General features: G+C 45.2%; 4 protein-coding genes across 4 annotated transcripts; 3 read left to right on the forward strand and 1 right to left on the reverse strand.

Annotated features, from left to right (window-relative positions):
• Window positions 1-41,991: 41,991 nt before the first annotated feature.
• Window positions 41,992-84,346, reverse strand: PXMP2 (peroxisomal membrane protein 2). The gene is made up of 5 exons (XM_040416724.1): window positions 84,087-84,346; window positions 70,386-70,496; window positions 66,829-66,991; window positions 51,925-52,044; window positions 41,992-42,996 (listed from the first exon to the last, which is right to left on the reverse strand). The coding sequence occupies exons 1-5, from the start codon at window positions 84,203-84,205 to the stop codon at window positions 42,928-42,930; spliced, it is 582 nt and encodes a 193-aa protein (XP_040272658.1). The 5' UTR covers window positions 84,206-84,346; the 3' UTR covers window positions 41,992-42,927.
• A 165-nt stretch (window positions 84,347-84,511) lies between these two features.
• On the forward strand, window positions 84,512-210,348 carry POLE (DNA polymerase epsilon, catalytic subunit). Its single transcript, XM_040416726.1, is given in 53 exon segments — window positions 84,512-84,631; window positions 95,805-95,940; window positions 97,681-97,761; window positions 99,999-100,043; window positions 100,140-100,232; window positions 102,991-103,145; window positions 103,964-104,105; window positions 104,698-104,778; window positions 104,897-105,004; window positions 105,994-106,104; window positions 116,294-116,379; window positions 116,463-116,582; window positions 116,709-116,841; window positions 130,003-130,116; window positions 130,216-130,428; window positions 131,076-131,183; window positions 131,654-131,782; window positions 131,874-131,976; window positions 135,687-135,833; window positions 137,167-137,312; window positions 152,823-152,971; window positions 154,073-154,165; window positions 154,887-155,031; window positions 155,894-156,051; window positions 162,204-162,399; window positions 162,765-162,979; window positions 165,180-165,282; window positions 165,374-165,454; window positions 165,848-165,970; window positions 179,064-179,276; window positions 179,381-179,593; window positions 179,667-179,810; window positions 180,881-181,021; window positions 193,711-193,864; window positions 193,943-194,049; window positions 194,148-194,327; window positions 194,412-194,453; window positions 194,455-194,639; window positions 195,628-195,848; window positions 196,871-197,072; window positions 197,721-197,853; window positions 197,855-197,891; window positions 199,158-199,278; window positions 199,357-199,373; window positions 199,376-199,410; window positions 199,412-199,496; window positions 199,570-199,761; window positions 199,848-199,979; window positions 204,657-204,850; window positions 208,865-209,065; window positions 209,152-209,277; window positions 209,965-210,054; window positions 210,137-210,348. Coding segments are annotated over 53 exon segments (6,852 nt in total). The 5' UTR covers window positions 84,512-84,572; the 3' UTR covers window positions 210,251-210,348.
• Window positions 210,349-239,547: 29,199 nt separating this feature from the next.
• Window positions 239,548-253,170, forward strand: LOC120990789. Its single transcript, XM_040419692.1, has 8 exons — window positions 239,548-239,909; window positions 242,919-243,092; window positions 243,213-243,397; window positions 245,272-245,596; window positions 247,228-247,346; window positions 247,525-247,721; window positions 249,607-249,743; window positions 252,949-253,170. Exons 1-8 carry the CDS (start codon window positions 239,847-239,849, stop codon window positions 253,168-253,170), a joined length of 1,422 nt encoding a protein of 473 aa, XP_040275626.1. The 5' UTR covers window positions 239,548-239,846.
• LOC120988932 lies at window positions 247,715-260,177 on the forward strand. Its single transcript, XM_040416723.1, has 10 exons — window positions 247,715-247,765; window positions 247,842-247,950; window positions 249,607-249,743; window positions 252,949-253,152; window positions 254,382-254,597; window positions 255,070-255,270; window positions 255,721-255,942; window positions 256,059-256,154; window positions 259,853-259,941; window positions 260,014-260,177. Exons 6-10 carry the CDS (start codon window positions 255,130-255,132, stop codon window positions 260,105-260,107), a joined length of 642 nt encoding a protein of 213 aa, XP_040272657.1. The 5' UTR covers window positions 247,715-247,765; window positions 247,842-247,950; window positions 249,607-249,743; window positions 252,949-253,152; window positions 254,382-254,597; window positions 255,070-255,129; the 3' UTR covers window positions 260,108-260,177.
• The last annotated feature ends 6,004 nt before the right edge of the window (window positions 260,178-266,181 follow it).

The following is a 266,181-nucleotide window of genomic DNA, read 5'->3' on the forward strand; positions in this document are numbered from 1 at the left end:
CCGTTCTTCCGTTCCGCAAAAAGATAGAACAAGTCCTATCTTTTAGCGGAACGGCCGGATCGCGGACCCATTAAAGTGAATGGGTCCGCGATCCGATGCGGCTGACCTACGGCCGGCGACGTGCATTGCGGCCCGCTATTTGTGGGAACCCGGCCTAAGCATGCTCAGTCCTTTTTTTAAAGGGAGATAAGCTACCATCAGATGTGTCTGGCAGCAGCATATTCCCTTTTATTACCCATGTTCATTTTCTTTCTCCATACGTGCTGAGTGGCAGGGCTCTTCAGATGTGTCGCTCTCGTACAGCATGATGCCCACAGGCTGAGGAAGATAGACTGCAGCCGCCCTCCCTTTCACTGTGGCTATTTCTATGTGTTAGGTCCCCAATGTGCTCCGCTTCTGCTGATGTTCTGACACAGCAAGGACTGCTGCTCAGCCAATCACAGGCTGAGTATTACTGCAGCCAGTGATTGGCTGAGTGGCATTTCCTGCCATGTCAGGACATCAGCAGAAAGTGGAGCACAGCAGAGGCGGGGGATTATGAGATCAGTATTTTACATCATTTCTATTTCACTGCACCCCTTTAACCTCTTAAGGACATAGGGCGTACAGGTACGCCCTTGTGCCCTGGTACTTAAGGACACAGGGCGTACATGTACGCCCTGTGTATTTTCGATCACTGCCGTGCGGCTGGCAGTGATCGGAACCCGGTGCCTGCTCAAATCATTGAGCAGGCACCTAGGCTAAATGCGCGGGGGGGTCCCGTGACCCCCCCATGTCGGCGATCGCGGCAAACCGCAGGTCAATTCAGACCTGCGGTTTGCTGCGATTTCTGAAGTTTCTGGTCCCCGCAGTCCCTGACCGCGGGGATCAGAAACTTTATATGCCAAAAAAAAAGTTTTATTCACCCCCCCCCTGCACCCCCGAATGATTTTTATGGTGGCGGGAGGTGCAGGGGGAGGGTTGTGGGCGGTGCGGGAGGCGGGCGGTGCGGCAGGCGGGATCGCGATCCCCCGCCCGCCTCCCCTTGTATAATCGTTGGCGTCTAGTGGGGATACCAGGGTGCCAGCACATTGCTGGCACCCTGGTATAAACGGCTGACATCTGCGATGCGATGTCAGCCGTTTAACCCTTTCCATACAGCGGTCCGTACGGACCGCTGTATGGAAAAGGTTAACAGCGCAGGGAGCTCCCTCCCTCTCCCATCGGGGGGCTGCTGTGCCTTTGCAGCCCCCCGATGGGGAGGGAGAGAGCCCCCGAGAGATCCCCTCCTTACCCTTCCCCGTCTGCGAAGTTCTGAGCAGTACTGAGCAGACGGGGAAGGTTCCCATGGCAACAGGACGCCTCTCAGGCGTCCTGCTGTCCATGGTGCTGAACAGATCTGTGCTGAAAGGCATAGATCTGTTCAGTGTAAGTAAAATACAGTACAGAACAATATATATTGTACTGTACTGTATTATACAGACATCAGACCCACTGGATCTTCAAGAACCAAGTGGGTCTGGGTCAAAAAAAAGTGAATAAAAGTGAAAAAAAAGTAAAAATCAAAAAACACATTTATCACTGATAAAAAATGAAAAAAATAAAATTCCCTACACATGTTTGGTATCGCCGCGTCCGTAACGACCTGATCTATAAAACGGTCATGTTACTTTACCCGAACGGTGAACACCATAAAAATAAAAAATAAAAAACTATGATGGAATTGAAATTTTGCCCACCTTACTTCCCAAAAAAGGTAATAAAAGTGATCAAAAAAGTCGCATGTACGCCAAAATTGTAACAATCAAACCGTCATCTCATCCCGCAAAAATCATACCCTACCCAAGATAATCGCCCAAAAACTGAAAAAACTATGGCTCTTAGACTATGGAAACACTAAAACATGATTTTTTTTGTTTCAAAAATGAAATCATTGTGTAAAACTTACATAAATAAAAAATAAAGTATACATATTAGGTATCGCCGCGTCCGTATCGCCCGGCTCTATAAAAATATCACATGATCTAACCCCTCAGATGACCACCGTAAAAAAATAAAAATAAAAACGGTGTAAAAAAAGCCATTTTTTGTCATCTTACGTCACAAAAAGTGTAATAGCAAGCAATCAAAAAGTCATATGCACCCCAAAATAGATGCCAATCAAACCGTCATCTCATCCCGCAAAAAATGAGACCCTACTTAAGATAATCGCCCAAAAACTGAAAAAACTATGGCTCTTAGACTATGGAGACACTAAAACATTTTTTTGGTTTTAAAATGAAATCATTGTGTAAAACTTACATAAATAAAAAAAATTGTATACATATTAGGTATCTCCGCGTCCGTGACAACCTGCTCTATAAAATTACCACATGATCTAACCTGTCAGATGAATGTTGTAAATAACAAAAAAAAAAAACGGTGCCAAAAAAGCTATTTCTTGTTACCTTGCCGCACAAAAAGTGTAATATAGAGCAACCAAAAATCATATGTACCCTAAACTAGTACCAACAAAACTGCCACCCTATCCCGTAGTTTCTAAAATGGGGTCACTTTTTTGGAGTTTCTACTCTAGGGGTGCATCAGGGGGGGCTTCAAATGGGACATGGTGTCAAAAAAACCAGTCCAGCAAAATATGCCTTCCAAAAACCATATGGTGTTCCTTTCCTTCTGCGCCCTGCCGTGTGCCCGTACAGCTGTTTACGACCACATATGGGGTGTTTCTGTAAACTACAGAATTAGGGCCATAAATAATGAGTTTTGTTTGGCTGTTAACCCTTGCTTTGTAACTGGAAAAAAAATATTAAAATGGAAAATCTGCCAAAAAAGTGAAATTTTGAAATTGTATCTCTATTTTCCATTAAATCTTGTGCAACACCTAAAGGGTTAACAAAGTTTGTAAATCAGTTTTGAATACCTTGAGGGGTGTAGTTTCTTAGATGGGGTCACTTTTATGGAGTTTATAATCTAGGGGTGCATCAGGGGGGCTTCAAATGGGACATGGTGCCAAAAAAAACAGTCCAGCAAAATCAGCCCTCCAAAAACCAAACGGCGCACCTTTCACTCTACGCCCCGCTGTGTGCCCGTACAGTAGTTTACGGCCACATATAGGGTGTTTCTGTAAACAGCAGAGTCAGGGCAATAAAGATACAGTCTTGTTTGGCTGTAAACCCTTGCTTTGTTAGTGGAAAAAATGGGTTAAAATGAAAAATTAGGCAAAAAAATGAAATTCTCAAATTTCATCGCCATTTGCCAATAACTCTTGTGCAACACCTAAAGGGTTAACGACGTATGTAAAATCAGTTTTGAATACCTTGAGGGGTGTAGTTTCTTAGATGGGGTCACTTTTAGGGAGTTTCTCCTCTAGTGGTGCATCAGGGGCTTCAAATGGGACATGGTGTAAATAAACCAGTCCATAAAAATCAGCCTTCCAAAAACCAAACGGCGCACCTTCACTCTACGCCCCGCTGTTGTGGCCGTACAGTAGTTTACGGCCACATATTGGGTGTTTCTGTAAATGGCAGAGTCAGGGCAATAAAGATACAGTCTTGTTTGGCTGTTAACCCTTGGTTTGTTAGTGGAAAAAATGGGTTAAAATGAAAAATTAGACAAAAAAATGATATTCTCAAATTTCCTCCCTATTTGCCAATAACTCTTGTGCAACACCTAAAGGGTTAACAACGTATGCAAAATCAGTTTTGAATACCTTGAGGGGTGTAGTTTCTTAGATGGGGTCATTTTTGGGTGGTTTCTATTATGTAAGCCTCGCAAAGTGACTTGAGACCTGAACTGGTCCCTAGAAATTGAGTTTTTGTAAATTTCGGAAAAATTTCAAGATTTGCTTCTAAACTTCTAAGCCTTATAACATCCCAAAAAATAAAATATCATTCCCAAAACAATTCAAACATGAAGTAGACATATGGGGAATGTAAAGTCATCACAATTTTTGGGGGTATTACTATGTATTACAGAAGTAGAGAAACTGAAACTTTGAAATTTGCAATTTTTTTTTCAAATTTTTGTTAAATTTGCAATTTTTTTTTTTGACTCCATTTTACCAGTGTCATGAAGTACAATACTGACGAGTCCCATTGTGAATCACAAAAGGGGAAGATAACGCACCATTCACTCTCACCTGGGCTCTTGGCTTATTATAAAGAGCCATTATCCTAAGCAACATGTTAGGGCCAAGACCAAATGCCTTCAAGGTCTCTCTCAGGAAATCCCAGTCGACGCGGTCGAAAGCCTTCTCCGCGTCGACAGAGTAAACATAGAGGTGATTTGGTGGCCGAAGCCCTTGCAATATGTGCCCTGGACCTAATAGTATTGTCTCTCAATTCCTGTCCAGGTACAAACCCCATTTGATCCGCATAAACCAGGGAAGGAATATGGACCTTCAGTCTGTTAGCTATAATTTTAGCGTATATCTTAACATCAATGTTAATTAAATAAATTGGTCGGTAGTTACTGCAAACCAAAGGGTCCTTCCCTGGTTTAGGGAGTACGCAGATGTGTGCGTCAAGGCCTGCGCTGGGAACATAGCTCCCTTTACAATGGAGTTACACATATCCTTCAAAGGCCCTGTCACCTTGTCCAGAAATTTTTTATAAAAACGTGGCGTGAACCCATCCGGGCCTGGACATTTACCCACCTCTAGCTGTGTCACGACCCCCTGAATCTCCTGTTCAGACACCTCCCCCTCTAAGTCTTCCCTTACCTCAACCGACAGTTTTGGCCCCTTCAACCCTGACAAGTACTGTCTGATCTTCTGAGCTTTAAGTTCAGGAGCCAGGTCCGCATACTTCCCCTTCAGATTGTACAGCTTCTCATAATAGGCCTGAAACTTCTTTAGTATGTCCCCCGTAGCATGCACCTTCCCTTCTACTCTGCAGTTGATGGATGGAATGTAACCAGAGGCCATCCGCGGGCGCAATGTCCTCGCCAGAAGCCTGCCACTCTTGTCCCCCAAACCATAAAATAAACGCTTGAGTTTGTCCCTGGCCACTAGATATTTCTGGTCAATGAGCTTCCGCAAGGCGGTCCTAGCATCAAACAGCTCCTGATAGACCCTCGTGTCGAGGCTGTTCTTGTGGAGCCCTTCAACTCGACCAATTTCTGTAACAGCTCAGCAATCTGCAAGGAGCGCATCTTCTTTAATCTGGAAGCGTGTGAAATCAATCGGCCCCTAATCACACATTTAAGAGCCTCCCACTTAATTGTAGAACTAGAGGGGTCCAACTTGTGAACTTCCACAAAATCCGAGATAGCCGCTTCAATGTCAGCCACACAAACACTATCCCTCAACACGTTATCATTCAACTTCCAAGAGCCCTTCGTATGGGTGGAATCCCCTAACCCCAGAGCAACCCACGTCAGCGAATGGTCAGAAAAGAGGACAGGCTCTATCCCCGCTGTTGGGCGCAGGTCCAATAGTTCGTGAGAAATGAAAACATAATCTAGACGGTGGTACGAATTATGAGCTATGGAGAAGAACGTGAAGTCCTTCACCGTAGGATGGAGAACCCGCCAAACATCCACTAAACGGAGCGAGTGTAGGTGTCTCTGGAAGCCCGGGCACCCCAGGGGAGATAGAAGACCCACCTGAAGATGTGTCCAATTTAGCATCCAGAGGGAGATTAATGTCCCCGCCCAGGACAATTGACACGCCGTCCGCAAAGTCCTCCAACGCTGCAAAGGCTGCATCTGCAAAATCCTTCTGACCTGAGTTGGGACAGTAAATGTTAGCAAATGTTAGCAAAAACCAACAATCTAGAGGCAATATTAACTTTCAAGAACAAGTAGCGGAGAAGTATCTATTTCTACAGGTGGGGACATGGCCTGTTTTAAAGTGGGTCTCTTGTAAAAACGAGATTTTTGTATAACTTACCAGTAAAATCTCTTTCTCGCTCTTCCTTGGGGGACACAGGAAACCTTGGGTATAGCTCAGCTCCCTAGGAGGCGTGACACTAAATGAAAGACTGTTAAGCCCCTCCTCCAGCAGCTATACCCTCAGCCTGGGGAGAGAGACTACCAGTTGATTGCCCAAGTAGTTAAAACAAAGGCAAGGACCACCCGAACAAAAACCAAACAAATCAAATACCCGACAGGGCAACCAAACCGTAATGGTAACCGAAAACAATGGGTGGGTGCTGTGTCCCCCAAGGAAGAGCGAGAAAGAGATTTTACTGGTAAGTTATACAAAAATCTTGTTTTATCGCCCAATTCCTTGGGGGACACAGGAAACCTTGGGACGTTCAAAAGCAGTCCAAAAAGGGGGAGGGACTACAACCCAAGGTGAATTAAACCACCGCAGGCATCAAGAAACCGCCGCCTGCAAGACCAAGCGGCCCAAAGCAGCATCCGCTGATGCATGTGTTCACCCTGTAGAACTTGGTAAAGGGGGCAAAGAAGACCAGGTGGCCGCCCTACACAATTGTTCAGCCAAAGCTCGATTCCGCTGAGCCCAGGATGCCCCGACCGCTCTGGTAGAATGAGCGGTAACACCAAAGGGGCGGCTCCCTGCCCCCAGGCACGGTAAGCCTCAGGCATCAGCAATCTTGATGAAGCGGGCAATAACCACCTTGGACGCCGCCAGCCCCCTGCGCGAACCTTCCGGGACCACAAATAGAGAGTCCGTGCGCCGAAAGGGTCCAGTCACATCCAGGTAGATCCTCAGGGCCCTAACAACATCCAGGCGGTGAAGCTCTCGTTCCCGAGGATGAGAATGGGACGGGCAAAGAGAAGGAAGGACAATGTCCTCATTAAGGTGAAAAGCGGACACCACCTTCGGAAGGAAATCCGGAACTGGGCGGAGAACCGCCTTGTCCTGGTGGAAGACCAAGAGGGGTTCCGCGCAAGAAAGTGCCGCCAATTCAGACACGCGCCGAAGAGACGTGATGGCAACAAGGAAAAAAACCTTGCAAGACAACAAGCGAAGGGAAACCTTCCGCAGAGGCTCGAAGGGGGGAAGACTGGAGAGCGCAAGCACAACATTAAGATCCCAAGACGGAACAAGGGAACATAGAGAGCAACCCCCTGAAGAAAGGTCTTAACCGGACCGAGCGGAGCCAGAGGGCGCTGGAAGAGGATCGAAAGCGCTGAGATCTGACCCTTTAGGGTGCTGAGACCCCAAACACCAGGTCCAGACCAGACTGCCAAGAAAGGACAAGACCGTGGGGAGGGAAAACCGAAGAGGATGAACATCAATGGTCTCGCAGAAACCCAGGTAGGCCCGCCAGGTTCGGTAATAAATCCTGGACGATGCCGGTTTCCGCGCACGAATCATGGTACGGACCACATCAGCAGAAAACCCCCGCTGCTTCAAAACTGTGGGTTTTCATTAGCCCGCCGCTAAACGTAGCGACCCTAAATGCTGGTGGAGATTGGCCCTTGAGAGAGGAGGTCTTCCCTTAGGGGCAGAGGCAAAGGCGCGTCTGCCAGGAGCAGCATCAGGTCGGCGTACCAAGGGCGACGAGGCCAATCCGGGGCTATTAGAATCGCAGGCGTGCCCTCCGCCACGATCTTTCGAAGAACTCGTGGCAGAAGAGGGAGGGGCGGTGGAAAAACGTAGAGGAGAGAGAACTCTGTCCAGGGAAGAACGAGCGCGTCTGCGCCGTAAGCCTCCGGGTCCTTGGCCCTGGCCATAAAGGTGGGAAGTTTGTGATTGAATCTGGAGGCCATGAGATCCACGTCCGGACGACCCCAACGGAGGCAAATAGACTCGAACACGTCGGGGTGCAGAGACCACTCGCCCAGGTCGATCGTCGTCCGGCTGAGGAAGTCCGCCGCCCAATTGTCCACCCCCGGAATGTAAATGTCCGAAAGGGCTGGAACATGAACTTCCGCCCAGCGAAGGATTTGAGACACCTCCCTCATCGCCGCCGCGCTGCGAGTAACCCCCTGATGATTTATATACGCCACAGCCGTGGCGTTGTCCGACTGGACACGAACAGGATGACCCCGAAGCAGCGAAGTCCAATGCCGGAGCGAGAGGAGAACCGCCCTCAGTTCCAGAATGTTGATCGGCAGTTTGGACTCCGATGGAGACCAAGTGCCCTGGACGGACCGAGGAGGAAACCCCCCCCCCAACCCAGCAGACTGGCATCGGTGGTAACCACCAACCAGGCCATTGGCAGAAAGGACTTCCCTTGGAGGGGGGTCTGCAACCACCAGAGGAGGGAGGAACGAACCTGGGGGGGGGAAGAGAAAAATGCTGATCCAGACTCTCCTGGGACTTGTCCCAGGCAGACAGAATAGCCGTCTGAAAGGTGCGGGAGTGATACTGTGCGAAGGGGATCGCTTCGAAACAGGACACCATCTGTCCCAAGACCCGCATGCTGAACCGGAAGGAAGGACGGCGGTGGAGAAGGAGGCTCCGAACCGAACGATGAAGGAGCTGGCGCTTTTCCGACGGAAGCTGAACCTCCGCTGCTTCTGTACCCAGAAGCATCCCCAAAAAGACCAGCTGCCTGGACGAAACAAGTGAGGACTTGGGAAGGTTGATTATCCAACCGAACCGGCGCAAGGTTTGCAGCGTGAGGTCCACACTGGCGGATGTCAGCGAAAGAGAGGGCGCCTTGATGAGCAGATCGTCCAAATATGGAAGAAGAAAAACTCCCCTGGAACGAAGCAAGGCTAGGACAGGGGCAAGGACTTTTGTGAATACGCGAGGGGCCGTCGCCAGTCCGAAGGGGAGGGCGACAAACTGGTAATGGTCGGTCCCCACTGCAAAGTGCAGGAAGCACTGATGACACCGAGCGATCGGGATGTGAAGGTAAGCGTCCTGGATGTCGATAGAGGACAGGAACTCTCCTTTTTCCAGGGAGGCCACCACCGATCTGAGGGACTCCATCCGGAACCGCTGAAGACGGAGGAAACGGTTTAACCGTTTGAGATCCAAAATGGGACGCACCGAACCTTCCTTCTTGGGAACCACAAAAAGGTTTGAATAGAACCCCCTGAATCTGTCCTCCATAGGAACCGGAGCGATGACCGCCTTGTCCAGAAGGGTGCGAATGGCAGTGAAGAAATCGGCCGCCCCCTGGGGTTCCCGGGGAACCCAGGAGCGAAAGAACCGAACTGGGGGAGGGACGCAAACTCGAGCTTGTACCTCGAGAGCCCAGGCGTCGGAGACGTGCGCCTGCCAGATGTCCCTGAACAGGAGGAGTCGTCCCCCCACCCGCGTGGGTGGGGGCGCACCTTCAGGCGGGGTTCTGTTTGGCCACGGGAGGGCGAGCAGGCTGTGGGCTGGGTCCGAAAAAAAGGCTTCTTACGCCTGTCCTGGGCAGGGTTAGGAGATGGACCTGAAGTGGAGCGAGGTGCGGGAGCCCTACGGGAAGACCTAAAGGCGGCAGAAGAAGCTGGAACGGCCTCGAGTGGCGCCCCTGGTCCTGGACTGGGGAAGATGAGTACTCTTCCCCCCCGTGGCTTCGGAGATGATTTCATCCAAGCGGGTCTCGAATAATCGAGAACCCGAGAAGGGAAGGCCCCTAAGAGACCGTTTTGACGTGGAGTCCGCCGTCCAAACCTTCAACCAAAGCTCTCTTCTAGCTAAAACGGCTAGGGCAGACAAACGGGCTATGAGAGCCCCCGCATCAAGGGATGCCTCGCAGACGAATTTACCGGCTTGAACGATAAGTTGGGCTAAGGCAAGGAAGTCCTGAATGGAGATATCGGACTCAAGCTCTTGATCCAGCTGAGACGCCCACTCTGAAACCGCTTTTCCAGCCCAGGCGGAAGCAAAGCTCGGCCTGAGGGCGGAACCGGAGGCTGCAAAGATGCCCTTGGTAATGGACTCCATACGGCGATCCTCAGCGGATTGTAAAGAGGAGCCGTCCGCCACAGGAATGGCCGTGCTCTTGGACAAACGGGCCACAGGGGGGTCGACTTTAGGTGGTGACGCCCAATTCGTAATGCAATCCGCCGGAAAGGGATAACAGATATCCAACTTCTTAGGCGGGGTAAAACGAGCATCAGGACGAGACCAGGCCTTAGAAACCACCGACGAGAAGTCGGCATGGAGGGGGAAAACCGCAGACGCCTGCTTTTGGCGGAAAAAAGAAACACTGGTCTTGTCAGAACTAGGAGGATCATCGTGAATCTTGAAGGTATCACGAATATTGGCAATAAGATGGCCCACGGCAGAAGCCAGTTTAGAAGGCAAGGCCGAGTCCATATCCCAATCCGAATCGACCAGTTCCCCTTCTGAGGGCATATCCCGTAAAGAGGAGGGGCCCAACTGAGAACGCACCCTTGGGGGTGACAGGGAAGCATCCGAAGATGATACGCGCTCTGCCCTGGACCGCTTCTGGGGTTGACGGGCTCTGGAGGCGTCGCTGGGAGAGAGGGACTCAGACGGGTCGGCCAGGGTAGCGGACCCGGAGGGCACAGCAGGGGAATCATCCGGCTGCGATAAAGGCAATGCATCCGCAAGGCGGCCCACAACATTAGTGAGACTGACCACAGCCTGGGAAAGGGATCTAGGACACAACAGGTGGCGGACCCTGCAATGGGGCCTGGCATGCCGGACAATGCGGGTCAGGCTGCCCTTGTGGAAAGGGCGCATTACATGCGGTACAGGTATGATACCATGGTCCAGCAGGCACTGAAGGGTCAGACATGTTGGCTGGAAGATTAGGAGAATAACCGTCCAAGCCGGGGGGCTGCTGCACTAGAAGGGGTTAACAGTCCTACCAGGTCACAGAGCTGGAGCAGACGGCAGCAGCAGGCAGCAAACACCGGAGCTGCAGCGAGAACAAGTAGGCACGTATGACGACTAAGGAGGCGGAACAAGCGAGGAGCGGGAAGAAAAAACCTCCGCCCCCCCCGCCACAGAGTTTGCCAGACACATAAGGAGAAGCGGAACGAAGCTTTGCCCCCCGCTGAATTTTTCAAACATGCCGCCGAAGCCCCGCTTCAAAAGAAGCTTGTTCCCACCAGTCCGCCTCCATCATAAGTGGAGGCGAACGCAAAACCGCCGCCGCAAGTCAGAGTGGCAGCAGGTAGCTGGAATGAGAGCGCGCAGCCACTGCCTGCCCGGAGTAGAAAAAAGGCGGCAGATGCGGCAAGCTCCCCCTGTAGCTCCCCCTGTACCCACTCCATTAAACCTCCCCCTGCGACCCCGTCTTGCCAGCACTTCTCCACCCTCCCCACACACAAAGGGGGGGGGGCCGTCAAGGCGCCTGAGAAGAGCACCCTGCAGGTAGGAAACGGAACGAGTAAAGCCAGACAGAAGGAGAGAAGGGGGAGCAGAGAGAGAAAGAGAAGGGTGGTGGGGGCAGGATCAGGCTGGAACAGCCACTCTCACCATCCTGAAGACTTCACCCTCTGTCCATCCAGCAGGGATGCCCCTTCAGCCACTGGCACCGAAGTGGCAGGAAGCTGGAGAGGGGCTTGCATGTGGGCGACCCTTGCACTGGCGGGATGCAGGGGAGCTGGGCTGCCCTGGTCCTCCTTGTCTTCAGTGGGGGAGGCAGCAGTGCGGATAGCCGGCACTGGCGCAGCTTGACCCCGGGAGAACAGAGAGGTCCAGGCGTCTCTGTTGTCCCTGTTGAAAAAGAGAAAAAACATAAAAAATAAAATAAAAAAATCAACTTCAAGCAAAGACAGCTCTGCAGAGCAGAGAGTGTCTTGCCTCCTTGACACTAAGCAAAAAAACTGGTAGTCTCTCTCCCCTAAGGCTGAGGGTATAGCTGCTGGAGGAGGGGCTTAACAGTATTTCACTTAGTGTCACGCCTCCTAGGGAGCTGAGCTATACCCAAGGTTTCCTGTGTCCCCCAAGGAATTGGGCGAGAAAAGGCGATTCCCACTCTCTGTGGAGGTTATACATGACCTGGTTCCTCTTAACCGGTTCATTCAGGCCATTAACATTGTAAGAGCAAACCTTAATGGAAGACATAGCACTGAGGAACAATAATCAAAGAGTAGTCTGGATACCATACTTTACAGGGTAGAAACATCACCCAAGGGTAGAGACACACCAGGGGGAGCACAAAACAAACACATAAAACATATAAACCCTCGTAATACAAGGCATCAATATTACATGTAAGTAACACTAGGCGGTGGACCATAACGTCCATCCACTGCCCACAGAACCTAGGGAGAAGAGGAAACCTCATTTGGCAAAGAAGGCCCCTCCCCACCATCTCCACATGAAATATGAAAAGTGAACATCAAGAAAACGCTATTCAAATAACAAGATTATAAAAATACATAACCTTTTGGGCCCAACGACCCCCCTGCTGAGTACTTAATAAGGAAACAACATACCCCCAAAGAAACATAACTCTTGTTCCCCATGAGACCACTGTCATTGAGCAGCTATTCATGAAATAACAGCACAGGGCAGCCTGCCGGCTGTAAACTCATTCTAAAGGGGTGTTGGGATTCGAACCCGTGACCAGCCACATCCCAGGCGGTAGCCCTGCTTACTAGGCTACCGTCCTCTCTGGACATTCCTCCCTGAAGCCTATTAGTTAACCTCAGTCTTGCCTAGCCTTGCTCATTACCCTTGATTCCCCACACCTGGTACTTCCCTATATAGTCCAGCCCCTTGCACTCCAGTTTGCTGATTATTGAGCTCCTGAGCCTTGATCAAGCTTCTCCTCATCTGTTGCTCTTACTACTGCTGGAAGTCCACTGCTGACCAGGAATTGCCTACCGACTACTCTTCTGCCTTATCCCTACCTACTGAACTGCTACCACCGTTGCCATCCGGATTGTCTGACCACGCTTACTGCCGCCTGCCCTGACCCACCGCCTGCCTACCGACTACTCTTCTGCCTTATCCCTACCTACTGAACTGCTACCACCGTTGCCATCCGGATTGTCTGACCACGCTTACTACCTGCCTGCGGTCCTTGCCACTGGGCTCCACTCCTACCTCCAGCCAGCGGTCCTCTGACTCAGGTGAGCCTGTAGGACTGTTACAGAATAATCAGCCACACTATGGAGTCCGCAATGGCCACTCTGCGTAAGCAGGTCTCCGAACTTCAAGAATTTGGTACTACATATCAGGAGAAATTTGCCCAGCTCCAAGGCGTAGTCCAAAGCCAGCAAAGGGAGATTATTGAACTACAGAGGCAACACCTGGACGTCCGCGGCGCGGCCGCAGACACCCGCATGCCACTCCCATCAAGATTCGGCGGCGACAGACGCCAGTATCGGGGGTTTCTAAACCAATGCCGCATCTATTTTCAGATGTACCCGGCCCCCTTCACCACCGAGAAAAAAAAGGTGCTATTCATGGTCAATCTCCTGACGGAAGAAGCATTAGCATGGGCATCACCTTACGTGGAGACTAACAGTCAGCTCCTGGACGACCTAAACAACTTCATCACCGCCATGAGCCAAGTCTTCGACGACCCCAACCGCTGTGCGACAGCTGAGGCGCGACTACATGGTCTGCGGCAAGGGAGACGCTCCGTCGCCGAATACACCGCCGAGTTTCATCGTTGGGTCACGGACACCACCTGGAACCCAGCGGCACAGAGGAGCCAATTCCGGCGAGGCCTGTCAGAATTAATAAAGGACGAACTCGCCAGAGTTGAGGCCCCGGACGATCTGGATGACTTCATTCAGTTATGCATCCGGATAGATCAAAGACTCTCCGAGAGGAAGAGAGAAAGACTCTGGTCCTCGGACCACAGACCCACTTACTCCTTCTCTTCCAACGCCCAGCGCGACCCCCAATCAGCAACTGAACCTATGCAGGTCGACGCTCTACGTAGGTCTCTATCTACAGCTGAGAAGGAGAGACGGCTGGCCGAAAACCTCTGCCTCTACTGTGGGGAGCCGGGTCATTTTGCCATCAAATGTCCTCATAAGATCCGAAAGACTATTGCCGTCACGTAACTAAAGGAGCAACCACAGACTCCAACCCCGTCAGCAGCCCCGGAAAATAACAATACGGCGGCTCATGGATCCCATTTCATCATTCCCATCCTCATCGACATTGAGGGGCGACAACTCCCCTGTTCAGCGATGTTAGACTCCGGGGCGGGAGGCAACTTCATGGACCTAACCTTCGCCCGCGAAAAGAACATTCCACTGACAATCAAGGCAGCCTCCGTTGACCTGGAAACCGTCGACGGATCCCCACTCTCCTCGGGGCCGGCCACTCACGAGACCATCGAACTACAACTCCTCATAGAACCCGATCACCGCGAAAAGATCCACTTCTCGCTGATCGCTTCCCCGAAGTTCCCGGTGATCTTGGGCATCCCTTGGTTGGCCACCCACAACCCCTCGGTGGACTGGGAAAGCCGCTGCATACGATTCCCGTCCGAGTTCTGCTCGCTAAATTGCTCCCACAGACCTGTCCTTCCACCCGAAGACACCACCATCTCAAAGCTATCTGTCAATCCTGGAACTCAATACAGCGAGTTCCAGGATGTCTGCGACAAGAAAAACGCAGACAAGCTGCCACCACACCGACCCTACGACTGCCCTATAGAACTGTTGCCCGGGGCCGAAATACCCTTTGGCAGTATATACTCCCTCTCAGAGCCTGAACTCAAGGCTCTGAAAGAGTACCTGGACGAGGACCTGAGGAAGGGGTTCATCCGGCCCTCCACCTCCCCCGCGGGAGCCCCCTTTTTCTTCGTAGAGAAAAAAGACTCCTCCCTGCGTCCCTGCATAGACTACAGAAAGCTTAATGACATAACCGTAAAAAACCGGTACCCGCTCCCACTGATTTCCGAACTCCTTGAGAGACTCCGGGAAGCGAAGATCTTCACCAAACTCGACCTTCGAGGGGCCTACAACCTCGTCCGAATCCGCCCTGGGGACGAATGGAAGACCGCCTTCCGGACACGTTAAGGTCATTTCGAGTACCTGGTCATGCCTTTCGGACTCTGCAATGCTCCTGCCACCTTCCAGCACTTCATTAACGACGTCCTCAGGGACATGCTGGATCTGTTTGTAGTCGTTTACCTGGACGACATCTTGATCTTCTCTGAAGACCTTGAGCAGCACCGCGAACACGTCCGCAGGGTACTGCAGAGGCTCAGACAGAACTCTCTCTATATCAAGCTAGAGAAATGCGAGTTTGAGCGAACCACCACTCAGTTCCTCGGATACATCATCTCCCCAGCGGGCCTAAGTATGGACCCGGGGAAGGTCCAAGCTGTGATGAACTGGCCCGTTCCGAAAAACGAGAAGGAGATACAAAGATTCATTGGCTTCGCCAACTTCTATCGGAAGTTTATACGGAACTTCTCCAAGGTCATGGCACCAATCACCCAACTCACCAAAAAGGCAGTCCCCTTCTCCTGGACACCCGAGGCCCAGGAGGCCTTCACCAAGTTGAAACTCCTCTTCACTTCTGCCCCAATCCTAATCCACCCGAACCCCGAGCTCCCATTTACAGTCGAAGTGGATGCATCAGACTCTGCGGTGGGGGCAGTTTTGTCACAACGGACAGGGGAGAGGATGCTATTACACCCGTGCGCATATTTCTCCCGCCAGATGTCCCCCTCCGAGAAGAACTATGACATCGGGAACAAAGAACTACTGGCGATCAAGGATGCCTTCTCCGAGCGGAGACACCTGCTGGAGGGAGCCACCAACCCCATAATCGTACTAACTGACCACAAGAACCTCGAGTTCATCCGCAGCGCTAAGAGACTCTCAGCCAGACAGGCCAGATGGAGCCTATTCTTTTCCCGCTTCAACTATCTCATCACCTATCGCCCTGGATCAAAAAACGGCAAGGCTGACGCCCTCTCCAGAATGTTTTCCGAGCCCTCACAGAGTAACAAGGGCCAAAATAACATCTTATCCGAGAGAAGGGTCGTAGGGGCCACCTACTCTAAAGAACTCCTGGGCACAATCAAAGAAGGATATGAAAATGACCCCTTCCTCTCCCACCCCACAGGCAATGTCAGCCTTACGTTTAAGAACGGTCATTGGTTTCATCAGGACCTACAACTATATGTACCAGAAATACGCACGGCTCGAAGTGCTCAAACTCAACCATGACTCCAAGGTGGGCCGGGCCATTTTTGGCACAAGAAAGACCCAGGAGCTTCTCTCCTGCTCCGTGCTGGTGCCAACATACAAGGAGGACATCAAGAGGTACATCTCCTCGTGCACGGTCTGTGCCCGCAATAAGACTCCTCGTTCCTCTCCCGTGGGTCTGTTACAACCCCTCCCGATTCCCTCCCGCCCCTGGGGCTCGATCTCCATGGACTTTGTGTAGACCTTCCTCCTTCAAAAGGATGAACACCATCCTGGTCGTGGTCGACCGTCTCACCAAGATGGCCCATTTCATCCCCTACAAAGGCCTACCCACAGCCAAACAGACGGCCGATCTTATTCTCAGAGAGGTCTTCAGGCTGCATTGGATCCCGGACGTTCTGGAAGAACTTCTGCCTGGCGCTCGGGGTTAAAGTGAACCTGTCCTCTGTTTTCCACCCTCAGTCAAACGGGCAGACGGAGAGAACTAATCAGACCCTAGAGCAATACCTACGCTGTTTCAGCTCCCACCTGCAGGATGACTGGCTTGATCATCTCCCCCCAGATAGAAAATGTCCACGCCCCCAGACTGTAAAAGAGTTCCACCAACTGCACCTCCCGGTAAGGCCTGCCCCTGCGGTGGCCCAGAGGTCACCTTGGAAGGGGGGAGTACTGTGTGGGGGATTCGAACACCCGTGACCACCACATCCCAGGCGGTAGCCCTGCTTACTAGGCTACCGTCCTCTCTGGACATTCCTCCCTGAAGCCTATTAGTTAACCTCAGTCTTGCCTAGCCTTGCTCATTACCCTTGATTCCCCACACCTGGTACTTCCCTATATAGTCCAGCCCCTTGCACTCCAGTTTGCTGATTATTGAGCTCTGAGCCTTGATCAAGCTTCTCCTCATCTGTGCTCTTACTACTGCTGGAAGTCCACGCTGACCAGGAATTTGCCTACCGACTACTCTTCTGCCTTACCCTACCTACTGAAACAGCTACCACCGTTGCCATCCGGATTGTCTGACCACGCTTACTACCTGCCTGCGGTCCTTGCCACTGGGCTCCACTCCTACCTCCAGGCCAGGTTCTCCTCTGACTCAGGTGACTTAGACTGTTACTAGGGGGGCAACAACTGTACTCTCACCGGCAACCAATTAAACGGTCGTTATATCACCAATGCGACCCCGAAACTAGCGGAACCGCAGTCAAGGCGACTTCCTATGTTTGGAGGCCCTAGGGGATACCTCGGACCACCACTCCCTCTGGGGCAATGGCGCAGGCCCCGGAACTGCCGGCCACTCCGGCAATAAGACTTGGGGGAGCGAGAGGGCCTCTAGGAACTTGGGGAGGTCCTCCGGGTCTCTGAATACCGCCGATCTGCCATCTTTCCTGGTGTGCAGCTGGAACAGATAGCCCCATCTATATAAGATATCTTTCTCCTTCAATAAGGTGAGTAAGGGCCTCACCGCCCTCCGGAGTTGTAGAGTGCTCCTGGAAAGGTCCGGCAATATTTGAGCTACAGACCCCCCTAGTTCTAGAGTGTCCGCCTGTCTGGCCGCTCTCAGAATATTTTCTTTAATCTTGAAGAAGTGCACCCTGCACACTATGTCCCTCGGTCTGGAGGCATCATTAGATTTGGGGCCTAAGGCCCTATGCAGGCGATCTAATTCCACCGGTAGCGACGCAGAGTCCCCTAGCAGAGAACCAAAGAAGGTTTGAATCGTCGCCTCCAGTTCAGACATGGGGACCGACTCTGCCACCCCCCGGATCCGCAGATTATTCCTGCGATGTCGGTTCTCGAGGTCATCCATATGAGATAGTGCAGTGGGTGATCTGGCTGGGAATTGGGCTGAAAGTACCTTATGTCTGGTCGTGAAGGCCTCCTGGCGTCTTCTCCGAGGCCTCCACCCTGGTCCCAGGTGCTTAAACTCCCCTGAGATTCTCCAGTCTCGAACCGTAAGTCCGCTCCAACCTCTGAACCGATTGCGCCAGGTCCTCCTTAGTGGGCAGCGCTTGAAGATAAGAACGGAGATCCCATTCCCCATCCGTGGCACTTGATGCTGGGCTCCTGGTCTCCCTGTCTGAGGAAGACCAGGCATGGCAAATGCATATTACTCGTGGCAGGCTGGCTCGAGTGATCTGCTCCTTTGTACCTTGCAACTATGCGGATTCTGATGAGATCATGCTGGCTCTGCCCACCAAGAATTTTGCCATTATTTCTCTGAAGATGTTGGTCCAATTGGAGAGAATGCCCATAAGCACTGCCTGCCAGTGAAGGAAACATTCTAGGCAGAGCTGAGTATACGGGGAGACAACCCACCAAATACCTAAAATACATACATTATCCTTATGGAATGGGTAGAGGTAGTTAAGAGAGGCTGTATATTTAGGATCTGAAGTCTGTTCCTCCGGGTGGAGGCTTGTTTAGATATGACCCAAACATAAGTTTATGTACAGGTGAAACTCGAAAAATTAGAATATCGTGCAAAGTTCATTTATTTCAGTAATGCAACTTAAAAGGTAAAACTATGAGATAGGTAAACAAATGGAATAGACGGCTCCACCAGTCAGGTAAATGGTAAAGGTGCAAAACTGCTTGATCTGACTCACCCAGTCAGAAGCATGAAATTACAGAAAGGAGAAGGATAAGCAGGCACACTCTAATTTGGGTACAATCTATTAATGTATTTGTATTCTAGTGGTTGTGAGATCTGATAAATGGATATTGTATAATAAAATGATGAAGGGACAGACTCCCGAAACGCGTTTAAAAGCTGAGGATTATTGGAACATTCACCACTCGAAACAGAGCAGGAAGAACACTGTGAACAAGCTTGAAAAAGTTTGCGATCACGTGACCGCTTACGTCACCCTCCAGATGCGCGAACCACGCCCCCCGGCGTCCTAGGCAACACGAGGCACGCCGCCGACTCCTGTGAACTGGACTGGATTGAAACAGCCTCCCAGGAACAGCCGACTACTACCAGAGGATCCAACACAATTAGCGCCGGGAAGGGTAAGTGACCTCTGTAGCCAGAGACAGTGCGGGACGCCGCACTCAGGCACAGAGCATCCCTTTCCTCCACAGATTGGCATATGGAATATAACAACTAACAGTTACATATTGTCATATTGCTCTGAATTGCAACTATATGTACATGCCTGCTGTTTTACCAAAACACATTGAAAAGGCGCACTATCTATCCTCTGCTGAGCGGCGATTGATATCTATAAAATACCCTACAAACGGAGCCACAAGCACACAAAGGGGCACCATTCGATATTAATCCTCTGTTCAGCGATTATTTCCTACACATCTTTTACTTGATTTTATCTTCTGACCAGTGGCCACTATTATATGAAAAACTGTGTATGAAGACTTTATGAACATTTTTATCTAGGTATTTTCCCAGGGTATCCATCACTTCCTACCCAGTGGTGATTCACCTATTATTCTACATTTTTTACATTTTTACTATTTATTAAAAAGGAAATTTTTTGGCTTATAAATATATATATTTTTTTGCTCATAAATTTTTTTATGATCATGTGTATTTTTTTTAACTAATTTTATTATTTTCTCTCATGTATTATACAATATCTGTTTATCAGATCTCACAACCACTAGAATACAAATAAATTAATAGATTTTACCCAAATTAGAGTGTGCCTGCTTATCCTTCTCCTTTCTGTAACAATATGAGATAGACTCCTTACATGGAAAGCGAGATTATTTGAAGCCTTTATTGTTATAATTTTGATGATTCAGGCTTACAGCTTATGAAACCCCAAAGTCACAATTTTGAGGTCCCCTTTGCTCAGGGGGGTATGATTAATTAGCTGACTGGAGTGTGAAACTTTGAGCCTAGAATATTGAACCTTTTCACAAATGCTAAGGTATTACCTCCGTCCAAAATTCTGGATCAGTTGCCGGAATGCCGGATCCGGCATTAATTTACATTGAAATATATTAGTGCCGGATCTGGCATTAAAAATAGACCCGCAATGGCCAGTAATCCGTCCTTTCCGGTCTGCGCATGTGCAGACCGGTAAAAATGTGAAAAAAATATAACATATAATAACAGATCTGTTTCTCCGGATGACATTCGGAGAGACTGATGCGTTCTTGCAATGCATTTGTAGAGGCTACTTTCACACTGGTGTTTTGGTTTCCGTTTGTGAGATCCGTTCAGGGCTCTCACAAGGTGGTCCAAACGGATCAGTTTTGCCCTAATGCATTCTGAATGAAAAAGTATCCGCTCAGAATGCATCAGTTTTGCCTCCGGATCAGTCTCCATTCCAATCTGGAGGCGGACATCCAAAACACTGCTTGCAGCGTTTTTTCTGTCCGCTTGACGAAACTGAGCCAAACGGATCCGTCCTGGCACACAATGTAAGTCAATGGGGACAGATCCGATTTCTCTGGCACAATAGAAAACGCATCAGTCCCCCATAGACTTTCAATTGAGTTCACGACGGATCCGTCTTGGCTATGTTACAGATAATACAAACAGATTCGTTCATGACAGATGCATGTGGTTGTATTATTGTAACGGATGCGATTTTGCAGATCCATGACCGATCCGCCCAAAACACGAGTGTAAAAGTAGCCGTACTCACACATCCATTGCTGTGATGATGTCCGAGAGAAGATGGTTTGTGTACCAACCGTGAAGGGTCCTTGTGTTCACTTTTTGCCCTCCATGTGTCATCTGTATTCCATGTGCACTACTAGGCTGAAAAGAGAATTTGTAGAGCATCCCCTACCAATGGTCAGTGAGAATTACTGATACAATATTGATGTTGTCGGTGTTTTTCACAGACCCATAGACTTCAATGGGATTGTTTGGTCCATAAGATGGATTCAATTTATGCATGCGTCCGTGATTTTCCAACTGACCTACAGTCAGTGGAAAACCACTGACGTGTGAACAAACACATAATCAGTGGATCCGAGTTAGACCTCATGCATACGAGCGTAGTATGTGGATCAGATGCCGACCCATTTTAATGGGGCCGCAAAAAATGTGGACGCAACACTGTGTGCTGTCCTATTCTTGTCCGTTTTGGAGAAGCTGCATAAGCTGATGAAGGCGTTTCACTTTCAGGAATGTGCATGCTATGCAGCCACAGCACCGAATAAAACATCTCGAAATTTCTTTGCAGCCAGGTACTCTTTGCTGGTATTTGAATGCAGTGGTTGAGTACCACCGTCTCAGACTTTTTTACCGTGTCTAAAGGTGATCTGTGGCAATTAATTATGTCATTGATCTCTGGGTCCATTCTCATGGTGGCCCAATATTTAGATGTATATCTGTCTGGCCGCAGTAGCGGTACCATCATATGTAACAATTAGGGATGAGCGAATAAACTTCGGATGAAACATTCGATTCGCATAAAACTTCGCTCTAATACTGTACAGAGCAGGAGCTCCGTACAGTATTAGAATGTATTGGCTCCTATGAGCAGACGTTATTACCTCGTGAAGTCTCGCGAGACTTCGCATAATAACTCCATAAATCAATTTCTACTGTAAAAAAAACATTTCTGAGCGCTGTTGCCTCAGGAGCTTGATGATCGCGCAGGCGGTACTGCGCCTGCGCAAGATTTCTGGCGGCCGACAGGAAGAAGAACGGGGCATTTCTTGAAGGTAGAAGATGACGTGGTGAGGGGGCGGAACCGTTTGCCGGGGCTGTGGGAGGTTATTTCAGGATCAGGAGGCGTTCTTGGGCTTCAAATTAAGGCAGGGACTGCAGGGGGGCGTCACTGGGCTCCAGAGAGGGAAAAAAAACGCCCCTCTGGGCACCTTTGAGCTGCATTAGCAAATCAGATAATGTAAATTACCTCAAAAAGTTGCAAAAGCCCTGTTTTGTGAATTAGTTAAGGCAATTCTGGAGTACAGGGCATGATAAAATCCCCCTAGTGGGTTTATATACATAGCTGTTTTTGTTCTATGTGACAAAAAAGAAGTATGTTCTTATTTACATTTTAACGCAAGATTAGCCCCTTCAAGCCAATGAGTCAGTGGAAGAAACTGGATTTCTATGGAATCCCATCCCAAACTCAGCATGTGTTACTTGTGGTTTTTGCTGCAGATTTCACGCTTTAAATTGACCTGCCTTGTGGATTTGCAATGTAAACTCAGAAAGAAAAAGCAAAGTGTACATGAGGTTTGTCTAATCTCATTCACTTTGTTAGCGCTGTATTACACTGCGTTTTTGCCGCAGGAGAATCCACTTGGAAAAATAAAATAAAAAAGTGTGGAGCGAACCTGCAATGTGTGCATGTAGCCTTAAAATCCCTCTGGTGCATGAGTCCCAATATGTACATTTTGTCAATGTTTTTTTGCCAACACAATAATACATCCTGCCAACTCTGCTGTGACCCAATCCTGTCCAAAGGGTAACGTCCACCTTTTGAAAATATTTGTTTTACGGCTCAAATATCTAAAATGAAAAAATAAAAAATAAAACTGTTTACACTCCAGGTTTCCCATCTGCCGCTTTGTGTCTACAGCTCCTATGCCCAGGTGGATCTCCACAGTTGCAAACTACAAACCGATCATAGATCCTAAAGTCGTACTCTTCTATCTGTCCCCTACTTTTTTCTAACCTACCAAATGTATGTTGGCAAATAGGGATAACAGGTTGTACATTGTTGCAATAATTGATCAAAAATACTGCCTTGAGCCCAACTTAAAATAGTATAACTGCGTCTGGAAATAGTAGACACTAAGGGCTGTTTCACACGAGCAGATCCCGTGGGTGTCATCCGCAGCGTGAATGAGAGCCAAGCCCCGCTCCGGACAGCAGAGACACGATTGATAATGCTCCGTGCCTCTCTGTGATCTTTTTACTACAAAACCACGGTGGCAACTTTATCTCACTGTGATTTTGTAGTAAAAAGATCAGGGAGAGGCACGGAGCATTATCAATCGTGTCTCTGCTGTCCGGAGCGGGGCTTGGCTCTCATTCACGCTGCGGATGATACCCACGGGATCTGCTCGTGTGAAACAGCCCTATAAGGGGAACATTTATCAAGTGATTTTTATTAAAAAGGCCGTTTCATGGGAGTTTTTTTTACTCTTACTACCTTATGAAGTAGTCTGCTTGATGCAGATGCTAAACTTTTTTATTTTTTATCCTCCCAGATAGTCCTAATTAGCAAATGTGGTGCAACGGAGGGGTCTATCGGTACAGGGAGGAGGAGACCTCAGCTTTCGTCAGTGGGTGTCTCCTTCTTCAATGCTGTCCAATCGCAGCAGATTGCTTCACAGCCAGGGAGAAGGGGAGTTGTTCTCATGAGATACTCACTATGTAGGCCAGTATAGTACTTGCTTACATGGCCTGATCTCAGGAGATTTAGCAACTCTCACTTCTCCCTGGCTGTGAAGCATTCTGCTGCTATTGGACATCATCACAACCGGGGAGAAGACGGCCACTGAGAAAATCTGATGTCTCCTCCCTGTACCGATGATCCTAATTAGCCTATCTGGTGCCAGAAAACAAAGGGGGGAATAGCGGCACAACGGAGGGGTATATCTGGAAAATAAGAAAAGGGGTTTAGCATCTGCAGCAAGCAGACTACTTCATAAAGGTTAAAAAAAAAATCCATGAAATATCCTCCTTAACCAATTAAAGGACCACAGGTTATACACCCCTAAAGACCAGGCCCCTTTTTTACAAATCGCACTACCTACTTAACACCGTTTATTGCTCGGTCATGCAACTTACCACCCAAATGAATTTTACCTCTTTTCTTCTCACTAATAGAGCATTCATTTGGTGTATATCATTGCTGCTGACATTTTACTTTTATTTGTTATAATATCGAAATTTAACGATTTTTTTGCAAAAAAAATGACATTTTCACTTCAGTTGTAAAATTTTGCAAAAAACGAGATCCATATAGAAATTTTTGCTCTAAATTTATAGTTCTACATGTCTTTGATAAAAAAAAAAATGTTTGGGTAAAAAAAAATGGTTTGGGTAAAAGTTATAGCGTTTACAAACTATGGTACAAAAATGTGAAATTTCCGCTTTTTGAAGCAGCTCTGACTTTCTGAGCACCTGTCATGTTTCCTGAGGTTCTACAATGGCCAGACAGTACAAACACCCCACAAATGACCCCATTTCGGAAAGTACACACCCTAAGGTATTCGCTGATGGGCATAGTGAGTTCATAGAACTTTTTATTTTTTGTCACAAGTTAGCGGAAAATGATGATTTTTTTTTTTGATTTTTTTTTTCTTACAAAGTCTCATATTCCACTAACTGTGACAAAAATAAAAACTTCTATGAACTCACTATGCCCATCACGAAATACCTTGGGGTCTCTTCTTTCCAAAATGGTGTCACTTGTGGGGTAGTTATTACTGCCCTGGCATTCTAGGGGCCCAAATGTGTGGTAAGGAGTTTGAAATCAAATTCTGTAAAAAATGACCAGTGAAAATCCGAAAGGTGCTCTTTGGAATATGGGCCCCTTTGCCCACCTAGGCTGCAAAAAAGTGTCACACATCTGGTATCTCCGTACTCCGGAGAAGTTGAGGAATGTGTTTTGGGTGTCATTTTACATATACCATGCTGGGTGAGATAAATATCTTGGTCAAATGCCAACTTTGTATAAAAAAATGGGAAAAGTTGTCTATTTGCCAAGATATTTCTCTCACCCAGCATGGGTATATGTAAATGACACCCCAAAACACATTCCCCACCTTCTCCTGAGTACGGCAATACCAGATGTGTGACACTTTTTTGCAGCCTAGGTGTGCAAAGGGGCCCATATTCCAAAGAGCACCTTTCGGATATCACAGGTCCTTTTTTACAGAATTTGATTTCAAACTCCTTACCACACATTCGGGCCCTAGAATGCCAGGCAGGTATAACTACCCCACAAGTGACCCCATTTTGGAAAGAAGACACCCCAAGGTATTCCGTGAGGGGCATGGCAAGTTCCTAGAATTTTTATTTTTTGTCACAAGTTAGTGGAAAATGATGATTTTTATTTTTTATTTTTTTTTCATACAAAGTCTCATATTCCACTAACTTGTGACAAAAATAAAAACTTCCATGAACTCACTATTGCCCATCAGCGAATACCTTGGGGTCCTCTTCTTTCCAAAATGGGTCACTTGTGGGGTAGTTATACTGCCCTGGCATTCTAGGGGGCCCGAATGTGTGGTAAGGAGTTTGAAATCAAATTCTGTAAAAAAATGACCTGTGAAATCCGAAAGGTGCTCTTGGAATATGGGCCCCTTTGCCCACCTAGGCTGCAAAAAAGTGTCACACATCTGGTATCTCTGTATTCAGGAGAAGTTGAGGAATGTGGTTTTGGGTGTCTTTTTACATATACCCATGCTGGGTGAGATAAATATCTTGGTCAAATGCCAACTTTGTATAAAAAAAATGGGAAAAGTTGTCTTTTGCCAAGATATTTCTCTCACCCAGCAGGGGTATATGTAAAATGACACCCCAAAACACATTCCCCACCTTCTCCCTGAGTACGGGGATACCAGATGTGTGACACTTTTTTGCAGCCTAGGTGGGCAAAGGGGCCCATATTCCAAAGAGCACCTTTCGGATTTCACAGGTCATTTTTACAGAATTTGATTTCAAACTCCTTACCACACATTTGGGCCCCTAGAATGCCAGGGCAGTATAACTACCCCACAAGTGACCCCATTTTGGAAAGAAGAGACCCAAGGTATTCGCTGATGGGCATAGTGAGTTCATGGAAGTTTTTATTTTTTGTCACAAGTTAGTGGAATATGAGACTTTGTATGAAAAAAAAAAAAAATCAGCATTTTCCACTAACTTGTGACAAAAAATAAAAAATTCTAGGACTTGCCATGCCCCTCACGGAATACCTTGGGTGTCTTCTTTCCAAAATGGGGTCACTTGTGGGGTAGTTATACTGCCCTGGCATTTTCCAGGGGCCCTAATGTGTGGTAAGTAGGTAAATGACCTGTGAAATCCTAAAGGTGCTCTTTGGAATATGGGCCCCTTTGCCCACCTAGGCTGCAAAAAAGTGTCACACATGTGGTATCGCCGTATTCAGGAGAAGTTGCAGAATGTGTTTTGGGGTGTCATTTTACATATACCCTTGCTGGGTGAGAGAAATATCTTGGCAAAAGACAACTTTTCCCATTTTTTTATACAAAGTTGGCATTTGACCAAGATATTTCACTCACCCAGCATGGGTATATGTAAAATGACACCCCAAAACACATTCCCCAACTTCTCCTGAGTACGGCGATACCAGATGTGTGACACTTTTTTGCAGCCTAGATGCGCAAAGGTGCCCAATTCCTTTTAGGAGGGCATTTTTAGACATTTGGATACCAGACTTCTTCTCACGCTTTGGGGCCCCTAGAATGCCAGGGCAGTATAAATACCCCACATGTGACCCCATTTTGGAAAGAAGACACCCCAAGGTATTCAATGAGGGGCATGGCGAGTTCATAGAATTTTTTTTTTTTGGCACAAGTTAGCGGAAATTGATATTTTAATTTTTTTCTCACAAAGTCTCCCGTTCCGCTAACTTGGGACAAAAATTTCAATCTTTCATGGACTCAATATGCCCCTCACGGAATACCTGGGGGTGTCTTCTTTCCGAAATGGGGTCACATGTGGGGTATTTATACTGCCCTGGCATTCTAGGGGCCCTAAAGCGTGAGAAGAAGTCTGGAATATAAATGTCTAAAAAATTTACGCATTTGGTTTCCGTGAGGGGTATGGTGAGTTCATGTGAGATTTTATTTTTTGACACAAGTTTAGTGAATATGAGACTTTGTAAGAAAAAAATAATAATAATTCCGCTAACTTGGGCCAAAAAAATGTCTGAATGGAGCCTTACAGAGGGTGATCAATGACAGGGGGGTGATCAATGACAGGGGGGGTGATCAATGACAGGGGGGTGATCAATGACAGGGGGGTGATCAGGGAGTCTATATGGGGTGATAACCACAGTCATTGATCATGCCCCTGTAAGGCTTCATTCAGACGTCCGGATGCGTTTTGCGGATCCGATCCATCTATCAGTGGATCCGTAAAAATCATGCGGACATCTGAATGGAGCTTTACAGGGGGGTAATCAATGACAGGGGGGTGATCAGGGAGTCTATATGGGGTGATCACCACAGTCATTGATCATGCCCCTGTAAGGCTTCATTCAGACGTCCGGATGCGTTTTGCGGATCCGATCCATCTATCAGTGCATCCGTAAAAATCATGCGGACATCTGAATGGAGCTTTACAGGGGGGTAATCAATGACAGGGGGGTGATCAGGGAGTCTATATGGGGTGATCACCACAGTCCATTGATCATGCCCCTGTAAGGCTTCATTCAGACGTCCGGATGCGTTTTGCGGATCCGATCCATCTATCAGTGGATCCGTAAAAATCATGCGGATGTCTGATGGAGCTTTACAGGGGGGTAATCAATGACAGGGGGGTAATCAATGACAGGGGGGTGATCAGGGAGTCTATATGGGTGATAACCACAGTCATTGATCATGCCCCTGTAAGGCTTCATTCAGACGTCCGGATGCGTTTTGCGGATCCGATCCATCTATCAGTGCATCCGTAAAAATCATGCGACATCTGAATGGAGCTTTACAGGGGGGTGATCAATGACAGGGGTGTAATCAATGACAGGGGGGTGATCAGGGAGTCTATATGGGGTGATAACCACAGTCATTGATCACGCCCCTGTAAGGCTTCATTCAGACGTCCGGATGCGTTTTGCGGATCCGATCCATCTATCAGTGCATCCGTAAAAAATCATGCGGACATCTGAATGGAGCTTTACAGGGGGGTAATCAATGACAGGGGGGTGATCAGGGAGTCTATATGGGGTGATCACCACAGTCATTGATCATGCCCCTGTAAGGCTTCATTCAGACGTCCGGATGCGTTTTGCGGATCCGATCCATCTATCAGTGGATCCGTAAAAATCATGCGGACATCTGAATGGAGCTTTACAGGGGGGTAATCAATGACAGGGGGGTGATCAGGGAGTCTATATGGGGTGATCACCACAGTCATTGATCACGCCCCTGTAAGGCTTCATTCAGACGTCCGGATGCGTTTTGCGGATCCGATCCATTTATCAGTGGATCCGTAAAAATCATGCGGACATCTGAATGGAGCTTTACAGGGGGGTGATCAATGACAGGGGTGTAATCAATGACAGGGGGGTGATCAGGGAGTCTATATGGGGTGATAACCACAGTCATTGATCACGCCCCTGTAAGGCTTCATTCAGACGTCCGGATGCGTTTTGCGGATCCGATCCATCTATCAGTGCATCCGTAAAAATCATGCGGACATCTGAATGGAGCTTTACAGGGGGTAATCAATGACAGGGGGGTGATCACCACAGTCATTGATCATGCCCCTGTAAGGCTTCATTCAGACGTCCGGATGCGTTTTTGCGGATCCGATCCATCTATCAGTGCATCCGTAAAAATCATGCGGACATCTGAATGGAGCTTTACAGGGGGGTAATCAATGACAGGGGGGTGATCACCACAGTCATTGATCATGCCCCTGTAAGGCTTCATTCAGACGTCCGGATGCATTTTGCGGATCCGATCCATCTATCAGTGCATCCGTAAAAATCATGCGGACATCTGAATGGAGCTTTACAGGGGGGTGATCAGGGAGTCTATATGTGGTGATCACCACAGTCATTGATCATGCCCCTGTAAGGCTTCATTCAGACGTCCGGATGCGTTTTGCGGATCCGATCCATCTATCAGTGGATCCGTAAAAATCATGCGGACGTCTGAATGGAGCTTTACAGGGGGGTAATCAATGACAGGGGGGTAATCAATGACAGGGGGGTGATCAGGGAGTCTATATGGGGTGATCACCACAGTCATTGATCACGCCCCTGTAAGGCTCCATTCAGACGTCCGTATGCGTTTTGCGGATCCGATCCATCTATCAGTGGATCCGTAAAAATCATGCTGAGCTTTACAGGGGGGTAATCAATGACAGGGGGGTAATCAATGACAGGGGGGTGATCAGGGAGTCTATATGGGGTGATCAGGGGCTAATAAGGGGTTAATAAGTGACGGGGGGGGGGGGGTGTAGTGTAGTGTAGTGGTGCTTGGTGCTACTTTACTGAGCTACCTGTGTCCTCTGGTGGTCGATCCAAACAAAGGGGACCACCAGAGGACCAGGTAGCAGGTATATTAGACGCTGTTATCAAAACAGCGTCTAATATACCTGTTAGGGGTTAAAAAAAACACATCTCCAGCCTGCCAGCGAACGATCGCCGCTGGCAGGCTGGAGATCAACTCTCTTACCTTCCGTTCCTGTGAGCGCGCGCGCCTGTGTGCGCGCGTTCACAGGAAATCTCGGCTCACGCGAGATGACGCCTATTGGCGTTAGCGTAGCCTGGGGGAGCCGCCGCAATGACGCCTTTCGGCGTTAGCGTGGCGGCAAGCGGTTAAAGCTGCATATTTTGTCACATGCCATTTTTGCATCAAAATCTGCGCCCTTTTTTAGAAGTGGTTAGAAAAGAGGTCATGGTGAGGGCAGGGAGCAGTTGGCTTAGCAGATTTAAGCCTCATTCACACGTCAGTGCTCCACATACGTGTGCTGTACACGTTCTCCATGGGCAGCACATGTACCCATTCATTTTAGTGTGTGTAGTGATTTCTGTGATTGTGTTCTGTAATTTTAGCACGGAAGCATGCTCTATTTTGTCCGTGTTTACTGATCTATCCCGTCCATTATAGTCTATGGGTCAGTGAAAACCATGGATGCAGCACAGATACCATCCGTGTTTCATGGATCATTAGGAAGAGATGCTTTGAAAATTATTTTTCAGCCTCAGTGTCCACACACGGATCCTTCACAGATATCTTCACGGGGGCATCACTGACCACCTTTTCACGGATTTGAGCACGGACACGGATGTGTGAATGAAACTTGATCTTTATTCATGCCAGTTTTTGTTGAGTAGACAATTGACTGGACCATGCCCTGCTCGTCCTAATGTCTACATGTGTCTATTGTTCAGATGAGCAGTGATGTAAATCATACCTTACGGTAACACAGGACCTGCATGAATTGCCTGGTGATCAGGGCTACTGAGATTCTTGCAGCACTCCATCAGATATGAAATGTAGTGTCCACTCCTTTTATGTTGACGTCCGATCCTCAGAATAGGCTATCAACATCTGATTAGCAGGGGTCTGACACCCCGCTGGGCAGCTGTTTGGGAGTAACTGTGACTCTAGACCAGGGGTACTCAACTAGTTTTATTAAAGGTCCACATACCTGGGTCTGCAGTCAGATGAAGGTCCGAGCTGAACGCCAACAGTAAAGATGCCATGCGATCATGTGATCTCCATGCGCGTGGGGCGCCCCGGGTAAGTCCCAGAATTAGTAATGGCCACATTAGTGCCCCAGTAAGAATAATGTCCCCATTAGTGCCCCCAGTAAGAGTAATGCCCCTATTAGTGCCCCCCTTCTCTGCTTTTGCAAAAAAAAAAAAAAAAAATTAGCATTCACCTGGCTGCGGTGAACATTCGCTGCTGACTGCAAGCTCAGGACCGGTGCTCCAACGTGATGACGTCTTGTAGGTCCTGTCCTGAGCTTCTAGTCAGCAGGGAGTGTTCTCCACAGCGTGAGCAAATGGAGGTGGAGGTACCGTAATTGTATTTATTTTTTTACTAGCACAAGTAGCGGTGGAGGTAAATGCTGTACTAATGGGCGTTCCATGATGGAAGCCCTCATTAGTAAGGGTACTTTCACACTTGCAGCAGGACGGATCCGACAGGCTGCTCACCCTGTCAGATCCATCTTGCCACTACTTCGCCGTGCCGCTGCTCTGTGCCCATCAACTATAATGGGGATGGGGGCAGAGCTACAGCGCAGCACAGTGAGAGGCCGCCAGACTATAAGTACTACATGTCCAACTTTTTCCTCTGGCGGCCTCACGCCGTGCACTGCCATGCTGCGCTGTAGCTCCACTCCCGCTATAGTCAATGGGGAGTGGCAGTCCGGCAAAATAGCGGCAGGACGGATCTGACAGGGTGAACAGCCTGTCGGATCCGTCCTGCCGCAAGTGTGAAAGTACCCTAACAGTCCTTACAGGAAAATTCTGGCACCGGCAAGGGAACTAAAATACCAGCCTTGCTGGTGAACTACTGGCCGGGTGGCAACCCAAGCCACAGAACAGACATATGATAGTTTTGTTCCGCATCCAATTCCCATTATTGGGGGATTGGATGCGGCCCCTTAATTACAATGGGGCCACAAGAGATGCAGACAGCACACTGTGTGCTGTCTGCATCTTTTTCTGCTCCATTGAAACTAAGGGGTCCGCATCCAATGCCCCAATAATGGGAATTGGATGCGGAACAAAACTATCATGGTTTGATGGGGCTTTATCACTTTATTTAATCAGGTTACCTAAAGAAGATGGCCCAGGAGAGATGGGAACACGACACTGACTGGAGTCCTTTCCTGCAGTCAGTGACGTCTTCCCGCCTCTCTGTAGCCCTCTCCACACCCCCCTTCCTTCCCAAATGTGACATTTATATCATTGGTGGCAGTGGTGATGTCCCTCCCCTCTCCAGCAGCACGTAAGTGTCCTTTGGAGCTTGAAGCTCCGTTACGTGCTGCCGCAGGGGAGGAGGGACCTGTGAGCGCACTGAGGGAGGAAGCTCCCTCCACCTGCAGGTGCCGGATGAAAGCGCTGGTGCCTGCATGTGGAGGGAGCCGTCTCTCACTGCGCCCCTGGGGCAGGAAGAAGTGCGCCGGTAAGCTCCTCCTCCTGCACGTACCAGAGTGTGCAGGAGAGGAGGAGCGCTACATGTGGAGGAAGCCCTGTCTCACTGCGCTGTGGGACAGGCGGAAGTGCGCCGGTAAGCTCCTCCTCCTCCTCCTGCACGGTACAGTGTGCAGGAGAGGAGGAGCGCTCTGAAGGATGGCCGGGGTCCGGACAACTGGCGGCCGTGGTCCGTATTTGGACCGCGGTCCGCCAGTTGAGTACCCCTACTCTAGACCAACACAGCTCAGTTTACTGGGGAGGTATTTATCATGACCTCCACTCCAGAATTCTTGTTTTCAAGAAGTCTCAAAATAGGACTTTTGCAACTGGTGTAAAAACCTTGGTACTTTGCATTTTTACACTACCAGTTTTTATAAAAAAACAAAAAAACAAAGTGGGAAAGCTGATGTTAGCCATGTTACTGAATTTCACTCTAGATTCATCTGAAACGTACTCAAGTGGAGAAGCTTTTCTAGACAAAAATACTCTTACTGGTAATCCGTTTTCCATGAGCCTATGACAGCACCTGTGAGAGATCCTCTCCCACCCGGACCGGAAACAGGAAGTTCCCAGATCTTTAAAACGATCCTCCTCTCTCCATTCCTCAGTTTGTGACAAGAATTTGATTTATTTAGGATGGAGGATAATGTAGGTGCTGTTATGGGCTCATGGAAAACGGATTATCGGTAAGAGTAATATATGTATTTCCATTACGCCCCATGACAGCACCTGTTTGAGACTAAAGTAGATGAAACAGCCTGCAGAGCTTTTCTCCTGAAAGCTAAGTCATGAGTTTGACTAGTCAAAAGGTCTAACCTGTAATGCTTATAAAAAGTATTTGGAGAGCTCCAGGTAGCATCTCTACAAATTTGGTCAAAAGAGGCGCAGCCTCTCTCCGCCCAAGATGTCGCTAAGGCTCTTGTGGAGTGTGCTAAAAAATCCCGTAGGAAACTGGAGAACCGCAAAAGAATATACTAAACCTATTTCTCTAACAATCCACCTAGCAATAAAACGACTTGTGACTTTCAGACCTCTATTTGTACCCTGAAATTGAATGAACAACTGAGAAGCCTTCCACCAATCTTTAGTAGATTTCCTTACATCTAGCGTGTGGAACCTTTCTTCACCTTCATTTTTGGGTTTCTGACAGAAGGAAGGTAAAATGATTTCTTGGGATCTATGGAAATCTGAGACTACTTTTGGAAGGAAGGCAGGATCTGGTTTAAACACAATTCTGTCATCTAAGATGGAGGTATAAGGAGGTGAAGCAGATAAAGTAAAAATCTCCCCCACCCTTTAGGCCGAAGTGGTGGCCACCAAGAAGGCTGTTTTGTATGACAACGGCTTAATAGAAATGGAATCTATGGATTCAAATGGACTTTGAATTACAGTAGAAAGAACCACATTGAGATCCCAAGGACACGATTTGGGCATAAGGGTTGGATTCAATCTGGAGGATGCGCTTATAAACTTTTTAATCCAGGGTTGAATCGCCAATCTAACGTCAAACAAGGCACTAAGTGCTGAAACCTGAACTTTTAGGGTACTAGGTCTTAAAGAGGACCCTTCATCAGTTTTGACATAGGCTAATTATGGTATTACCTTGTAGGGCGGCCCCCATTGATGCCATAGATGTATAATTTTTTTTTCAAATCCCCCCCCGCTCCCCTGCTATGGCCCCCCCGATGATTTGGCGCGCTGTATTATAACGAGCATTAAACTCGCAACAGGGAGGAGACGCAGTCTTCTGCTGTGGGTGTCTCCTTCTCCCTGGCTGTGAGCGCGATCCAATCAGAGCGGACCGCTCACAGCCAGGGAGAAAAAAATATAAAAATACACCCATGGCATCAGTGGGGGCCGCCCAACAAGGTAATACCATAATTAGCCTATGCCAAAACTGATGAAAGGTCCTCTTTAATCTCTTATTTAGCCCGCCTGCGACAGTGCAGGAAAGCGGGTCCGGAGCCTGCAGTGGAGAGGAGGACTTGTGTGCAGTTCGACTGAGGTACATAGCAGGATGCGCTGCACGCTGGCGGCTGCCAACTGCCATTGTTACAATTAGGAGGCTTCTGCTCAAAGCCATAGCAGAGGCTACCCCGGAGATGATCATAAGAGAATTCCATGAGGATGGGAGACAAAGTCCACCCAGTTCTGTTGGTTCCCCCCTGCTTATGATGCCACCTGGAGATCATCGACCATAGGGACTGACATCTGACTTTCCCATGCTAAGTCCAGGGTCATGGGAGTCTATACACTAGGCTAGGTTGTCATGGAAGCTGGCGAAGAGCATTTGAAGCATGGGGACAGATGTGCTAGGCTTTCAATAGGGAAAGAATGAGGTCCAAGGGGGGGGGGGGGACTGATAGAGATGTGGACTACATTCTTTGATTCAGCTAGCTCCCACATACTCTAGCTCTCTGACAACACCTCATCTTCTCCAGAGCACAAAGGTTTCATCCTACCGATGAGAACACACCTCCTTGCTACGTCATATATGCTTTTTCTGCTGTTAGAGAACTCCATTACAAGATGGCGCCTATAGCTAGATATTTACATAGTTCACATACCAGTTAGTAAAACAATGCACAATGGGCAGATGCTAAGTGTTATCTCTTGTCTTATTTTGATATGTTAGCCAATGTAACAATGCCACCTGCCTCAGGGGGAATGCCCCTCTGATGACTTTATAAAGTGCTGTACTTTCTGTAATAAATGAGAATTTGCTTTGACTCCAGTGTGTGTGTCATAGTTATTTTCTTCCGTGCACGTAAAACCCTTGGGTTACTACTAATTTGGAGCAGTAAAGCAAATGTGATCGGCCCTGATTAGGGGCATCTTTATCACTAGTCTCCTCTTTTTTTCTCCCTAAACCGAAATGGCTTTCTTTGTCTAGGAAAGAATGGTACAAGAAACCCTTCTTTCTGTCAGAAGCTTTGTCTAAAATATCATCCAGTGCAGGACCAAATAAAAAAATTTCCCTGGCAGGGCAGGGCAAATAATTTGGACTCCTTTCCACCATTTTAACTAAAGGGATTTCCTGGCAGAATTAGACAAAGCGGCTGCTCTAGTAGACAATCTAAGTGTCAGCAGACGCATCCGAAATAAAATCAACTGCTTTCAGCATAGTAGGAATCTCTTCTAGCAATTGTTCCCTCGGGGATTTATTAGCAATATGGGACTCTAATTCCCTCAACCAAACTTTAAGTGATCTACTGTAGCTACTAGCTACTGATGTAGTAGCAATATTAGGTTTAAAAGAGGAAGTGGACGCTTCCCAATTTTTCCTAAGATAGGGGTCAGCTCTTTTTTCCTTTGGGGAACCTACAGTCATGGCCAAAAGTTTTGAGAATGACACAAATATTAGTTTTCACAAAGTTTGCTGCTAAACTGCTTTTAGATCTTTGTTTCAGTTGTTTCTGTGATGTAGTGAAATATAATTACACGCACTTCATACGTTTCAAAGGCTTTTATCGACAATTACATGACATTTATGCAAAGAGTCAGTATTTGCAGTGTTAGCCCTTCTTTTTCAGGACCTCTGCAATTCGACTGGGCATGCTCTCAATCAACTTCTGGGCCAATTCCTGACTGATAGCAACCCATTCTTTCATAATCACTTCTTGGAGTTTGTCAGAATTAGTGGGTTTTTGTTTGTCCACCCACCTCTTGAGGATTGACCACAAGTTCTCAATGGGATTAAGATCTGGGGAGTTTCCAGGCCATGGACCCAAAATGTCAATGTTTTGGTCCCCGAGTCACTTAGTTATCACTTTTGCCTTATGGCACGGTGCTCCATCATGCTGGAAAATGCATTGTTCTTCACCAAACTGTTGTTGGAAGAAGTTGCTGTTGGAGGGTGTTTTGGTACCATTCTTTATTCATGGCTGTGTTTTTGGGCAAAATTGTGAGTGAGCCCACTCCCTTGGACGAGAAGCAACCCCACACATGAATGGTCTCAGGATGCTTTACTGTTGGCATGACACAGGACGGATGGTAGCGCTCACCTTTTCTTCTCCGGACAAGGCTTTTTCCAGATGCCCCAAACAATCGGAAAGAGGCTTCATCGGAGAATATGACTTTGCCCCAGTCCTCAGCAGTCCATTCACCATACTTTCTGCAGAAGATCAATCTGTCCCTGATGTTTTTTTTTTGCGAGAAGTGGCTTCTTTGCTGCCCTTCTTGACACCAGGCCATCTTCCAAAAGTCTTTGCCTCACTGTGTGTGCAGATGCGCTCACACCTGCCTGCTGCCCTACCTGAGCAAGCTCTGCACTGGTGGCACTCCGGTCCCACAGCTGAATCCTCTTTAGGAGACGATCCTGGCACTTGCTGGACTTTCTTGGACGCCCTGAAGCCTTCTTAACAAGAATTGAACCTCTTTCCTTGAAGTTCTTGATGATCCTATAAATTGTTGATTGAGGTGCAATCTTAGTAGCCACAATATCCTTGCTTGTGAAGCCATTTTATGCAACGCAATGATGGCAGCACGCGTTTCTTTGCAGGTCACCATGGTTAACAATGGAAGAACAATGATTTCAAGCATCACCCTCCTTTTAACATGTCAAGTCTGCCATTTTAACCCAATCAGCCTGACATAATGATCTCCAGCCTTGTGCTCATCAACATTCTCACCTGAGTTAACAAGACGATTACTGAAATGATCTCAGCAGGTCCAGTTTTTTTTTGGGATTAAGTTAATTTTTTATGGCAAAGAAGGACTATGCAATTCATCTGATCACTCTTCATAACATTCTGGAGTATATGCAAATTGCTATTATAAAAACTTAAGCAGCAACTTTTCCAATATTTATGTAATTCTCAAAACTTTTGGCCACGACTGTACATTCTCAAACGGGAGGGCTGATTTTTTTTAACCTTTTCTACAGGGGCATCAACCTGAGGTACATCTTGCCAAGGTGACACTTCTTGATCATTAAATGGGCATTTTCTTTTCACTGATCTAGGAATAAAGTATATATCGGTATATATTTTTATTTTTAATCAGGTTTGCTCCATTCTCTTTTTATCAATTCTTTAACACAGTCCTGTTTAGGGAACACTCTCGCCTTCTTCAGTCTCAGGCTTTCAAACGCTTGCCCACTGTGTGCCGGAAACAGGGCCTGCCGGCACACATGGCACCCGACGTGCAAGGGGAGGTAGATTTCCATCTCCCACCAGAAAACGGCCCGGCCGTAGACCTGAAGGAACATGAGGCAGCCACCAGGACTCCCCCCATGGCAAGAAAAAGGAGACTAACCAGACTTCACAGTGGCTTCTAGTGGAGTCTTACGCCGTCAGGGTATCTCTACTAGGTATTATTCAAAAACCCTAGAGACACTGCAGCCTCCTAATTAGATCCGGGAAAGATCCACTCCAGTGTCCTATGGACAGGAAACAGGAAGAAACTGAGAAATGGAGAGAGGAGGATCCTTTTAAAGATCTGAGAAGTTCCTGTTTCCTGTCCGGATGGGGGAGGATCTCTCACAGGGGCGTCATGGACATGTAAATTAAAGGGGTTCTCTGGGAATTAAGAAAATGAAAATACGTAAATATTACTTTAATGAAAGGTATTTGGGAATATATTTATAATAGTTATAATGGCTCGTTTTGTCTAGGGAGCAATGATTCGGAAAAACTAAATGGCCGCTGTCCTATTAGTACACACAAAGCCTGTCCTAATCACACAGCAAGTTACTTTGCAATACTGAGATAAAGAGCTGCCTTATCCTCCTCTCTGCTCTACTTGTCAAGGATTATGATCCTGAATACAGATGAGAAGATCTTCAGCTGCATCTCTGTAGGAATGGAGTTCATGAAGTACAGAGAGGACGGACAGGACAGACTGTGGTAATGGAGACTGCATACAAGTGCTGCTGCTCATTAGCCACATCTGCTCATGAACTCCATTCCTACAGAGATTCAGCTGATGACCATATTAAACTGTGTTCAGGATCATAATCCCTGACCAGCAGAGCAGAGAGGAGAATGAGGCAACTCTTTAGCTCAGTGTTGTGAAGTAACTTGTCCTGCTGTGTGATCAGGACAGGTTTTGTGTGCACTAATAGGACAACGGCTATTTTGTTTCCCCTGATTATTGCTCCCCAGATAAAACGAGCAATTAAAACTAATGTAAGGTATTTGGGAATATATTTATAATGAAGTAATATTTAAAGGGTTTCTACCACTTCGTTTTCACATAATTAGCTTTCAGACACTAGCGATCCGCTAGTGTCTGCTCTACCAAACAATCCTAATATAGCTTTTTGTGCAGCCGTTTCGCTAAAAAACGAACTTATATTGATATGCTAATGAGCCTCTAGGTGCTATGCGGGCGTCATTGGCACCTAGAGGCTCGGTCTACCTTCACAAAATGCCGCCTCCTAGCGCGTCCCTCCAGCCCGCCCATCTCCTCCGGAATGCGATCCTCCCTGTGAGCCAGCAGACGAATTCTCGCGCATGCACCGTGCGCGTCTGTATTCGGCGCATGCGCAGTGAATGTCTGACCGCTCCCTGCTCAGACATCTCCACTGCGCCGATGACGTCATAGTGCTCCGAGGAACAGGCGCAGTGGAGATGTCTGTGCAGAAAGCGGTCAGACATTCACTGCGCATGCGCCGAATACAGACGCGCACGGCGCATGCTCGTGAATTCGTCCGCTGGCTCACAGGGAGGATCGCATTCCGGAGGAGATGGGCGGGCTGGAGGGACGCGCTGGGCGGCGGCATTTTGTGAAGGTAGACCGAGCCTCTAGGTGCTAATGACACCCGCATAGTACCTAGAGGCTCATTAGCATATCAATATAAGTTCATTTTTTAGCGAAACGGCTGCACAAAAAGCTATTATATTAGGATTGTTTGGTAGAGCAGACACTAGCAGATCGCTAGTGTCTGAAAGCTAATTATGTGAAAACGAAGTGGTAGAAACCCTTTAAGTATTTTCATTTTCTTAATTCCCAGAGAACCCTTTTACATTTGGCTCATATTTAAACATAATGTACAAGATTTGATAAATAACATAGTTTAGAAGACTGAAAAAAGACATCTGTCCATCCAGTTCAGCCTGTTATCCTGCAAGTTGATCCAGAGAAAGGAAAAAAAAAAACAACCCTGTGAGGTAGAAGCCAATTTTTCTCATTTCAGGGGGAAAAAATTCCTTCCTGACTCCAATCAGGCAATCAGTATAACTCCCTGGATCAACGACCCCTCTCTAGTAGCTATAGCCTGTAATATTATTACACTCCAGAAATACATCCAGGCCCCTCTTGAATTCCTTTATTGTACTCACCATCACCACCTCCTCAGGCAGAGAGTTCCATAGTCTCACTGCTCTTACCTTAAAGAATCCTCTTCTATGTTTGTGTACAAACCTTCTTTCCTCCAGACGCAGAGGATGTCCCCTCGTCACAGATACCCTGGTGCAGAGTACGCCAATGGAGACTCAAGCAAAACTGACTTCAAGTATTCCCCTCATGATATGTTCCATCCATTTTGCAGTGGACAGGGCTGCTTACTGCAATCCAAGGCCTATTCATTTCAATAGAAGTAGTGCTGCAGTAAGCAGCTCCGCTCACTATGCAATGGATGGGTAGGGTAGGGTGTCAGATCCCTGACTATCAGATATTGATGGCCTATTCTGAGGATAGGCCATGAAAAAAAAAAAAAAAAAAAAAAAAAAAAAAGGTCAGAGTGGACAACTCCTTTAAAGGTTTGAGACTAAACTTTCCAAAGTTCCAAGACAAGATCCATGCAAAAAGCATAAAACAGCAATAATCTGTAAGTAGTCTTATCAAGGTTTATTAAAAGAAAAAGAAAGAAAGGAACAAAAAGGAAAAAAAATAAAAATAACAGCATATGCATTAACCATTACAGGAGAGAGGCCTGACCACATATAGAAGGCTTTCTGTTAGGGGGTTTAACTGCTGGACTTCTTGGCAACCCTTTTGTTTCACTTCAGTGAGAAGTTCTTTCTAAACCAGCAGGCCTACCTCCTGGTCACTGCTGACATGGCTATAGCTTCTGAGTTATGAGCAGCCAGTCTGTCATATTCAGACATTTTAAACATAGTTTTCCCATGGAAAGGCATTACAAAAAAGGGGGATAAGGCACAACCTAAAGATAACGTCTATTTAGCCATGCTCAGCAAGTATGGTTATTCAATGGAGAGAGGGTAATAAGCTGCTGTCAGAACCGCCTGTTCTTTACCACTGGAACAAAAGATCAGGCATACTGAAATACGATATGCCTAGTCCTTCTTTTCACCAAAAGCATCCATTGACGGGAAGTCTGGAAATTCCTATACACAAGGCTATCAGCTGATCATATCTTCTTTATACAGGAGAAACTTGTAAAATTAGAATATCGTACAAAAGTCTATTTATTTCAGTAATGCAACTTAAAAAGAGTTGAATTAATGCAGCTTAAAATTAGAATTTTGTGAAAAGGTTCAATATTCTAGGCTCAAAGTGTCACACTCTAGTCAGCTAATTAATCCATACCCCCTAAGCAAAGGGTACCTGAGATTGTGACTTTGGGGTTTTCATAAGCTGTAAGCCATAATCATCCAAATTATAACAAATAAAGGCTTGAAATATCTCGCTTTGCATGTAATGAGTCTATCACATGTGTAGTTTCATCTTTTAAGTTGCATTACTGAAATAAATGAACTTTGCACGATATTCTAATTTTTTGAGTTTCACCTGTTTATCAGTGAACATCTGGGTTTGATAGTCTACTATTTACTGCATGAATACACCATCAGTAACTAAGCCAGCCATATACAGGCAATGGTCGCAGACTAGAGTTGACGGAGTTGTATTTCAACTTACTTGATCCTTGGTTTTACTGGAGATGTCTGGAAGCAACATCTTGTTCTACTCCATAACTCACCAGCATTATTCTAGCAGTGTCGTTTCTTTCATTCAATGTGTTTGCATTCATACATTTTGAACCGTTTTATTATGGACAACTGTATTACATGATCCTAGTACGACAACTATTCCAGAGTTTCTGTGTAGACAGAAGATCAGGCTGTCTTGTATGGCCGACTTTCTGTAAACTACAGAACTACACCATCGTTCATGAAATCCCTCATGGCAGCCCTCAGACACCTCTCCTTCCTCTATTTGTCTCTCTGCATGTCCCATCATTTCTACCAGAAGTAACATAACTCAAGTAAAGCGATATAGTAGAGGAGTCTACACAACCATTAGCCGACTCACACAAACAATCTATACTAACTGAGTGCTATGTGTAGAATCTCAAGCAGGAGGCAGGGGAGACAGGCTGAAGCTGCACCACACATACACTGAGACACTGGGTTACCGGGCTGAGGTTCTGTGCCGCTGATCTATCACTTGCTGCCCTAAAGCCTTTATTAGACTGGACAATTGTTAGCCAGTTCATCGTTAACTGCAAACTCTCGTTAGCGATGATCTGACAGTCTAATACCCCCGCAAACACTCGTTCATCAAGCAATCTAGATTTTTAAGCGTGTTTAAAAAAAAAATCATTGTTTGCCTGCGGCAGATCGTGCTGTCGAATCATGATCTGCTGCCGGCAAACAACTAGACAGCATGGGGACGAGCAATGGCATAACGATCACTCCTCCACATGCTGCAGAGGAGATCTCTGCATGTAATAGCAGCGGTCTCCTCCACTGACGGGCAGGCGATTGTCGGGAAGGAACGCTTCCCTCCTAACAATCGCCTGCCTGATCTGGATGTCTAATACAGCCTTTAGATAGGCTCCCAGCAGAGCAAGTTCAGTGTGATGAGACTCTGCCTCCTCTGCAAAGTCAGTGGCATAATGGGAAATGTAGGCTGCATTAAGAAAACCACATCAAAAAGGAAGAAGGAACCAAGATGGAAGACAATAATAAACAGCAAATAAAACCGGTACACAAGGCTGGATTAAGACAGGCAAAAACTAGGAGTGGATACAATATATAGGAGAGGCATATGTCCCATCCTTATACCATATCTTCCTTATGGGACCCAGTCCTGACTTTGCCAAAAAGAAACTGCACCAAGAACTGAGTGCGTCCAGCCTAAGGGCTCATGCAAACAAACGTATTTTCTTTCCGTGTCCCTTCCGTTTTTTTTGCGGACCGTATGCGGAACCATTCATTTCAATGTGTCAGCAAAAAGAAAAAAAACATAGAAGTTACTCCGCGTGCATTCAGTTTCCGAATGTCTGTTCCGCAATAAAAAATAAAAAAAAATATCCATGTCCTATAATTGTCCACATTACACACAAGAATAGGACTGTTTTATTTGGGACCGCAAAATAAATACAGTCGTGTGCATGAGCCCTAAGGTTTATGAACAGCTTTTGCATTGGATGCATAGGCTAGGTCTAAAAAAGTGTGCTGCTGGGTTTGCACAGCCTAGATGGCTAAACTGATGTAAACTGTGAAATGACTAGTCCTATTAATCAAAAAGTCAGAGTATATGTTAAGTGGAAGCCCCAGAGGGATTCCATACAATATCATCAGTCCCCCATAGGGTTCCACTGTAAGAAAAACTTGTACACTTTTACTGGATACTGCTGTATGGAGTAGTGTAGACTACTACACTATGCTACACTGGTTTTTATGATGTAGACGGAGGCAAAAAGGACACTTTTGGCCTCTGTCTGGCTACAGTAACCCTATGGACATGGTGAGCGTGTACATTAGGAGCTTTCCTGATGCCCATGCTAAATTGACATTACAAATGTAAGGTCAACACAGCGTTCGTGACCCTATAAAAGTCCTGCAGCGATGACATTATGACCACCGTTCACATGAGCGCTGCAACCTATCACTGACATCAGCAGTCATGTGTGCATGAATGACACGTGACTGCTGTGGTCAGCGATTGGCTGCAGGGCTCATGTGAACGGTGAAAAGCATGTGACTGCTGCAGGCTCAGATATATAAAAGGAAATGTTTCTTCGTTTATCTTATAATGCCCCATGCCAGTTTTTTTTAACTCTTGGAAAACCCCTTTAACTATTAGAATTTTTTTCTAATTTAGGATATTGTATCTTGGCATATCATTTCATAACTGCTCCTTTGAAAAATCTGAATTAATCATATTTCTAAATGTTACAGTAAAATTAAGTCTTTGCATAATTTTTGCTAATAAAAATTAGTCCTCAAGTTAGTGCTGCCGTCATGGAGTCCTCAGCCTGTTTCATCACTGGCACTGAAGCTGGTTGTCTGGGTCATTTCCTTGTGGAAGCCAGATATGTATACCAGAAGAAGGCTACCACGTTGGCAAATAGTACTCGGAACTAAAGAGAGACAAAAACAGAAATAAATAAATAAAATTATTCAACAAATAAAATCTTTGCTACATTGTCTTATATTTGAAATGTAGATACAATATATTGAGCTCTAAGCGCTCATGCACATGGCCGTTTTTGTGGTCTGCAAAAACGAGATTTTTGTATAACTTACCAGTAAAATCTCTTTCTCGCTCTTTCCTTGGGGGACACAGAAGACCTTGGGTATAGCTCATCTCCATAGGAGGCGTGACACTAAGTGAAGACTGTTAAGCCCCTCCTCCACAGCTATACCCTCAGCCTGGAGAGAGAGACTGCCAGTTGCGTGTCCAAGCAGTGAGAAAAGGCAAAGTCCAACAAGGAACCAACAAGCCAACTACCCAACGGGTAACAAAAAACTCGGAAACCGTACAGAGAAAAAAACAATGAATGGGTGGGTGCTGTGTCCCCCAAGGAAAGAGCGAGAAAGAGATTTTACTGGTAAGTTATACAAAAATCTCGTTTTCTCGCCCAGTTTCCTTGGGGGACACAGAAGACCTTGGGACGTTCAAAAGCAGTCCAAAAGGGGGAGGGACCACAGCACCAAGGTGAAGCACCCGAAAGGCATCAATGAACCGCTGCCTGCAAACCCAGGCGGGCCAAGGCAGCATCTGCCAAAGTCAGAGTATGCACCCTGTAGAACTCTGTAAGGAGTGCAAGGAAGACCTGTGGCCGCCTTGCCCAAATGCATGGCCGAAGCCCAATGCCTCCGGCCCAGGAGGCACCGACCGCTCTGGTGAAATGAACGGTGACACCAAAGACAGAATCCTGCCCTTGGTGCGGTAACCTCAGCAATAGCCAATCTGAACAAGCGGAGGAAAAACACCCTGGAGTCCGTCAACCCTATGCACAGACCTCCTGGAAACCCAAGAGGCCGAACGTCGACAAGAGTCGGAGATCTCCAAGTAAAAAACGGCAAGGCCCAAACAACGTCCAAATAGGTGAAGTGTTGAAGCGAAAGGCAAACACCACCTTCAGAAGGAAGAAACGGGATGTAGAACAGCCCTGTGCTGGAAAAGACAGAAGGCTCGTAACAAAAAAAGGGGCCATTCTGGCACCCGTCAGAGACACGACTGATACGGAATACAACCGTACAGGACAGAAGGGGTAGAGAGAACTTCTGTAACGGCTCCAAGGACAAGATTGGAGCACCGAGAGCTCAGTATATAGTCCCCAGGGCGGTACCGAAGGACAGTACAGAGGAACCAAAGAGCCACTCCGAGGAAGAAAGTCTTGACAGGCCCAGAGGGCCGGGGAACGCTGGAAGAGGAAGAACAGCGCCGACATTTGACACCTCAAGTAAAAGGAGTCCCAGTCCCAGGTCCAGGCCGGACTGGAAAAAAGACAGAACCATGGGGAGAGAAATTCAGAGTGGGGAATGCACAGCTTCCCACAGAACCCCAGACAAAAAAACCCTAAGTCTTACGACAGATCCTGGACGAAACACAGCCAGGAGCGGACAGTAGCGAACCCGCTGGAGTCGCCTGGCAAGCGGGCGAAAACCCAATGTGATCAGGCGCAGACCAGTAACACGGGCAGAAAGGTCGACAAAACTAGTCCCGTCGGCCCTCGAACAACGTTGTCCCGTATCCACCCGAGTGGGGGAGCAGAAGGACAGACGGAAAGAAACCAAAGGATCCGCCAGATGCCAGGACAAGACAGGCTAAAGTCCATGCTGATGTAACCACGTTGTACAGTCCCGGTGTGGGAGATCAAAGGACAATCTGGACCGAAAGGTAGTCCCCCCAAGTTAACGAGAAGGTAAGTCTACAGCAGGACCATTGTCTTAGAATGGACCACGCAATCTGCACTCAGCGGGAGGACAGAACGCGGTAGACTCGGTAATAGGCACACAGCTAATACAGCCAGTGTGAACAAGGGAGACAGTACGAGGCCAAAAAGAACACCGGAACCATCCACATGAACAACCATGCTCTCCCCAGAGGGGAGGACAGTGAAAGAACAGCCTCTGAAGTCTGGCGGAAAGCCACATCGGAGTGATCTGTACCGAGCGGGAGCCTGACCGGTCAGGTGGACAGAATGAACTCCTTAGAGACGAGTGCAAGGCTTGCGGCAAGCATCGTATCCCAAGAAAACAAAAGTATGCCGCAGGAAGCAGGTGAGGCATACGTACGAGCAGCCCCGTAAGCAGCGAGAAGGCCAACCCACCTAGAAAAAGGGGGGCTCGCCCCAGAGTGCCACAGCATGTATGGAATTGCAAAGTGCAACCTGAAAGGGAGTTATGCACAAACCTAGTATAGCATGCGATGGAACGCAATCAGTCCGCCCCGAAAGGGGGGAAATTGTACCTGGCCAACTGCAGCGGCAAGAGTGCAAAGGCCCGTCCCAAAAGGAAATAATGCCTAGGGCCGTACCTACTTCAGAGAAGCAGGACATACCCTATAATCCAGCAGGAACGCAGGAGGTCCACCTAGTGAAAGGGGAACATGCACAGGGGTATCCTAGCATTAAGTGAATGTGCAATAATACACCAACACCGAACTTAGCTAGAGTGCAACTACTCTGCCAATGAAGGGGGACATGTACAAGTCCAGCACAGCCATACAAGGACAGCCGTGAATCTCATGAGCGTACCAAATTCTGCCCATGGAATGAGGGGTGGTCACGCACAAGGCCAGCACCGTATCCAATGGAAGTGCAAGCATTCCACCCATGTTAGAGGGCCATTCTCATGGCCAGCAATGTATCCGGTGAGAGTGTAGCATGCCACCCAGAAAAAAGGGGGGTAAAGCACATGGCCAGCATCTCATCCAGGGAGAGTGCGAGCACACCGCCATGCATGGGAGTCATACACATGGCCAGCAACGTACTGGCGAGAGACAAACACAGTCAGTAAGAATGTGTGTATGTCGCCTGAGGAAGGAAGGCATGCCCATGGCTGGCAGCGAATCCAGCAAGAGTGCGTACACCGCCCACGGAAGAGGGGTCATGCATATGGCCGACAGCGGATCCAGCGAGAGTGCAAGCACCCTGCCATGTATGGGGTACATGCACATGGCCAGCAACGTACCTGCGAGGAAACAACCACAGACAGAGGTATGTATGTATGCTGCCTGAGGGAAGGAGGCATACCCAAGGCCGGCAGGGAATCCAATGAGAGTGCAGCATACCACCTATGAAATGGCCGGCAGCAAAACCAGTGAGAGTGCAGCATAGTAACATAGTACATAAGTACATCATAGCACATCAGTGAGAGTGCAGCATTCCGCCTATGGAAGGGGGTCGTGCACATAGCCAGTACCGTATCCGGTGAGAGTGCAGTATTCCGCCTAAAAAGGGGGTCATGCACATGATCGGCAACAGATCCAGTGAGAGTGCTGCGTTCCGCCCAGGAAGGGGGTCATACACATGGCTGGCTCACGCACATGGCCGGCAGCGAATCCAGTGAGTGCTGCGTTCCGCCCATGGAAGGGGGTCACGCACATGGCCGGCAGCAAATCCAGAGAGAGTGCAGCGTTCCGCTTATGGAAGGGAGTCGTGCACATGGCCAGCACCGTATCCGGTGAAGGTGCAGTATTCCGCCTAAGAAGGGGGTCATGCACATGGCCAGCCGGCAGCCAGGGAGAGTGCAGTATCCCGCCTAGGAGGGGGGGGGGGGATGCACATGGCAGGCACCATAACTGGAGAGAAGATGAATGCTGCCTACGGAAGGGCCGCATGCACTTGGCCAGCGCCGTATCCTGGAAGAGGCAAGAAAACCGCCTAAAAGGGAAAATGCCCTAGCAGCGACGCAGGCTGGGAGCGCAACACCATGCCGCCTGTGGAAAGAGGTCATGCAGACATGCAGCACTACTGATGAGGCTGCAGCGTCCTGAGGCTAAAGGGGAGCCACCATATATGGGCACCTGAGAAAAAAAAAAAAAAGGGGGGGCCAACTATACAGACCCATTTGGGAGCCGGCCTGTACCCAAAGGGTTAACAGGGATCCGGCCTGGAGGGCGGCGTGCGATCCCCTGGGGGCAGAGGAACCTCCAGGCGGGAAGAATTCGCGCCTGGAAGGTTCCCGCCCCCTCCACCAGAGACCGGAATATTGCGGCCTAGTAGGCCGCGAAGCCGGGGGCTAAATGGCCCGTTTATACCGCCGGGACCTGAGGCGGAATGGCGCTTTAAACCGGCCGCGGGAGCCCACCCCGCGGGCCGGTCGGAATTGCGGCCCAGCAGGCCGCGAAGCCTAGGACCAAATTTGCGGAGCCCCGCCGACCGGCACCGACGGTCGGACGGGGCCTGCTGGGGCATAGTCAAGCCCAATGCCGGCCGCGGGAGCCCACCCCGCCGGCCGGAAGAGACAGGGGCCGGAATGGCGGCTTGCAGGCCGCGGGAGCCCACCCCGCCGGCCGGAAGAGACAGGGACCCGAAATGGGGGTTTGCCGGCCGCGGGAGCCCACCCCGCCGGCCGGAAGAGACAGGGACCCGAAATGGCGGTTTGCCGGCCGCGGGAGCCCACCCCGCCGGCCGGAAGAGACAGGGACCCGAAATGGCGGTTTGCCGGCCGCGGGAGCCCACCCCGCTGGCCGGAAGAGACAGGGACCCGGAATGGCGGTTTGCCGGCCGCGGGAGCCCACCCCGCCGGCCGGAAGAGTAAGGGGCCCGGAATGGCGGCTTGCCGCGGGAGCCCACCTCGAGCCCACCCCAAGCCGCGGAGCCTAAAATTTTTGCGGCGCCCGGCCGCACCGGAATATTAGTGCTGGCCGGAGGCGACTCCGGTAAGGCCTAATGTGATCAGGCGAGATGGGGGGGGGGGACCCAGAGACGGGGTGCCCGTGAGGAGAAGGCAGGCGACGGCTGACAGCCACTAGCTGCATGTACTATGAGGGCCAGGAAAAAAAGGGGGGGGGGAGGCATGTAGCAGATTGCCGCACTGCGGCACCCCAGGAGCCAGCCTAGGTCCAGCAGGGGAAGGGTCCAGAGGCCCAGTATGGGGGGTCAGGCACGCAGGAGACCAATGGGTGGGGGGTGGGGGACGTAGGGCTGGAGAAGCCACTCTTACCACAGCCGTCTTCACCCTCGGTCCATTCCAGCAGGGTCGCCCCTTCAGCTACTGGCACCGCAGTGGCAGGACGCTGGAAGAGGGACTTGGCGTGCGGGCGACCCTTGCGCTGGCGGGATGTAGGGGAGCGAGGCTGCCCTGATCCACCTTGCCTTCTGTGGGGGAGGCAGCAGTGCGGGTGACCGGCACTGGCGCAGCTCAACCCCGGGAGAACAGAGAGGTCTAGTGCGTCTCTGTTATCCCTGATGATCTGGAACAAAAAGAAATAAAAAAGTAAAAATCTAAAATTTAAACAAGGAGAAAACAGCCCTGCAGAGCAGGGAGTGTCTTGCCTCCTTGGACACTAAGCAAAAAACTGGCAGTCTCTCTCTCCAGGCTGAGGGTATAGCTGTGGAGGAGGGGCTTAACAGTCTTCACTTAGTGTCACGCCTCCTATGGAGATGAGCTATACCCAAGGTCTTCTGTGTCCCCCAAGGAAACTGGGCGAGAAACACGGATACCGGCTGTGTGCATTCCACGGAACGTTATGGCTGGCTCATAATAGAACAGTCCTATCCTTGTCTGTAAAATGGAAAAAGAATAGGACATGTATGGGAAATGAATAGGCCAGGAAAAGTGCTGGACTGTTAGGGAGTGCTCCTAGTGAGTGGGTAGCCTAGTCATGGAAGATAGAGCCTATAAACTGTATAGCTCAAAATTGAAGGCAGACAGAAATGACATCGAGGCCTACGTTGCTGGGATAACTCTGCCCACGCTCTCTGAAGAGCGAAAACACTTTGAGTCAGAGGTGCGCTTACGCCCTTTCTGACTGCAAACTGAGAAAGCGCCAGGCATGGGTGGCTTCCCTAAGGAGTTCAAAAGAGATAAAGAGATATTATTGCCTGAGATGTCCTAAGTATGGGACTACTGCCTGACTTGTTGAGGGAAGCGGTGGGGATGGTGTTGCACAAACCTGGAAAGAATCCAACACTTCCCGATTCTTATAGGCCAATTTCGCTACTAATATCAGACATTAAGATTTTAGCCAAAGTTTTGACAAACAGGTTGAACGCAGTTATCTGAACTATCATTCACAAGGACCAATCTGGGTTTAGGCCCAAAGATTTCACATTTATTAACATTCAGAGGTGATTCAAGATATCTGAATGCAGGGCGATTCCCTCGCTACTATTACTCTCCCCCCCCAAGTGTGAATTTATTATTACAATGGACATCATCATTAGGTTGGAAATGGTGATATATCTAAAAAGGACATTTCATACTAAATTTGAGGCCTCATGGAACAGTTGGATTAATGTCTTGGCAATGCAAACCCCAAAGTTTCCTGGACGATAGATCTAGAGAAGCATAACCACAGGTGTAGAGGCTTTTAGTGTTGGTGGTCAGATCTCACCTCTGGGGAGATAGCATATACCCGAGCTCTGTTACTGTATCAGTGTCAGGACGTTGTGGACTTCTGGTCCTCAGCCTCATCAGTATGAGGCGTGGCTCTGCCATTATATCCGAACTGGTGTCCACCATTTTGTCTGTATATTGATACTGTCCATCTCTATATGACTGCTAGGTTTCTCAGCTTTTTAATCATATAGAACAGGGATCAGCAACCTTCGGCACTCTAGCTGTGGTGAAACTATTACTCCTGGCATGCACACTTGCTCATCTGTTTTTAGAACTCCCATAGAAGTGAATGGAGCATGCTGGGAGTTGTAATTTCACCACATCTGGAGTGCCGAAGGTTGCTGACCGCTAATATAGAATATGACTGACCTTAAAGGGATTGTACAAGTTATTTTTTTAATTTATGACCTATCCTCAGGATAGGTCATCAATATTAAATCGGCAGGGGTCCGACACCCGGCAACCCGCCAATCAGCTGGCTGAAGAGAAGACGCATGCCGTGCCTGCTCTGCCTCCTCTTCATTGTTTACCTGCTTGCCGTTGCAACAGCAGCAGTGAGCTGTGTAATCACTTCAATGGGACGGCTCCTTCCTATACATTTGAATACTACAGAGCTGTCCTATAGAAGGGAATGGGACGGCATCTTGTAATTACACCTGCTCAGCGCTCCGATGTTGATGGTGAGCAGGTAAACTATGAAGGGAAGGCTGCGCTGGCATGGCACACCTTCTCTTCAACCAGCCGATCGGTGGGGAGGCCAGGTGTCAGACCCCCGCTGATCCGATATAGATGGCCTATCCTGAGGTTAGGTCATCAATAATAGAGTAACTTGACCGTCTCTCCAAGGAGAGTTGTTTTGAGGCTATTATATGCCTTGCTGTTGTTGAAAATGCTCACTAAAAAGATATTATAAAAACAATAATAAAAAAAATATTAAAAAAAAACCACATAAGGTTATCATATAACAGTCAGGCAGCAGTAGTAGAGTGGGAATTTTGGGATTCCTGCAGACATAATTTGCACTGGTAGCAGGAGATACTTCAGGCTATGATATCCCGATAGAGAAATGTATAAAGCAGAAAGAGTGACCACTTATTGGCTAGCGGACTGGTATATAATAATGTCATGACAGTAAATTAGAAAGCAGGAGCACAAATAGCTGAGCTTAACAGAGAAAGTCTCCACATAAGCACAGTATTGGGCTGCTCATAAGAGCACTTAGAGGGGTTTTCGTCATGATTAATGTAAAAAGTGAAAATCAGGCATCATATAGTACATGACAATTTCTAAGAAAGCTAAAACCAGATCTGTACCTCACATGGATCAAGAGATCTTCCCATTCATTGCTCTCTCTGTGTCACAGCTCATGAGGGGGTGGGGTGGGGTGGGTCCTATCTACTGCAGCTCTCTCCCTGTAACAGCTGTAGGGGTGTGTCCCATCTATTGCTGCTCTCCCTGTCACAGCTCAACAGGTGTGTCCTATCTACTGCAGCTCTCTCCCTGTAACAGCTGTGGGGGTGTGTCCCATCTATTGCTGCTCTCCCTGTCACAGCTCAACAGGTGTGTCCTATCTACTGCAGCTCTCTCCCTGTAACAGCTGTGGGGGTGTGTCCCATCTATTGCTGCTCTCACTGTCACAGCTCAACAGGTGTGTCCTATCTACTGCAGCTCTCTCTGTAACAGCTGTGGGGGTGTGTCCCATCTATTGCTGCTCTCCCTGTCACAGCTCAATGGGTGTGTCCTATCTACTGCAGCTCTCTCCCTGTAACAGCTGTGGGGGGGTGTCCCATCTATTGCTGCTCTCTCCCTGTCACAGCTCAATGGGTGTGTCCTATCTACTGCAGCTCTCTCCCTGTAACAGCTTCTAGGTCTAGTGGCAGGTGTAGGACGAAAACTAAGCATGAGCCTTCAAATCAGTGAGGTGGACAGAGAAAAAAAGTTAAAGAACAAACAGCAGTTGGCTCTGCACAGATACATTTTATTGAATGCATCACTGGCTATACTAAATTTTAATTACATGCAATTAGAAGAGTATTCAGCTGTAGTTGCTAGTTTAAGAAGGACCTGTCACCAGACAATGCAGTGCAATCTGGAGGCAGAATGTCATAGAGCAGGGGAAGCCAAGCAGATTGATTTATAATTTTGTGGGAAAAGATCCAGTAAAACCTGTAACTGATACATTTATATCTTAGCTTGTTCTAATAACTATCGGTACAGGAGGGAGAGGTTATCAGTGATTGATAGCATATTGGGTATGCAAGAGACAGCTGTCCGTCACTGATAACCCCTCCCTCCTGTACCGATAGTAGAGGTGGAAAAGGTAGAGATATAAATGTATACCGTTTTACTGAATCTTTTCCCTTGGTGCTTTCAGATTGCACTGCATTTTGTGGCGACAGGTCCCCTTTAAAAAGGCTAATATTTTTTTCATTGGACAACCCCTTTATTTCTTTTTTTTCTCCCTGGGGCAAACCTTAACACACTGCTCTTACCTGCACTGGAACATAGTTTACATTGATAAACTGAAATGGCGTCCAAACTTTCCAGTTCATCTTTAGCGCTGACCAGTAGCTATCATTCAGCGTCCGATTTAATGACTTCAGGTTTTTGCCCTGGTGGACAAAATAGTAAAAATAAAATCATACAATCAGGCTGCTCAACAGGATACTAATGCAGGAACGAACAAATGTATCTTCCTGGTAATAGAAATATGAGGGGCACTCCGTATAAGGGAACAGGAGACGGTAGTTAAGGATTAGAATTTAATTGAAAATAACACACATCGCATCAGATAGTCATACATAAAAACATCATATCAAATAACAATAAAATAGGTGAATGTGAGCAGGGCCCTAGAAAAACCTGATGGTAATAAAAGTTCAAGGGTTCATGAGACACTCCCCGCAATGAAAGTCAGTCCCAGCAGGTCTTGATATACCTTGACAAGGCTCCAAAAGCGCATGATTTGAAAGCGTCAAGCGGAGGGTATAGATGTCAAACACTGTCCAACTTCAAACCTCCAAGATAGGAGGACAGACAATTGTGTCAAATCCTGAGAGGAATCTCTCTTCAGATGTTGTAGCAAAATAGTGACAAACGTCTCTTACCCTATGCCCTCAGTAGGCTCACTGTGGTGAATCAGAGAGACAGCCGATCACAGCTCGAACGCGGCGTCCCACGTGGTATAGAGTCTGAACGTGACGTCTCACGTGACTCATCAGCTGGAGCTGTGGTAACATACTCGGCTGAACTTGAAAACACCACCTCAATGCGAGACTGGCTATGCAGATCACCCCGACCGACGTAGTTTCTTCTCGGTCACTTGTAGTTACTTGGGGGAAAAGGCTCACTGTCCCAACTTGCCCAAACGCGTTTCAGGGTATACACCCCTTCCTCAGTGGTAAAGACAGTGAGCTCTAAACAGCATTTTATATCCTCCCAGAAAGCCAGCCATGGGTGGGACTGATTCTGTGGAGATTTGCATGGTCACCTCCAACGAACCTCCTCCTATACCTTCCAACCTGAAACCCAAATCCTCTTTCTACCCTCTAGGAAGTAGAGGCCCCCATCTAGAAACTTTTTTCAATCTAGTCCTCGAAGATTTCAAAACCCTAACCAAAGCCCAATCCATCAAACATCCGCTCAATCTCAAAACCCATGAGAACAGAGCCTTGAAGGCTCTAAAAAACAATGGTGACATAGTCATAAAGAACGCTGATAAAGGGGGAGGAGTCGTCATTATGGATCACAGCTACTATTTAGAAGAATCCAATAGAATCCTGTCAGACAACAACTACTACAGAACCATTCCAAGTGACCCAACACCTATTTTTAAAAAAAATCTCCAGTCACTAATAGACTCTGGCTTCTCTTCGGGAATCATTAATAAAAAAGAAAAAGCATTCCTTTACAATAACCATCCCACAACAGCCCGTTTTTATTTTTTACCCAAGATCCACAAATCCATTGAAAATCCTCCAGGCAGACCGATCATATCCGGCATTGACTCCCTCACATCCAATCTGTCCGCTTACGTGGACAATTTTCTGCAAAAGTATGTTATCAAACTTCCCTCCTATCTTAGAGATTCCGCACATCTAATCAACATTCTAGACACAGTCCAATGGAAAACAAACTACCATTGGGTAACACTAGATGTAAGCTCCCTCTACAGCAACATCCAACATGAATTAGGCCTGCAAGCAATTAAACATTTTTTATCCCAAGATCAAGAAATGCCCTCGGTTCAAAAAGAATTTATCCTCCGATCCATCCACTTTATTCTTCACCATAACTTTTTCACCTTCAATAAAAAATTCTTCCTACAAACCAAGGGGACAGCAATGGGGACAAAATTTGCGCCCTCTTATGCCAATTTATTTGTAGGCCTTTTTGAGGAAAGGCTGGGCCTCCTCTCCCATGACCAGATTATATTCTACAAAAGATATATTGATGACATCATAATGATCTGGGATGGACGAGAGGAGGATCTAGTTAACTTCATCAAGGACCTTAACACCAACAACTGGGGCCTACAATTTAGCTCTGAACACGACCCCCAGGAAGCCATTTTTTTAGACATCCATATCAAAACCCTAACAAATAAAATCACCACCCAAACGCACTTCAAAAAAGTCGATGCGAACAGCTACCTCGAATATTCCAGCTGTCACTACTCCAAATGGAAAAATAACATTCCATTTGGTCAAATGAAAAGAATCAGAAGAAACTGCTCAAGCGACCAAGTAATGAAGGAACAACTAGAGATCATCAAAAACAGATTTAAGGAAAAGGGGTACCCCAAAAAACTAATCAATGCTACTGCAAAGAAGGTTTGCACCCTTAATCAGAAAGCCACTCTTACATCGACCCGACCCAAAACCACAACCGACGTGAAATATCAATACAACCTCATCACCCGTTTTAATGCAAAACACAAAAATATCAGGCAGATACTAAATAAACATTGGGACATCCTCTTAAAGGATCCAATCTTAAGAGACTCCTTACCCAGACAACCATCCCTCACATTCAGAAGAGCCCAAACTCTGAAAAATTTAATCGCCCCATCTTGCCCTAAATTAGAAACAAAAAAATTGATTTTGCCTCTTGGGATCACTCAAGAGACAAGTCTGACAGGAATACGGAAATGCCGACTCAAAAAATGCCTATGTTGCACCATGATCACTCAGGGCACAAAAGAACTATCTATTGATGGACCAAAAGAGGCCCCTAAGGAAATATGGAACATAAAACAAGATCTACATTGCGGCACAAAAAACGTGATTTATCTACTCACCTGTCCCTGCAAACTCAAATACGTTGGGAGAACCACACAGTCAGGGAAAGAATGAACGAGCATCGCTCTAACATCAGACGAGGCGTTCTAACCCACAGCGTGTCCCGACATTACTCAGAAAAACATAACAAGGACCCATCTACACTAAAAGTTTCACCCATAGAACATATAACCACCTCATACCAACAACTCTGCCGGAAGGAAATGCATTGGATCTACCGCTTTAACACCCTAACACCCTTCGGACTCAACGAATCAATGGAATATTCAAATTACTAACCAGTACCTCCAATCACCACTCACCATAACAACACACCATAAAACCTTTTATAAAAAACCTATACACATAAAATATTATCCCTTAAACAACCATCATAGGTCCTTCCGCACATCACCAACACATCTTTTACGGTTAACCCACGGACGAAATTCATAATATAATAAAATAATATTGAAATAACATCCGAAATAATTTTTTCCTATTTATTTATTTATCCATCCCCATTTTCTATATTTTTTTATTTTATCATATATTTTTTTACATTTTTTATACTTTCTATAGCAACCTCTATCCACTCTGTCTTTTAATACATTTTATCATCATTATATAGCGCTCCTCGAGTGATATTTTTATTGAGCTCCACGATAATAATTATTTATGGCACACCACTCCATTCATTTACACACATGTCCTTCCTTGGAACAAAAATATACTCGTCTGTTCCAAGACACCGACACACAGATCGCCTTTTTTAAAATAATTTAGGATAATAAATAAAAAATAATTTTTTATTTTTTTATATATATTTTTTATATATTTTTTTAATCTCTGCACGATTTTTATACAATCCATGTAACCCTCCTTCCCCGATCCCGCAAAATACACACACATTTTATTCATCAGACCTCCATTTTCCATTCTTTTTTATTTCTACAGCACTTTCTAATTTTTATTTCTACAGTATTTTCTAATTTCCTTGTTAACTTCTTCATCTCTTCTAAATGCCCTTACAAACCATTTTTTTCCCCTTTTTCCCATCGTTTCCACCTATAGAACAAATCCCCCCCTCCCTGTGCACATATTTGTGTACATGTGTATATATACAAATATACACTTAGGGAGATGTTACTTGCTGATCCATATAAACCATATATCTCCCGATTCTCCTCATATCCCCATGGGATAAGAGAAACCAGTCATTGCCGGTTAGAATACCCTGGTCAAAATATAATAGAATATATCAAAATATATTACTATACATAATGTGTTTCTCTGCCATTCCCTTCAGACTAACAATTACCAACAGCTATATTGCCCCTCCCTCCCATACACAGACATTCTCCACCATGATCCCTGTGAGAAGCTGTGTTGCGTTTCACCCTGGAACGCACACCGGAACCTATACCACTTCCGGTTTTCTCCACACCCAATTCCCTCTCCCTGGCCAGCATACCATATTATATTATACATAAATAAAACTAGATACCCCTCCCAAACATCGCCACACCCACCCATAATATCTGACAAGAAGTTAAATTACTTTTGTGCCGATCCCCCAGCCGTCTCGGTCCCGATGCGTTCCAGGCTGGAACGCATACCGGAAGTGACGTCGCTTCCCCTCCTGGTCCACATTCAAGCCATTACAGCGGTGCCGATGCGTTCCAAGCTGGAGCGCACACCGGAAGTGACGTCGCTTCCCCTCCTGGTCCACTACAAGGCCGAGATGCTTCTTGATGCGTTCCACGCTGGAACGCAAACCGGAAACCACTCCAAGTTTAGCCTACCACAATGCGTTCCACCCTGGAACGCAAACCGGAAGTGACGCCAATACCTCCCGTTTTTTTGGCGCTTTTTTCTGGCGTTCTTTGGCGCCTTTTTCCCTGTATAAATACCTGCCATTATGCATGATGCATTTATGCTCCTGATGAAGGGGATCCCAGTGACCCCGAAACGCGTTGAGCCTACTCCTACCCCTACCCTGTGCTAACACAATAAAAAGAAAATAACCAGAAGTTCCAAGTGTGACTGCCGTTATTTCCGGACGATCTTACAGGCGATCCAGGCGCAGGAGGAAGCAGAGTGGGTGTTATGTGCTTTATCCCACCCTGCCCCTCCTGGGTGAAGTGAGTTTTTACTACAAAATACCTTTTTTATTCTCATTGTGATTTTAATCAACTAGCATTACTGTTTTAATTAAGGTTTTTTTGCACGTTTTTACAAACGTTGTGTTTTTAAACCACTATATCAAAGTTACCACTCAATTGACCATTTTTATCGCCAGCAGGCTATTACTTTTGAGGTTATTGGCGCCCGATACAGGTCTATTTTTTCTTACGTTTTTTTCCCTAGAATCACAGGTCAGACATTCATTAATGTCGAACCTGAAGGAATTCTGAGTCGAGGTGACACTTGTAGTTTTTCTCGCAAAGTTCGTCACCTTACAATTCCCACACCGCCCACATCTATGGAAGCCACCAGTTGTTAACCAATTGTGGCCTTCAATTGGACCTTTCTTACTATTTTTCAATGTGGGTGCTACCTTTGCTGCCAATGTAGTGGCTCTCGTGTAAGTAATTCTTGGATCTCTAGTAAGGGATGACCCTATAATCTTGTCATCCAAGAGAAGATGCCAGTGTTTCCTGATGATTTTTTCTACCTGTCGATATTGTGAATGATAGGGTAGGATCATCCTTAATATCTCATCTGTTGGGGATGTACATTTCGGGACAAAAAAGTCCTGCCTGTTCATATTCCTGACTTTTTCTAAGGCTTTCTTAACTGTCTGGTCTGGATATTCTCTATCCAGAAACTGCTGACTAAGGGTAGTGGCTTCTTCTTCAAATTGTCTCTGGTCAGGAAAATGTATCTTCCTGCACTGATTATATGACAAGTGTGATTTCTTTGCATACTCTGGTCCTCCTCTCATTTACTTATTACATAACTGATCCTAAAGCAGATGTTTAGTGTTACTGAGATGTGCTGCATGCTACATATATTCCTCCTTAAAGGGGGTTATGCCATGATTGATGTAAAAAATGAAAACCAGACATCATATAGGACATGACAACCTATTTCTAACAAAGCTAGAACCAGCCCTGTACCTCACATGGATCCAGAGATCTCCCCATTCACTGCTCCAAGTGCTCTGCTCCATCTTCAGCCTGGCAGCTCAAGGGGCGTGTCCTCAGTTTTTTCTCTGCTGCAGCTTTTAACAGAACATATGGCTGGTGGCAGTTGAAGATGTATGTACAGCAGGTGGTGCTATACAGATACATTTTATGGAATAGCTGACTGGCTATACTACATCTTTTAATTACATGCAATTACAAAAGTATTCGGACCCAGGTGCTGGTTTTGTGTGACAACCCCTGTATCTGGAATCGGTCACCAGTTTTATGCTGCTAGGTTCCAAGGCATGCTGAGTCCTGATATTCATGAGCTCCTCGCTTTCTCCGCCACTGAGTGACAGTTTTTTCCAACTGAATCAGCAGCAAAAGGCGGAGAAAATCAGGACTTATCAGCATGTGCTGGAGCTGTTCACTACAAGATTTTCGCAAAATGGAGTCAATTGAAGAAAGTGACCCAGAATTTTGTGAAGGGGATCTGTTACTAGTTTATGTTGTCTTTAGTTAGGTTAGGACTAAACTGGTGACAGATTCCCTTTAGGGCAGGACAGAGCAGCCATCTATATGGGCAGAGGGCACTGCATATGAAAAGCTTGTGATCACATTGTTGGGGGGATTAAAACAATGTCCCCCCCCCCCCCCCAATCACCTATCTAGTGCTGTCAGCAGTTTTGAGGGGGTAAAAAATGCTAACAGATTCCAGCTAAAAAAATAAAATAAAAAAAAACTCTTTTTGAACATAAAACAACTTCGGCTACTTTCACACGAGCGTTTTTGCTGGATCCGGCAGGGTTCAGCAAAAACGCTTCCGTTACTGATAATACAACCATCTGCATCCGTTATTAACGGATCTGGTTGTATTATCTCTAACATAGCCAAGACGGATCCGTCATGAACTATATTGAAAGTCAGTGGGGGACTGATGCGTTTTCTATTGTGCCAGAGAAAACAGATCCGTCCCCATTGACTTGCATTGTGGGTCATGACGGATCCGTTTTGCTCCGCATCCCAGGACGGAAAGCAAACCGCAGCATGCTGCGGTTTGTTCTATGGTGTGAGAATGGAACGAAATGCATTTTGGAGCATTCCGTTCAGTTTTGTTTTTTTTTATAATTAAATTTTAGAGTTTAGTGAAACATTTTTCATAATCCAAAGAAGTGTTGTATATCAGTTAGGGCTCATTCAGATGGCCGTATGCTATCCGCAAAAATGCAGATCTGTTTTTTTGCGGATTAGATGCTGACCCATTCACTTCTATGGGGCCTTTTCCTATTCCACGGTTCTGCAAAACAAATGAAACATGTCCTATACTTGTCCGTGAAAATCAGGACATGGCCCTATTGAAGTCTATAGGTCCGCAAAAATACTGAATGCTATCCGTTTTTACACAAAAGAGAAAAAAAAAAAAAAAAGGACATTCCATCAATCTCCGTTGTAAATACACACCAAGCAGTACCGTATTATCGCAATGTGAATCTAAAGTAGGTATGGGGAATATTATTAGCCAAGGGTTTCATGACTTCTGGAAAGAGGCTGAGCCGTTTCTCCTTTGAGCCATCAGTTTCTCATACACGCAATGGGTCGAAACCCTTTCAGTAACACTTGTTACCGTTGGGTGTTGCGACAGTCTGGCTATCATAAGTTTAGCCGTCAATAGAATATGGCATAATAGCCGTCTGTGAGAGTGGTGATCTGGTCTATGCCTAAAGATAGGAGGGCCAATCCTGGGTTAAATCTGAGACTACTAGTAGTAGTAGTAGTAGTAGTAGTAGTAGTAGTAGTAGTAGTAATGTTCTGAAGTAGGTTTTGAACATCTGACCAATAGAGTAGTAGAGCAGGGCAGCTCCAGAACATATGGAGTATATTTCCAGGAGATCTTTGGCAGTGCCAGCATTTATTTTCTACATTTGGAAAGAAATGATTAAGTTTGGCGGGGGTAAAGAACCATCTAGTCAGCAATTTGTGGTAGCCCTCTAAGTCTGCGTTCACACGGGCGAGTATTCCGCGCGGGTGCAATGCGGTAGGTGAACGCATTGCACCCGCACTGAATCCCGACCCATTCATTTCTATGGGGCTGTTCACATGAGCGGTGATTTTCACGCATCACTTGTGCGTTGCGTGAAAATCGCAGCATGCTCTATATTCTGCGTTTTTCACGCAACGCAGGCCCCATAGAAGTGAATGGGGTTGCGTGAAAATCGCAAGCATCCGCAAGCAAGTGCGATGCGGTGCGATTTTCACGCACGGTTGCTAGGAGACCATCGGGATGGAGACCCGATCATTATTATTTTCCCTTATAACATGGTTATAAAGAGAAAAATATAGCATTCTGAATACAGAATGCATAGTAAAATAGCACTGGAGGGGTTAAAAATAAAATAAAAAATAATTTAACTCACCTTAGTCCACTTGATCGCGCAGCCCGGCATCTCGTCTGTCTCCTTTGCTGAACAGGACCTGTGGTGACGTCACTCCGGTCATCACATGATCTTTTACCATGGTGATGGATCATGTGATGACCGGAGTGACGTCATCACAGGTCCTGTTCCTGTAATGAATGCTCACCACAGGTCCTATTCAGCAAAGGAGACAGAAGGAGATGCTGGGCTGCGAGATCAAGTGGACTAAGGCGAGTTAAATTTTTATTTTATTTTTTAACCCCTCCAGCGCTGTTTTACTAAGCATTCCGTATTCAGAATGCTATTATTTTCCCTTCTAACAATGTTATAAGGGAAAATAATACACAATCTACAGAACACGATCCCAAGCCCGAACTTCTGTGAAGAAGTTCGGGTCTGGGTACCAAACATGCGCGATTTTTCTCACGCGAGTGCAAAACGCATTACAATGTTTTGCACTCGCGTGGAAAAATCGCGGGTGTTCCCGCAACGCACCCGCACCTTTTCCCGCAATGCCCGTGTGAACCCAGCCTAAGAGGCCCGAGCAGGCTGTGGATTTTAGAGTACAAGTAATTGCGGCCTGCCAATCTTCTTTTCTATAAGATTTTGAAGATCTTTTTCCTAGTTTATCATATGCGCTCTTTTATTAAAGGATAGGTCTCCTATAATAGTTCTGTATAGTAAACTAGTGGGAGTCTCAATGTCCCCGTTTGGAAGGAAGAGATTATACAGGGAGAGCGGGAGTGAAATTGTCGTGTGAGGGAATTTCCTGAAAAAGAGGGAAATTCTTAAGTAGTCAAATTGTTTTGAATTGGGAATTGCATATATAACCTGCATAGAAGAAAAAGGATCTCAGTGTGCTGCCGTCATATAAGTCTCTTAGCAAATAAATACCTCTATTTTTCCGGGGCTACAAGGATATGTCTCGTAAAAAAAACTCTAACATAGCTAAAGGAAGGGGGATATTCTTTCTTAGGACTATCATTGTGGATGTTTTTAAAGGGAACCTGTCACCTGGATTTTGTGTATAGAGCTGAGGACATGGGTTGCTAGATGGCCGCTAGCACATCCGCAATACCCAGTCCCCATAGCTCTGTGTGCTTTTATTGTGTAAAAAAAACTGATTTGATCCATCTGCAAATTAACCTGAGATGTGTCCTGTACGTGAGATGAGTCCAGCGTGAAGGAGCCCAGCCCCGCCCGCATCCTCAGAATCTCCTCCCTGCTCCCCAACGTCAGAAAGCCAGAGCGCCGTAATCTCGCGATGCATCAGCCTCAGGGAAGGAACTGTGCATGCGCTAGCTCGCGCATCGCGAGATTACGGCGCTCTGGCTTTCTGACGTCAGGGAGCAAGGAGGAGATTCTGAGGATGCGGGCAGTGCTGGGCTCCTTCACGCTGGACTCATCTCAGTGACAGGACTTATCTCAGGTTAATTTGTGAATGGAGGCCTTCAGTTACATAGCTGAGGGGAGAGGGAACTTTGGAACAATAGCATGAACTAAAAGTAGAGTGATCTAGAGTAGAGTGATCTAGCCCCATTAAGTTATTTTTCTATAAACGGCCAGCCTGTTATATGGTCTTGTCTGCACCACAACCTCAGTTGTTTAAATAGGGTTGTTTCATAGTAATGTTGAAGATTTGGGACTCCCAATCCTCCATTCCTTCTATGGGAGTATAGAATGGATGCCGCAACTCTATGGTTATCATTTCCCCAAATTAAGGTGAGCATTTGTCTTTTGAACTTACTTAGTAGCTTGTTTGGTAATGGGATCGCTAAAGTGCGGAAGTAGTAGGGAATTTTTGGAAGTACCATCATTTTGTAGATCACAATGCGTCCTAGCCAAGTGAGTTCTATTTCAGTGTATCTAGCCAGTTCTACCTGTAGGGAGTTGTAGAAGATATCATAATTGCTAGAGAGTAATTGAGAGAGAGGAAAACATAGTTGAATTCCTAAGTAAGTTATGGAAGATATTGCCCATTGGAATGGGAATTCCTTCTCTATAGCCTCTCTTAAGGATAGTGGCACCTTGATAGCAAGTATTTGAGATTTATTTTCATTGATGTTATAATAGGAGACGTCTCTGAATGTTTAAATAATGCTGATAGCTGCCCTTAATGAGGGCAAAGGATCTTATAAAGTCAGTATCACATCATCAGCAAAAAGTCCCAGCTTATGTTGTCTACTCCCAGCCGGGATGCCTCAGATTTCTTGTGAGATCCTAATTTTTCAGCAAAAGGCTCCATCACCATCAGGAAAAGGAAGGGAGAGAGAGGGCCTTCTTGGCGTGTGCCATTGGTGATGTGGAATGGTGCAGAGAATGTGCCATTCACTAAGACGCGAGCAGATGGCTGAGTATATAAGGCTTGTATAGCTTGAAGGATAGGGCCTTGGAAGCCAAATTTAGTCAAGACCACAAATGCAAATTCCCAATGGATACGGTTGAACGACTTCTCTGCGTCCAGAGTGAGGAGCAGAGAAGGCTCTCTGCATAAGCCCCAGAATCCGTCTCGTGCCGTCTGGGGCCTGTCTGCCCTTTGTGAACCCCACCTGATAACTGTGTATTATTTGTGGGAAAATTTGGAGGAGTCTGCAGGATATAATTTTGGCTTATAGCTTAATGTCACAGTTAAGTAGTGAAATAGGGCAAAAGTTACCTGGGGAATCAGTCGGTTTACCTGGTTTTGGGATGGTAACTATTGTGGCTTGGAGCATCTCTGTAGGGAATTTATCTCCATTTAAAACAACATTAAACATGTTGACCAAATGGGGACTTAGAAAGGGAGTGAATGTTTGAAAGTATTCATTAGAATATCCGTCAGGACCAGGGGCTTTATGAGGCTTAAGAGTTTTTATAGTGGTTTTTACTTCTGCTATAGAAATGGGGGAGTTAGGCCTCATGCACACGACCGTTGTTGTGGTCCGCATCCGAGCCGCAGTTTTTGCGGCTCGGGTGCGGACCTTCACTTCAATGGGGCCGCAAAAGATGCGGACAGCACTCCATGTGCTGTCCACATCCGTTGCTCCGTTCCGTGGACCTGCAAAAAAAATATACCATGTCCTATTCTTGTCCGTTTTGCGGACAAGAATAGGCATTTCTACAATGGGCCGCCTGTTCCGTTCCGCAAATTGGGGAAGGCACACGGGCGGCTTCCGTGTTTTGCGGATCCGCAAAAAACGGAACGGTCGTGTGCTTGAGGCCTTAAGTTTAGTTATTTGATCATTATTTAATAAACGGAGGTTAATGCTCTCATATAAATAATTATTTCCTAACCATTTTCCCAAAGTTGGAGGAAGTGTTCTACTGCTACCTGTAGAGTCCAAATTTTTGTCAGGAATGATATTAAAGTCTCCACATAGCAATAGTGACCCTTTTTGTATTTTTATTTTTTTCATCATTTTATTCAAAAATCGGATTTGTTAGGAGCATAGATATTTGCTATCGTCATGGTAGTAGACTCTATAGTACACACTAGAACCAGGAACCTGCCCCCATCATCTATCAGTATATTTTCTATCTGGATTTGTAAGGTATCTCTTACTGCCATGGTCACACCAGCTTTTTTTCTTATCGGAGTTAGCTAAAAAAAAAACATGGGAGAAGCCCCGATGTGGGAAGGTGGGATGTTTGAGTTTAACAAAGTGTGTCTCTTGAACACAGACTAAATCAGCTTGAGCTGAACGGGCATCCTTCCACAGCGAGGCTCTCTTGTAAGGAAAGTTTAAGCCCTTGGCATTTATCGACATCACCTGAACCACCATGTTGGGGCAATGGGGTATGAGTTTTTAGTGACTTATATAAACTAATTGGTGTTTTTGATTGAGATGTCTCAAAAGCTTGGAGAACATAAGTCAACATGAACATAGAAACATTGAGAAAACATATCAGAAACAACATTTGCTGTTACTGGTAATAAATTGTGGACCTGTAAACTCTGGGTCCTAATTAAATTATGGGGTCAAAACAGTTCAACCGTGCAGCTCCTAGCCTCCAAACGGGTTAAGTTCTAGGGATCTGTTGCAGGAGTTGAAAGTCAGTCGCCTACAGTGGACCAGTCCGGTGGTAAGTGTGACAGATTTTTCTTGCTGGGCTGTTTCATCACTGAAGAGTCAAGGATCTTCCAGGAGCTCAGAAGGGCTTCACCGTCTTCCAGGGTTTTTAGAACATGGATCTTCTCCTCTTTGTAAACTAGGAGTTTAAGCGAGAATCCCAATCTATACGGGATTTTCATCTCTCTCAGTACACTTGTGATTGGAGAAAGCTTTTTCCTCGCTTGTAAGGTCGCCTGGGATAAAATCAGAGTAGATTTGGATTTTCTGGTATGGATGTCGCAAACCTTTGTTTTTTTTTGGCTACAGAGACCAAGGCTTCTTTAATATGATAAAAGTGAAACCTGGCAATAGCTTCTTTAGGAAGAGATTCTGATATATGCTTCGGTTTAGGAAGAAGGTGGACGCGATCTATGAGAAAAAACGGAGGGTCTGCGTCATGTAGGGCTACCTTTAATAGATCTTGGAGGTATTGAGTAAGATCATGAGAGGCGACCGAATCAGGAATACCTCTGAATTTTAAGTTATTTCACCTGTTTCTATCCTCCAACTCAGCCATCTAGGCTTTCAAGGCCCGGACTTCATCTTCAAGAGAGTAGTGTACATCAATCAGTTCATTAGGAGATTTTGTAAGCTCTCCCATCTTATTTTCAATATATCATCTATTGAGTCAGTAATGGCTGAGGCAACATGTAATTGGGATGTGAGAGTGCGATCTACGGCAGATATCATGGGTTTTATAATGTCCTCTGAAGCTGCTTGATCCGAGGTAGGGAAGTCTTGGAGGGGATCTGCCGTTATATCTAACCCAGTAAGTATGGCATTGGCAGACTTGGTAGGTGTGCTGGGGTTCTGGTGTGGGGGACTAGAAGGTGGCTTAAATGCTGGATCACTCACTGCGTGGACAAGCGCCATCTTTCCTCCTTCACCAGACCGGACCCCGCTCTGCGCCGTCTCACTGCTCTTCCAGCACTCGGGTTTCTGTGCTTTGTTCCGGCTTCGGTGTGATCCGGATGGAGAGGGGGCTCCTGTATGTAATGAAGGCGGCAGAGCATCAGCGCTCCCACTAAGCGAGTCGGGCTTCTCCTCATAGAATCTGTCGGAGACCGCGGCTTCCGGTAAAGACTGCGCCGAGGGAGAACCTCGCCTCGTCTCTTGCGCGGCAAAAAAGTCCATGAGGCGACGGAGCCCCGGGCGAGCGGACCTCTTTCAGGTCATCATATGTCCAGCAGGTGCTGTTGAGAAGTTTTTGAGTTGGGGTAGATCCTCTAGGGTCGCTTTAGAGGGAACTGTACCGGAGCTCTTTCACAGTGCAGCCATCACGGTCGAGCTGCAGGCCACGCCCCCCCCTGTTCAGTTACATTTTGTCCCGATTGACAATGAATGGGGACAAAACAGAAGCGTTTTTTTTTCCGGTATTGAGACCCTATGACGGATCTGAATACCAGAAAATATTACCGCTAGTGGGAAAGTAGCCTTTCATTGTGTGTCAGGACAGATCAGTTTTGCTCTGCACCACATCGCGGACAGAAAACCGCTGCTTGCAGTGTTATTCTGTCCACGATGATGAAACAGCCAAACTGGAACAGAATGCATTCCGGTGCACTCAGTTTCGTTCAGTTTTGTCCCCATTGACAATGAATGGGGACAAAATGGAAGCGTTTTCCCCCAGCTATTGAGATCCTATGACGGATCTCAATAGCAGAAAGGGAAAGCGCAGGTGTGAAAGTAGCCTTAGCCGCTTGCCTTTTGGAAATACAAGTCTTGGCAGCACCTCTGTGGTGCTGGATGCTCAGATAAGGAGCAGCAGAAAACATTTAAATATGTGCTGACACTACCCTACAACCCCTGCAGGCACTACGCTATGAGTTATGCTTCTTTTTCTCTCATGCGAGTGAATTACACGGGTGCAGCAATGTCTGCTGTAAACAGGTTTGATTCTTGGCCAACTTGCAGCTTGAATGACAGACAAGTCCAAATATGAATACACTGAGGTTGTGAGACGTGTGGTTATTACATTACTTATAAAGAGTAACTGTTTCTACTCCATGCCTGCACTCAGCATTCACTCTCAGTTCACTTTTAAAATCCGTTCGCAGCTCACTGACAGATTGGGTTACAGCTATAGCCCATAGAAGTCTATAGAGGTGGGAGGGGGAAGAAAATGCTGGAGAGCAGCGGAGAGACACTGCTGCTTGCTCTAGCACGTTTCCATCTCATCCTTGTGCTGGATTCACAGTTCTCATACTACTACTACATAATGTCCTCCATGCCGCTCCTTCTCAGGGTGTGCTACAGAGAGATAGGGGAGCAGGATCTCCTCTTCTGTGTGTGCTGGGTATGGAAGACACCATAGGAGCTGGTCTCCTCCTACTAGCTCAGGGACAACTGCTGAGAAATGGCAGACACAAGTCATATAGTGTTATTCCTCATATACGTACACGGGGACGTATTTGGAACAGTCACCAGAAACAGGTATGTAGCAGTATATACAAGACTGGAAAAGAAGAACAAAACACTTACTTCAAGAAAATTCATCACAATAAAGAAAAGAAGCAGAAAACCAGGAGCAATAATTAATCGGTCAAGGAGGAGGCGACGTAGTCCGGCCAGTGGCAGAGAAGAAGGGATCCAGTGCTCCAGAAACATGTAGAAGTAATGAGACAGCGGCCCGGTGAAGAAAAGTCTGTGGGAGAGATCAATTAAAGGGGTTTTCCAAGTGTTTTTTTTTTTTTTTTTACCGATGACCTATCCTCTGGAAAAATGAATGCTGCCAAATTTATAACGCAACAACTCAGTAGCAGTATTGCTGTGCCCCCCCCCCCCCCCATCTCTCTTCCAGAAAGAGTTAATAAAAGTAAAATCAGTAAGTTATGTATACCCCAAAATGGCACCATAAAAACTACAATAGAGGGAAACAAAAAAAAAAGCAATACATCTGTCTACTGAGTCGCTACGTTATAAGTTTTGCAGCGTTCATTTTTCGGCATAAATAACAGAATATCTTTATTCTTTGGATCAGTAAGTTACAGCAATACTAAATACATAGTTTTTTTTTTATGTTTTACTTTTGTGCAATAAACCCCCCCTTCATTTTTCTTTCTATGGAGTTGTGTGAGGGCTTGATTTTTGTGGGACAACTTATAGTTTTCAATGGTATCATTTTGGGTTAAATCTTTTTGATCGCTTGTTATTACGTTTTTTCATTGGCAACTAAGAATAAATTAGCAATTTGGGCATTTTTTTACGACATTCACCGTAGGGGATAATTTACATACTTGTTTAGTGCAGGTCGTTACGGACATGACTATACCAAACATGTGGCAAATTTTTTTTCCATTGAAAAGCGTATTTTCAATTGGAAAAAAAGCCTTTTTTTAATTGGATTTTTAACTGACACTGACCGGAGAGATAAAGCCTGCTGGGGAACACTCAAGGCATGCTTGGGGCCTACACCAGGTCCCAGCCAGCCTATACACATACATTGGCACCCCAGATGGGAGACAGAGGGCGTCTGCTCCCTCTGTCACCGCTTACGTGTGATCGGCGGCATGTAAGGGGTTAAACAGCCCGGATCGGCACTCCTGCTGGTCTGGGCAAATGGAGCAGTAGCCTCCGCTCTACTTTGCACGGGGAACCTGTGCGGCGCTTAGACTGGGCCGCAGTGAAAAGCCGGCGGCCCAGCCTAAAGCCCCTTATTGACTGGCATAAAAAAAGGCTTATGGGTGGTTAATTTTAAAGGAAGGGATAACCGAAACATTTGGCATAATGGATTATCAAGAACAATGTGGATTGAACAGGGACTGTACAGTAGTAATACATCAGGGTGGAACGGTCAAGGCTATATGCAGATTTGCAATCATTTTTATTGCCCCAAATAATCTGAAATTTAAAGGGGTTCTGCACTTTGTTTTAATTGATGATCTATCCTCTGGATAGATCAGCATCTGATCGGCAGGGGCCCGACACCCGGGACCCCTGCCGATCAGCTGTTTGAAAAGGCAGCAGCGTTCCAGGAGCGCCGCTGCCTTCTCACTGTTTATCGCCGGCCGAGTGAAGTCACGACTAGAATCAACTAGCGTGGGCGGGTCTAAGCTCCATTCAAGTGAACAGAGCTTAGCCGCGCCCAAGCAAGTTGATACTAGTCGTGACGTCACTGGGCCGGCAGTAAACAGTGAGAAGGCCGCAGTGCTGCTGGAGCGCCGCTGCCTTCTCAAACAGCTAATCGGCGGGGGTCCTGGGTGTCGGACCCCCGCTGATCAGAAGCTGATGATCTATCCAGAGGATAGATCATCAGTTAAAACAAAGTGCAGAACCCCTTTAAAAAAAAAAAAGTAGCAAATTTGCAGTCTTAATGATACATCTACTACTATTTGCTGTATATGGCACGGTTACAGACAGCTATCTACAAAATACTGAATCAAATCATAAACTGTAGGACAGCATATGAGAGGGGACGCTATTCTCATACAGGGGAGTACAGAGGACCTGACAGAGCCGCTTTAAAATCCGCTGGGAGAGAAAAGGGTCACTAGCAACGAAGGGGTGCATTGTACTTTGGCCTAATGTTAACTAAAGCTGTGAAGCCAGGTGAAACCTACAAGCAAACATCAGCCTGTAGAAGGTCAACTGGGCAGATATGTCCCCTAGTCACTAGTTCACTGCTGGAATAATGAAAAGCATGCTTGGAGAAGAGACAAATAGTTTTTATTAGGCCATGTTCACATTTGCATCCAGGTATTCCACTTTTCTGTCTTGTCAAAGGAGCAGAAAAATATAAAAAATAAAATGCAGGCCGAGCTACTTTTTCCAGCAAAAGTGACAGAATCTGTGGCAAAAGCTCTGAACACAGATGCGATGGGGGTCATTTACTATACAAGGGCTGGTCTTGGTAAAAATCCCACTGGAGGAACGCCTCCAAATAAATGTTGCATCTTCTGCTGGTTCATGCGCCAGAATCTAGAGTACTTTTTTGGTGTGAGGTGCGCCACTTTTCTAGCACACGTGCTGTATAATGAGTCAAGACATGGGTCTCCAGCCCGCGATTCAACTCCTCCCACCAAACCGGCACCAGCAACAAAATATGCGACTTTTCTATGCCAGAAAACTGGTACAGAGCTACAATAAATGACCCAAACCCATACGAGTTTAAGTGTAAGAATCTAATTACTAAGGGCTCTTTCACATGAGCGGATGCCGTGCGGGTAATCCGCTGCGTGAAAGAGTGCCAAGCCCCGCTCCTGACAGCAGAGACACGGTGCATTGACATGATTGATAATGCTCCGTGCCTCTCTGTGACCTTTTTACTACAAAACCACGGTGACCACTTTATCTCACCGTGATTTTGTAGTAAAAAGATCAGGGAGAGGCACGGAGCATTATCAATCATGTTACTGCTCCGTGTCTCTGCTGTCCGGAGCGGGGCTTGGCTGTCTTTCACACAGCAGATTACCCGCACGGCATCTGCTCATGTGAAAGAGACCTAAAGCCCCTTTACACGGACGGGTTATCGGTCAGGGTGTGATGCGTGAAGCAAATGTATAGTATCTGGACTGAATCCTGACCCATTCATTTCAAAGGATCTGTGCACATGAGCATCGCTTTTCATGCATCAAATTGGGCGTTCAGAAACTGAAAAAAAAGAGAGAAGCCTTAGTGGAATAGGATTTGTTCCACTGCTTTCACAGACTGCTTGGATGGTACACCACCATTTCATGCTGCTGCTAATCCACACGACCATATAAATGGGTCTGCATCAGTTCCGCAATTTTGCTGAATAAGTGCAGACCCATTCATTTCAATAGGCCCGCAAAAGATGCGGACAGCATCCATAGTTCCATTCCGCGGCCCTGCAAAAATATAGAGCATGACCTATTCTTGTCCGCAATTTCGGACAAGAATAGGCATTTTCTATATAGCACAAAATGTAGTGAATGTAGCCTAAACCATATACATATCCTATTCCAGTGTAAGGAACTAGTTTTCATGTTTTTACTGCTCGCTTATTTTCCTTCAGATTAGGTGCAATAGATCCAACCTCCTATTATGTTTCCACAGAGGAATGTACTCAAGAAGCTTACCCATATGCAGCAAATCGAAGGGGTGCCACCAGGTCGACATTTTTCGATTTACTCTGGTGCCTCCTTTCTATGCTCTGCGATAAAAGATTCCCCAATGCAGACAGAATGGCGCTGTGGATAAAAACAATTATTGAATGCACGTGCTACAGAGGAGTCCACACTTCATATGACTACAAACTATGTAAGAAACAACTCAAACACTTAAAGGGGTTGTCCCACTAAAAATATTATACAGTTTTCAAACCAGCACCTGGATCTGAATACTTTTGTAATTGTATGTAATTAAGAATTTAGTATAGCCAGTAAGTTATTCAATAAAATGTATCTGTATGGCGCCACCTGCAGTTTTTTTTCCTCATTTCTCATTTCTTTCACCTGCTCACTGAGAAGGCCGCACATGCTCAGTTTCATCCTTCAACTGCCTCCTGAGCAGTGATAGGTAGAGCATGGACACGCCCCCTGAGCTGCAGCAGAAAAGACACTCCCCTTGAGCTCTCAGCTGGATATAAATCTAGCAGAGCAATGGATGGGGAGATGCCATGTGAGGTACAGGGCTTTATTAGAAAGAGATTATCATGTACTATATGATGTGTAATTTCCATTTTTTTACATTAACCCGTTCGCTACGAGCACCGTATATGTACGGCGCAGAAATGCGGGACAGAAACCCCAGCGCAGTACAGGTACGGTGTGCTGATCGGGCAGGTGCAGGTGCTGCGCCCGTCCGATCAGAGGCAGGGGTCTGGCTGTCACTGATAGCCGAACCCCTGCTGTATGCGCCGGCATCGGGGAAAATACAGATGCCGGCGCATTAACCCTTGCATGGCCGTGGTCAGCGCTGACCGCGGCACGTGCGGTATCCTCATGGGGTCCGTGTGCTGCTGTGATGGGGACCCCATGGCAGGGAAGGCAGCCTGATGCCTTCCGGGAGAGCCTGTGAGATCCAGCCCCCTGGATCTCACAGGCAAGCAGGCTGTAAGCGTAATACAGTGGTAATACATTTACAGCCAATGTATTACAATACAGAAGTATAGTAATGCATTGTAAAGGGGATCAGGCCCAGAGTGGAAAAAAAAAAAAAAAATTAAATAAAAAGTAAAAAAAATAAAATTAAAAGTTTAAAAAATAAATAAAAAAAAAGTTAAAGTGTAACTGCTGGTTCATTTTTTATACTGTAATGGTATAGTGTACCCTACAGTATATGTGCATTTATGTTTTAAAATGTAATCATTTTACATGATAAAAACTCCCACAAATATGTGCCACTTTACCATGGTGCAGCCCTCTCCTCAGTGCGTTGCCATGTGCAGTCCGTCTTCTCTATCTTCAAAACAAGAGACGGATCAGCTCTGGTAGAAGGAGCTCAGCCCTGGATGCGCGTTCACAGTGTTGTATGACACTGGCTCCTCCTCCCAGCCTTCACGCCTGCAAGGAGTCTGTGATGCCTACCCCTATATCTTATGGCATATTAATAACATAACCTAAGTGAAAATGCATTATACACGTCGCGCTGCTGGAGGGAATCAGGGCTGCGCTTGTAATCTTTCACAGCAGCGCGGTCTGACAGTATACACCGCGCTGCTGGAGGGGAGAGCTGTGTTGGAGCTTGCTAGGTGACTATTTGGCTGTGTTACTAAAGTATAGGGGGCACCTGGCTGCAAAAATATAGTCTGGGGGCACTGGCTGGCTTGTGTGCTAGTGCATGTGAGGAGAGCAAGGGCTTGTGGGAAGTGAGGGAAATACAGAACAGCCTCAAGAAAGGGCAAACATCACCACAGGAAGTGCAGCAGATGCCATTTTAGGAAGAAGCTGAAATACAGGCACAGAGAAATTTGGTTGCTAAGGGCTGAATACAGACACCAGGAAGGTAAAATTAGCTGTAAAATGCAGCTTCATGAATATTTTCCCCTTTAGCATCACATACTGTATGTTAGGAATTTCATTTTTAATAGTGCAATGGAAGTTACACTTTAAAAATTCAAGTAATAAAAAAAAGAAAAAAGAAAAAAAAAAAGAAGAAGTAGACATATTAGGCATCGGCACGTCTATCGACCGGCTCTATAAAAATATTACATGATCTAGCCCCTCAGGTGAACACTGTAAAAAAAAAAAAAATCAAAAAAGACAATCACCCAAAAAATATATATATGTCTCTCAGACTATGGAGACACCAAAATATGATTTTTTTTTGTTTTAAAAATGCTTGTGTTAAACGTAAAAAAAAAGTAGACATATTACGTATCGTCCGTAACAACCTGTTCTATAAAAGTACCACATGACCTAACCCCTCGGGTGAATACCGTAAAAAAATAAAATAAAAACGGTGTCAAAAAAGCCATTTTTTGTCACCTTATATCACAAAGTGTAATACCAAGCGATCAAAAAGTTATATGCACCCCAAAATAGTGCCAGTCATCTTATCCCACAAACTGAAAAAAATTGTTATTAAAAAATATTGTGAATAAACATAAATAATAAGTATACATATTAGGTATTGCCGCGTCCGTAAGAACCTGCTGTATAAAAATATCACATGAACTAACCCCTCAGATGAACCCCGTAAAAAAATAAATAAAAAAGCCAGTTGTTACCTTACACCACAAAAAGTGCAATAGGAAGCAATCAAAAAGTCATATGCACCCTAAAATAACCAAACAATCATCTCATCCCGCAAAAAATGAGCCCCTACATAAGACAGTCGACAAAAAAATTAAAAAAGAAATCTTTTTTCAAATATGCTTTATTATGAAAAAAAAAGTCATATTTGGTATTGTCGTGTCCGTAACAGCCTGCTCTATAAAAATAGCTCATGATCTAACCTGTCAGATGAACGTTGTAAATAACAAAAAATAAAAACGGTGTGATAGAAAAGCAACTAAAAATCATATGTATGAACAAAACTGCCACCTTATCCCGTAGTTTCCAAAATGGGGTATTTTTTGGGGAGTTTCTACTCTAGGGCTGCATCAGGGGGTCTTCAAATGTGACATGGCATGACAAGGATCCAAACATGAAGTAGACATATGGGGAATATAAAGTAGTAACTATTTTTTGGAGTTATTACTATCCATTGTAAAAGTAGCGAAATTGAAATTTGCTAATAATTTTTCTAAATTTTACCACTGTCATGAAGTACAATATGTGATGAGAAAACAAACTCAGAATGGCCTGGATAAGTAAAAGTGTTTTAAAGTTATTACCACATAAAGTGACGTCAGATTTGCAAAAATTGGCCTGGGATTTAAGTTGAAAAGTGGCTCGGTAGTGAAGGGGTTAAAGAGGGTATTCCCATCACAGACAATGGGGGGATATCACTAGGATATGCCCCCATTGTCTGATAGGTGAGGGTCCCACCTCTGGGACCCACACCTACGCTGAGAACAGAGTGGGGAGAGCAGTGGCTGGAGGACCCCTGGTTTCCCGGAGTTGAGTTGAGTGAAACTTTTTTTAATTTAACTCACAATGTTTAACATTACATTGATCCATAAAGTCAGAACAAAAGAAACAACTCCTGGAAAACCATTTACCAGTAAGACAAAATCTTAGTTTCCAGGAAGTCCCTCCATGACAGCACCACTGGAGAACTATGAAATTAGACAGAACTGCCTGGAGGACTTTCCGTCCAAATGCCAGGTCTTGGTTGGCTAAGAAAACTAGACCAAGTAGCTGCCTTGCAAATTTGGTCAGAGGCCTCAGCTTTCTCTGCCCACGAGGCGGCCATGTCCCTGGTCAAATGGGCTCTCAGTCTGTAGGATTCCATGATTGTCTCTTTAATCCATCTAGCCAAGGTCTATTTGGAGGCCTTGCTGCCTCGGTTCCTTCCTCCTAACTGAACGAAAAGATTAGCCAATTTTCTCCAGGATTCTGTTCTCTGAAGATATGCCAGGATTATTCTTCTGACGTCTAGACAATGGAAATGCTCCTCCTGCACCTTTTTGGGGGAGGTATAAAAAAGGAAGAATTATTTCCTGTTCTCTATGAAAAGGAAAGACCACCTTTGGTAAGAAAGACGGATCCAGCCTTAGTATTATACGGTTGTCTAAGATTTTCAAGTATGGTTCAGCAATCGACAAGGCCTGAATCTCTCCTATTCTACGGGCTGTAGTTATAGCTACCAGGAACGAGGCTTTGAGGGACAAAAGCTTATCAGATATATTTTCTAATGGTTCAAACAAATGGTGTATTACAAAGGGCATTTAGGACTACATTTAAATCCAATGCTGGAACTGTCTGTCTGAATGTAGGTCTCATCCTAGACACTGCCTTTACAAATCTTTTTATCCATCTATGTTCCGCTAACGGAGTGTCCAGAAAACCGGCTAATGCCGCAATTTGGACCTTTAGGGTACTAGGTTTAAGCCCCATATCAAATCCCATCTGAAGAAAATCCAGAATGTTACCTATTGAGGGGAAAGCATTATCTGGATGATTAAGACACAACCATGATTTAAACTTCTTCCATATCTTGTTGTATATGGTCGAAGTTACTGGTTTATGACTGTTCTGTAAAGTAGATATTACCTTGTCTGAGAGGCCCTACCTTGTAAATGCCTGCCTCTCAGGATCCAGGCTGTCAGATTCAGCTTCTCGAGGTCCAGGTATTTTGAAGGACCTTGTAGAAAGAGATCCTGTCTTTTTGGAAGGGAAATTGGATCTGCAATAGACAAAGAGGTCTACTTGTGGACTGCCCGATTTGAGACAAATCAGTTGGAATACTTCCTTGTTGAGCATTCACTATCCTGGGTTGAATTTGTGATGGCTCAGGAAGTCTGTTGTGTTGTATACGCCTTTTAGGTGAATAGCTGAAATGGATAGAACGTTCTTTTCTGACCATGTAAATATCTGGTCTGCTAGACCCTGAAGTAGAGGGCTTCTTGTTCCTCCCTGACGTTTGAGTTAGAAGATTGTGGTCATGTTGCCTGAAAGTATCTCGAGATGTTGGTCCTCAACAAATGCCCTGCCGCCTTCAAAGTTTCCGGAACTGCTTTCAGTTCTCTGAAATTTGATGACCTTTGACTGTCCTGGATGGACAATTTTTCCCTGAAAGAAGCAGTCTTTCCAATAGGCGCCCCAACCTTTCCGACTTGAGTCTGTGTTGATTACCACCGCTGGAGACATATTCCAGGGAACCCCCTTCTGTAGGTTCTCCAGATCCAACCACCAGGCTAGGGAGCTCCTTACTGTCTCTGGAAGGATCATTTTGGAATTGAGGAAGCGGTGGTCTCCTGTAAAGTCCTTGAATGGAATTGTGCCCAAGGGACCACTGGGATGCAAGATGTCATTAGTCCCAGAATTTGCATGGATTCCCTTAAAGGGGTTGTCCGGGTTCGGTGATTATTAGTAAATAGGCTGCTTTTCACAGCCTACATATACAGTGGGATGCGAAAGTTTGGGCAACCTTGTTAATAGTCATGATTTTCCTGTATAAATCGTTGGTTGTTACGAGAAAAAAATGTCAGTTAAATATATCATATAGAAGACACACACAGTCATATTTGAGAAGTGAAATGAAGTTTATTGGATTTGCAGAAAGTGTGCTATAATTGTTTAAACAGAATTAGGCAGGTGCATAAATTTGGGCACTTGTCATTTTTTTATTGATTCCAAAACCTTTAGCACTAATTATTGGAACTCAAATTGGCTTGGTAAGCTCAGTGACCCCTGACCTACATACACAGGTGAATCCAATTATGAGAAAGAGTATTTAAGCGGGTCAATTGTAAGTTTCCCTCCTCTTAATTTTCTCTGAAGAGTAGCAACATGGAGGTCTCAAAACAACTCTCAAATGACCTGAAGACATAGATTGTTCACCATCATGGTTTAGGGGAAGGACACAGAAAGCCGTCTCAGAGATTTCAGCTGTCTGTTTCCAGTTAGGAACATATTGAGGAAATGGAGGACCACAGGCTCAGTTCAAGTTAAGGCTCGAAGTGGCAGACCAAGAAAAATCTCGGATAGACAGAAGCGACGAATGGTGAGAACAGTCAAAGTCTTGTATATACATGTAGTCAAAGACTATTGGTTGCCTGCTCTTGACATGTGCACATGTCAAGAGCAGGCAACCAATAGTCTTTGACTACATGTATATACAATATTTAGTGCCTCTACATGTGCAGGGTATATATGAATGTAATATATAAAAGTCAGAGTCAACCCACAGACCAGCACCAAAGACCTACAACATCATCTTGCTGCAGATGGAGTCACTGTGCATCGTTCAACCATTCGGCGAACTTTACACAAGGAGATGCTGTATGCGAGAGTGATGCAGAGGAAGCCTTTTCTCCGCCCACAGCACAAAAAGTGCCGCTTGAGGTGGGCTAAAGCACATTTGGACAAGCCAGCTTCATTTTGGAATAAGGTGCTGTGGACTGATGAAACTAAAATTGAGTTATTTGGCCATAACAAGGGGCGTTATGCATGGAGGAAAAAGAACACAGCATTCCAAGAAAAACACCTGCTACCTACAGTAAAATATAGTGGTGGTTCCATCATGCTGTGGGGCTGTGTGGCCAGTGCAGGGACTGGGAATCTTGTCAAAGTTGAGGGACGCATGGATTCCCCTCAGTATCAGCAGATTCAGGAGACCAATGTCCAGGAATCAGTGACAAAGCTGAAGCTGCGCCGGGGCTGGATCTTTCAACAAGACAACGACCCTAAACACTGCTCAAAATCCACTAAGGCATTTATGCAGAGGAACAAGTACAACGTTCTGGAATGGCCATCTCAGTCCCCAGACCTGAATATAATTGAAAATCTGTGGTGTGACTTATAGAGAGCTGTCCATGCTCGGAAGCCATCAAACCTGAATGAACTAAAGATGTTTTGTAAAGAGGAATGGTCCAAAATACCTTCAACCAGAATCCAGACTCTCATTGGAACCTACAGGAAGTGTTTAGAGGCTGTAATTTCTGCAAAAGGAGGATCTACTAAATATTGATTTCATTTCTTTTTTGTGGTGCCCAAATTTATGCACCTGCCTAATTTTGTTTAAACAATTATAGCACACTTTCTGTAAATACAATAAACTTCATTTCACTTCTCAAATATCACTGTGTGTGTCTCCTATATGATATATTTAACTGACATTTTTTATCGTAACAACCAACGATTTATACAGGAAAATCATGACGATTAACAAGGTTGCCCAAACTTTCGCATCCCACTGTATGTGGGTTCTACCTTTATTTCTTTATTCTGATGCCCCCATTCCTCAGACTGGATTTGCGGACCGGAAGTGTGATTTTGTTCAGCTGGTGATGTAACAGGCTCTTTACTGGTGTGCTAAGCCTTGTCTTCCGCTTAGCAAAGAGCCCGGTGACATCACCGGCACAGAGAGGCGTTCTGGATCGCTCAAGGAGGCTGTTTTGTGAGAGGGAACTGGCATTTCTAGAGAACGCCCCTCTGTGCTGGTTACATCACTAGGCACAGAGGGGCGTTATTCTGGGCTGAAGGAGGTACATTTAACGGTGAATACTAATGTTAGTTAAAAAGACTGTGATCCCGGACAACCCCTTTAAGGTACAACTTCCCTTTCTTCTGAAGGAGTCAATCCTTTCTCTTATCTTTTCTTGTTTCAAACTGCTCCTCTGAGTCTAGAAGAGTTCCCAGAAATATTTTCCTGGTATCTGGGTGCAGGTCTGATTTCCCGTAATTTACTATCCATCCCAATTCTTTTAAAAGGGATAGGGTCTGTTGAAGATGATTCTTCAGAAGCTGTTCCGATGTTGCTAAGGGCTCTTTCACACTTGCGTTATTGTCTTCCGGCATAGAGTTCCGTCGTCGGGACTCTATGCCGGAAGAATACTGATCAGGATTATCCTAATGCATTCTGAATGGAGAGTAATCCGTTCAGGATGCATCAGGATGTCTTCAGTTCCGGTACGGAACGTTTTTTGGCCGGAGAAAATACCGCAGCATGCTGCGCTTTTTGCTCCGGCCAAAAATCCTGAAGACTTGCCGCAAGGCCGGATCCGGGATCAATGCCCATTGAAAGGCATTGATCCGGATCCGGCCTTAAGCTAAACGTCGTTTCGGCGCATTGCCGCATCCGACATTTAGCTTTTTCTGAATAGTTACCATGGCTGCCGGGACGCTAAAGTCCTGACAGCCATGGTAAGTGTAGCGGGAGCAGGGAGCAGCATACTTACCGTCCGTGCGGCTCCCCGGGCGCTCCAGAGTGACGTCAGGGCGCCCCAAGCGCATGGATCACGTGATCACATGGATCACGTCATCCATGCGCATGGGGCGCTCTGACGTCATTCTGGAGCGCCCGGGGAGCCGCACGGACTGTAAGTATACCGCTCCCCCGCTCCCCACTACTACTATGGCAACCAGGACTTTAATAGCGTCCTGGGTGCCATAGTAACACTGAAAGCATTTGGAAGACGGTTCCGTCTTCAAATGCTTTCAGTACACTTGCGTTGTTACGGATCCGGCAGGCACCTCCGGCAACGGAAGTGCATGCCGGATCCCAACAACGCAAGTGTGAAAGAGGCCTTAGAGTAGAAAATCGTCCAGGTATGGCACTATCATTATATGATTTTGTCTTAAATAGGCCATTATCTCTGCCATCAATTTTGTAAATATACGTGGGGCTGATGATATTCCAAACGGAACACATTGGAACTGGTAGTGGTAGATTCTTCCTTTGATTCTGATTTTAAATCTCAGGTATTGTTGGTGCTGTTGAGAAATGGGGATGGGATAGTAAGCATCCTTTAAGTCTATGTTTCACAAGAATGCTCCCTGAGTAATAAGTGGAGTTGTAGATCTTATTGACTCCATCTTGAATTTGTGGTATATAATCATTTGTTCAGGAACTTTAAATTTATTATCGTCCTGAATAACCTGTCTGGCTTTTTTTTTATGAAGAACAGTTTTGAATAATGTCCCTTGAATTCCTGTAGATAAGGCACTGGGATTATTGCTCCTAAACTGGCAAGTTTCTGTATGTCTGCTAGAAGCTGTTCCTGTAGAGACATAGTCTGTAATTCCAGAATTTGAAACTTGAGGGGAGGAGGACAACGAAATTCTAGTCTGAACCCCTTGCAGATAGAATCTAGAATCCACTGTTTGTGCGTGATTCGCAGCCACCTCCGCCAGAAGGCCTTTCCCCCACCAGCCTGGCGTCATTGTTTTCCTGGATTATTATTGGAATTTGGATTGAGGAGAAATCCTCTTCCTCCTTTAGGATAGCTCCATCTCCCCGTCTTGTCTTTACCTCTAGGTGTTGTATATTGAAACTGTCTAGAGGGTTTCCGAAATGGCTGCAGCTTCCTTGATTTCTCCTCCGGAAAGCCTTTCTAGAATAGTATCCAGGACTAGTCCAAACAGATAAGATCCGGAGAAGGGAGATTGCACATAGCTTCCAAGAATAAATTATGTCCCCTGACCATGACTTAAGCCAAAGAGCCCGATTTGCCGTATTGGTTAATGTCTCATTCCGTGCCGAAAACCCGATAGACTCAGCTGAAGCATCTGCCATGAAAGCTGTAGCAATCTTCAACAGTGGTAGAGACTCCAATATCTCCTCTCTAGAGGTTTTTAATTTGAGATGGTTTTTTAAGCTGATCTAGCCAAAGATTCATTGCTCTGGCTACTGATGTGGCAGCAATATTTGTGTTGCTAGACAAAGCCGAAGATTCCCACACTTTCTTTAATAATCCATCTATCTTACGCTCCATCGGGTCCTTTATCTGGGATGAATCTTCAAAGGGAATTGTAGTTTACTTTGCCACCTTTGCTACTTGAATGTCGACTTTAGGGATTTCTTCCCATAATTTTGTCTTTTCCGGATTGAATAGAAGTCTACATTTAAATTCACGCGGTAAATACAGTTTCTTTTCTGCATCTTCCCACTCCTCTATTAATTCTTTCAAATTTGAGTTTACTGGAAAGAGTTTCCTTTTTTTTTCGCTCTCAGGCCCCCGAACATCTCATCCTGAATAGTTCGGGGCCTGTTCCTCATCTTCTACCGCCAAAGTTTGTCTTACTGCGGTTAGAAGGGGGTCTAGATCTTCGCAAGAAAAGGAGGTACCGCCTTGATTCTTTCAAAAAGGAGGACGGGAAATGCTGATCATCTTCCCCCAATTCTCCCTCTGAATAATATAAGCCATCATCTTCAGAGTCGGACCCCATTTGAACCCTGGGTCTCTTAGACGGTGGCGGAGAGAGGACTGGGGATGGAACCAGGTTGGACACAGACGCCTGAACTTCCTCTTTTATCATAACTCTCGAGTCTGAAAAAAAAAGAAGGCTGCTCCCCTTTAAGAAATTTAGAAAGGCAGTCAGGGCATAATTTTATTTTTTTTGTAAGACTCCAGAAGTCTTTTAGAACAGGTCGCACACTTTCTAGCCTTTTTTGTTTCTACATGGGACTTGTGTCCTATCTCTTTCTCAACCTAAAGGGGGAGGGGGAAGAGAGAGAACAAAAGATTCCAATAGTTCATACATTATGCCGGGCAAACAGGACAGGGAAAGTAACTTACACAACCCTGGGCAGGGAAATCTGTACTAGCCTCCTGCTTTCCAGATACCTGGACCTCCATAATGCACAGACTGACCTCTCAGCTGCCGTCATATAAATGGACTTACCCTATTAGGTCCACCCCCCGCCGCACCGCTCCTCCTCCTCCTCTTCCTGGGGGACTCATTCCAAGGAAGACCCCCATGCGAGGCCTCACAAACACAAGGCCTCCAGCATGTACCAACGGGCACCGCCATCTTCTTCCAGCGTGCGGGCGACCAATCGGCAATCGCACGCACAGACGAGCCACAACCAAGCCCAGAGCTCCTTCAGGAGAAGCGGCCTCCCCGATACCGCGGCTTTCTCACAGAGACGATGCAGGAGTTTTGGATAGCACTTCACCAACTCCCTTCAGGTATCGGGGAAGAGCTAGGGGACCCCTTCCCAGAGAGGTGCTAGCTTAGGCTACCGAAGACTGAGAGGAGAGGCATAAACCCCCTGAACCAGCCTTCTTCCCTAAAGGGTACTACTCCTCATCATCCCCAAGCAGGGACTCTCTGCTTCCCCTATCCCTGTAGGAACAGGAAGAACACTGGAGAGTGGGGGCGGGGAGGGGCCTTTTAATCTCTCTCGCTTCCTGTCCCTACAGAGATCAATAGGACATCTTCCAGTGGTGCTGTCATGGAGGGACGTCCTGGAAAATTACCTACATCATGCAGTTTGTGATTACCACCAAACATACAAGATTGTTGGGGTTCACCGTTACACTGATTCAACCTTGACAACTTCTAATTTTAATAGCAATGGACTCCATCTTTAAAGCTTTGCAGATGACTACTTTAGAGTCTCGTACTCGCAAATGTTATGTGCCAACAATGATCAAATCAGATCCGCAAATCTCTTACGAGGCGTTAGTTGGTTTCTTACTCAGCCATTTTCTTATTAGGGGGTGACGTTGGTTTCTTATTCACATCATTTGTATTTTTCTTATATTTTTTTTTTATGCATTTTTAGGAGAACTTAATAGTAGTAAAATAAGTTGCAGTAAGTTGTCCTGGAGCAAAATCAGTTGAAAGCGGCATGAAAACAGAAAGGAGAGGCATGCAAAAGGACATCAAAGTGAACACAAAAGTGTGATTTAAAGGGTTAAAAGGTCATCTGTCAGCAGATTTGTACCTATGAAACTGGCTGACCTGTTACATGTGCACTTGGCAGATGAAGGCATCTGTGTTGGTCTCATGTTCATATGTGCCCGCATTGCTGAGAACAATGATGTTTAATATATGCAAATGAGCCTCTAGGAGCAATGGGGGCGTTACTGTTACACCTCTACTTTCACTGTAACTGCTGTGTCCTCTGCACTTTGACTGACAGGGCATGATGACATTTACACTGCCTGGTCCTGTCAATAACTGGACAAAAGGCACCATCACACTGTTCCTTCAGTGGAAAAGAAAAACGGAAATGTGAACCCAGCCAAACCTATACATATCAGGAAACGGCACTCACTTTGTTGGCAGTGCGAGATCAGTGGCCCGAATTCATTTAATGCTTCTTTCACACTCGCGTTTTGGGCGGATCCGTCATGGATCTGCAAAAACAGATCTGTTACAATAATACAACCGCATGCATCCGTTATTAACGGATCCGGTTGTATTATCTGTAACACAGCCAAGACGGATCCGTCATGAACTCCATTGAAAGTCAATGGGAGACGGATCCGTTTTCTATTGTGTCAGATTGTCAGAGAAAACAGATCCGTCCCCATTGACTTACATTGTGTGCCAGGACGGATCCGTTTGGCTCCGCTTCGTCAGGCGGACAGCAAAACCCTGCAGGCAGCGTTTTGGTGTCCGCCTCCAGAGCAGAATGGAGAATGATCGGAGGCAAACTGATGCATTCTGAGCGGATCTTTTTCCATTCAGAATGCATTAGGGCAAAACTGATCAGTTTTGGACCGCTTGTGAGCCCTGAACGGATCTCACAAACGGAAACCAAAACGCCAGTGTGAAAGTAGCCTAACCCATTAAAAACAGTTTAAAAAAAGTGTCTGATCCTAGTTCTTGTATTCAGAACTTGTTCGGGCAAGGCTGAATACAGCGGCATATGATGCGGGGTAACGCCCTCTGTAGGTCGGCAGTGCGAGATCAGTGAACCGAATTTATTTAACCCTTTAAAAACACCAGCTGCTTATTTAAATCAGTGAAAAGTGTCCATCTGCCTACTTTGATGCCTTGCAAATGAGCTCTTAGCAAGCTCTGCCTCTAATGCCAGCAGATGTACAGTAGAAAGTATCTGGTGGCATTAGAGGAGGCGCTTGTTAAAAGCTCATTGGCGCCCCTTTCTTCCCGGTATTCCAGAGGAGCATGTACGGCCTATACGTCTCCTCGCGCAGATTAGGTGCTCTCCGCTTTGATGCCAGTTCTTGTGACAAGAACGTGTAAGGCTAGTTTCACACTAGCAGCAGCCGCCTTCTCCGACATGTCGTAGTTTTATTCCGGCCGCCTCTCGGCACGTTTGCCGTGCTGCGTCCGGACCTCCGGCGGCACGTGTGCCCTAGCGGCAGCACGGATCCGGCAGGTGAACAGCCTGCCGGTGAAGGCTGCCGCTGGGGTGAAAGTAGCCTAAGGGCCAGGCTGAGCTCAACTGCATGCGATGTGGGTTAACGCCATTTGTATGTTAGCAAGGGGAGATCAACGGCCCAAATTCACTTAACCCTTTAAAAACACTAAATCAATGAAACGGTCCACCTGCCCACTTTGGTGCCAGCTCTTGTGCCAAGAATGTGTTGGTACCAGGCTGAACTCAGTTGCATATGTTGCAGGGTAACATCCTCTGTATGTTGGCAGTGCAGGATCACTGGCCCAAGTTTATTTAACCCTTTAAATTACACTCATGCTCACTTTGATGCCCATCATTTGTGTTTTCCTGCCGCTTTCCACTGAATTCACTATAGGAGACCTCTCTGCCACTTATCTCATTACTGTCCATAAGTTCTCCTCAAAATTCTGTAAAAACAAGGAAAAATATAAAAGATGTTAAGAAACCACCTTCAGCCTGGTAGATCTGGATTTCTACAGCCCCTTGTATGTCTGGACATTTCTGCTATAGATTTTCCAATACTAGGCACAAACATCCAGATGGGATGAAGCTGATCCCTACTAACAAACCGGGTAGAACTACAAATCCCAGCATGCCCCAGCATATCGGCGCTACAAGCTGCAGCTGGTTACCTGGTCACCGCTTTGGTAAGTATAGGGCGGCTGTGCAGCAGCTGTAAGTAGGTCCGCAGCAGGACTGTGTGTAAGGGGACATTGTCAGGATCCGGGATCGGTTTGGAAGCTAGCGGCATTACTGCTGTCAAGGAGGTGGGAACGAGGAAGCCCTTGACTACTCCTATGTAGACCGCGCAACTAGGACAGCTGACCCCGGACACCTCGGCAGGGGGACATTATATACGTATGGAGAACGTTCCACGAGTTTTCGGGTCCAACCCGTAGTGACAAATTATTTACAGCCCCTAACAAAGTCCTGCGATGATTGGCTGTTACTCGAGTACCTCAGACTTGATTGGTGGACTGGTATGCTACGCTCATTGGTCGGAGGCAGAATGAGCTCTCCTCTGATTGGCCGTACCCGGTGAAGGGGAGAGTTGGGTGGAGCTATAGGCTGCTGCTGGCGGGAGTTGGACGGCGCGGGAAGTACAGTCTGGAGCCGGAATGGTGCTGCAGAACAGCGGGAAGCGAACCGAACCTCGGGGTGACGGGGAAGGCCAGCAGTGAGTAACCGGGGTCAGGGGGTGTTCCGGCTCTTCACCCGTTTTAAGGTCTCCCCTTTGCTGTTAGTGAATAAAGCCAAAGCTGGGTATAATCAGTCCTGAAGTGCAGTTTTGGGAGGTTGGCACCAGTCTGCTCTAGTACTGGGCCATCTGGTAATTAACCCCTGGATGCTGGTGTAGGCTTCCTGCACACCTAGCTGTGTTTGATGCGGCTTTTGTTACGTTTCTATGATGAATGTGTGCCACATGCAGATAAGGGGCTCTTTCACACCTGCGTTATTGTCTTCCGGCATAGAGTTCCGTCATCGGGGCTCTATGCCGGAAGAATCCTGATCAGGATTATCCTAATGCATTCTGAATGGAGAGAAATCCGTTCAGGATGCATCAGGATGTCTTCAGTTCCGGAACGGAACGTTTTTTGGCCGGAGAAAATACCGCAGCATGCTGCGCTTTTTGCTCTGGCCAAAAATCCGGAACACTTGCCGCAAGGCTGGATCCGGAATTAATGCCCATTGAAAGGCATTGATCCGGATCCGGCCTTAAGCTAAACGTCGTTTCGGCGCATTGCCGGAGCCGACATTTAGCTTTTTCTGAATGGTTACCATGGCTGCCGGGACGCTAAAGTCCTGGCAGCCATGGTAAAGTGTAGTGGGGAGCGGGGGAGCAGTATACTTACCGTCCGTGCGGCTCCCCGGGCGCTCCAGAGTGACGTCAGGGCGCCCCAAGCGCATGGATCACGTGATCGCATGGATCACGTCATCCATGCGCATGGGGCGCTCTGACGTCATTCTGGAGCGCCCCGGGAGCCGCACGGACTGTAAGTATACCGCTCCCCCGCTCCCCGCTCCTACTATGGCAACCAGGACTTTAATAGCGTCCTGGGTGCCATAGTAACACTGAACGCATTTGGAAGACGGTTCCGTCTTCAAATGCTTTCAGTACACTTGCGTTTTTCTGGATCCGGCGGGCACCTCCGGCAACGGAAGTGCATGCCGGATCCCAACAACGCAAGTGTGAAAGAGGCCTTAGGCTACTTTCACACTAGCGTTTTTCTTTTCCGGCATAGAGTTCTGTCAAAAGGGCTCTATACTGGAAAAGAACTGATCAGCCATATCCCCATGCATTCTGAATGGATAGAAATCCGTTCAGGGTGCATCAGGATGTCTTCAGTTCAGTCATTTTGACTGATCAGGCAAAAGAGAAAACCGTAGCATGCTACGGTTTTATCTCCGGCCAAAAAAACTGAAGACTCGCCTGAATGCCATAGGAATGTATTAGGGTACTTTCACACTAGCGTTAGTGTGATCCGGCAGGCAGTTCCGTCATCGGAGCTGCCTGCCGGATCCGCCAATCAGTGTGACAACTGACAGCATTTGTAGACTGATCCGGGTGCGGAACTGTCTACAAATGCTTTGCAAGAACGGATCCGTATCTCCGCTTGTCATGTGGATGGACAGATCCATCTTGCAGTCTTTTTCACAGTTTTCCCGGTTTGTGCATCTGCAGACCAGAAGGACGGATCCATCCTTCAGTTGTTTTGCAATGCTGGATCCTGCACTAATGGAAGTCAATAGGAATTAATGCCGGCATTTTGGACAGACATAATACTGCAGCATGTTGCGGTATTATGTCCGGCCAAAACACCCGACAGTGACTGAATAGAAGGCATACTGATGCAAACTGAACGGATTACTCTCCATTCAGAATGCATGGGGACATACCTGATCAGTTCTTTTCCGGCATAGAGCCCTTTTGACGGAACTCTATGCCGGAAAAGAATAATTCTAGTGTGAAAGTACCCTTAGTGCCGGATTTGGCATTCAAAATGCCGGATCTATCCTTCCTGCGCAGACTGTAAAAAATAAATGCTGGAACCGTTTTGCCGGATGACACCGGAAAGATAGATCTGACATTTCAATGCATTTTTCTGACTGATCAGGTATTTTTAAGACTGATCAGGATCCTGATCAGTCTTCAAATGCCATCAGTTGGCATACGTTTTACCGGATCCAGCAGGCAGTTCCGGCGACAGAACTGCTTGCTGGATCACTCTGCCGTAAGTGTGAAAGTAGCCTTAGTTTTAGATTTACAGTAGATTTCACACACAAATGTTGACATGATGTGGATTTTAAGAAAAAATAAAAAAAGCCCCACAGATCAATGTATGTGCGGAAAACTTTTGCGTCATATGGGTTGAGATATTTAAAATCTCATCTGGTTAGCTAAATACAGCGCATGCAATACACCGCCCCCAGGTGCCATACTTATGGAGAGGTGTCGGCCCTGATTTAGGTCTTATGTGCAATGTATTTCCGCATGGATTGTCCTATAGAATCATCAGTGTGGGGTTGAACAGCTTCCCTGACTTAGGGAGGGGTTGTCCGGGGTACCGATCCTCAGGGTACATGATTAATTTCAGATCAGTGGGGTCCTACATCTTGCACCCCCATTAGGCAGCGGTTTGGGGCGGCTTTGATGCCGGACACTGTACAGTATACGGTGTAGTTTCCAGGCCGGTGGGCTCCAGTGCCGCTCCCATTCACTGAGCTATTTTAGTGAATACGGGACTTTCATGTTTTTCTTGAAACTGTACTTTGGGCTTTTCCTCTGTTATTCTACCTGGAAATATATGATTAAAATGAAAATGGGCAGTTGCCTGCACACTGTGTCCAGTCTTCAGGTCCCGGTGGCATAGTAATGAAGGAAGCGCTGTCTGCTTCTATCAATCCTTGTGCTGTTCTTACAGGGGTTGTCTCACTTCAGTAAATTGCATTTATCATGTAGAGAAAGTTAATACAAGCCATTTACTGATGTATTGTCATTACCCATATGGCTTCCTTTGCTGGCTGGATTCATTTTCTCGCCCATATTCATTGGGGGACACAGAGACCGTGGGGTATAGCTATGTCCTCTAGGAGGCGTTGACACTAGTAAAAGCTGTTAGCTCCTCCCCTGGCAGCTATACCCCCTCCAGCCTGGAGAGAGAGCTTCAGTTTTTTCTAGTGTCAATAGGAGGCAAGACCTCCCTCTGCAGGGAAGCTCCTGAAGATTTTTTATTTTAGTTTATTTTTTCCTTCTTTTTCAGATGGGAAAACAGTAGACGCCTCGCCTCCCTGTTCTCCCGGGGTCGAGTTGCGCCAGTGCCGGTCATCCGCACTGCTGTCTCCACCACAGAAGACAAAGTGGACCAGGGCAGCCTCGCTCCCCTGCATCCCGCCAGCCAAGGGGTCACCTAGGTCCGGCAAAGAGAAGACCCTCCCGCCATACCAGACTCCTGCCACTCCGGTGCCAGCTGCTGAGGAAGTGACCCTGCTGGAGAAGGTGACCTTGGGGTCCACTTGGGGAGGGTGAAGTGAAGAGGATGAGAGAGGTGAGTACACTGGACTAGGTAAGTATGTTAACCCTCTCCCTCCTTTAGGGTTCTACGGAAATAGCTCCCAACTTGGCCAGAAACAGGCTTCATTTTTTTTTTACTAAGCCCAGCTCCACAGGCTTCCCTCCCCCTCTGTGCTGTCGGTACTCGGGCACATAGGGGGTTAATGACATTAAATCACAGCGGGCGACCGTGCGCACCGCTTTGGTCGGGTGTAGAGTAGATGCAGAGTGCCTGCTCATAACGCAGGGTTGGACCTCATATCCCCCATTGTCTCCGCTAATCATCCCCTGAAAGCGGGCGCCTAAGAGTGCGCCGCTCCAGGAGGCCAACACCAGGATCGGCTCCGGGCACCGCAGAAATCTGGCCCCGCCTGATCACTCCGGCCAGCGCAACATTCTGCCTGCGCAATCCAGGTCCGGCGCGACCTCACAGTGATACGCCGTGTCTGCTAAACGCCCTGCGCTTCGGCCGGCCGTGGCATGCAGCGCTGTCCCTGGGGTTCTAAGCATTGTTGGTACTTTAGGTCCCGGCTTGCGGCCTACTAGCCCACATTTCACCTGGGGGGGGGCGGGGGGGCGGTCTGGCGCGAATTCTTCCCGCCTTGCCTTCCCCTCCCCGCCCCTAGTAGCTCACAGAGCCCCGCCCTTGGTTCAGGCAGTTAACCCTCCTGTTCGGCCATCTCTTGAGGCTGGCACAGGATTTCATGGGTTTCTATCTGCGGGGCTTTAATGCTGAGGGCTTCACTCCTCTGCCTCTTGGCAATTACCACCGGAGCAATCGTGGCATCTCAGTTTAACAAATTAAATAAATAGTCTATTCGGGTCCTCCCCCCTCAGTCCTGATCACTGCAGGAAGCCCCCCCCCCCCCCCCCCCCCGTCAGTATCACACTGGGCCCGGGGCCTGTCACAGTCAGAGGAGGACCCTTCAGCTTTCCATTCACCCTCCGGGGTCAGTTTGGTTGATTAAAGCGCTTCCTTCGCAATCCACTGGTACATCTGGTATTTCCTTTCACCCTCTGGGGCCGTTTGGTTGTCAAGCACTGTCTGCGCAATCCCAATTGTGTGTTTCGGACCTTCCCAATCGCCCTCCGGGGTCGTTTGGTTGATAAGCACCACCTGCGCAATCCGACTGTGTACATCTGGATCGTCCCAATCACCCTCCTGGGTTGTTTGGTTGATAAAACGCTGACTGCGCAATCCAGGTGGACATCCAGACCTTCCCAGTCTGCTGGGTTGTTTTGGTTGATAGTGATGCTTGCGCAATCCCATGGTGGACATCCGGACCCACCCAAGCACTCTCGGGGTCGTGGTGATTAGCACCACCTGCGCAAATCCAATCCACCCTAGACCTTCCCACTCACCTCTGGGTCGTTTGGTTGATATTCTCCACCTGCGCAATCCAATGGTGGACCTCTGGACCTTCCCAATCACCCTCATGGGTCGTTTGGTTGATAAGCATATCCTGCGCACTCCAATGGTGGATCTCCGGACTTCCCAATCTCCCTCCGGGGTCGTTTGGTTAATAAAGCACCGCTGCGCAATCTGGTGAGTGAACCTCTAGAAGTTCCCATTCCACCCCTGGGTAGTTTGGTTGATACTCCACCGACGAGCCTGCATTTGCCATGGGCAATATTTGGAGGGGAGACTGTACACAGCAACCCAGAGCAGGATATATTCCTCCACACCCCCACCCTTCCTCCCTAGGGTCACGCTCAGACGCACCCTCCCTCCCTGGAGAGGTTCGGTCTGAAGGGGGGGGGTGTTTCAGTCCCTGCCGTGATTCCCGTGCGATCTTCCAAGATGGCGTCCGACGTAGACAGCAGTCGTATGCATTACCCCCTTCCTTAGGCGGAGTATTGCACTACTACTGGATGCAGTACTCCCTTAGTATTACCTCCCTCTATTGGGGTCTAACCGCACTAGAACTGTTTCAGTGCCGGCAGTAGTCGGCGTTCCTCCTTTTAGTAGCTGGCGGAACTGGATTCCCACAGGGGACAGCACTTACTGTAGGTGTTAGCCTTCTTCCATAGGTGGCACTATGGCATTATCCCTGGTTCAGTGGTTACTGTATGTCTTACCCCTTTACGTAGGTGGGATATTGATACGGGACTCTCCTTATGCCTTGCCCTTTCCGTAAGAGGCGTATTCTCTCTACTTGGATTCAGTTCCTGCTAGATGCATTGCTGCATTGTCACCCTTCATGGTGGAGTATTACACTACCACCGAGTGCAGTGCTTGCCGTAAGCATTGCCCCCTTTCATTGGTGGGATAATCGCAACGTTGCCCCATCCACAAGTGGTCCACTACCGTGGGAAATGAGTACACATCTTGGATGCTGCATTTCAACTACGCCATGGCTATAGATGCCTTTGCTTCTTCAAGTGGTGCCCACCGAGTATCGATACACGCTGGTGCCCTGTGTTCTTCTTCTAATGGTATTTCGGTGCCGCCATTGGTTACTGTGGCTGTTTCCACGTTGTGTCTTTTTCCTTCGGTGCCGGTTTGGAGCATGAATATGACAACCTCTCTCCTCAGGGGGTTGCCCGGCGTCACTCATGGGTCCTAGCGTCCCCTATCTTCATGGTCCTCCACTGTTCCAACGTGTCTCAACAATATGTAGTGCGTACACCATGGCACGTAATATTGTGCTTACGTTCCAGCAAGTCGAGTGTTACACTGACTCTATATTCCCTATCCACCATTCCTGATATGGGAAGTGGTTGTGCTGGCACTCTGGTTTAGCTTTGCAGCGTGTTCTCCTCCGCTGGTGCAGATTTTACGCTGGTACTAGCGTTCGCAGTCGCTGCAGTGGGGCAATCCCTCAGGTAGTGGTTCTACCCTGACGCTGGCTTGGCGGTTGTTCATGTTCAACGCCCTTCCCAGGTGGAGTGTTTAAGGTTAGCTCTCCGTCCCATGGCTTCTACCGTATTCCTCTAGTCTGCCCCTCAGTTGGTGCTGGCGGGGCGCGCTGCGGCTCCTATGGTACGGGGGTCCTGGAGCAGCCTTTACGTACTCTGGCTCCCCCTGCACGGCTCCTTCGTCAGGTGACTGATTCTTCTAACGCTAAATTCGGTGGCGTACGCTGCATGGCCTCCTCTTTAGGCGGAGTATGGCACTGCCACTATCATCCGTGGCTTCTTCTGTGTAGTGCCAGTCTCAGATGGGGAATGGGCTTCGCCCTGCCACTTTTTTCCTTCTGTTTTTTCCTTCTCTGGCTCAGGGTTCACGGCCACTCCGCAAACCTTGGTAGCCCCTACGTTACTACTTCCCATCATCTACGTTGATGCAGGGTATTGGTTTTGTTTTTTTTTTTTTTTTTCTTTTTTTTTCCAGTCTTGTTCCGGACCAAATTTTGGGCTGTGACGTTTTCCATATCCCCCCTTCTATTGGTCCTGGGTGTACTACCCGTATCCACAACTACCTCTCTAAAGACTTGACTAGTGACTGCCATGTCAGTCCGATGTAGTCATGCCTTTTCATTGCACATTCCGTGGCTAGACTACGAGACTGTTGATGGAGTTTTTCGTTCCTGGAACGGAACTCCCCTTCTATTCTCCTCTATGCAGGAGTTTTGTTTCTCATCTTGGTCTGGTCGAAATTTCTGTCGTGCAGTGTTACTACACTGTCAATACACGGTCGCTGACGGAACTCCTTATAGTCTCTACTTCTACCTAGCCAATGTATTGATTCCTTGGCTTGTGGTTGGACATGCCTCATTCAGGTGTTTTTTTCTCAGTTGTTTATCAGCCAGCTTCTCAGTCTCCCCACAAGCCTCTTCGGCTCGGGGGACATTGGTGGACCACTTACCGTTTCCGTGGAGCTCTTCCCTTTAGCAGGAGTGGATCCTACGGTTCTGGGTTTTTGGTTTAACCCTCGGTTCCTTGATGGGCCAGGTTCGGCGCTTGTATCCTTTTCCAGCGTCCTCTGACTCACCCGGGGCCCATAATACCTTCCTTCAGGGAATGGCACATACGGTTCCTCTGTACTATACTCCTTTTTTTTTTTTTTTTTTTTCGCCTTGGGATCTGAACTTAGTCCTTTCAGCGCTCCAGAATTCTCCCCTTGAACTCTTGCGGGAGATGTCACTCCGACTCCTGTCCTGGACGGTAGTTTTTTCTTGTGGCTATCTCGCCCATCAGACGGGTGTCCGGGTTGGGGCGCTCTCTTGCAGAGAACCTTCCTGGTTCTCGGCAGGGATAAGCGGTTCTCCGACCCTTTCATTCCTTTCTCCCGACGGGGGTCTCGGATTTCTATTTCAATGTAGATATTGTCCTTCCATCACTGTCTCTCCCCTTCACACCCTAGGGAAAGGGAGTTAGACCATTTGGACGCCGTCAGGGCTCTGACGTTTTATTTGCCGGCCTCCAGTTCCTTCCGGCGTACGGACCCCCCCCCCCCTCGCAAAGCATTGGCGGCCTCCAGGGTGGCAATGGCACGTCTGCAATTGCTGAAGCATACTGCACCTGGGGCAGGGTTCCGCCCTTCAGCGTCGCGGCTGACTCCACCAGAGCGGTGGGCGCTCTTGGGTTCGGAAGATTCAAGGTTCGGCCGTGCAGTGGTACAAGGCGGCTACTGCTCTCCTTACGCACATTCTTGAAATTTTGCCAGGTGCATACTTATGCATCGGCGGGCGCTGCCTTAGGCCGCATAGTCTTGCAGGCAGCAGTTCTTAGTTGCCTGAAGGGGCGCTTGTTTTCCCTCCCTGTGGACTGCTTTCGGACGTCCCACGGTTTGTGTCCCCCCAATGAATATGGATGAGAAAACGAGATATTTGTAAAACTTACCAGTAAAATCTTTCTCGCTCTTCATTGGGGGACACAGCACCCACCCAGTATTGTTGTTCAGCCACAGTTGTGGCTGTTGCTGGTTAGAACCTGGTTTGGTTCTCGGCATTGTTGCTGTTCCACGTTGTTTCGTTGGTTAACTTGCTTCTCCTACTGCTTCTCACAAACTGAAGCTCTCTCTCCAGGCTGGAGGGGGTATAGCTGCCAGGGGAGGAGCTAACAGCTTTTACTAGTGTCAACGCCTCCTAGAGGACAGGGCTATACCCACGGTCTCTGTGTCCCCCAATGAAGAGCGAGAAAGAGATTTTACTGGTAAGTTTTACAAAAATCTAGTTTTTTCGATCACATTATACTTTTCTTGTTTCCATGGTTACGACCACCCTGCAATCAATCAGCGGTGGTTGTGCTGGCACACTATAGGAAAAAGTACCGGCCTCTCTGGTGACAGATTGTGAGAGTGCACATAGGCTGGTTCTTTTTCCTGTAGTGTGCAAGCATGACCACCGGTGCTGGATTGCAGGTTGGTCGTAACCTTGGAAACGAGCAGTGTATAATGTGATAGGGGCGATAAATGAATCCAGCCAGTAAGGGAGGCAATATGGACAATCAAATACATTAGTGTCTTGTATTAACTTTTTCTACATGATAAATGCTGTTTGCTGAAGTGAGACAACAACTTTAAAATGGCGTGCCCGTTACTGAAGACCAAGCAGACAGAACTTCTAAGCCGCACAGATCCATGGCTCCTGGCAGCATTTTGGCCAGTTTCATTCAAATGTATTTAGTGCAGGAAAAGCACTGCGTGTGGTCGCAGTGTTTCCCGGAATGAGCACTGCTCCTCTGTGATGATGCTGTGAATTCCATCTGACCTCAGGTCTACTAAACTGTATTCGCCTAATGCTGTGATTAGTTCAGTAGACCTCGGTGAGCCGGTAATAACTCGCGATGCAGTGAGTTCAGTCCAGGAAATACTTCTCAAACAGTGTGTATCCTGGTGTGAACACGCTGATATTCTTGTCACAGGTCCACATTGGTTCTTCCCCATCGCATAGTTTTATAATGTTCCACACGTTTTGATCCATTTTGTCACTTTTGTGATGTGTTTTTTATTTTTTTATTTTTTTTTATATTGTTCCTTTGACATGTTAAATTACTTGTGAATGCATAATCTGGATGGAGGTTTATTTGGCATGGGAGTTCTAGGAAAAGTTTCCAGACAGGGAAATCGGCTTTGCTTGACAAAGGCCTCATTGAGAAGGCAGAAACGTTGCTGGAATAAAGTTTGGGGTCGTCACCCTATCACCAAACTGGAAGTGCTGCCTCTTCATTCGTTGAATATATATATATATATATATAATACACACACACACTGCAGAATTATTAGGCAAATGAGTATTTTGACCACATCATCCTCTTTATGCATGTTGTCTTACTCCAAGCTGTATAGGCTCGAAAGCCTACTACCAATTAAGCATATTAGGTGATGTGCATCTCTGTAATGAGAAGGGGTGTGGTCTAATGACATCAACACCCTATATCAGGTGTGCATAATTATTAGGCAACTTCCTTTCCTTTGGCAAAATGGGTCAAAAGAAGGACTTGACAGGCTCAGAAAAGTCAAAAATAGTGAGATATCTTGCAGAGGGATGCAGCACTCTTAAAATTGCAAAGCTTCTGAAGCGTGATCATCGAACAATCAAGCGTTTCATTCAAAATAGTCAACAGGGTCGCAAGAAGCGTGTGGAAAAACCAAGGCGCAAAATAACTGCCCATGAACTGAGAAAAGTCAAGCGTGCAGCTGCTAAGATGCCACTTGCCACCAGTTTGGCCATATTTCAGAGCTGCAACATCACTGGAGTGCCCAAAAGCACAAGGTGTGCAATACTCAGACATGGCCAAGGTAAGAAAGGCTGAAAGACGACCACCACTGAACAAGACACACAAGCTGAAACGTCAAGACTGGGCCAAGAAATATCTCAAGACTGATTTTTCTAAGGTTTTATGGACTGATGAAATGAGAGTGAGTCTTGATGGGCCAGATGGATGGGCCCGTGGCTGGATTGGTAAAGGGCAGAGAGCTCCAGTCCGACTCAGACGCCAGCAAGGTGGAGGTGGAGTACTGGTTTGGGCTGGTATCATCAAAGATGAGCTTGTGGGGCCTTTTCGGGTTGAGGATGGAGTCAAGCTCAACTCCCAGTCTTACTGCCAGTTTCTGGAAGACACCTTCTTCAAGCAGTGGTACAGGAAGAAGTCTGCATCCTTCAAGAAAAACATGATTTTCATGCAGGACAATGCTCCATCACTCGCGTCCAAGTACTCCACAGCATGGCTGGCAAGAAAGGGTATAAAAGAAGAAAATCTAATGACATGGCCTCCTTGTTCACCTGATCTGAACCCCATTGAGAACCTGTGGTCCATCATCAAATGTGAGATTTACAAGGAGGGAAAAAAGTACACCTCTCTGAACAGTGTCTGGGAGGCTGTGGTTGCTGCTGCACGCAATGTTGATGGTGAACAGATCAAAACACTGACAGAATCCATGGATGGCAGGCTTTTGAGTGTCCTTGCAAAGAAAGGTGGCTATATTGGTCACTGATTTGTTTTGTTTTTGAATGTCAGAAATGTATATTTGTGAATGTTGAGATGTTATATTGGTTTCACTGGTAAAAATAAATAATTGAAATGGGTATATATTTGTTTTTTGTTAATTTGCCTAATAATTATGCACAGTAATAGTCACCTGCACACACAGATATCCCCTAAAATAGCTAAAACTAAAAACTACTTCCAAAAATATTCAGCTTTGATACTAATGAGTTTTTTTGGGTTCATTGAGAACATTGGTTGTTGTTCAATAATAAAATTAATCCTCAAAAATACAACTTGCCTAATAATTCTGCACTCCATGTGTGTGTATATGTATATGTGTGTATATATATATATATATATATATAATATATATATATATATATATATATATTTTTTTTTTTTTTTCTTTGAATCTTGCTTTTAGAGATGATGTTTCAGCAAATTCAGCTGCTAAGAGACTGGAACGCAGCCAGTGGACGGATAAGATTGATGCTCAGTATGGTTTTGAGCGGATTAAGGAGCCCGGTGAGAAAACGGGATGGCTGCTAAACATGCATCCGGTAAGTGTGGCCTGTTTTTTAATTCTTCAAACCATATTTTCTGATATAGAATAGCCGCGGCATCTCGCACAAATGCAAATCTGCCTCAAGAAGTCTTGTATCATATAGGTAAATGCATGTATTTTGAAAGGGGTGTTCTCTGCAGACGCAGCACCTTTTAAAGGGATCCTGTGATGCTGAACGTGGTGTCTGATAACGTGGTGCTATAGAGCAGGCGGAGCTGAGCAGATTGATAGTTTTATGGGAAACTGTAATATAGTCATTTATATCCCTGCTCTTTCTGGGCTTTGAAGTCCAGGAGGCGGTCTAATCAGTGACTGACAGCTGTCTCTGTACACACAGTCATAGGGAGAAGGCTGTCACTCACTGCTAGGACCGTCTGACTTCACAGCCCAGAATGAGCAGGGATATAAATGTATAAATACTGACTCTTTCCACATAAAACTATATATCAATCTGAATGTATAACTTGGTGGGGGGCACTCTTTATTTGGTGACACGCGAGTTAGTTGGAGAATGGTTTATTCAGATAAAACAATAGACAATAAGTAATATACAATAAAAACAATGGGACATAAAAATAAAAAGAACTGAATCCGCATCAGGCTGAAACCACGGTTGAGTATGAATTGTACCATATAGTCCGAATAGAGGCAAAAGAAAAAAGGCGGTGTTACCCGATTTAGATCTATAAGGCAAGTCAACGACTGGATCCCAGATCTCCGTACCCATTTCCAGTGAGTAAACCTGGACATATGATGAGCCCTGGAGGGGTAAGATATATCCTATAACACTAAAAGTGTCATTCACTGCAAGGCTGGCTTTATTTGGAATGTGGCCGTCGTAGACTGATCACGGAGCTGGTATATCCTATAACAGTTTGAGACCAGCACATTGCATATCACCCTGGGGTCCTTATACCTATATTCCATCTGCCAGAGTGATTCTGACCACCGGGACATAGAGGACCTTACTATAATATAATACTATATAGAGAATACCGCTGCTATATTGCCTCTATTCGGACTATATGGTACAATTTATACTCAACCGTGGTTTCAGCCTGATGCTGATTCAGTTTTTTTTTAGTTTTTTTTATGTCCCATTGTTTTTATTGTATATTACTTATTGTCTATTGGTTTATTCAGATAAACCATTCTCCAACTAACTCGCGTGTCGCCAAATATAGAGTGCCTCCCCCCCCCACCCAGTTATACATTCAATTTTACCTTGCCACAGCACGGGGGGTGCTGAGGGGAGTGCACCTACCCATTAGGTCGACTGGTGAGTGGTTTTTCTTCCATATATATCAATCTGCTCAGCTCCTCTATAACCTGCTGCCTGCAGATTACATTGCATTTTCACGTCACAGGTTCCCTTTTAAAGAGGACCTGTCACCACTCCTGACCTGCCTGTTTTAATAGCTCCATACATCCCCCATGTGATAACCATTCTGGAGCGTCTGTATGTTGTGCCATTCCTCTATTCCTACTAGAAGTTATACATGAATTACATGGGGCATGTATGGCGGTATTAAAGCAGACATGTCAGTAGTGGTGACAGGTCCTCTTTAAGGGGGTTGGAATTGTTTTAAACTAGTAATAAAATAAAAAAGTATACTCTCCAATTCTTCCCCTGTCATTCCAGCCCCTTCACCCCCACATTAGGACTTTCTTGGAAAAACACTTTTTAGCCATTTACAATGGATATTAATGTTCCATCCTGTTTTTGTTTTTTAAGACTGAAATTCTTGATGAGGACAAGCGTCTTGTCAGTGCTGTAGATTATTACTTTATACAAGAAGATGGGAGTCGGTTCAAGGTGAGCAGTGAAGCATTTCAGTTACATAGACAGCAGCAATGGTCTTGGAGCCATCCTGTGTGACAGCCACATCCCCAGGACCCACCGCAGCTCTTCTGACCTGAGATCCATTCATCATCGTCATTTATGTTGCTGTGAGTTTTTCCCTGACTGCAGGTCTACTGTCCTGTACCCATAGCATTATGTGAGTACAGCAGATCCACAGACAGGTAGGGTTAGATGAAGCCATCACACATCACTCTTGTTGGTAAAGGGGGTGATCCATGTGATGTGAGAAGCATATTCCCTCTACCATCACTTTACATTGCTTGTGACATAATTTTGGTGTCTACACCGGAAGCCCTTCCCAACACATAAGTTGTGTTTTGTAGACTGAGCTTTTCATTATAAGGGGATCCTGAAAAAATGGGTAACCATATAGTTACTTGACATTCCTCGTCCCCAATGCAGAATATGTATCGGGCACCTCCACAATTTATTTTTTTTTATTTTATTTTTTTTATTGTAAGGAATGCATCATAAGAAAATTACCTATTCAAATTAGTTTTTTGTGTTTAAACATATTTTAAAAGAATCATTGATATTTTTAATTTTCCCATGTCACCATCTATACTTAAAAAGAGAAAAAAAAAAATATCTTGAAATCCTGCAGTTTTACTACAGGTCTAAAGAGGCTTACTTTGTCCAATATACACTTTGCTTTTACTCTCTTAGGGCTGATGCACACAACCGTGGTCGGCCGGTGAGTCCACAATATATAGGCACTGGCCGTTTGTACACTGCATCACGGATGCAGACCTTTTCCCTTGAATGGGTCCGCAATCAGGAAGGTGCGGAAAGTAAGCACTACGAAGTGCTTCCCTGGTTTTCTGTCCGTGCCTCCGCACTGCAAAAAAAAGTAGTGCCTGCAGTATTTTTTTTTTTTTAAAGATATTATATATATATTTTTTTGTATTGCAGTTGTGGACTCCATTCAAGTTAATGGGTCCTGCATCTACATACGGCGGCCCTACGGTCGGTGCCCGTCCATTGAGGACTGCAATTTTCTATGTTTTTCTACCCTAGAATCTGCTAAAAAAAATACAAAAAACTGTATACAATCTGCAATGTGTGCATGTAGCCTAATAGTCATCACTTCCAGGTCTGTACAGATCACTTTTCAGCAGTCCTGTCATCACATGCAGGATTAGAATGACAGATAACACAGGATTCACTATTCACAACAGCTAATGCCACATTTTATCTACTCCCTCCTGACCTCTGCACAGGTCATAGACAGATCCTGGCTCGAAGGTAATGAGGTCCCCTTCAGACCATTGGTCTATGGCCCCTATAGATGCTATAAAGCACAGACAAGATGGCAGCCCCCATATTCATGCTCAGGAAATAAATCTACAATTTGAAAATAAAAAGGATATATGTCACTATCGTGTTAACTAGCAGAAAAGCATGATGGGTGACACATTTCCTTTAAAATAATGTGATAAAGGGTCTATTGGCCCCTCGAGCATCAGGCCTGGTTGAGTGCTTATCCTTAACCCCCTTTAGCTAGCCCTTTCATGTACACTGGTTGTGTACGGAAATGTTAGTGACCCAGGAGTTTATCCTGAATCCTAAATTTTCAGATGAGGAAAATTGCCTTGCACCTCAGTGTTTTGCCTTCCTCTGGATGCACTTTGCAGGATAAAAGAATTAACATGTGTTTTCTGTGTTCTGAGAAGGTGTAAGGCAGTCATACACATTAGATAGAAGTTGGTTGAACAAACATCTGTACGATCATTTCACAGACATGGCGATACGCACTTGAGTCCATATTGACCATTGCACTTGTTCAGACTGGCTGTACACGTTCAAGGAAACCGAGCGAGGGATGAAAGATCTTTCTGGAAACGTTCTTTCAAAGAAAAATCTGTCTGACCATTGGGTGAAAATTTCAAATACGGCCGACTGATTGGTGGAGGTCTAACCACTGGGACCTTCACTGATCCCAAGAACGGGAGTATAGTCCTCTGATCTGATGGCATGGCAGCTCGAACATGTGCACTACTACGCCATTCATTTTCTATGGGACCACTGGATAGCCGACACCTATTTTAACTAGAGCTTTTAATGTCCTGTAACACAAAAGGGCTTTTTGGGGACATTTTTGGGAAAATGTCTTAAATTGCATAAATGTGTAAACCTTTCCCCCCTATCAATTAATCTTTGACATCCCCAATCATTTTGCTTTCCTGCAGGTTGCTCTACCATATAAGCCGTATTTCTATGTGGCCACCAAAAAGGTAAGTCCAGTTTCTATTCTGTTCTTTCTCCCACATTGTCCATCTGCTTCTGTATTCCCGTCATGTTAGACTGACCTTATTTTGATATTCTTCCAGGGATGTGAGAGGGAAGTCTCCTCTTTTCTTTCCAAAAAGTTCCAAGGAAAGATAGCAAAGTTGGAAACTGTACCCAAGGAAGATCTGGATTTGGTCAGTAAATTAAAAATGTAGTGTGAAAATGCAGTTGATGTTTGGAGTCATGCTGCCTTCATAGACATTAGTTTGTTGGGGGTATTGTGTATGACTAGCTTTACTCACGTTGGCAGCAACACTGGAGAGATCCTGGAACACTCTTCTTTTACATACTTCCTGTGCAACAAATATGGCTAATTATACTGGATATGTCTAAATTATCCCTTGACCGTACTTCTACAGAATCATAGTGACAGCTATATGTCATTACTGAGGCACATAGCATTATAATTCAGTATAATCCCGTGCGCGCCTGCAAGTCCAGAACGGAGGATCATGCTCACACACAGTGATTCCCGCACTGCACACTCTTGTGTAAAACAGCCTTAAGGTTGCTATTACAGGCAATTCTTCAGCAATGAAACTAAACCATATGGGCATAGTGTTTGCAAACTATTTCTTAGGGTATGTTCACATCTGCCTTGGAGGCTTCGTTTGGGGCCTTCATCAGTTAGTCAAAAATAGCAGAGCGAGAAGTCAACTTTTATTCTCCACTAAGAAAACTTTCTCCCGAACGGAAACCATTAGTTAATGGGATCTGTTAGACTCCATTCCTGTCAGTTATGTGCTGAATCTGGCACTTCCATATTTTCATTTTTCTGCTCCTAGAACTGAAATAAATATTTTTGATGTGAAAGCACCTTTACATTGCACAGCATTTACTCAATCATTTAAGTGTAATTGCAGCTACATCTTTTGGTGTTGCTGCAGAAACGATCCTGCTCCTCCAATCTTGAAGGAAAAAGCCATGCCCCTGGCAGACCCTGATGAGAAGTGCACCGCCCGCAGAGCCATGGCTTGCAGCCCCCGCTCTCCTGGACAGAAACACAGCTGATTGTCTGCCTGTGTATTCAGCCGTGTTTCTGACCTCAGCCGGTTGGGTGCCCAGCTGTTAGTGATAATTGGTGTCCCAGTGGAAAAGACAGAAGTGTGGTTTATTAGGGCTCTTTCACACAAGCGGATGTGGTGCCGATAATCCGCTGCGTGAAAGAGAGCCAAGCCCCATTCCAGACAGCAGAGTCACTGAGCATTAAAGCGAACCTATCACCAGTACCTTATAGATCATCCTCATTGTGTTTCCATACAGTCTTGTGCCGCTTTCCTGCGATGTATATTCATGAAAAAAAACTACTTCTAAAGTACTCCTCTCCAGCTCCACAAGTCACGTTAGAAGTCAAGGGGGTAGCCCTTCTCTCACTCCAGGCTGTAACTCCCCTGCCCTAACCCCGCCTCTAAGCAGTGTAATTGACACCCGGCTCAGTCGCTGGGACCGCGCTTGTACAGGCGGCGCATGCGCTGTCGGCCTCAGTAGCAGCGCGATCCCGTCTATCGCGCGGACTCAAGCGCGATCCTGTAACTGAATCGCGCATGCGCTGTCCGTCCCCGATGCCTGCCTGTCTTCTGTTCCTCAGGCGCCACAGGCAGGCATCGGGGACGGACGGCGCATGCGCGATTCAGTTACAGGATCGCGCTTGAATCCGCGCGATAGACTGGATCGCGCTGCTACTGAGGCCGACGGCGCATGCGCCGCCTGTACAAGCGCGGTCCCGGCGACTGAGCCGGGTGTCAATTAGAGGCGGGGTTAGGGCAGGGGAGTTACAGCCTGGAGTGAGGGAAGGGCTACCCCCTTGACTTCTAACGTGACTTGTGGAGCTGGAGAGGAGTACTTTAGAAGTCGTTTTTTTCATGAATATACATCGCAGGAAAGCGGCGCAAGACTGTATGGAAACACAATGAGGATGATCTATAAGGTACTGGTGATAGTTTATTAAGTGAAATCCAGGTGAAAGGTTTGCTTTAACATGATTGATAATGCTCTTTGCCTCTCTGTGACCTTTTTAATACAAAATCACAGTGAGATAAAGTTGTCACTGTGATTTTGTAGTAAAAAGGTCACAGAGAGGCAAAGAGCATTATCAAACATGTTAACTCTCCGTGTCTCTACTGTCCGGAGCGGGGCTTGGCTCTCTTTCACGCAGTGGATTCCACGCACGGGGGTCCGCTCGTGTGAAAGAGCCCTTACTACTTCTACCTTCTCCTCAGATTGGTGCATAGTGCCCACTGAGTGCTATGCAGTGAATAGAGGAGCTGCAATGTCACTTCCTCTATTCCATCTGCTGATCGGGTGTCTCTGGCATAGGAGAGCTTCAAGGGTCTCAGCAGACCCTGATCAGCTGTGCCTTGTACCCACCAATTTATACTGCACAATTAAACAACACACAAGACTGCTGAGGAACACCAATTATTTTTAATATCCTTTTGGGGGCATTTCATTTAACTGTCAAATGTAAAAAAAAATTGGACATAAGTGTAAATGGCACTTATGAACATATGATTATGTTTTTAGCAGGTGTGCTTAAGGCTCTGCTTTGGTCAGATTTTAAGCAAATTTGATATACTGTATATGATATACTATATATGATGTTGATAGACACTGCTTAGGTTGCTGTTCTAACATAAAAAACAATTCCCTCATGGATCCCCTGCCTCTCCTGTACCTTGCTGCTCGTTGAAGCAGAGAGCAAAGGGGCATGGTGGTATTTGTATGGAAGTATTGCTTTTTTCCCGGTAAAACCTCTTCAATTTGATATTTAGGCTCTGTTTTTACATCTAATAATCGGTGTGTTTCTATATTGCCTAGTTATAAAAACAAACAAAAAAAAAAAAACACAAGTGGTTGGATTTAACATTTTTATTTCCAATTTTAATTTTGCAGCCAAACCATCTGGTGGGACTGAAGCGAAACTATATCAAATTATCTTTTCATTCCGTGGATGATCTTATTAAAGTTAGGAAAGAGATCTCCCCAGCTGTGCGGAAGAACAAAGAGCGGGACAATGCCAGCGATACGTACACTGCTATGCTTTCTAGGTATTGGCATCTAGTATTCTAAACTGATATGTGAGCCAGTCCAGGGTTACAGTCTGCAGAGTACACACACATATACTTCATTTATGATACTGTGGGGGTAATTTGGTATAACATTAAAGGGGTTGTTTCACTTCAGTAAATGGCATTTATCATGTAGAGAAGGTCAATACAAGGCACTTTACTAATGTATTGTGATTCTCCATATTGCTTCCTTTACTGGCTTGATTCATTTTTCCATTGCATTATACACTGCTCGTATCCAGTGGTTACGACCATCCTGCAATTGAACAGTGGTCGTGCTTGCACACCATAAGAAAAAGCACCAGTCTCTGGTGGCCTGGACTATGGGAGCACGTATGAGCAGCAGCTCCTGCCCTGGCCTCCTTGTAACTGTGGTGACCATAACCCCTGGAAAGGAGCAGTGTAGAATGTGATGGAAAAATGACTCAAGCCAGCAAAATGGGCAATATGGACAATCGGAATACATTAGTAAGTGCCTAGTATTAACTTTTGTCTACATGATAAATTACATTTGCTGAAATGTGACAGCCCCTATAGGTAGAGGGCTTTTGGCTTGGGAAGATTCAGAACTATTAATCTGGTGAATTAAATACAACTGATATTGTGCAGGAAGATCTGGATGTTTATAGGGAATGGAGATCTGGTGGCATCCGGTTATACCGAAAATGGTGTACTCCGGTAGTCTCTTCCTGTGCCGGAACAGACTACTGGAGTACACAACGGAGATGTTAACCTAGCCTTGGGTAGATTTCGTCTCCTCGCTGTGTGTTTCACCTTATGTATTACATTTTTTGCAGTGCTTTGACGGGAAACAGTTTTGCTCCTGAGGAGGATGGGCCCTCTAAAAAGATATCTGATCAGATGGAGAACATAATTGATATGAGAGAATATGATGTCCCTTACCACGTGCGGCTTTCTATTGATCTTAAAATACATGTGGTAAGTGTAATATTGTCACCAGTCCATTTAATGTCTCATTAAAAGGCCCCATAGCAAAACCTGGACTGTATACCGCCAGCTTTGTCATGGACCACAATTAAGCCAATACAAGTGTTGGCTTATTTATGGCAAGCCTCTAGTGCAGTGTTCCTCAACTCCAGTCCTCAGGGCCCACCTACCAGTCGTGATTTGAGAGTATCCCACAGAATGAATACCTTTGCTGAGTCCTGATGCATTGACACTAATTATCTTCAGGGTCTCCTTAGTATTGGGAAGGTAAGACCAGCAGGTGGTCTCTGAGTACTGGAGTTGAGGAACACTGCTCTAGTGAATGTGAAGCATATAGTTGGTTGCAGGGACCTGTTGTCTCCATACAACCCAGAGTAATTCACTTAAGGACATTTGCTTTTTAAAGCAATTTTGTGATCTTTGGCACATAAAAAATTGCATTTGTAAATGGTTTTGATCATACACTTTGCTATATTAGCTGTCACCTAAGTGACCAGCCTTGCTTTATACCTTTTTAAGAATTTAATCCTAATTTATGTTTTGGACATGACCACTTTATAATAGCTGCTTTTTCTGCCATCAGGCTCACTGGTATAACATTAGATATCGCGGAATCACTTCACCCCCAGAAATCATAAGACGGGATGACCTTGTGGAAAGACCAGTAAGTGTTTGACTCCTAGCATTGTTCTTACACACAGATTCCATGCATCATAGTTCAAATGATGGGGTCTTTTTAATGTCCCTTCCGGAAAGCCTTCATTTCTTTTATATCTGTTTAGGATCCAGTGGTTTTAGCTTTTGACATTGAAACTACAAAGCTGCCACTGAAGTTTCCAGATGCTGAAACTGACCAGATTATGATGATCTCTACATGAATTGATGGACAGGTAAGTCGTTTTTTTTTTTTTTTTTATTGCTAAATCCCAATTCTCTACCCCTCTGGCATTGTTCTTCTGGAAATTCCAGACCTTTAGAAGAGGAGTCGTCCAGTCGGTCGTTGTCCCCCCCCCCCCTCCCCCCCCCCCCCCCCCCCCCCCCCCCCCCCCCCCCCCCCCCCCCCCCCCCCCCCCCCCCCCCCCCCCCCCCCCCCCCCCCCAATAATCATATATTGCAACACTAGTCACACTTGGGTTGAACCTAAAGCATTAGCAGAGTGAAGATAGCTGCTTGTATTCATTAGAAATTCTACATTGGTCACTCAAGCTGGACTTACACTGCCTTGTAAAGGTGCCGCAGATCACCCGATGAACAGTCCTTCTGTGGGACACCTCAGTCATTGTTCAGATCAGGTAGTGCTGTCTAAATGGCACTCTGCTGCCCAGAAACAATGACTCTGTATAGAGACGAGAGAATTGCAGTAGCAATTGCTCATCCCCATACAGTGGAGGTGATTGCTACATGTGAATGCAGCTCTCACCTCCACAAAGTTGCATGCTTCCTTCCCAATAATTGCCTGCTCCATGGGGCTGTCTAAATCCAGCATTTAGAATGTGTTGATATGGTGCTTTTGTCCTTAGCATTCAGCTGAACGCTCAGCTATTGCTGAAGTATATCTAATATGTATGGCAACTGGTTATATTAAGTTGTTCCCAAATCCACAGGATGGTGGATAACTACTTGGTGAGGGTTCCACCACTAATCATGAGAACGGGGGTCCCATACCCTGTGGAGCCTCCGTGAAATGAACAGAGTGGCCGGTCGGGCATTCGTGCAGCCACTCAATTCATTTCTATGGAAGTTCCAGAGATAGCCGGGCGCTGGGCAGCAGGTGAATATAATTATTTTCTTAGGTCCAACAAGCTAGGGGGACCAAGTCCTGGGAAAACCGTTTTTACCTTGTAACTGTACCATAAATCTTTTATTACTTTTATTTTAGGGCTATCTAATTACAAACCGGGAGATTGTCTCTGAAGACATTGAAGATTTTGAGTTCACTCCAAAACCGGACTATGAGGGCCCTTTTTGTATTTTCAATGAGCCAGACGAGGTGAGTGTCTTTGTCTTTGTCTTAATCTGGGTACCTTTTTATAGTTCATCTAGCTTTATCATGTTGATCCGTGACATTTTCTTCATTCAGAGTTTGTTAGCTGAGTTCCAACCTCGTTGCTAGAATAAACTTCTCAGGCTCTCTTTAAAGCCGCCCTTATTTTTGCTTGGTTGTCCACTTATATAAATGTCTCTGGGCTGGGTGGTGTTAATGTGATTGTAACTCCTATTGATGCATTCCACCCACTGAGAAATTCTTATACATTGAGGGTGCACTCAAGAAAATTATTTAAGACTTTGTATTGCCATCTTTTTTGTACTAGAATTGTCTTTGTCCACCAAGATGGGAAATACTATACTTGCATTTTCACATACAGTTTTAAGACTTAAGAAATTGTGCAAAATGCATCAAAAGCTGGCACTTGTAAAGCAGTGTTCTTGAGTTGTTGTTGTTGTGGTGTTTTTTTTTTTTTTTTTTTCCCCCCCCCCCCCCCCCCCCCCCCCCCCCCCCCCCCCCCCCCCCCCCCCCCCCCCCCCCCCCCCCCCCCCCCCCCCCCGTTAATGTCATTGGGGGACACAGCACCATAGGCATGTGCCCAGCTACACTAGGAAGCGACACTAGATTATTATTATTTTTTTCCTTCTGCAGGATGGGGCTCCATCGTGGATTACCACTTTAGTTGCACCCCCTGCGGGCGCGTCACCCAGTTCCCCATTACTGCATCTGCAGTGACATGCCGGCATTCCCACGTAAGTGTTTGCCGAAGGGGTGACCCTGCGGCGCTTGAAGACGCCAGACGGTAAGTATTCTCCCCTGCGTCCCTGCCCCGAGAGGTCACCTGGGTTAAACACCCCCCCCCCCCCCCCCCCCCCCCCCCCCCCCCCCCTTCTGGCCAAGGGATGGGATTCATTTTATTTGTGGGGCCTGGTTTGGCCCCTCCTTTCCCCTTTTTCTTCCCTCCCTTTGGGTATCCTTCTCCCTGGCCACCCATGCCTCTCGCGGTCTTTCCCTCTATTTTAGTCCCCGGGACTAGGCCGCATCTTCCTCGGGCCCCTGGTGCTCCTCTTGCCCCGTTTTTCCCCTCCCTGAGTCTTGCTCCTCCTCCCTGTTTTTTTTTTGTTTTTTTTTTTCATTCCAGAGGGCCCCAGGTCTCCTGTGGTTCTGGTCCACCAACGGTGCACCTTTTCCGGCCACCTCATTAATCAAGGACCCGGCTTCTTTCTCGCCTAGGCAGCGTCTCCTCGTGCACGTTGCGATAAAAAGTTGCCATGCGGTCAGCCTTTCCTGTTTGTGTGCAGTACCTTGCTCCCAGGCCCTTCATGTCTCTCTGACCACCCCTTCTGTGTCAGTCCCTCCCGAATTGGTCTCTTCCCTGTCCCAAGCCATAGGGAACCTTGTCCGACTCTCCCAATCCATGGTGAAGTCGCTGGACCGCTTGCCTGCCCAAATTACGGTCGCCTCTGGCCCTCCCAGGGGCTCCTCCGCGGACGGAGCACGCTCACATTTGGACACCAGGTCCCGCAGACAACCTCTGGTTGTCACAACTAAGTCCCGCTCCTCCTCGGATCCTCTGGTCACAGCCAGGACAGGTCTGAGGCTGGTGACGTATTCTTCCCTGACGCATCTTAGGCCTCCTCAGGGGACTCCTCTGCAGTGACTCTGTTTCTGACTCCGAGCATCAGGCGGTCTTCCACCATACAGAATCTCTCTGGGGGGTCAAAGACAAATGTCCACTGAGGAACCTCTCCTTTCCAGGGTTGGTATCCCCTTTAGTGGATTTTCAGATGGCACTCCCCTGGCTGCACAGGATATTATCTACACAGGTAAGTCAGCTTGCCGCCTCTCCAGTAGGTGGTGCTTTACCCACCACCGTGTTTAGCACGCCAGCACACCTATGTGGTGTCCCAGGTACTGTACGCCATCCTATTCACAGGGGGGTACTCGTACCACTGACAAATGCTGTATCCGGCAGACTTACCTCGTTCCAAGGTATCTCCTTTTCAGCTGGAGTAATTTCTCTATTCCAGGGGCTATATTCAACACTCTCCTAGTTGGAGAGTGTTCCAGGCCACCGTATTACTTCTCCAGACGCTGTAGCCAGTACACCAGCCGGGGGCTAGCGTGCGCCATGCAACCATATTACTAGGGAAGCCCTGGTTTACCATGTTACCCCTTTATTAGGTGAAGTACCTGTATCCTCTCCAGAGGCTGTAGCCATTACACCTGTTTGGTTCTAGTGTGCACCACAGGCGAAGTATACATGCCATGTTCAGTCGCTGTAGCCAGGGCACCTTTCTGGCTCTAGTGTGCACCATGCAGACGCCTTGCTTCCTTCTTCAGTGGAGTACCTGTACCATCTCCAGATGCTGTAGCCATTCCATCTGTCTGTTTTTTAGTCTGCACTACACAATGTATTACTTCATGCAGTCATTCTACTCCTTTATCAAGCGCAGTACCTATGCCATTTCCAGATGCTGTAGCGTTGTCTCCACTCTCATTATCATGTGCACCATGCAATCCGATTTCTCCCATTCAGGCAGAGTATTTATAATATCTCCAAGTGCTGTGCCCTATTGGTACAATCTGTGGCCCATACGGCACCTGCATTACTGGGTGTATTTTTCTGGCTCTAATGTGTGCTAGGCAATCATGGGGCCTCTCTTCATGCTGAGTGATGGTCCCATCCCCAGACGCTGTATTCATCACCCTTTTCTGGTTCTAGTATGCATCTGGCACCTCATTACTGTCGTGCTCGGCGGTGTACTTTTACTATCTCAAGGAGCTGTATCCGACAGGCCATCGTGGTTGGAGTATGTACCTGGCAACCATATGTTCTCCCCCCTTATTGGGCGGAGTAGAGTTGCTTAGATCCAGTACATGGCTTGCCTCTTCGGAACTGACACCTGGTGCAGTACCTCCAAGTCTTCTCATTGCCCCTGTACTAGGCATGATTTTTACTTTATTGCTTGCACCAGACAACCACACTCTCCTCGCGTGCGCAGGTGGTTGGCTGTCGTGCTAGATTTTTCAACTGCGACTGTATTCCACACAGTCGCGTTACCCCATTTCATGATGGAGTACTCGCGTTGTTTTTACTGCTTTTCTGCTTTATTCTCAGTTACGCAGTCAATCCCTGACAGTTCCTGGATCTCCACTGAATGCTCTATCCTGCAGGGATACGAAGCATTGTGAGCACCAGCCGCTACTGCCGTTTTCAGGTCACCGCTGGACGTCCTCGCTGATATGGCTGTGACAGGACTAGTGAGCGCCACACACCTACTTGGTGGGTTGGATTTTCCGCTGCTTGCCCTGGTATCGGATATGGTCCTGTAGTTCTTCCATAGTCCGGGCGTTCTTGTACGCCCTTAGATTCGCGGATTAGTGGTGCTACATGACAGTAGTGCCGTCCCCTTGGGCCTTGCCGTTTTCTGCACCTGTCAGTTTCTCCCCCCTTCCTTGGGGGTTTCATTGTGCTCTGCTGGTAGCTGGTTTCCACATGTCAGTGTAGTCTCTCCCGGCTTCCCCAGCAAATTCTGCATCCTCTTCTGACATAAGGATATCTGGCCTTTCTTTTACAAAATCCAGGCTGCTGTACTTTCCCATTCCGGAGCAGTGTTAGGCTACTTTCACACTACCGTTCAGAGCGGATCCGTCTGATGTCTGCACAGACGGATCCGCTCCTATAATGCAGACGTTTGGATCCGTTCAGAACGGATCCGTCTGCATTATAGTTTAAAAAAAAAAATTCTAAGTGTGAAAGTAGCCTGAACGGATCCGTCCAGACTTTACATTGAAAGTCAATGGGGGACGGATCCGTTTGTAGATTGAGCCATATTGTGTCATCTTCAAACGGATCCGTCCCCATTGACTAACATTGTAAGTCTGGACAGATCCGCTTGCTGAGCGGAGGCTGAACGCTGCCAGACTGATGCATTCTGAGCGGATCCGCGTCCACTCAGAATGCATTAGGGCAGTACGGATGCGTTCGGGGCCGCTTGTGAGCCCCTTCAAACGGAGCTCACAAGCGGAGCCCCGAACGCTAGTGTGAAAGTAGCCTTATACAGTATGCTAGCCACTACACTTGGGATGGCTGGTTAACCATGGCTGCTGTTTTTTTTTCCCCATGGTGGATACATTTCATTTTTCCTATGATAATCTGGCTATTATTGTCCTCATGTGGTCCAGTCTGTGGACCCTACTTGAGCCTCTGTCTGGGTAATCTTGCTTGGAGTCCCTGCCCCAATGATTCTTTGACCATCTAGCTGGCCTGTTCCCTCTGGGGAATCTACTTGTGGCATCTCTGACCGCACATGCTCTGTATGACAGCTGCTTCTTTGGGCCCGGTTTGGTTCTTTTCTCTCCTGGGTCCCCATAGGCTCTTCCTGTCTCCCCAGGTCATGTACTTGGTATCTGGGAGTTTAATGCTAAGGTTTGCAATTTGGATCGTATTGGTCACTTTCGGGATGGAGCTTTCTCTCATTTTGAGAACTGTTCCTCCTTAGGCTGTTTGGCATCCCCCTCCCTTCTACTCCAATATTTCTGACTTGTCTCCGCTTGTATTACCAGGGCCTGCTACTGTTTCCCTTTTCCCTGAGACTTCATGTGGCCAGAGATATCTCTGGTCTTGCATTTCACAGTGATATTTTGTTAGTTTTCGGAGCCTCGATCCTAGCTTCTTTTTTTTATGGGAAGCAGTTCTTTACGTTCCCTTCTCCTGGCCATTACCTAGGACCCCCACCTCGCCCAGAGGTTGGCTGCTTTCTCTAGCAGGATGGGGTTTCCACCTTCTCATAGGGTGTTTCTATTTGCCCACATGCCTTGCTGTGGAAGGAGGCTCGCTCCCTTCCCATGGTTCCTCTCTTCCCCGGCATTTACAGGAGGTTGGCCACAAACAGGCCATGTTTTTGGTCTGCGACAAGTTAGTTTTTTCCTTGCTGGGTCCTCTTTCTGGTCAAGTTCCTTTGCTTCCAGGCCTTTATAGAAGCGCCTTCCTTTTACCGAGGGGTGGTCCACAGGATCTTTTAGCTTGTTTCCAGGAAGTTTTTTTTTTTCTCTCCTTGGTTAAGGACTGCCCGTCCTGTTTCCAGGCATTTTTCCTCCTGCCCGGAACCCTCATAGTCTAATTTTCTTGTTGGGTCGGTCCTCTTATGGATTCTCCTCCTGGAGCATCCTTCCATATGCAGAGCGCTAGGTAGTTACCAACAGACGTTGCTGTGCTACTCTCCCGTTTCTTCAGGCGGAGCCCTGGTTCTTCCAGATCCTTCCTCGGGCTCTTTAGTGCGCACTTGTTCAACTCTTGGTTCTTGCTCAGGACATCTGCCTTGCTCCCTATCCCCCCTCGTTCCTTCTTGGACTCTTTTTCCCAGGCACTTGTCCTTTGGTATCCTAATGGTCTCCTATATTTTTTCCTTTGGAACCATTTCATGCTATGGCCTCTCCTGGTCCGGTTGGATCACAGGGTTCTCCAGCACCTGTGCATCCAACTTTTTGCATAAGATTTCCTTCCTACCCTCGGGGACTGCTTTGGGACGTCCCATGGTGCTGTGTTCCCCAATGACATTAACGAGAAAATTGGATTTTCTCTTGAATGCATTGGGGGACACAGCACCATGGGTATATGCCCAGGTGACACTAGAAGTAAAAAGTGTTGGCTCCTCCTACCTGGCTATACCCACTGCAGATGCAGGAGCAAACCAGTTTTTTTCTAGTGTCTTTAGGAGGCTGACACAACCTTCTTTTCTGCAGGTCTTGCAGCTTTTTTTTTTTTTTTTATTTATTTTTCTCTTTATGCAGGTTTTCTCCTGCTGCAGGGGGTGCTCCACAGTGGGCTTCCACTTTAGTTGCACCCTCTGCGGGCGTGTACTTCAGTACCGCTGGTCACCCGGTCCCAATTACTGCCGCCGCAGTGGATTGCCAGCATTCCCACGGGCTCCGTGTCGAGTCTGCTGATGGGGTGACCCTGCTGCGCCTGAAGACATCAGAGGGTAATTACTGGTTCTCTCCTCTTTTCCCCTCTGGCCCACTGATCTTCTGGTTCCTTGGCCAGGGCGTCTGCTTCTCGTCCTAGGGAGCCATCCTTCTCAGGGGCGCTATAGGCTCTGCGTTCCCCCCGACTCTGCAATTTCTCCCTTATAGGGAGCCTTGTGCTGGGGAAGACTGTTAAACCAGGGGGGCAGAAGGTATTTGCTCTGGAGGACATCCTCTATCCCAGGGCTTATTTCTTCCCTGCTGGGCCCTCTAATCTGGTGGGGGGGGGGGGGGGGGGGGGTGTGCCAGTGATTCCCTACCTGGACGACCTGTTGGTGAAGGCTCCGTCTCTGGAGGACAACCTGGCCAGCCTCCGTATCACCCTGTCTGTCCTGTCTCAGTTCGGGTGGTTGGTTGGTCACCTTACTAAGTCCTCCCTGGTTCCCCGCCAGCGAATGGATTTCTTGGGCATGACCTTAGACACTCGCCTCTGTCGAGTGTTCCTTCCCCAGGACAAGGTAGTGGCTCTCCGAGATGCAGTGGTTCGCCTTCGCAAGCCGTCCCCTCTACCTCTTCGGACGTGCATGCGGGTTTTGGCCCAGATGGTTGCCTCCTTCGAGCCGATTCCATTTCCGCAATTCCATCACAGGCCTCTTTCAGCTGTCGATACTATCCAGCTAGGACAAGTCCCAGCCAAGCCTCGACCGTCTAGTTTGTCTTTCCCGTCTTGTCTGCGAGGAGTTGTGTTGGTGGCTTCTACCTCGCACCCCATCTCTGGGCATGTCCTTTCTTCCCCCTCGTTGGCAGGTGATCTCCACGGACGCCAGCCTGACTGGTTGGGGAGCTGTCTTCGGGTCCCTATCTGCTCAGGGCCTTTGGTCAGCAGTGGAATTCTCCCTGCACATCAATATTCTGGAACTCAGGACGATCTTTCTGGCTCTCATTGGACACACCTTCTCTCCGGTCTTCCAGTCAGTGTCCAGACAGACAACTCCACTGCGGTGGTGTACCTGAATCATCAGGGGGGCACCAGGAGCATGAGGCTCATGGATGAGGCATCTCGCATACTTCGGTGGGTGGAGTCCTTCGTTCCAGTCCTCTCCGCAGTCCACATTCCCAGGGTCGACAATTGGGCGGCGGACTCTGTCGCCAAAGCCCCAACCCGGGCGAGTTGTCTCTTCACCCAGAGGTGTTTTCCTTGTCTGTGTCAGCGTTGGGGCACGCCGGACATAGACCTTTTTGCCTCTCGTTTCAACCACAAGGTCCCACATTACTTCGCAAGGTCTCAGGACCCTCAGGCAATGGCCTCTGATGCTCTGGTCCTTCCTTGGTCCCAGTTCGGTCTCATTTACCTCTTTCCTCCCATTCCGCTCCTTCCCAGGGTTCTCAAGCGCCTGAAGTTGGCCCGGGTTCCAGCGATTCTGGTGGCCCCGGACTGGCCTCGTCGAGCATGGTACGCGGATCTTCTGTTCCTACTCGCAGACGCTCCGCGGCGCATCCCTCTACGTCCCGACCTCCTTTCCCAAGGTCCGCTACTCCACCTGAATTTAAATCAGCTGCGTTTAACGGCGTGGCTGTTGAGGCCACGGTTCTGAGGTTCCGTGATCTCTTGGAGTCTGTTATTCAGACTATGCTCCACGCACGCAAGCCCCAGTCTTCCAGAATTTCATCGTACTTGGAAGACTTTTATTTTTCCTCGTGTGAGGCTGCTCAGTTTCACCCTCTCTACCTGTCCATTCCCATGGTCTTATCCTTCCTCCAGTCGGGCTTTGACAAGGGTCTTCGTTTGGCCTCTCTCAAGGGTCAGATTTCAGCCCTATCTGTTCTTTTCCAGAAACCCCTGGCTTCTCGCTGTCCAGTGAGAACTTTTCTGCAGGGGGTCGCTCATCGCGTTCCGCCTTTTCGTCCTCCTGTGGAACCGTGGGACTTGAACATTTGTCTTGGATGCTCTTCAGGCCTCTCCCTTTGAGCCGTTACAGGATATTTCTCTTTCCTTTGTTTCGTTTAAGGTCGCCTTTCTTGTGGCGATTACTTCTATTCGCAGAGTTTCTGAACTTGCTGCGCTCTCTTGCAGATCTCCTTTCTTGGTGTTTCATCAGGATAAGGTCATTCTGCATCCGGTGCCTGCCTTCCTCCCTAAGGTGGTGGTCTCATTCCACATTAATGAGGAGATTGTCCTTCTGTCCTAACTCCTCTCATCCTATGGAGCGTTCGCTTCACTGTTTGGATGTTGTTAGGGCTCTTCGCCTTCGGTTGACTGTGCCTTTTCGCCGTTCGGACTCCCTCTTTCTGATCCCTGAGGGTTCTTGCAAGGGCCTGCAAGCTTCCAAGGCTACCATATCCCGTTGGAATAGGTTGGCAGTTAAAGGGCTTCTGTCACCCCCGAAAGAGAAGACGTCATCGGCGCAGACGCACTGAGGGAGTGCCGAGGAGGCGAGCCTCCTTCTCTCAGAGCGCCTGCGCCGAATGAAGACAGGCGCAGGATTTGAAATGATGACAGGGCCAGCTGGAGGAGGAGAGCGCTTGCTGGCCCTGTCAATCAACAGGAGGAGGGGGCGGTTTTTTGCAGCGGCTACCAGCAAGTAGATGCCCTACTTGCTGGTAGTGAAGTGATTTGCATATTTTAAAAGATCATTTTTTTAAGGAACAGAAGCCACAGACAAAGGTAAGATCCCTATATAGGGAATAGTAGTTAAATAAGGATTTTAACAAGCCCAAAAAAAGTGTTTTGGGGTGACAGAAGCCCTTTAAGGAGGCCTATGTTGCCAAGGGTCGTGTTATTCCCTTTTGTTTGACCGCTCATTCCACTAGGGCGATCGGGGCTTCTTGGGCGGTTAGACATCAGGCCTCAGCTTCCCAGGTCTGCAAGGCCGCCACCTGGGCCTCTGTTCATACGTTTTCAAAATTTTATCACATCCACTCCTTGGCTTCTGCTGATGCCAGTTTGGGTCGCAGGGTTCTGCAAGCAGCCGTGACCTAGTTGCGTTGCTTGGCTGTTTTATTGCTGCCTTCCCTTGTGGACTGCTTTAGGACGTCCCATGGTGCGGTGTCCCCCAATGCATTCAAGAGAAAACTGGATTTTTGTACTTGCCGTAAAATCCTTTTCTCGTAGGATGCATTGGGGGACACAAATCCCACTCTTTTTGGCTAAGTTTTCTGTTGGTCCTGTCTGGTTTAGGACTTGTTGGCTTACAGTTTTTTTTTTTTCTTGTGCTCCTACTGCTTTTCTACCTACTGGTTTGCTCCTGCATCTGCAGTGGGTATAGCCCAGGTAGGAGGAGCCAACACTTTTTACTTCTAGTGGCAGCTGGGCATATACCCATGGTGCTGTATCCCCCAAAGCATCCTACAAGAAAAGGATTTTATGGTGAGTACAAAAATCCAGTTTTTGTACTTACCGTAAAATCGCTTTCTCGTTCAATTAATTGGAGGACACAGATCCCACCCTTTGTTTTCACTTCTTTTCCTGTCACCGGGCTGCTGTTCTCGTTTCCTTTTACAGTCCAGGTCATGTTGGTTCTTCGCTTTTGTTTCTCTCTCCTACTGCTTTTGGTACAAACTGATTAGCCTAGTGGCTGTTGAGCAGGTATAGCCCACCTGAGCAGAGCCAACCTTTTTGATATCTAGTGTCTCCTCCTAGCGGTAGCTGGGCATCTACCCACGGTGCTGTGTCCTCCAATGAATTGAAAGAGAGGGATTTTACAGTAAGTACAAAAATCTTTTTCTTTTTTTTTTCTTTTTTTTAAGCAAACAAAAAAAAACCACAATAACTGGGGAACTAACAGAATACGTACAGTTCATAACCTCCTTCATCTTTTTTAGCTGTAGGTCCATGAATTCATGGACTCCCCTCTTCTGTAATCTCAGACCACCTGATCCATACTGTGCATTTGATAGTCCAAGACACTTCCTGCTGCCCCAGACCTCCAAGGGCACATCTGGACAATCAGGAAGTGTCTTGGGCTACCCAATGCACAGTGTGCATCATCTATTCTGGTGACGTAAGAGGATCCTGGGAATCGATAGATCTGCAGCTAAAAAGATGAGAAGCAGGTTACCGTGCAAACATTTTAAGTTCCCCAGTTAATGTTTTTTTTTTTTTTTTTTTTCCCTCTCCAATCGGAGGGTCACTTTAAATAAAATTCAGAAGCCTTATGGAACATACTGATGCAGCAGTGTCCAACAGAAAAAAAAAAGTATCTGTATCCTCTTCTGTTATCAGGCACATCTGATTCAGCGTTGGTTTGAGCACGTTCAAGAAACAAAGCCAAATATAATCGTGACCTACAATGGAGACTTCTTTGACTGGTAACTCCTCATTTGCATTATTTTGGATTTGAAGTGGGACATATGGATGTTCTGTGGAGACTAATCTTTGACATCTCTTCCAGGCCCTTTGTGGAGACCCGTGCCACAATTCATGAGATGAGCATGCTCCAAGAGATTGGCTTTCAAAAAGATAGCCAAGGGGAATACAAGTCTCCCTCTTGTATTCATATGGATTGTCTCAGGTACGTGTCTTAATTCTTCTTAAATTTGTCACATGTGCCTTGAGTTGACATTCTCCTGTCACTTCAAACTGTTTTAAACTGATTTAGTACATGTTAAGTATTATTATTATTTTTTTTTTTATGTAGGTGGGTGAAGAGAGATAGTTACCTTCCTGTTGGAAGCCATAACCTAAAGGCAGCTGCAAAGGCTAAGCTGGGCTATGACCCAGTAGAGCTGGACCCAGAGGAGATGTGTCGTATGGCTACAGAACAACCACAGGTAAAACCTGCATTAGTGCAAAGGCAAGAAGTTATTGGTTTTGGTGAGCAACAGCAATAAAAAGAACAGGACTATTATAAAAAAAAAAAGGCAGCAATGCAATATAGAATCCAAGTTTGGTTTCAAAAAAGCATTTTTCTCTCTGGCTAATTAGTATAATTCAACAGATATGCGGTCTTCAAGATCGGATAATTTATAATGTAGCTTTCTCGCCCATTTTCCTTGGGGGACACAGGAGACCTTGGTATAGCTCAACTCCCTAGGAGGCGTGACACTAAATGAAAACTGTTAAGCCCCTCCTCCAGCAGCTATACCCTCAGCCTGGAGAGAGAGACTGCCAGTTTTTGCTTAGTGTCCAAGGAGGCAAGACACTCCCTGCTCTGCAGGGCTGTTTTCTCCTTGTTTAAATTTTGATTTTTACTTTTTTCTTTTTCTTCCAGACCATCGGGGACAACAGAGACGCAATAGACCTCTGTTTCTCCCGGGGTTTCTTCCCGCCTGGAGGTTCCTCCTCCCCCAGGGGATCGCTGCGCCACCCCCTGGCCAGATCCCAGTTAACCCCTTAGGTACCAGCCATCTCCATGGGCCAGCTCCTGTGTAGAGGATGCCCTTTGAGATCCGGGCCTTCCTCATGGGCCTGCATGGTGGCCCCTTCCTGCCTCTCAGAGAGGCTGTAATAAAAAAAAAATAAAAAAAAATTGTATCAAAGTTGTACGCTATGGAAGACTTGTTGGCTGCGCTGGACGCTGCAGCCTGATCTCGGTAGAGCTGGCCAGGTGCATGCCCCCCTTTCCATAGGTGGCATGTTGCGCTCCCCGCACATGGCACTGGCCAAAGTACATGCCCCCTTCCCTGGATGGAACCCCCGAGTGCAGTGTCGGCCAGGTGCATGACCCCTTTCTACAGACGGAATTCCGCACCCTCACCGGTTACGGTACTGGCCTTGTGCATTACCCCCCGTCCTAGGCGGAATACTGCACTTTTACCGGCTACGGTGCTAGCCATGTGCATGACCTCCTTCCATAGGCGGAATACTGCACTCTCACTGGATCCGCTGCCGGCCATGTGCCTACTGCACTCACTCGAGGTGCTGGCCACGTGCACAACCTCCTTCCATAGGTGGAATTATGCACTCACTGGATTCGATGCCGGCCATGTGCATGCCTCCTTTCCTTAGGCGGCATAATGCGCTCTCATTGCCTGTGGATGTTCTCTTGCCGGTACGTTGCTGGCCATGTGCATGACCGCCCCTCATTCCATAGGCGAAATTTTGCACAATCAAGGGACTCAAGGCTGACCTTGTACGTGCTGTGCTGGCCTCGTGCATGTCCCCCTTCATTGGCGGGGTAGTTGCACTCTCACAGGATACGGTGTTAGTGCAATAATCCACCTATCACTTAATGCAATGGTATCCATGTGCATGTCCCCCTTCCCTAGGCGGATTTCCTGCGTTCCTACTGGATACAGTGCAGCCATGTGCATGACCCTCTTCTGGGTGGAATATGGTATGCCCTACTTCTCTGAAGTCGGTACTGGTCTTGGGCATCACCCCTTCTTAGGCGGGCCTTTACACTCTTGCCGAATGCAGTGTTTGCCAGGTGCATATCCCCCTTTTTCTCCTCCCCTCCATGACGGCACCTTACTTGGAGATTATCCTCCTCCTCCAGCCAGGCAGGGACAGGAAGGTTCAAAAGGGCCCGCCTCCTCACTTATCTTCAGTGTCTTCCTGTCCCTGCCAGGCGGAAGATAGGACTACATTCGTGCTCCGGTCGGGAGCTATCGCGGAGTGGCGGGTGCATTGCGCCAGCCACGGTCTTACCTTGGGCAAGTAAGGCCTTTCCATGGATGCCTGCCGCGGTCCTCTCCTTATTCAAAACTCGCGCGCGCCAGCGCGTAGTGGCAGGCCGCGGCAACCGGACACTCAAAGGAGTACTTCCGGTTTCTAGGCTGCCTGCTGCCCGAGATTCTCGGCTCCGGCTGGTGACGTCATCTGGGGGCCTAATTGTGGTAGCCGGAGAGTTGCCGGGCCGGATGACGTCGGAGGTCCTGGGGAGACTTCCGGCCTACGTAGTTTTAAAAACTGGCGCCCTGGTCAAGTCGGATGTCGGCCTCTGACCAGAGCGTTTGCAAGTTTCCTGCAGCCTCAGATATCCGCACTTATGGATCAGGAGGAAGCTATGGACCAACCTGTAGCTGTGAGTGACATCCAGGTTGTGAGTATGGAATGCTGCTTGCACTGTTACTAAGTCTTTCTCATCTTTCCCCTTTTTCTGTATGGAAGAGTGACAAAGATAGCTCTGTAAGACCTAAAATATCAACGAAATCTAAAATTCCCAGATGTCGCGTATGTTCGGCCAAACTCCCCGATAATTATGCTAAAAAACTGTGTGGAAAATGCATTGATAGCATTGTTAGGGAAGAAGTCCCGTCCCTAAAACAGGAATTGCAGTGCCTGATTAAGCAAGAAATAAAAAACGCTTTCTCCGATTTTTCTGCAGCCGCTAGCGTTCCGTCAACATCAAAACAGGGGCCCAGGAAAAAATCCCCCATAAAAACCTCTTCATCCTCCTCTGATGTTTCTTCAGATAGCGATGAGGATAGTAACAATTCTGACTCCGATGGCGATTTTAAAAATTATCTATTTTCATCTGACGATATAAACGATCTATTGAAAGCGGTCAGGGATACCATGGAAATTAAGGAAGAAAAAGTACATAGGTCCGCCCAGGATAGAATGTTTTCAGTATTAGAAACTAAGAAGAAAAGGGTATTTCCGGTACACAAAAATCTGCAGTCTCTTATCCTGAGGGAGTGGAAAAATCCTGACAGGAAGGTTTTCCTACCCCGAACAATTAGGAAAAGGCTTCCTTTCGACGAAGAAGAATTGTCCCCGTTCTTGAGTTGTCCTAAAATTGATGTTTCACTCTCCAAACTAGCTAAAGGTTCTTCTTTGCCATTCGAAGATACAGGATCATTGCGTGATCCTATGGACAAAAAAGTGGATGCTAACCTTAAAAGAACCTGGGATGCGGTCACGGCTTTGTTTAAACCCAATATCGCGGCCGCGTCCGTTGCTAGGTCCCTAAAAAGTTGGTTGGAACAACTAGATATACTCTTAAAATCCAATACCCCATACGAAAACTTTGCAGACTCCTTCCCTCGTATTAAAGGCCGTAGATTTTTTGTCAGACACAACAGCGGATTCTGTCAGGCTGGCCGCAAGAGCTACGGCTCTAGCCAATAACTCTAGAAGGGCACTTTGGCTAAAAGCTTGGTCCGGAGACACAGGTTCCAAAGCAAAACTATGTAACATCCCGTTTTATGGTAATCTTCTCTTTGGTCAGGACTTAGATAAAATTCTAGAGAAAGCTTCTGATTCCAAAAAGAACTTCCCAGAGGATAAAAAGAAGAGGAAAGCTCCCTTTTTTCGTCCCCAAAAAAAGGTTAGTTTTCAAAATAAAAGGAGTAAAACGGAAAACTGGAGATCAGGAAGACAGAAAGGGAAGGGTTTTATGTTCTCTCCCCGTTCCGAGGAATCTTCCAAGAAATGACGCCAGAGCCCCAGTGGGGGGAAGACTGGGAAAATTTGTGGATTGCTGGGAAAAATGCAGCCACTGGTTACTAAATACCCTCCACAAGGGATACAGTATTCCCTTTGTCAAGAGTCCCCCCTCTCTTTGTTCAGACTCCAGTTCAGAGCTCGGAACATCTCCAGCTTTGCATGGAGCAAGAAATCGAACTGCTAGTTCAGATGAACGTCTTAGTTCCGGTACCAACGAACCAAGTCGGTCTGGGCTGTTATTCCAGGGTGTTCTTAGTAAAAAAAACAAACGGGAAAATGCGTCTCATCATAAATATGAAACCCCTGAACAGGTCCATAAAGTACGAAAAATTCAGGATGGAATCTATAAGCACCACGGTCAAAGTTCTACAAGAAGGGGTGTTTCTAGCATCCATAGATTTAAAAGATGCGTATTTTCACGTACCCATTCATCCAGGGTCACAACCGTTCTTGAGAATAGCGGTATGGGTCCAAGGGCATCTAAAACATTTCCAGTTTCAAGCTCTACCCTTTGGGATAACGACGGCCCCCAGGCTTTTTACAAAAATTATGCTAGAGGCAATAACCCCTCTGAGGGTGGAAAAAATAATGATAGTCCCATACCTGGACGACCTTTTAATAGTAGGGGACTCCCAGAAAGACCTAGAGACCAATCTATCCAAAACGATAGACAGACTGGAGGAACTGGGTTGGATTTTAAATCTGGAGAAGTCCCACTTAGTTCCCACACAAAAAATAGTTTTTTTGGGAATTCTCATAGACTCGGTGAGCCAAAAATGCTTTTTACCAGCAGAAAAGATCACAAAGATCCAATCCCAAGTAAAACAATTCAGGCAACAAAGATCCCACACCATAAGACAAACGATGGCCCTGATAGGATCCTTTACAGCTTGTATCCCGGCAGTGAAGTGGGCGCAAATACATTCCCGTCCTCTTCAGACGTTCATGTTAAAAATATGGAACCGAAAACAAGATTCTCTAGACAGTCTAATAACAATTCCGGATCCCATTCGGTCCTCACTAAAATGGTGGGAATCAAATTTAAATTTACAGAGGGGAGTTCCATGGATAGTGAGAGATCAGTTGATCCTCACCACGGATGCCAGTCTATGGGGCTGGGGAGCACATCTCCAAACAGTGTCAGCCCAAGGGGAGTGGTCACAATCCCAGAAGAGGTACTCATCAAACCACCAGGAACATCTGGGGGTGTGGGAGGCTCTGAGTTACTTCTCAAAGAGTTAAAGGGGTCCAACGTACAAATAAGATCCGACAACAAGACGGTGGTTGCATATATAAACCACCAGGGAGGAACAAAAAGCAAACAACTACAAGCCCTAGCCAACAAGATTTTCTTGTGGGCGGAGGAGAATCTCCTCTCCCTATCAGCGATTTTTCTAAAAGGGACGCAAAACATCCAAGCGGATTTCCTCAGCCGCAGGAAATTAGATCCGGGGGAGTGGAGTTTAAAAGAGGAAATTTTCCAGACCTTAACACAAAGGTGGGGTCTTCCCCAAATAGACCTCTTTGCAAACAAAATAAATGCAAAATTACCAACTTATTTTTCCCTAGATCCATGGGATCCGAGAAGTGCAGGAACAGATGCGCTAGCTCTTCCTTGGAATTTCCAACTGGCATACTGTTTCCCGCTTCTGATTCCAAGGGTTTCCAGGAAAATAAAAGAAGAGAGGGCCGAGGTAATCCTAATTGTTCCCAACTGGCCGAGGAGATCCTGGTTTCCTCTCCTGGCAAAGATGTCCAAGGAGGATCCATGGATTCTACCCTGGTCGGAAGACCTCCTCTGTCAAGGGCCAGTTTTCCACCCAAAGACGCAAAGTCTGCACCTCTCTGCTTGGATCCTGAAAGGGCAGTCTTAAAATCTAAGGGTTTATCGGACAGAGTAATTAATACCATGCTAGCCGGCAAAAAAGATGTCACTAATAAAATTTACCGCAAAATCTGGAATAGATATGTTTCCTGGTGTTCAGAAAATACTTCCAACTCCGTGGGGAGTATTCTGTCTATTCTAGATTTTCTTCAAGAAGGTTTTAATAAAGGGTTAAAACCTAGCACTCTCTTAGAGTTCAAATTTCAGCATTAAGTGCCTATTTAGATGAAAAAATAGCTCTTAATCCGTGGATTATTCGCTTCATGAAGGGAACCGTCAGACTCAGACCCCGTAGTAGACCTCTGGTCGCTCCGTGGGATTTAAACTCTGTCCTCTCCGGTCTCACTAAACCCCCCCTTTGAGCCCTTAGAGTCAGCAAATATCCGATATCTGACCCTTAAAACAGTATTTCTAGTGGCCATTACCTCTGCACGTAAGGTTAATGAGATACAGGCCTTCTCGGTTAAAAAACCCTTCATGACGATCAGGGACGACAGAATAATTCTAAGGTTCGACAATTCCTTTCTACCTAAGGTTGTCTCGGAGTTCCATAGGATGGAGGAGGTGGTTCTTCCTTCATTCTGTGAAAATCCCAGATCTAAAAAAGAGGCTTTTCACACTCTGGATGTCAGAAGGTGTGTTCTGAAGTATATATCAGAAACTAAAGACTGGAGAAAATCTAATAACCTATTTGTCCAATTCTTAGGGGGTAGGAAAGGATTAAAAGCGTCCAAACCTTCTATTACACGCTGGTTAAAATCGGCCATCTCAGAAGCCTACATAGCAATAGGGGAACGACCCCCGGTAAATATCAAGGCTCATTCAACAAGGGCAGTTTCGACTTCATGGGCGGAAGAAGCATCCTCTTCCTTGGATCAGATCTGTAGGGCAGCAACCTGGTCGAATCCTCATACCTTTTGTAAAACACTATAGGATAGATATTGATTCTAAAAGAGACCTATCCTACGGTAGGAAAGTTTTACAAGCAGTTGTCCCTCCCTAATTGACTAATCTGTTAGTTCTCCAAGTAAGGTGCCGTCATGGAGGGGAGGGGAAAAGTTGAATTAGTCTTACCGGTAATTCCTTTTTCGCAAATCCTCCATGACGGCACCGCTTATATTCCCCCCCCCCAAAAAAAAAAAGAAAAAAAGACTAGTTATAAAATTAAATAATTAGTCTAGAGTTATATGTATGAGATTTAATATGTATAACAGAGAATAGATAAGTAACTGGTGAAGGTCACGAATGAGTGTAAGTTTAGGGCCTGTCAAGTCCAGAAGACACTGAAGATAAGTGAGGAGGCGGGCCCTTTTGAACCTTCCTGTCCCTGCCTGGCTGGAGGAGGAGGATAATCTCCAAGTAAGGTGCCGTCATGGAGGATTCGCGAAAAAGGAATTACCGGTAAGACTAATTCAACTTTTATAGGCGGACTGATTGCGTTCCATCGCATACTGTACTAGTCTTGTGCATGACTCCCTTCCAGGTGGCATATTGCACTTCTGTAGATACTGTGGAGCTCTGTCGATGGGACCCCCCCATTCCCAGAGTGAATATTTACAGTGGGTGAACATTCATGCGCGCTCTGTGCATTGTATGGGCCGTATATGCCTTCTCCTCCCGTAGGTGGGTTGGCATTCTCGCTGCTTACGGGGCTGACCGTACGTATGTCCCCCTTCCTCGCGCGACATACGTGTTTCTCTTGGGATACAATAAAAGCCGCACGCCTTACACTGTTCTCTGAAGAGATAATTTTGCTTCCACCTGGTCCGGACGTGGTCTACTTGCTCTCTGCCTGCACCGAGCTAGGCGGTGCTCATTCTCGGGTTTGGACAGTATTTTGCGGTTCCGCTATTGGCAGTATCCACCATGCTCGTTGGCCCTTCCACCTGTGGAGTGTTCATGGCTCCTGGATGCGTACCCGTTTTGTCCTCCTGCTGCTTTGCTTCCCTGCGCAAGCAGTCTCATGGACGACAGGGCTGTCTGCAGCACCCTTCGAATTCTACGTTTGCTCTGGCGGGACTACGGTTCCCTCACCTACTACCATTCCCTCCTCTTCGGATGTGGTGTGGTATGAGTCCTTCCTATGGGTGCCCTCTGCACTTTAGTGCCGCTCTGCTGCCAGGTTCGGGCTCCTCTCCTTTGGAGGGTCACCCAACTTCTCTTGGGTGCTTCGCTTATGCCAGGTCCGGGGGACCTCCACCTTTGGGTTCTTCAGCGTGTTCGCCTTCTGCGAGGCGGTGAGCCGGGTGACACACAGAGTATCGGGTGTTCTGCCTTTGAGCTGTCCTACTCTGACTACTCTGACTACCCTGTTACCCACTCCTCCTTTCGGTTGGAGGGGTTATGCCGGCGTCTGCCTCGACTGCTTCTTCTCGCCGGCTCTGTTTTGGCTCCTGCTCAGGGCATATCCCTCCGATGTGGCTTCTGCCCTGGTCAGGCTTCAGAGCCTGTTCCTTCACAGCCCTCTCCTCGGGAGAGTATGGTTGTTGTCTTGGATGGTTCCGGAGTTCCTGTTGTGACCTCGGACCGTCTCCCTCGTTCACACTAGCTGTACTGGCCATGTGCCCACTTACTGTACCTACCGCATTCTGTCCTCATGCTTGTGGCAGATTGCGTTTTTATGTTTCTTGGCAGGGGTCCTGCTGTAAACTTACCTTCTCGGTAAGTTGACCGCCAGGCTTGAATCTGGGTCTCTACAGTGGTAACGGTAGCGCTTCCGGCACTTACCTTCTATTCCTTGCCATATTGGCCCTTAATTGGTAGGACGTAGCCTCTCACTCCCTGTACTGGTAATCCGGTCGCTCGAGTCTGAGGTAGTGATGGTGCCCTCAATTATACCTCATCCGTCTCGAGGTTAGTTGTCTCTGCCTTACCTGCCGTTTTTTGTTCCGCGACTACCATCTTCCTGTTGTAATGGGGGTAGCTGCATTGCGTTCTACAGCAAGGCCATCCTCATCCCTTCCTGCTGTTGTCCCTGCTTGAGGACTACTCTTCGGTCAATTATTATCCTTAAACCTTCCTCAAGGAATGGTAGAACCCCTTCCTCCAGTGGCACCATCGACATGGACTTTAGCCTGACTTTTCCTGGCATCTCTCGGCTACTGGACGGACCCCTTCGGTTCCTTCTGTCCGCTCTTCTGCTCCCCCACTCCTGGTGGCTACGGGACGGAGTTGCTCGTGGGCCGATGAACCAGCTTTGCCGGACTCTTCCGCCCGTGCTACTGGTCTGCGCCTGATCACGTGCTTCGTCCAGAGTCTATTATCGGTCCTGGAAATCTTACCTGCGGTTCTGTGGGAAGCTGGGCGTTCCCCCACTCCGCCTTTTCTCTCCCCACGGTTCGGTCCTTTCTCCAGTCCGGCCTGGGACTGGGACTCTGTTCCTTGAAGGGTCAAGTGTCTGCACTATCCATCCTCCTCCGGCGTCCCCTGGCCCCTTCATGGGGTGGCTCATTGGTTCCTCTGTACCGTCCCCCGGTACCGCCCTGGGAACTAAATACTGTGCTCTCGGCGCTCCAAGCTTCACCCTTCTACGCCTCTGTCCTGTTCCTTGTGGCCATCATGTCTCTCAGACGGGTGTCTGAATTAGCGGCCTCTTCTTTCTCTCTTATTGTCCCATCTATGTGACCTTCACTTCCTCCTATTTGATGAATTTCAGTTTTCTCTTAAATGAGATTGGCAAACTTTTTAAAATATGCTAGTGTATGGTCAGATTCACAGAGGCCAAGTTCTTGGTGTCCTTTTTTGTTTTTATTTTTCTCCTCACGCCAACATCAGGAGAGGATACTTTGGGACATAGCTCCTTGTTTTGGCTTTGTGTAAATCTAGTTTTAGGGTCTGTCAGCAAATGTCAGTGCTTTTATGTTAAAGGTTTGAGCTTAGATCAAGTGTCAACCTCCAACACTCCATCTGCTTTGACACTACATCACCCATCATGCACAAGTACTAAGCTGTCCTCGGAACTCCTATAAAAGGGAATGCACCATGCTGGGAGTGTAGTTTCACAACAGCTGGAGGGTTGCTAACCCCTGGACCTAGGTTATCATCACCCTGTGGTACATGTGCTGTGCATTTTTAGTAAACTGCACAGTGCATGATTACAAGTTTGTGGGTATGTTGATGTAATTTATATAATTGCGGTATACATGGCTTAAGCTTCATTCACATCACCGTTCAGCCTTTCCAGAAAGGACAGATTCGGCACATAACTGAGCTGAACGGAGCCCACGGGCCCCATAGACTATAATGGGGTCTGTTAGGTGTCCGCTCAGAAGATGATGATTTTTGAAGCGGAGACAAAAGTCCTGCATGCACAACTGCTGTCTCCGCTCCAAAATCTTCTTCTGAGCGGAAACCTAACAGACCCCATTATAGTCTATGGGGCCCGTGGGCTCCGTTCGGCTCAGTTATGGGCTGAATCCGCCCTTTCAGTTTTCCTGCCCCTAAACTGGGCAGGAGAATGGATAAGCTGAACGGTGATGTGAACGAAGCCTAAGAAACACTGACACTTTGCAATAGAGGACCCTGGCACATGTGCGTGTTTGGACTGCTCATTGAATTTCGTGGAGACTGAACATTTACCTTCTGGTTCCCTCAAAGATTCCAGCTGATTGTTGGAGGTCCCGGTAACTGGACTCCTTGTGAGCAGCTGGTTAGGGACCCTTCTAACATAAAGGAATCTTTCAAAGTGTCTTTCTCTTTAACCTCTTAAGGACATAGGGCGTACAGGTACGCCCTTGTGCCCTGGTACTTAAGGATACGATGTCAGCCGTTTAACCCTTTCCATACCGCGGTCCGTACGGACCGCTGTATGGAAAAGGTTAACAGCTCAGGGAGCTCCCTCCCTCTCCCATCGGGGAGGATGCTGCTGTGTCTTTGCAGCCCCCCGATGGAGAGGGAAAGAGCCCCCCTCCTTACCCTTCCCCGTCTGCGCAGTTCTAGCCACTACTGAGCAGACGGGGAAGGTTCCCATGGCAACAGGACGCCTTCTCAGGCATCCTGCTGTCCATGGTGCTGAACAGATCTGTGCTAAAGGCATAGATCTGTTCAGACAAAGTGTAAAATACAGTACAAAACACTATATAGTGTACTATTCTGTATTATACAGACATCAGACCCACTGGATCTTCAAGAACCAAGTGGGTCTGGGTCTAAAAAAAAAGTGAAAAGTAAAAATCAAAAAACACATTTATCACTGATTAAAAATGAAAAAAATTAAATTCCCTACACATGTTTGGTATCGCCGCGTCCGTAACGACCTGATCTATAAAACGGTCATGGTACTTTACCCGAACGGTAAACGCCATAAAAATAAAAAACTATGATGAAATAGAAATTTTGCCCACCTTACTTCCCATAAAAGGTAATAAAAGTGATCAAAAAAGTTGCATGTACGCCAAAATAGTGCCTATCAAACCGTCATCTCATCCCGAAAAAATCATACCCTACCCAAGATAATCGCCCAAAAACTATGGCTTAGACTATGGAAACACTAAAACATGTGTGTTTTTTTTTATTTTATTTTATTTTTTTTGTTTCAAAAAGGAAATCATTGTGTAAAACTTACATAAATAAAAAAAAGTATACATATTGGGTATCGCCGCGTCCGTATCGACTGGCTCTATAAAAATATCACATGACCTAACCCCTCAGATGACCACCGTAAAAAAATACAAATAAAAACGGTGTAAAAAAGCCTTTTTTTTTTTTTTGTCATCTTACGTCACAAAAAGTGTAATAGCAAGCGATCAAAAAGTCATATGCATCCCACAATAGTGCAAATCAAACCGTCATCTCATCCCGCAAAAAATGAGACCCTACTTAAGATAATCGCCCAAAAACTGAAAAAACTATGGCTCTTAGACTATGGAGACACTAAAACATTTTTTTTGTTTTAAAAATGGAATCATTGTGTAAAACTTACATAAATAAAAAAAATTGTATACATATTAGGTATCGCTGCGTCCGTGACAACCTGCTCTATAAAATTACCACATGATCTAACCTGTCAGATGAATGTTGTAAATAAAATAAAAAAATAAACTGTGCCAAAAAAGCTATTTCTTGTTGTCTTGCCTCACAAAAAGTGTAATATAAAGCAACCAAAAATCATATGTACCCTAAACTAGTACCAACAAAACTGCCACCCTATCCCGTAGTTTCTAAAATGGGGTCACTTTTTTGGAGTTTGTACTCTAGGGGTGCATCAGGGGGGCTTCAAATGGGACATGGTGTCAAAAAAAAAACAGTCCAGCAAAATCTGCCTTCCAAAAACCGTATGGCATTCCTTTCCTTCTGCAACTTGCCGTGTGCCCGTACAGCAGTTTACTACCACATATGGGGTGTTTCTGTAAACTACAGAATCAAGGCCATAAATAATGAGTTTTGTTTGGCTGTTAACCCTTGCTTTGTAACTGGAAAAAAAATATTAAAATGGAAAATCTGCCAAAAAAGTGAAATTGTATCTCTATTTTCCATTAAATCTTGTGCAACACCTAAAGGGTTAACAAAGTTTGTAAAATCAGTTTTAAATACCTTGAGGGGTGTAGTTTCTTCGATGGGGTCACTTTTATGGAGTTTCCACTCTAGGGGTGCATCAGGGGGCTTCAAATGGGACATGGTGTAAAAAAACCAGTCCAGCAAAATCAGCCCTCCAAAAACCAAACGGCGCATCTTTCTTTTTACGCCCCGCTGTGTGGCCGTACAGTAGTTTACGGCCACATATGGGGTGTTTCTGTAAACCGCAGAGTCAGGGCAATAAAGATAGTCTTGTTTGGCTGTTAACCCTTGCTTTCTTAGTGGGGAAAAAATGGGTTAAAATGGAAAATTGGGCAAAGAAAAATGAAATTCTCAAATTTCATCCCCATTTGCCAATAACTCTTGTGCAACACCTAAAGAGTTAACGAAGTTTGTAAAATCAGTTTTGAATACCTTGAGGGGTGTAGTTTATAGAATGGGGTCATTTTTGGGCGGTTTCTATTATGTAAGCCTCGCAAAGTGACTTCAGACCTGTAGTGGTTCCTAAAAATTGGGTTTTTGTAAATTTCTGAAAAATTTCAAGATTTGCTTCTAAACTTCTAAGCCTTATAACCTCCCCAAAAATATAATAATAAATAAAATATCATTCCCAAAATAATTCAAACCTGAAGTAGACATATGGGGAATGTAAAGTCATCACAATTTTTGGGGGTATTACTATGTATTACAGAAGTAGAGAAACTGAAATAGACTGTTAGTTGCTTTTTTCTTGCCATAATACAAATTCTAACAGTCTATTCAGTAGGACTATCAGCTGTGTATCCACCTGACTTCTCCTCAACGCAACTGATGGTCCCAACCCCATTTATAAGGCAAGAAATCCCACTTCTTAAACCTGACAGGGCACACCTGTGAAGTGAAAACCATTTCAGGGGACTACCTCTTGAAGCTCATCAAGAGAATGCCAAGAGTGTGCAAAGCAGTAATCAAAGCAAAAGGTGGCTACTTTGAAGAACCTAGAATATGACATATTTTCAGTTGTTTCACACTTGTTTGTTATGTATATAATTCCGTATGTGTTAATTCATAGTTTTGATGCCTTCAATATTTTATTTTTTCTCATTCACGCTTTTTCTTTCTCCCCCCGTAGTCTGGGTGAAACTGCTACTTGAGCTGGTGCTTTTATTACTTGCAGTGTGTAATAAGGCCTTTCTTGTCTTGTGCTCTGACTGCTTTGTAGGTGCTGGCCACATACTCAGTATCTGATGCTGTTGCGACGTATTACATGTACATGAAGTATGTTCATCCCTTTATCTTTGCGCTCTGCACCATTATCCCTATGGAGCCAGATGAGGTAATGTATTTACATTGTTTACTGTGTTGCTTTAATGCAAACGTAATTTTCATTTGCTATATTGTTGCATTTCACCCTGTTTCCTCTGTTTGCACTTAGGTGTTAAGAAAAGGCTCTGGAACTCTGTGTGAGGCATTGCTGATGGTCCAGGCTTATCATGCCAATATAATCTTCCCTAACAAACAAGAAACCGTGTTTAACAAGCTGACTAATGATGGCCACGTGCTGGACTCTGAGACGTATGTGGGTGGCCATGTGGAAGCTTTGGAGTCTGGCGTCTTCCGTAGTGACATTCCTTGCCGTTTCAAAATGGTGAGTGTCTCTTATAGGAAGCGATGCAAATAAATCACGTTTAACATGGGACTGCACTTTATAATATTCCAAGATGCATTATGTAACTGGTAACATAACATTTTGTGCACTTTTACAGGGACGTTTGTTTGTGAATTGGTTAACTTAGGCTGCTTTCACATTAGCTTTTTTTGCGGATCCGTCATGGATCTGCAAAAACGCTTCCGTTATAATAATACAACCGCATGCATCCGTCATGAACGGATCTGGTTGTATTATGTATTCTATAGCCATGACAGATCTGTCTTGAACACCATTGAAAGTCAAAAGGGGACGGATCCGTTTTCTATTGTCAGAGAAAACTGATCCATCCCCTTTGACTTACATTGTGAGTCATGACGGATCCATCTTGCTCCGCACAACATCGCGGATAAAAAAATGCTTCTTGCATCGTTTTTCTGTCCGCAATAGGGGCGCAACCAAACAGAACAAAATGCATTTTGGTGCGTTCCGTTTCGTTCCGTTCAGTTTCGTCCCCCCTGACAATGAATGGGGACAAAACTGAAAACGCTAATGTGAAAGTATCCTTATAAGGGTGACTAGCTGGTCATTGAGCAGGCATGATGGGCAATACATGGTGGAAGACCTAATTTGTGTCCTCTTTTCAGAACCCTGCTGCCTTCGATTTCCTTCTGCAGCGCGTTGAGTTGACCCTCCGTCATGCTATAGAAGAGGAGGAGAAAGTCCCATTGGAGGAAATCACCAACTTCCAGGAGGTACCTGTTTTTTCTAAAAATGTCACACCAATGACTTAAAGGGGTCTCTGGGAATATATTTTTGACCTATCCTCATGGTCATTAGTTTCTATTCTGTAAAGATCCAAGACCCAGCGCTGCCACCGATCAGCTGTCTGAAGTGGCCGCTGCACTTAGAGCACCGCAGCCTTCTCACAGCATACCAAGCACAGCGCTATACATTGTGCAGTGGCTGTGCTCGGTATTGCAGCCCAGGTCATTCTCTTAAATAGGACTGAACTGTACCTAGGTCATGTTACCAATGAACTGGCCTAGGAAGTGGCAGCATTACTCACCAGAGTGCAGATGATCATGGTTAGGAAGGATGCCAACAATAAGATATACTAAGGGTCGGTCATCATTAGTCCTCTCTAGAAAACCTCTTTAATACCAAGAAATTTGAAAGGATAGTTTTATAATCTTCTTTTTTTTTTTTTTTTTTTTTTTTTTAGGTTTGTGATGAGATTAAAAGAAAGTTGAATTCTCTGAAAGAAGTTCCAAATAGAATTGAGTGCCCACTCATTTACCATCTGGATGTCGGGGCCATGTATCCCAATATCATTCTCACCAATCGTTTGCAGGTTAGTAAGAAGTCACCACATCTCGTTTTTTTTATTTCACTGTATTCTATTTTATCGTAAAACGTCCTTTATCACCTCCTTGTCTCTCTAGCCTTCTGCCATGGTTGATGAAGTGACGTGTGCAGCTTGTGACTTCAACAAGCCAGGAGCCACATGCCAACGCAAAATGACTTGGCAGTGGAGGGGAGAGTTCAGTAAGTGGTTCTTTGGTTTTTCTTAGAGCATTTCCAGCTGAAACATATTGGTAAACTTAGCTATTTGCAACTATTTAGATTGTTGTGGAGGTCATATTTGCCAGTTGGATTCCTACAAAGATGCCACAGTGCCCCATAAGAAGAGAATATGTAGGAGCTTGTCTGTTCTATCCAAGTGGTCAAAGCACTTTTTTTTTATTTTTTTATTTATTTTATTATAATTGGGAAAGCAGCACCATGTGAATTTGAGCCACAGATGGGACCTGCCAGTTGGGCATTATGAACAGGAATGCCTTCTATCAGCCTGTCGCCAATTCATCTCTAGACTGCGGTTATCTCAGCAATCCTAAGCACAAGCTGGAGATCTAGAAGGCAAATTCTGGCTTTCTTTAGCATTTTTGATGTATGAACAGTCTATGTAAAGGCAGTATATTCCATGCTGTAAAGGGAGATTTAATCCTACAAGGGACACCTTTTACTTTCCAGTTTCGTCATAAGGTACAGTAGCCAACGCTCTATGGTCATTGGTTTTTGTCAGTAGCCATTACACATATCATTACAGGTTGGAAAGCCAATATTATGTTCTGTGCGCTTAATGTATTTACTCTATGGTATTCCCAGATGTAATTTTATTTGTTTCAATTATATTTTTAACTACCAGGAACATCTTCTCTTAATAAAGGTTTAGATTTTTATTGGCTGCCCTAATAGAAGCAATTGTTTGTGTCTGCCGACAGGAGATGTAATAGACTGAAGTAAACTGGCCATTAGAGACTTAGATTTCAGATGACTATCGCATTATGTGTCTGAGCTTTCTTGTAAATGTAATTTAGAAAGTCCTTACAACTTCCCAGATTAACTACATTTAAGGCTGTCTTTATATAATCACAGTAAATAAGGCTTTATTCTATTATACAATCTGCTATCACAATATAGTGACTGCAACCCTTTAACAGTGTGACACTTGTATTTGGTACATTGTGCCGTTTATCTGTTATTACTTCTAGAAGTTCAAGAATTAATTCCCAGCTTTCTGTAATAAAGATCCAGATGGGTGTCACCAATTGGGGGTGGGTGTCCCTGCACAGTCTGACACTTGCTACAGACTGGGCAGAGGCACACCTTTAGTTGAACCTTTTATTGCAGGATACAGGCAATTCCTCTGTAAAGTGGAAATAATAAAGGAATAGCACAACCTAGTCATAAGAATGGATGCTCCAGAATTATTACATGAAGGATGCAAGTAGTTACTAAAAGAGACCTGTCAGGGGAAGGGCTCATTCAGACAGACAAATGTATGACCGCCGGGCCCTTGTTGGGGATTGCAAATAGCGGTCGGCAATGCATACTCCCTGCTGTGGTGCGGAGCCATTGACTTGAATGGGTCAGTGATCTGCAACATACAGAAAATGATAGGATATGTCCTATCTTTTGCGGTGCCGAGGCAAGGACCCGAAAGCCCATGGAAGGGTTTCGGTGGGCTTCCAATCCGCGCCTCTACACCGCAAAAGATAGGAGACATCTTATCATTTGCTGTAGTTGGGTCCATAAATATTGGGACATCGACACAATTCTGACATTTTTGGCTCTATACACCACCACAATGGATTTGAAATGAAACTAACAAGATGTGCTTTAACTGCAGACTGTCAGCTTTAATTTGAGGGTATTTACATCCAAATCAGGTGAACGGTGTAGGAATTACAACAGTTTTCATATGCCTCCCACTTGTTAAGGGGCCAAAAGTAATGGGACAATTGGCTTCTCGGCTGTTCCATGGCCAGGTGTGTTATTCCCTCATTATCCCAATTACAATGAGCAGATAAAAGGTCCAGAGTTCATTTCAAGTGTGCCATTTGCATTTGGAATCTGTTGCTGTCAACTCTCAAGATGAGATCCAAAGAGCCGTCACTATCGGTGAAGCAAGCCATCATTAGGCTGAAAAAACAAAACAAACCCATCAGAGAGATGGCCAAAACATTAGTCGTGGCCAAAACAACTGTTTGGAACATTCTTGAAAAGAAGGCACGCATCGGTGAGCTCAGCAACACCACAAGAACCGAAGACCACGGAAAACAACTGTGGTGGATGACCGAAGAATTCTTTCCCTGGTGAAGAAAACACCCTTCACAACAGTTGGCAAGATCAAGAACCCTCTCCAGGAGGTTGGTGTATGTGTGTCAAAGTCAACAATCAAGAGAAGACTTCACCAGAATGAATACAGAGGGTTCACCACAAGATGTAAACCATTGGTGAGCCTCAAAAACAGGAAGGCCAGATTAGAGTTTGCCAAACGACATCTAAAAAAGCCTTCACAGTTCTGGAACAACATCCTATGGACAGATGAGACCAAGATGAACTTGTACCAGAGTGATGAGAAGAGTATGGAGAAGGAAAGGAACTGCTCATGATCCTAAGCATACCACCTCATCCGTGAAGAATGGTGGTGGTAGTGTCATGGCGTGGGCATGTATGGCTGCCATTGGAACTGGTTCTCTTGTATTTATTGATGATGTGACTGCTGACAAAAGCAGCAGGATGAATTCTGAAGTGTTTCGGGCAATATTATCTGCTCATATTCAGCCAAATGCTTCAGAACTCATTGGACAGCGCTTCACAGTGCAGATGGACAATGACCCAAAGCATACTGCAAAAGCAACCAAAGAGTTTTTTATGGGAAAGAAGTGGAATGTTATGCAATGGCCAAGTCAATCACCTGACCTGAATCCGATTGAGCATGCATTTCACTTGCTGAAGACAAAACTGAAGGGAAAATGCCCCAAGAACTGCGCCACCAATGAAGATAACTGACATGTTAATACAAATACAGGAGGCGGGTGCCGGAATCAAATAGCCGCACCTGAGGGGTTAACTGCAGCGGATCGCAGCTCCCTGTCATAGAGGTTGGGTGCCGGCTACTAAATTAAAATTTTAGGGGCCAAATCGAAACCGAATCAGAAGAGGGCAGCCACCCATGCATGATGCTCCCTCTTTCACTTTGTGGGCTTCATTCTAAAGATAGGTGTGGGTTGTACCTCTGGGTCCCACACCTGTCAGACATTGGAGGCATATCCTAGCGATATACCCCTATTGTCTGAGGTGAGACAACCCCTTTTAATCCAGGGCACTTACTAATGTATTGTGATTGTCCATATTGCCTTCTTTGCTGGCTTCATTCATCTTTGCATCAAATTATATAATTATACACTATTCGTTTCCAGGGCTTACGACCACCCTACAATCCAGGAGCGGTGGCCATGCTTGTACGCTATAGGAAAAAGTGCCAGCCTCTGGTGGCTGGGACCATGGGAGTGCGCATAGGCGTCTCTTATCGTGTGCATACGGCAGCGGGCTCTGATCAGAAGGCAAAGTGAGCCTGTGAAGGAGTGGTCTCTCTGACAATCCTGGTCACTGCTGACTGGTGTCTGCCATATTATACAGCAGACACCTGCCATGTGTGGAGCTAGGTCAGCATGTGAGCTCTCATCCCATGCATACTAATTCCATACACGTACAGTGTTATGCTTTGAGGTTAAAACAGCCACCTCAGATGCCATACAGTGGCATTTGTCACCATAGTGTTCCATTGAGGAAAAAAAATGGAAAAGCCTTGTGTACTATATTTCACCACACATACACACACACCTATATCTATATTAAACATGCGAAGCAGATGTATACACACTGATTCCTTTTTTCTTCTTACACAGTGCCAGCCAGCCGCAGTGAATATCATCGTATTCAGCAACAGTTAGAATCTGAGAAGTTTCCCCCTCTGTTCCCTGGGAAGCCCCCAAGAGCATTTCATGAGCTAACAAGAGAGGAGCAAGCAAAATATGAAAAGAAGCGACTGGCAGGTGAGCAAAGCTTAACATGTAACACTCATTTTGTAGCCAAAAGGGCAGAGGCGCTCAGCTGAGCACCGTGAGCATTAGGGGTCATGCACACGACCATATCTATTTTGCAGTCTGCAAAACACGAATCCGCAAAAAAAAACGGACCACGTCCATTTGACATGTTTTTGCATCAGTGTTTTTTATTTTATTTTTTGCGGATCCATTGTAACCATGCCTATCCTTCTCCGCAAAACTGATAAGAATAGGACATGTTCTATCTTTTTGCGGAAAGGACTTACGGACATATACGACAACAAAATGCACACTGAGTCATTTACGTTTTTTTGTGGACCCATTGAAATGAATGTTTCTGCATATGGGCCACAAAAAAAAAACAGAACGGACACAGACAAAAAATAAGTTCATGGGCATGTAGCCATGGAATAAGCCCTTTAACATAAAATTTAGATTTAAACAATAGGCCGTTTTCTGTGACATTCCTTTTAAGACACAAACACAGAAATATAGTGGCAATTCTGGAGGAGCTGCTCAACCCCTAACGCTGTAGCGTGTTTTTCATTGGGGGAGTAGCCCCACCGCATGTGGACCGCAGCAAACGACTATCCCCAGCAAAAAAATTGCATACGGTGGAGGATGTCAGCGCGGTCCACATGCACCACAAAGGCATCCTACACAAAACGGAGCATTGTGCGGATGAAAATTATAATCCTATAAATCCCAGAAAAAATGCACTAAACGGATATGCCACTGACTATACTGGCTAGTCATAAATGCAGATATTAAAAGCTGAGACTTTCGCCAATATATTCCTGTCAGGAAAATATCGGAGCCCATCATGCACCACGTCACGGTCACTCAGCATGGCAAGGGGTCCTACCACTACGCTACCTATGGTGTGAACAAGGTCTGAAGGTGATGTAATCCAGCTCACAGCCAAGCTTCCACACAACCGCATAGCAGGACAACTAATGCAATGTGAACAAAGCCAGACTGTAAGCCACACCCATATCAGACCATGTGATGGAGGTTACCAGGTGCAAAAGAGTGTTTGAATGCCAGGTAAAGGCACATACACTGCATATAAAACAAGACAAAAACACAGAAATATAGTGGCAAAACTTGCCATGCTGAGTGACCGCGACGTGGTGCATGATGGGCTCTGATATTTTCCTGACGGGAATATATTGGCAAAAGTCTTAGCTTTTAATATCTGCATTTATGACTAGCCAGTATAGTCAGTGGCATATCCGTTTGGTGCATTTTTTTCTGTGACATTCCTTTTAACACTTATAAAAGAGTTAAAATTGGACTATCCACAAATTCTTTTCCGCAGATTATTGTAGAAAAGCTTACAAGAAGATTCGTATCACCAGACTGGAAGACCGTGTCACTACCATATGTCAGCGGGAGAACTCTTTCTATGTAGATACGGTGCGCGCTTTCAGAGATCGTAGATATGAGTTCAAAGGACTGCACAAGGTATGATTTCATGAATTAATAGGTACCTTATATCTCGTCTATTACTTTTGTAAATCCTTTGACCAGAGCCCCCTTCCCTGAAATAATGGTCCTAATCATTTTTTTTTTTCTTCCCAATGATGAGATGTGACTGCTAGTAATAGTAAAGTTATTTACGGACCTGGAAATATACCCTTCAGTTTCTGATAGAACTTTTCTACTGGTCCCTGATTTGTTTCTAAATTTTGGATGCTTGAGCATATACCTGTCCTTCAAGACTGGAAAATTGTGGCCAACATATCCCTTGTTTGGTTTAAATCAGGGATGTTCAACCTACTGCCCTCCAGCTGTTGTAAAACTACAACTCCCACCATGCTCTGCTGCAGGCCGATAGTAATAGTCTGTCCAGGAATGCTGGGAGTTGTAGTTTTGCAACAGCTGGAGGGCCGCAGGTTTCCCATGCCTGGTTTAAATTAAAAAAAATGACAGGGAATGGTTAATGTGATTGTCAATGAGGCTATTGCTGAGTGCAGCAAAAGGTTGTGTTCAGAGACGCATGTAGATTTACCATAGATTCCAAAGGTGAAATCCACAAAATAAGTCGTCCAAATTTGAAAAAACATAACTTGCTCTCATCCTTTTCAAACCGAGTTTTTCCACTATTTGTGCATGAGGTTTTGAAATGTGTTGCAGTTCTGCAGGGTCTGAACCAGACAAAACTTTGTTATGGAACATAAATCTTTCCAGTATATATTTAGCTAAAATTTACACTACGACATGGCTGAATGTGTGTGAGCTGAGCTCCCCGGCCAGCGCAGAACTACAGGGCAAATCCTTACTACTACCAGCCAGCACCATTATAACAGAATCCTTGGAGGACCCCCCGACATCATCAGAAAGCCAACACATATCCGACTTACCCTGAAGTGAGGGGTGGGGTGGAGGTGTACAACGCAGCTGTGAAGAGGTGAGAGACATGGAGAGAGGGGCCGGAGGAAGATTGGAAGCAGTAGGTGCTGCGAGTCCCCGCTTACTTTCCTGCCAGTCGGCCATTTTTACCAGCTCCCCGGCAGCACCAGGAGGGAGCTTTGTGCGGCGCAGCAGAGTATCGGTCTACACATAAAGTGGACAGTGCAACCTCTTCAAAAGAACCCTCTAACCCCCTTCTGGGACTATTTCCTTAATACAGGGGTGCAGGACAGCCTCTGCACGCTCCTCTGGCAGGCCCCATAGCCACAAAGAAGCTAATTGAGCTGTAGAAGTGCTCACAATAGCTATAAATCAGATATACTTGCTTTCAAATCAATATAATAATGGGGCCACAAAAAGCACAAAGTGCGGCAGACAAACTGAAAGAATTCGCAAGACAACCAGAGGAGGTGTCGCAGTCTCCTCTACCGCAGCGAAATGTGCACACAAGGGCTAGCACTGCATCGGACACTATAGTCCCTGCAACAGCTCCTGAGGACACCTGCCCTTAAACAAGTAACAGCACAAGTCCTAGAAGCTATTACGGCCTGCAAGACGTCTTACAGGGAAACTGGATGAAGTTAAGATTGATCTAGGCCTCCTGCTTCAAGATATGCATAATTTGCAGGACAGAGTCCAACATGCTGAAGAACGTATATCGCGCATTAAAGATGCAACGGCAACTGTTCCCAGATCCATTTCCAAGCTGAACACTAAAGCAGAACTCTGGAAACAGAAAGCGGACTTGGAAAATAGACTCTGGAGAAATAATATAAGAATTATTGGCTTGACTGAAAAAGCAGAGGGTCGTACTCCAGGTGAGTTTATAGATAAGTGGCTTAAAGAACTTTTTCCCGGATGCAAACTTCTCTTTGGCATTTGCAGTTGAAAGGGCTCACAGGGTGCCAGCAAGACCTCAGCCACCTGGAGCCCCACCTCTACCCATGCTTGCAATATTTCTTAACCACTTGCCGCCGCGCTAACCCCGAAAGGCGTCATCGCGGCGGCTCTCCCAGGTCACACTAACGCCGATTGGCGTCATCTCGCGTGAGCCGAGATTTCCTGTGAACGCGCGCACACAGGATCGGAAGGTAAGCGAGTGGATCTCCAGCCTGCCAGCGGCGATCGTTCGCTAGCAGGCTGGAGATGCGATTTTTTTTTTTAACCCCTAACAGGTATATTAGACGCTGTTTTGATAACATCGTCTAATATACCTGCTACCTGGTCCTCTGGTGGTCCCTTTTGTTTGGATCGACCACCAGAGGACACAGGTAGCTCAACAATATGTAGCACCACACTACACTACACCCCCCCCCCCCCCCCGTCACTTATCAACCCCTTATTAGCCCCTGATCACCCCATATAGACTCCCTGATCACCCCCCTGTCATTGATTACCCCCCTGTCATTGATTACCCCCCTGTCATTGATTACCCCCCTGTCATTGATTACCCCCCTGTCATTGATTACCCCCCTGTCATTGATTACCCCCCTGTCATTGATTACCCCCCTGTCATTGATTACCCCCCTGTCATTGATTACCCCCCTGTCATTGATTACCCCCCTGTCATTGATTACCCCCCTGTCATTGATTACCCCCCTGTCATTGATTACCCCCCTGTCATTGATTACCCCCCTGTCATTGATTACCCCCCTGTCATTGATTACCCCCCTGTCATTGATTACCCCCCTGTCATTGATTACCCCCCTGTCATTGATTACCCCCCTGTCATTGATTACCCCCCTGTCATTGATTACCCCCCTGTCATTGATTACCCCCCTGTCATTGATTACCCCCCTGTCATTGATCACCCCCCTGTCATTGATCACCCCCCTGTAAAGCTCCATTCAGACGTCCGCATGATTTTTACAGATCCACTGATAGATGGATCGGATCCGCAAAACGCATACGGACGTCTGAATGGAGCCTTACAGGGGCGTGATCAATGATGGGGGTGATCACCCCATATAGACTCCCTGATCACCCCCCTGTAAGGCTGCATTCAGATGTCCGTATGATTTTTACGGATCCACGGATACATGGATCGGATCCGCAAAACACATACGGACATCTGAATGGAGCCTTATAGGGGGGTGATCAATGACAGAGGGGTGATCACCCCATATAGACTCCCTGATCACCCCCCTGTCATTGATTACCCCCCTGTCATTGATCACTCCCCTGTAAGGCTCCATTCAGACTTTTTTTTTGGCCCAAGTTAGCGGAAATTTTTATTTTTTTTCTTACAAAGTCTCATATTCCACTAACTTGTGTCAAAAAATAAAATCTCACATGAACTCACCATACCCCTCACGGAATCCAAATGCGTAAAAATTTTTAGACATTTATATTCCAGACTTCTTCTCACGCTTTAGGGCCCCTAGAATGCCAGGGCAGTATAAATACCCCAGATGTGACCCCATTTCGGAAAGAAGACACCCCAAGGTATTCGCTGAGGGGCATATTGAGTCCATGAAAGATTGAAATTTTTGTCCCAAGTTAGCGGAAAGGGAGACTTTGTGAGAAAATAAATCAATTTCCGCTAACTTGTGCCAAAAAAAAAATAATTCTTTGAACTCGCCATGCCCCTCATTGAATACCTTGGGGTGTCTTCTTTCCAAAATGGGGTCACATGTGGGGTATTTATACTGCCCTGGCATTTTAGGGGCCCTAAAGCGTGAGAAGTCTGGGATCCAAATGTCTGAAAATGCCCTCATAAAAGGAATGTGGGCCCCTTTGCGCATCTAGGCTGCAAAAAAGTGTCACATCTGGTATCGCCGTACTCAGGAGAAGTTGGGCAATGTGTTTTGGGGTGTCATTTTACATATACCCATGCTGGGTGAGATAAATATCTTGGTCAAATGCCAACTTTGTATAAAAAAGGGGAAAAGTTGTCTTTTGCCAAGATATTTCTCTCACCCAGCATGGGTATATGTAAAAAGACACCCCAAAACACATTGCCCAACTTCTCCTGATACCACATGTGTGACACTTTTTTGCAGCCTAGGTGGGCAAAGAGGCCCACATTCCAAAAAGCACCTTTCGGATTTCACAGGTCATTTACCTACTTACCACACATTAGGGCCCCTAGAATGCCAGGGCAGTATAACTACACCACAAGTGACCCCATTTTGGAAAGAAGACACCCCAAGGTATTCCGTGAGGGGCATGGCGAGTTCCTAGAATTTGTTTATTTTTTGTCACAAGTTAGCGGAAAATGATTCCTTTTTTTTTTTTTTTTTTTTTTTTTTTTTTTTTTTTTCTCTCTTACAAAGTCTCATATTCCACTAACTTGTGACAAAAAATAAAAACTTCCATGAACTCACTATGCCCATCATGAAATACCTTGGGGTGTCTTCTTTCCAAAATGGGGTCACTTGTGGGGTAGTTATACTGCCCTGGCATTTTAGGGGCCGAATGCGTGAGAAGTGGTTTGAAATCAAAATCTGTAAAAAAATGGCCGGTGAAATCTGAAAGGTGCTCTTTGGAATGTGGGCCCCTTTGCCCACCTAGGCTGCAAAAAAGTGTCACACATCTTGTATCTCCGTACTCAGGAGAAGTTGGGCAATGTGTTTTGGGGTGTCTGTTTACATATACCCATGCTGGATGAGAGAAATATCTTGGCAAAAGACAACTTTTCCCATATTTTTTTTTATACAAAGTTGGCATTTGACCAAGATATTTAGCTCACCCAGCATGGGTATATGTAAAATGACACCCCAAAACACATTGCCCAACTTCTCCTGAGTACGGAGATACCAGATGTGTGACACTTTTGCAGCCTAGGTGGGCAAAGGGGCCCACATTCCAAAGAGCACCTTTCGGATTTCACCGGCCATTTTTTACAGATTTTGATTTCAAACTACTTCGCACGCATTTGGGCCCCTAAAATGCCAGGGCAGTATAACTACCCCACAAGTGACCCCATTTTGGAAAGAAGACACCCCAAGGTATTTTGTGATGGGCATAGTGAGTTCATGGAAGTTTTTATTTTTTGTCACAAGTTAGTGGAATATAAGACTTTGTAAGAAAAAAAATTAAAAAAATAATCATTTTCCGCTAACTTGTGACAAAAAATAAAAAGTTCTATGAACTCACTATGCCCATTAGCAAATACCTTAGGGTGTCTACTTTCCGAAATGGGGTCATTTGTGGGGTTTTTCTACTGTCTGGGCATTGTAGAACCTCAGGAAACATGACCGGTGCTCAAAGTCAGAGCTGCTTCAGAAAGCGGAAATTCACATTTTTGTACCATAGTTTGTAAACGCTATAACTTTTACCCAAACCATTTTTTTTTTTTTTTTACCCAAACATTTTTTTTTTATCAAAGACATGTAGAACAATAAATTTAGAGAAAAATTTATATATGGATGTCGTTTTTTTTTGCAAAATTTTACAACTGAAAGTGAAAAATGTCATTTTTTTGCAAAAAAATCGTTAAATTTTGATTAATAACAAAAAAGTAAAAATGACAGCAGCAATGAAATACCACCAAATGAAAGCTCTATTAGTGAAAAGAAAAGGAGGTAAAATTCATTTGGGTGGTAAGTTGCATGACCGAGCAATAAACCGCTAAAGTTGTGGAGTGCCGATTTGTAAAAAAGGGCCTGGTCTTTAGGGGGGTATAAACCTGTGGTCCTTAAGTGGTTAATTGCAAAGATGGAGAGGATATTGGCTTTAGCCAGAAGACGAGAAATCAAATATGATTCCAGAGTTTCCATCTTCCCAGACCTTTCCATGGAGCTGCAAAAACAACGTGCCACCTTTTATGGATGTCAAACGGCGGCTTGAGAGAAGCCAACATACCCTAGTCCATGGGATATCCTGCGAAATTAAGAGTTGTAGACGAAGAGAGCGGTTTTCTTCATCTCCCCTGGAGAAGTTGCTGAATGGCTAGCCTTAAGGCGAAGCTCACAAAGACGAGGGAGTCCTTGAACCCCTCTAAGGACTGGTCACCAGAGGGCACAATCGGACTGGCTAGGCTAAGTTGAAATGTTTTCAATATGTTCAAATATAGCTTCCTGGTCATTCTGTTCCATGTTTAGCTACTGACTAAGGGTCGCCTCTACCATATCTTTATGCTTAACTAGAGGTATTAAAGTAGTTACTGCAGCCTGCATGCCTCTGTCAAACCATCATCAATGATGGAGGCATCCTGGCTTCACTGGCCTAGAGTCTCGTATTGAAAGGAGCCACACCAGACTCAACATTTACTCAGCGAATACTTTACAGTCAAGTACAGTTAATATTTCTAGTTTCTACGTTTTCTATGTTCAAGGTTGCTCAAACAAATTTGCTATACATTATCACAACCACTGCAATTTGTTCAGCTCCTGGCATTAAGATTCATAGTTTATGGCTCTAGTTTTTAATGTTAGTATGTTAAAGGTTAATCAAACACACATGCTCAGTATCATCACAGCCATCGCAATATGTCTAGCTCCTGACAACATATTCACACCCACGATTCCATGGCTGAGTTGAAAATTCTTTCATAGAATGTTAGGGGATTAGGGACTCCACAAAAACGATCAATGGTGCATTCTTTTATTAGAAACTCATCTCACACCTATTACATCTCTGGTTCTGAAGAAGCCTTGGGTACAATGGTGCACACACTCCTACCATTCCTCTTCCTCAAGGGGGGTGTCTCTATTAAAACATAAACAGCTAAGATGGGAGGCGAAAGAACTAGCTATTGATACGGAAGGCAGATATGTATTTGTACACACTCTTATTGACAATGTACATTATGTTTTACTGAGCGTTTATAACCCTCCCCCTGGCTCCATGCAGATTTTACACTTAGCAGCCACCTTTGCCGTAGCACACCCACACGCTAAAATAATTTGCATGGGAGACTTAAACATGATATTAGATCCCTTGTTGGATCGCCACAATGATGTGGCAGGCCCGTTCTTTACATGGAACCCCTCACAGCTAAGCAGATTCTTAACAGAATTTAGATGGCATGACCTCTGGAGGTTTGGATATCCCAGGTCTAGAGTATATTCATGTCAAAGTAGCAGCCACAACTCCCTAACCAGGATAGACTATATACTAGGCAATGAATCAACATTGTTAAATTCGAGGTCCATAACGTACTTACCCCGGGGAATTTCGGATCTTTCACCAGTACTTGGCACATTGATCCGAAGCTTCCCCTCAGTAATGTCCAGAATGAACATACACCCATTCTGGTTGAACCTCATGGGCGCATCAGATGGGATGCCATATCAAATACAGGAGTTCATTAGAACACATGAAAACAAATCCAACATCGGGCTGGTATGGGACACATTAAAAGCTTTTTTACGTGGGGCACTACACTCTCTAATATATCCCACATCAAGAGACACTAAAAGATCAGAACTGGAACTGGAGTCTCTGTGCACCGCTCTAGAACAGCAATATATTAGTCACCGGACTGACGCTAACAGAAGTGAGTGGCTGCAAGCAGGGAGAAAATACTTGGCAATACTTAAAGGTAAAGCTGATAGGAAACTGTTCTTTATGAAATAAACTGCTTTTGAACTGGGAAATCAATCGGCTAAGCTGCTGGCCCAATTAATCAGGCATGACTCTCCCTCTGCGGCAATCCTAGCAGTTAGGGATCACATGGGACAAGTACTCAGCACTCAAGAAACCATTTTCAGCACCTTCACACACTTTTATCGAGACTTGTATATATCCAATATAACAGCATCCAAAACGGAGATGGCTACCTATTTAGAAGACCTTTCTCTCCCCAAACTCCCCCACATTACAAAGTGCCCAATTGGATCAGCCTATTTGCTTGGAGAATACTGCAGGCAATAGCAGATCTAAATAAAGGGAAATCCCCGGGCCCATATGGGCTCCCTAAAGAAGTATACGCCAGATATGCAGAGGTGTTGACCACCTGTCATTCAGCTCTAGAAACTGGACACTTACTGGAGTCATTTAAGGAAGCCACCGTAATACTCCTGCTCAAACCTGACAAGGATCCTCTCGATTGCATAGACCCATAGCACTGCTAAATGTGGACTACAAAATCTTAACCAGAATTTTAGCTACTCATCTTAACCGGGTAATTCTATCATTAATCCATGAGGACCAAACAGGCTTTATGCCAGGGAAGTCCACCGCAGAGAACATAAGAAGGGTACAGGTGGTTACACAGCTGGGATGTTCCATGAATGCAGACTGGACACTAGCCGCAGCCAAAGCATTCGATTCCATAGAATAGTCATATCTAACTGGCTATCTCCGAAGCTTTGGGTTTGGACCTCGGTTCCTTAGATGGATTAGTATCCTGTATAGCAACCCAATAAGTAGGATTCTGGTCAATGGAGAATTGTCAGACAGTTTCCCCCTTCATAGAGGGACGAGACAGGGTTGCCCCTTATAACCACTTTTTTATTTGCCCTGGCAATCAAAATCTTGGCCATTAAGGTGAGAAACAGCATTAATATAACCGGAGTAACCATGGGGGAGAAGGAAGTTCGGATAGGATTGTACGCTGATGACATGATTTCATATCTGTCATCACCTGAATTGTCTCTCAGCAATGCGGTGAATCTGATAGATGAATTTGGGACTACTCGCGTCTGAGAATTAACTGGGGGAAATCGGTGTACATGCCACTGGGCAGGGCAGAATGGAATGGACCCTCACATGTCTCTCAGCTGAAAGTGGTGGATAACTTTAAATATCTAGGAGTCAAAATCACCAAGAGATATTCCCAGGCTCTATCATTTAATATGTGTCCGCTAATTGAACATATCTGGAATAAATTGGAAACCGTTGCCTATCTCGGCAGGGCGGATTAACTTAGTTAAAATGATTATACTCCCAAAAGTGCTATATACCGTTCAACATGCAGAGACGCATATACCCAAATCAATGTTCAAAGAATTAGATGGCATGACCAGAGTTTTTATATGGGGCAGATCCCGTGCCACACTCAGCTTGGATACGTTGAGATGTCCTAAATTAGAGGGAGGTATAGCCCTACCGGATTATTTTATATAATGAGCCTTAACTGGCCAGCTAGGTAATAACACCTGGGTCACAGCAGAAGATCTGCCTACCTCAAAGGACTTCCTAAAAAGTATCTTAAGGCCTCATGCACACGACCGTTTTTTCTTGCGGTCTGCAAAAACGGGTTCCGTAGTTCCGTGATCCGTGTCCGTTTTTTCATCCGTGGGTCTTCCTTGATTTTTGGAGGATCCACGGACATGAAAAGTGAAAAAAAACGGGGGTATCTGGAGGTCACTTCGCTCTCCCAATACCTCAGCTAATGGAGCATCACTGGTGGTAGACGTCTTCCACATCAATTTATTTAGAGAAATTCTGATTACTAGTGCAGCCTGAGCTTCAGGTCAGCCTCATGTGACTTCTGCCAGCTGGCTCCTCCCCTTCTGGGCTGTAATCTGCCAATCAGATTACTCAGGTCTTTAGCTCAAGGCAGAATTGGCTGCAAACCAAGGGTAGAAACATAAGGAGACCAGGCAGAAGCTCCCCGTCTAACGGCCTTATTAATCAGATTTTTATTTATTTATACTTTTAAATCTTAATCTGCTACAAAGTAAAGTGAAAAATGCGGAAGAGATGATGACTGAGGTGCCCCACCCCCTAATACTTGCCCCTCCCCCTTTTCTTACAGGGTCTGTTTGTCTGGTGGTAACTTTTTTTTTTTTTTTTTTTTTTTTTTTTTTACCATTGCTTTCCATTTTTTTTGGTGGTGGGAAAAGATTTGCATGGCGTTTTCTTAACTTTTCCCGTTTCTTGTACAGTTGTTTTTTAAATACCTGAAGCCGTCTTCCCCGTGCTTGAATGAAGAGTGTATCTAAAGCCATCTGTTTTTCTTTTGGACGGGGTACACTTTGATGTCCCAAGCACGAGGTTAAGCGGCATTGCGTGTAATTTAGTGGTGGTGGTATGTTTCGTTATGATTTCAGCTCTGCAGGTAGCTGTTATTTGCAGTTGTGCATTTAGGGGGGGTGGATTCTGCTTTACACCATGAGATACAGTTGCCTTTTTTTTTTATATATATTTTTTTTTTTTTTTTTTTTCTCTCCAGTGTGTGTATCCATCTGTGTTGAATCGACTTCATGTTGAAGCGTTTTTTTTTTTTAAATACATTTTTTTTTATTTTATTATTTTTTTGAAGGGGAGGACACGTCAGTCTACACCTCTAGACCACTGCCGGGGGGGGAGTTGTGATGCATATTTGTATACCGTTTTACTTGATCATTGTGGATCTTGCAGCTGAAATCCTTGTCGATCAGGTGGCAGGGGAAGCTTGCAGCTAGCTAGGTTCTTCCGCTGCAGCGGCCACTACAGGAGAAACGTAGTATTACATCACCTCCATTAAGTTGTATGGTTGTGTCGAGTCCTCCAGAACATGACGTAACACTCCCCCACCCCCTGAATGGCTGCTGTGTCCTCCCCTCCCCATGTCCTCTAATACCTAGGACACTGGCTCAGGCTTTCTATGACTGGAACAGTAATTGGAATCTGCTCCCACCTCTGACCCATACATCCCCCTGAAACTGAAAATGTCGAGCAAATGTTGTCAACTGTGAATTTTTTTTATTTTTTTTTAAGAAAAATCCTGTAAATATATTTGAGATCGACAAAAGCAGGATACGAAAAAAACCTCCGGTGTTACTGCCGATGTTACGTTTTTTTAAAATTTGTATGAGAAAAAAAAGTCAAGTTTGCTTTGAAAATGATAGACACGGATCACGGACGCGGATGACTATCTTGTGTGCATCCGTGATTTTTCACGGACCCATTGACTTCAAATGGGTCTGTGAACCGTTGTCCGTGAAAAAAAATAGGACAGGTCATATTTTTTTCACGGACTGGAAAAACGGATCACTGACGCGGAAGCCAAACTGTGTATTTACCGATTTTTCCACGGACCCATTGAAAGTCAATGGGTCCGCGAAAAAAAAACGGAACAACGGCCACGGATGCACACAACGGTCGTGTGCATGAGGCCTAAATGTAATATCTTGTGGTCTGTATTGGAGGGGTCATCAAAATTCCAAAGGCCAATGCTACCATTACATAAATTAGCCCAGACGGTCTGGAGAGAAGCTAAATCACTAGCCAAATTTACAGAGGTAGTTTCAGACATACCTTTTGTGGGGAAATCAGTCCATGCCAAATATACAGGGAGTAATGGGGGCGGATAAATGGAAATTGGCAGGAGCCCAAACCCTAGGTGATATTTATGATCAAGGAATTATGATGACATTTCTTTTCATACCTACAAGTTAGGGCTGCAGTACAGAGCAAATGTCCGCACGGCAGCACCAGTGTCCAAATATCCACTCATAGGAGTTGTTAAAACCCAGAGTCCCAGAGGATTAGTATCGTCAATTTACTCACACCTAGTATGAGCAAAGATTAGCACAGAGCCCCTCCCAGTGATGGACAAATGGAAAAGAAAGATACCCACACTCGCAGAAGAATCCATATCGGATTTATTGGATTCACATCTACGAGTATCACCCGCAATAAATAACAAAATAATCCAACTTTATATAATCCATCAGTCATATTTAACACCAATTAGGATGTACAGAATGGGTAGAGTGCCATCTACAGCATGTCCGAGGTGTGGGGAACAGGAGGCGGACTTCTGGCACACGATCTGGAGCTGCAACTTGGTAGCCGCCTTTTGGAAGGAGGTGATTGCTCTTCTTTCCTCATTACTATCGGTTCGGGTGCTGTGCACTGTCATATCTTCTATATAAAAAAGAATCTTCATATAAAAGAGGATCAAACAAAAATAAATGGATCAAAATAAAATTTATATGATCCTTCAGGCGGACATAAACGCGCCTCTAAGTTCTTTTTATCGAGTATCTTAATTTGATTTGTGCAAGCAGTGAAACAAGGACAATTGTATATGCAAAATATATAATCGTTTATTATAAAACAGAACATAAAATCAATACAATTTGCAAAACAAACGATGAAGTTACAAAATAATACCCAAAATGTACCACACGGTGATGCTAACACACCCCTATCTCACCAGCACAGTATAAGGCTACTTTCACACTAGCGTTCGGGGCTCCGCTTGTGAGCTCGGTTTGAAGGGGCTCACAAGCGGCCCCGAACGCATCCGTACTGCCCTAATGCATTCTCAGTGGACGCGGATCCGCTCAGAATGCATCAGTCTGGCAGCGTTCAGCCTCCACTCCGCTCAGCAAGCGGACACCCGAACGCTGCTTGCAGCGTTCGGGTGTCCGCCTGGCCGTGCGGAGGCAAACGGATCCGTCCAGACTTACAATGTAAGTCAATGGGGACGGATGCGTTTTGAATTTGACACTAAATGGCTCAATTTTCAAACTGATCCGTCCCCCATTGACTTTCAATGTAAAGTCTGGGCGGATCCGTCTGAAGCTACTTTCACACTTAGAATTTTTTCTACAATATAATGCAGACGGATCCGTTCTGAACGAATCCAAAGTCTGCATTATATGAGCGGATCCGTCTGGGCAGACCCCAGACGGATCCGCTCTGAAGGCTTGTGTGAAAGTAGCCTAACTTGGTGATTTATGACAACCAGTGTCATACCTTTAACAAACAGACTCTTATACCAAGAGAAACTTAGGATCTTCTGTTTATCAAACAGGCTATAACAATAAAGCACGGATTATACAGGAAAATAACTGTTATCCCTTGACTCTGTTTTCCTATGACCAATCAAAAATATGATATTAATATGATAAAATATTCAGCTCGGCAATCAGACTATGGAAAATAACTTTCCAAGGGTTTAGTCCTCTTTTCAAATAATGTCAGATCTTCCATTAACAATATGCATCTTTGCTTAGAGAATAATCAGCATTATGGAGGCACCTTCTCCTATCTTTTTGAAATATATGTTTTATATAACGTCCTTGATACTTGGCATCGGAACTTTGTATATTTCACTTATCTACATCCATGAATAACTATTGTTTTGAAATAATTGGATTTCTGAGACGAGTTAAGTTAACAGAAACTTACTTCAGCGTCTCTGTATTTCCTACAGGATACATTCGAAATGGTACATACATGGTATAATATATATATATATATATATATATATATATATATATATATATATATATTATACATTGTTACACATAGACAACACATTATATGAATTATTGGTTAAAATATGTTGTAAACTGAATATACCATACGGAAATATATATAATATAATTATGAATATATGAATTGAACCTCATACAGCAGGTGTGCCTCCAAGGATATGAATTCTTATCTAGTCATGGCTTATCCATGAAACAACCTTGTTCCCTTCAGACAGACATGTCTGAGGAAGCTAGTGTACTCCCCATAGATAAACCCATATCCTTAGCAATACTTTTTTTTTTTTTTTTTTTAATCAAGTTATTTTTATTAGAAAATTTTTCCATTCGTATAGATAGACATACATCAAATATACATTGACCTAAACAAGTACAGACCCAACTTGGGCACATTAATACATAAAGTACAAACTTAGAGTGTAACCCCCCCCCCGCCCTCCCTAACCTGCACCGCACCACAATGTCAGCTCATTTTTCTCCTCCACATATCTTGAGAAACAACTACCTCTGTTTCCACCATAACCCGTTCATCCGTAACATCCCATTATCGTGTTACACTTCATCATACCTTAGCAATAACTTTTAAATACAATGTCCGTTCATGTTCACAATTATTTTTATATAAACTGAACTTGCCATGAACTCATCTTGGCTTCCTCAGACACCTAACAGAACTTTAGTTCAAGTTGATTTCCTCTTTAATGCAATGAGCATTCATTTTGGTTATAATGTCATTAGATAATATTGTATACGTATGAAAATGCACAACAGCACTCCTGAGGTCTGCCTGCTAGGAATACTGAATGATAATTGGGATCACTATACAACGATATTCCTAAGGGAATCCCTGTTTCTGGCACTTAGCACTGAGATGATACAGTCCCAATACACCGAAGTTGACCATGTGGAAATTGCAAATAAATCAGATCCTACCCTACATAGTACTGGTATACAAACATCGCAATAAACCACAGAAATTTGATAAAGTTTGGGGATTGTGGTGTGGGGCAGCACAAACTATATATTCAACCTTGAGATTGCGATAAGCAATATCAGTGGCTCCAGGAGACATGGCTCAGTTGTGTACCAGGACACTCGTATACTTCAACATTGCTATGCTTTAAATTATGTCATAGGGGGCGGGTAGCATTGCAATGGCTGGCTAGAGATGGGACTAAGACAGTTACTGTATTATTGGTTACAATGCTTTCTGTTTAAAGGTCTTGGAACCTCCATTTGTACATTGTATTTGGCAACAAAAATGTATGATACTGTTGTATTTCCATTTCTGTCAATAAAACAGTTAAAAATAAATAAAATAAAAAATACCCTTTATGACAAAGTGAGAGGAGGACATCCACTGCTCATTGTCTATTGCTAAATAGCATACATGCTGTCACCAGAGGCAGCTGGTAAGTCTCCCTGGTGTAGACTTCTCTTAAGGTCCTTCATAGGACTTATTTAGTACCTGAAAGACTACACCGCATCTATCCATCGGTCTCACCCCTTTGTTTTCGAGGCTGTAATGCTGTGGGATCAATATATCCTATATGGTGGGCATGCCCTATAGTCAGCTCATATTGGTCAGAAATATGCACAATCTTGTCTAATGTTTTGGGTTCCACCTTTTCCTAAGACCCCATCAGTTTGTCTCCTTCGAGATAAGCTTATTAGCTTAAAATACGCCCCATTTAAGCTGGCCCAATATTTTTTGCTAGCAGCACGTATACACATTGCAGCTAAATGGCGGACCAACACTCTTAACCCGGCTGAAGTTGTGCAAAGAATGGCTATGAAAAAAATCACAGCTACTGTAGGAGACACGATTGAATCATACTTAAAACTCTGGCAGCCGTGGCTGGCCTCCTCCTACACATCTCATGGGATTCCGTACCTGTCCATGTAACTTTGAGATGTCAGTAGCTTCCTTTTTTAGTCTAATTCAGGGTGTTTGAATCATTTTATGCCCCAGCACCTACCCCTCACATCTCTGTAAAATCCAAACTCTGCACCCATAAGGATACCATGTTTCTGTTTCTTGAAGTTAGTGACAGTTGGTGTTAAGTTCATTAAACTATATGCATATTATGGAAACGCCTCCTGTGAGGTGCTTTTTTTTTTTTTTTCCTTCTTGATAATGCTTCTTTTCTGGTTTCTGTAACTTAGTTCGTTTTATTAATGCATAAAATAAATCAATTTGAAATTTTACAGTACAATTTCTTTAGTCTAGCATTAATAGGACTTAATTTAAATTGACATAACTCATCACTTATCACTCAATTCTAGAAAAGTATATAAAATGAACCTGAAAGATCAGAGAGACCCTTGAATTACACTCCCAAATCTTCTGGTTTTGCGCGTTTCCAGATGATTTTGCAGCGTTGATACAAGTGTATGGCCTTTAAAAGGAAAACCACCCCCTGCTTTCATTCACATTTGAACTTTTTCACATTCTTCCCAGGTTTGGAAGAAGAAATTGTCTGCAGCATTTGAAAGTGGAGATGCTGCCGAGATAAAGCGATGCAAGAACATGGAGATTTTGTATGAATCCCTGCAGCTGGCTCACAAGTGCATCCTGAATTCCTTCTATGGATATGTCATGCGCAAGGGGTACGTGGTTTTTATAACTATGGTGTAAGAACTAAAATATTCTAAGAACCCTTCCTGTGCAAAACCTTTATAACCCAAATCTTTTGGTCATCTTCACCTTTAAAATCATTGTAGAATACAGTATACTGTTGTATTTGAGAACGAATCACTTGTTTTATCTAGAATGTCCAAAAACTTCTTTGTAGAATAAGTGAGATGGACTGCTGTGTCCAGATATCCACATATTTATAATCTGCCTGTTATCCAGCTCTTTGAAACTGATGACCTATCCTCTGGATAGATCACCAGCATCTGATCAGTGGCAGTCCGACACCCAGGACCTGTCCAGGATCAGCTGTTTGAGACGGCCTGGCGCTCCTGTAAGTGCTGTGACCTTCTCACTGCTTACCCTATGGTCCTGATATCACTGGCTTAGGGTAAGCAGTGACAAGGCTGTGGAACTTACAGGAGCACTGGGGCATTCTCAGACAACTGACACCCGGGACCCCCACCGTTCAGATGATGACAAGTCATCAGTTTAAATGAATCGGATAACCCAAAGTTTTTTTAATTTGCTAATCTTGACCCTAAGGGCCTATTTCCGATGATTATACCACACCAGTTCAGAGACTGTAGAACAACCACCCTCTACAATGTTCTCTTCGTAGACATTAGGGGGAATTTATCATAAGGGTAATATTTGAAGTCAGTTTTGCTTGAGTATGCTTTGGCTTACTTTTATGCCAAATTCATCCAATGTGGCATGTTTGATAAATTAAAGTCTCGCTGATAAATCTGGAGTGAAGCTCATTAATGGCTAACCGCACCCACATTACAAAATTGGATTGAATGGTGTACGAATGCAAAAAGTCACAAAAGCCCTATGTTGCAACTTTTTAAAGCTGGAATTCTGGAGTAATGGAATGATAAATCAGGGCCGTTGATTTTAAGGTGTTATGGCCATATCATGGACCCCAGAATACAAGTGTATTACAGCCATAAATCTCTATGCACAAACGGCATATAGCTGGGTCAGTTAACGCAATTTCTTACACGTTGAGACGTAGTGCATGTTATGCCACTTATATGTGTTGAGGGTCATTTGTGCTCCTTTACTTGCAGAGCTCGCTGGTATTCGATGGAGATGGCTGGAATTGTATGCTATACAGGAGCCAACATTATCACTCAGGCAAGGGAGCTGGTGGAACAGATAGGGTGAGTAATGGGAAACATGTTCATCTGCTGTTCTCTTGTTCAAATTGTGTTAGACCATTTTTAATTTACAAAAAAAACTGGCGCCGATTCATCATTACCGTTGAAGGATCATTAACCCACAATATGGAAGTGGTCAGCTCTTAATTACCGTACGTAGGTTTGTTCACACTGTCTTTGCCAAAATCCATGCCAGCAAACTGCCTAATGTAACTGCTTCAAGAAAGAGTGTGCATGTTCATTCTTGACAGTCTGTCAAGTGTCCATACAAGGATTAGTATTGAATGGGGCTGATCTGCACCATGCAATACCATGGCGGAAACCTCAGGTTCGGTCATTGATTCCACAAATGCTTGTTGGATCATTCCAATGTATATTTTGCCAATGTAAACATGGCCTAATGCTTTATTAATCAGTGACCAAAACGCAACTACATACAGTATTTGATTTAAGTTTGTCACACTTATAGATCACAGGAGTAATGGTAAGGCCTTGTTCACACTTAAGTTATTTGATCAGTTATTTCCATCAGTTATTGAGAGCCAAAACTAGGTGCGGGTCAAAAACACAGAACAGGTGAATCTTTTCATTACACCTTATCTCTGAGTAGCCTCCACTCCTGGTTTTGACTCACAAAAACTGATGGAAATAACAGAATAAATGCCTGATGTGTAAACTGGGCCCAAGTTATTATACTTGACATAGCATTGCTTCTCTTTTATAGGAGGCCTCTGGAATTGGACACGGATGGGATATGGTGTGTTCTTCCAAATAGTTTTCCAGAAAATTTTGTAATCAAATCCAATAATGCAAAGAAGCCAAAAGTGACCATATCCTATCCAGGCGCAATGCTCAATATCTTGGTGAAGGTAAGAGATTATAGTTACTATGGAACAGTGAGGTGGTGTTTTCCCCTGTGTCTTATCAGTGTGAATTGGCTAAGGGCCCATTCACATGGCGGGTTTTACAGCGTAATTTTGGTGTGAGCAGCCATTTCCTTTCTCGCAGCTGCTACGCAATCCTCAGCGCTGCTGAGACGTATGGGAGGCAGAAAGGACGTGGCCACGGGCAGGCAGCCTAAAATTCTTGTATGGTCATGGTATTCCTTTATAAAACTCCTTCACAGTCGCACTTCTTCTTTAAAGGGGTTGTCCGGTTTCAGTACAGGGCATCAATATCAGATCGGCGGGGTCAGACACCCGGCACCTCTGCCTTTCAGCCGTTTGAAGAGAACGCAGCGCTTATGCTAGTGCTGCATTCTCTTCTCTGTTTACCTGGTCGCCATCGGCTTTGCAGCCATGAGCAGGTGTAATTACCGCTCCTACGTCCCATTCACTGGAACGGGATGGAATGTAACTACAACTGCTCCTTCTTATTAAGGCGAATGGGACAGGAGCTGTAATTGCACCTGCTCACTGCTGCAGTGCCAACGGCTAGCAAGTAAACAGTGAAGAGAATGCAGTACTTGCAGGAGCTCTGCTTTCTCTTCTAATAGCTGATCGAGGGGGTGCTGGGAATCAGACCCCTGCTGATGTGATTATGATGACCTATCCGATAAGTCCTCAATATAGGCTAAGCGGGGTCACTCCTGTGACTGACAATGCTAAAGCATGCAACAAGAATGCAGAAATGTCCTGTGTAGTACTTGCACTAAATTATCTCTGTAACTGTATAACAGGTAGAGTACTTGCGAGAATATCCTGCTGATAGTTTTGTTTTGCAATTTTCTAGGAAGGCTTTACGAACCATCAGTACCAGGAGCTTGTTGATCCCTCAACACTAACATACGTAACACGCTCTGAAAATAGTATCTTTTTTGAAGTGGATGGGCCATATCTTGCCATGATCCTTCCAGCATCAAAGGAAGAGGGGAAGAAGTTGAAGAAAAGGTTGGTGACCTTCAGAGTTCAATTTGCAAAAAAATTTTAGGAACCTTGCACTTTTTATGGTTGTGGCGTAGCTTTAAATGTCACTTTCTCGCCCATATTCCTTGGGGGACACAGGAAACCATGGGTATAGCTCTGCTCCCTAGGAGGCGTGACACTAAGCGAAAGCTGTAAGCCCCTCCTCCATCAGCTATACCCTTCAGCCTGGAGAAGAGACTGCCAGTTTTTGCTTAGTGTCCAAGGAGGCAAGACACCCCCTGCTTATGCAGGGTTGTTATCCTATGATTTTTATTTTTTACGTATTTGTTGTTTTTAACTCGGTTTTTTTCTACCTACAGGGACAACAGAGGCGCATTAGACCCCTCTGTTTCTCCCGGGGTTGAGTTGCGCCAGTGCCGGTAATTCCGCACTGCCGCCTCCCCCACAGAAGACAAGGTGGACCAGGGCAGCCTCGCTCCCCTGCGTCCCGCCAGCTCAGGGTCGCCCGCACGCCAAGTCCCTCCCCCGGCTTCCTGCCACCGCGGTGCCAGGAGCTGAAGGGGCGACCCCGCTGGATGGACTGAGGGCGAAGACAGCGTATGGTGAGAGTGGCTGCTCCAGCCTCCCCTTCCTCCCTCCCACCGCTGCTACCAACATGGCCACTGTTACATGACCACTGCAAACCCCCCCCCGCCCCCCCCCTCCCCCCCCCCGCATATCGGGACGTTACCGGGCATAGTTGGAGGGCAGTCTATCTGGGCAAGTCCTAGAACGCTGCCTTACAGGGGACGGCTGCAGACTTGCAAGCCGTCTGCTACATCTAGGCGCGGTGGGAGCCGTTCTCCTGGCATGAACGGCGCCATGTCATGGCCGGCACTTCAACATCCTTGGGGGTTAAAATCATTTTGCCGCGCGCGCGCGGCTCTGCTTCGGCTTCAGCGCGGCAGAGGGGGGGCGGAGCTTCCTTACACATTCAGCTCCGTGCTGCTGCGCTCCGCTACTTCCGGGTTCATCTCTCTGCCGTGCGATCCTGAAGCCTTTCAGCTCCGTGCTGCTGCCTCTCCTCCACAGCCTCCTCAGTCTGTTCCCCTTACAGCTGCCGCTTGTATCATCGGGTCTGGTAGGACTGTTTAACCCCCTCCGTGCCACAGTACTGTTGCTTTAAAGTGCAACATCTTTCCACCATGTCAGACCCTTCTGCAGCCGCCAAGCCATGGTACCATGCCTGTACCGCTTGTAGGGAACCCTTTCCCCGGGGGCAGTCTGATCCGCACTGTACTGCATGCCGAGCTCCACCGCAGCCTCAGTCGCCCGCTGTGTCGCTCCCTGCTTCCTCTGACCCGCCTGACTGGGCTAGATCCCTGTCCCAGGCCGTGGAAAGCCTCACTCATGTCGTGGGCCGCCTAATAGACAGGCCACCTACCCCGCAGGACGCCACTCTGACTGTCGCGCCCTCCGGGTCCACTGCTTCTGCCGCTGCAGCGGGTTCATCCTCTCCTAGTGACCCCTCCCGAGCTAGGCACTCTCAGAAGCGTATTAGAGTAGAGCGAGCCTCCTCCTCGGATGCCTCCCTCTCCCCGCCACGCGTGCGCACCCAGACGAGCCTCTCCTCTCCAAAGGATTCGCTCTCTGAAGGTGAATTGGCGGCTTCAGATTTGGAAATGGACTCGGCCCTGCCGTCCAAGCTAGCCTCAGCGATGGCTCAACTCATCTCTGATATACGTGACACCTTTAAGGTGCAGGATGACCCCCCTAGCTCGGACGCAGCTAGCGTCTCCTTTATCAGACCCAGGCAGGCCTCAAAAGTCTTTCCAATCCACTCTGATTTCTCCTCCGTGGTGTCTAAGGCTTGGGCTCGCCCGGACGCCCGTTTTGTCAACCCAAAGAAGCTGGACATTTGCTATCCTTTTCCAGCCGATGTCGTGGCCACCTGGTCTTCCCCACCCAAGGTAGACCCCCCTGTGGCCCGGCTGTCAAAGAACACGGCCATCCCTGTTCCCGACGGGTCCTCTCTTCAGTCAGCGGAGGACCGTCGCATGGAGACCCTGTCCAAGGGCATTTTTGCTGCCTCCGGTTCTGCCCTCAGACCGGTTTTTGCCTCTGCTTGGGCAGGGAAAGCAATCTCTGCTTGGGGTACGCAGCTGGAACAGGAGTTGGACTCGGACATCCCCATCCAGGACCTACGTTCCTTGGCCCAGCTTATTATTCGGGCCGGGAATTTTGTCTGTGAGGCCTCCCTTGATGCGGGAGCCCTTATTGCGCGCTCCTCCGCCCTGGCAGTTGCCGTCAGGAGGGAGCTCTGGCTGAAGGTCTGGAAAGCGGACGCTGCCTCCAAACGTTCCTTGGCGGGGCTACCGTTTGCGGGTTCCCGCCTTTTCGGGGTCCGCTTAGACGAACTTATTTCAGAGGCCACGGGTGGTAAAAGCACCCATCTTCCTCAACCCCAAGCCAGGGGCGCCCCCCGCGGACGCCCTGGTGCGTCTCGTTTTCGGTCCTCCCGCAGGGCCTCTGGGGCTCCCACCACAGCTGCCGCTTCGGCTCCTCCCCAGGACAAGCGTAGGAAGCCGTTTTTTCGGGCGCAGCCCTCCTGGCGCAAGCCGCAGGCTGCCCGCACACCCGCAGCAAAACAGTCCTCTGCCTGAAGGCGCGCCCCCACCCACCCGGGTGGGGGGCCGGCTCCTCCTTTTCAAGGACGTCTGGATGGCTCACGTCTCCGACGCCTGGGCCCTCGAAATTGTGTCCTCCGGATACAAAATCGAATTTGCATCCTTCCCTCCGGATCGGTTCTTTCGCTCCCGCCCCACGCGAGACCCGAAAGACGCGGCCGCGTTCTCCGCGGCCGTTCAAGCTTTACTGGACAGGGGGGTGATTACCCCCGTTCCTCTAGAGGAAAGATTCCAAGGGTTCTACTCGAACCTCTTTGTAGTTCCCAAGAAGGGAGGTTCGGTGCGGCCCATTTTGGACCTCAAAAAGCTCAACCGTTTTCTCCTCCTTCGACGGTTTCGGATGGAGTCCCTCCGCTCCGCGGTGGCTTCCCTGGAGCAGGGAGATTTCATGTCTTCCATCGATATACAGGATGCCTACCTCCATGTTCCGGTAGCCCAGTGTCACCATCGCTTCCTTCGATTCGCCGTGGGGGATCTCCACTTCCAATTTGTCGCCCTTCCCTTTGGACTGGCAACAGCCCCCCGGGTGTTCACCAAGGTCCTGGCCCCGGTTTTAGCCTTACTCCGTTCCAGGGGTGTTTTTCTGCTACCGTACTTGGACGATATCCTCATCAAGGCTCCGTCCCTTTCTCAAGCGGTTGCCAGCGTGGATCTCACTCTAGAGACTCTGGCGAGGTTTGGTTGGGTCATCAACTTCCCCAAGTCCTCCCTTCCCCCCTCCAGACAACTCGTCTTCCTGGGAATGCTTTTAGACACGGGAACGGCGGAGGTACGTCTTCCCTCGGAAAAACGTCTGATCCTCCGTGGGGCGGTTCGGGGTCTCCTTCTCCACCGTCGACCGTCCTTCCGCTTCTGCATGCGGGTATTGGGGCAGATGGTTGCCTGCTTCGAGGCGATCCCATTTGCGCAGTTTCACTCCCGCCCTCTCCAACGGGCGATCCTCTCCTCCTGGGACAAATCGCCGCAGTCTCTGGATCATCCCTTCCATCTGTCGCCTCCGGTGCGGTCATCTCTCCGCTGGTGGTTACAGTCCCCTCTTCTGGGCAGGTCCTTTCTGCCACTCAACTGGTTGGTGGTTACAACCGATGCCAGTCTCTCGGGCTGGGGAGGCGTGTTTCCTCCCCGATCCGTCCAGGGCATTTGGTCTCCATCGGAGTCCAAACTCTCGATCAATGTCCTGGAACTGAGAGCGGCCCTTCTGTCTCTACGACACTGGACTCATCTGCTGAAGGGTCATCCAGTTCGTGTACAATCAGACAACGCCACGGCCGTGGCGTACATAAACCACCAGGGGGGCACTCGCAGCGCTGCAGCGATGCGGGAGGTCACCAGCATTCTCCGTTGGGCGGAAGCCCACGTCCCGGCCCTATCTGCAATTTTTATTCCAGGGGTGGACAATTGGGCGGCGGACTTCCTCAGTCGCACCACCGTCGACCCCGGCGAGTGGTCTCTTCACCCGGAGGTATTCGAGGCCATTTGCCTTCGTTGGGGCATTCCGGACGTGGACCTCATGGCCTCAAAATTCAATCACAAGGTCCCCGCCTATCTGTCCAGGGCCAGGGATCCGGGAGCTTGCGGAGCCGACGCCCTCGTTCTTCCTTGGCGAGGCTTCGCGCGCCCATACATATTCCCTCCCATCCCTCTCCTGCCCAAGGTCCTTCGGAAGATCGCGGCGGAAGGCGTCTCGGTGATTCTGGTCGCTCCGGACTGGCCCCGCCGGTCTTGGTATGCCGACCTCATGCGGCTCCTGGCAGACGCGCCCTGGCCACTGCCCGCCAGGGAAGATCTTCTCTCTCAGGGACCGATCTTCCACCCGCGTTTAGGGTCCCTACGTTTGACGGCGTGGTTGTTGAGACCACCGTCCTGACACGTAGGGGTTTTTCTGCGGATGTCGTCCGCACCATGATCCGCGCCCGTAAGCCGTCCTCTTCTAGGATCTATTATAGGACCTGGAGGACTTTTTTGGGGTTCTGTACCGATCTGGGGATTCCTCCGCTCCGCTTTTCTCTCCCCACCGTTTTGTCCTTCCTGCAGAGCGGACTGGCCCAAGGTCTAGGCCTTAGTTCTTTGAAGGGTCAGGTATCTGCGCTGTCCATTTTGTTTCAGCGCCCACTGGCCCCCCTTGGTCCTGTCAAGACCTTCCTTCAGGGCGTGGCTCACGCGGTTCCCCCGTATCGCCCTCCGGTACCGCCCTGGGACCTGAACCTGGTTCTCTCAGCGCTCCAGGCTTCTCCTTTCGAGCCTCTGCGGACGGTTTCCTTGCGACTTCTGTCCTGCAAGGTTATTTTCCTTGTAGCCATCACCTCTCTTCGGAGGGTGTCCGAATTGGCTGCACTCTCCTGTCTGGAACCTTTCCTAGTGTTCCACCAGGACAAGGTGGTTCTTCGTCCGGTCCCTTCCTTCCTTCCTAAGGTGGTCTCCGCCTTTCATCTGAACGAGGACATCGTTCTCCCCTCTTTGTGTCCTTCCCCTTCCCATCCGCGGGAGAGGAAGCTTCATCGCCTGGACGTTGTCAGGGCGCTCAAGATTTACCTGGAAGTAACCAGATCTTTCAGGCATACTGACTCGCTCTTTGTGGTCCCGGAAGGGTCGCGCAGAGGGATGGCGGCATCCAAAGTTGCTATCGCTCGTTTTGTCAAGATGGCTGTTACTGAGGCTTATCTCGCCAAGGGCAGGGTTCCTCCCCTTGGTGTTACCGCTCACTCCACTAGAGCGGTCGGGGCTTCCTGGGCTCAGAGAAATCGGGCTTCTTCGGAGCAGATTTGCAAGGCGGCCACTTGGTCCTCCTTGCACACCTTCACCAAGTTCTACAGGGTGCATACTCATGCGTCGGCTGACGCTGCTTTAGGCCGTCTGGTGTTGCAGGCGGCAGTTGATTGATGCCTCTGGCGTTGGTTGAGTTTGTTCTGGTCCCTCCCTTCTGGGACTGCTCTGGAACGTCCCATGGTTTCCTGTGTCCCCCAAGGAATATGGGCGAGAAAAGGAGACTTTTGTATTACTTACCAGTAAAGTCTCTTTCTCGCTCTTCCTTGGGGGACACAGCACCCGCCCTTCATTGGGTTACAGTTGTGGTTCCGGCTTGGTTGCCCCCGTTGGGGCTCGACAGTTCTTTTTCCGGTTGGTGGTTATCTTTCACTACTTGGACACGCAACTGGCAGTCTCTTCTCCAGGCTGAAGGGTATAGCTGATGGAGGAGGGGCTTACAGCTTTCGCTTAGTGTCACGCCTCCTAGGGAGCAGAGCTATACCCATGGTTTCCTGTGTCCCCCAAGGAAGAGCGAGAAAGAGACTTTACTGGTAAGTAATACAAAAGTCTCCTTTTTCATGGCCAGGTATTCCCCTTGTAACAAATGCCGATCAATGATAACGACATGATGGTCCCTGCTCGTCACCTGCAGTAGTAATTGGTGCTCTCTGTGGTGGTGATCATTCTTCCTATGCAGTTTGCGCTAGGGCTGTAGGTGTGCTTGTCTTGTGAATGACTGCTTGGAATCTTCCCTCTCCTCCTTAGATATGCTGTGTTTAATGAGGATGGCTCACTTGCTGAGCTTAAAGGATTTGAAGTAAAGAGAAGAGGGGAACTGCAGCTGATCAAGATTTTCCAGTCCTCTGTGTTTGAGGCTTTCCTAAAGGGAAGTACGTTGGAGGAGGTCTATGCATCTGTAGCCAAAGTGGCGGATTACTGGCTGGATGTGCTTTACAGCAAGGTGATTGGAAACTTGTGTTGAATTGTTACAGTTTATCACATCTGAGTTTAAAAGTGCCAAATTACTCAGAACCGTCTAAGGCTCCTTTCACGTCACCGTTTCTCCTTTCCGTTCTCCGTTGAGGAGCAGGAGAACGGAAAGGACGGATTCTGCAGATAACTGAGCGTAACGGAGCCTAAAGACCTCATAGACTATAACGGTGTTCGCTCAGAACATGATTTTTGAGCAAAGTCCTATATGCATAATATAGACCTGAAATGCATCATGGTTAATAATGTGGGTTTATCATGTACAAGATTTGAGTTTTCATACCTTTTTTCGTTTTTCTATATATTTTGATACTTTTTTTTTTTTTTCCCTTCCAGGCTGCCAACATGCCAGATTCTGAGCTGTTTGAATTGATCTCTGAAAATCGTAACATGTCTAGACGACTTGAGGATTACGGGGAGCAAAAATCTACGTCTATTAGTACTGCCAAACGCTTAGCTGAGTTTCTTGGCGATCAGATGGTTAAGGATGCTGGACTTAGTTGCCGATACGTTATATCTCGCAAGCCTGATGGATCCCCAGTTACTGAAAGGTGAGAGCAATGATAAGTCAGTAAGCCAGGGATCGGCAACTTCCGGCACTCCAGCTGTTCTGAAACTATAAAACTATAACTCCCAGAATCCTGGGTTGTTCCCCCACACATCGTTGTAACGACTTTATTTTAAAGCTCGATGTAATTGTCGATGGCCTCTGTTTTCCCCTTTCTCTCCAATCAGTTTCCCAATGGTGTGGATCCTTACCTGGGGCAGTGAATATGTCCAAGGTTTTGATTCCTCACGATGATGAACGTGGCCACCAGCTGATTACTGGAGGTCTTATGTCCACCTTGGGACTCGTTTGGAGTATGCCATAATTTGAATATTTAGATATTGATCCTGTTGGGGCTAATATAATTTATAATGTTATGGTTTATTGCCATTATATTACCTTTTGATTCTTTCTTGAATCGTGGAAACGCTGATCCTGTGTTTCACGCATGCACAGTCAATGCTGTGGGTGCTGCAAGTTTCATTTTAGATCGTGGCTATTTTCTAAGACGTACACAACGCACTTGCGCATATACGTGCGCATGGGCATTGGAACCATTTGATCCCTTACTCCCACAATGACTTGGCGCTGACGAATGCGCAAAGTTGTTTGTGGAATGCTAAGCCCGCTGAGGAACGGGATTTCTATAAAGGGTGAGCAACCTGCCATTATGTTTTTAATCATTTACACGTTTCACATTAAAGAGGACCTTTCACCCATTATGACAATGTGAACTAAGTATACAGACATGGAGAGCGGCGCCCGGGTATCTCACTGCACTTACTATTATCCCCGGGCGCCGCTCCGTTCTCCCGCTATGCCCTCCGGTATCTCCGCTCACTAAGTTATGGTAGGCGGAGATTTCAGTCACTAAGTTATGGTAGGCGGAGTCAGCCCTTGTTCTGCTGTAGCGCTGGCCAGTCGCAGCGCAGAGCTCACAGCCTGGGAGGTTATTTCCTCCCAGGCTGTGAGCTCTGCAATGTGATTGGCCAGCGCTACAGCAGAACAAGGGCAGACTCCGCCTACCATAACTTTGTGAACGAAGATACCGGAGGGCATAGCAGGAGAACGGAGCGGCGCCCGGGGATAATAGTAAGTGCAGTGAGATCCCCAGGCGCCGCTCTCCATGTCTGTATACTTAGTTCACATTGTCATAAAGTGTGAAAGGTCCTCTTTAATTATGTTTGCACCATTACTTCATTTACTTTTTTAACACTGTATACACGTTTTTTCTCTTTGGTTTTAAATGGATAAAATGATTACTATTGCCATTTACTTTCTTGATGAAATGACAGCCCGGATAATGTATTTATTTTTTTAGTAATACAATTTTTTTGGAGTATCATGGATTTCATGTTAATTGATTTGAGTCACTAGGTAATTACTTTGTAATGATGTTCACTTGATCACATAAATGTTGTATTGAGCACTATAGTCATTGCTTGACAAAGGCTCCAATGAGACAAGCTGAAACGTTGCATGGGTGAATAAAGGAGATCCACTTTTTCCACTTTACACCGGAGTGCTGCCTTTTTGCATTTTTCTGTTTATATTTTGAGGATCCATGTCCAGGATATATTGAGGATTAATACCCGGGAACTCAGAGTGCTGCTGTTTACCACATCTACCAGTATTAATTACAGATATTTAAAAAAAAAAAATTCTTTTAAGCTGGAGTCAGTACATTTCTACTGACTCTGATTTAGCAACTCCCACTCTACAGCCCTGCTGCCCACACCACACCCTTGCCAGAACCCCTTTTCTGGAAGTGGCAAGGGTGGCGGTAAAACGCCATTTGCACAAATGGCATTTAAAATGTTGCAAGTCCCAGATATGTGACTATTTTAACACCAGTTTTTGGCATTTGGGTGTGATAAATCTCCTCCTTTTTAAATGTAGGCTTTAGATTTTAATTAGAAGAAGACATGAAAAGCCCAGCATTCTTTTTAAATGTTATTCATCAACATGTATAATGTAGATGTAATGTAGGCAATGACGCAGTCAACCAGGAAATCTTACTGTGTTAACCCTCCCAGTTATATCTTCCCATCAAACATGGCTTTAGATCTGGACCTACATTGATGAACACTATAAAGGCAAATTGCTATTCAAAGGACTCCTAAACATAAGGAGTGATGTATGGCGGACTGCTAGCTTCTTTAAGTTTCCATGTAGATCTTGGTCTTTGTTTTTATTAATTCTAGAGCTATTCCTTTGGCGATTTTTCAAGCGGAGTTGGGAGTAAAGCGACATTATCTACGGAAGTGGCTGAAAAACCCATCTTTGCACGATTTAGACATACGCTCGGTATGTTACCAGTCTGTTGTATTAGTATTTTTTCTTTTTTTTTCTTAAACCTTTCAAATAGTTTATTTCATTGTTTTTTGTTTTTCTCCAGATTCTAGACTGGGATTACTACATAGAGCGTCTGGGTAGCGCTATTCAAAAAATTATAACCATTCCAGCAGCATTACAGCAGGTATGGAAATTGTATTATATCCTGTTTAAAAAGTAGAGATCAATTTGTCCTGAGGATATCGTTTTCCAGGATGTACCATAGCTCAAACGTTGCCTAGAGTGGCGAAACGCCTATCCACTTTTCAGCTGTATGCTTGGAATGGCTCGGTGTGGATTTTCATCTTTGTATATACATGCTCCCATTTACAGTAAACATTTTGAAAATGGTGAATAATGGGAACGCAAAATATACTAGAAAGTTGCATAACTCTTGATAATGTGACAATTTATCTTTTTTACAGTTAAGTATTTGCGTCTGGATGTGTCCTACAAAACCAGTCGGGCTATTGGTTACTGTGTCATGTGAGTCTTTATTTCAATATGCCATGGAGTCAACCTATCTTGTGTGTTTTAGGTGAAGAATCCAGTCCCCCGTGTAAGGCACCCAGATTGGCTACATAAGAAATTACTTGAGAAGAATGATGTCTACAAACAAAAAAGAATTAATGAACTGTTCACAATTCAAGGAAAAAAGCAAGTGAGTATCAGACCCCTCTGAAATCGGGGATGAGTGTATTCTGATGTTCTCATAGCAACTGGGGAACAGTGACAGACCATGTGTCTGCTACTACGAGGCCTGTGGTGAATGGAGGGCCCGGCACTGAGCTGCTTTTACTTCCTGACAGTCCAATGAATTTTCTGCAGAGTCCGCTAGTGAGGGTTCACTGCATAGAGACTTGTACAGCTCCTTATGAGTTCTATTGGAGCTGTATAAACATGTGTACTGAGCTCCCCAGTACATAGTGACATAGGTTAACAAAAGACATAAGTCTATCAAGTTCCAACTTTCTCAGATCAGTTATCCAATGACAAACATTTGTAATGGACTTTTCCCTTATGCCCATGAGAGCACCCTTGAGAGACCGCCTCCATCCAGGACAGGAAACAGGAACTTTCATGGAGAGCTCTTAAGGAGGGGCACTGCCTCTATACCAGTGGCGTTGCTAGGGCTGGTGTCACCCGGTGCGGTAGAAAATGGTGTCACCCCTTCCCCCCCACCTCCTCCCCGAAACAATTTTTTTTGCCATATATGGGGGCTATGGTGGTGCTACTGCCATAGGGGGCATCCGTTAGCTCAGCAGACCCCCCCCCCCCTAGCAGTCCGAGCCTCGTCTCGGGAGGGGCACTTCCAGATTATTTTCTGTCTGCCGCCACAAAACAATGGTGCTTATAGAATAGACTACACAGTGTAGCGGTATACTGTATATTGTGTGGCACAGTGTAGGCTATATGTGTATAACAAACATATTTCACATGAAAACTTACAATTACTTGGCTTGGCCCTTGGGGATCTCGGACGCCACTTCAACACTTTGGCCGGGGGTTTGGCGGAGCTGATGTTGTGTTTTATCCTAATGAGAAAGATTTCATAATAAGGATTTGGAGAAGGGGCAGAGGGATAGCAGAGCAGGGAGAGGCTGGTGCTGTTACTAGGGGGTCATACCATGGGGGAGTAATAAAGCCCACCATAATGCCCCCTCCCCCCCCCCCCCCCCTAGTAGAAATAATTCTCCTTTTAATGTGACAGTGCAAAAAATACCCCCTTGTAATGCCCCCAGTTGAGCTAATGTCCCCATAGTGCCCCCATAATGTCCCAGTATAAAATACCCCTATATAGTGCCACCAGGGAATTCCCCCATAGTGCTCCTTTCCCCCTTCTTCCTGCTAGTGCCCCCCATAATGTACCAGTATAAAATGCCCCATATATAGTGCCCCTGTAGATGCCCCTCAGTGTCCGGCCTCTGATAGGCTGCCGGCCTAGTGTCCCCCATAATGCCCCCCAATAATGTGCCAGTAAGTGTCCCCATAGATGCCCCCCCATCATGTGCCAGTATCAAATGCCTCTCTCCTCCCTCCCCCACATGTCCCAGTATCATAGTGCCATCTCCCATCCCCCCAATGTGCCTGTATGAAGTGCCTCTCCCCCCCCCACACATGTCCCAGTATCATAGTGCCATGCCATCTCCCCCCCCCCCCCCAAAGTGCCAGTATCAAGTGCCTCCCCCCCATGTCCCAGTATCATAGTGCCATTCCATCCCCCCCCCCCCAAAAGTGCCAGTATAAAGTGCCTCCCTCCCCCCCCCCCCCATGTCCCAGTATCATAGTGCCATGCCACCCCCCCCCCCCCCATGTGCCAGTATCAGGTGCCAACCCCCCTCCCCCCATGTGCCAGTATCAAGTGCCTCCTGCTCCCCCCATGGCAGTAACAGTCGGGTATTAAAAAAAATAAACACTTACCTCCATGTCAGCGATGCAATGCAGCCTCTTCCTGTGTCCCGCCCTGTATGTCCATATATGGAGTTAGTGCTTGTGTATTTCAGAAAAGCTTCTGCTGGGATTCGAACCCACGACCTTCTGTATCAGAGGCAAAGCATCTAACCACACGGCCATAAGAACAGCCTTGTTACTGACTGAAAATATGACACTTCTACTGTTATAGCTGTACATCTATACCCATGACAGCTGCCCTAACACACCCAGCACTGCTATATCTCTATATGACAGCTGTCCCAGCACACTCAGCTCTGCTTTATCTCTATAAATGATAGCTGCCCCAGCACACCCAGCTCTGTTACATATGATACACATGACAGCTGCACCAGCACACTCAGCTCTACTATATCTCTATATATGACAGCTGCTCCAGCAAACCCAGCTCTGCTACATCTATACACATGACAGCTGCCCTAACACACCCAGCACTGCTATATCTCTGACAGCTGTCCCAGCACACTCAGCCTGCTATATCTCTATATATGATAGCTGCCCTAACACACCCAGCTCTGCTACATCTAATACACATGACAGCTGCACCAGCACACGCAGCTCTACTATATCTCTATATATGACAGCTGCTCCAGCAAACCCAGCTCTGCTACATCTATACACATGACAGCTGCCCAAACACACCCAGCACTGCTACATATAATACACATGACAGCTGGAGCAGCTGTCATATATAGAGATATAGTAGAGCTGAGTGTGCTGGTGCAGCTGTCATGTGTATCATATGTAGCAGAGCTGGGTGTGCTGGGGCAGCTATCATTTATAGAGATATAGCAGAGCTTAGTTTGCTGGGACAGCTGTCATATAGAGATATAGCAGTGATGGGTGTGTTGGGGCAGCTGTCATGTGTATGGCTGTACAGCTATAACAGTAGAAGTGTCATATATTTTCAGTCAGTAGCAAGGCGGTTCTTATGGCCGTGTGGTTAGATGCTTTGCCTCTGATACAGAAGGTCGTGGGTTCGAATCCCAGCAGAAGCTTTTCTGAAATACACAAGCACTAACTCCATATATGGACATACAGGGCGGGACACAGGAAGAGGCTGCATCGCAGTGCTTTGCCTCTGATTACAGAAGGTCGTGGGTTCGAATCCCAGACACATCTTTCCCTTTCCTGAGGACGGCAATACAAATGGTTCGTAAATGCCGGCCCTGCTGGTGTCACCCCTATCAATGGTGTCACCCGGTGCGGTCCGCACCCCCGTTGCAACGCCACTGCTCTATACCACCAGTTCCTGTTTCCTGTCCTATGGATAGTATGTATTTTGTGCAGAGCAAGATTTTAGGCTCTGCAGGATCCCCTAAAGACATTCTTAATAGGGGTTACCTGGTGCGGCGTAAGTCTCCACTTGGATGCCGCCTGCAAAATCTGGGGTCCTCCTTCTGGGTCCTGGATTCAGTATTGAGCTGGTGTTCCTGGGCAAGTACCAGCATTACCGGGAGGTGATGCTGTCACGCCGGATCTTCCTGGCGGTGTTAAGGAAGTCCGGGGCCTTTCCCTGCCTGGTAACTTAGAGGCGGGGGGAGAGTTTTGTTCCGGGCGAACCGGAAGTTGCGTCAGCGTGAATTCCGGTATTTGGAACGCATGCGGTGAGCGTTCCAGAAGTGGGGGAGGGACTTCTCCTACTGAGGCCATATGGGAGCAGCGGCAGGGACCCGACCTATGGTATTTGATATCATTCAGCGCGCGGTCAGAAGGAGCCCAGCCAGCCTACAAGCATCGGTGGATCCCTTATGGAAGACTCTCTATCCCTGTCCGCTATAATGGAGGATGAGTAGTCAGCGCGCAGATGTCCAAGAAGATCATGACGCCAGACGGGTACTCCTGGTGGGGTAAGAGGGTCAATCCTCAACTTTTATTTTTCCTCTGTCAGGTTTTAATAGGGGCTTGTTCTCTTATTTTTAATTGTAGCGTGTCAAAGATGGCCCTAGGAAAGCTACCACAAAGACCAGAGGCAAAGAGTATGCTGTATGCAAGAAAAAGCTTGCCCTTTTCTGGTCTAAGTTATTATGTCAGCATTGTGTCGATAAGGTGGTAGAAGATGAATCCCCATCTCTGCTTCAGAGTATTAAGGATATTGTCAAATCTGAAGTTTCTGATTCAATTAAAATGTTTAAGAGCCTCCCTTCCTCAGCCTCTGGCAAACAGGGTCACTCTGCCATGGTATCTGATTCAGATTCTTCAGACGAGAACGAGCAAGGAAAAATCCTACAATCCTAGAGAGTTCAAACTAGTCTTCGGATGGAGAATCCACGGGTAGACCCTTATTTTCCCCTGAGGATACCAAATCTCTGCTGACTGCTATTAGAGTCACTATGAAAGTGGAGGAATCTATGGAACAAAAGTCGGTCCAAGATATAAGATTTGGTGATCTGGTGCACAAAAGATAAAGTGTGTTTCCATTAAATGAAAACCATAAAATTTTTAATTCAGAAAGAATGGGAAAAACCTGACAAATTTTTTTTATTCCAAAAAAATGTGAAAAGAAAATACCCCTTTGAGGCTGAGTCCTCCTGCTGGGATAGGCCTCCAAAATTGGATGCCCCAATCGCTAAGATCTCTAAAAATATCTGCTTTGTAGGGGTGCACCGAAATGAAAATTCTGGTCCGAAACCGAAAATTCAGGATGCCCTTGACCGAAAACCGAAACCGAAACTGCCTTTTTGCCCAAATACTTTTAAAATACTTTTTTTTTAATGATTTTATTAATAATTCTTTTTCATGAATGAAATTCATCTGTGGGTGGCGCTGTTATGGAGAGGGGGATCTGTGGGTGGCGCTGTTATGGAGAGGGGGATCTGTGGGTGGCGCTGTTATGGAGAGGGGGATCTGTGGGTGGCGCTGTTATGGAGAGGGGGATCTGTGGGTGGCGCTGTTATGGAGAGGGGGATCTGTGGGTGGCGCTGTTATGGAGAGGGGGATCTGTGGGTGGCGCTGTTATGGAGAGGGGGATATGTGCACTGTTATGGGCATAACAGTGCACAGATCCCTTTCCCCATAACAGTGCACAGATCCCCCCCTCCCCATAGCAGTGCCATAGACCGATCCCCCTACCCATAACAGCCCCGGCCCTGCTGCTCACAGCATCACTCACTGCATCTTTATTTTACCTTACAATCGTGACGCTCCGGTAACAACTCTGCAGGCAGAGCGGAGGGCGGCGTAACGTCACTTACTCACGTGACGCACCTGCTCCGCCCACTTTATGAATGAAGGAGGCGGAGCAGGCGCGTCACGTGAGTAAGTGACGTCACGCCGGCCTCCGCTCTGCCTGCAGAGTTGTTAGTTACTGGAGCCTCACGATTGTAAGGTAAAATAAAGATGCAGTGACAAAGTAAACCGCCCGCCCGCAGATGGTGGGTGACAAATCCCACACCCCATATTTTCGGCCGATATGTAACAATATCGGCCGAAGTGGATTAGGTGCATTTTCGGCCGATATTTTCGGCTGCCGAAATTTCGGTGCACCCCTACTGCTTTGCCATTTGAATATCTCAGTGCCTTTTAAAAGATCCTATGGATAGACCAGCAGAAGTTTACCTTAAAAAAAAAAAAGTATGGGAAGCTTCTACCCAGGCATTTAAACCAAATATTTCCACTGCCAGGTCATTAAAGCTCCTAGAACTGGCGCCCCATATCAAGAATAAAACCAATTATTAGCCGTTTTCACCACCATCTTTAAAGCAGTAGACTTCATCTCTGCTGCTGCGGATGCGTTAAAATTAAATGCAAGGTCAGCAGCTCTGTCTAATTTTGCAAGGGGAGCTTTTTGGCTTAAGGCATGGTCTGGTGACACGGGTTCAAAGCATAAACTCTGCTCTATTCCGTGCCAGGGAGATTGTCTCTTTGGACCGGTTTTGGATGACCTAGAGAAGGCCTCTGATAACAAAAAGAGTTTCCTGTTGACCAGCTTTGGACCCTGAAGCGGACTGAGAATTAAAGAGGAATCCCTTATCATTCCTATTTCTGTTTTCTTGTCAGAAATTTGGCCTTTTGTCTCTATTGAAAAACTTTTTTATTTCTACGAAAAAAAGACAACGGTTTATCGTAGAAATCCGTTCCTAAGATACAAAAAATTCTGAATGGAATCTATACCTTCTGCAATAAAACATCTATTCAAAGACTGTGTCATGGCCACCATAGACATAAAAGATGCCTATTACCACATCCCAATTCATGCAGATTTCCAAAAATATCTGAGTGGCAGTTTCCATGGAAGGCCAAGTCTATCATCTACAATACAGAGCACTTCTGTTTGTAATATCTCAGGCTCTTTATAAAGTTGATGGCAGAGGTTATGGCCCACATAAGGGAAAGACATTTTGGTTATCCCTTATTTTGACGATCTTTTAATGGTGGCAGAATCGGTAAACCTTTTAACCTCTCATCTCCAAGAAATATTGCAAATTTTGACAAAACTAGGATGGCAGATCAACTGGGAAAAATCTAAACTGACCCCTTCCCAAAGTTGCTTATTTTTAGGACTGATTCTGGACTCCATAAACCTACGTTGTTTCCTTCCACAGCACAAGATATCCCGATTTAAGAGAAGATGTGCGGTCCCTGCTAGCCTCAAAAGATCGAACCATCAGACAGGGAATGGCAGTATTAGGCAGAATGAACTCCACGTTACCCGCTGTCAATTGGGCCCAGTTTCACTCCAGAACACTTTAATGGCAGATTCTAAATGAGTAGCAGGGATCACTATCCCCATTGGATGCCCCGCTTCCTCTCACCCCTCAGGTGATACAATCTTTAATCTGGTGGCTGGATCCTTCAAATCGGTCTCAAGGTCTCCCCTGGGACCTACAGGAGCAGATAACCATCCACACAGACGCCAGTCCGACAGGGTGGGGCGTCCGACGGGGTATGGAGCTCAATGGAGAGTCAGGACTTCCAGAACATGAGAGCTCAGAGCATTACTATTTGCCTTAAGAGAATTCCTACCCATAATACAAAAAATCTTCTAAGACAATGCCACGGTGGTATCCTACATAAACCGACAAGGAGGGACCAGATAAAAAAAAAATCTTAACCGCAGACATTTTTTTCCCCAATTATTCCTTATGTTCTGTTGGGCGGTAATAATTCCGTTAAGAATTATTAATTATGGTTATAAAATACTTAACCTTGAAAAAATAACAAGTTTTCATAAATTCTTGAAATCATGACCTGGTGAGTTGTAGACAACCTAATCTATACAATTCACATCTGAGTCCGACTATTTCCTCAGATAACAAGTTCTTTTGATGTGAGATGATGATGCTAAAAGGTGTAGTTTTGCATTATACAATAATACACGGGTATTATAAAAATATGCAGATTTATTGCTTACAAGGTTATAAACATAAATAAGTAAATAAACACAATGATACATGCAAATGAATATATTCAGCGTTGATATAAAGCATTACAAACTTAACAATACATGTGAGTAGAAATAACTTCAGAGGAAACCTCATGATATCAGGATGGGCATACCTAATCCTAGACATCAATATGGAATGCTAAATACATTCCGACCCCTTCTAACCAACTACACATCACATGACTTCGAGAATGGTCAAATCCATTCAAGGATATAACCTAGAAGAGATAACTGTATCCTCCCGCCCGATCCTGGACTATTTTCACACATATGACTTTGGTAAGACTATTAAGACAAACAGGGATCTATGATCAAAGCTATTATATCTTAAATGGGAAGAACTTGGAACAAGGCTTTCCTGTGGGAATCGATCACTTAGCTTGGTGAAGAATATTACTATAAAAAATAAATATATATATATATATATATATATATATATATATATATATATATATATATATATATATATAAAATAAATAAATTCTCTCATTTAATGCTTGGCGAATAAATAACCCAAATCTTGATGGTATAATTTCACCCACATTATCCAATTAGTCTTAATAAAATTAAATATCATTCTTTGTGTCTCTTGCCAAGTCTTAGTAGGAATCTCACTTCTGCTCCTAGGAAAGCTGGGTGGTCCATCGCATATCTCACCATGGCTTTTATCTTGATAAGACCCTTTTAGAGAGCTCAACTTGTCCTTTTTGTGTCGAAACCTGTCTAACCTCTGTAGGTGTCTAGCTCTTTATTTTTCTGATCTCCTGGTTGCTTGGTTCCTTCCCCTCCTCATCCGTGTAACTGGCTTATTACCAAAAACTGATCAGTTAGACACACCTTCCTAGTTTGGAACTTTCCAATCATTATCGGTTAGGCGTGTACACTTGATAAGGACTATGATGTCATTATATTAACTAGAATGCATTTCTGCTGCTGTTGTAATGTCACCTACTCATACCTAGGTGACACTGTTGTAAAGGCTATTAGCATCATACTATAAAGCTTTAACTACGCAAGTCTGACTTCATCTTGCATTCTATACATTTGACATCTAGAACCTTAAATCAGAACGATAAAGATTAACTTTGACACGTATACTAATTAAAATGCAGACTTAGTGGTACAATTAGACATCTCTCAATCTGTCAAATTTATGGTACAGATAAGAATACAATCGAACACTTGCACATGTGTCTTCAAAGAGTAGTTAATTGCTAGTTAGAATAACATAGCTTTCTTCGGACAGGGACTCATTACCAGTCTAATACTTAAAGATTCTTCCTAAATTTTAGGGGTGGAAGCATTCTTAGTGAGAATTATATATCTTTTTATAACATTTAGAAACATACATAATACCATATATACTATTGATTATCTTATACTTAAAGTATTAGGTTCATTACACGTGTGTGTGTGTGTGTGTGTGTGTATATATAAAATATTTTCACAGATTTGTTTATCTCATTCCTCTATTTACTCATCCCCTGCTTCATTAACAGACAGCAAGCTGTAGGGGTGATTTTTGTACCAGATGTTTAGAGAACATACTAACTTCCTCATGCTTTTATCTTTTAAATATAAATCTTTTTAAAAGACAAGGAGTACTCTCTCAAACTAGCAAAATTATAGAGAAAATATGAGAATACACTTTAGGAACGTGTGGCCTTTCCATAAACTTACACAAAATGGTGGACATATCACAAGATGGCAGATGCCATACTATTTATTAAACATAGCAATTCATGTTTGATTCATTTCGGCCAATCATTATTACGACAGTTCCATTTATCAAAGCAGTACACTTAAAGGGAACAGAAAACAAGCTGGCCGACTATCTAAGTAGAAACCTTCTAGACCAGGGAAAATGGTGTTTAAACCAAGAAGTCTTCAACCGGATAATTCAGCTCTGGGGCCGTCCTCAAGTATTTTGTCCTATTTGCAACCAGGGAAAACAAAAAATGCAACCTATTATTTTCCCTAAATTCTGAAGATTCTCCGACAGGGATAGACGTCTTCTCCCTTCCGTGGCCGAATCAACTTCTGTACGCCTACCCTCCGCTGAGGCTTCTTCCGAGAGTGTTACAAAAGCTGAGGCAGGAACTGATGAGGATCATTTTGATCGCCCCATTCTGGCCAAGGAGAACATGGTTCACCTGGTTGAGAAAGCTTTCTCTAACCAGATCCTTGGATTCTTCCGGACAGGCAGGATCTGTTTCAGGGTCCTGTGTTCCATCCGGAAGGGAGAGACTTTCATCTAACAGCCTGGTATTTGAAAGGGAAATTCTAGAACGCGGAGGTCCATCTAAGGAAGTTGTATCTACCCTATTATCATGTAGGAAAAAAGTAACCTCTATCATTTACCTCAGAATGTGGAAGACTTTCTTAAACTTCTCTAAAAACCCTGTAGATCCTTAGAGTTCTCCTCCTATGTTTTAAAATAGTAGATTTTTTACAAAGGGGTCTTGATAAGAACCTAAGACATAGCACTCTTAAGGTACAAGTTTCTGCCCTTAGTGCTTTTTTTGATTTCCCAATTGCAAATCATCCATGGATTTAAAGCAATTGGTTAGATTAAACCTGTAATCAGACCCTCAGTTGCCCCGTGGGATTTTAATCTAGTTTTGACTAGAATGATGGAGCCTCCTTTCGAACCAATACAGGACTTGTCTGTAAAAAATTTGTCGTTTAAAACCCCGTTTTTGGTGACGGTTACCTCTGCCAGGCGCGTAGGAGAGATTTCTGCCTTTTTTAGCCTCCCCTCCTTATACTAACATCTTGGAGGTTACAGTACTCATTAAACCAGATCCTTCTTTTCTTCCTAAAGTGGTCTCCCTTTTTCATAGAACCCAAGACATTGTTCTTCCATCCTTGTGTCAGTCCCCAAAGAACGAGAGAGCGGAGGCTCCATTGTCTAGACGTAAAAAGATGCCTGTCTGAGTACTTGTACGCCACTAGTCAATAGAGAAAATCCTCGACTTATTGTACAATTTGGTGGTAGAAACAAAGGTCTCAAAGCTTCTTCTAGAACACTTTCTAGATGGATAGTGGGTCCCATTGCCTCTTCCTCAGCGGGGGAAACTCCTCCTTTTGGGTTAGGGTGCTCACTCAACCAGATCCATTTCTACCTCGTTGGCAGAGAGTGCTAATGCATCTATAAAAATATCACATGACCTAACCCCTCAAATGAACAGTCAAAGAAATAAAATAAAAACTGTGTTAAAAAAAACTTTTAGTGATTTAAGGGGACAAAAAAAAAAAAATGCAACACCAAGCGATCAAAAAGGCATATGTCGATTTACCCCCCCGTCCCCCCCAAAAAAATAGTACCAATTTAACCGCCACCTCATCCTGCAAAAAATGATACCCTACCAAAGACAATCGCCCAAAACATTTAAAAAAAATCATGGCTCTCAGAATATGGAGACACTAAAACATGATTTTTTTTTACATTTATTTTTGTTTCAAAAATATTGTGTAAAACTTAAATAAATAAAAAGTATACATATTAGGTATCAACGTGTCCGTAAGAACCTGCTGTATAAAAATGACATGACCTAACCCTCCAGGTAAACACCGTAAAAAAAAGTGTCAAAAAAGCCATCACCTTACATCACAAAAAGCGTAATACCAAGACCTCAAAAAGTCATACTCACCCCACAATAGTACCAATCAAACTGTCCTCTAATACCAAAAACATTAGCCCCTACAGGAGTCGCTAAAAAAAAAACTACTGCTTTTAGAATATGGAGACACAAAAAAAACTTTCTTTTTTTTTAATGCTTTATTATGTAAAACTGAAACGGCCAAAAAAAGTTGTCATATTTGGAATTGTCACGTCCGTAATCACCTGCTCTATAAAAATACCACATGATCTAACCTGTGAGATGAACATTGTAAATAACAAAAAATTAAAACTGCCAAAACAGCTATTTTTTTTTTGGTTACCTTGCCTCTCAAAAAGTGTAATATAGAGCAACCAAAAATCATATGTACCCTAAAATAGTACCAACAAAACTGCCACCTTATCCCGTAGTATCCACAATGGGGTCACATTTTTTGGAGTTTCTAATCTAGGAGGTGCATCAGGGGGGGCGGGGCTTCAAATGGGACACGGTGTCAAAAAACTAGTCCAGCAAAATTTGCCTTCTAAAAACCATATGGCGTTTCTTTCCTTCTGTGCAATGCCGTGTGCCTGTACAGCAGTTTACAATCACAAATGGGGTGTTTCTGTAAACTACAGAATCGGGGCAATAAATATTGAGTTTTGTTTGGCTGTTAACCCTTGCTTTGTTACTGGAAAAAATGGATTAAAATTGAAAATCTGCCAAAAAGGTGAAATTCGGAAATTTTATCTCCATTTTCCATTAGGTTAACACCTAAAGGGTTAACTACATTTGTAAAATCAGTTTTGAATACCTTGAGGGGTGTAGTTTCTAAAATGGGGTAATTTTTTGGGTGGTTTCTAATATGTAAGCCTCAAAGTGACTTCACACCTGAGCTGGTCCTTTTTTTAAAGAGGACCTTTTCACCTGGAAAAACATTGTGAACGAAGTATGCCGACATGGAGAGCGGCGCCCAGGGATCTCACTGCACTTACTATTATCCCTGGGCGCCGCTCCGTTCTCCCGTTATGCCCTCCGGTATCTTCTCTCACTAAGTTATAGTAGGCGGTGTCTGCCCTTGTCCTGTGGGCGTCTCCTTCTCCTAGGCTGCAGCGCTGGCCAATCGCAGCTCACAGCCTGGGAGAAAAAAACCTCCCAGGCTGTGAGCTGTGCGCTGCGATTGGCCAGCGCTGCAGCTTAGGAGAAGGAGACGCCCACTGGACAAGGGCAGATACCGTCTACTATAACTTAGTGAGCGAAGATACCGGAGGGCATAACGGGAGAACGGAGCGGCGCCCAGGGATAATAGTAAGTGAAGTGAGATCCCCGGGCACCGCTCTCCATGTCAGCATACTTAGTTCACAATGTTTTTCCAGGTGAAAGGTCCTCTTTAAAAAGTAGGTTTTGGAAATGTTCTGAAAAATTTCAAGATTTGCTTCTAAGCCTTCTAACGTCCACAAAAATTAAAATAGCATTCATTAAATGATCCAAACATTAAGTAGAAATATGGGGAATGTAAAGTAATAACTATTTTTCGAGGTAGAGAAATTGAAATTTGCTAATTTTTCTTTTCAAAATTGTTGGCAAATTTGGTATTTTTCATAATTTAAAAATGACATTTTTTGACTCCATTTTACCACTGTCATGAAGTACAGTATGTGACGAGAAAACCATCTCAGAATGGCTTGGATAAGTAAAAGCGTTTTAAAGTTATCACCACATAAAGTGACACATGTCAGATTTGCAAAAAATGGCCTGGTCCTTAAGGTGAAAAATGGCAGGGTCCTGAAGGGGTTAAAGCGTAAACTTACTTGAATTAAGTGGACAATTATGTAGTAAACAATAAACTGTTTCAATAGGCAGTATAGACAATAGTCTTTATGAATGTGTGCAATAGTCTACTGTAGCCCTACAGCATCTTACCCGGCTACGGTCGTTGCTTAAACTCCAAAGAAGTATTAATTTCAGATTTATTTGCATTAGAAGGTTATACCTATCGAGGCCTTTATGGCATAATATTATCATATTACATAAAAGTCCAGTGAGTGTGGGTCCCACCTCCTGGAACCACTCTTATCTGAAGAACAATGCCCCACCATGAATGGAGAGCAGCAAGGAGCTATTTTGGCAATCCCATAACAGTGAATGGACAAAGTTGCACGTTCATGTCGAGACCCCGTTGAGAGAAGACGTGGGATCTACACCTGTCTGACGTTTTTGGCATGTCCTCTTAATATGCTATAAATTTTCCAGATTGGATAACCAGTTTTATGTAATATTTTGCTGCAGTTTATATATTACCTTTTATGTTTTAGGTCACCGCCCAACTGCAGCAACCAGATTCCTCACAAACTGCAGATATTGAGGACTTTGGAGTAGGGAAACGTCTGCAGCCCACTATTCCTATCAGCACAAAGAGAAAGCGTGTACCAACAGCAGAGGAGAGTCAAGGTGACTCGCAAGATGTAGCACTTACACAGTCTTGGAGGGAGGTCTTGGGTTCACCTCCTCCACTCGGCACCACAAAGGTGAGTTTGGCTTGTTAACTGAATGATTTGCCACTGTGTTAGAATCAGTGGCTAAAGTTGGTTACCTTTTCTGCATTTTTCATTGTTCTAATGATCCTTCATAGGAAGAGAGACTTCTTTGGTTGCGTTATCACAAGAAAAAGTGGGAGATACAGGCCCGTCAGCGCAAAGAAAGACAGAAGAAGCGGAGATTAGATGATGGAGACGCAGCCCCTGGAGCGGGAGGTGTAGTCCGTGAAACCCAAGCCGCTGGGTTAGGCAGTTTCCTGCGTCGAACGGCTCGCAGCATCCTTGACATGCCTTGGCAGATTGTGCAGGTTAGGCTTTATGATAAAAACTGTGTGCCACAAGACCTATGAGCTGTATATTAAGCGCTTGTAACTTTTGCAGATTGGGGAAAGCAGTCAACCTGGAATCTTCCGCTTGTGGGCAGTAATTGGCAGCGACTTGCACTGTATCAAGCTCAACATCCCTCGTATTTTCTATGTCAACCAGAGAGTGCCCAAAACAGAGGATGCAGTGGTGTACAAAAAGGTTGGGGCTGTACCACTTAAATTTATGTTCCTGTAGTGTCTTTTCCTGTTTCATTAGCAGCCTCCCTGTGTAATTTACAAGCGGCAAAGAACCTTAAGGGCTGTTTCACACGAGCGAGTCCATTGCGGGAATCGCGCTCCGTGTGTGAGTGTGATCCTCCGCTCTGGACTTGCAGGAGCGCACGGCGTTATCAAGATTTATAATGCTATGTGCCTCTGCTTGACCTTATTTCTACGGAATCATACTGACAGCTTTATGTCACTATGATTCTGTGGAAAAAAGGCCATGCAGAGGCACATAGCATTATAAATCATGATAATGCCGTGCGCTCCTGCAAGTCCAGAGCAGAGGATCACACTCGCACACGGAGCGCTATTCCCGCAATGGACTCGCTCGTGTGAAACAGCCCTAGGGATACCTGCACATGGGTGCAGGTTTACAAATAAAATCAGCACAGATTTTCCTTGTGAATTTCCACACAATTTTTGCTGAAAATATCACGTTAGGCTGCACTTCTTCTTTCCCTGCACTAAATCACACCCAGGTTTCTGTTAATTTGTTCCTCTTGGAGAGCTAGGTGCTGTGGACTTCTAAAACAAATGACCTAATTGCACCAATTTGCAATGTTGTGATGCAGCCATATTAGGAAAATGTGGGCCACTGATTTCCACTTTTCTATTGTGAATTTAATCTATAATATGCCATGTATTGCTTCAGTCTGGAGCAAAAAAAAAATTTTTTTGCAGGGCTGCACATAGTGTAAAAAACAAAACCAGACTCGTACTCACCTCAGTCACCCCCTGCCACTGCCTTTCCAATGGTGCTGGATCTCCATTACTCTGCACTTCCTGCTGACACCCTAACACAGCAGGAAGTGGCTGGGAATGCTGCAGCGATGACCTTCCTCAGTCCCAACCATTTCCTGCAGGAACAGCAGCAGCAGGGTTTGGTGAGATGAGTAAGCCATACAATTTTTTTTATTATTTTTTTTTTTTTTGCCCTAAATATTTTTTAGCAATACATTTGTATTGTCTAGTTGCTATTTAAAACTTGTATTCTTGTTTTTACAGGTCAATAGAATCTTGCCCCGCTCTAACACAGTGTATAATTTGTATGAATATTCTGTACCAGAGGACATGTACCAGGAACACATCAATGAGATTAATGCTGATCTGTCTGCGCCAGACATCGAGGGAGTGTACGAAACTCAAGTAGGTAGCCAAGAATAGCACTTTCAAGGTTAACAATTGCTGTTTGCCACTTGCGGTATCTTATGTAGGTGTGCATACTGTACACATACCCACTTCAGGGACCTCGCCTATCAGGCAGATTTGGTATATCCTTTGTATATTGGAGACTAGTAACATAGTTTTTAAGGCTGAAAAAGGCATGCGTCCATCCATTTCAGTCTATTATCCTACAAAGTTGACCCAGAGGAAGGCAAAAAAAAACTCTAATGTAGAAGCCAAATTTCATCATATAAGAGGAAAGAATTCGTTCCCAACTCCAAATCTTGGAATCAGAATAACTCCCTTGATCAATAAATAGTTACTAATAGTAACTAAATTTTAGTAAGTTCACAGTCATCGCCTCCTCTGGCAGAGTTCCATAGTCTCACTGCTGTTATTGTAAAGGAACCTCACCTATGTTTGGGTACAAACTTAGATGTTCCCCTTGTCACAGTCCTAGGTATAAATGAGAAAGCTCTCAGTATAGACCTTTAATATATATATCCATAGTTATTAGATCTCCCCTGAGTCTTTTTTTCTAAAGTGAATAACCCTAATTTTGATCATCTTTCTGGGTACTGTAGTTGCCACATTCCAGTTATTACTTTAGTTGCCCTCCTCTGGACCTTCTCCAGCTCTGCTATGTCTGCCTTGTTTACAGGAGCCCAGAACTGTACACAGTACTCCATGTGTGGTCTGACTAATGATTTGTAAAGTGGTAGGACTATGTTCTCATCATGGGCATCTATGCCCCTTTTTGATGCAACCCAGTATCTTATTGGCCTTGGCACCAGCTGCCTGACACTGGTTGTTTACTGTCAACTAAAACTCCTTTTCTCGCCCAGTTTCCTTGGGGGACACAGAAGACCTTGGGTATAGCTCATCTCCCTAGGAGGCGTGACACTAAGTGAAGACTGTTAAGCCCCTCCTCCACAGCTATACCCTCAGCCTGGAGAGAGAGACTGCCAGTTTTTGCTTAGTGTCCAAGGAGGCAAGACACCTTCTGCTCTGCAGGGCTGGTTTCTCCTTGTTTAAATTTTAGATTTTTACTTTTTTCTTTTCTTTTTGTTCCAGATCATCAGGGACAACAGAGACGCACTAGACCTCTCTGCTTCTCCCGGGGTTGAGCTGCACCAGTGCCGGTCACCCGCACTGCTGCCTCCCCCACAGAAGGCAAGGTGGATCAGGGCAGCCTCGCTCCCCTACATCCCGCCAGCGCAAGGGTCGCCCGCACGCCAAGTCCCTCTTCCAGCGTCCTGCCACTACGGTGCCAGTAGCTGAAGGGGCGACCCTGCTGGAACGGACCGAGGGTGAAGACGGCTGTGGTAAGAGAGGCTTCTCCAGCCCTACGTCCCCCACCCCCCCGGTCTCCTGCGTGCCTGACCCTATACTGGGCCTATGGACCCTTCTGTCCCTGCTAGACCTAGGCTGGCCCCTGGGCTGCCGCAGGGCGACATTCTGCTCCCTCTCTCCTGGCCTCCATAGGTCATTGGCACCCTTCTCCCTACAAGAAGAATGCCTGGGGAGCTGCAGAGGTCCGCAACTAGCTGCCCCTGACGGAGGGGTTATGCAGGCGTCCCACCCTCAAAGGCATCCGGTCTCAGGGTCCCCCTCCCTCTTACCGGCTACTGCTTCAGGGCCAGAGCCTTGCTGCCCCTGACCCTCCTCTGCCCTCACGGGCACCGGCCCAAGGGCAAGGTGGTTGTGGCTGTCGGCCACATGGGGCGCTGTTATAAGCCAGGGCCCGCTCCATGGGTAAAATGGCTGCCGAGCGCAGGGTCCTCGCTTCCGGAGAGCGTGGTGGGCACCCGCGGCCTGCAATATGAGCGCTATGCTCCAATAGCCCCAGGCCGACCGTCGGAACTTTCCGGTCGGCCGGGCACCGCAGACTTTGCGGCCGCGATCCCGGCGCTCTATCCGGGTCCCCGGTTCTTCCGGCCCGCGGGGTGGGCACCCGCGGCCGGCATGTGCATGCGCCGCTTCGTTCCCCGGCCGGTACTTGAATACTGTGCGGCCCCGGTCAGCCGGGCGCCGCTAAAGATTTAGGCCCCGGCTTCACGGCCTACAGTTACTAGGCCGCAAAATTCCGGCCTCTGTTGGAGGGGGCTGGAACTTCTCCGCCGGGAGGTTCCCCCGCCCCCAGGGGATCGCAGCGCCGCCCTCCAGGCCGGATCCCTGTTAACCCTTTGGGTACAGGCCGGCTTCAGATGGGCCTGTATGGGTGCCCCCAGGGGATCGCAGCGCCGCGGTACAGGCCGGCTTCAGATGGGCCTGTATGGCTGCCCCCAGAGGATCGCAGCGCCGCCCTCCAGGCCAGATCCCTGTTTAACCCTTTGGGTACAGGCCGGTTTCAGATGGGCCTGTATGGCTGAAACCCCCCCCCCCCGCCCGCCATGCCCCTGTAGGTGGCTCCCCTTTCTGCCTCAGTGAGGCTGTTATATATATATTAAAAAAAAAAAAAAAGAATATTTTTTATTATATATAACTTGTGGGCTGCGCAGAACGCTGCAGCCTCATGTCAGTACATGCCCCCCTTCCTTAGGCGGCATGTCGCGCGGCCAGGGTCATTTTACCCTCCTAGCCCTCTCTCACGATACGGCGCTGGTCAAGTGCATGCGGCCCTTTCTGTAGGCAGCATTCGTCACCCTCTCCAGTTATGGCATAGGCGGAACGCTACACTCTCACTAGATTCGTTGCGATCTGTGCATGACCCCCTTTCTTAGGCGGAATACTGCACTCTCACCAGATACGGTGCTGGCCATGTGCACGATCCCCTTCCTTTGGTGGAACGCTGCACTCTCACTGGATTTGTTGCCGATCATGTGCGTGACCCCCTTCCATAGGCGGAACGCTGCACTCTCTGGATCGCTGACGCCCATAGGCATGACTCCCTTCCGTGGACGGCATTCGGCACTCTCACTGGATTCACTGCCAGCCATGTGCATGACCACTTTCCATAGGTGGTATGATGCACTCTCATTGGATTCGCTGCCGGCCTTGGGCATGCCTCCTTCCCTGTGGCGGCATACATACACTCCCTCGGTCGGTGATGTTCTCTCGCCGGTACGTTGTTGGCCATGTGCATGAACCCCATACATGGCGGGGTGCTTGCACTCTCACTGGATCCGCTGCCGGCCATATGCATGACCCCTCTTCCGTGGGCGGTGTACGCACTCTCACTGGATTCGCTGCCGGCCATGGGCATGCCTCCTTCAGGTGACATACACACATTCTCACCGACTGATCGCACTCTCCCTGGATGCGATGCTGGCCATGTGCATGACCCCCCCCCCCCCCTCTTTTCTGGCCGGCATACTACACTCTCACCGGATACGTTGCTGGCCTTGAGCATGGCCCTCTAACATGGGTGGAACGCTTGCGCTCCCATTGGATACCGTGCTGGCCTTGTGCGTGACCACCCCTCATTCCATGGGTGGAATTTTGCACGCTCACGAGATTCAAGGCTGTCCTTGTATGTGCCGTATTGGACTTGCACATGTTCCCCTTCATTGGGAGTAGTTACACTCTCACGAAGTTTCGGTGTTGGGTGAATTGTTGCACACTCACTTAATGCTAGGATAGCCCTGTGCATGTCCCCCTTTCACTAGGTGGACCTCCTGCATTCCTGCTGGATACTGTGTGGCTATGTGCATGGCGCCCTTCGGGGCGAAGTATGGTATGCCTACTTCTCTGACGTAGGTACGGCCTTGGGCATTCCTCCCTTTTTTGGGCGGGCTTTTGCACCCTTGCCGACTGCAATTTGGCCAGGTACATTCCCCCTTTCGGGGCGGTCAGTTTTGCGTTCCATTGCATACCATACTAGTCTTGTGCATAACTCCTTTTCAGTTTGCACTTTGCACTTCCGTAGATACTGTGGCACTCTGGCTGGCCTTCTTCGCTGAGTGATATTTTTGCAGTGAGCGGACGTTCTTGTGCGTTGTTTGGGCCGTGTATACCTTCTCATCCTGTAGGTGGGTTGGCCTTCTCACTGCTTACGGGGCTACTCGTACGTATGCCTCCTTTCCTCCTGCGACATATTTTTTTTTTTTCCTCTTGGGAGACGGTGTTTGCAGCAAGCCTTGCACTATTCTCTAAAGAGATCATTCTGTCCACCTGTGTAAGCCTAAGGTGTTGTCCAACAAACAATAAATGAATGCCTTATATATAAGTAGACGGCCTCTACCTGCTCGCTACTGCTCCGAGCTGGGCGTGCTCATTCATTTCGTTGGCCCTTCCGCCGGGGAGTGTTCGTGGTTCCTAGACACGTACCCATTCGTCTTCCCGCAGCATTGTTTCCCTGCGCTAGTGGTCACATGGTCGAGAGTGCTGTCTGCAGCGCCTTTCGCATTCTATGTTGGCTCTGGCGGGACTACGGTCCCCTCGCCTGCTACTATTTCCTCCTACCAGGTTCGGGCCGCTCTTCTTGGGAAGGTCACCCAACTTCTCTTGGGTGCTCGCTTACCCAGGTCCGGAGGACCTCCACCTTGAGTTCTTCAGGGTATTCGCCTTCTGCGAGGCGGTGAACCGGGCGTCTCAGTGTAGCGGGGTTCTGCCTTTGAGCTGTCCTATGGCTTCTCTGTTGCCCACTCCTCCTTTCTTTGGAGGGTGTTATCCCGGCCTCTGTCTCGACTGCCTTTTCTCGCCGGTTCTGTTTGGCTCCCATTCGGTACGGATCTCTCCGATGTGGCTTCTGTTCCGGCCACGCTTCAGAGGATGTTCCTTCTCTGCCCTCCCCTCTGGGAAGAGCATGGTTGTTCATGTGGATGGTTCTGGTGTTCCTTTTGGCCTCGTACTGTCCCTCTTGTCCACACTGACTGTACTAGCTGTGTGCCTATCTAACTGGTCTACCGCGTTCTGTCCTCCCACTGGGTGCAGATTGCGTTTTTCCATTCTAGGCAATGTTTCTGCTATGGATTTACCTTCTCGGTAACTTGGGAGGACTACCATTTAGTCCGTCTTCCTGTGGTGGCTACATCGGCTTGGGCTTTAGCTTGTCTTGTCCTGGCATCGGGCGGTTGCTGGGCGGACCCTTCGGTTCCTGTCCGTCTACTCCCCCACTCCGGGTGTGTTAAGGGAAATATGGCTTTCAGCCAGAACCTCATCCTGATGACCACACAAATATGCCTAATAATTGGACCCTGTGGTATTCACCCATTCAGTATGGCCAGTAGCATTGTGTCCCTTGTTAGCATATCCTAGGCAGTTGAACAACATCCTCTTGACCAAGAGATGGGGGGAGATATTTGGGTGGTCACAGGGTGGAGTCTATGGTGGGGGGCTGGGACATAACAAGATATAGGTGAAAGTTGGGAGTGAGGCGGGGGCTTCTCTTCCTGGACACCGATGGATGCAGGAGCAAGCTAAGTTATATGTGTGCGTATGTGGGTATGTATATAAGTATAATATCCCAGTAGACTTTATATGTGTACATATAGATATTAGCAGTCTGCAATTGTATTACCAGTTAGATTATATGCTGTTTATGCATGAGTCTCTATATGTACATGTACTAATGGTCAGGTACTGGAGGTGTAGAGTAGATCCAGTAGACTGTATATTGGTAGACTCTGGATATACTGTATATACATACACATTATTAGCCGCATTTGCTTAGCATCCAGGGTGGACAGGAACGGAGGTGGCTGTGTGTGGTGGTGTCCTCTATGTATTGTGTTATCTGTATCTCTATGTATAATGTCTATTGCTTTGTCATCTCCATGTTATCAGTAAACTATTTTTATATATAAGTATCTGCAAGGGTTGTGTGTTGTTCCTGAGATATATGAAGGACTGGAAGAGGTGTAATTTTACACAGGATAATCGGGTTGTATGGGAAACTAAGGCAATTTGCTAGGAATAGAATAGAAGGGATGGAAAACAGAGATACACATAAATCTCCATTTTCCAAGAGACAAAAATCCCCTCTTCAATGGCGAGCTAGGCCCAAATGTTTTAATTGATCTCTGTTAGGATATACTGTTGAAATTGCTGTTATACTGTGAATTAGGTTTTTATACCTGGGAGATTCGGACAGGTAACACAGTTTCATTGAGTCCTAGTGTGAGTTCAATTCATTACAGAGAACCTATTTAAGTGACGTTCCTAGGTTACTGACTGTTTCCCATTTTAACCTGTGAGGTACTTGTTTTTGTTGTTTTTTTTTTTTTTTTTTTCTCCAGTCCTTCAGTAGAATCTGCTGGTTGGTAAAAGATTCTTTCAGGAGTAACACACAGATCGCAGGGATAACCATGAGTGACAAAGCAGGACATGGGACTTTTGAAAAGTTAAGTAGATACAGTACGTTTAACCCTGTATTGCCTAGATCAAATGAATCTGTGCAAATGTTATGGGAATCTCTGGTAGATCAAGCTGATTCCTATGACAAATTGCACATTGCTAAGCGTGGTGTGCTCAAACAAACTTCCAAGCGGCTTCACATGCTTGCTAAACTGATGTGCATATTTGATGATGCCATTAGCAAGCTGGAGAAGGTGGAATCCTTTGAAGAGACAAAGCCCCCTGTAAATTTGCATTGTTGTTGTTGTGCAGAAGCGGTTAAACAGGTTTCTAGTCTAGAAACACAACACAAAGAAAAAGTCAGTCAGATCAGCCTGCTGCAGTCTCAGTTAGCTGAGAAAGAAAAATACTATACAGATGTTGATAAAGTTTTTATACAGCTGTATATGGAGATAACGGGCTATAAGGAAAAAGCAGCCTCTACAGAGGTGATAATTGCTGATCTGAGGACCGAGTTAATAAAGAGAGATGAGACAATTAGTAATATGCAGAAGACAATAACTGAGCTCTCACATCACAAAGATTTGCACTCAAAGCAAATTTGTGTTTTGAGTGCAAACAGGGGGACAGATGAGAGTGAGACCGCTCCTATGGCTGCCTCCAATCAGACTGATACCACTCCAATAGCTGTACAAAGCGCTGCTGGTGACACCATTCGTGATTAGGAGGTGGCATGGGGACAGACCACTTCCAACTCACAGACGTGTCACAGCAATGCGGCAGAATTGGCATTCTTTCCATAACATGGAGAGGATGCAATTTCTGCTAAAGATATGTAAACTGATTCCTACATATGATCCAGACGCAGATCCTTTCACTTCCTGTGATACTTTTGAGGGACATTGCCAGAAATTTTCTGTCCCTCCAGAATATCGCATGGAACTGTTCAAGCTATGGTTGCCTACACATCTTTTTCAAAGATATGAGGTCATAGAAAAAAATTGCCTCCAGGAATGGCCTATTTCATGATGAGGAAGACAGGCTTTCTATCCTCATGAAATTGGTAACAGGGCATACGGACGTCAGCCCAGAGGTCCTAAGTAACTTCAGGCCTACCATCCATGATGAGCCCTTGTCGCTTTGTGAAGGTTTGAAGCTATTCATAGGAAGGTGACAAAGGATCATGGTGTAGGAGCCCCACAAGGCATGATACGTATGTTTGTGGAGAAGTTTCCATATCTTGATACCACAATCCGTATAACTGCAGCTAAGGAGACATCACTGATTGAAGCAGCAATGGTAATAGAGCAGGTCAGGCAGGATTTGCTAAAGAGTCACAAATCTATAACAATCAGGAAGAAGGTAGCATTTAATAAAAAAATGCAAGATGGCTGCAAGTTAAAGGGGATGGCAGCTAACAAAATATCTGTGTATTCTAGTGCTCTTCAAAGAAGAAAGTGGGAGAATATACAGTGTTTCCATTGTCTGCAATCTGGACACATTAAACGACTCTGTCCGCACAGAGATGTAAGGCGGGGTGGCTTTCAACCACACATACAATTGCAGAGACAGAGACCTGTTTCATTTGTGAGCCAACAGGCTACACATGAAACAGGGCTGCAAAAAGACACCATTACAACAGATATCCCTTCTGGGAATCTGTTATAATAGATTTGTGGTGGGGATTCCTAAAGATCTGGCCATAATATGTAACTCAGGGATCCCCCCATATATACTGGCCAGAGCAGGAAATCAATGTTAACCTATAACAGGCCCCAGTGCATGGTCACCAACACAGGGAGGGGGGTTAGGTTTACTGTTGCAGAACCTTTTGTTTGTTTGTCCTCAGTGTGTAATGCAAATGTGATAGAGTTCTTATCTTTAATCTCTACACCCAGGTGTCTGTTGGGGGAGCTGTTAGGAATTTAAGGCCATACAGCTCACAAACAGATGGTATTGTCCCTCAACCATGAGGAGACAATGGATCTTAGATGAGCTCTTTTGCTTGCATCAATTGGCAATACTGTTGGTTCATAAAGGATAACTTCTTGCATAATAAGACAGTTCATCTGGGAGTGCTCTTCTCATGTTGGGCAGGTACCTTAAAATAAAAAAATAAAAAAACGAATTTTTCGTGCCAAGGTCTGTTGCTCCCTTAACTTGGCTCAGAGGGTCATCATAAGGGCATGTCGTTGCATATCTCCAGTGTGTCCTTACTCAAGTAAACCCTGTACTGTCAGCTTCTGAATTGGGTCACTAAAGAGTATGGAGAAATGGCAGTTTATCCTCCCTGTCTGTCACTGGGCACTTATAAGTAGGCGTTCAGTCAGGCCAAAACTGACTGGGCCCATTAACGGTATTAACTAACTACCATGGATACATGCCGTGTAATTTGGGGTGCTAGCCCACAAAGTCCGCGGCGCAGCCAGTAGGTTGTGGGGCATAGCTCCTCCCTATTGGGGATTCTGCGAGGAGTGGGATGACCCCACAGTGATCCGCAGAGGCGCTTTGTATAAATTGTGACTGTCCAGTCGGACGCGGAACTTGGGCTCAGCCGTTGCAAGTGGGAGCTCCCACTGGGTTGTGATATATAGCCTCAATTTGTAATGTACCTACTAAGAGTGCCAAGTGTTATCTACAGATACGGTCAACAGGGGGGAGGCCATGATATCTCCTGATGGATTTTCAGAACTGCAGCTGTTGAGGTGCGCTCCCCTGAGGAGCAGACTGTTTAATATGATTCCAGGTGGAGAAATGCCTAGAGACACAATGATTGCCCTTGATCTAAGAAGATGACCAGACATCTGTACCCATCATGAAGCCACCAGATGATCCCAGATGAAATCCCAGATGAACATCAGAACATCCATACACAAGAAGATGAATCAACCGATTGGCCAAAGATGCAACATAAATGAGCTTATAATGTATTGTGTTTGTTCTTATTGTAAAACACCTCCACACACAGACCAGGCTTCCAACATAGTGTGTCGTGTATAACCGACAACAGGGGGGATATGTTAAGGGAAATATGGCTTTCAGCCAGAACCTCATCCTGATGACCACACAAATATGCCTAATAATTGGACCCTGTGGTATTCACCCATTCAGTATGGCCAGATGCATTGTGTCCCTTGTTAGCATATCCTAGGCAGTTGAACAACATCCTCTTGACCAAGAGATGGGGGGAGATATTTGGGTGGTCACAGGGTGGAGTCTATGGTGGGGGCTGGGACATAACAAGATATAGGTGAAAGTTGGGAGTGAGGCGGGGGCTTCTCTTCCTGGACACCGATGGATGCAGGAGCAAGCTAAGTTATATGTGTGCGTATGTGGGTATGTATATAAGTATAATATCCCAGTAGACTTTATATGTGTACATATAGATATTAGCAGTCTGCAATTGTATTACCAGTTAGATTATATGCTGTTTATGCATGAGTCTCTATATGTACATGTACTAATGGTCAGGTACTGGAGGTGTAGAGTAGATCCAGTAGACTGTATATTGGTAGACTCTGGATATACTGTATTACATACACATTATTAGCCGCATTTGCTTAGCATCCAGGGTGGACAGGAACGGAGGTGGCTGTGTGTGGTGGTGTCCTCTATGTATTGTGTTATCTGTATCTCTATGTATAATGTCTATTGCTTTGTCATCTCCATGTTATCAGTAAACTATTTTTATATATAAGTATCTGCAAGGGTTGGTGTGTTGTTCCTGAGATATATGAAGGACTGGAAGAGGTGTAATTTTACACAGGATAATCGGGTTGTATGGGAAACTAAGGCAATTTGCTAGGAATAGAATAGAAGGGATGGAAAACGGAGATACACATAAATCTCCATTTTCCAAGAGACAAAAATCCCCTCTTCAGGGTGGATACGGGACAACTTTGCTCGGGGCCGACGGGACCAGTTCTACCGACCGTTCTGCCCGTGTTACTGATCATTGGGTTTTTCGCCCGCTTGCCCAGGCGACTCTAGTGGGCTCGCTAGTGTTCGCTTCTAGCCGAGTTTTCGTCCAGGATCTGTAGGACTTAGGGCTTTACCTGGGGTTCTGTGGGAAGCTGGGCGTTCCCCCACTCTGCCTTTCTCTCTCCATGGTTCTGTCTTTCTCCAGTCCGGCCTGGACCTGGGGCTGGGACTCTGTTGCTTGAGGTATCAAGTGTCGTTCCTGTCCTTCCTCTTTCAGCGTTCCCCGACCCTCTGGGCCTGTCAGGAATTTCTTCCATGGAGCGGCTCTTGGGTTTCCTTTGTACTGCCCTCCGTTACCATCCTGGGAACTACATACTGGGCTCTTGGCGCTCCAATTTTTCCTTGGAGCCGTTACAGAAGTCCTCTCTACTCCTTCTGTCCTGTGCGGTTGGGTTTATGTAGCCATCGTGTCTCTGACGGGTGCCTGAGTGGCAGCCCTTCTTGTTCCGAGCCTTCTGTCTTCCCCCAGGACAGGGCTGTTCTCCATTCCGTCTCTTCCTTCCTTCTGAAGGTGGTGGTTGTCCTTCATTTCATTGAGGCAGTCGTCCTCGGCCCTTCCCACCCCCGGGAACGGACACTTCACTGATTTGGACGTTGTTTGGGCCTTGCAGTTTTTACTTGGAGATCTCCGAATCTTGTCGACATTCGGTCTCTGGTGTTTCCAGGAGGTCCGCGCAAAGGGTTGACGGCCTCCAGGGTGGCTTTCCTCCGCTTTCTCAGAGTGGCTCTTGCTGTGGTTGCCGCACCAAGGGCAGAGTTCTGCTTTTGGTGTCACCATTCATTTTGCCAGAGCTGTCGGTTTTTCCCTGGGCCGAGGCATAGGGCTTCGGCCAAGCATTTGTGCAAGGCGGTCACTGGTCTTCCTTGCACACCTTACTACCGAGTTCTACAGGGTGCATACTCGGTCTTCGGCGTATGCTGCCTTGGGCCGCCTGGTCTGCAGGCGGCGGGTTTTTTGAGTGCCTTCGGGTGCTTCGCCTTGGTGCTGTGGTCCCTCCCCCTTTGGACTGCTTTTGAACGTCCGCAAGGTCTTTCTGTGTCCCCCAAGGAAACTGGGGCGAGAAAACGAGATTTTTGTATAACTTACCAGTAAAATCTCTTTCTCGCTCTTTCCTTGGGGGACACAGCACCCACCCATTCTTGTTCTTCTCTGACTGTTTCCGAGTTTGTTTTACCCTTTGGGGTAGTGGGCTTGTTGGTTCCACTTTTGGACTTTTGCCTTTTCTCACTACTTGGACAACGCAACTGGCAGTCTCTCTCTCCAGGCTGAGGGTATAGCTGTGGAGGAGGGGCTTAACAGTCTTCACTTAGTGTCACGCCTCCTAGGGAGATGAGCTATACCCAAGGTCTTCTGTGTCCCCCAAGGAAAGAGCGAGAAAGAGATTTTACTGGTAAGTTATACAAAAATCTCGTTTTCAATGTCCGTGTTGCCTAGTGTTTTACCATTCAGTATGTACTGGTGACGTATTATCCCTACCCATGTGCATGAACCTTACATTTTATCAGTTGTTTATAAACCTCATCAGCCACTTGTATTTGTCCAGCTAAATCAATAACAAATCAATAGAGAAGGATCACAGAGTCAATATAGATGTCCAGCAGTATTGATCCTTTAAAAACATAACTTTACTTTTCAAATTATAAAATATTACCACCGTAGTGGTTCACCAGTGAACAGTGATAAGACGAACAGCAATAGTCACAGATGCAAATTTTCCTTGGAGCCAGTCATGGATACACCTAAAGGAGTGGTGAGTGAACACAAGGCAGCTGAGGGGAGCAGTGGGGCAAAACTATACTTTCCCTATGCTCACCCTGGCTAGAACCCAGCCCACTGACGTCCCCTGATGGTGGGAGACTCCCTGTCCTCGTTCCTGGGCTGACTGCCCTGCGTTTACCCTCCTCTCCAAAAATAACAAAATGTGCTCCCCAGGAAACTGACGGGTGTAATGGTGCGTCCCTGGTAACTGAATATCATCAGGGACACCAATAGATAAAGACCAGTTAAATATGCCGTGTGAATAGGATAACCACCCACATACAAAAGGGACCAAGCACAGGGGCATCAAACGATGCTTCCCAGGGCCGGTCCACAAAAGCCCCTACGCGTTTCCCCTATTGCTAGGTTCATCAGGGGCATTCATGTCAGAAGATACAACCATCAATCAAGTGAATAAAACAAAGATACTTAAGATATTGTTGAGGCAACAGGACCAGAGACGCAGATGATATTAAGCATAGGACCAAGGACCCGTTGATATGTCCCACTTAATGTCCTGTGCAGTCAGGAGGCTAGAGGGCCCACCAGATAAGGGCCAGTACTTCACCCAGGAAGATTTAAGCTGCGTCCTGGTGGCGTCCTGTTCCTCATCAGCCACTTATCTGCCTATTTGAAGTTTGTAGCCAAAATGTAATTATGAAACTTTTTATAATTTTTACTTTGTTTTCTTAAGGTCCCTCTTCTACTGCGGTCCGTGGTCCAGCTTGGTTGCGTATGCATGGTGAACAAACAAATAGTCCGCCATTTGTCAGGTAGAGAAGCCGACACTTTTGAATTGGACCATTTGGAAATGAAGTCCCTGGCCCAGTTCAGCTACTTGGAGCCAGGTACCATGAATAAAATTGCCCGGTTTCTTTCTTACCTGCCGGGAAGTTGACCATAATTCCAGTTTTATTTCTTTACAGGTAGCATCAGACACATTTACTTGTACCACAATTGTCAGGGGAACAAGGCTCTCTTTGGTCTGTTCATACCGTCACAGAGAAAGGCTGCCATATTTGTGGTTGACACGGTAGGTTTACTTCAAGATATATATTTTTTTAAATCTTATTTTGTATAATACTCAAAGATTTAGTGCAACGTTTTCCTTACATTTATCCTGCCATGTAGGTTCGCAGTAACCAGATGCCAAACCTTAGCAGTATGTATACAAGTGAACACACTGCAATGCAGGAAAGGGTTGACCCTGAGCTTTTGCCCCCTGAGAAACATGTGTTTGGAAGTTCGAGCTGAGACTGGATTTAAAAAACCGTTTATAGAGCAATTCAAAGACTACTTGTGAGCTACAAGGTAAGGCAGATCCAAGAAAGAGTTAACTGAACAAGGTAATAACAGATTGGAGAATAATGCCTGTATATTCACTGTTTTCTGTAGGGGGATGAGAGACGTGGTCCAACTCTGATTGCATTGCAGTCCTAACTGGTCCCCTAAAAGGCTAACAAGTGGGATGCCTGTCCTAGAGGAATTCCCTCTCGTGCCTGTACATGTCACGGATGATATCAGTTATAATGTCCTGGACTGGCAGCGCCATGGAGCCCGCCGTATGATTCGCCACTATCTTAATTTGGACAGCTGCCTTTCTCAGGCATTTGAGATGGCCAGGTAACTCGTCACAATGCGTCGTCACATCTAATCCTACACTGAGTTAACAGCTATGCCACATTATTCATGAAGATGTGCTGTGCTAATTGGAGCTAGATATTACTAGCAACTGCCATGGCTGCTTGATGAAAGAACACTCGCCAATCTGTTATTTTAGGCCTAGATTTCAAAGGTCATGGGTAAAGGATTAGTTTCAGGAGGGGTCATCAGTGAACTGTATTGTAATTGGGAGTTAAATATTGAGTTAATATGAGAGTTTTTGAATTACAGCAAGTGATTCCAGTAGTATTAGGAAACTGGTAATATTGCAAATGGCAACAAATTAGAGTTTTATGTAAATAGATTTATCTTATTTATTTTTTTTCCCCTTTTTGATAAGACCTTGAAATTCTATATTCAAACTTGCTGATATTTTCTGTATGCTTATATTTGGGGGGGCTGCCTCTCATTTTCTCCTTGGCATCAGATGTCAGACTGACAGTGAGAAGCTGCCAACAAAGTTTTAATTGTCTTGGAAAATCCTAGAAAGACTGAACTTTATACTTTAAAGGGGTATTCTGGGATTTTGATACTGCTGACCTATCCTCTGGTCCAACACCCGGAACCCCCTGCCGATCAGCAGTTGTGAGCGCCACGGCCTTCTCCATGCTTACCAAGCACAGCGCCGTACATTGTATAGCGGCTGTGCTTGGTATTGCAGCTCAGCCCCATTCGCTTCTATGGGTCTGAGCTGTGATACCAAGCACAGCCGCTATACAATGTACGGCGCTGTGCTTGGTGAGCACGGAGAAGGAAACTGCTCACAGGAGAGCCAGTGCTTTCTCAAATGGCTCCTCTGCGAGGGTCGGGGGTGTTGGACCCCCACGATCAGATACTGATGACCTATCTAGGGCATAGGTAATCAGTATCATAATCTCAGAAATCCCCTTTGTTGTTGGAATCTAGTAGATCATGGTTTTGCATGTTGAGGTTGTGTTTGGTTATTTAGGTATTATCACCTTCCTGTTGGCAACCTGCCAGATGACGTGTCCACATTTGGATCGGATCTGTTCTTCGCAAGGCATCTTCGACGACATAACCACCTCTTCTGGCTGTCTCCAAGCTCTCGACCTGACCTTGGAGGCAAGGAAGCAGATGATAACCGACTAGTTATGGAGTTTGATGAGAGGGCATCTGTGGAAATCAACAATCCTGGCTGTTACAATACAAGTAAGATTATTTGCAGTTGCAATAAGTTTGTACAATCTTTTCTCTTCCACTCCTGGTTTTGGCTTAAGCATGCTGATACAAAATAATTTCCAAAATACTTAAGTGTGAATGTATAAAAGTTGTAGTCTATCCACAGGAAAGAGGATTACATAACTGATCGGTGGGGTCCGACCACTAGAACAGGGATCCTTTGTTCCCATCCTAATGAAGCAGCAGTCCGATCTGAAGATGGTATAGTACAGCACTTGGCCATTTCCAGCAGTCCGATCTATTCATTCCCTATGGGACTGCTGGAAATGGCATAGTACAGCACTTGGCTATTTCCATCAGTCCCATAGAGAATGAATGGAGATTATGGGGCACATGCTTTGCCCCATCAGGACAGGATAAGGAATTCCTGTTCTCAGGATTGGTGGGGGTCCCTGTAGGACCCCCACTGATCAAATTAGTTATCCTGTGGACAGGCGTTAACTTTCACAGAAATTTGCGTCCAGTGAAATGTCTGGGTTTTGCAATTGCCATTGCACTTAGTTCTGATACAAAAGGCATGCAGAAATGATTGTAGTCTACGATTTGTGCAGGACACAAGTAGTAAAACCACAAATACTCCATTCCATTGATTTATTAAAATACAGCTTTACTGTGGCATCAGATTCACTTCCAATGCATATCAGTCAGTACAATGCTCTTAATCATAGCATGGCTAAGATCAATTCATTGTACAGATCGAAACGCGAGTCTGATGGCATCGTGAAGATGTATTTTAATGAATTAAGGGAATAAAGTATTTTGATTTACTCTTTGCTGCTGGATATATCCTGTACTGGATTGTCTGATTGCTGGACTAGTGCATTGGAACCGTTGCCACTTATCTGGTCAGCTGGGGTTGGTCTAGGCATCTCAGAATTGATTTGTATATGTGAGGTGTGTGTGTATATAATAAATATAGAATATATCGTGCAATCACTAATCAATGAGAATGTCATATTGGTGATCAGTCAAATTTTCTTTCTTTGCTTCAGTTTGTGTGGAGCTTGATATTCAGAGTCTGGCTGTAAACAGTATCCTGCAGTCACACCATATAAACGACCTGGAAGGGGCTGGTAGCATTGGCATCAGTTTTGATGTATTACAGCAGGCATCCCTTGAGGACATGGTTACGGGGAATCAGGCCAATTCTGTGGCCAGTTATGATGAGACTGCCCTTTGCTCTAACACATTCAGGTACGGTATTAAATATGAAGTTTGTGTTATAATCTAATAAACACAATATAGCTTCTGAATATCCACAAGGAATTGACATTGACAGGCATTGATTGTCATATATAATGGTATGTTAATTCAACAATAAATGTCAAGAAAATCTGACGTGGCTGATCCTTGGTTTCTTCCATAGTTAGTTTTTATTTCTCATGCTTATATAGTGCAGCCATTCTGCAGCGCTTTACAGACCTTGTCATCACTCACTGTCCTAAGTGGGACTTACTCTAAATTTCCTATCCGTATGTCTTTTTCTGTGTGGGAGGAAACGCATACGAACACGGGGAGAACATACAAACTCCATGCAGATGTTGTCCTTGGTCAGATCCAAATTCATGACCCCAGCGCTGCAAGGTACCAGTGCTAACCACTGAGCCACCATGCTGCCGATGGATCCCCATGTGGATTTACCCCATTGAATGGAGCCATGTGTGGCTACAGTTCTGCGTGGATTTACATTGAAATCAGTGGGATTCTGACCACACATGGATTTTGGCTCGGAATAAGCGCTAAAATTCACATGTGAAATACCCTAAAATGATGCAGAAAGATGTACTATCATTTGGGAATGACTTAGCTTAGATTTGTTTTCTACACAACAGGATTCTGAAGAGTAATGGTGGTAGGCTGGGTGAAGGAAATTACTCAGTACCACAATGTGTATGCCGATAACCAAGTTATGCACTTCTATCGGTGGCTACGGAGTCCATCCTCACTGCTGTATGACCCTGCGCTTCATCGAACTCCTCCACAATATGATGAAAAAGCTCTTTTCTACAGTGAGTAGAGTAAAGATTTAGACTTGGGGAAGAAATGTTGCTTGTGATACTTCGTGTACTGGAGAGGTAAAATGTCCAATTTCTTATAAACTATAATATTTAACCAATCTATAAATGTAAAAGCTGAATTATTCAATTGTCTGTGTGGACAGAAGTATCATCCAGCAGTAACAATAATTGCTATAAATTTTTTTTTTTTTAAATGTTCTCCTCCTAAGGTCTTCACATGTCTATATAAAATAAAATAAATGGGGTCATTGATCAAACTGGTGTAAAGTAGAACTGGCTTAGTTGCCCATAGCAACCAATCCGATTCCACTTTTTATTTTGGGCAGCTCCTTTGGAAAATTAAAGGTGGAATTTGGTTGCTTTGGGCAACTAAGCTAGTTCTACTTTTCACCAGTTTGATAAATGACCCTAAAAATCTGAGAAGCTACAGTAAGGGCTCATTCTCCAAACGTAACATTTGTCTGCGTGTACAGATCCATAGAGGAAAATGGTGTTATTTACACTTACGTTTTCCACACTGATCTAGGCTTATGACCACAACGTGAATGATTTTTATACGTTCGATGTGTATGAGTCCCCAAGCACAGGCTTTTTTTTTTTTTTAATATAATTTTTTATTTATAATTTTTTGGTATTTTTTTTTTTTACACTTTTACAGGGATGGGAAGCCAGGGATGCGTTTCAATGTTTTCATCATCATCATCATCATCATGTTCTATTTTTAATTTGAACGTTGAGTTGGAGTCATGAACACAGCCATTGCTTGGCCGTTCTGTGCATTGGAGACCGCAATTTGCGGTTTCTAATGCACAGGCAACATCCGTGCAGATTCCGCAGACACATCCAGACCCATTTAACTCGAATGGGTCCATATTCTTTCCGCACCACAAAAAAGTAGTGCATGCAATACTTTTTTTTTACGGAGAAAAAACACTATAGGGTGCTTCCTTGGGGTTCCATGCCTCCATTCCATACCACACCTTCCAGATTGTGGATCCATTCAAGTGAACGGGTCCACACCTGTGATGCGGTGCAAAAACGTCCAGGGCCGGTATATTGCGGGCCTGCTATTTGCAGGCCGCAATACAGGCCCGGCTGGCACACAGTTGTGTGCATGAGCCCTAAACATTCTCTTTTTTTTAAGCAAAGACGTTTTAGTTTGGCCTACCCCATGTATAATGCTATGACAGAATATTTTCCTCTGTAATGAAGTACACCTATTGTTAAACCACCCCGTCATATTGCATCTCTAATAGGTTAGTTGCTGAATTTAAGCGACTTGGCTCATCTGTCGTGTATGCTAACTTTAATCGCATCATCCTCTGCACTAAGAAGCGGCGAGTGGAAGATGCCATTGCTTACGTTGAATATATTACCCAGAGGTAGGTACCTGCCCATATGTTTTGAATACATGTATGTCCATTCTGTTGGTGATGTAATTCCAATAATGTATTTTGCAGTATCCACACCAAGGAAATATTCACTCTCTTACCATCTCCTTTTCACGCTGTTGGGGAGTTTTTGTTGTGGATGGACCCTGCAAACTAATGGAGGGATCAAGGGAAAGCTACCGTCCAGGTGCACTATGGAGAGGTTATTTGTATAAAATTAGAGTATTGATTCCTTCCTGCTGCGCTACACATGAAAAAATAGTGGCTTCCTTTTGGACAGAGCGTAAGAAGAAGAAATCTGAGGACATGAAGGAGAGGGAAGTGAGGAGGATGAGGAAGATGACACACATGCTCAGTCAGACAGTGAACAGCCCGAGGATCAGGTGGAAGAAAGCTTGGAGAACAACTGGAACATAGTTCAGTATTTACCCCAGGCAGCATCATGTCAGAGCTACTTCCTAATGATTGTCTCTGGTAAGGGCTGAAATCTGCGGGCTTTTGTGATTTATTGTTTCATACATAATGTGTTGTATTCACTTTACATAATTCTCTTTCTGCAGCATACATTGTAGCGGTTTATCATAGTATGCGTGAAGAGTTGAGGCGTAACGCTCCTGGCAGTACGCCAATAAAACGACGGCAGGACAGCCAAGTATCACAAGAGACAGTGGGTGAATCTGGGGCCATGCCTGGTAAGAAACACATCTGAGACCTCACATTTTATTTTCAAGCACTTTGGAAAGTATGAAATTACATTAGAAGTGTGCACTTCATCACGTTGTTGAGCATTATAGACTTAGTAGTGCAAAACCTTGGATTTAATAGAATCCTTTTAATACAAAAATTAAGGCTACAGTTTTTAGGTTAACATGAAGAAATATAGTAAATAGTATGTGCTGCCCATTAGATGGCAAGCATATGATTGCTCGTTGGTCAGTCCATGTAATGACAGCCTCTAGTCTGTGGCTCTATTATGGTTTTCTTCTGCATTGTGTCAGCAATATTAAGAGTAGAGGGAGGGTACTTAACCCCTTAAGGACCCAGGGCGTACCGGTACGTCCTAAGTTTAAAATTACATTGCGCGCGGCAGGGGTGTAATCGGAAGCAGGATGTCCACTCGAATCATTCAGACCGGCATCCTGCACACACGCCCCGAAGCGGGCGGCGGTGCCATCGGGTCCGCCATGCGGGTGTAGGGGGGACCCGATGGCATGGAAGGCAGCTGCGATGGGCCTTCCTTAGGCATCTTCGCTGCCTTCCCCGATGACGATCCTGTGAGATCCAGCCCCTGGATCTCACAGCCGAGAGCTGTATGAGTAAGACACAGCTGTATTACTCGTACAGCCTATGCATTACAATTACAGAAGTATTGGAATGCATTGTAAAAGGGATTAGACCCCCAAAAGTTGAAGTCCGCAAAGTGGGACAAAAAATTCAAGTAAAAAAAAAAAAGTTGAAAAAATAAAGTTTTCCCCCCAAAAAAATTACGTTTAAAATAAAAATAAACAAAAACGTCATTTTCCCCAAATAAAGTAAAAAAAATAAAAATAGGGGGGAAAAAAGTATACATATTAGGTATCGCCACGTCTGTATCGACCTGCTCTATAAGCATATCACATGACCTAACCCCTCAGATGAACACCGTAAATTTTTTTTTAATAAAAACTGTGCTAAATAAACCATTTTTTGTCATCTTACATCACAAAAAGTGTAATAGCAAGCGATCAAAAAGTCACACGCACCCCAAAATAGTGCCAATAAAACCGTCATCTCATCCTGCAAAAATCATACCCTACCCAAGGTAATCGCCCAAAAACTGAAAAAATTATGGCTCTCAAACTATGGAAACAGTAAAGCATGATTTTTTTTTTTTGTTTAAAAAAAGAAATCATTGTGTAAAACTTACATAAATAAAAAAAAAAAGTATACATATTAGGTATCGCCGCATCCGTGACAACCTGGTCTATAAAAACATCACATGATCTAACCTGTCAGATAGATGAATGTTGTAAATAAAAAAATAAAAACTGTGCCAAAACAGCTATTTCTTGTTACCTTCCCTCACAAAAAGTGTAATATAGAGCAACCAAAAATCATATGTACCCTAAACTAGTACCAACAATACTGCTACCCTATCCCGTAGTTTCTAAAATGGGGTCACTTTTTTGGAGTTTCTACTCTAGGGGCGCATCAGGGGGGCTTCAAATGGGACATGGTGTCAAAAAAAAAACATTCCAGCAAAATCTGCCTTCCAAAAACCGTATGGCATTCCTTTCGTTCTGCGCCCTGCCGTGTGCCTGTACAGCAGTTTACGACCACATATGGGGTGTTTCTGTAAACTACAGAATCAGGGCCATAAATATTGAGTTTGGTTTGGCTGTTAACCCTTGCTTTGTAACTGGAAAAAAATTATTAAAATGGAAATCTGCAAAAAAAGTGAAATTTTGAAATTGTATCTCTATTTTCCATTAATTCTTGTGGAACACCTAAAGGGTTAAGGACGTTTTAAAAATCAGTTGTGAATACCTTGAGGGGTGTAGTTATAGAATGCGGTCATTTTTGGGTGGTTTCTATTATGTAGAGCCTCGCAAAGTGACTTCAGACCTGAACTGGTCCCTAAAAATTGGTTTTTGATAATTTCTTTCTTTCAAATTTCTTTTTATTAAGCATATTAATCAAAATATACTTGTGTACAGATAAACATAAAAACAGAAGAGGGGAAACACGCCCCAGGATCAGATAACATAGAGCATGATACATATTATGAAAAACCAGTTGAAGCCTCAATTATGAGATTAGTGCAGCAACACAGATGAACAGACATAAAAAGCAATTTAGATTATGACCTCTCAAGTTTCTCAAGCCATTTAGACCATGTGATCAAAAACTTATCACGAGATAAATTCTCCCAGCTAGACATTTCCTCCATTCTACATATCTCTTGCACTCTCTCCTTCCACATCTGCACGGTTGGAGGTTGCGCAGAAAGCCATTTTAATGGGATGAGTAATTTGGAACAGAAATAAGGGTGGGATAATAAGGAGTGTTTGCTAAGAGGACAATGGAGATCCGGAAGATTAAGAAGAACAGCAGTTGGTGAAAGGGACTGTGTTGGAGGAACAAATATTCTTTATTTCACTGGCTACCATATCCCAAAAAGGACGGATAACAGGGCACGACCACCAAATGTGTAAAGCAGTACCTTTTTCTGTAGCACACCTCCAACAGTTAGCAGATACTTCAGGATACATTTTGTTCAAAAGGTCAGGCGTACAGTACCACCTAGTTATAATCATGAAAGCATTTTCACCTGGACAGGAGATGCACGGGAGAAACCATGTGAATGGCTAAGGATCCTTGTTACATCTGCCTCAGAGAAATGTGTATTCAGTTCTGACTCCCATTGGGTGATATAAAGAGGGTATTTTTCATCTTTTGGTTCCAGACTTTTGTTATAAATGTATGAGAGTAATTGGCTTCTAAGGATTGGAGACTGTAAATATAACATCATACCAAGATGGATCGTACCCCTGGGGAGCTATTTGTAGGTAATCTAAGCAAATCCACCTGAAATGGAGGTAGTGTAAATGCGACCATTTTTTGCGTTTTATAAGACGTCTCCATACCACAATGTCAGGTACTTTTTTATCCTTCAATACGTCACCCACTACATCATTAACCAAACCTAGGCCACAAGTTGAAGACGTTAACATAATCTGAATGGAGAAGATAAGGGAATTAGGCGATTGGCGTGAAAGGAGAGGGGCCTTTTGGTAATGGCATTTGAGAAGTAAGGTTCTTCCAGCTTTGTGGATCTCCTACAAATTGAAGGGTTATTTAAGTTATTAACCACTGCAGTTGTAGGTCGAGGTATCCCACAAACTGCCAATTCCGAGGGGGTCCAGGAAATGTTGGCTATATGGCAACCTAATTATGGGAATTGGGGTTGAGAATTTGAGTGTAGTCTAATCAGGTTGGCCAGATAGTAGTTTTTATACATCAGGGAGGCCTAAAACCACCTCTGCTAATAGGCTGGGATAAGCAACCATAAGAAGAGCCTAGGCCTAGATTTTTTTTCCAAATAAAACTTGAAAAAAGGGTTTGGACTTGAGATGAGTAAGAAATAGGTAGGGAGATCGGCAGGGTCTGAAAGAGGTATAATAATCTAGGCAGGACATAGGTTTTCAGGAGGTTTTTTCTACCTATCCAGGACAAGAAGGGATCTTAAGGTTTTTCCAATTGTGACCTAGATGTCAGTAATAAAGGAGTATAATTTGAGCTGAATAAGTGTTTAGGGGAAGGAGTTATATTGACCGCCGAGGGTATTTAATATGGGATGTGGACCATTGAAAGGGAAAGGCGTTGGATAGGCCGGGTTTTTGAAAATTTCAAGATTTGCTTCTAAACTTCTAAGCCTTGTAACATCCCCAAAAAATAAAATCATTCCTAAAATGATCCAAACATGAAGTAGACATATGGGGAATGTAAAGTAATAACTATTTTTGGAGGTATTACTATGTATTATAGAAGTAGAGAAATTGAAACTTGGAAATTTGAATTTTTTTTTAAAATTTGTGTAAATTTGGTATTTTTTTTATAAAAAATTTTTTTTACTTCACTTCATTTTACCAGTGTCATGAAGTACAATATGTGACAAAAAAAACAATCTCAGAATGGCTTGCATAAGTCAAAGCGTTTTAAAGTTATCAGCACTTAAAGTGACACTGGTCAGATTTGCAAGAAATGGCCTGGTCCTTAAGGTGAAATAGGGCTGAGTCCTTAAGGGGTTAAAGGGATTGTCTCACTACAGCAAATGGCATTTATTATGTAGAGAAAGTTAATACAAACCACTTACTAATGTATTGTGATTATCCATATTGGCTCCTTTGCTGGCTGGATTCATTTTTCCATCAAATTATAGACTGCTTGTTTCCATGGTGATGACCACCCTGTAATCCAGCATTGGTGGTTGTGCTTGTACAATATAGGGAAAAGCGCAGGCCTCTCTGGTGGCTGGGACCGTGGGGGTGTGCACAGTCCAGCACTTCCACTATACTATGTGCGCTCCCATGGTCCCAGTCACCAGAGATACCGGCATTTTTTCCTATAGTGGTCAAGCATGACCTCCACTGATGGATTGCAGGGTGGTCGTAACCATGGAAAAAAATCTGTGTATAATGCGATGGAAAAATGAATCTAGCCAGCAAAGGAGGCAATATGGACAATCAATACATTAGCAAGTGCCTTGTATTCACTTACTCTACATGATAAATGCCATTTGCTGAGGTGAGACAACCCCTTTAACATACCATGTACCACTGACCATGTAGGACAGACATAGCCATTCATATTCCTGTTTCTTCCTCTAGGACTTATCACCTTTTCTCAGGATTACGTGGCAAATGAGCTTACACAAAACTTCTTCACAATCACACAAAAGATACAGAAAAAAGTGACAGGAGCACGCCATGTAACAGAGCCATCTGAAATGTTCCCTGTTTTACCTGGATCCCATCTGACCCTCAACAATCCGGCTTTAGAGTTTATCAAATACGTTTGTCAGGTGAGATTGTGAGGCTGATAATCATCTTTTTCTTTCCCCAAGTAATCAGGTATTCAATTTTTGACATTAATTTCTGCTTTTGGTGCAGATTCTATTTATAAATACTTTCTGCTAAAATAGAATATACTAGGGCAGTATAATGCTAATATTTTGACAGTGTAAATGTAGATCAGGGAGTCAAAGATGTTCCACAGTTATCAGTTACCTATGATGCATTTGCCATAAGTTACACACGTTTTTGTCTGACTGTACATCGCCTATTGGTTGTCTTACCTTGGCTCAAAATTTTGGCTGTGTTGGTTCATATTAAGGCATGCCCCTTGTCTGAGGAGCAAAAAGTGTTCTCCAGAATTCTCTTTTCAAAAAGCTGCAAGATAGGGCTTTGTGATATTTTGGACTTATTTGTGCAAACATTTTGCGACATTTTATATGACTCCTGTTTGGGAAAGCGGGCATGTTTAGCCAGTCAAGCTAATTTAAGCCAGAATTATCAACTCTGGCTTTTGAAAAGTCAGCAATTCATACAGTCTTACACCTGTAAAGAGGTGGTGTAAAAGGGCAGTAACATCTCAAGGCAGAAATATGATTTAAAGGCCAAATTTAGCAAGCATTGTGTGAAATTTGGAACGAATTACAATAAACCAGAATCATGCTACGCTAACTTTAATGATATATAACATCTATAATAATAAAATCCCTGTGTGAGTGCGCTGTGTCCGTGTGTGTGTCACCAGTTTTGCACTGGGCATGCGCGGCGGGGCTCCACAGGCGGCCGCATCGCGCCGGAAAGTAGGTCGGAGGGCCGTTTCAGTTCGCCCACACCAGAACACCTCCCCCCCCCCCAATCAGCACACCTACATGACGTCACTGCCCGGCCGCTGATGATTGGTGAGACACACTCAGTTCATGGCTATTGGCTGCCGCGGCAGGGGATGGCAGACGCGATGACTTTCAGCGGAGAAGAGGAAGATGGAGGGCGAAAGACGGTGAGCAGCACTGCGGGCCCAGTGGAGACCATGGGCTTCTATAAACGGAATGACAGCAGCAGGCGGCCGGAGAGGAAGAAGCACAACCTGTCACTTAATTGACCGGCAGGGTGATTGGCAGATCGGGGGGGGTTTACCCTGTAATGGCCGGGACAGTGTAAAGTGACAGCTGCTCCTGTCATACCAGGCAGTGGCTGTCTGCACCTGACAGCCGTGTCCTGAGCTACTACCATAGGAGGCCCCTCAGTGACCAGCCAGTGTGACTGTCACCTGCAGCATGGGATTGGATTTATGTGGTTACCCATCAATGACCCCAAAAAGTTGCCCCTCACTGCCTGGCTGCTGACCACTGGTAATTGTCCTGCATAGAGGTGTGTGATAAGCAGCTGCCAGATACTACTTGTGATGCTGATCACCCGGGTAAACAAAAGATAAGAGATCGCAAGGGACTGACCCCCATACAAACTGCGCATGCGCGGCCCGCCGACAAATCATCACATGGCGCTCCACACGTCTCCCTCACTGCCCACACCTCCGCGTTGGCCAATCATTGCTGCCGCTTGCAGGTTATGCTGTGCTCTCCACTTTGGAACGCCGCCATTACTCTACCAGTCGCTGCCAGCCGTCTCTGCACCACCAGTCGTTGCCAGCCATCTCTGTGCCACCTAATGTAGACTGTTCCTACTAATGTTTATGCACTACTGTTCTAGCGCCCGTTATTTTAACGGGCCTTATGTCTAGTCTATAATATTTAGTCCCACGATGAGACAGAACTCTTGTGGACTTGGCTTATTAAATTCCCCCCACTGGTTCAATTGTAGTGAAAACATGGCCTAAATGATTTTGGAAGTGTCAAGATTCTTGAAGGGGATTTCCAATAATTAAAAAAAAATAATAATCTTAAGTCCCCACAGCCTAAAACAGAAAATTCATACTTTCCTGCTCCATGCTGCATCAGTCCCCCCCAGTCTCCATGTTCCAGTTCCCACACTGTTTTCCTCCGGGGTTGCATGGTCACACACTCCAGCCAATCACTGGCTTCATCGGTGATGTGTCCACAGGCAGCATGTCACTGCTAAAGCCAGTCATTGGCTGGAGCTGTCCATGTGACCGCTGAGGAAAACAGTGCGGGAACTGGAAGATAGAGAGCTTGGAGAACCGGAGCAGGTAAGTATGAATCTTCTGTTTCAGGGGGCAGACTGTGGGCACTTACTTAAAGGGGTTGTCAGAGTTATGGAAAAAAAAGATATAGCATTGTAAATCTGATGGTCAGCGATATATAACTAAGCTAAGCAAGTTTTAGGCAAAAAAATATCTATTTCTTCATTTCCCTGGTTCTCTTCTGGCCCTTTGTTTACATGAAATAACAACAATCTCTGCCCCTCCCCCTCCCCCTGCTAAGGGAGTGAATACAAGTGCTGCCCTGAGTGACATGTCTGCCTGCTGGGAGACTCTGCAGCATGTTGTATGTGTAGGACTACAAGTCCCAGCTGTATAATGACACTGCTAAGGGAGTGAATACAAGTGCTGCCCTGAGTGACATGTCTGCCTGCTGGGAGACTCTGCAGCATGTTGTATGTGTAGGACTACAAGTCCCAGCTGTATAATGACACTGCTAAGGGAGTGAATACAAGAGCTGCCCTGAGTGACCTGTCTGCCTGCTGGGAGACTCTGCAGCATGTTGTATGTGTAGAACTACAAGTCCCAGCTGTGTAATGACACTGCTAAGGGAGTGAATACAAGAGCTGCCCTGAGTGACCTGTCTGCCTGCTGGGAGACTCTGCAGTATATTGTATGTGTAGGACTACAAGTCCTAGCTGTTCAATGACACTGCTAATACACACAGGATCTTCCCCCTACCTGCAATGCTCTGCAGAAAACTTCTCTTTCAGCTCCTGTGCCCAGCATTTGTCTCCTCACTGCCTTCAGATACTCAGTAAACGCCTTAAGCCCTAAGTATGTGCAGCTGAAGGGGTTAAGAATCCTGGAGAGAGCAATAAGCAGCAGCTGGCAGGCTGGGGGGCGTGCCTCTGGTGGTACAGATCATCTCCGTCTTGTGCATGAACATTATCAGAGCAGGGAGAGGAAGCTGACATCACAGGTCGTGTGAGAAACCAGCCACTGGGAGATAAAGTGAGTTAATTTGAAAAGCTGTTACATTTGCCTAGTTAGAAACATAGAAAAAATAACTGACAACCCCTTTAAATATCATATCTGTCCAGAAGTGTTTATACACTTGTCCTGAAGTGTGCCATGTGGATTACAGGTAATAGAAATTGTATTGCACTAGCCATAATTATTCACCTTCCTCTTGTGGTTTGGGGCTTATATATTATTATTAATAATAATAATAATAATATATATATAAATATATATTATATTTATCATGCTGATGTAGTAAATCAGTAAACTATATAGTAATGGGTCAGAAATGTGTTTTCATTATTGGTAGTACATAGCCTGTTTAAGTCATCTACAATGTCTGAAAAACTCCCCAGCAGCTTCTAAATTGCAGGCAGCAAGACTATGTACTGTCTCTAGCACTTAATCCTCTTGTTTTTCCCCCAACTTTGGCATTTGTGTAGCTTCTTCTCCTCTGTGGTAAAAGAGCTTGTATCAAGATATAGTGGAGGTCACGCATGCCTGCAGCATTTTAAAACCTGTTTTCCAGGTCCATTCATTTTAGAGACCTCATGGGCTGAAAGGTTGCAGACGTTTGGAATGTCTTTTCTGGGTTGTATGATTGATATTCTTTAAAAGGGTTGTCCCATCAGAGCTGCACTTGTTTATCTTCCCCACAAGGTAATTTGCCCATCAGAGGATGATCCCTCACTTAAGATCCCCTTCTGTGAGCCTTAATGGAGAAAGCTGCCCCACTCCACTTCAGTTGCAGATGTTTTGATAATGTTCTTAGGATTTTTTTTTAATAACCAATCACCATACTTGAAATTTTATATTTTACATGACTGAATGAGAAAAGGCTCATTGTGGATGGTTCGCCTGAATTATCACGGTCTTGATTCTTTAGGTTCTCTCTCTGGATTCAAACATAACCAACCAGGTTAACAAATTAAAGAGGGATCTCTTACGCCTTATTGACGTTGGGGAGTTCTCAGAAGATGCTCAGTTTCAGGATCCGTGCCGCTCCTATATACTTCCTGAAATCATCTGTAAAAGCTGTAATTTCTGCCGAGATCTGGACTTGTGCAAGGATCCGTCTCTCAGTCAGGTTTGTCGATAGGTCTGCGTCAGTCTTCAGTGCCTTTGTAATCTATATGGGTTTTATATCATAATTGCTGTTTGCTGCCATTACAGGATGGATCTGTGTTGCCGCAGTGGGTTTGTTCAAACTGCCAGACGGAGTATGACACAGACAACATTGAAATGTCATTAGTGGAAGCGTTGCAAAAGAAGATGATGGCTTTTATGCTACAGGATTTGGTGAGACTTGCAGTGATCTTATTATTTTGGTTGTTTACTGTCGGGCATATTTATAGAATTTTTAGTTTTTTTTTGTTTTTAAAGGGGTTTTCTGGCAGAAAATAATGATGGCTTAAACTGCTGAAAGCACTGAAAAAAGGTACTATCCTTTCTTCTTCTTGGTCCAGCCATGACATTCCAACACAGGTGCATGTGATTGGCTGCAGCGGTCACATGCCCCTGTGTCAGTCATTGCTAAACCAGGAAGCATAGAGTGGCGGAAAAGGAATCTGTAGGCCTCTGTACGGGAATTGTCAAGATCCAAGAGTTGTTTATTGCACCCTCAGCATGATGAAAAACCCTTTAAGAGCTCATGCACACAACTGTATTTTCGGTCCACATCCGATCTGCATTTTTTGCATGTCTGATGCAGGCGCATGTATTTCATTGGGGCTGCAGAAGATGCGGACAGCACGCCATTTGTTTTCCGCATCAATATGTCCGTTCTGCGACCCTGCAAAAAAGATAGAACATGTCCTATTCTTGTCCGTTTTGAAGTCAAGGATAGAAAATTTGTACAGGAGTTTTAAAAAAATAAATGGTGACATGCACACGAGAAGAATCTTTGTGTTGCTCATCTGTGATTTGCGGACCACAAAACCGATATGGTTGTGTACATGGGGCCCAACTATATATTCTTATTTCCAGATCTGTTTGAAGTGTAAAGGAGTGAAAGAAGCAAACATGCCAGTATACTGCAGCTGCGCAGGAGACTTCAGCCTAACATTTTCAATGAAGGTACTTGCCTACAAGTATGTAATACAGTTGATGAAATCTCATGAATTTAACATGTGGTTTTGACTATACTTCTAAATTGCAGGTCCTCATGGAGCAGATGGATGCCTTCCGGAATATTGCTCAACATTACCAGATGCCTCATCTCTTGGAGACCATCAACTGGCTTATCCAACGGAACTCTCACCTGATCCCATGACTCCATTCCGTGCTTTGACGATTGAAGTTTGGACTTTGTTAGAAGGGAGTCTGGTCAGCATCTGACCTCCATGTCTTGTCTGCTTTGTATAAATTATATCTTGATAATAAATGTTGTATAAATACTTTTGTATCTTTTTACTAAACTAAAAGAATTCTTGAAAATACAATGACTGTCTATGTAGCACTGACATTGTAGAACACCCCCCCCCCATCCTATTTAGTCAGGTGCAAGCACTAGTCTGGTTGTATTGGGGTGGATTCACATCACATTTTTGACATCCGTTTAATGTACACAAAAACGTATACGATAAATGGATACTATACAGTGGCATCCGTCACCATAGAGTTCCATTCTATCTTTTTTACTGGACTCTGCAGAATGGAAAAGCGTGGTGTGCTACGAATTTGTATTTATTTATTTTCTTCCCCCAATGTATACGTCAAACTGATTGCAAAAACATGAGAGAGAGGCACGTAAGCAAAACCTCCAACATTTGGTAATAAATTAATTTTACTTAGTAATGGTGAAACCACCCAAAATGGGATTGCAAAGTGTTCATCTAGGGCAGTGGTCTTCTCCGATAAGATGGCCAGTATTCATAATACATGGATGGGGGACTGAAATCTTGTCACAGCAAATTTGGTCTTGAAAAGAGAGCTGTCTTTTGGAAAGGTTTTCAATGTACTGTATTTACATTTCTATGTGGTTGTTTTTGCTAAAATGACTGGAAGTAATGTTGAATTGGCTTTTCAGCAGCTGATTGTCACGTTGTTAGTGATTGAACATGATCTCAAACTTCCTTTGGTCACTTTCTCATAAATATCTGCTGCAACAGTCATTAATGTTAAAGGGATTGGTCACTCTGGCTACTGTTGGTCATTGTGTTTGTAATATGTCTCTATAGGTCATATCACACAACCTTCTCCATTCAAATACACTGCACCTGCCATCAGCACTTATTGGGGGTTTAGTGCAGGTGCAGTGTGTTAGAATTGGACAGGCTGAGTGATGTCTGGTCACATGACCCTCCATCAGCAGCCATTTTATGAACTGGACCTGTATGCAGACAGCTCAGAAGATATGCCCAAAAATGCACAAAGTTTATGAAACCTAGCAAATGGCAAAGAACATCAAGGCTATATTAGTAAATTCTGTATAGTCATCCTACATAATGGTTTACAGTAATCAAAGTGTCCAACCCCTTAAAAAGCTTTGTTGCTGCCATGATTTCTGATATGTCAGGTTTTCACATGTATGGAAGTTCTCTTTGGTATCTCTGCACAACAATCCTAAAGGTGCATTTACACCTGCCGAGGAGCAGCAGGTTGTCGGGAAGTAGGCGTTCCTTCCCAACAGTCAGCTGCTCGCTCAGTGGGGGTGAAGAGCTGTATTTACATGCAGCGATCACCTCCACAGTATGCGAATAAGCAGTCGCTATTGTGATGGCTCATCCTCCTAAATCTACATTGTTTCTGGGCTGCAGATTGATGTGTAGACAGCACAATCTGCTGCTCAGAAAAGATAATTTAGGTGCCTGCACAAATGAAAGTTTCACCTGATAAATGAACGTTTGTGCTGCACCTTTAGACTGGCAGATTGTCAGGAATGAGCATTCGCAGGAACGTTTAAATCCACCTTAAAGGGGTTTTCCAGGAATTAAGAAAATTGAAATACTTAAATATTACTTTATTATAAATATATTCCCAAATACCTTTTCGTTAGTTATAATGGCTCGTTTTGTCTGGGAAACTATCATTAGGAGAAACAAAATGGCCGCCGTCCTATAAGTACAGACAACCTAATCACACAGGATGACTTACACAAGTTACTTCACAACACTGACTTAAAGAGCTGCCTATAAGGGACTCGCGTGAGGAGGGGGCCAAGCAAAGACTGATCTACGATTGTAAAATACCTTAACTACGCAGAGACTAGGTTAAAATACACTGCTCAAAAAAATAAAGGGAACACTTAAACAACACAATGTAACTCCAAGTCAATCACACTAATGTGAAATCAAACTGTCCACTTAGGAAGCCCGCCCGTTCCCCAGACCTGAATCCAATTGAGCACATCTGGGACATCACGTCTCGCTCTATCCACCAACGTCGCGTTGCACCACAGACTGTCCAGGAGTCGGCAGATGCTTTAGTCCAGGTCTGGGAGGAGATCCCTCAGGAGACCGTCTGCGACCTCATCAGGAGCATGCACAGGCGTTGTAGGGAGGTCATACAGGCACGTGGAGGCCACACACACTACTGAGCCTCATTTTGACTTGTTTTAAGGACATTACATCAAAGTTGGATCAGCCTGTAGTGTGTTTTTCCACTTTTAATTTGTCTTTACACATTCAACTATGTAAAGAACAAAGTATTTCAGAAGAATATTTAATTAACTCAGATCTAGGAAGTGTTATTCTTGTGTTCCCTTTATTTTTTTGAGCAGTGTATATCGCAGATGTCACCTTTTTCCTGGAGCATCTCAAGGTGGCTATGACTTTGTCCGACAGGCCCTGAGACTTTAAGATGGAGACCTCAGGTCCCAGGCCGTGAGTTTCAGGAATTCCGGATGAGGAGTAGTAAAGGACCTGGTATAGGATGTCCCCTCTGAGTGGGAGTCTCACCGGTCGTCGTATTGCCAGTCTCAGGAGGTCGGAGCAAACCTACTCCTCTTGGGCCAGAACGGGGTGATCAATATCACTGTGGTTCTCCCTTCCAGTATCTTCTGAATGACCCTCGGGAGAGGCATTGGAGGGAATGCGTATGCTAGATCCCAACACAATTTCAGAGAGAAGGCATCTATTCTCCAAGGATGGTCTCCCGCATTCAGGGAGCAGAATGTTTGTAATTTAGTATTTTTATTTTTTTTTGCAAAAAGGTCTATTGTAGAAGTCCACCATCTCTGGTTAGCATGTTGAAGGACCTCTTGATTTCAGACGCCATTCTGTGTGGTCTATCTTGTTGCCTGCTTAAAAATTCCGCTTCTAGATTTGGGAACCCTTCAGGTGCATTGCTGAGATGGATCTTAGCTCTTTTCTGCAAAGGAGAAAATTTCCTCTGTGATATTCTGGAGTCTCCTTGATCGAGTACCTCCCTGGTGTTTCAGGTAGGAGACCATGGTCGTGTTGTCCGATAGGACCATCACATGCTGCCTTATCAGCTGCCTGGCTGAAAGTAGAGCCTCCCTTACCGCGTACAGTTCCCTGAAATTTGAGGATTGGACAGATATGTGATGCTTCCAAGTTCCCTGGAAGTAAGCTTTGTCGACTTTTGCTCCCCATCCAGATTTGCTGGCATCCGTGAAGATTGTTATTGACGGCGATTTGATCCATGGAACCCCCTGGGAAAGATTCTTCTCCTTTGTCCACCATGAGAGAGAAACCTTTACTGACCCTGGAATCCAAAGCTTAAAATCTAGAGACCCCTTCTTCTTGTTCCATTGGGACAATAGCCAATTCTGTATTACACAACAGTGAGCCTTGCGCCCACTCCACTGAAGGCTTCTCTCACTGAGCATTTTTTCCGGTGTTGAAAGTGCCTCACCTTGCTTACCAGAGACTTGATCCTGATCTGTGGCAGGAAAGTCGACTGTGTTAGGGAGTCTAGTATAACACCTAGGAATTTCACCCTCGTGGATGGTACTAACAAAGACTTGGGTTTGTTCACAATCCATCCTAGCTCTGACAGACGGGATAAAAATATTTCTAAGTCTGACAGCAGGAGCTCCCTTGAGTCTGCTATAATAAAAAAATCGTCCAGGTACGGCACTATATTTAACCCTTCTTGTCTGAGTGGAGCTATCATTTCTATCACCAGTTTGGTGAATAGCCTTGGTGCAGCTGAAATCCCGAAGGGTAGCGCTATGAATTGAAAATGGAGAATCTGATTGAAAGGGCCCGAAATCGCAAACCTTAGGTATCTGGGTGAATGGGAACGTGCAAGTAAGCGTCTTTCAGGTCGACCGAGCACATAAATGCTCCTAGCTTTATCAGAGGTACAATTGATTTCAGAGACTCCATTTTGAATTTTCTGTAAAGAATAAACTTGTTCAGTTGTTTCAGGTTTATAATAGTTCGAAAGTCTCCTTCCTTCTTTTTTACTAAAAATAGAGTTGAATAGTACCCCCGACCTCTTTGAGACACAGGAACTGGGATTACTGATCCCTTTTTCACCAGGTCCTGGACTCCCTGGAAAACATTCAGGTTGGAGGATCTCGAAGGCATCCTTGTTACGACAAATCTTGGAGGGGGAAGGAACGTGAACTCTATCTTGTATCCTGACCGAATGATATCCAAGGCCCAAGGATTTTTTTATGTAAGCGCCCATGGACCTAGGAAATCCTTCAGTCTCCCCCCTACAATGGCGTCATTGTTTGTCTTCAGATTTAGATTGGGGCTTAAGAAGGAAGCCTCTTCCTTTACCCCCCCCTTGGGATAAGCCCAACGGCCTGACTTGCCTTTCCCTCTACCAGCCTTATTTTGTCCACCATATGACCGAAAGGACTGGTTCCTTCTATAAGATCTTTCTTCGGGGGAATCCTTTTTTCCTATCAGCCGCTTTCTCTAGTATTTTGTCTAGAACCGGCACGAATACATATTCTCCTGAAAAAGGAATAGATACTAGCTTCTGTTTGGATATTCTATCACCCGACCAGGACTTCATCCATAAAGCCCGGCGAGCCGCATTGGAAAGTCCAGCCTCTTTAGCACAGAATCTAATAGATTCAGCTGAGGCATCCGCAAGGAATCCTGTAGCTGACTTAAGTAGAGGGATAGACTGTAGGATTTCTTCCCAAGAAGTCTTGTTTCTCAGGTGATTTTCTAGCTCTCCTAGCCATAAATACATAGACCTAGCTACTGACGTGGCTGCAATGTTGGTCTTAACATTATACATCGAGGCCTCCCAAGACTTTCTCAGAAGGGCATCTGCTTTACGTGCCATAGCATCCCTTAATTGAGCGGCATCCTCAAACGGCAGGGCAGTCTTTTTATTTACTTTCGCCACCTGCACGTTGATCTTGGGGGTCTCATCGAATAGTTTGGACTGAGAAGGGTCAAACAATAAACGATTTTTGAATTCCTTGGATATTCTCAGTCTTTTCTCTGGTTCTGACCACTCCTCCAGAATCTTCTCCTTTTTATATTTTCGTTTATGGGGAAGACCCTGGATTTCTTCACTTTAAGGCCCCCCAAACATCTCGTCCTGAATAGATAGAGACTTAGGGGCTGCTTCAATCCCCATTGTCGCTCTGACCGCTTTTAATAAGTTACCCATTTCCTCCGAGGAAAAATACAGGGTGGGCCATTTATATGGATACACCTTAATAAAATGGGAATGGTTGGTGATATTAACTTCCTGTCTGTGGCACATTAGTATATGTGAGGGGGGAAACTTTTCAAGATGGGTGGTGACCATGGCGGCCATTTTGAAGTCGGCCATTTTGAATCCAACTTTGTTTTTTCAATAGGAAGAGGGTCATTTGACACATCAAACTTATTGGGAATTTCACAAGAAAAACAATGGTGTGCTTGGTTTTAACGTAACTTTATTCTTTCATGAGTTATTTACAAGTTTCTGACCACTTACAAAATGTGTTCAATGTGCTGCCCATTGTGTTGGATTGTCAATGCAACCCTTTTCAACCACTCTTCACACCCTGATGGCAACACTGCAGGAGAAATGCTAGCATAGGCTTCCAGTATCCGTAGTTTCAGGTACTGCACATCTCGTATTTTCACAGCATAGACGATTGCCTTCAGATGATACGAGATGTGCAGCACCTGAAACTACGGATACTGGAAGCCTGTGCTAGCATTTCTCCTGCGGTGTTGCGATCAGTGTGTGAAGCATAGATCTCTCCCTCAGAGAGAGGAATCATCTTCCCATTGCATGGAAGTAGAAGCCTTATCAGCGTCATTAGATTCCGAGGAGGAAATGATCTTAGAACGTGGACGTTTGTGAGAGAGCTGGCCTTGGGAATCAGATGGAGCGGCTCTAGCGGCCCTAAGTTCCTCCTGAACCACGGATCTAATACCATCCATAAGGGAGGGTTGCTCCTGCCAGATCACATCAGAAATACACTCTTTACATAGCTTCTTTCCATATCCATCAGGCAGTCTTTTAGCACAAGAAATGCAGCGAGGAGGGTTTTTTTTACCTTTTTTTTTTTTTATAGCCTCTTTAGCCTGAAATTAGGCATTAGTAAAAACCCCAGGCAGAAAACTTCAATTGAAATGACAAGCGGACCCACAGAGGGATACTTACAGGAGGCAGAGAGGGAGCATAAAGCCCCATGGAAGTTTGCAGATCGGGACCTGACATGCTCTGGCAGTAGGGGACAGTATACACAGTACCGGTACTTACAGACCTCAGATCAGCGTTCCGTGGCCGTCCCGCCTTCAAACACCTCTGCCTTCTGCGCTTGTGCTTCCGGGTTGCGTCACATGACCGGACCCGGAAGTGACATCTCAGACGTCGGCGTGCGCACACGCCAGCCGCTGCTCAGCCCGTCCCACCGGGGAGGAGGAGGAAGTTGTGGCCCGGGAGCAGGCTCCAGACCAGCCAGAGCGAGCCCTCCCGATACCCCCCAGCCCAGCATAAGCATGCGGCCGCCGGCGGACTGGTGGAGCTCTGACTTGAGCTTCAGGTAAACCAGGAGACCGTCCTCGGACCCTCCTGGAGAAGCACAAAATAAAAGGGTGTAGGAAAAAGTTCAATTTCCCATCTTCATCTCCCTGCCAGCCCGCAGGGAGACTCTTCTCTGACCCTGGCCACAGTGGGGACAGGAACACTGAGGTGTGGTGGTGGAAGGGGGCAATTTAACCTCTTCTCTGTTTCCTGCCCCCACAGAGGTCATGGGTCAATCTCCTGTGTGGCTGTCATGGTGATGATATGGGAAAAATACTTTAATCCTAACTTCTACAAACCTATGAATGCAGAATCAAACTAATATGAAAAGTTGTTATTCTAAAAATCTTCATCTACTTGCATATTATAAGTTATACCAGCAAGAATTAGTCTTTATGTAGAAAACTATGATTTAAATCAAACCTTACTGACTAGTGATTTAAATCAAATCCACCCTGGTCCAAACATTATAAACTAAGTATCAGGATACGTAGGGCATAGTGCAGGGATCTAACTGCACTTACTATTTTTTTTCTGGGCGCCGCTCCGTTGGCCTGCTGTGGCCATTGTTGTATTCTCTCGCCTGGCATGCTAATTTTAGCATCGGAACAATGAGGAGGAGACTGAGTCTTTCTCCGTGGGCGTCTCCTTCTCCCTGGCTGTAGTGCTGTCCAATCGCAGCGAGAGCGTCACAGCCAGGGAGAGAAAAAAATCACCTTCTCTCTGGCTGTGACGCTACCACTAATTAGGATAATAGAACAGGAGCTAGAGAGATGGATTCTTTTTTGGTAGAGCACATCTCTTAAAAATGGTCAGCTTTGCCAGGTTGCTTTATCCCATGCAAGCAATACCCCCTATTAATAAGACACACAGATATTAATAGATTACAAATGGCCTTTACCTCGTTCCTATGGAGGAAGAAGAGACCTAGAATAGCTTATGAAAAACTTTGCCTACTGAGGTGGGAGGGAGGGATACAGTTACCCAGCATTAGGACATACAACTTAGCAGCTCTTATCAGACATGCCAGAGACTGGGTTTGGGGTACGTCATATTCTTCGAATACAGCTTTGGAGACAGACTTGGTGGCCCCTTGGGACCTAACAGCTTTTTTACATACAAAAATCAAGGATACACCACTCTTGGTCAAGATTTATACCATGGTAAAAGATAAAACTGCGACATGGAGGGAGGTTAGGAAACTTTGTGGGTTACAACTTTACATCACGCCATATAGTATGCCACTGTGGTCCCTCCTGGCCTTCCCATCAGGGAGACAATCTAAGATGTTCAGGAGGTGGAGAGAAAAAGGTATCAACATGGTAAGACAGCTGCTGTCGACCTGGGGAATGGAACTGCTCTCATGGCCTTAGTTTCAGAATAAGTATCGGCTCCCGACGTCGCACTTTCTGCCCTTCAGACAAATAATATATTGTAAAGCACAGGCAAACCCACTCGGAAACCCTGAAAAATTGGTGTGGTTCGGGGCCTTGATGGGTCGGGAGGGGAGGGGGAGACGGGCTCCTTATTGGGCCTTTACCAGTAAATCCAAAATACATATTCAATCCTACTAGGAGACAGAGTATTTAGAAGGTGGGAGCGGGAGTTGGAAGACATTTCTTTAACACCCAAGATTAGGGCGGGTATGGAAAAAGTGAGACAAGCTATTAAAAGTGAGGTATGGAGAGAAATGCAGTTCAGGATAATACACAAGGCCACATATGCCTTCAACCTTTCATACAGGAATGCCCCGGCACATTACCTTCAGTGGTGCCCAAAGTGTCGACTACTGAACGCAAACCTGCTACACGGATTATGGGAATGCCCTAACTTAACTCAGTTGTGAAGGGAAGATATTGAATATATCAAGAAGGTGTGGGACATAGAGTTGCGACTTACCCCACAGCAATGTATTTTTCATTATATTCCAATAGATCCAAAGGGTGACTCCTCAAATGTGACAGGTATAAAGGGCATACATCTTTTATTGTTAACTGTTAAGAAAATACTGAGGCATTGGTTATATCCCACTTCTCCAACCTTCAAAGAGCTGATTGGTACCATGAAATATCTCTTCTACATGGACAGATTAGACACAGAAAAACATAAGGAAAAGGCGACCAAAAGTTTTTTTTTTTCATAAGTGGAGGAGATTCATGCTGTATTCTCTGACAGGGGAAGAACTAAAGGAATTGATGGTGCCATTTCGAGGCACAACGTGGTATCTTGAGGAGCAGGCTAGGGGCACCTTGGGAAGACTAATCTCGAGCGGGGAAAGGAGCTAATTATAGAAGATGGAGGACTGGAAGAGCTGGGTTCACCCATTGAGCAGACTATGTTTTGGGTTTGGTTGAATAGGTTGGGGAATTTTATGGGGTAAAAATGGGGAGCAGAGGGTAATTGTCACTTATATTGAATTATTGCAGATGGTTTTCACCAAATACTGTGATAAGAAAGATGCTGATACCATTGTCATCTCAATTCATTGCTCTTTATTTGTCAACTTGTATACCTCTGCTTTTCTCTTAATAAAATGTAAAAAAAATATAATAATATTCAGCAGTTTTGTCATAAAGGTTTAACTTCTGCCTAGCTGTGAAAAGCATGCTTTCACTTTGTGCCAGTCATCTAATAAGCCTGGTCTCTAAATTACTAAAAGGTCATAAACATTTATTTAGGGGGCGTGACCTGATGTTGTGCTGGGAGGACGCATGCTGCGCTGAGCTCCGGCAGCCTCAGCCATCTACCGCTCTGCAATGCTGCCCTTCGTCTCCAAAATTCACCCAGACCATCCCATCAGTCTTCTCACCAGCCCAGGAGAACGGGAGATGACGAGGACAAAGAAAACACCAGGTCCTCCGACCAAACTCCCCTCCTCCTTCATGGCGACGCCCGCTCTCCCCATGAAGCAGCACAGGACACTCTGAGCTCCTATTCCAAACACGCCACGAGGCAGCAAAACCTCACAGTAGCAGCAGAACAAACATCCCCAGCAAGTGAATCAAGTATTTCAAGCGTGGGGGACAGGACAAAGCTGTCCTTTAGGAGCTAATTCTGGCAGTACTGCAAGACCTGAGCAGGAGGATATCATTACTTTGACCGCTATGCAGGACTTAATGGCAGATTTAAAAAGCTCCATCCAATTAGATATACAGTCAGCCCTAAATACCATAAGAGCTCATATTATAGCTAATGGGGACCTCTCTGCTCATTTAGAAGAGAAAGTGGAAAAATTTAAAGAGGCACACAACTCTATGGTAGACTCTTAAGCCACTTTCATACGAGCGAGTTTTCCGTGCGGGTTCAATGTGTGACGTGAACACATAGCACCCACACTGAATACTGTCCTATTCATTTCAATGGGTCTGTGTACATGAGTTCTGCGTTGCGTGAAAAACGCAGCATGTTCTATATTCTGCATTTTTCCCGCAGCCCTAGCCACATAGTAGTGTATGGGTCTTCAGTGAAAAACCGACTTGCTTGCAGATGCAGTGCATTTTTCACTGATGATTGCTAGGAGATGTTGTTTGTAAACCTTCAATTTCTTATCACGCGCGTGAAAAACTCATCAAAACTCATTGCACCCGTGCAGAAAAAACTGAACAGCTGAACGCAATTGCAGACAAAACTGACAGAATTTGCTTGCAAAATGGTGCAAGTTTCACTGAACGCATCCGGACCTTATACATCACGCTCGTGTGAAAGAGGCCTTATAATGAAACACAGGATGATGTAGCTGCTATGAAATTAAAATTAGCAGATCTTGAAGATCATGCTAGGAAAAACAACATTAGGCCTTATGCATACAACCGTATGTATTTTACGGTCCGCCAAAAATACGGATGACTTCCATGTGCATTCCGTATTTTTCAGAACTGAACAGCTGGCCCCTAATAGAACAGTACTATCCTTCTCCGTAATGCGGACAATAATAGGACATGTTCTATTTTTTGGGCGGAACGGAAATCGGGACATATGGAAACAGAATGTTTTTTTGCGGACCCGTTGAAATGAATAGTTCTGTATATGGTCCGAAAAACCCCCCAGACGGAAACGGAAAGAAAATGCGTTTGTGTGCAAGAGGCCTTAGACTCCGGAATATCCCTGAAAGCATCTCAAATGACTCTGTCCAAGAGTTCCTGATGGACTTCTTCACGTTAATTCCTCCTGACACCCCTGAAAGGGATCTCCTCATAGATCTAGCACACTGGGTTCCTAAACCCAGATCTATGCCTGCAAGCATGCAGAGAGATGTGTTCATACGATTACACTTTTTTTATTTTAAAAACAACTTGCTTAGAGTAGCTGGACGCAAGAAATACATACCTGAAAGGTTTAGACAGATCTCATTCTATGCTGACCCCTCTCCAGCAACTCTGGCGAGAAGGAGAGAATTCGCTAAATACACTGCTATATTGAGAGAAAACAATATCCCCTATCGCTGGGGGTTTCCAGTGAAATTAATTGTTAGCGGGAATGGCACTAAACTTTGTTTTATTGTCCCCATCACAAGCTGCAGAGTTGTTATAGAAATGGTCCCTTCATCCACCACAAGAGGGAGAAAGATCCCCAGGAAAGCCAAAACCTCCAACCTTGATGCAAGAATGGATTGTAGTAAAAGCTACAAGATAAGATATGGGCTATATAGCAGTAATGTGAGGTCCTCTTTTCTTGTCCTCCTACTCAGGGATGCTTATTCTTACTATTTTCTACAGTTTTTTCATACTTTTTTTTATAACCTGACCTACAGGTTTTTCTAACCATTTTATTCGAAGCTATGGCTGTTGGTTAGCCGGAGCTAGCCAAGTTGAAAATATTTCTTTATTTTTACACTACTCCTCTCACTGATTTGAGACAAACTAATATCGGACAAAGTAATTGAACATAAGCATCTCTCTAGGTCTCCACTATAGCACTAAAAATATCATCTTTGAATGTTAAAGGGTTAAATGGCCCATTCAAAATATCTAGTTTATGGAAAGAGACACTTAAACTAAAATGCAATATTATCTGCACACAAGATACCCATTTGCTAGCTAAAGACAGCTTCAGAATCCACAACAAAAGGTTTCCTCACATTTTTCACTCACACTCTGATAAAAAGAAAGCAGGTGTGATGATAGCAAATAAAGATACGGTCTCTTTTAACCTTATCTCATCTTGTGCTGATTCCCAAGGTCGATATATTATCATAGTTTGTTCGATTGATAATTAGATTTACACTTGCATCAATATATACCCCCAATAAATCACAAATTCTCTTCCTACACCGATTCCTTACAACATTAATGCCTTTAAAACAAGGTTTCCTGGTGCTATGTGGTGATTATAATAAAATTATAGACACCACAATTGATAAAACACCACCAGACATTCGAGGTAAAGATCTCTCTTTCAGAAACGTATTACATAAGGAAGGAATTTTCTATCCTTGGTGCATTTTACATGCATCTGAAAAAGATTTAACTTTTTTTTTTTTTCAACTCCCCATAACTCCTACTCACATATAGATATGATTTTTGTAGACAAAATACTGCTGCAAAATGTCATCTTAGCAGACATGGGTATTATATCCTGGTCAGATCACACCCCAACATCCATAATTGTTAGGCCTCATGCACACGACCGTTGTGTGCACCCGTGGCCGTTGTTCCGTTTTCCGTGATTTTCTGCGGACCAATTGACTTTCAATGGGTCTGTTGAAAACTCAGAAAATGCACCGTTTGTCATCCGCGGCCGTGATCCGTGTATCCTGTCCGTCAAAAAAATATGACCAGTCCTATTTTTTTGACGGACAACGGTTCACGGACCCATTCAAGTCAATGGGTCCGTGAAAAAACACGGATGCACACAAGATTGGCATCCGTGTCTGTAGGCTACTTTCATACAGACGGATCCGTCTGCGTAAAAGGTTTTTCAGAGCTGAGTTTTCACTTCGTGAAAACTCAAATCCGACAGTATATTCTAACACAGAGGCGTTCCCATAGTGATGGGGACGCTTCTAGTTAGAATATACTACGAACTGTGTACATGACTGCCCCCTGCTGCCTGGCAGCACCCGATCTCTTACAGGCGGCTGTGATCCGCACAATTAACCCCTCAGGTGCTGAACCTGAAGGGGTTAATTGTGCGTATCATAGCCCCCTGTAAGAGATCATGGGCTGCCAGGCAGCAGGAGGCAGACCCCCCTCCCTCCCCAGTTTTAATTTCATTGGTGGCCAGTGCGGCCCCCCCCGGCCCCCCCTCCCTCTATTGTACTAATATCATTGGTGGCCAGTGCGGCCCCCCCTCCCTCCCTTTATTGTATTATCATTGGTAGCCAGTGTGCGGCCCCCCCTCCCTCCCTCTATTGTATTATCATTGGTGGCCAGTGTGTGCCCCCCCGGCCCCCCTCTATTGTTTTAATATCATTGGTGGCCAGTGTGCGGCCTCCCCCCCCTCCCCGATCATTGGTGGCAGCGGAGAGTTACGATCGGAGTCCCAGTTTAATCGCTGGGGCTCCGATCGGTAACCATGGCAACCAGGACGCTACTGCAGTCCTAGTTGCCATGGTTACTTAGCAATATTAGAAGCATCATACTTACCTGCTGCGCTGTCTGTGACCGGCCGGGAGCTCCTCCTACTGGTAAGTGACAGATCATTAAGCAATGCGCCGCACAGACCTGTCACTTACCAGTAGGAGGAGCTCCCGGCCGGCCGAGGAGCTCCCGGCCGGGAGGGCGGTCTGCCCCCTGCTGCCTGGCAGCCCCTGATCTCTTACAGGGGGCTATGATACGCACAATTAACCCCTTCAGGTGCGGCACCTGAGGGGTTAATTGTGCTGATCACAGCCCCCTGTAAGAGATCGGGTGCTGCCAGGCAGCAGGGGGCAGTCATGTACACAGTTCGTAGTATATTCTAACTTGAAGCGTCCCCATCACTATGGGAACGCCTCTGTGTTAGAATATACTGTCGGATATGAGTTTCACGATCTAACTCAAATCCGATGGTATATTCTAACATAGAGGCGTTCCCATGGTGATGGTTATGCTTCAAGTTAAAATATACCATCGGATTGGAGAAAACTCCGATCCTATGGTATATTAACTCCTGACTTTACATTGAAAGTCAATGGGGGACGGATCCGTTTGCAATTGCACCATATTGTGTCAACGTCAAACGGATCCGTCCCCATTGACTTGCATTGTAAGTCAGGACGGATCCATTTGGCTCCGCACGGCCAGGCGGACACCAAAACAACTTTTTTTTCATGTCCGTGGATCCTCCAAAAATTAAGGCCACGGACGAAAAAACGGTCACGGATCACGGACCAACGGAACCCCGTTTTGCGGACAGTGAAAAATTACTGTCGTGTGCATGAGGCCTTAAACTGCAATTTTCTATGTCACGTTTTGCGCCTTGGAGATTGAACAACTCCATTCTAAATAACCCAGAATACTCAAACGTATTCCGCACAGCCCTGCAGGAATATTTTGAAATTAATTCTACCCCAGATGTCGCTACATCAACAATATGGTGTGCCCATAAGGCAGTTATGAGAGCTTCCTGAAATATTCTGCCCTTGAAAAGAAAAAACATCACCAAAAAATGGAGTTACTCACCAACAGAATTAGGCTACTTTCACACTAGCGTTCAGAGAGGATCCGTCTGGTGTCTGCACAGACGGATCCGCTCCTATAATGCAGACGTTTGGATCCGTTCAGTGTGAAAGTAGTTCAGACGGATCTGTCCAGACTTTACATTGAAAGTCAATGGGGGACGGATCCGTTTGAAAATTGAGCCATATTGTGTCATCTTCAAACGGATCCGTCTCCATTGACTTACTTTGTAAGTCTGGACGGATCCGTTTGCCTCCGCACGGCCAGGCGGACACCGTTCGGGTGTCCGCTTGCTGAGCGGAGGCTGAACGCTGCAAGACTGATGCATTCTGAGGGGATCCGCATCCACTCAGAATGCATTGGGGCAGTACGGATGCGTTCAGGGCCGCTTGTGAGCCCCTTCAAACGGAGCTCACAAGCTGAGCCCCGAACGCTAGTGTGAAAGTAGCCTAATAGAGAACGAAAATCAAAAGTCACCTAAAGTAATCTACGTTTCTCAACTAAAAGAACTTAGACATGAACTGTACGTCCTTATGCAATCTAGATTTGAATTCCTTCTCCACAAATCTAAATCTATGTATTACTACAGTGGAAATAAAACAAATAAATCATTAGCAAACAGAATCAATACTAAGTCAGCCAAATCCAGAATTCCATTTTTGTATAACACGGATCAACAGAAAATTATGAACCCACAAGACATTGCGAACAAATTCGGGTCCTATTATTCTAAATTATACAACCTTGCCAAACATGGTCAAACTCCCCAACCTACTCCAGAAACAATTAATGCATTTCTGGATAAAATTTCTCTTCCAAAACGATTAAACACTCAACTAGAAATGCTAAATAAGAATATACAAACTGAAGAGATAACGAAGGTAATAGCATCTCTCAAGCTATACAAGTCCCCAGGCCCTGACGGACTTACTAATGAATACGACAAAATGTTCTCTTCAACTTTGTCAGGACACATGAGAGAGTGTTTTCAGCAATTTTATGAAGGCCACCCCATCCCTAAAGAAATGTTATCGGCCATGATAGTCACACTACCTAAGGCAACTAAACCCCCTGGCACCCCGGCTAATTTTCGCCCCATATTCCTACTTAATTCGGACTTTTGTCCAACAGATTAGTGGATATCCTACCTGACTTAGTTATCAATGATCAAGTGGGATTTGTAAAAAACAGGCAGACGTCAGACGGCACGAGAAGATTTATGGACCTACTGGATATCATTGATAGACGTGGAATGCCTTCTCTGCTCCTCTCTCTAGACGCAGAGAAGGCGTTCGATAAAGTTAACAGGTTTTTTTTGAAGGCCACGCTACTTAAATTTGGCTTTCAAGGTAGTTTTCTTACAGCATTGCTTGCATTATACTCCGGTCCTAACGCTCTAGTCTATAACTCGGGTTTTTATCAGCTATGTTTGACATCACCAATGGTACTCGACAGGGATGTCCCCTATCATTTTTGCTTTAGTTATGGAACCCTTAGCAGAAAGCATCAGAACCTCCCAGGTCATTACCGGCATTAAGACCTATAGGGCAACCCACAAAATTGGCCTTTTTGCCGATGACACCATTTTGATCATGACACAGCCTTCTGTTTCGCTACCAGCGGTTATAGATATACTCAACCTTTTTAGCAAAGTTTCTTACTATGAGGTTAATGTAAATAAATCTCAAATTCTCCCTATAAACTTGGGACAAGCTGAACTCAGAACTTTGAAATCCAAGTTTAATTTCCAGTGCGTCAAAGATAGTATTCCATATCTAGGTATAATATTATGTTATCCCCCCTCCACATTATTCCAATTCAATTATCTTGTTTTACTAGAAGAGATTAAAAGAAAACTTACTTCTTATAAAAAAAATCAACAACCTGATCAACTCTATGCGACAGAGATGTGTTGCACTGCGTGAGGCAAATGGTGTCCACACCAGATACTGACTGGTTTTCTCTCCCCCCAGCAAGGCAAAACTGTGTACATTCAGAGTGGCCTTTATATTGTGGGCAGGTCTAAGGAACTACCTGTGCAATATTCATGCTGTCTATTCAGCACCTTGATATGCCACACCTGTGTGAGGTGGAATGGATTATCTTGGCAAAAAGGTGAAGGCTCACTAACACCGATTTAGGACATATTTGTGAACAATATTTGAGATCATAATGCGGTCTTTTGTATATGATAGAAAATGTTTCAGATCTTTGAGTTCAGGCTCCATGCAAATTGGAGCAAACCGAAAGTGTTGCGTTTATATTTTTGTTCAAGGTATGCAAAATATAACTCTGGGGTCAGTACAGAGATCTCTCCCATCATCTATTTATCCCCAGGACCTGTGACGAGGGACATCCTCTGCGTCTGGAGGAAAGAAGGTTTGTACACAAACATAGAAAAGGAATTCTTTACGGTAAGAGCAGTGAGACTATGGAACTCTCCTGGCCTGAGGAGGTGGTGATGGTGAGTTCACTGAAGAGTTCAAGAGGGGCCTGGATGTATTTCTGGAGTGTAATATTACAGGTTATAGTTACTAGAGAGGGGTCGTTGATCCAGGGAGTTATGATTGCCTCATTGGAGTCAGGAAGGAATTATTTTTTCCCCTTAAGTGGGGAAAATTGGCTTCTACCTCACAGGTTTTTTTTTTTTGCCTTCCTCTGGATCAACTTGCAGGATAACAGGCCGAACTGGATGTGCAGATGTCTTTTTTCGGCCTTTTAAACTATGTTACTATGTTACTCTGGATAAGGGATATCTCTAAGAGATGGGAACAAATCGAACTAGGAATGCTGAAAAATCATGACATTTCACATTTTTGTATGCACATCTCAGTTTTGTACCATATAATAAATCTCCCATTCTAACCTCCACATACAAAGCCATGATATGATTGGGGCTAGATCCGTCGGTTCATGGACTTTTCAACCCAATGGACATATTAGATATAGCCATCACTATTTTTGAACTTTTGATTCCAGGTCTTTCTTTACTTAGTTGGACCGATAACGGCCTCGTCTGTTTGAGAGATGTTGGAGATCCTGAGTTGTTTCATTTCTCTACCTTAGCCAAAAAATATGATTTCTTGAATCTGGACTACTTTATATACTTGCAATTGAGACACATGATTAAATCAAGGATCATTGTCCCCCCTCATATTTCCCAACTCTCTATATTACCGTTGTGGTTGACAAACCCTAACTCCAACTCACACATTTCCTTCTGTTATAGGAATCCGTTGATGGGGAAGGGAGATGGGACAGTGACTATAAAAAATTATTGGCACAGAGATCTAAACCAGATCTTTTCAGATGACCAATGGCAGGCTGCTCTCTCATCTACTTCAAAATTTTCTAAGTGTACCTCTCACCTTGAGACACATCAAAAGATCTTCTATAGATGGTATATTACCCTGAGTCGCCTCTCCCAAATATTTCCAGGCATTTCAAGTATGTGCGGGAGATGTGGCAGAGTGGAAGGTACCTATCTTCATATGTGGTGGGATTGTAATCATATGAATAGAATTTGGATCCAGACGTTCTTGATATTATCCAAACTATGTCAATATCCCCTTAATCCAGATCCAGCCTTAGCTCGTTGGGTATCGATAGATTTTCTTTTTTACATACTACCATTATCTCTCACATGTGTATAGCAGTGAGACAAAAAAATTGCAGCTTACTGGAAAGAGAATGTACCCCTACACATTTCCAACATCATCCAATCTGTGAACGAGCAATGCTGGTATGAGAAGATGTCCGCCTCGGCCTTTAACTACCTCTATAAACATTGCTCCAGGTGGGACTTATGGACTGCATCCATTTTCTATAAACCGGTGTATTAGTGTATATTTACTCTTGTTCTTATTTTGAACAAATGAATACGTGAACAAGATCTATATAGTTACCTCTACCTGTATAACACTGAAATACATTATGACAACTGCCATGATGTAGATTGTACTTCGCATTCAACTGATGTGATCTACCCCTCTTGTTGTTCAACAGGTATTCTTTTTCTCGTCTTACTTTATGTTATTATTTATCACAATGTAAACTAATACCATGTCAATGTCATTTACTGAATTGCTTTCTGTAACTGAAAATGGTATACCAATAAAAACTGTTTAAAAAAATATTTTTTTTATTTAAGCCACATTCTTATCAGTAAGAGAAGAATAGAGCTATAACAAATGTTTATAAGGTCAGAGACAGTGGCGTACATAGAGAAGTAAGGGCCCCAGAGCAAGGATCAAAACAGGCCCCCCACACAGGACAGAAGGGTTTCCGCCTAAACCCTTTTCAATGACCCTTGGGCCATTACTCCACTGCTTCATTTGCTAAAAGTTGGTCCTTTAGAGCAGGGGTCTCCAAACTTTTCAACAGGAGGGCCACATTGAAGATTTTACAAGTATTCGGGGGCCGGAAAAAAAAATCAGTTATGTATTAAATTAAATGTATATATTTTACATGGATCGTTTTTGTAATCAGCATGATATGACTGAGAACAAAGAGAAAAAACTTTAGCAAAACAACGCAAAGACACCCGTGTCCCTATCAGCGGTGTCCCCATCAGCACAAAAATGTCCCCATCAGCACAGCAATGTCCCCATCAGCACAGCAATGTCCCCATCAGCACAGCAATGTCCCCATCAGCACAGCAATGTCCGCATCAGCACAGCAATGTCAGCATCAGCACAGCAATGTCAGCATCAGCACAACAATGTCCCCATCAGCACAGCAATGTCCCATCAGCACAGCAATGTCCCCATCAGCACAGCAATGTCCCCATCAGCACAGCAATGTCCCCATCAGCACAGCAATGTCAGCATCAGCACAACAATGTCCCCATCAGCACAGCAATGTCCCCATCAGCACAGCAATGTCCCCATCAGCACAGCAATGTCAGCATCAGCACAGCAATGTCAGCATCAGCACAACAATGTCCCCATCAGCACAGCAATGTCCCCATCAGCACAGCAATGTCCCCATCAGCACAGCAATGTCCCCATCAGCACAGCAATGTCCCCATCAGCACAGCAATGTCAGCATCAGCACAGCAATGTCAGCATCAGCACAACAATGTCCCCATCAGCACAGCAATGTCCCCATCAGCACAGCAATGTCAGCATCAGCACAGCAATGTCCCCATCAGCCGTGTCACCCTTAAGCACAGCAATGTCCCCATCAACGATGTCCCCATCAGAACAGCAATGTCCCCATCAGCGGAGTCCCCATTAGCAGCTGATAGGGGCCACCACTGATGGGGACACTGCTGTTGGGGACGCGGCTGATGGGGACACCATTGATGGGGACAACGCGTGTCCCTATCAGCGGTGTCCCCATCAGAACAGCAATGGCCAAATCAGAACAGCAATGTCCCCCATCAGAAAAGCAATATTCCCATAAAAAAAAAAATATTCCCATCAAAAAAACAATATTCCCATCAGAAAAACAATATTCCCATCATGGGGACACCCACTGATGGGGACGCTGCTGTTGGGGACATTGCTGTGCTGAAGGGGACACCACTGATGGGGACGCTGCTGTTGGGGACATTGCTGTGCTGATGGGGACACCACTGATTGGGGACACCATTGATGGGGACCACCCGTGTCCCTATCAGCGTTGTCCCCATCAGCACAGCAATGTCCCCATCAGCGGTGTCCCCATCAGCACAGCAATGTCCCCATCAGCGGTTGTCCCCCATCAGCACAGCAATGTCCCCATCAGAACAGCAATGTCAGCATCAGCACAGCAATGTCCCCATTATTGATGTCCCCATCAGAACAGCAATGTCCCCATCAGCGGAGTCCCCCATTAGCAGCTGATGGGGACACCACTGATGGGGACACTGCCTTTGGGGACGCGGTTGATGGGGACACCCGTGTCCCTATCAGTGGTGTCCCCATCAGAACAGCAATGTCCCCATCAGAATGGGGACGCTGATGGGGACATTGCTGTACTGATGGGGGACACCATTGATGGGGACACCTTTGTCCCCATCAGCAGTGTGCCAATCAGCGGTGTGTCCTCAGCAATGTCCCCATCAGCACAGCAATGTTCACATCAGCAGTTTCCACATTAGCAGCGTCCCATCATTGCTGATGGGGACGCCGCTGTGCTGATGTGGGAAACCGATGATGGGTCACCGCTGATGGGGATACCCATGTCCCATCAGCGGTGTCCCCAGCAATGTCCCATCAGAACAGCAATGTCCCCATCAGCAGTGTCCACCGCAACATCCCCATCAGCACAGCAATGTCCCTGTCAGCGGTGTCCCCAGCAGCATGTGTCCCCATCACCGCTGATGGGGACACCTCTAATGGGGACATTGCTGTGCTGATGGGGACATCGATTATGGGGTTACCGCTGATGGGGACATTGCTATCCTGATGGGGACACCATTGATGTGGACACCCATGTCCCCATCAGCAGTGTGCCAAACAGCGGTGTCCCCAGCAATGTCCCCATCAGAGGTGTCCCCATCATCGCTGATGGGGACACCTCTGATGGGGACATTGCTGTGCTGATGGGGACACCATTGATGGGGACACCCGTGTCCTCATCAACGGTGTCCCCATCAGAACAGCAATGTCCCCATCAGCACAGCAAAGTCCCCATCAGCAGTGTCCCCAGCAGCACAGCAATATCCCCATCAGTATGTGTCCTCAGCAGCTTGTGTCCCCATCAGCGCAGCACAGCAATGTCAGCGTTCCCCATTGTGTCCCCATCAGCGTTGTGCAACACTTGCCTCCGCTGTAGCCGGCTTCTGCTCCTCTTCTTTTTTTTTTCTTCTTGGACTCCTGAGTCCCGACTCCCGCCCGCTGCTACACACGTGGATTTGTTATTTCAAACAGCGGGCGGAGAAGAGGGAGGTGCCGCACCTGTGACGTCACTGGTTGCCGGGACATCGGCGGTCCCAGCAGCCAATCAAAAAGCACAGCGTGACAGCATGGGCGGTTGTGCGGCTTTCGTTCCTGCAACCTGTCAGCTGCGGGCGGCGCGGAATCGAACACACAACACAAGCGTGACAGCATGGGCGGTTGTGCGGATTTGGTTCCTGCAACCTGCCAGCTGCGGGCGGGCCGGATCGAACGCACAAGCGGGCCGGTTCTGGCCCGCGGGCCGGGGTTTGGAGACCCCTGCTTTAGAGGGTAGAGTCCTGACCAAGTTTTCACCCCCAGTAGAAGAGGGGGTGATCCCAACTGGGCCCCCTCTTGCCCTGGGCCCCACAGCAGTCGCATGGTCTATGGTAGTTACGCCCCTGGTCAGAGATGAGGAGCAGTCAGCTATGCTGCCAGAGCAAATACAGTGAAAAAACAGAGCATGCACTAGAGAATCTCAAGTCTGTACAGAGCCCTTTCTCTCAAAATTTGGGGGGGTTTTTTGACAAATTAAATATTTTTTTTTTTAGCTCAAAATGAGTGCAATGCAATAATAATGAAGAAAATTCCCCAAAGGTGAACATAGCCTTTAAGGTTACATGTCACACTGTGGAAAACAAACAGCTTTGTTTTTTAGTTTTTTTCTTCTCTTCCCCTACTGATATGCCATTCTAAAAAAAAACATCCCCTTCAATTGCATGGGGGCTGTTGGTCCGTGAAAACGGACCATCATTGTTCTTAAAAGATGTGTGAAGGCTGTTAAATAACTAAAACAAAAAAAAATCCGTAACATATCCGTTTTTCATGTGAATGTATTCCAAGACTGCTGCAGGGGAAATGTCTGGCTGTCTATGTTTGGTTTTATTTAGTTATTTTTTATTTTTTGTGACTAAGCTTTTGTGGTGTTTTTTTATTTATTTTTTATTGCACTGTTTTACTACTGTTTTCTTCATGCTGTTTTTCTTCTTTGCCTGAAAAAATACCAAAAGCTACAGCATGCTGAGTTTTGAAAAGAAGCAAGAAAGATAAATGCCACCTAGCCAGTAGCAAAGAAAAGACCTTCAGCTAATATCTGGAGCTGGAATGTTTACAGCAACAACAAAAAATGCTACAAACGCAAAAGTGCTGAAAAATGCCAGAGAACATGTGTGTGAAAGCACCTTTAAGTTGGTGTCACGCACACCTTGTCATGGCAGTTTCTGATGCAGCATTTTGAGCCAAAGCCTTAATTGAGTCTGAAGGGAATGAGCAATCTAAAGGAGGGAGTTGTACTTCTTCCTCCTGATGGATCCGCTAATGGCTTTGGTTGAAAAAGCTGTATCAGAAACTGCCACAAGAGTGGATACGATGTTAGTGGCTTAGGTATGAAAGGTTATCCATTAGAGCTCTTCAGATTAAAAAGGTTGTGCCATCATTAAATCGTTTAATATAATTCAGCATGAAAAACGAGTTACTTTATTAATTTACTTTCTGTGAAAAAATGCTCCAATTATGAGATATTTACTTCATTTTAATGATGCCCCCTTGGGTTTAATCTGCATGGTAATGTGCACATCCACCTACTGAGGAGGTCACATTTTTCATAAATGTCTCATTGTGTACACTGTACGGTTTTGGGCATCCATTCATCTATTATGATTATGGACCCCTTTTGACAAGTCCCCTGATTCTTATTTTCTTGGGTAACTAAGTTTATTGTAAATTAAAGATGTTTTCCTGGAGTAAAATATTGATGTCAGATGGTATGGGTCCTGCTCCTGACGATCAACTGTTTGAAGAGGCTGTGATGTTCTGGTGAGTGCTGCGCAATGCTCATGGCGGTGGCACAGTACAGGTCAATGCATGCAAAAAGTTTTCACATACCTTTTATCAACCACAGTCATCACTGATTGCAACTTACTGTATGTTTGTGTGGAAATAGACTACCCTCGTTGTTGGGCCCAATGCTACCTAGCTAGTTACACCTATGGAGTTGGGCAACCTTTTGCTAGTATCCATTTTTGGGTAAAGGCTTTTCAAAAGATTTTGGAGTGTCTGTGATTTTGTGCCTATTCAGCGCAGCTAAAAATGACATTCATGTGGTCAGACACTAATGATGGACAAGGGTTGGGTCCATTTCATTCTAAAGGAATTCAATGGTTAAAGAGGTTGTCTCACTTCAGCAAATACTATTTATCATGTAGAGGAAATTAGTGTGGATTAACTATAGAGCCCTGACCTTAAAGGGGTGGTCTCACTTCAACAAACAGCATTTATTAAGTAGAGAAAGTGAATACAAGGCACTTACTAATGTATTGTTATTGTCCATATTGCTTCCTTTGGTGGCTGGATTCATTTTTCCATCACATTATACACTGCTCGTTTCTATGATTACGACCACCTGGCAATCCATCACTGGTGGTCGTAACTGCACACTATAGGAAAAAGCATCGGCCTATTTGGTGGCCGGATCCTTGCTGGCGCACATAGGCTGGTGCTTTTTCTGATAGTGTGCAAGCACGACCACCACTGATGGATTGCATGGTGGTCGTAACCATGGAAACGAGCAGTGTATAATGTGATGGAAAAAGGAATCCAGGCAGCAAAGGAGACAATATGGACAATCACAATACATTAGTAAGTGCCTTGTATTCACTTCCTCTACTTAATAAATGCTGTTTGCTGAAGTGAGACCACCCCTTTAAGGTCAGGGCTCAGTGCAGGCCTCTATAGTTAATCCACACTAAACTAGGCAATGCGTTCTAGTAGGTATCATTCCCCAGGCGTCCGTCAGACTTCGGGTCCATTCAGACGTCCGTAGCTTTTTGAGGTCCGTAAATTGCGGACCGCAAAACACTGACACCGCGCATGGCCGGCACTATATAGAGAATTCCTATTCTTGTCTGCAGCTGTGGACAAGAATAGGACATGCTCTATTTTTTTGCGGAGCTGTGGACCGGAAGTTCAGGGCCGCGGACCGGAAATACGGATGTGGACAGCACACTGCGTGCTGTCCGCATCTTTTCCAGCCCTATTGAAAACGAAAGGGTCCGCACCCGTTCTGCATAATTGCGGAACGGATCCGGACAATTCATATGGACATGTGAATGGACCCTAACAGATATGTGATGTGAGTGATCACTGCGGAGAACATATGTTCATTGCTCCAGCGTATGCTTGCCATTCTGCATAGTTTTTTATTTTTTTATGTATGCAAATGTTGGTGCATGCAAACCTTTCTCATGTAGCTTGATATGATTGTGACTATGCAGTAGGCACTGTGCTAGTTTATGGGAGTTATGAGTACTAGCAGTTGACATTATTGCAGATATTTCCTAACCATCAAGCAGTGCCAATCCAGATAATATAATATTAGGGGATGCTCACACGTTTTTGGTACGAAAAATATGTGAAACAGCGACAAAAAACATCATGTGAAAGGGTCAAATTTCATACTAAAAATGGAATAAGCAAATGTTTATTTCTCCACGTTTATCATTCTATCATTTTTCTCCTCCATTTTTGAGTTAAATGTGACTTACAAGGTACAAAAAGGTTCGGGATCTCGGGCCCCTTTTACATGGTCACCATATGGTCCTTTTTTTTTTTATCAGAATTTGAAAGCCCAAACCAATAGTGGAACCTATAGAGAAAACATGAAATGAAAGGATATGCATCTTCTGCGTTTTGGGTCCAATCCTGGTTTTGAATTGCAAATACTAATGAAGAATAACGGATGTGTCAAAGTGGCCTTAAAGGGGTTGTCTCACTTCAGCAAATAGCATTTATTATGTAGAGAAAGTTAATACAAGCCACTTACTAATGTATTGTTATTACCCATATTGCTTCCTTTGCTGCTGGATTCATTTTTCCATTACATTATACACTTCTCGTTTCCATGGTTATGAGCACCTTGCAATCCGTCAGAGTGGCTGTGCTTGCACACTATACTATGTGCGCTCCCATGGTCCCAGTCACCAGAGATACCGGCATTTTTTTCCTATAGTGGGCAAGCATGACCTCCACTGATGGATTGCAGAGTGGTTGTAACCATGGAAACAAGCAGTGTATAATGTGATGGAAAAATGGATCCAGCAGCAAAGGAAGCAACATGGACAATCACAATACATTAGTAAGTGCCTTGTATTAACTTTCTCTACATGATAAATGTCACTTGCTTAAATTACAAAAACCCTTTAAGAGCCCCTCACACGGGCTGAGAATTGTATAGATTATCGCTAATGAGCGTTCATAGTAACGCTCGTTAGCGATGATTTGGTGGTGTAAATATACTATTGATTACAAAACGCTTGTTCATCGTGTCATTGGATAGTCAGTGCGAACACAAAAATCCTCGTTTCTCAAAAGCAGATTGTCCTGTTATACACAGGACGATCTGCTGCTGGGAAGCGAGTCAGTATGGAGAAGAGCGATGGCATTAGTGATCGCCCCTCCCCATACTCTGGAGGAGATCTCTGCATGTAGATGCACCGGTCTCCTCCACCAGCAAGCAGCAGATTGTCAGGAAGGAACGCTTCTCTCCCGACAATCTGCTGGTACATTGTCCCGTGTAAAGGGAGTTCTAGAGAGACTAATGTATAAACATTCAGTCCAGGATGACTGCACTTTTCAGGAATGAACAATATTCATCTTAATTACAACAAACCAGATAACTGAAATTGTCAGTATGCACCAACCAGCCATTAAAACTACTAACAGGTAACGTAGATACAATGGATACGTAGATCTGTCACAAAGACCGGGATCGTCTAACAGTGTGTTTTCTTCCTGGCGCTCGAGTTCGACACATCGCGGATCGGGTTTACAGATTACTGGGAGGGGCTGGAGAAGATCCAGCGGTCATGGTCCATATCGGAACCAATGACAAAGTTAGAGGTAGGTAGAGAGTCCTTAAAAAAGAATTAGTGATGTGTGAGGAGGACTATGACATAGTGGGAATAACTGAGACATGGCTGGATGATAGCTATGATTGGGCAGTTAATGTACAAGGTTACAGTCTGTTTAGAAAGGATCGCCAAAACCGGAGAAGGGAAGGGGTCTTCCTTTATGTAAAGCCCTGTCTAAAGCCCACACTCCGGGAAGATATAAGTGAGGGACATGAACATGTGGAGTCACTGTGGGTAGAAATACATGGAGGCAAAAACAATAATAAATTATTAATAGGAGTTTATTATAAACCACCTAATATACCAGAGTCCACAGAAAATCATAATGAGGTAGTTATTATGGGGGACTTCAACTACCCAGATATAGACTGGGAAACTGAAACCTGTACATCTCATAAAGAAAACAGGTTCTTGGCAATAACCAAAGACAATTATCTCTCCCAACTGGTTCAGGACCCGACTAGAGGGACGGCCATACTAGACTTAGCACTAACCAATAGACCTGACAGAACAACAAATGTGCAGTTTGGGGGGCACCTGGCAAATAGTGACCATAAAGTAATAACCTTCCAATTATCATTCAAAATAGTGTTTCTTCAAGGAGGAACAAAAATACCAAACTTCAAAAAAGCAAAATGTATCCAACTAAGAGAGGCCATAGGCCTAACTAACTGGGGCAAAGTCCTCAAAAATAAAAATACAGCCACAAAATGAGATATTTTTAAAAGCATCCTAAAATCTAATTGTGAGAGGTACATACCTTATGGGAATAAAAGGTTAAGGAACAAGAAGAAACCATGGTGATGGATCATGTGATGAACCATGTGATGAGCGCAGTGACGTCCCACAGGTCCTTTTCCTCCTGGGCATCAAAGAAGAAGACAGAAGAGAAGCCGGGCAGCGCGAACAAGTGGATGAGGTGAGTTAAAAAAAAAATAATAATAATAATTTTTAACCCCTCCATCCCTATTTTACTAAGCATTCTGTATTATGAATGCTATTATTTTCCCTTATAACCATGTTATAAGGGAAAATAATAAAATCTACACAACACCTAACCCAAACCTGAACTTCTGTGAAGAAGTCCGGGTTCGGGTTTGGGTACCAAACATGCCGATTTTTCTCACGTGCGTGCAAAACGCATTAAAAACGCTTTGCACTCGCGTGGAAAAATCACGCATTTTCCCACAACGCACCTGCATCTTATCTGGCCCTCACACGCGATGCACGTGTGGAAGAGGCCTAAGGGAATTAAGTAATATCATAGCCAGACCCTTATTTCTGATATTTGCAGACTCTATACTGACAGGGAGTGTTCCACAGGATTGGCGCATAGCAAATGTAGTGACAATATGTAAAAAGGGTCCAAAAACAGAGCCCAGAAACTATAGGCCGGTAAGTTTAACATCTGTCGTGGGTAAACTGTTTGATGGTTTTCTAGGAGATGCTATCTTGGAGCACCTCAATGAAAATAAGCAAATAACGCCATATCAGCATGGCTTCAATTTATTCAGTTTCTATGAGGAGGTAAGTTCTAGACTTGACAGCGGCGAATCAATGGATGTCGTATATCTGGACTTCTCCAAAGCATTTGACACTGTACCACATAAAAGGTTAGTATATAAAATGAGAATCCTTGGACTGGGAGAAAACGTCTGTAAGTGGGTAAGTAACTGGCTCAGTGACAGAAAACTGAGGGTGGTTATTAACGGTGCACACTCAGATTGGGTCACTGTCACTAGTGGAGTACCTCAGGGGTCAGTATTGGGCCCTATTCTCTTCAATATATTTATTAATGATCTTGTAGAAGGCTTGCAAAGTAAAGTATCAATTTTCGCAGATGACACAAAACTGTGTAAAGTAATTTACACTGAAGAGGACAGTATACTGCTACAGATGGATCTGGATAGATTGCAGGCTTGGGCAGATAAGTGGCAGATGAGGTTTAACACTGACAAATGTAAAGTTATGCACATGGGAAGGAATAATGCAAGTCACCAGTACATACTAAATGGTAAAACACTCGGTAACACTGACATGGAAAAGGATCTAGAAATTTTAGTGAACAGCAAACTAAGTAGTAAAAACCAGTGTCAGGCAGCTGCTGCCAAGGCCAACAACATAATGGGTTGCATCAGAAGGGGCATAGATGCTCATGATGAGAACATAGTCCTACCACTTTGCAAATCACTAGTCAGACCACACATGGAGTACTGTGTACAGTTCTGGGCTCCAGTGAACAAGGCAGACATAGCAGAGCTGGAGAGGGTCTAGAGGAGGGCAACTAAAGTAATAACTGGAATGAGGGAATTACAGTACCCTGAAAGATTATCAAAAAATTTGGGTTATTCACTTTAGAAAAAAGACGATTGAGGGGAGATCTAATAACTATGTATATTCATAGTAACTATTCATAGTATTCAGTATATTGGGCAGGCTAGATGGGCCTAATGGTTCTTATCTGCCGACACATTCTATGTTTCTATGTATAAATATATCAGGGGTCAGTACAGAGATCTCTCCCATCATCTATTTATCCCCAGGACTGTGACGAGGGGACATCCTCTGCGTCTGGAGGAAAGAAGGTTTGTACACAAACATAGAAGAGGATTCTTTACGGTAAGAGCAGTGAGACTATGGAACTCTCTGCCTGAGGAGGTGGTGATGGTGAGTTCACTAAAAGAGTTCAAGAGGGGCCTGGATGTATTTCTGGAGCGTAATAATATTACAGGCTATAGCTACTAGAGAGGGGTCGTTGATCCAGGGAGTTATTCTGATTGCCTGATTGGAGTCGGGAAGGAATTTTTATTCCCCCTAAAGTGGGGAAAATTGGCTTCTACCTCACAGGTTTTTTTTTGCCTTCCTCTGCATCAACTTGCAGGATAACAGGCCGAACTGGATGGACAGATGTCTTTTTTTGGTCTTATGTACTGTACTATGTTACTATGTATCAGGCCTCGAGTGAACAGTAAGTTCTTGAAATTAATGTATTGGGAGTAGGACAAATTAGCAAGTGTAATACTGAGCAAGGGGAAGGGAGGGCACCAGAATGACTAATGACAAGACAAGCCCGCGGAGGCAGAGTGATGCTCTGGGCCGGGGGCATACATAAATCTCATCGAGCCCTATATGACATTGATGGTACATCGTAGCAATATCCCATCAATGTCCCAGATGGGAATACCCCTTTAAAGATTTATCTTCCGATGTGTTGCTGCTAGAGACCACAGGGCACCTTTAAAAGTCTTTGGAGTAAATGCCTCTAGCTAAAGACAGCCCTACACATTTAAAGAAGATTCTCGCAGTCTCTCCCCAGCATGAAATTGCTGGGGAGAGGATGAATATGACTGCACAGCATATATACAAGGGCTGGATTTTGGGCGTAGTGTTTTTTTAAAGACTCACTTATGTACCTTGGGACATTGTAAAACAGGTAATGTATGAGCAATTCCTTGGTGACATACAGTGTACACTGCACCCGACGCCTGGTGTCACGTTACCAGCACATTCTATAGACATACTGTTGACATGAGTTGTCTCCTGGTGTAGAGTATGCAGCAGATACTGTTTCCACCCTGACCTGACGTCCCAGCTTTACTATGGGGGTTCTGATGAGCACAGTAAGGAGGAAGAAGAAAGACGATGAACATGAAGGTGTCAAGGTAAAATAAACGTCACAGCACGTTCATTTGTGGGGTGGGTCCACCATTATTGCAGATGCTGGATAAATTGGTTTTATTTCCCTTAAACAGACAGCCGGCTGAATAAAAGAGAAAGGTTCATACCTCATTGAGTTAATGATACATCTTTCTATACATTACATTTTGTAACTATCATAGCTTAAGGGCTCATGCCCACAAACGTAAGGGCTCCATGCCCGTGCTGCGGACCGCAAATTTGGTCCGCAATGCACGGGCACAGACCGTGGGGCAGCCGCATGCGTTTCGCGGACCCATTCACTTGAATGGGGTCCGCGATCTGCATCCAACGGTCCGAAACCGCAAAAAAGTAGTGCTTGCGCTACTTTTTGCGGTGTGGAGGCACGGCCAGAAACACCACGGAAGCACTCAGTAGTCCTTCCGTGGGGTTCCGATCCGTGCCCCCATTCCGCATCTTTGTGATTGTGGACCCATTGAAGTGAATGGATCCGTGATGCGGAATGGACACGGTCAGTGTCCATGTATTGCCGACTTGCTGTATGCAGGCCTCAATACGGCCACGGGGGGCACAAGGAGTTTTCCGGGATATAATATTGATGACCTATTCTCAGGATAGGTAATTAATATCACATTGGTAGGCATCTGAGTCCCGTTACCTCCACCCATCAGCTGTTTTGGGAAGCTGCGGTACTCACTGGAGCTCTGGTGATCACAGTGGCCTCCCAGGCGCTTACCGACACAGCGCCGTTGCAGCTTAGCCTCATTGACTTGAATGGGGCTGAGCTGCCAGTAGGCCATTTAACCAATGTACAGTGACGTCACATAGCCCAAGAAGAGGCCGCCGCGCTCACTGAGTGCCCGGGCTCTTCCAACAGCTGATTGGTCCTGGGTGTCGGACCCCTGCAGATCTGATATTGATGACCTATCCTGAGGATAGGTAATCAGTATTAATTCCAGGTTAACTCCTTTAATCTACATATTTATTGTTGTCTGATGACCTGTCACCCTTCCTGACATGTATGTTTTAGTAAATACGTATATTTTTCATAAAATTGTTCTGAAGCATCTTTTGTCAAAACACTATATTCTGTTGTTCATCTGTTATTCCTCCTAGAAATGTATCAATAAATTGAAAACTAGGTATTATTAGCGGGGATACATCCTTAAACAATATAAGGCTGTGTAATAACACACCCCATTGACATAGGGAATAGTAATGCCAGTTGTCACCAGCTCATGCCCTCTGATAGGGCAGCAAAAAACTGGTGACAGATTCCCTGTTACCTCTTGGTATTATGGTATGTTCACACGTGGCACAATCTTTTCACTGTGTTCATTCCACAGCAAAGTCAGCATGTGTTAAATGGCCTTACTAGTATTGTGTACAAGAGGTGCAGCTTCAGCCAACCGTTCTAAGGCTCCATTCACACGTCCGCAATGTGTTTTGCGGATACACGGAGTCACGGATCCGCAAAACAAGGAAAGCGGCAATGTGCGTTCCGCATTTTGCGGACCGCACATTGGCGACATAATAGAATATGCCTGTTCTTGTCCGCAATTGCGGACAAGAATAGGACATGTTCTATTTTTTTGCGGAAACGGAAGCACGGATGCGGAAGTGCGGATCCGCAAATGTAGATGCGGACAGCACATTCCGTCCCCATAGAGAATGAATGGGTCCGCACCCTTTCCGCAAAATTGCGGAAAGGATGCGGACACATTTTGCGGACGTGTGAATGGAGTCTAAGGCTTCGTTCACATCACCGTTCAGCCTTTCTGTACTCCTGCTCCGTTATAGGAGCAGGAGAACAGAAAGCATGGATTCAGCACATAACTGAGCCGAACGGAGTCTACTGGCCCTATAGACTATAATAGGGTCCGTTAGGTTTCCGTGTAGAGGAAGATTTTTGAAGCGGAGACAAAAGTCCTGCATGCACAACTGCTGTCTCCGGGTTCCGTGGGCTCCGTTCGGCTCAGTTATGTGCCGAATCCGTCCTTTCCGTACTCCTGCTCCTATAACGGAGAAGGAGAACGGAAAGGCTGAACGCTGATGTGAATGAAGCCTTAGTGATGTCAGAAAAGGGGGCATTTTGTAACATTTAGCAGCATCTGTTATTGCCTTTGTGCATTGTGGGGCTCAGAGTGAATAACAATCCTGGTATTTTCAATGACCCCAATAGATCTATTTTACTATTAATGAATGCCAAATAAAATTGATTAGCGTTATTAGTTTTTGATCTTTCTATGGGCACAGGCTGACCTAATTAGTTCATCTTTCTTTCTACTTAAAGGGATAATCCAACCTAGTAGCAGACAACCCCAGGTGTGCGCCAACCAAAAAACAAACAGTAATCTGTCTGCCGTCCCGCTGTTTTAGTACCACTGCCCTGTGCTTGATCAGCACATTACGGTTTTTGACATGCTAGTGATGTGCCGTTCAAACATTTGTGACCTCTGAGGCCAGTGATTGGCTGCAGAGGTCATGGTACTAAGCCACTTCCTGTCTGGCTGGGACCAGAAGAAGGCATTGGCATTGGAACAGGACTGCAGTTCGGGGTTTTTGCGCGACGACCCATATAACTATGATACTGGTCAGGCAATGTAGAAGTACATAGAAATAAACATTAATGAAAACCGCCACCATAATCCACTAGAAGTACATATTCCAACAAGCAAGTGATAAAGAATGATCGCAAACGGATGCAAAGGAGAAATACAGTAGACGACACTAGGCAATTGTGGGGGGTTACGGGGAAAAAAGCCAATGATGCAAACATTAATCTTGCATGCACAGACATTGGAATTTACAAGGGAGGTAAGATTTTTCTGAAAGCATAGTATTGTGCCACTTAGGTTGGCTACCTTTTATCTAGGTGCTACCACTCATACATTCGTTCTTCAGCTGGATGTGGTGGCTGTTGGTCACTCCACCTTCAGGTTGGTTCTACCTTTCAGATATTTATCACATATCCCATGAATCCTACAATGTCTGATTCTTCTGTATATTGTCAGAACTTGCCTGCGGATTTATCCCAGATGTGGAATCGGATCAATACCCTGCCTCCTGTTGAAAGGCTGCATAATCTCTCTAGCCAGTATGTGCCTTCTGGATGGATTACCATAAGAGTGTTTGTGTCATCCACATTTGATGATTTCCATTCAGAGAGAGAAGTGCTTGTGAAGCAGGTAAGTAATTGAATAGTATCGCTGTTAGAATTAATGGCTGATATTTCATAAAGTGTAATGCAAAAATATTCAGATCACCCTTTGTAGATGTAGTTCTCAGGTTTCATCACAACCTTCCAGGTGTTTCCAGAACTCAGAGAGTGGTGTGAAGCCCGCAGTATGTGCTTGGTTGAGTGTGATTTAAGATGGGGAATCCCTAAGGACACCCCTTCAGGCAAGATCTTCGCCACTTGTCTTGGTGAACTAGATCGATGTCACCAGGACACCTTTGGAACACCTTTTATGGTGGTACTTCTAGGTGAACGGTAAATAACTCTTTACTTACTCCAGGTCTATTATTCACCTAAACGATTCCCCTCTGCTGCTGTTCGGCCACGGCTCTGGGTTCCCGCTCCTCTCCACCTCCTGGTTTTGGGCTTGAGGGGCAGAATATGGCTTGGATTGCCCTCTCAGCTTCAGTGGTGACCTGCTTAAGCCAGAGAATGGTGGGCAGGCAGTCCAAACCAAAAGCTGTCCATCACATCTGAGAACAGGAAGTAGAGAGGAGTGGGGACCAGAGCAGCAACAAATCAATTAGGGGACTAATGATGGTCTATTTTAATTAACTCTGACCCTGTTTTTAATAAAAGTGATTCCCCTGGAATATTCCTTGAACAGAAATGTTTCCTCAGAAAATTAGTTAATGTTTAAATCAAGATTTTATGCTAAACACATTTTGAAGAATTTTTGGTGATGTTATCCATGTTACTATCTATATTAAAATAAAATGAAAAACCCTAAAACTCTGCAGTTTTCACACTGGCTACTATTCCTAATAATATACTGATACTTCTTTTCGCTGTTTGTTGCACTACAACCAGGAAATAAAATGGATTTTTGGAATTTCATATGGTATTCCCCAGGGACAGACTTGGAACTAAAAGTGGCTCTGGAAAAAAAAAGCCTAAAAGTGGTCCCAGGCTGGTTTAAGGTGGTAGAAGGGAGGCAGCACAAATAGGCAGGGTCAGCAATACCATAGTGCAAAATACTATCTGAGCAGAACCAAATACCAAAGTCCATCACAATATACTTTACTTCCCCAAAAGCTGTGCCTCGGTGGTGGAAATCAATAAATGCCATTTTCTGTCCGCCTCCAGTTGTCTCTGATTATGATATGAAGCAGGGGACTCAGAAGGTGAGATGCGGCCACAGTAGTTGAATTCAGGAGGGCATGTGTAGTCGTTGGCCAGGTAACAGGAGTACGTACCTGATTCTCACAGCATTAATGCATTCATTACCACTGAGAGCATCGGCCCACAAGATAATTTCTCTGTAAGATCTATGGCCAGTCCGCCTATGGGTATTCCCCTCCCTCGTTGCTTTGATTTGATTAATAGGGCTAGGCAGTGGCAAAACTGTGATGGAGGGGCTGGCCACAGAAAGGAGCAGAGCTTGGGTGTACCACAAGCAATGGTGACGCTCTCATTGCCCCAAAGGCCTAATCATAACTCGGGAGCAAAGGCTCAGATAAAAAAAGGGTTTTAATCAAGAATCTATGTACCTATGCAAACAGCTGGATAGGGAGGTCGCTGGTGACAGATTGCCTTTAAATTTGAATAATCTGCAGTTAGTGGGGAATTATTTGGGCTGCTGTATGTAGCCTGTTAGTCCAAGGAATACAAATGCAGTCACAACATAAAAAAAATTTATTTTATATTTTTAAAGTTTTTTTCAGTACACTGTAAAATTTGATCTATTTTGCCAGGTCCATTACAAAAAATTCATTTTTACTCCAGGTTGTAATTCAACAAAGCAGAACATAACAACAAGGGAGTGTATACTATCTCAGGGCACTGTATATATCAATAACACAAGGTTCTCCGTTCACAATAGGTAATTGTTGCAGCTTATATACAGTACTACCTCCCTGTACAATGACCTCTGCACAGGTCACAGAGCATGTCTAGAAAACTCTCCCATAGAAGTCAATGAGCCCCCTCCAGTCTGTTGTACCGGTAGTCCATATGGATGCTGTAAAGTATATCTCTAAATGCTGTAATCTACAGCTCAGGCAAGATGGTTTCCCCATAGATATGTACAAAAATAAAAAATAAAATACCTAATGAGAATACAAATGTTAATACAAATCTAGGTGATACATTCCCTTTAGGTCTAAAAATATCTTCTAAATATTATCTAGTGCTGGCTGGATACCAGATGCAGCTGAGGTACCTCAAGGAATTGTTGACCTCTATCACTGGATTGATGGCATGTCTGTCACAGGAACTGAAATACTGCATGGAGCTTATAGAAACTATAATCCCAATGCTGCATTTTGCCTTCGAGATCCATCTTTTCTGCTCCAATTGTCCCAGGAGGATCTTCCAAAATATCAAGACAAAGGTCATAAGGCTTCATTTATGCTGTCACTCAAGGAACAATTGTGTTGCCGCTTTCCTGCGGAACAGATCCTGCACTATGGGTGCCAGATACTTGCCACTGAACCCACTACTGGACAAGGGAAAGTAAGCAAATGCATTGTTAATTCTTTCATCATGCAATAGGTTCTGCAAGTTGTTTAGTCGTTAGTATTCTCAGATGCATTAAATGTTTTTTTTTAAATAAAATGAAGTCAAAATTTGTCTATTTTGTGGCATAGATTGACATCATAGTTTGATTCTACATCATAGTTCAGTTGTAGATGGCCTTCCAACACAGATTTGATAGTTATGCTTCACGTACACTGCTATTCTGTGTGCATTGACCTGTTAAGGACACAACCTAGTTCGGGCTTAAGGATGCAGCATTTTTTTTAGTGTTTTTCATAACCACATTCTGAAAAACATATATTTTTACTTTCGACATAGCCATATAAGGGCATTTTTTATTGTATACGGGACATGTGTATGCCTACTTTTAAGTAATTATTATCACTGCACAAGCAGAACTTAATCATCAATAAGGTTTACTAGGATATCTGATTCATAGGCCAACATACTGTAGACTGCAAAAGGCCCCTGTGTAAGAAAAGTAAGTAAATATTAGTAAGCATTGGTTTCTTGATAGGATGGTGTGGGGCCCTTTTCCTATTGGGTCTGCAGTGAGCCCCTGTGGGAGCCAGTGTAGAAGATGGGAGTGATAGTGGCCCTGATATGTAGTGTTATTGTGTCAATGTCTTACCTCAGGCCTTCGCTCCCTGGGGTTAATTACAGTGAAAAGGTAGACTGAAGATAGAATCAGGCCAGAAGGAAAAGTTTAATAGCCTCTCTTTACTTAGTGCAAAATGTAGCTTGTGCCACCTGGCAAGAAGGTATAGTGGCTGGTTGGTTGAATGGCTGCTACTCTGCACTTAGGTGATAATGGCCTAGTGGTTATTAGGTAGGTGAAGGTGTCTGAGTTGTTGTCTCTCACCTTGCAGCAGTGTCTGTAGATCCTGAGGTAGCAGTTTACTCTGCTGTGGGAGATCTCAAGTCTTCACTTGAGGCTGTCTTTAGCTACTGTTCTTGCAGGAGACGGTGGTCTGATTCCTGAACTCCCTACTCAGGGGAAAAGATATTGTTCATGCGAGTTGATGCTCTACAAGCTACTTTCCAACATCCCCACTATCAGAACAGGACCTCTCTCATCCCCTCTCTGCCTAGCCTCTGGACTTCCCCCTCCTGATAGGTAGTTGGACCAGCCACTCCTACAAAAAGGGGAGGAACAGGGTGGTTAGCCATGTTTCTGCCAACCATTACCTCCCCTACTGGATTAGATGGCAATGCACAAAAAAAAAAAAATATAACATTACATATAAAACTACAACTACACAGACTGCATATAGCGGCCCGTTTTATTAGGGGTCCATTATTGTGTCATATCTTGGGCCCACTGGAGGTTCCTCTGCTACACTGGTGGACCAGTCCGAACCTGCTTTAAAAAAAAAAAAAATAGGGTAAATCAAAGAGAGACAGTTTTATGCACAAAGTAGTTTTTTTGGTAGAATAACTTTTAGAGGTGGGCGTCTCGGTTACTGGATGTGGCATTAATACTTTGTTGGTTGTGTATTTGTTCTTCCACTCAGTGGTGGAAATAGTTTTTTTTATTAGTGTGCAGCTGACTTGAATAAGCAATGTGAACTTAGAGTATAGTTATACATTTTATTTTATGCTTCTAGGTGAAATTGGGGATTTCCTCAGAATTCTCCTCATGGATTCTAGAGTTTCTTAAAAAAAGAATTCTTCTAACATTCCCAGAGCGTTCAGAAAGTACATCAAAGGAGGTTCAGATTTCCTGGTAAGATGCTTGATATGTGCCAGAGATTTTCGGGTAACAGCTTAGACCTACTAGAAATGTATAACTCCACTTTCCTGATAGCAGTTTACAACATCCCAGCAAAAGCAGACGGGAGAAAATCTTAAAGCTCTTATATTTCACTTGCAGTACTTTTCATAATGTCTGTATGTTTCCATAGGGAGGAGGCAGAATTAGCTCAACATCACATCTTTCTCCATCAAAAACAGCAGCTATTTCTTGGACGAGATCTTGAGATACAGAGGATCTTAGAGTTCCTAAAAATGGAACAAGATGATTCCGCCATGTTGGAAAATAAAGACGTTGATGCTGAATGGAGGATCCCTATGTACCAGATTGTTTCAGAGCCTGGAAGAGGCAAGTCATCTTTATTGGCTGCTTGCATATCTAAAGTACATCAGGTGAAAATTTTTAAGATTTTTTAATTTTTTTTGCATACAGATTTATAAGCAGCTTTCCTAAAACATTCATATTCAGCTTCCTCACAGCAGGGTCTTTTACCATTTTGTTGGCTGCGGTCCTTCATCCGTTCAACTTTCCAATATAGTGATGCGTCTTTGCTGCTACCTCATTCCAAATGGACCAGGTAGGTTTTATATATGCTCAGGAACATGTCTTTATTCACATCAGAAAACAGAAGCAAATCAGATACATTTTGCCAACACCATTAACAGTGATATTTTGACTCTTGTCCTGAGTCCTTATGTGCAGGGACTGTGTACAGTAGTTTGTGTTCTGCCACCCCAAAAAGTTTTCCCCATTGATCTCCAGTACCTATCTTGTGATTAGCTATGATTCCTTGAAGTTAAAGCCTGAGGATGCACTATGTTTATAGTATGTCTGTTTTGGGTGTTTTGGGTAAATTCAAGTTTCAGATCACCAAAATGCGGGGTGATTAAAAAAGAATGGTGCAAAATAATACCCTCGGTATTCATAACTGAGAGAACATGATGCAAATTTATTAATATAATAAGATATAGCATCTATCCAAGTTTTATCTATAAACTACAAATGTTCAATAGGAGCTCCACTGGTGAGACGACAGATGTCAGTGATGCGTTATCTCCGGTCTTTCAGGTCCTGTGGCTTAGGGGGTAGATGAACTGAGTTTTTGATGTATCCCTACAGAAACAAGTTACAGGGTGCTAGATCTGGTGATCGTTGAGGCCAGCACAACAATGCAACGTTCCAGTAGACGCGTAGTATACGTACCATAAATACATAGTAACAATACATAGTAACAATACAATACATAGTAACATAGTACATAACATAGTACATAAGGCCAAAAAAAGACATTTGTCCATCCAGTTCGGCCTGTCATCCTGCAAGTTGATCCAGAGGAAGGCAAAAAAAAAAAACCTGTGAGGTAGTAGCCAATTTTCCTCACTTTAGGGGAATAAAAAATTCCTTCCCAACTCCAATCAGGCAATTGGAGTCGGGAAGGAATTTTTTATTCCCCTAAAGTGAGGAAAATTGGCTTCTACCTCACAGGGGTTTTTTTTTTTTGCCTTCTTCTGGATCAACTTGCAGGATGACAGGCCGAACTGGATGGACAAATGTACAGACAGATTACGTTAACGTCTACGCGTTTCAGATACCAAAATATGATCCCTACTCATGACATAGTAGCACAATCTGCAAATTGCCTTATAATCAAACTCCACACCTGAACAAAATAAATTAGCATAAGGTGGGGGAGTGAACCTCAATGGTTAATATTAAAACATGGAATAAAAAATCCAAATCAAATTTATGTAATCTATCTGGATTTTGGATTCCATGTTTTAATACTAACCATTGAGGTTCACCCAACTCTAAATGCAATTTCTATGCAGAGCACATTTACCAAATTTATTCTGAAAATTTCGCTGTATTGTCACAACAGACACCGTTCTTGCAAATTCCAACATGCAGAATGCTTTTTCTTGCTGCAATGTTGCCATCTTAAATCTGGCCCTTTATTTATGAAAACTGTCTAAAAGAAAACTGACTTTGTTGTCCATAGCAATCACAGCACAGCTTTCTTTCCTTTCAGGAGCAGAATGTGTTTGCTTTAACCACAGGCCTTTACATTTGCATCATCCTTTTTGAATGACCCTGTACATCAGTATTTGCAGCTAGTTTTGATTTATATATGACAAGACTACATTAAAATAAAGTGCCTAAAAGAAGGTAAAATCAGGAAATTGTCTTTAGACCCTTAGTAGTCCAGCATCAGGCTGCTTTATCCCTTTTTCAGAGCAAGAAGATGTTCTCATGAAGCTCAGGAATTGTTGGAGAAATGAAGAGATAAAAGACATCCTGCAGCATGTCCTGCAAACATCTGCCAAACTCCCTGGCATGGCCACATACATATTTATTGATGCCATAAATCAGGTGAAATGGTTTAATTGCTCCCACCTATACTGTACACCATGCTAATTCTGTATGTTCTGTGATATGTTTAAGTTGCACCGGGGTTTGAGATAAAATTTTATGTTTTTTAACTCCTTTGTTTTTTACTTATTTATTTTACTTGCTTAGGCTACTTTCACACTAGCGTTAATATTTTCCGGTATTGAGATCCATCATAAGGTCTCAATACCAGAAAAAAATACTTCCATTTTGTCCCCATTCATTGTCAAAGGGGACAAAATGTAACTGAACAGAACGGGATGCTCCAAAATGTATGCTGCTGCGGTTTGCTTTCCGTCCTGGGATGCGGACCAAAAAGGATCTGTCATGACCCACAATGCAAGTCAATGGGGACGGATCCATTTTCTCGGACACAATCTGACACAATAGAAAACAGATCCGTCCCCCATTGACTTTCAATGGAGTTCATGACGGATCCGTCTTAGCTATGTTAAAGATAATACAACCGGATCCGTTCATAACAGATGCAGATGGTTGTATTATCAGTAATGGAAGCGTTTTTGCTGAACCCTGCTGGATCAGGCAAAAACACTAGTGTGAAAGTAGCCTTATATAGAGCTGACATATACCACAGCTCTTTACAGACATTATCCTCACTTGCTGTCCCCAGTGGGACTTACAATCTACGTTCCCTATCAGTATGTCTTTGGAGTGTGGGAGGAAACCAGAGCATCCCGGAGGAAACCCACGCAAACACCGGGAGAGCATACAAATGTCATATGTTTTCCTTGGTCAGATTCAAACCTAGGACCCCAGCCTCCACCTCATCCCCCTAGGCAGCTCTGCACGTGGAGGCAACGAGTCCTGCTCACATTCTAGGACAAGTTGTTTGCGGCCATTTTAACCCCTTCCCAACCAGCTCCATACTTGTACGGTGCTGGCCTGGACTTTAAACATGGCGCCCGCTTAGTTGAACAGCGGGTACTATAGCCACCAGGTGCCTGCCATTTCATACTGTAGACACCTACAGCTAAAGTCCGAGACCAGTGGTAATGCCGGTTGCAGACTTTTAACTGAATGCTCCGGCTCCCCCCAGTGAGGATAAGGGGAGCTGGAAGCATTGTGGAGCAACTTCAGTCCTCCGTAATGAACTGAAGCTGTCGCACATTAGTTCCTATGGAGCTCCATAGGAATACATTGTAATTGTCATACAATCCAGTGATAATACATTGGAGTTTATGAGAGAAACAATCTAATGGGAACTATAAAAGTATAAAAAATAAAAATAAATGTGAAAACACCTGTACTATGAAATAATAAAATAAAATATATGTATGAAAATATTTTTCCCATGCGACGAAACGCAAAAAACTGTAAAAATGTCTGCTTCAACTCCCACAAAAAAATTTAATAAAAAGTGATCAAAAAGCCGTACAAACCCCATAATGGTATCAATAAAATGTACAGATCCCCCCGCAAAAAAATCCGCCCCTACACAGCTCCGTACACTACAAAATAGTTATAGGGGTCAGAATATGGCGATGAGAAGAAAAAAAAATTATAAGTTTTAATTTTTTTTCAGTATTATAATGCGAGAAAAACTATACATATGTGCTTTTGCCGTAATCGTAATGACCTGGAGAATGAAAGTAACAGATCAGTTTTACCATATAGGGAACACTGTAAAAACTAAACTCATAAAACTGTTGCGGAATTGCATTTTTTTCCAGCACCCCAGGGAGTGGGAGTGAAAAATAAAAATGCAAAAACGAAAATCCCTCCAGGGCTGAAATAAAAAAAAAATATGACAGTTATCCTTTAAGACCAGAGTATGAAGTGCCAGTCTTAAAGGGTTTCTATCACTTGGTATGACATAATTAGCTGTCAGACACTAGCGATCTGCTAGTGTCTGCTCTGGCCAACCATCCTACTATAATCACTTGTGGGGCAGCGGTTTTGCTAAAAAACTAACTTTTATAAATATGCTAATGAGCCTCTAGGTGCTATGTGGGCGTCATTAGCACCTAGAGGCTCCGTCTACCTTCATACACAGCCGCCGCCCAGCGCGTCCCTCCAGCCCGCCCATGTCCTCCTCCGTGTGACGCAGCGGACGAGTTCTCGCGCATGCGCCGTGCGCGGCTGTATTCGGCGCATGCGCATTGAATGTCTGACCGCTCCGAGCTGAGATCTCAAATGCGCCGAATACAGCCGCGCACGGCGCATGCGCGAGAACTCGTCCGCTGCGTCACACGGAGGAGGACATGGGCGGGCTGGAGGGACGCGCTGGGCGGCGGCTGTGTATGAAGGTAGACGGAGCCTCTAGGTGCTAATGACGCCCACATAGCACCTAGAGGCTCATTAGCATATTTATAAAAGTTAGTTTTTTAGCAAAACCGCTGCCCCACAAGTGATTATAGTAGGATGGTTGGCCAGAGCAGACACTAGCAGATCGCTAGTGTCTGACAGCTAATTATGTCATACCAAGTGATAGAAACCCTTTAAAGGGGTTATCCAAGACTAAACAGACTTCTTCAGACTGATTGGATCCATGGTGGAATTCATACTTACCTGGTCCCTGTTGCTGGATTCTGGCTGCATCGCTCCACAGCTGCCTTGGCAGTTCCTGTTGCTCTGGGAATGAACATCCTGATGACAGGCATCACATGACCTCTGCAGTCAATCATTGGCCGCAGTGGTGACCTGTCATCTGTACGGCATGTGAAACGGGTACCAGGTCGCTGCAGCAGTCATGTGACTCCCATCAACAGGATGTTGATTCCCAGAGACCCAGAAGCTCCTGAGGTGGTCGTTGTGTGATGCAGCCAGAATCCAGCAGCAGGGACCCCAGGGGAGTATGAACCGCACCATGAGTCCAAGTTTAGTGTTGGATAACCCCTTTAATAAGTGTCCCCTCATTTGTTTTTTCAACTATCAACCATTTATGGCTCCACCTTTTAAGACTGCTTAGTCTGTAGTCCAGGCATGGCCAACCTGTGGCTCTCCAGCTGTTGTAAAACTACAATTCCCACCATGCCCTGCTGTAGGCTGATAGCAGTTGGCAGTCTGGGCATTCTGGGAGTTGTAGTTCTGCAACATCTGGAGAGCCTCAGGTTGGCCATTCCTGCTGTAGTCCATTGAGATTTCACCAGCATTATGCAGAGCTTCTATTTCTGTTGTTGAACCCAGTTATGTACAAATGTATGAATTTCAATGTTCCTTTTTGTAGCTTTCATTTCCATCTGATGTCACCGACCTGTCTTCTTGGCTGAGCACTCAAGGATTTCTTCCTCCTTCCTATAAGTGTGTGATCAGCTGTACCCCAACCTCTGCACTCTGCACCATATCACCATCTACCTGTCTAAATCTGGATCTTCTGTCTCCGGAAGCAGCACAGCGCCTGGTGGTCTTATACCTGTCTCGCTATAGCAAGGTGACAACATTGGTGTAATAAATAGTCAGTGGAGGTGAGGTAGTAAAAACCAGCAATGTTATCAACAATGTGGATTTAGAGTCTGTAGAAATATATTAACTATGGCTTCAAAATAAAAAGATAACATTTTTATATAGTAAATTATATTTTAAAAAATGTATCTAAAAAAAATTATAATCACTGATGACTAGCAGGGATGTGGGGTCAGTCAGTTTTGGTTCTAGTGTAGAAAATTAGAGAAGTCGTAGTAGGAAGTTTGGCTTATAGACTCCACAGACCTGATGGTATTATTTCCAGTGACCATTAGACATAACACTGTCAAGTATTTATTGAAGGGGTTTCCAGTCTTGGAACTGACAGTCCCTGGGGTCCTCCTTTGCCTGTGGTCCTGCAACAGCTTCGTTCCTGGCTACTTTTGGTCCCTGCAGAACCAGAAAGTGTCTGGGTACCGTGACTGCTGCAGCCAATCACAGGCCTCAAAGGGTACAGCAGCTTGACCACTACATCACAGTACCTTCAAGCCAATGTAACCACTGAGGCCTGTGAATGAACCTGGGATCACGCAACCTCCTGGTCCTGTCGGGGCTGGGAATGGAGCAGCAGCATGACCATGAACAGGTGAGTGGAGTTGTTTTATGTTCAGAGGGATAGGGCAGGACCCCGGGGGTTGTTGCCTCCAAGGTCAGACAACCCCTTTAATATTTATGGCATTTAGACATACAGATATACATTATTATTTCAAGAATATACCAACAGGAACAAGAAACGTATAATATTGAAGGTGTAATGCTATGTATAGCCGTTTCTTAAATGTGGAAGCCAAGGCCAGCTTACAATTACTGAGGTGTCCCTTGTGTGTAGTAGAAAGATATGTGACCAACATTAGATGTGTAGTACAGAATAGAATAAAATTGTCAAGACAGAAAAGATGTAGAAGGAAGCTTTGCTCACTGCTTCTATTGGTTCTTTGTCTCCAAGTTTCCGCATTGCCAGTTGATGGCAATGTGTTATTCGCTATGCGGTAAAAAAGGAGGGACACCTGAAGGAAACTTGAAAAAGCCACTATAGTGAAATGGATCCTATAGGATCTTTTACTAACTGGATCATAATGGATCCATTATATCTGTTGCGGCAGAGGTTGTTGCTCACATATTTTTATTGCAGATCGCTTTTTCTTTCTGATCATTTGTGTTTGCTTACTGTGTCTGTCTTCTTTCTGCCTCATACAGATATTAAGCACTGAGCAGCTTCATGAACTTCTACAAAAATCATTCTCCACAAACCCTTTGTGGATATCGCTTGCCTGCGAGGGAACGTCCGTGTCTAAGGAAAGATTTGAGAGGCTCACCAAAAAAAATTATAGAATTAGCTGACACACTGCAAGGTTTGCTAGAAAGTATCATACAAAGACTGGTGCAGGAAGACTACAGTACCCGGTGAAAAAGGTGACATATTCATAGTAGTACAGTACATAATTTATACCTGTTCTTAACTCTTTAACACACAATGATGTAACTGAATCTCATTTACATGTAAGGGATGTAATGGAGCAGGCTTATGAGCTGAGACTACTCCATCCGTCATACAGCTGAAACTCACCAGTAATGACCAGGGTCGGAGATAACTCCAATCCCAGTCACGATAACCCATCAGATGTAATGGCAAATAGCGAATGCAGCATCTGAGAGGTTAGACAGAGGAGAGGGCTCCCTATTTCACCGCCGTGGTGCCAATCAGTTACATATGGCAGCCTGGGGCTTTTGAAGGCTCCCAGAACTGCCATAGTAAGATGCATATCAAAATTCACTAGTCTGCAGTAGTAAACAATCCCTCAAAATGTTGAGAAAATGTTGATGTAGAAAATCATTTTTAAAAAAATTCTATTGTTCTAAAACTAGTAAAACCTTTTTTTTTTAGCTACTTTGTCTGCTGCATTGCTGTCAAGAGGGTGTAGCTGAGCAAGACTTGCAAGGAGCCATGTCTTCTCTAGAAGGTGTCTCAGAAATACCCACCATGTATTGGGCCTCACTTCGCAGAACTTTGAGCTTTCTTCTTCGCGTAGGCCGTGACCACAGAGGGAAAGACATGCTTAATTTCTTTCATGGCAGTGTAGCAAAGGTAACCTTGGCTATGTGTGAAGTTTAGTACAAGATATTTTGGAGCATGAAATTGTATGCTCCATGCTCGATTCAGTTAATAAATCAGCCTCTTCCGTTATTACGATTTTGGACATAAACGTTAAGAGGTACAAGTCATGTAACAATCTGTGCTCTGTCAGGCATTATAGTGTCCTCTCAATGGGGCCACTCATCCTGGACTCTATATGACTGCATATTTTGTGATATTCTTTCTAAAATTTCGACCAGATACCGTTGCCATTGTTGTGGACTTTTGCTTACCATATTCCTTTTCACCAAGCATCTACTTTACCATACAACTGATTGATCCTTTAATATGAACATGTCTTATGTGCATGTAATATGAAAAAACAGGGGCATATGTGTGTTTGTCTAACTGCTACTTCCTATTGCTTCTGCTTTGTAATACATTTTTTTTCCCGGATTTAAGGCAGTGGATCAATGTTTGCTCAGTCCTGACAACTGTCACCATATATATTTAGTCAGCCTGGCTGATTACTATGAGTACAAGTGCACGGACCATGTCACAGTGGTGAACCAGCTGCCAAGACTCCTGCAGGAAGCCATGATGAACAGTCGCCTGGTTAACTTTCTGAGAAAGGATCCCCGTGCTCGCTCTATACAAGCTCACACTAGGGCACGGTACCTAAAGGTAAGTACCAGAAGGAAGGGACAATCTTGATTGCGTTATTTGATGGCCAGATCTATATCTCATACCATTGCTAGTGGTATGGGTTAGTTGCTTATTCTTCTGGCTGTGTTTTGTAGGATCTACGTTGCACTTACGTATGCAGGGATGGCTTCCCCAGGTCTAAAGCTATGTTCTGTGGCATGTGTTCAATGAGAACTGGAGCATTTGGTCAGGTGACTACAATATATAGTTTCTAGATGTTGGTAATTTTTTTCTTAGATTTCTATCTTTCTTTTCCTCCTTATTGTTGATCCTGGGATTTACGTTTGAAATCCACTAAAATAATACAGTAATGATATCACTCTAATGTATCATCTATCCATCTTTATGAATTTTTTTTTTCATATCCATCCAATTAAGTCACCGTGTGCTATCCACATATGTACCACGACCCCACAAAAAATATAGAACATGTCCTAGTCTTGTCCACAATTGCGGACAAGAGGAGGCAGTTCTATCATAGTGCTGGCCACACGGTTCCGTAAAGTGCAGAATGCAAATGGGCGGTATCCGTGTTTTGTGAATCTGCAATTTGCGGAACACAAAACACATATAGTCGTGTGAATGTACCCTTAGGCTAATTTTTTTTAAGTTGATTCCCAACCATAGTATTATAAAGAATAATTATACTGAAATACTTCTGAAACCGCTCAAAACACTGTAAAACACTGCACCAAGTTTAGCTTCAGCAACTCAAAGCTGCTTATAAACCTAAGATGAAAGTCTGATGAAATAGGCCAATTTCGAGTAATTTTGTATATCAAGTTAATTAAAAGATCATTATTGTATTAGAGTAATTGAGTTGATTATAGACCTTTTTTTATCATCTTTATATTTTTACCTATTTCATTGATCCGTCTTTCAGTTCGTGTTGCCCAGCTTAAGCATCAAGAAGGTTTTAGAGGACAAACCAAATCCATACAGGAGTGCAGAATTATTAGGCAAGTTTGTATTTTTGAGGATTAATTTTATTATTGAACAACAACCATGTTCTCAATGAACCCAAAAAACTCATTAATATCAAAGCTGAATATTTTTGGAAGTAGTTTTAGTTTTAGCTATTTTAGGGATATCTGTGTGTGCAGGGTGACTATTAACTTGTGCATAATTATTAGGCAAGCTTAACAAAAAACAAATATATACCCAATTTCAATTATTTATTTTTACCAGTGAAACCAATATAACATCTCAACATTCACAAATATACATTTCTGACATTCAAAAACAAAACAAAAACAAATCCGTGACCCATATAGCCCCACCTTCTTGCAAGGACACTCAAAAGCCTGCCATCCATGGATTCTGTCAGTGTTTGATCTGTTCACCATCAACATTGCGTGCAGCAGCAACCACAGCCTCCAGACACTGTTCAGAGAGGTGTACTGTTTTCCCTCCTTGTAAATCTCACATTTGATGATGGACCCACAGGTTCTCAATGGGGTTCAGATCAGGTGAACAAGGAGGCCATGTCATTAGATTTTCTTCTTTTATACCCTTTTCTTGCCAGCCACGCTGTGGAGTACTTGGACGCGTGTGATGGAGCATTGTCCTGCATGAAAATGATGTTTTTCTTGAAGGATGCAGACTTCTTCCTGTACCACTGCTTGAAGAAGGTGACTTCCCAGAAACTGGCAGTAGGACTGGGAGTTGAGCTTGACTCCATCCTCAACCCGAAAAGGCCCCACAAGCTCATCTTTGATGATACCAGCCCAAACCAGTACTCCACCTCCACCTTGCTGGCATCTGAGTCGGACTGGAGCTCTCTGCCCTTTACCAAACCAGCCACGGTCCCATCCATCTGGCCATCTGCTGGTGTTGGTCCACTGTGTTATAGCAGTCCAAAGTCAGCACAGTCGTTTGTAAGCCATAATCATCAACATTTTTTTTTTATTGAATCACTGAAATAAATTGACCTTTTATGATATTCTAATTTAATGAGATGCACCTGTATGTATTATGAGCAGGGCTGGGACAAATTGAACCCCCCACCCCCAAATTCATTTAAAGTGACCTTACTTTCTAATGGAGAGATTAAAACACATATTTAAAAGAAGTCACAAGTATACTAAATGTAAATCACCCTCTGCAACATAAAAAGACACCAGTATTAATAAATGGCACATGGTAGATGGGGGTCTGTTACAGATTTGCATTAGGGACCAAGAAATTCAGGTTAACCTTTGACTTTGTCTTATTGTTTCTGCAGTCCATCTCATTCCTCTACAGGGAGTGCAGAATTATTATGCAAGTTGTATTTTTGAGGATTCATTTTATTATTGAACAACAACCATGTTCTCAATGAACCCAAAAAACTCATTAATATCAAACGAGATATTTTTGGAAGTAGTTTTAGTTTGTTTTTTAGTTTTAGCTATTTTAGGGGATATCTGTGTGTGCAGGTGACTTTACTGTGCATAATTATCAGGCAACTTAACAAAAAACCAATATATACCCATTTCAATTATTTATTTTCACCAGTGAAACCAATATAACATCTCAACATTCACAAATATACATTTCTGACATTCAAAAACAAAACAAAAACAAAATCAGTGACCAATATAGCCACCTTTCTTTGCAAGGACACTCAAAAGCCTGCCATCCATGGATTCTGACAGTGATTAGATCTGTTCACCATCACATTGCGTGCAGCAGCAACCACAGCCTCCCAGACACTGTTCAGAGAGGTCTATGTTTTCCCTCCTTGTAAATCTCACATTGATGATGGACCACAGGTTCTCAATGGGGTTCAGATCAGGTGAACAAGGAGGCCATGTCATTAGATTTTCTTCTTTTATACCCTTTCTTGCCAGCCACGCTGTGGAGTACTTGGACGCGTGTGATGGAGCATTGTCCTGCCTGAAAATGATGTTTTTCTTGAAGGATGCAGACTTCTTCCTGTACCACTGCTTGAAGAAGGAGTACTTCCAGAAACCTGCAGTAGGACTGGGAGTTGAGCTTGACTCCATCCTCAATCCGAAAAGGCCCCACAAGCTCATCTTGATGATACCAGCCCAAACCAGTACTCCACCCCCACCTTGCTGGCGTCTGAGTCGGACTGGAGCTCTCTGCCCTTTACCAATCCGCCACGGGTCATCCATCTGCCCATCAAGAACTCACTCTCATTTCATCAGTCCATGAAACCTTAGAAAAATCAGTCTTGAGATATTTCTTGGCCCAGTCTTGACGTTTCAGCTTGTGTGTCTTGTTCAGCCTTTCTTACCTTGGCCAAGTCTCTGAGTATTGCACACCTTGTGCTTTTGGGCACTCCAGTGATGTTGCAGCTCTGAAATATGGCCAAACTGGTGGCAAAGTGGCATCTTGGCAGCTTGCACGCTTGACTTTTCTCAGTTCATGGGCAGTTATTTTGCGCCTTGGTTTTTCCACACGCTTCTTGCGACCCTGTTGACTATTTTGAATGAAACGCTTGATTGTTCGATGATCACGCTTCAGAAGCTTTGCAATTTTAAGAGTGCTGCATCCCTCTGCAAGATATCTCACTATTTTGACTTTTCTGAGCCTGTCAAGTCCTTCTTTTGACCCATTTTGCCAAAGGAAAGGAAGTTGCCTAATAATTATGCACACCTAATATAGGGTGTTGATGTCATTAGACCACACCCCTTCTCATTACAGAGATGCACATCACCTTATATGCTTAATTGGTAGTAGGCTTTCGAGCCTATACAGCTTGGAGTAAGACAACATGCATAAAGAGGATGATGTGGTCAAAATACTCATTTGCCTAATAATTCTGCACTCCCTGTAGAATTGTTCAAGTCCAGTAGCCTTTAAATACCAAGAAGTTCTATCTATAGTTTGTCAGTTTCTGCTCTGTATATATTACATAAATCTCCTTCTATTTCACTAACAGCTGTCTGTGAATAAGCAGAGCTGCGTCCTGTGTGGAGTGCATGTCGCCATCATGGGGAAAGAGGCTTTCTTGTGTCATCAACATCACAGGTACCTAAGAGGCCAGCATTAACTTTTTTTCCCCCATTCATCCAAAATTCATACCTGTCTTCTATTTTCCAGGATCGGCACAACTGAATGTCTAATCTGCAAATCACGTATTCTAGGCATCCACCACCATCTCCCGTTCTTCTGTGTCACAGTGTGGCTTCCATGAAACAGTATTGCCTTAAAAATGTAATTTCTATTTATCTGTCTCATATCTATCTATCTATCATCTGCCTATCATGTAGGCTCTTCTGCTCTGTTTCTCAAACAACATCAGGTCCATGTCCATATCATTTCCCAGCTGGGATGTGCATATATAGACTGCTCTTTAACTGATCTTTATAGTAATTAAAAAATAAATACAGTATTAATACTCTTGAATTAAATGCCCTTACGGTAAAAGAACACTGGCAGTCTGTAGTCTGCACCAGGAGCACATCAGTAAGTGATAGATAGATGAATATCAATAATAACTAAATTATCTAATCCCGTGTACAGTATTTCCAGTAAAATCACCAAATTTGCTGGATCTCATTTCATTTTCTGTTAGCAGAATATGAGTCATCATGCAATTAATAGCTCAAACGTATAATATCTTCTAACCAGCCGAGATCATACCATCGACATAAATTTAAATTGATCATGTGTCTATTTTAGGGGGTATTGTTTTAATACTATTCTCTGAGAAATGTCATTTCTACCCTGTCAGTCAATATACTGTAAATACAAATTAATCTTCTAAAGGTAGAGAGAAGGGTTAAAGGCGTTGTCTCACTTCAGCAAATGGCATTTATCATGTAGATCAGGGATGCCCAACTTGCGACCCTCCAGCTGTTTTAAAACTACAACTCCCACCATGCCCTGCTGTAGGCTGATAGCTGTAGGCTATCCAGGCATGCTGGGAGTTGTAGTTTTGCAACAGCTGAAGGCCGCAGGTTGGGCATCCCTGATGTAGATAATTGTCTCCTTTGCTGGCTTGATTAATTTTTCCATCACATTATACACTGCTCCTTTCCATGGATATGACCACCCTGCAATCCATCAGCAGTGGCCATTCTTGCACACTAAAGAAAAAGCACCAGTCTATGTGCATTCCCGCAGTCTCAGCCATCAGAGAGGCCAGCACCTTTTCCTATAGTGTGCAAGCACGACCACTGCTGCTGGATTGCAGGGTGGTCTGTAACCATGGAAACAAGTAGTGTATAATGTGATAGAAAAATGAATCCAGCCAGCAAAGGAGGCAATATGGACAATCACGATACATTAGTAAGTACCTTGTATTAATTGTGTCTACATGATAAATGCCATTTGCTGAAGTGAGACAATCAATATCTTTAACCAGGTAAAGGTCACTTCTGTGATCAGTTTAAATTGATCAGTAGGACATATTATATGAAGATGTCAGATCACTGGTGAATTGTTCCAGAACAGCAGCAGTTTTTAGATTGCAGTAGGAACCTAATGCAATGTTACACGTGCTGGTCTTAGTAAAAACTACACTGAAGATCCCACCAAAGAGGTGCAAATTTTGTCTCAATATGGCTTTTCTTTGTCAAAAAAAAACTGGTGTACAACATTAGTACATGACTCCCAATGTCTTTGGAAATAAAGGGCAATTGGTTGCTGGCGGATCACATAATCTGAATCGAGTCTTAGTATCTCAACATATCGATATAGGCTAGTGACCAATAAAATCTCAGTGAGGTGCTCGTAGTAAATTGTCTATTAAAGAAGTTTTCCAGTAAATCAAAGAAGTGTGGCAGAACTGATGTGCCAAGAACAGCCGCACATATGGACAAGCAGCTACCCCTGGATAATTATTAACGACGGTGCTGCAGAGTTCCAGAAAGTCTGGTTTTCTAATAGTATTGTGGCCCTTTTTTACATTTATTTTTATTTTTTATTTTTTTTATGAGAAAACTAGCACTGCTTGCAGCAATGTTTATCCCATCAAAACCACAGACACCTCGGCAGAACAAGACAGATCCCATTTTAGGTCCATTGGGTTTCTTTCTTTCTCTTATGGAGAATAACCTGTCTTCTCTTATCTCTTTCTCATTTGTTTTCCCTGTTCCATCACATGCAGAACAATCTCTGGTGCTCAGTGATCTCTCCTAATATAGGATGCAACATTGTGTCTATGTAACAGGAGTATAATCAAATAAAAGCGATTATAGCGATCAGAAAGAAATCAAGCACAGCACTAGGAAAATGTGGAAACTGACTAGTTAAATGAAATTAGGAAGGAAAAGGAAAACTTAGAATGAACAGTAAAATAATAGGTCATGACTATGATGACTCATTTATGCGTAAGAGAGATTAGAAGATATAGCTTTGTAACAATGACATCTCCACTTACGTCTGGAGCCCTCAGAAATGGAGCCCTCTGGCATGTTACTGGTATGCACTACCACAACTGTTTATCCTTGATCACCCTATGGATAATTCAATGGAAAGAATGGCAGAAAAGTTCCCCCTCCCTTGTTGATTAATGTTGTGATACATGTGGAGAGCAGGTCCTCTTGGTTTATCCTGCCAGCATGAAATTTGAGCATATCGAAAATCAGGGTCCTATTGTATGGGCTGGCTCTATAGTACATATGTCTCTACATCCAACATCCAAAGGAAAGCAGAACTTCAAAAAGTTAAGTCAAATGTTTGCTTTATTCAAAAGGCTTGCGAAGAAAACAATCATTTCACTTGACTTTTTGGAGTGCTGCTTCTTGTTTGTATATTGGTTTGCCCAGAGGCCTGGAAGCCTAGACTTTCGAAGAGTGTATCTATTTGTGGTGAACAGGTTGGATACTGCAATGCTCTATCTCTGTTTTTACATCCAACTGTATTGGTTGGCTTATTGTGGCTCTGGGTGGTCACCTTAAAAGGGTATTCCAGGATTGTACTATTGATGGCCTGTTCTTTGAAACACCCCGCACCTCCACCTATCAGCTGTTTCTGAGTAGCTCGTTCTGAAACTACACTCCATCTATTCACTTTAATGGGAGCAGTGCTGCTGTAATCATCTCCATCCACTACACAATGGATGGAACTACTGCAGAACAAGTGATTAGCGGGGGCGTGGGACAAGGGGCAAGAGGCGGGCTGGCCATAGACCCTATATAGATATTTACCAGTGGGCTAATGCCCAAAGAGCCACCCAAGGCCTCCTCATGGCCACCAGGTAGATAAAGATCCGATCCTCTCTGCACTAATTAATATAAGAGTATCGGGTAATTTATGCACCTGGCCAGCGCCTTCAGTATCATGATACAGCTTCATACTGTGGAGCGGGCAGCAGTATTTTGTGCTGTACTGTGGCATTTGGTTTTGTTGCAGAGATATTTTGTTCTGCAGTACAGTATTGCTGAACCTGCCTACTTCTATTGGCCCTGCCTACTTGTGCTTCCCTAGCTTCTGTCAGTTTGGATCCACCTACAACATAGGGCCACTTGGATTTTTACCAGGGCCACTTTAAGTTCCCAGTCTGCCCCATGGACCCATACATGTGGAATAACATCCTGCTGCAATATATCCTGTAGACCTAAGCTTCTGCCCTTTGGTATCTGGAGGACTATGCCTAATACCCCTTGTCATGTAATTAAAGTTTTTGTTCTGCATATAATGATTTATAATAAATAAAAAAAATTTTTTTTTATAGTTTTGGAGGTTATGTGCCTTTATTATACGGTTTGGTTTTCAGGTTGTTGAAGGTGTCAGTTACAGTGTACTAAAATGGTGGGATTCTATTCTTCTTCAGCCAGGATCTGGAAAAAAAATTCCGATTAAATGTGCTCCAGTTTTCTGGTGCATATATTTTTAAATAAGTCAAGCCGCAAAGCTTGGACCCACCTCCTCCTGCCCACACCCTGCCCACTTTTTTGGTGATATACACTATACAAGCTAGCATCATTAAAGAGAGCTAATGTCAAAGGTTTTGTAACCCTTTGTACTGATTTCTTTCTTGTAAATTTGCTTTCTAAGTAGTCTTCATTAAAAATATCCTACCATTTTATTGTTGTAGTGTCTATATAACTCCTTTACATAGCCGGTTGTGGCCTGCTTCTGACATAGATACTAACAGCTCCTAGCTGCTGTTGCCTCTACCTATAGGTGCTGGAAATCCATAAGTATAGGGGACTTTTTCATTGTCTGTAAGAAGGCAAAACACAAATTGCTGCATCCTTCATATTTTTGAAGCTGAAGAAGCTTGTACATGTTTTCGGAGTTGCCACTTTTTCGAAATTATCAGCTATATATAAGGATTGTTCAGCAATAACATTAAAGGAAACTGTCACTAGATTTTAGGCCACTAAACTAACACAATGCTAGGGCTTAGCTTTCTATAAATGTTCCCTCTCAAAAGATGAATTACCCATTCATTTTTAATGGGCTTTTCATGATCAGGAAATAGAGTTGACAATGAAAAATATAGATAGCTAAGGCTTTGTGTACAGGGCTTGATCAGCCTTCCCTACTAAGAGTTAGGATTGCGGAACCACAAATAAAGTCCCATTTTATCTAAAATGCCAGTAGAAATTAGTATTTAGATTGCCACAGTCTTATAATAGCCCAAAAACCAATACTAAGTTACTAAGGTATATTTAGTGCTAAACACACATGGGCCATCTATGCTAGGTTCTGAACCTTTCACATCTATTCTCCAGGAGGTACATGACATGTCTCAACAGCGGGCTCACCTAATCCTGAGCTTTTAATAGAGATACAAAAAATGATTATAATCGTGGGGTACTTTGCTGTGATTTACTTGAGTAGAAGGCCTTGACTTAGAGACACTGAGAAACATTAATCTAGGCATCGTGACGAAAAGATGGTCAAATTATCTTTTAAATAACAGTTATAAGTATGAAAAGCAAATTTAGAGACAAACTGCAACATAAACACAGGTAAGTATAATATATATATAATACACAAGCAAAAGATGACACTAACATGACTATAACGTTATCCACTACAACACAACATGTACAGGTTCTTTACATAACTAATAGCAAATAACCAAAATGTATTTGGGATATACCCCAAGGATGTGTTCACACAATTACAGTTTTGATGCAGTACTAGTCTTTTATTTTTGGATTCATACCTAGTCTGAAAACATAATAATCATAAACCGCACTAAAACTACCCCGAGTGTACCTGGCCATACACGTAGGTAACTGCTGTCTTTAGACATCATCCTTTAGAGCATTTATTTTTTTATATGCTCTTTGTCCACTCTAACAGATGGCGGAGGAGACATTTAAAGGGGTTCTCAAAGAATGTTATAAATATGGCCTTCAACAGCCAGTCTTAGAATGTGACTAGGACAGGTTGCCTCCACTTCAGCAGCTGCTTGAGGAGAATGAGAGGGCAGGGCATTGCTGTACTATACTCCGGCACTGCAGTCACTTCACAATGATAAGATGTGCTGTCAGCCTGACAGCAGATCTCATGTACAATCGCACCAGTACTACCTATTGGAAGTTACAATAGATAGTAATGATGTGATCCTCTGTCATGGCTGAGCCTCTACTAACTATCTACTGTTAAGCAGAATTCCTGTTCTACAATAGGTAGTACCAGAGCAGTCTTTCATGAGATCTGCTGTCAGGCTGAGCAGCCTGACAGCACATCTCATCAGTGTGATGCGACTGCAATGCCACAGCACAGTATAGTGACACCTCATCCCCTTAAGCAGTTGTAGCAGTGGAGGCAAACTAGCTACATTCTTGGATAGATTGTTGGAAGCCATGTTGATAACATTCCCAAACAACCTCTTACATTTTTAACCCAATTATCATGTGTACTGTATGTGGAGGGAAGCATCTTTTTAACATGATGCTATTTTTTATTAAATCTAAGGGACTCTTACATAAACCAGTGATTCTTGCATATATCCTACTAGGGCTCTGTGAATAATTGGGGTACATTTGTACAATCTCTTTCTAGAAATTAGCACATCTAGGCTTCATCTTGAAGTTGTTACTTATGCTTAGAAGTTCATTATAGGCACTTCAATACCACAAGCAAGTTGATAATTGATTTACAGACAGTTCTCAGCACTTACTCGATCTCCTGATAATATACAAAGCTTCCATTTCTCATGTAAAATGAGATGAAAGGAGGAGTTGAGCAGTAAGTGAATTACAAAGTAATGGAGGTAAAGTGGAGACCACAGGTCCTGATCTTTATAATTTCTGTTATATCTTGTTATCCACTGTGAAAAATCGTTACGTATCACTTCCC

The sequence above is a fragment of the Bufo bufo genome, chromosome 2 (genome assembly GCF_905171765.1).
Source record: "Bufo bufo chromosome 2, aBufBuf1.1, whole genome shotgun sequence".
NCBI classification, from domain to species: Eukaryota; Metazoa; Chordata; class Amphibia; order Anura; family Bufonidae; genus Bufo; species Bufo bufo.

Bases quoted from the DNA above. Each gene is read 5' to 3' on its own strand.
- PXMP2 (XM_040416724.1), bottom strand. From the start codon at position 84,205: ATGCCGCTAGCTTCCAAACCGATCCCGGATCCTGACAATGTCCCCTTA. The intron at 70,497-84,086 runs GTAACCAGCTGC...TTTTATCCACAG, and splicing joins CTTACCAAAGCGGTGACCAG to CGCCATTCTGTCTGCATTGG. The intron at 42,997-51,924 runs GTAAGAGCAGTG...GTCTCTCTTTAG, and splicing joins TAAACTATGTTCCAGTGCAG to TTCCGAGTACTATTTGCCAA.
- LOC120990789 (XM_040419692.1), top strand. From the start codon at position 239,847: ATGGGGGTTCTGATGAGCACAGTAAGGAGGAAGAAGAAAGACGATGAA. The intron at 243,093-243,212 runs GTAAGTAATTGA...ACAACCTTCCAG, and splicing joins GAGAAGTGCTTGTGAAGCAG to GTGTTTCCAGAACTCAGAGA. The intron at 245,597-247,227 runs GTAAGCAAATGC...TTATGCTTCTAG, and splicing joins CCACTACTGGACAAGGGAAA to GTGAAATTGGGGATTTCCTC.
- LOC120988932 (XM_040416723.1), top strand. From the start codon at position 255,130: ATGTCTTCTCTAGAAGGTGTCTCAGAAATACCCACCATGTATTGGGCC. The intron at 255,271-255,720 runs GTAACCTTGGCT...CCCGGATTTAAG, and splicing joins TTCATGGCAGTGTAGCAAAG to GCAGTGGATCAATGTTTGCT. The intron at 255,943-256,058 runs GTAAGTACCAGA...TGTGTTTTGTAG, and splicing joins CTAGGGCACGGTACCTAAAG to GATCTACGTTGCACTTACGT.